The sequence below is a fragment of the Cyprinodon tularosa genome, unplaced genomic scaffold (assembly GCF_016077235.1).
Source record: "Cyprinodon tularosa strain WSP-4 unplaced genomic scaffold, ASM1607723v1 ctg106, whole genome shotgun sequence".
In the NCBI taxonomy this organism is placed as follows: domain Eukaryota; kingdom Metazoa; phylum Chordata; class Actinopteri; order Cyprinodontiformes; family Cyprinodontidae; genus Cyprinodon; species Cyprinodon tularosa.
This window is the reverse complement of record NW_024037849.1, coordinates 1,295,563-1,534,934: the sequence shown is the minus strand read 5'-3', so window position 1 is coordinate 1,534,934 and position 239,372 is coordinate 1,295,563. Positions and strand designations below refer to the sequence as shown.

The 239,372-nt window shown below is 38.1% G+C and overlaps 4 protein-coding genes across 7 annotated transcripts; 1 reads left to right on the top strand and 3 right to left on the bottom strand.

Annotated features, from left to right (window-relative positions):
• Positions 1 to 9,968: 9,968 nt before the first annotated feature.
• Positions 9,969 to 55,383, bottom strand: si:ch73-60h1.1 (calcium/calmodulin-dependent protein kinase type IV). Of its 2 annotated transcripts, XM_038286889.1 has the most exons (12): positions 55,083 to 55,383; positions 54,608 to 54,984; positions 48,950 to 49,028; positions 47,493 to 47,555; positions 44,089 to 44,171; positions 40,987 to 41,059; positions 29,301 to 29,391; positions 19,194 to 19,268; positions 15,220 to 15,295; positions 14,116 to 14,242; positions 13,041 to 13,193; positions 9,969 to 11,906 (listed from the first exon to the last, which is right to left on the bottom strand). In XM_038286889.1, the coding sequence occupies exons 2-12, from the start codon at positions 54,712 to 54,714 to the stop codon at positions 11,394 to 11,396; spliced, it is 1,440 nt and encodes a 479-aa protein (XP_038142817.1). In that variant the 5' UTR covers positions 54,715 to 54,984; positions 55,083 to 55,383; the 3' UTR covers positions 9,969 to 11,393. The 2 variants fall into 2 exon arrangements, with proteins under 2 accessions (XP_038142817.1, XP_038142809.1); XM_038286881.1 differs by having other exon boundaries at positions 54,608 to 55,383.
• Positions 55,384 to 58,209: 2,826 nt separating this feature from the next.
• fam174c (family with sequence similarity 174 member C) lies at positions 58,210 to 67,869 on the top strand. Its single transcript, XM_038286869.1, has 4 exons — positions 58,210 to 58,267; positions 59,779 to 60,173; positions 66,114 to 66,236; positions 67,224 to 67,869. The coding sequence occupies exons 2-4, from the start codon at positions 59,893 to 59,895 to the stop codon at positions 67,225 to 67,227; spliced, it is 408 nt and encodes a 135-aa protein (XP_038142797.1). The 5' UTR covers positions 58,210 to 58,267; positions 59,779 to 59,892; the 3' UTR covers positions 67,228 to 67,869.
• Positions 67,870 to 74,382: 6,513 nt separating this feature from the next.
• Positions 74,383 to 75,269, bottom strand: LOC119784229 (T-cell acute lymphocytic leukemia protein 1 homolog; the record flags this gene model as incomplete). The annotated part of the gene is made up of 1 exon (XM_038286183.1): positions 74,383 to 75,269. A coding segment is annotated over one exon (393 nt), but the record flags the coding sequence as incomplete, so codon positions are not given.
• A 15,225-nt stretch (positions 75,270 to 90,494) lies between these two features.
• On the bottom strand, positions 90,495 to 212,776 carry LOC119784664 (ephrin-A2-like). Of its 3 annotated transcripts, none has more exons than XM_038286844.1 (4): positions 211,987 to 212,776; positions 103,548 to 103,840; positions 99,217 to 99,282; positions 90,495 to 91,344 (listed from the first exon to the last, which is right to left on the bottom strand). In XM_038286844.1, the coding sequence occupies exons 1-4, from the start codon at positions 212,166 to 212,168 to the stop codon at positions 91,220 to 91,222; spliced, it is 666 nt and encodes a 221-aa protein (XP_038142772.1). In that variant the 5' UTR covers positions 212,169 to 212,776; the 3' UTR covers positions 90,495 to 91,219. The 3 variants fall into 3 exon arrangements, with proteins under 3 accessions (XP_038142772.1, XP_038142784.1, XP_038142777.1); XM_038286856.1 differs by lacking the exon at positions 211,987 to 212,776 and adding an exon at positions 144,599 to 144,896; XM_038286849.1 differs by lacking the exon at positions 211,987 to 212,776 and adding an exon at positions 110,959 to 111,155.
• Positions 212,777 to 239,372: the final 26,596 nt, after the last annotated feature.

The window sequence follows — 239,372 nt, the reverse complement described above, 5'->3', positions numbered from 1 at the left end:
AATAGTCAAGAAGAGAGGGACAATACATAGAATAAATAATGTAAGTCTATTCTATTAAAATTTCTCTATCTGTATAATATATAGGCCCCAAATTTCCTAAAACCGCCTCTGCATAGCATCTAACCAGCACTGGGGAAAGTCACTAATGATATACTCATGTCTTCACATAGTGAACTTGTGTCTGTACTTTTCCTGTTTTATCTCAGTGCTGCATGTGATACAGTCAATCATTATACACTCATAGAAAACCTTAAACATGCTATAGGACTAAAGGGAACATCACTATTGTTCATGCTACTGTCCGTTCATGTTAATTATTAAACTTCAATGTTACTTATGTAGTACTGTAGGGTTAAGTGCAAATGGCTACAACTCTTATATACAGAATATGCCCTTCCAATAAGTTAAACTAACAGTTCGGGATTAATTTCCCCTTTTATGCTGATGATACTCAGAGCTATAGGCTACTTGTCAATAAATCCTGATGAATATAACCCAATAGATAGACTCCTGGTATCTTACAGACATAAAGTCCAAGATTAACTGACATTTTGTGCTTTTAAATACAGATATGACAGAAGTTGTTGTCTTTGAAACAAAGACTAAAAAAGAAACTGCTTGATCAGTCTTCTCATCTTAGCCTCTGATAATAAAGTAAAAGATTTTTGCTATTGATCAAACCTTGCATTTTAAATCCTACATTAAACAGCTTGTTTGGATTTCCTTCACCTCTGAAATCTTGCCAAAATTGAAATATCCTGTGCAGGAGGGTCACTGACACGCTGGTCCACATAATTATTCCTAAATGCTGGACCATAATGTATGGACTAAAACTGGGAGAGACCCCGTCTTCTTTTAGGACTAGGCTCAAAGTCTTCTTTTTTTTATAAACTTTATGTTTAGAGTAGCTATCCATATATTATCCTGAGCTCTGTTTGTAGTTATGCTTCTTTAGGCTCTCTACATATACTGTAACTGGCATGTGAATACCTGCTAATATCTCCAGTGATGGATCCTACCTCATCCTCGGTGTTAGAAACTGAATAAAATCTATTTCAAACCTTAAATGACCAGATAATATTCGTGTCAGATTAATTTGTTCCAAATCTGTGATCCCAGCCACAGTAAAACAGAATGGCTGGCATGAAAATGTTGCAACGGCCCAACTAAAGTTCACACTTCCCCATGGCTGCAATTTATCTTTGGTTCATTCAAAGAAAAGAGGAAAATATCAAACAGTTTCAACTGGTTGGTTAATTTAGTTTTTTTTTTTTATTCTTTATCTGCTGTGCTTGTGCTTGTCAGTCTCTGTCACAATTAGAAAAAAAATCAGATTAAACACAAAAGGCTAAAACAGAAGGACTACGGCAGCTAGAAAAGTATTTTATTCACATAAGGAATATTTCAAGAAACTTAATTCTATTCATTTTATTTTTTCAAAACCAGTGGAATCAACATCAGTGAGAAAATTTCCTGTTTTTCTGCTTTTCACCAACTGACAGAACCAACAGTCGATTTGATCCCAGGACAGTTTACCTCCTCTGGAGACTGATGGCGTTCTGCTCCAGCGGTTTCTGACAGTTCTTTTTCCCAGAACTACTAAAGGTTTCCTGATTTCACTGATAAGGAGCAACAACACACAGCGGATCTGCTGCAAACTACCCTCAACCAACATCTGAGGTAAAACAATCATATTTGTGATTATAATAATAATAATTTGTAGCATGTATTGGACGTCACTAGGTATATATTAACTAGGATTATACATTTCTTTTTTGGGAGAAACTGTGAATTTAAATGTTCTTTATAAAAAAACACTTTTTTCAATTCTATAAACATATTAAAAGAACAAATATTAATTTCATGTGTTTGGTTTAGCAATGGACTATTTTTGTCTATTATTTCTGTTAACTTTACTTAAAATGTTTTGTTGGTAGACCTAAATCAAAATGATTTCCTGCTAAATAATTCTAAATTTAGGGTTACGTTTTAAAGTTGAAATTACATTTTTAATGAAGTAAAATTGATTTCAAAGAAAAAGGATGAATCTTTTGAAGGGAAAAAAATAATCTGCATTATTTTTACAAATATGCATATTTTTCTTTGATAAGTTGTTAAACATAAACATGACTGATAACATATATTTTAAACATAAATTAGTTGTTTTTTTTTAAATTAATGTTTTAAAACAAACCCTTAAATGTTTTTATATCTTTTTTTAAAGATGGATCGTTATTTATATTTTATTTGATTGATTCCAGGTGTAATAACCTAAATGGAGGTTTATAGACCCCAATTTAAAATGTAACTCCAGAGCAAGTTATTAATTATCATGCTTCCACTGCATCTACAGTAAAACAAACTTCTTCTTCAGTGGTTCTATCTTTTAGACCCAGCTATAACTACCTGATAAAAAAACCTTTCAGCACTCATAGAGAGTTGTCCAGTTTTAATGTAATTTTCACCACATCCAGACATGAGATTTAGAGAAAAAGATATTAGTTGCGAGGATCACTTGTCTGGAGTGGAGCAGGTAGTTATCTGGCAGTTGCAGGAGCGACTGTCAGTCAGATAAAACAGTGAGTGAAGGTTAAACACAGCTTTGGTAGCGTTTGATAAATATTACAGTTGAATCACAGTATTATGTTGTTGCAAACAGATGCCATGTGTCTCGTTGCATCGTTTTGTTGAAGGGTCCACTTCACAAGGATAACTGCATAATGCAACCACCCACTCTCGTGCAGGAACATACTGTGTGCATTTTTAGTGCTGTTTATTGCATGTAGGAGGGAGTCATTGACTCTGCTGTGCTCCAGTCTTCTTGTTAATTTACTGTTAAAAAACATCTGAAGAACATAATGCTGTCTCTCTTCTCATGAGCTCATTACTGATACCCTCTGGTGTTCTTTACAGAAGCACCAGCTGATTAATGTGCCCAAAACAGGCCTGAATATGGACCATTAGATCATAATGGTCCATTTCTAGATCATTAACCCTCGCTTTGTGTGTTTGTAACGTTCTAAAATAATATTTGAAGGACTCTATCTAATGTTCTGAATTATCTTTACTTGTCTGATAGAAGGAAACAAGGAGGATTGTTCTTCAGGATGGACTCTCTCAAGATCTTCATTATGCTTCTTGGGTGAGACTCTGCAGAGTGAAGTGCTGCTGTCAAACGCCTCATTTATACATCCTGGTTAAATGCATCCCTCTGTATTCTGGTACTGAAGGTGTTGGACTGTTGAATCTTTACCAACAAGACAGTCAGTCCAATTCTCCATGGTGTTCAGTGATGGAACGTATCTCCTAGTGAACGTCAGGAGAGAAACAAAAGGTTTCCTTCCTCTGAGAAACACAACAGCAGGTATACAACAGAGATTTTTCTTCTCTGAGACAATAATCAGCTTTCGATTTCATTCTTTAGGAGTTAGACCAAGTAACTCTATTTAAGTAGTTTTTTTCAGTATCTGCTTCAGTTTTTATTTTATTCATTGCATTTGAACACAAATAACGGTACTTTCTACTCTTTACTTCCACAAAACTGGCTCGTTATGTGTTTAGATATTCATAATGACATGATGTAATAGCTGCTTCTTCCTTTGTTAGATTTTAGATTTACACGTTAATTATGATTCCAGTGCTAGTTGCACCTTTAATGCAGTGAATGCCAGTGCCATAAAAATATTCTGCAATTTATGCAGGAGTTCTGTTTACTTTAATCTATATTATCATGTCTGTAGAACAAAACTAGTCAGGGTCAGTGCTTTTATTTTCTTTCTATCAACACAGTGAGAGAAAGGTGAAAATAAACTAATTGCTTAACTGCTTTTAAAAAGGATTTTGTATCATTTCACTTTCATACACAAGCACAATGTAAAACCTGTAGTCTTTTCAGTTAAACATAGATAAAGAAGCCCAGTAAGTACTTAAACTTTAACCATAGTCTTCTTTTGCACATCTAATTTTACTCAAATATAGAATGTGAGTTTTCCTACTTCGAACAGCAGCAGCTTATAAACATAATAACTACAATTTAAGAGAAGACAAATTAATTCAATTTCATATATATATTTCAAATACGATAGACAATAAGTAACAGCAAGGAAGAACAGATGCTATTAAAGTTGATTGAAAGGGCGCTGCTGTTACTTCTGAAACCTAAGGAACTCCTGAAGACTATTTGTGTAGACTTGGTTGAATTTCTTCATTAGAGTATTTTCTTGAAAATAAGAAAGGCATTGAAAAAACTCTTGGCAGAAATTCCTTAACTAATTTTCTACCTTTTAGGTTCCTCTGGTGCTCCGTCAATACAGATATTAAGATCAAAACATTTCTCAGAAGATCCAGAATCTCCTCGCCTCCTGGTATGCCTCCTTAAAGGACTGGCCTCACCTTGGCAACATGTTCTGTGGTGGATTGATGACATGCCAGTAATATCATCAGGTGCTAAGGGCCCTTGGATGAAGTCAGACCAGGGCTACAGCGCCACCTCAGTGTGGGAGCTATCAGCTTCGGCCTGGAACTCCACATCTTCACTCTGGTGTGGAACGATCCAAGAAGGAAGAGTTTATAGAAAGAGAGTCTGCATAGAGGACTGACTCTTGCTGGATATTACGGCTGAACAAAGTTGTGGAAAAAGAAAATTGTCCATAAATGTTGTCCTTGATTTTCTGCAAACATGATGGTGTGAGTAATGGCCAAACATCTGTACTTTGGTCTCGTCTTCTCTTCTTTTAGATGCAGTTTTGCAAACATAACTTTTCTGAGTCGGAGCTCTGAATTTTTTCACCTGTGGATGTTCTGTCTCAGTAAAATGAAGAACCTTAGCAATCTCCATTAACCTTTCTTGGACTAATTAACAGAAATTTCTCTAAGGAATGTTTATATTCTAACATTGTTTTAATACATGACTGTATCTTCCATAGCAGTGGATAAGAACATCATTTTTTGGCAGAGGTGCTCAATCTGTAGGTAATTAGTTAACCAAGACATATGCAGCACTAGCTGCCTCTGTCCCCTGTGAAGTCACTGAAAGTAACAAGGTTTTAATTATGTATTTTCAAGAATTTGTTTTCTAATTTTGTCTACGTTCTTGTATTTTAACATAATTGTAGGAGCTGGTTCTGATATGTTAAACTTAAGAGTGCAAAGATTGTGTAATCAGTTTTAACATGATGGTTATGAAATAAATGAAAATAACAGCAATAATAATCCTTTTTTTGTTTTAAATAATAAAAAGGACAGTGTTTGACTGCGAATAAAGAACACAAGAAGCGAATATTGTTTTCTATCAGCTAATCTTTACTTTTACATCTGATGCAAAATCCTTCCTGAAACATTCTGCAGTGAATATATCCGCCCAGGTTGAGCCCAAATCTGAGGATCCCCGTGGGATTCAAACGCCCTGCACCTTTTACTTTATCTGATATGACCAACAGAAGTTAAATAAGACATGCAAAGATCCACATGTAACAGCTGAGACTGTTACAGGACCACTTTATATGTTTGTTATTCTTCAGATTTAAAAGAAATGTACATTTTACTTGTCAAACACAAAACAAACAGTGTTTACAGTCTAGGCCCGCCCCCACAGTAACACCTCCAAGTCCCCCCGTTTGACCGAGATAAATAGAAGCAAAATATTCATGTTTTTTACAGAAGAGTATAGATGTTCGTCTAATGTACAGTAGCATGCTTTCACTGGCACAAAAAGTTATCCAGAGGGTTCAGTTTACACACACAAACATACCTTTTCAGGTGTTCAGGTTCATGCAGCTGTGACACATCAGCCCAAAAGAACAGTTCTGTTCTAGTCGGGGAACCGAACAAAAATCATTGGTCTGTTTATTGCAGAAAGACTGTCCCATCTAGGACTTGTTCAGGAGGTTAAACTGGGACAAAGAACAGTAATTTAAATAAATTTACAGAATAAAAATCATCATATGAGTGAGAAGTAACCAGTGAACAGAACCCAAGCTGAACAAACTATACTGATGACTTAAAGCTGTTTTAGTTTGGTGCGTTTTCAATTTTTGCTCAATTTTTGTGTATTTTAGGTCCATCAAACTAAAGAAACTGACAGGGTGCCTGCTTCTCCATTAATTGCAGCACTTGTTCTTACATATAAATAACTTTTTATTTCTAATCTGTTAAAAAAAATACAAGGTTAAATTTTTAGGATCCTTTTCTTTTGTTACTTTTTTCAGACAAAAGGTCAGAAAATATTATGGAAATATGAGTGCAAGGGTTTAGTCAATCTTTAAATGATAATAAAAACAAAATCTCCTAAACTGTCAGGTCTTATCTAGTGGCCAATACACAATCAAAATGCTGTAAGCTAAGAAAACTACTTTATACAAGAATAACTGTGTTTGACTAATCTTAAAGTTTATCTGATTAAAACAATCTGGTCAATAAACCTGGGATTTTTTCAGAATTCAGTAGGATGGATGGATAGATGGATAGATGGATGGATGGATGGATGGATGGACCAATCAGAGTTAGGCAGCCTTACTGGTTGAAGGAGCATGAGAGTTTACTTAGAGTGAAAACATCCCACAAAGTCACGCTAGCAGAAATAATTAAAGCAGAAATATCACAGGGAATCAAATGCTGTCAGTAATATCAAAAGGCCATTCAAAAACACACAGCTAAAAACAGTCCTTATTGGGTGTTTTTAGCTGTTTTGTTCTGCAAAGAGACTAGGCTTACTGGAATAGTAGGGGGGCTGAACAGTTATTTCAAATGAGCTCCACTGGCTAAGAATGGTCAATATAAAAATGAATTAATTTAGTAATTTCTTGCCCTATTTCCTCCTTATTTTTGTTTTTACAAGTCATGAGCTGAAGAGAACACAGTTAGGAAGTTGTTCAGACAAATGAAAGACAATTGGTTAGATAAAGTTAAATATGCTCTTGCAAAACTGCCCAAGTGGTCTGCTTCTGTTGCAAAACAGCTGAAGAAAGCACTTTTCTGTCACTCTGTGGTTTATAAGGTTTTTAAAAAAGGTTATTTATTAGTACTAGTGGCCTTATATGAAAACATACGAGGTGAAGAGAGAGGTTAGGTTAGGATTCAGTTGGATTAAGAATTGTAATTAAGGTTTCCTTGTGCTCCCTCTGCTGTTGTTCCTGTGAAATGCTCCACATTGTCATTTTTTTTTTTAGGTGAACCTGCTTTGGTTACATAACAGAAAACTACTGAAGAAGGAAGGGAGGCAAAAATCATACCTCAAGATTATTCTTACTAATTACTTCCTTGTAAGTATGAATAATCTGAGGCATGAGGCCTGTTGCTGCTGTCATGGTTCCTCCATGTTTGCTGAGGGTTAAAATGACTGCAGAACATTCAGAACTGCTTTAGCTACTTTAGTAATGAAAATGAAAAACACCACCACCAAAGTAAAGACCAAAAGAACAGAGAAATTATTCCTTTCTTTCTGTTTAGTGAGACAGAAATGTTTTGGCAGCCTGTTATGGGAGTTATCACACCTCTCCCTAAGCCCATCATCTATGCCGACTTTTTTTTCTTCCCACATATTATTCAGCAACTGTTGTGTGAATGAACGGAAATAAAATGAGGGTGTGGTTATTTGGATAGGTTGAAATGTTTACTGGACGTCTGCACTTGAGTTTCTCACAGGGTATTAAATTGTTCTGGTTCTGGTCTCTGCTTCTGTCTCCTTGAACCCCAGTCGGCCTCAACAGATGGCCGCTCACACTGAGCCTGGTTCTGCTGCAGGTTTCTTCCTGTTAAAAGGGAGTTTTTCCTCTCCACTGTTGCTACACGCATGCTTAGTATGAGGGATTGCATCCGAGTCAATAAATCAATGTAATCAACTGGTTTTCCTTAGATAGAAAAGTTTGAATTAATTTGACTGTATGATCTGGTTGAACTGTAAAGTGCCTTGAGATGACATGTGTTGTGAATTGGCGCTATATAAATAAACTGAATTGAATTAAATAAACTGTCACCTTTCCACCTGAGTAAACACTGATCACATCAATTGAAGCAGTCGTGACATTCCTATAATCCTAGAGTCCAAACAGACTTTGGAAATTAGCTATTGATGGAAATAAGCCTACTTGGAAACCTTTACATTACTCATCAAATGATCAAATTTGCAGTAAACCCACTAAGAGATGCTCACTTTAATAAATATGTTGATGTTTGGACTGATTTGGCCACTGTTGCCAAATAAAGGTGCATTTTCAGGTTCGACAGCTTGCCTCTTCTAATCATTGGCTTTCTGTTCTGCATCATGTTTTTTTTTTTTTACTTTGGAAGCCCCTGTACAAAAAAGAGGTAGAGAGTGTGGTTTCAGATCAGATGAAAGGGTTTGATTTTCAGCAAACATTAAGATTAAGCTTCTGGGAAAGGTTTTGAACATTTAAGATATCTGTGGTCATTTTGAGCATAAATATGTTAGTAAGAACTTGTCTAAAACCAAACTTCAGTATGTACAGTGCAAACAGGAGCGCTGATATCGCTGATAAAGTGTAAACAACACGTTTTTTTTTTACAAAGCTCACAAACACGACTGAACTACCTGAACGCTACAAACTGGAGCTACACGATCAAGTCATGCAGCTGCAAAGACAAATCTGCAGGCATCTTCAGTAAAGAGTAGAAACGATTAGAAAAAAAAAAGGTCCAGCTTGTCCTTTCTGCGGTTACAGCAACATTTAGGTCTGAACATGCATGCTCTGGAACAGAAAAGGATGCGGCAGAAGAAGCTGAGAAGCTTTAGAGAGCCAGCAGCTCTCTTTGTCCCTCCTTGTTGGAGTTTAATGAGATACAATCAGTCTGCTCTGTCCTGAGGGTGCGAGGAAGAGTCCATATTCTTGCAGCAGAGGAAGAGGAGGACAGAGCCTCTATTTGTCCCAGTTGAGAAAATAAAGGGAAAGTTCAGCGTTTTTGAGACAAACTGTTTACATGTGATGTTTGTGTTCAGTTGAGAGCTCAGAGACCGATGCTCAGAGATGTTGATGGCAGCTCGGCTTTTTTCATTTTTAAAATTGTATAATTTGTAACACCCAAATGGATTTGGATCTTTCCAGAAAAGATTTAACCAACAAGCCATGGCCACAGCAATAGCTCCAGCTTATAAAGCTCTTCACTTTTCAGAGAAGAGATTTTAGTTTCTTTGCAAGCATTAATTCTTCTGGGTTTTTTATTTTTTTTATTTTTTACATAAATCTTCTCTGAATTGTTTTTATCCATGGTAGAAAAATCTAGCAAAACAAAATGCCCAGAATGGTCAAACTATTTGTGTTTGCATGTCTTAATTCAGGATATATATATATATATATATATATATATATATATATATATATATATATATATATATATATATATATATATATATATATATATATATATAAATACAGTCAGAACATCCATAATGGAGAAGGAATGCTTGTCCAGTTTGGGTGATATAAAAATTTAAAGTAGAGCTCAATTAAATATTTTAATAATCGGACGCACACATTTGAGTGTATTATTGATTTTTATCAACAAAGGCTCTTTTTTTTAAATATCTGCATACACCATACTTTTATGGGAAATATAAACTGCCATACATTGTTTTCTGCGCCTTTAGAGAAATATGCATCTGTGTCTCAGTTTAAGCCATATACTTGTTGAATCGAGGTCTAGTTTTGTAATTAAGCGGCACTTCTCCTCCTTTATTAATCCGTCAATTTTATGCGACAGCAGTGTAAATTGGAGCTAGATGATCATGCAGCGCCACCATGTCTGAGAGCTGAGTTCTCATGACTTAAAGCATCATTGCAAAACAGCTCCAAATAAAACATCTTAGTGTGGCTTAAATGTATGGTGGAATTTTTTTCAAAAATGTATGTAAGAAACACCGAGTCACAAATGTTTTTGAATAACAGAGCATCGGCATGACCATTCTACCTGCTCTTCTGCCATCATGTAAGGAATCCAACAAATACACTCTGCTCTTATTTATTTCTTATTATTTATTTATTCCTCTTCCTCTCATGAATTTGCAAGACTTCTTTCTGCTTGCTTGAAACTATAAAGTGATAGCAGTTGAGCTAACTGGATACATAAAGACTAGATTTGCACAGCAAGAGCACGCAGATTAATATTAGGTTAGTATTTCCCAAAGTATAGAATATGGGACATCCAATAGATAAAATCCCCCCAGGACTTGAGTCTTAGGCAGGTAACGTTGTGTACCTTATGCTTTCTTCACACTGAAGGAAGAGCTCGGTTGGTACTTCTATACCTTGTAGAACGTAGTTGGATAATGGCAATTTTTGGACAAATTCATGCCACATGTACAGATGTCTGCAGCAAAACCCTATGATTCTAGCACTAAAGAATTGCTGATACTAGAAGATCACTCCATGCTAATACCATAATATAATAGCCTCCTTGCTAGTGTTGCACAATATTGTGCTGACCAAACCACATGCCTTACTACAGAAGTGTTTTGCTTGCACAACAAAAGCATGAGGAACCCAAGTTTTTCTAGGTCCTGTTGGGTTAAACCAGAATTAAATATATTAGAATTCAAATAAAAGGGATTTAGAGAACCTGCTTTGTATTTTTGTCTCCAGCTCTCTACTGAAAACAATCATGACAGTAAGTGTCTCGCCAACATATGTCTGATTTAGTTTGTTTTGTTAGAAATATTGAACCACTCCTGTAAGTGGAAATAATCCAGAGACTAGCCTAACGTGGCTTTTCTTCACAGCGGAAATTGGCCACAGCTCTTAATCAAAGTGAAGCATCACTGGTCACTAACATCTCCATGCGCATTGTCCTGCAGCCAGAGAACAATACAATCAGAACACATTTGGAAGATTAAGCATAGTGTAAATAATTCCTTATCGAAATGAAAATTACCCGGGCCTTATCAGGAAGAGCCAGAACAAATTGATCATTTGAACAACCAGATCTGGAGGCCTTTTGTCTGTGGTTACATTAGTTTGGACCTTAATCACTTTTTACAGAAAAATATACTATTAAACCAGATTTTTAGTCTGAGGCAAAAAGTTTAACTTTTTTTGGTGAAAAATACCTTAACTTTTTTCTGCTCATCTCAGGTTTTACATTCACCAGGAATCCAACAGACAGGATTCACAAAAACCCATATTTCTCTTTAAACGGGGCTGAGAGTGAGTTCAACCATTAGCGGCAGATATTAGCTCTTTTGGTTTCTTCCGCTTCCCCAAAGCAACCATTAGCATGAGATCAGCTATTGAGTGATTAACCCAACAAATACACCTCAGACAGAGGCATTGCTTAAATTTACATAAATGTTTTTGTTCCTGGTTGTCCGGAATGCTTGTAAAGAACGACTGGAAGGCGCAACTGTTGGGTTTTTGTTGTGAAACTGAGGCAGCTCTCTCCAATGTTCACTGGCACTGAGTGGTTTTAGTGCTAGGCTCTGCCCCCGGCGTGAAGCCGTTGCTTAGGTTATTGGGACTTGGCGGTGAAGCCAGTGGGGTTGTTGCGTCCCCTCTGTGGACTGACTCAATTACAGAGCAGCTCTTCTGCGGCAGGCGTGGTTGGACCAGCATGGATTTTGGGATGACTGATGCCTGTCGAAGCCCGCCAGAACGCAGCGGCGGTCTGACGAGGGCGGGACCTGTAGGTGACGCATCAGAGCTGTGGGGGTTGGGGCTACATGGAGGGGAGGGACTGAGGGCCCCCTGATCGGGAAGCTTGGTTTCATCCTTGTGGGGAACCTGCTGATCGGGGGGTATGGCCTCCTTTTCCTCTGGGGCGGGTCCTGCTGACTCAGGAGGCGGGTCTTGGTGCATGCTGCTCTGCCTGGACGTCCCTGAACCTGGAATCTCGCAGCTGTCGGTGCGACGTCGGGATCCTTCATGCATTCTGCTGGTGGCTACGACAGCCTTCATGGCAGCCTGTTGACAAAGGCAGACATTGACTGCTTATTTTATGCAACGTTTAGAAGCAACGCCCTGTGATGCTCTTTTTGTGGAGCTGTCAACAGCATTTGACAGCATAAATCAAGACAGATATACCAGGGGCTATATAGAAGTTGTGTTAAATGAACTGTGATACAATTAGTTGAATTCACAAAACGTTGTTTCAAACCATCCTTTATGGGAGCAAGAGATTTCTCAAATTATAAATAAAACATATGCGGTCAGAATAGGGAAGCAGCTCTTTACCTAACAGGTAGACAAACTGGCCTGCAAGGTAATCTGTTACCGGAAAATAATACCTCTTGATTGAAACAACCATTAATTTAAGAAGAAAAAATGACAACTTAGGCTCATAACACTGCAATACATTCCCTGCAATCCTCCTACATTATAGGCTTCTCCCATCCAGTCAGAGATGTGTGCTGCTGCTAAAAAAATGCAAACTGCTATAAAGACATTTCCCTATGTCCCTATTCCCTTTGTCTATAAATAAGAAAAGGTCTTAATATGATCAGAGTATTTTAACCAATAAAGCCTTTTGGAATGTTTTGAATAAAACAAAAAAATAAGAAATAAACTTAAAAGTTAATAGAATAAGAAAAATACGATTGATGTTGACAATTTCTCACCAGACATGAAAAAGGGTGAAATGTTTTACACTCCCAGGTTAATATGATAAATCTTTATTCATAAAGCACATATATTTACCATTCCTTAAGTACATAAAGATATTGGGAAAGGGGCATTTTCCTCGCAGCAAATTCGAATTCCAGCCAATGGACAATTGAGAAAGCATCATTATTAGTTTTTTTATGTTTCTAGTTCATATCTACTGTTAAACCATTGCATTCGTTGCATTTTCTATTTTTCACAACATATTTTGTGTGTTTGTTTAAATAAGTCTCTGTCTAACGTAAAATCAGAAATGGATACCCGAAGATTTTATCTAAGAGTAGCACTACTTATTTTATTTCATTGTTTTTTTTTATTTATTAATTACAAATAAATAATGTGATCAAATAAATAATATTATAATTTCAGCCCTTTCATTATCTTCTTTGTTTTATAGGTTTATTATTCCAGTTTAACCACAGGAATGGGTTTAGATACCTTAAGTTTGCGTCTAGCATTGAACTCTTGCAGTTTCCTTTGAGTGGTGTCCATGTGGGAGAAACGAGCGGCTTTGCCCAGGACCCAGGGGTGCTGAAGGGCCTCTCGGACACTGAGGCGCTTATGAGGGTCAAGAACGATCAGCTTACTGACCTGTAGGGAGAAAAATAATCTGATTCTCATAGAGATCACGGTGAGTTTATGATTTTATCCTAAGTTTAAGCTTTTATTTTTTGTCAAACCATCCATTGTCTTGTGTTAAGCAAAGAAAAGGTGAAAGTCTGATATTCGTTGCTGCATAAACACTGTTAGCACCTAATAAAGCTATCCAAGGTTCTCCTACACCAGTAAGAATGTCTACTGTATGTAACCTGCTTCTTCCAGTGGAATGAGCAATAGATCAATGAAAGGGAGGAGAAATCATTTGATGGCTGAAGAATTCCCTCCTTTTGAGGCAAAGGAGCAGAAGCCATTCACATAATTTCCTCTGGCTGATGGAGTCCTTCACCCGATCTAATACCACCTGCCACCCCACAGAGGAAACTTGTTTTTAGCCTTTTGGCTGAGATTAGTTAATGTCAAAGGTGAGGATTAGAATGTAGCTGGACTATTAAACCCAGAACATGAAGTTACCTAAGCTACACGGCTCTGTTATTTACAGCAGGAAAGCCGGAAATGTTTTCCTCATAGATATAATCTTTATCTTTATCTTATCAATGTTTGGAAACCCTTCACTCTTGGTTGCTGTTACTTGGGAAGATGTTATCTTATTAGTGCCATCAGATCCAATACCTTGATTCAAAAGAAGAACATGCATGCAAGAATATGCATGAATGTCGAGTTTCTGCTGTCGGCATTAAAATAAAAATCACAGTAAACATGCTTCCATTTTACTTTTAAATAGTATAGGATTTCTATCCGGAATGTTTGTTACTTTAAACCAGAGAGGGAAAAATCTGCCTGAACAAATTCAAAAGTATAATTTATAATATAGTTTTTGAAAAAAACATATTTTTCATAAATTCATTTCAAATTTAGTTTTGTTGGAAAATGTCTGCAGAGAAGAGAAACTTACCAAATCCTTAGCATTAAGGGAGACCTCATCCCACCATGGAGACACAAACTCATAATCGCAGTTCAGGATGCGGCTGTACATGTACTGATCACCTCTAGGGTCAAAGAAGGGCTCAAACCCACAGAGTCTGGAGAACATGAAGCAGGATGTTAATGCCTATTAGACTGTCAATAATATCAGAATGTCTATCATCAGGGTTTATACAGGAATGTGTAACTCTAATTTAATGCTTTTTAATGATCTTTTAATGCTCTTAGAAATAATTTTAATGCCCTTTAACATGTATCCATGACTCCACTTAGTCATCTTTACTGTCGACAGGCTGCAGCCATGCCCCGAATTCCGGGTTATCCAGTCACTTTTGTTGAAATTTGCATTTTTCCATTCTCTAGCTTCTTCTCCGCCTCGAGCTTCTTTTACAAATATACGTCTTTACGATCAACCAGAAGCAGTTCCGCGCAAACACGCAGAACCAGTTATATCTAGTATATCTGAAGAAATTGTTTTGATAAATTTACTTTTTTTTAAATAAAACATTTGAAATGCCACAATAATCTCATTTAATGAAAAAAAATATAATTTAATGACTTATAATGATTTTTAAAAACCGGCGGAAACCCTGATCATATAGTTAGAATTCTCGCTGAAATGATCCAATTATGAAAGCTTCTGCTAACTTGACTGCTTGATATCAATTTCTTCCCTTATTCTTTAAAGTGAATGCTGTCTCCTGCAGATAAAATACTGACTGCCAGTGACTACTCCATCCATTACAACCATGAGGCAAACTTGAGACAAGGTTAAAAGCGTGGTGCCAATTATCTCTCTTTCCCTCTGAAATAAAAGCTTCTGCAGCGAACATTGACCTTATGGTCTCTGAATCAGTCTAAGGGCTCCATTAGAACCGCCTTAATGTCTGAGAACAGGCTGGGAGATGATGTTCTGGTTCACACTGTGTCAGTGCCTCTAATGGATGTACCACGAGAAAAAAACATAGATGTGAAAAGTGCACGGACGGGGCTGAGTCGATGATGAATCTCCTTTTTGTGTGTGTTTGTGTGTGTGAGGACGTTCGGGCTGACAGCAGACAGAAAGTGGACTCACAGGATGTACAGGATGACGCCCACTGACCACATGTCCACCTCGGGGCCGTAGGCATTTCCCCGCAGGATCTCTGGAGCTGCAGGGAGAGGAGTCGGTTAGCTGCCAGATGGATGGCAGAAGCTCCAACCAAAAAAATCCTATTGAGCACCAGCTGAGGGGAACACATTGCCGCCCACCTCCGGATGTTAACAAAGCACAGGTGAACACTACAACATTGGATGCTACTGGATTTTTTTTAAGTAAAGCTGTTCAAAAGGGATATATATATATATATATATATATATATATATATATACACTATATTGCCAAAAGTATTTGCTCACCCATCCAAATTATTGGAATCAGGTGTTCCAATCACTTCCATGGCCACAGGTGTATAAATTCAAGCACCTAGGCATGCAGACTGTTTTTACAAACATTTGTGAAAGAATGGGTCGCTCTCAGGAGCTCAGTGAATTCCAGCGTGGAACTGTGATAGGATGCCACCTGTGCAACAAATCCAGTCGTGAAATTTCCTCGCTCCTAAATATTCCACAGTCAACTGTCAGCTGTATTATAAGAAAATGGAAGTGTTTGGGAACGACAGCAACTCAGCCACGAAGTGGTAGGCCACGTAAACTGACGGAGCGGGGTCAGCGGATGCTGACGCGCATAGTGCGAAGAGGTCGCCAACTTTCTGCAGAGTCAATCACTACAGACCTCCAAACTTCATGTGGCCTTCAGATTAGCTCAAGAACAGTGCGCAGAGAGCTTCATGGAATGGGTTTCCATGGTCGAGCAGCTGCATCCAAGCCATACATCACCAAGTGCAATGCAAAGCGTCGGATGCGGTGGTGTAAAGCACGCCGCCACTGGACTCTAGAGCAGTGGAGACGCGTTCTCTGGAGTGACGAATCGCGCTTCTCCATCTGGCAATCTGATGGACGGGTCTGGGTTTGGCGGTTGCCAGGAGAACGGTACTTGTCTGACTGCATTGTGCCAAGTGTAAAGTTTGTTGGAGGGGGGATTATGGTGTGGGGTTGTTTTTCAGGAGCTGGGCTTGGCCCCTTAGTTCCAGTGAAAGGAACTCTGAATGCTTCAGCATCCCAAGACATTTTGGACAATTCCATGCTCCCAACTTTGTGGGAACAGTTTGGAGCTGGCCCCTTCCTCTTCCAACATGACTGTGCACCAGTGCACAAAGCAAGGTCCATAAAGACATGGATGACAGAGTCTGGTGTGGATGAACTTGACTGGCCTGCACAGAGTCCTGACCTCAACCCGATAGAACACCTTTGGGATGAATTAGAGCGGAGACTGAGAGCCAGGCCTTCTCGTCCAACATCAGTGTGCAACCTCACAAATGCGCTTCTGGAAGAATGGTCAAAAATTCCCATAAACACACTCCTAAACCTTGTGGACAGCCTTCCCAGAAGAGTTGAAGCTGTTCTAGCTGCAAAGGGTGGACCGACGTCATATTGAACCCTATGGATTAGGAACGGGATGTCACTTAAGCTCATATGTGAGTCAAGGCAGGTGAGCAAATACTTTTGGCAATATAGTGTATATATATATATATATATATATATATATATATATATATATATATATATATATATATATATATATATATATATATATATATATATATATATATATATATATATATATATATATGGGGTGGGGGTAGTGGTCTACGAATGCATTGCAAGGGATTCATGAAAATATTTTTTATTTCTTATGCCAGTAAAATAGAACTGGGATCTGCTGAGGACCCAATTGAGATACTTAACAAGCTTCTATCATTTTTTTTCCGTTTTTTTTCCAGCTTTTTATTGTCATTACACTGTCACGAGTACAGAGCAATGAAATTCACTCTGCATTTAACCAATCCCCATGGGTCACTTCCCTGACATTTATTTTTTAAAGATGCTCACAACTCAATTTCCCCAATTACTAGTGAAAACCCATCTTTCCCCTAAAGTTTGGAATTTTTAATAATGAAATAAATACATTCTCATAAGTTGCATGGACTTTTGGGACTTCTTTCCCCTGGCTATAACGTTCTGTATTGTAGGTGAGAGATACAAGTAGTGGATATTTTTGTCACAGTTCTGGTTCTGTTATGTTTTCTTTTGAGTATTCAGTTTTACTTACTCTGGTTATTTTCAGTTTTCAGGTTTTTATTTGTTGCCCTCTGCTGCCCTCGTGTGTTCTCCTTTTTCCCTAGCTCCTTTCATGTTCTGTTCCGTTCACACCTGCTCCCAATCTGCTCGTTAGCCCTCTCTTTGTTTCAGTCTCCCATAAATACACCCTCTGTGCAGTTCTTCAGCGCTGGCTCCTCGTCTAACTTCCTCCAACTCCGTCTCTCTGAGTCTTCCTCCTCGTGATTGTTTTCTCCCACATGTCTCCATGGTTTCTGGTTTGTTTGACTTAGTTTTCATGTTTGATTTTTGGATTCCTGCCTCAGTTGTTTGTTTTCACTTCATTAAATCATCAAGAAACTCACCTCTGCCTCCCTGCCTCTGCATTTGGGTCCTCAAACCTCAACCATATCCTGGCATTTTTGTCCTTAGGTTTTAACTTAAACCATAGACATTTTACAATTTCTCATTTAAAATTTAATCTAAAATAAAACAAAAAAAAAACTGCAATTTATTAGACATACATATACAACATACAATCATCAGGCTTAGCTCAGATGTTGAATTGTGTCTGTTAAGAGATGGAATGCATCTATAATATGCAGGACGGTACTCCTGATAGTCAGAATTTGGACATCCCTTCTAATCAAACATATTCCTTTTAGTATTGGTCACTGATCCATTTCCTTACCTGTTCCTACATTGTGAAAAGCAGCAACTATGACAAACATTATCTGCATTGTGCTACACAAGACATGATGCTTGCTTCCAGACCTCAATAGTTTTATCAGAATCATCCACAAACCAGGCTAAAATACATAATTGATTGAGGGCTGATATCTGCTGATCTTTTTTGACATATCTAAGGCTGAAACTAACAATTATTGTGATAAATAATTAATCTTTTGATTATTTTTTTGATTAATCGGACAGGAAAAGGTTCCTTGAAGAAGTTTTTTTATAGGATTAAAACAGGTAAAACAAACATTTTTCCACTTGAGGAGTTCTGATTGGAGCATATTGACAGACAGATGTTTTTTTTTTATCTTACATGCAAATGTAATGTGTAATTTTGTATAATTACTGCTCTAATTGGGCTGCTCTGTCAACTAAAGGCATGTTTTAGAGTCTCTTTTCTATATTTAATCATTAATCGATTAATAAATTAGTTGATGATTATTTCGATAATTGATTAACCAATAAACACTTTCAGTCTCCAAATCAACTCACCTGAATCACATAATTAGTTCATTAATGGGACTTAACAGACCTTAAGATCAGGATGATGTAGTTCAGCCTTTTGTATTGGGAATTTGGGATGTATCCAAAAGCTGCAGGACATCAGCCTTTAAGGACTGACTTTGGACACCAATGTCCTTTGATATACCTGTATTTGTGCATATATGTTTGTCTGAAGTGTCCCGCTGCCTCTCGTCCATTGATTGCTGGAGTTGGTGAGTCATTAACCCCCAGAGCATGGTGAGCAATCAGCAGGTATAGAAGATGGATGAATGGATAGATGAATTTTAAAGGGCTCTTACACTTCTGTACCGTATTACTTCTGCTTCTACATATTGATTGTTAACCTTAAATGATTCAGCCTACATTGGTAAAAGTATAACCAACCATAAAATAGAGTTATTTCATAATATATATATACATATATATATATATATATATATATATATATATATATATATATATATATATATATATATATATATATATATATATATATATATATATATATATATATATATCCTTTCTCTAAACAGTTCTTTACATTTAACCCTAATGATGCCTCACACGTAGTTCTGCGTGTACATCTGCTGCCCAGTGTATTTTACTTACCGCAGTACCCCGGAGTACCACAGACTGTCTTCATAGTGACCTGATCATCGATGATTTTGGAAAGACCAAAGTCGGCTGTAAAACATGAAAACATTTAGACCAAACTGAGTCACAACATGTTTTTTAAAGTTGAAATGATTTTCTGCTGTTTCTATTTTAAGACAAACGCAGCGGCTGAGGCTGTGGAGGTGGAGGAGAATGTGTTTCTCTGCAGGATGCTCTGTGAACTAAATGAAAGGTGTTTGGTAGAGAGCATTCTCACTTGTCCATCTGTAGTGGTTAGCCAGGGGCTCGCTGGCCATCTGGAGGCAGAGAGGCTTCTCTGAAAATAATGAGCCACCAAAGAGCCGGTGGGGCGGCACTAAAACAAGCTTTCTGTAAGAGCTTCTGCTCCTCAGACAGATTAAAGCAAGCAGGATGTTAATTATTTAACGGTTTTGGTAAGAGCTGTGAGAGTTCTGTTATTTTTAGACATGTTTGAGCACTATCACTACATAATCTCATGGATTGCTACCTAAAACAATGGAGAGTTTTCCTCCTGTCTATTGTATCTTATTCTACTTTTACTTGATTTTCATATAAGCAGGTTTCTACTACACCTTGCTGCTTCCATATTCCTTTATCTAAAAACATGACACATTTATTATCCATATGAAAATGCACCAAAATGCTTTTTGTTCTTTTTTTCAGTTTTTGTGACACTAGTGGCTCGTTTTTTCGACAGTAGGCTGAGAGAGGGGCAGACCACAGGCCGGAGCTGAACCCGGGTCGAGGACTAAGGCCTCCGCACCACTGCGCCACCTGCACACCACCAAATTGCTTTTCAAAGGATATTTAACCATCCAGCTTACTGGCGTTAAATGTGAAATATTACAAACCATTAATTCATGCATTACAACATTTTGTACGCACTAACAGAATGTTTTGAGGGCTTATTGACATTTAGGTCAAATTTCAAAAAGTAAACAAGCATCAAAATGATAGGAAACATACAAGAGCTGTTTTGTTTCATCTGATGACATCTAAGAGTGCATTTAACATGGGAAAAAGGTTAATTAGCCAACTAACAGCTTAGAATTGCAGTGTTTCCAAGCCCCAATACACACTTCAGGACTTAAAAAATGCATAAAACCTAAGATTTTGTTCAAATTTGTAATAACTTCAATGTCTAATCAGACACTTTTAGCCAAACAGACTACAAATTATGATATAGCACTGCAATTACTGTAATATCAAAGCTAACCATAAGCTACTTGAGGGGAGACCACTAAGGTTCTGTCAAAGGTGACATAAATATAAAGGGTAGGTATAGAGCAGTGGTTCCCAAACTTTTTTGGCTCAAGGTACCCCTACGCATTTTTCCACCCAGCCGTGGTACCCCTAAACTGAAAATGATTATTTGACATTATTTGATAATAATAATTTTTCTGTCATTTTTTCAAAGTAGTAAAGAAAACATAAAATGAAGCCCCTCGTCTTAGAATATATTTGCTTACATCAAAATAAATTTACAAAATTGTTAAAATGTAAAATGTACATTCAATAAAAAACTATTAATATAATCTATGAAAAAATCCTGCGGCACCCCTGTAGTGACCTCGCGGTACCCCTAGGTGCCACGGCACCCACTTTGAAAACCCCTGGTATAGAGGGTAGTTCTGAGGTGCGGAGTGGGGGGGGGGGGGAACTAGCGAAGTACAGGATAGGTGCCAGGTGCCCTTTGAAGAGCTGAGGCATCAAGAAGTCATTAGAGATATACAGATATGCTTCATGTTCTGGTAGCACTCAGTAGCTCATTCCACCATTGCTCAAAAACACTTGATTTTTTTAGCATGAGTAGGCAATGCAAGCCGTCCAATGACCGAGTTGTTACTCTTTTATGAGAGCATGAAAGTAGATGGGGAATCTCCCACAGAGAGCTTTGTAGGCTAACATCAATGTCCTGATTTATAGCACAGGCGCTAAGTGTAGCCAATTGAAGTCAATAAACAGAGGGGGGGCATTTTCTTTAAGGGTGTTTGTAGACCAAATGCTCTGCTATGCTCCACAGGTTTCACAGCACTGGTTAGGTGACCAGTTATAAGGATGTTGTAGTAATCAAGGGGGAAGATACTGATAAGATAATAAGAATCTGGGTGGGACATTGGTTCATGCTTATCTTTGTTGAGTTAGGCAGTGCAAATTGGCATCATTGAGCAACTGAGTAATCTTTTAGGGTCAGCTGGCCACCAATTATGGTCTAGATACTTTTGATGGAGCCAGAGGTAGGGATTCAATCTGGGAAACCCACAAGAGTATGCTCTCAAAAACATGAGATTTTGGTTTTGCTAACCTATTGACATCAGTAATGTCAGGGTGATAACATAAGCAAGGACCGTCTCTGAAGGAGTGATGTGAGTTGCTGCCATTACCGACGAAAACTAAGGATGTCTAAATATTGCCCTTATATCAAATGCTCCGTTGTTTATTGCAAGTATATACAAGAAAATGTTTTCATTTTGCCTGTTGACCTAACTACCAGGGATCAATGGATAAAATTAATCTTTGACAACAATGTTCCACTGACTCTCTATGAGGCTATTCATGTTTGTGCTGCACAGTTTGCATCTAATGTTTTACTAACTTAGATGAATAACTAGGCAAAAATGGTATCAAGGCCATTCCAACAATCAGGTACTCACCTGCAGTGCAATCGGTAAGTGTAACTACTTTACTTTTTATAATTTATTGTGTAAGCCGGGAAACAATGGTAAACAAACTATGTAAAACTGCTAATGTTGCTAAGACTACATCTCCATGTAATATACAGAAAACAATAGAATAGAATTTAACTTTATTGTCATTACAATGTCATGAGTACAAAGCAACGATATGAAGTTTGCATCTATCCAGAATTGCTATACAGGATATAAATATTTATTTACATGTGTACAGAGACTATATATGCATGGACTATAAATGGTATGTATAAACAGAGAGTAATTGTAAGAGGCTATATGGAAGCTATATACAGATTATACAGCAAAGTTAGGATATATATTGATTATATTTATATATAAATATATATTTATATATATATATATATATATATATATATATATATATATATATATATATATATATATATATATATATATATATATATATATATATATATATACACTCACCGGCCACTTTATTAGGTACCCCATGCTAGTAACGGGTTGGACCCCCTTTTGCCTTTAGAACTGCCTCATTTCTTCATGGCATAGATTCAACAAGGTGCTGGAAGCATTCCTCAGGGAGTTTGGTCCATATTGACATGATGGCATCACACAGTTGCCGCAGATTTGTTGCCTGCACATCCATGATGCGAATCTCCCGTTCCACCACATCCCAAAGATGCTCTATTGGATTGAGATCTGGTGACTGTGGAGGCCATTTGAGTACAGTGAACTCATTGTCATGTTCAAGAAACCAGTCTGAGATGATTCCAGCTTTATGACATGGCGCATTATCCTGCTGAAAGTAGCCATCAGAAGTTGGGTACATTGTGGTCATAAAGGGATGGACATGGTCAGCAACAATACTCAGGTAGGCTGTGGCGTTGCAACAATGCTCAATTGGTACCAAGGGGCCCAAAGAGTGCCAAGAAAATATTCCCCACACCATGACACCACCACCACCAGCCTGAACCGTTGATACAAGGCAGGATGGATCCATGCTTTCATGTTGTAGACGCCAAATTCTGACCCTACCATTCGAATGTCGCAGCAGAAATCGAGACTCATCAGACCAGGCAACGTTTTTCCAATCTTCTATTGTCCAATTTCGATGAGCTTGTGCAAATTGTAGCCTCAGTTTCCTGTTCTTAGCTGAAAGGAGTGGCACCCGGTGTGGTCTTCTGCTGCTGTAGCCCATCTGCCTCAAAGTTCGACGTACTGTGCGTTCAGAGATGCTCTTCTGCCCACCTTGGTTGTAACGGGTGGTTATTTGAGTCACTGTTGCCCTTCTATCAGCTCGAACCAGTCTGGCCATTCTCCTCTGACCTCTAGCATCAACAAGGCATTTCCGCCCACAGAACTGCCGCTCACTGGATGTTTTTTCTTTTTCGGACCATTTTCTGTAAACCCTAGAGATGGTTGTGCGTGAAAATCCCAGTAGATCAGCAGTTTCTGAAATACTCAGACCAGCCCTTCTGGCACCAACAATCATGCCACGTTCAAAGTCACTCAAATCACCTTTCTTCCCCATACTGATGCTCGGTTTGAACTGCAGGAGATTGTCTTGACCATGTCTACATGCCTAAATGCACTGAGTTTCTGCCATGTGATTGGCTGCTTAGAAATTAAGTGTTAACGAGCAGTTGGACAGGTGTACCTAATAAAGTGGCCGGTGCGTGTATATAGTAGTGGGGTTATAATACAGGATGAATAATGACAGGCAATAGCAGATAAAAGAATACGGATTATATACAGCAATAGTTGAGAAGATAGTTGAGAAGTTGTTAGGATCCTCAGGCTTGCCCTCCAGAGGGCGCCGAGGATCCTCTTCTGCTCTGTGTTTTTCCCTTAGGGTTGAGTACTGTGGGGATCTGGAGACTACCCTCTGTCTCCAGCAGAGTGCGCCGTGGGTCTTCTGGAGCTGGAACCTTCCTGCACACCTGTTGCTAATCCTCTCATCAGAAGACCTCTCCTATATAAGCTGACTTCGGACCTTGATTCCACGCCGCAGTGTTGATCTTAGTTGGTTAGCTTCCTGAGCCTTCTGTTATAGATTGAGTCTTGGTTGTCTCTAGGTTGAGATCAGATTCTAATCTCTCCTTTATCTGTGCCTCACAGGAATCCTGTCTCTTTGTGAAGCTCTGGATAAGCTTAACCTCCTGTCTCCTCGTGAAGCTCTGGGTGAGCTTAACCTCCTGTCTCCTCGTGAAGCTCTGGATGAGCTTAACCTCCTGTTTCCTCGTGAAGCTCTGGATGAGCTTAACCACCTGTCTCCTCGTGAAGCTCAGGAAGAGCAACCTCTCTGGAACCCTGTCTCTGGTCTGCAGCTCTGGGAGAGCTGCATCACAGGAAACCAGTCTCAAGCCTGAAGCTCTTGGAAAGTATAACCTGCTAATCTGCCCTGGTGAGCCAACCCGAAGATTCCTACGTGGATGAAACCTGACGACTTCTTTGTGGAGTTTCCCTAGAGGTTCCCATGTGGATTTTCCCCTGTTGTTCCCTGCAGTGAGCTGGAAGCTCAACCAGAAGAATCCTTTGTGTTAATTCCCTGTTGTTCTCTGCAGTGAGCTGGAAGCTCAGATCTAGGCAGCCATGCTAAGCATTAAGCTAGATGCTTAGCTTTCATGAACTCTGCTAACATTCAGTCTCCAGTCACAGTACTGTCTCCAGTGAACCTGCTCCCCTGCCTGAACCAGTTCCGGTTTCATATCCATGTTTGTTCCGCAATAAACTCTTTTGGACTTTTAACCCAGTTTCCCGTGTATGTGTTCTGCATCTTGGGCTTAACTATAGTAACCCATCATGACAGAACACTGCGGCCAGACCCAAAGCCCAGCAGATCACCTCCGTCGTTGGACTAAGAAAAGGGACGCTCAGATTCATGAACATGCACAAACCCTCCGTGAGTTACAGTTAAAATTCGCTAACCACTTCTACAATGCTAACACCACGTCAGCGGCTCGTCCTGCCCCGAATCCACTTCCATTTCCTAGGTCACCGGCAGTGACGTCACTTACAAGTCAAGATAATAACCCTCCTTTCCGGTCAGAACACAGCCCGTCGTTCTCGTCACCCGGTCCTTCTCTGCCTGAGAGGTTTTCCGGTAATCCAAGTAAGCTCAAGTCTTTTCTATTTCAGTGTCGGTTATTTTTTCAATTTTATGAGTCAGATTTCCTGTATGATAGGGATAGGATAGCTTTTGTTGTGTCTTTTCTGTCCGGTGAAGCCCTTGAATGGGCAGAGACCAGATTCCCGTCAAAGTCTAGATTTAACTGTTACTATGAAACGTTCATCCGGGAGTTTGAAAGAACTTTTAGTCAGTTCTCTAAGTGCTCCGTTTCCGGCAACCTTCTGAAAATTAAACAGGGTAATAGGTCTGTTGCAGAGTTTTCTTCCGAGTTCCAGAGTAAAGCAGCCGTTTCTGGGTGGAACGAGTCTGCACTTATGACCGCGTTTCTCCAAGCTCTAAATGAACCGGTCAGAAACAAGCTAAGTTTTTATGTTGAGCCAGATACCCGTGAGGATCTCATAGAGCTAGCAGTCGGTTTAGATATTGAACTGCAAACTAGACCCAGAGCCGTACAGCCTGACCAGACACCTGAACCCGTCACCGTGGTTTCTAGACCTTTTCCCTCGCCTGATTATCTAGCTCCCCACATCCATGAGTCTGATCTCTGGGATTATTTTTATGGGGATAGGGAGGATATCTTCCCCTTCGAGCCACCACATCCAGCTCCAAGACCAGAAAATAACCCAGTTTGTTTTGAACCTGACCCCATGCCTGATTTGTTAGCCCCAGACCCTGTAATCCATTCTGGAATTCTTATTTCTCAACCGGTTAATTTATCGTCGGATTCTATCAATACACCTGCTAGCTTAGCTCCCAAGACCCCTCGGCGTAAGAAACGGCGTCGCCTTAAGTCAGCTCTGTGCCGTCTAGAGACCCCTGGGTCAGCTTTGTGCCGTCCAGAGACCCCTGAGCCTGCTCTGTGCCGTCCAGAGACCCCTGAGCCTGCTCTGTGCCGTCCAGAGACCCCTGAGCCTGTTCTGTGCCGTCCAGAGACCCCTGAGCCTGCTCTGTGCCGTCCAGAGACCCCTGAGCCTGCCCTGTGCCATCCAGAGACCCCTGAGCTGAAACTAAAGAGGGCTTCAGAATGTGGAGTTGGTGAAAAAATGCCTCCAAGAGTCCCTCAGCAAAGGCCACAAACCACCAAGAGTCCTCTACAGACGCCTCAAGCAACCTCAGAGACTGAACTTGAGCCTCCATGGGTGGTCCCCCCAGCTCCTGAGGTGGAACCACAGTCGGTGGTCCTTCCAGTTCCAGAGGTGGAACCACAGTCGGTGGTCCCACCTGCTCCTGAGGCTGAACCACAGTCGGTGGTGTCACCTGCTCCTGAGACGGAACCACAATCGGTGGTGTCTCCTGTCCCTGAGGTGGAGCCACAGTCGGTGGCCTCCCCAGTTCCTGAGGCTGAACCACAGTCGGTGGTGTCACCTGCTCCTGAGGCGGAACCACAGTCGGTGGTTCCGCATGTTCCTGAGGTGGAGCCACTGTCGGTGGTCTCCCCTGCTCCAGAGCCGCAATCGGCGGGCTCCCCTGCTCCAGAGCCGCAATCGGCGGACGCCCCTGCTTCAGAGCCGCAATCGGCTGGCGCCCCTGCTCCAGAGCAGCAATCGGCGGGCTCCCCTGTTCCAGACCCGGAGCAGCAATCGGCGGGCTCCCCAGTTCCAGACCCGGAGCAGCAATCGGCGGGCTCCCCAGTTCCAGACCCGGAGCAGCAATCGGCGGGCTCCCCAGTTCCAGACCCTGTTCCAGACCCTGTTCCAGAGCCGCAGTTGGCGGTTTCTTCAGAGCCTCCTCCAGAGCCGCAGTCGGCGGTCTCCTCAGAGCCTCCTCCAGAGCCGCAGTCGGCGGTCTCCTCAGAGCCTCCTCCAGAGCCGCAGTCGGCGGTCACTACTGAGCCTGTTTCTGAGCTGCCGAGGAGAGGACGGGGTACCCCGTGGGGGTACCTGCTAAAGCTTGGGCGTCATCCTCCTGAGAAGCTGCTTCGCCTCCGGCCCCGCGGCAGACCCCCGGAACATCAGCTTCGCCTCCGGTCCCGCGGCAGACCCCCAGAGCGTCAGCTTCGCCTCCGGCCCCGCAGCAGATCCCTGGAGTGTCGGCTTCGCTTTCGGCCCCGCGGCAGACCCCCGGAGCGTCATCTTCACCGCCGACCCCGTGGCAGACCCTCAGAGCGTCAGCTTCGCCTCCGGCCCCGCGGCAGACCCCCAGAGTGTCGACTTCGCTTCCGATCCCGCAGTCGACCACCTAAGACTCTATTCCGTTGCCAGATCCTAGGCCGGCCTCCAGAACCTCAGCCATGCCTCCGGCCCGGCAGTGGTCCTCCCAAGACGCTGCTTCGTCTCCTGCCCTGTGGTCGGCCTCCTGAGCATCTGCCTCGCCTCCGCTGCCGGCCCCACGGTAGGCCACCTGAGACTGTGCCCTGTTGCCGGTACCTCAACCGGCCACCTGAGACTCTGTCCCGCTGCCGGTCCCATGACCGGCCACCAGAGACGTTGCCCAAAAAAATTTTTGGATTTTCTTTTGTTTTCGTCCACCGTAAGTGGATCGTTTTTTGTTCTGGACTTTGTTTTTGTTTTTGCCCTCCTGGCCTGTTTCCTCCGTCGCCCACTCTGGGTGGGTTGTTTTTTGTTTTCTGGACTCTGGTTTTTGTTCCTGGCCCTCCTTGCCTTAGTGCCCCCTCCGCCCACCCTGGGTGGGTTGTTTTTTGTTTTCTGGACTTTGTTTTTTGTTCCTGGCCCTCCTTGCCTTAGTGCCCCCCCCGCCCACCCTGGGTGGGTTGTTTTTTGTTTGTTTTTGTTGGACTTTTTCTGGGGGCGTCTGGAATCCGCCCTTGAGGGGGGGGTACTGTTAGGATCCTCAGGCTTGCCCTCCAGAGGGCGCAGAGGACCCTCTTCTGCTCTGTGTTTTTCCCTTAGGGTTGAGTACTGTGGGGATCTGGAGACTACCCTCTGTCTCCAGCAGAGTGCGCCGTGGGTCTTCTGGAGCTGGAACCTTCCTGCACACCTGTTGCTAATCCTCTCATCAGAAGACCTCTCCTATATAAGCTGACTTCAGACCTTGATTCCACACCGCAGTGTTGATCTTAGTTGGTTGGCTTCCTGAGCCTTCTGTTATAGATTGAGTCTTGGTTGTCTCTAGGTTGAGATCAGATTCTAATCTCTTTTATCTGTGCCTCACAGGAATCCTGTCTCCTCGTGAAGCTCTGGGTGAGCTTAACCTCCTGTTTCCTCGTGAAGCTCTGGATGAGCTTAACCTCCTGTCTCCTCGTGAAGCTCTGGATGAGCTTAACCACCTGTCTCCTCGTGAAGCTCAGGAAGAGCAACCTCTCTGGAACCCTGTCTCTGGTCTGCAGCTGTGGGAGAGCTGCATCACAGGAAACCAGTCTCAAGCCTGAAGCTCTTGGAAAGTCTAACCTGCTAATCTGCCCTGGTGAGCCAACCCGAAGATTCCTACGTGGATGAAACCTGACGACTTCTTTGTGGAGTTTCCCTAGAGGTTCCCATGTGGATTTTCCCCTGTTGTTCCCTGCAGTGAGCTGGAAGCTCAACCAGAAGAATCCTTTGTGTTAATTCCCTGTTGTTCTCTGCATTGAGCTGGAAGCTCAGATCTAGGCAGCCATGCTAAGCATTAAGCTAGATGCTTAGCTTTCATGAACTCTGCTAACATTCAGTCTCCAGTCACAGTACTGTCTCCAGTGAACCTGCTCCCCTGCCTGAACCAGTTCCCGTTTCATATCCATGTTTGTTCCGCAATAAACTCTTTTGGACTTTTAACCTAGTTTCCCGTGTATGTGTTCTGCATCTTGGGCTTAACTATAGTAACCCATCATGACAGAAGTATGTGTAAGTGGTGTTGGATCCGTAGGCTGTTGTGTCTGTGTGTGTGAGGAACAAAGTTCAAGGGTTAAAAAGAAAAAAAGGGTTAAAAAGGGGTTCTAAATGAGCTTCAAGTAAAAAATATTTAAATATATGGTCCTAATAATGATTAAACATTAATTTGAAGACAATAGGACAGTACATGTTTCACCGAAACAGCAGAAAGCCTCTATTCTGAAGATAGCCCACAATATGCTCAATGTCATCTGAGGAAGGCCATTTGTGGGCCAAACTGGTGCTCCTGGTTTGTTTGTACACTTTCTGTGTACCTTCTGTGTACCTTCTACTTTCTGTGTTTTATTTTCAAAGGTTTATAAGTACTTATGTTGCTTACTGAGTTAGTTTTTAATTAATGGTCGGACAAATGTCAATGAACTTTAACAGGACATTTTTTAAAGAGTTAGAAGTTTAGGTTTGCTTTTAGCCGAGTATCGTTCATGTGCAGAATGAGTGTGTGGTCTGTTACCTATTTTCAGTGGTGCATCCAGTGACAGGTCGGCATACAGCAGGTTCTCTGGTTTTAGGTCACGGTGAACAACGCCGTTACCGTGCAAATACTGAAACACACAGAAAAACATGGGAGGAGCCCACTGTGAAAGCTAATCCATTTAAATTCTACCTGGAACTGTGACAGGTACATAATGAGAGAGCAGAGCAGAGAGGAGGATGATGCCTTCAGGTGAGGGGCGATGTTTGGGTTGATGGAGGTCTGCGGGAAGATTTGGCAGGACGGATGTAGACACAGAGTGTAGCTCTGGACTGACAGATGGCCTCCTTATCAGCAGGAGCAGAGAGGAAATAACCAAGGTTGAGACAGGAGGAGAAGCTTTTAATCAGTTATAAACACTTTGTAAAGGTCTCAACGTGTGAAAGTTAACTATGGTCATAAATCTACATCATTTCTAACACTTAGTGTCTAAAAAAACACTTAAACAAGCTGCTTTGGTCTAAAAACCTGAATGCTTTTATTGAATCATAACTGATATGAATTTCTTAATTATTTTAAAGCAACCAAATTGTTCTCAGCAGCAGAAATAATCATTTTACTCCTGTTTTCTGAACTGGTCCACTCCTATGGTGCTTCAGTAGTTTCTGGTTGTCATGACTTTTGTTTTTCAATGCTTTGTTCATTGAAATGCTTTCTGTTGGCTGGACACTCATAGTATTATTATTATTAGGAAACATAATTCATTAAGTAAAAATAATTTTGCTGGTTCAACTTCTGCAGCCAGAGCTCTGATAAGAATTAAAATGGCTCATAATTTTTCTACAAGTTTATTTTCGGGTCTTTGGCTCACTCTTAAGAGAGCCAAAGAAACCCTGTTGACTAGACCTAAAACATTCCTTTTTAATTAAACTTATAGAGTGGCTTAGGCTATTCTTAGGTGTCACTCAGAACTTTAGCTCTTTCTGCGTTTTTCTTTTACTTTTCTTTGTTACCGGATTGCTGCTATTAGCTTTGTATTTACTGTCAGTAAAGAATACACTTAGACCAGTGCTTCTGTGTTTAGCTGCTTTCAGTATTTCTTGAAAAAAAAAGCCATTGGAGTTAGAATGTTATTGTACCCAACTTATTTTTTTCCATATAAGTACATATACAGTAAGTACCTTTTGGCTTCCTGTTAAGAGAGTTTTTTTTTTTTTTGTCTCCCCATGCTCGCTCTGGATAACAGATACTTGAAAAGTCAGTAAATGGATGAAATTGAAGCAATACCAACTCTAAGGTCTCTTCGCCTGTGCAGAAATGCAAGCCAGTTTAAGCAGAACTCAGACAAATGGAAAGTAGTTTTAATGGCGATATAATAGAGCACAGCGTTACCTGAGGCATTTAATGAGGCCTTCTGCCTGATGAGCAAATCTTAAGGCTTTGACAACAGGCAGCTTTATTTTCTACATCATCAGAAAAGTTATTTCAAGGCAGTAACTGAAAAATCAACAGTAAAGCCCACACTTTTCACGAACAGTGGAAGAATAATAAGGGACACAGCCAGGCTGGCAGTGAGTGGAGTTGTGTCTGACACCTTTTGCGGCTACAAATAGTTGGTGAGAGAATATAGCACATAAATGAGAGGATGAAAAATGTTTTTATTACACGTACGATCAGGCTGTGATCAAGCTGTGTATAATTATTTAGAGCCATTGCCAGCAAATTTCCTTCAGTGCAGTTTATTTCAACATGCATTTGTAAATAATTAAGCAATACAAGCCTTTTCCAGACTTAACAAAAGTAAACAATGTTTTTATAAGGAAAAAATTATAATTTTTAACCTTACAAATGAACAACCAGCAGCTCCTGCTGATTACTGTTGTGTTTAGCAGCAGACCTGTACATCTTATCCTAACATTCAATGTTAGGAATATATATATTATGTTTCATGCTCTAAATATCTCAGAGTAAGTATATGTTGTGAGAAAAAAAATATTCAACTATGCAATCCAGTTAAATGAAGGAGACAGATGGTAATTCACTCAGTCAGCACTTTACTATCCTTCTTTGCAAATAGAGAACAAGACAATCATAGAAATCCTTCCAGGTCCATGATCTGCCTTGTTCTGGTTAGACCAAAGTTCCTCTCACTGACTTAAACCCTGAAGAAAAGCTGTGAAGGTTGTTAATAATAATAAAATAAAATAAAAACTATGGACAGTTGGATATAACAGTAAATGTTATGAATAAATCCTGAGAAAAAGTCTAGTTTGTTAGGGAATTAATCAGGGATTAAGGGTTTTGCTCAGGAACCCAGACTGGAAGCTGTAGTGTAGGGAATCGGGTTCTTGCAACCTTCGCAGAGCACAAGCGCACTCCTCTAACCACTAGACCAGCACTCCCCTAAACTACTCCTCTACCTTAGACACCCTGTAGCCTTGCAGCTCTGAGACCCAAATGAATGCTTTTATGTGTAAGTAAATGTAAAATCAGCACTAATAAATCAATATATGTGAAAAGGCAATTATTGGAGATAGATTTTTCCCACCACAGTATGCCTATACTGCATGGCTCTCATTAATAACATTTATCTTTTTACTATATATTTTTTCAAACAAAATTCCCATGTCTGTAACTTGTTCCTAGTCCAAAAACCGTGATAACGTTTACAGAAAGAGAGAGCCGCTGTTTCTCCAGGTGAAGATTATTTAACTTCGGGATAAACTGGTATTCCTAATTGTTCAGTTGCTGAAGAGTCTCCATGATTGATTGCTAGGTGGCGTCACGTCAACTGCCTTGAATGAATTGGAAAATTTTTGTTCCAGTTCAGACCAAATGTCAGTTTTCTTGTAACTAATAATTATTCTAAAACACATTTTTCTGGAATTTGCAATTCTATTTAACCAATTTTTTTTTGCTTGAGCCATTTTATCTTTAGATATTTCTTTGGTTTTTACAATGATTTTGTACACTGCTAAATGTTAAACTTTTATCTAACTGCAGTTAAAGATACACCCACAGTTTTCAAACCTCCCATTCCTGTATTCCTAAAAGCTTATTAGGCTTAGCATATTTGAGACTTATTCTCCTTTAGTGGCTTATTATGTTTCTGGCCTGTTGACAGTTCACCTGGTTGAATGAGAGGTTCCTTTAGTAATTGCTTGCCCCTGTTCCTATTTCTTTTAAATATCCTGCAAACATCAAATTCCAGGTTGCATCAAAAGAATATTTTCATCAGTTTAATTAATGATCTCATCCTAGAGGGGAAAAAAAACATAACTTCCATTAGTGCCTTGAAGGAGGCTCCATGTTGAGGAACTGCTATAAAAAGATGTTGTGCTCTGGGACCACAGCGTGTTTCTTCTGCTGCAGATTAACGCCACATTCACATCTGACACAACAAATACAACTTCAGAGTAATCCCAACGCAGACACACACACACACACACACACACACATCAACAAGACAGGCATGCACATACGTAAACATGCATGCATAAACAGGCGTATGTTCAGTAAATGTGGGGCAGGCCTGGTCATTGTGTGTGTTAATCCTCTCTTGTTTTAATCTGTTCGGCAGCAGGATGGAAGCTGCTGTTACATAAGAGACCTGCAGCCGATTGCACGCAGCCACATCTACAAGAACTTTGGTGTTTACAACCAAAGCCAGACGCGGCGACGCCCACATTTACAAATACTTCACCAGGCACACAGAAATCACTAGTTTACCAAAGCAGACATAGTCATATATGGAGTACAATAAGATAATTTGATTTGGGATTGGATTTTAAAAAATGGATAACGGGATTTAATTGAGCTTTTTTGTGTTGCTATAAGAACTGAATCTTCCCTTTGAATGACAAAAATGACCCTGACCTTTTTAAGCGTGAACTCTTCCAAACCTCAGACTATTTGCTGTGATATTTGGCACCCAGGTGTCTGAAGCAGAAGCTTTTAAGCAGCCAGAAAAACTTACAAAGACTTAAGTTGTCTTCTCAGAACATCCAACAGATGTTGAACTGAGAGACTGGGAATTTCTTAGACCAGGTCAACACTTTAAACTAATTATCTGTTTTCATAATAGCTTTGTTGATTTTTCTAGTTCGGTGTGAGGAAATTTCCCTCCAAGTAAGAAAGATACAGACTTAGTGGGATCCTTCACAATTCATATTGAATAAATCTCCTTTTAATTTAGACCCCAAAGTTAAGCAGGGTGTCTATGGATTTATAAGCCAGCAACTCCTAATCGTGTCAATATCTGGTCTGTTTGCTCCTCCTTAATTGGTTATTTCCTTCACCTGCCGTTTTCCCTCCCTGCCTCAATTATAATTTATTCCTCTCACCTGTTTCTTCGGGGTTATATTCTGTTCAGGATGAGCATTCAGAGCCAGATCATTACTTGTCTTTCTGTTAGTCTGTTTATTTGTTTTCTGTCTGCCTGTCTGTTCAGTTTTATTTCATGGTTCATGTCCTGGATCCTGGCAGCCAGTGGAAAGAGGTTTTTGTGTTTGTCTCGTCTTCTGATCATCCACCGTTTCTCCCCCGCTGAGTCCTCTGGGTTTTTGGCTCTATATGTGGGGAGGTTCAGTTTTTATCCCAGTAAGCCTGGCTCCAAGGAGGAGACCAGTTTAAAGGTCCTGCATCAAGTTCTGGTTCCATGTCCTGTCTCGGCTACCCTCTGCCACTGAGCCTGCCTGTCTGCACCTGATCCTGTCTGCTCCTGTGCGTGACCGTCTGGCCACGCTTCTGAACTCTGTCAGATTCCGAACCTGTCTGGGAGCTTGGGATGGGCATAGGTTTGCATAGGGACCATAGGGACAAGTCCTTACTAAAACTTTGGACGGACCTACCTGTCCCTACCAACAATTAAATGTGAATGCCATGTTTATAATTTACAATACAGCTTTGTTGCAGCAGTAGAGGAGTTCTGGAATGGGGAATATTGACAGACGAAAACATGTTTTATCTAAAATGGAAAATGTTTATTTCTTTTTACAATTTTGGTATAATTCTTGCTCTAAGTTGGTCGCTCTGTGAGCTAAAGACATCTTTTAGAGTCTCGATACTCCATAATGATCAATCGATTACTAAATTTGTTGACATTATTTCAATAATTGATTAATCCAATAAATTGTTTAAGCCATAAATAAAATACATGAAATGGGCTAAACAGAGTAACTACAGCCTAGATGTAGAGCTTGTAGAGTGAAGTTAATATATTGAATGCTCAGTGTCAGTTCCTCTTCTATTTCCAGTGCTCATATAAATACAATACATTTATTTGGCGTCCCTTGACTCTATTATTTTGCTTTGTTTTAATGATACAAGGAGAACATTTAAAAGATAAGAGTGGGTTTTACCTCTGTACAATTTTATATCTTCAAAAAACAAAAAAGTATAAATCCACATATAGCAGACATATTTAGACTATATTCTGTTAAATAGGCACAGATTTACCTACTGTCTTAGGTAATGTCAAATGCAAACCTTTTCAAAGTGTAAATAAAGTCCTATTTTCTCATTCATCAGAGCCAGTAAAGCGTCAGTCATTACTAAACAGCATCTAGTGTGTGTAGTGCTTATAAATTTTGTATAAATGTAGCAAGAAATACTGCTGTTCTCTTTAAATGAAATACACCCTGATTTTCACGTCAAGCATAAAAAAACGAGCATGCATATTTTTGCATAGGACCACTGACATCAGACCAACAGTGTCCCTACCAAAGTTGAAATCAAACCTATGCCCTTGGAGCTTGGTATTGCCTGGAAGCCTGGATCCTGTCACCTGTCTGTTCCTGCCTGATCTGGATCCCGTCTGATCTGTCTGTTCCTGTTCTGCCCTGTATCACTGGCCTGGATCAGCTTGGCAGCAACGGGGACACTCTGGATGATGCGAGCCGCGTCAGCCGTCAGCCCATCGGCTGGACTGCACCCCCCTCAAGGGGTATGGAATAAACTGCTAAACCAGAGTGTCAGAGATTGGGCGGTGCCCCGTCCCCCTCCTGCTGTATCCATGAGCCACAGCTCCACTTTAGTTTTTGTTTGTTATTTAATAAACGTTTTGAACTTTCCTACTGACTGTCTCTCCTTGAATACTGGGTCCATCTTTCCTCGGTTCATGACAAATCGGAATGGTCCATATGTACAGCCAGATTAATGATTGGAAAGTTTAAAACAAACTTAGCTAAAGAAAGACTAAATAAGTATAAGTCCCCTGAAACAGGGGAAGTCAATGGTGTTAAATAAATTAACATTTAAAATATATTTAAACATATAACCAGAGCTGCCTGAGGATTAAACAACAGATCCTCACCTCCATAAAGATATCTTCCTCCGTGGTTCAAGCCCTCCTGCTGATTTGGACAAAGTCTATAGCCCTATAATGCCAAATGTATCGTATTTGATACATACGGTTTCTGAAATGTTTTGCATCTGACACCTTTTGCACAATTTAATGGTAAAAACTTTGCTCAAAATCCTATTGTACACAATCAGATACACCTCATAACAGCCAGTAGAAGACTACACAAAAAATAATCTTGACTTATCGCATAGTAATAAATTATTAATATCAAAAATGTATTTCTGTTTTTTCTTTTTACATATTTTGTTAAAAGGGCAAATAAGAAATTCAAACCAAAAAAAAGTAATTTTCTGTTTGTTTTATTCTTGGATCAGGCTTTAAAGGGATAGATGCTATTTGATTATGAAATACCCAGATAATATTCTGTATTTCTAATTTTTATTTTTAGTTTCAGCACCATTTTTTGAATCAATCTATTAAAAAGAAAAAAAAATCAAGAAAGCTAACTACATGAACCTCTGTCTCCTAATAAGTAACTCTGCCTGTCACTTTCAGAACATATCAAACTAACCTAATTGTATCTGAAGCCCAGAGGGCTCTGATTAAAGAAAACACCAACTTTGACAGGAGATCTTTATTATTTGTTTAGTTATAGTTAAACATAATGAAACCTGACAGATGTGGCCCGTTGAGTATGGATGGATGGATGGATGGATGGATGGATAGATGGATGGATGGATGGATGGATGGATGGATGGATGGATGGATGGATGGATGGATGGATGGATGGATGGATGGATGGATGGATGTTTTATTTTTAACAGTTAAACAAAATCCCTTCAATTTATCTTAAAGATCCTTATCCGCTATCATAGAAAACCTGGGATATTCAGCTTTTATTTTAGGCTCTAAAGCTCAAGAATCTGCAAAAAAAGAGTAACTTTTAAAAAATATTTTATGTCTATGTTTAACACATTTCAACCCCAGTGTCCAAAGCAGAACCACAGAAGAGACCCTAGTGTTAAATAAAGCAATGATTTGGACTAACTTTGCTTTAATTATGGATTTATTATCTGATACATGTCACATCTTTTAATAATGTATAGCTGCCAAACACTTAAAGGAATAATATACAGCTGTACTGTTAAATACTAATATTAATACAAATTTGAATCCCAAATAAAATTATGATGCAGTCTTCCCTTGCAGTTATGTTTACCCTACAGTATATCATTTCTTACTGCATATTTGAACAATAACATGAAAAAAATAATAATTTAATAGATCTGGCTGATAAATAGATGCTGCATACTTTTGGATTTTCATTTCCTAAACTCCACCTCATCTTGTTCTGGTTGTGTTGTGCGAGTGTTGTGTGTGTTCTCCACTCCTATACAGGAACTATTTCTGGTGCAAAACCTTTGTAAATTGTAGATAAATTTCTATCTTTCACATATAGAAAAGAACTTGTATGAATGACACTCATAATGAGCATACTCTCCCAATAATATAGTTATAAAAAGGAAACCTACATTCTGTAAACTAAATGAGCAGATTAAAAAAATGGAACAACACCTTAATGAAAGTTAAAGGAACAGCGCAGTAAATCTAATTTTTTCCATCCTTTCTTTCCATCTAGGAAGAAAACTGCAGAAATGTTAAACTCTAACTATTGCAACTGCAGCAGTACAGGATAGTGTCCTCACCTTATCAGCAAGAATATACTTTCAAAAGCATTTGTCAATATTGTATTGAGTTTGCAGGAACCTCTGCTGTATCTGTCACCAGTTACCACCAATTCACACATAGTTTTGCTAAACATATCAAGATGACATATCAGACAAAATTAGGAGCACTAAAAATAAAGTGTGATTTGTAAAGCAGAGTCTTGACTCACATTAGCAGATTTGTGAAGTTGTAAAAGCGGAAGAGGTGTGACTGTTGTTTTGTTTGTGAACAACCGAAATGATTCTGCTATTACAAGTTAAAACTAACAACGAATAAATAAAAAACAGAATCACCTCCATAGGTTTCTTTAGGGCACAGAAGACCCAGACAACCATAGCAATAGAAAACAGAAGCAATTAGAAAAGCTCAGCAGCAGCATGTCAGCATCAACTGGCAAAGAACAGAGTAACACCAGTAGATGGAAAAGGGAAGCATTTATAGCATACATTTGAGATTTGAGCATCTATTCCTTCATCTATTCCGTTTCACTGTTGGAAATGAGTCAATCATTTAAAACTAGATGGCATAATCCCTGTGAGTCAGATAAAGTGAGAGTGAAGGGTGACAGGAAAAGCTGAAGGGAAGATGGAAGAGGACAGAAGAATCTACTCAAAGGGAAAGTAAGAAAAAAAATGATTCAGCAGCAGCGAAAAAAACTCTTCAGTGATCACAAAACACTCAAATCCATCAGTCCAAGTCCCAAATATGGTGACAGAAGGATGTTCTTAATTTCTTTATAACTAAAATAACATAAAAAAACACAAAATGCAGCGTAAAATGCAGCACCATGTGGGCGGGAGCCATCAAACATCTGAGCTTTGTAAAGCTGAGCTTTTTTTCTTTTTCACTGTATGTAGCTAAAGTCGTCTTTATCAACAGCTCATCGGGCTTTGAAACACTTTCTCCTTTTTTCCCCACCCATCCATCAACATTGGTTTAAAAGATGACAGAGAATCTGTGAGCTTGGAAGCACAGCAAATTAAGGCTGGTTTGAAACATATCCACAGCTCAGTCCAATAATATTTAAAAGCTCATTCCAGTTTCTAACGTTTGCTGTTGTTCTGGTGCATGTATTTCCTTTTTTCTATTTCTTACTGAAATTTGACCCAGAGTTACAGAATCATCCAGAATCTCACCCAAGGGCCAATTTTCCCTGAAGCCGCTGCTTTCCGCAGAGCGCTCTCTCTCCTCTTTCAGCCGCTGTCATTATCAGCTAAACATCAGGTGCAACAGAACACATCAGCAGAAGATTACCACTAACCTCACTAATCAGCTTTTCCTCCCTGTGTTTACTGACTGCATCCCTAAAGGCCTGGTTTTATTTAACTGCTGCATACTAACCTTTAAGTACAATTTTCTGTCTCTTTGACGCTTCATTAATTCAGCTTGGAAACGAGAACCTGTGACTAATCAGAGTAAGGAAGGCTGCCGCCTACAGAAGAACAAGTGCTCTGTATCCATCATCCTTCACTTTCAGCATTTCTGTTGCAGCCTCAGGATGTTTCAGGTGGATCTTTTCTTAAAAAATAACCATGTAACCATATCTTCTCTCTGCATTCTGTGGAAAACAGCAGTCTGGCTGCATCACACTGGAAAAAAAAAATCCTGCCTCTTACACCTCGGAGAGTGTTGACAAAGTGTTTTATTCACACTCGCGCTACGGTGTCAATAACCTGTTGGAACGTTGTCACCATTTCATCTAAAAACAGCCCGTCTGAAGACGGAGTTTGGTGAGAAGCTGCAGAGGTGTAACCGTGCTGGTGGCTGTGAGCAGTGAGCCGATAATTAGAACAATTGCAAGTAAGGAATCCTCAATCAGTTACAGAGACCAAGTGGATCTATACAGATAAAGAAAAAAAACAACAAACAGGAACAACTGGATTTTGGAAGCTGTAATATAAGACCCCCAAAGCAACAGATAATGGTTCAACATGATCAGAAAAAGTCTAAATCTGTCATACCCACAATGATTATTCAGTGAACAGACTCTCCCCTGGCTGGATCTCTGCAGCTCCTCCAAAGAAACCACACTATTTGCATTCTTCATGTTTGGATTAAAGCTTTCTATCCCTCAGTGTGTCTCATCTGTTTTCAGTGCCAGAGTGGGTCAGTATTTGGTCTCTTCTTTCTCCATGATGTTCAAATCTGTAGATGTTCTTTCTCACAACTTATTCCCTGACTTGTTGGCCGACTTTTTTATGGAATTTATTATGTTTTCTGAATAAACTCTTAAACCTTTACAGAAGAGCTGCATTTAGGCTATGCTCACACTGCAGCCTGAAGTGACCCAAATCCAATTCTTTTGGCAATATGTGACCTGTTTCAGATCTCTTCATGACAGTCTAAACAACACTGATCAGATTTTATCATAAGCAACCAAGGCCACTCATCTATGTTTTTAAATGCAGAATGTGTCTGAACAGCCAGGTCGCATTCATTCGACCTGTACATCAGTATTACTCTACAAAGGTCACCATTCGGTGTCTTGCTACCCAGAAATGGGTAGAAAAACAACAACTATTGCAGACGAAAATGCGGAAGGCATTGGACAAGAAATGAAGGATTGCAAGATGCGCTCCAGCACTAATGTCCATGTTTACTTCCTTAAACACAGAACACGCTCGCCAGCTGTGACGTCATTACATACTCTATTGCAAATGCCGGACATTAAAATCACATATAAGTCGCATATAATTAGAAATGTGAACAACCACAGAAAAATTCAGGTAAGATTGTTTCATGTCTGTGTGAACAGTAATGAAAGAAGCCAAAGTCATAGAATATTATTTTAAATCCAATGTGGGGCACAATTGTATGTGTTTAAAATCTGATACAGTTCAGCTCTTTTGGGGATCTTTCTGTGGATTTGAGCAGCCAGGTGACCCGAATTACTGTGACGATGATGTCACTCTGTACTGAGAGCGTGGAGCAAAAAGAATTCAAACAAACATGGAGGACAGCATGGAAGGAGGTGTACATTGGAAAGGACAAAGAAATGTTGGAATGAATAAGTATTTGGGCAGATACAATGATTCAAAAGAAACTTGAGAGGTCATACAGAAACAGGTCATTTGGCTATGATGCTGCACCTCGAATTTCTGCTCTGAGACGTTGCTACCACTGCTCCTCCAAAAGCCTTACTTAATAGTTTAGCTCTCTTTCTCATCTATCTCCTTTTCCACATTGTCTGCTGTATTATGCGACTGCTTCCAGGGATTAACAACTTTAAATGCATTCATAGGCACAGACTTCTTACATGTCTTGTTATTGTTCTTCCGCACATGCGGGTCACTTCAGGGATACAGTTTGACGGTCATGTGAACAGCCATGTAAAGAAAAATCTGACAAAATCGGACAAAACATCTGAATTGAGCATTAAGACCTGCAGTGTGAATGAAGCCTTAGATCAGCTATGTTTACTGATGGCAGACTATTTCAAAATCTATTGCCTTGTGTTCTATTAAGTGGTATCACGGCCTAATACAAATGTGAGCCATTATTTGGATTCGACGTGGGGAAAAATCCCAATAGTACAATAAACTATGTGATTTTACGTCACCATATTTATATGAAAAAGTTCAAGGGTTGTAAACATCTTTACAAGGCTCTGTTTAATTTAGAGATGAAAACATTAGACAGTATCACAGAGAACAAAGATTAGGTTGGCGGAGTATTTCAGACCAAAAATCTTACCGCCACAGCTTCAAGGATCTGTTTGATGACATGGGCTGCGTCTCTTTCGCTGTAGTACCCCCGCTCCACAATCCTGCAAACCAAAATAAAAACAACAGGGAAAGAATCAGCAACATCTCAAAATGGCAAAAAAAATCTCTAAAATAAAAACTGTGGATGATCTCGTTTTTTGCAGATTTAGTAACTGAACTTGCAATTAAACCAACTATTGCAAAAGTTAAACAGAAACTGGTAGCTAAAGTGGCCCCCACTACTGCAAAAAAATAGCAAATTACACCATATCAGCTTTATTTATAGGGCACTTTAAAGCACCAGAGTGCTGTAAACAGAATCAATATACAGCTGTCATGTGATGCCATAATAAACCAATGTCGTAAAGAGACCTGAAATAAATAAAACAGCCATATACTGTAATGAGGGATCAAGCATGAACTCGATAAAGCAAACTAAAACTATGTATTTCTCAACTACTAAGTTAAACAAAAATCATTTTTAAGTTAAAATCCTTTAGCACCTGTAAGTCAAGACAACCTCTGAAATAAACTAACCATGGCAACAGAAGCAGCTCCTACAGCTAAGGATGAGAATAAAAGCAAAACACTAGCAGAAAAAAAATCCACCAATGCCAGAAAATACATCTTGTGCTCTTCGTGCCATATTCAGTTCAGTTACAGCTCAATTGTATTAACCAACATGCTTTAATCGCTCAAAGTTGTATTTCCATTTTAGAGTGACAAAGATCCAAAAGGTCATGATTTTTCAAGAATGGAAAAAAAGACAAATTAGGATGATGTCAAATAAGCCCTCTAGCCTCTGACGCGCATCACCAAAGATAAATGATCAAGATACTTAAAAACTGAAACGCTTAAAAGGGTTTGTTGGAGTGCTGTAACTGGATTATTTCTCCATTGAGTAGGTAATAAACAATGGGCCGGATCTATCAAAGGTTTGCGTGTATAAAAACGTGAGCTATTTCACTGCGCACGCTAAAAAATGTACAAACTGATCGATCAACAGCGTGCTAAAAGGATTTGGTCTTTAAAACATGCTAAATAGCGCCTCTTATCCATTTAGTACTTTTTCTGCAATGCATATGCAATATGGGGCGTTTACACGCAAAAGTGCGTCTTGTGGGAGGAGAACATGTAAATATATTAATTTAGCACTAGCAAAGTGATTTATCAAACCTGAAAGCAATTTTTCTAACGGTATCTGACTCTATATTAACACGTTTCAAAAGAAGGTGCAAATGGTCTGTATGTGTAATTGCACACACATGGCAGCGGTTATTGTCGCAAGAAGGAGACATCGAAATGAAGCAAGGAGACGCAGAGAACGCATTTTTTCACTCCATGTGAATATTTTTGGAATGAACGAGGAAATGATCATCAAAACATATCGTTTATCCAGCATTGCCATTTTGGAGCTGTTGAGGGAACTCCGAATGGATTTGGAGCCAGCCACAAGGAGGACCCACGCAATACCAGATATCACAAAACTCCTTGCAACGTTGCACTTTTTTGCATCTGGGTCATTCCAGCGTATGGTTGCAGCAAGAGCTGGGATCTCCCAATCTCGTTTTTCAGAAGTGCTGTCCGACGTTCTAATTGCCATGTCGCCCTGACGCCCTTTACAGAGAACCCCAACCTCCCCCCTGCGCCTGTGGAGCAACATGCCAATGCAGCGGGGATGCGTACGCGCAGTAATCTCATCCACAGTCACTTCTTGTGAGCCATTTGGTATGTGCATTTTTCTACAGGCCAATACAAAACACCTGTTTTTTGTTTTTTTTTACTGCAGTGAAGTAGAAATTCAGCCACATACCACCTTAGGGAATAAAGGTTGCCAAAGTTTATATATATATATATATCTTGTACAAACTACTTTGCCACAAACCACAAAATGAGCAAAACCATCGTTTAAATAGGGCGTCTCCAACAGTTTTGCACCTGCCACCAGTTACGCAATCACTCTTGTTAAATCACCCGCAAACCATGGTTCAGCCTCTCGCGCAAAATTCCAGTTTGCGAGCGCAAATTACTGCACGCAAAATTGGATCTTGATAAATCCGGCCCAATAACTTACGGTATGTCCAAATATGGATTAGAACATGCGTAAACACATAAAAAGTTTATCTTAATCTTATCTTTTTTATTTGTTGAATGATCTTTTAATTGTTGTCAGTCTAATGTCCTATCAGAACCAAACATATTGGGAGAAAAATATTAAGTCTGAATCTGGCAGCTCTATAAATAATGTGGGACCTGACTGTATAGTTCTGGGTTGTCTGCAAGTTTTAACTAATCCTCACAAAGAAATTCACAAAACTAAATGCATAAACCGCTCCAAATAAATCCAACATCTTAGGTAGCAACTGCAACTTCTGCAATTGTAGCAACCATGGCAACAGACCAAATACTGAGAGTGAACTTTGTTTAAACATTCAGGAAACACAGCTGAACACAGTAACCTCCACAAATAAATCAGTCACCAAAACAGCAGCAACACTTACAGAATGTTTGACTCTTTTAACGAAACCAATGTGCGACAAAACTAAAACTGGCATCATTTTCTGTAGCTGAAACCCCCCAAAATGCCTGCATCAAAAGATTACTTCTAGACCAAAACCAGTGAGTACAAAACAACAAAGACATATAGTATAACCAAAGACTGCCAAGATGAAATTGAAAGGTGAATACAACTGAAACATTTCTCAATTAAAAAACAAAACAAACAAAAAAAACAGTGCAGCAACAACCGAAAACAGCAACTCCTGCAACTAAATCTAAAGCAGGATCTTGCTTCACACTTCAGATACTGGAGCTTGGCTGATAAAAGTTGCTGCAGCAGCAATGGAAGAACAGGTTCTGTAATTCAAGAGAAGCTGCAGAAAAGGACCTGCAACAAAGAAGTCTTGTGAAAATGGACCAACTGCGGCGATTAAACATCTGCAACACTGGGGCATCGTCAGAGGACTAAAACCAGCACATATAACTGAGACTGAATCTGTACCTGCAGGGATTTATCAGGAACACAGAACAACATGCAACAGTAAAGCACATTTAAGCTGCTGTTGACCAATCGAAACATGTCTGTCCTTACCGGTCAAAAAGCTCGCCTCCTGTCACCAGCTCCAGTACCAGAGCGATGTCTGTGTCCGTCTCAAAGATCTCCTTCAGCTGGATCTGAGTCAGAAACAGACAAAGAAAAAGATCAAGCAGTCACCTGATATTTTTCAGATACAAAAGACTAAAGTTACCAGTAGTTTCTTAATCCAGGATTGAAACAAAATTAGAGTTCAATTATTCTCTGTTGAGGGACCCTTTAAAACCATGACCAAAGAGAAAATCGTTTAACTAGAACTCAGTTTATGAGTTCACCGTTTCAGAGCACTTAAGATGATCTATTCCCAGATTATTTTTTATAAAGATAGATGAGCCCCCAGATGTCCTCAGATGGACACTTCAGATAAGACCAATCCTACCGTTGGATACATTTAAACACAGTCGTTGATTTACATCCCACTATGACTCACTAATGTTGGCTCTGACAGTAACAAATCCGCTGTTGCTGTAGAAACCAGAAATGACTCCTAACACTTCATATCTCTGCAGCAACCACAAAACAACACCTCAGTGATGATCCACTGCAACTGTGTAGATGTAACAGTTACCATCCACCTCTGCTTGATCACAGAGATTCTTAAGCAGCTAGTTTTATAGTCAACAACATAATGCAAGGGAATGTCTACTGTAGCCACATGGTCATTCAGAAGGGAATCCTGAAAATAAAAATATGCAATAAGCTGGTTTTACTTAAATAGAAAAACATGTGACCAATCCACCTGAGTGGTTTGATGAATGTATAAACTCTTTGGAACACAATTAAACCTGGATGTTAAGTTGATCTGGAGCAGGCTAGATGCACAGAGTAAATATTCAGGGTAACTTATGTGTCACTTTTTATATTAAACCAAGTTCAGGTTTAAGTAAACTGAAATATATGAAAAATCCTGTCTTAATCCCTTTAGTTTAGTGAAATAGCCCTGAGGCTGTAAGGTTTGTTGTAAAAAAAAAAAAAAAAGAAAAAAATTCAAGATAATGGAAGTTTGCTGCCCAATAATACAAACAGAAGCTAGGGAAGGCCTTAAACAAATATTCATTTGTTTATTTAATTATCCACTGTTGTATCCCCAATGTGGATGTTATTTTTTATTGCATTGAAGTAATTCCTTGTTCTTGTTTTAAGAACAAGATTGAGCGCTGCCTTCTGTGTCTCAGTCTAATCAGCAATGATCTGCTGACTGTAAGCTGCACTTTTGCCATACATCCCTGTTGGTTGTGTAAGCTTGAAAGCTTTATTGTGAATTTGTTCTTATGTGAACATGTTCAGATGGATTTGGTAGGGGAGAGCTGCCTTCTTGTCTAACCCTAGTGGGAACTGGAGCACCCTGGGAAAACCCACACATGTACAATGATAAAGCAAGGCCCACTGTCACAGCTTGGAACACACAACAGTTTGGTGGAACTGCTTATCACTGGTTAAATCCTATCTTTTTGCAAAAGTTTACTTTTCTTATGATCTATTTGTCACCCAATACAGTGATATCAAATCCTGTTTATAATAATTGACTTTGAAGCAATCTCTCTTCCTAAGCAAAGGTGCAGCAACAGTAGACAGAAACCTCCTTTAAGCCCCCTGTTGGCCTCTGCAGATGGCCGCTCACACTGTGCCTGGTTCTGCCGGAGGCTTCTTCCTGTTAAAAGGGAGTTTTCCTCACTACAAGCATTCTTGGTCTGAGGGATTGCCTCCGAGTCAATGAGTCGATGCAATCAACTGTTTTTTCTTAGATATAAATCTTTGAACAAATCTGACTGTATGATCTAGTTAAATGTGCTCTGTAAAGTTCCTTGAGGTGAAGTTTTGTGAATATAAATAAACTCAATTGAACTGAAAATTGAAACCTGAAACATGAATTTTCATCGGTGGAACTAATAATTTTTTGTTTGTTTTGTTTTTTCTTTTTGGTTGTTGGTTTGTTTTCCAGTTGAAACTAAAGCATTCTGGGGAATCCTTCCATTGCACAATGATAAATAGGAACAATGTCACATTTCTAAAGAAACAATGATTTAGTGGTACTGAAGTAACCTCACAAGATGGAAGCAATGCAGGTGTTTCTGATGCGGTCCTAGAACTTTCACTTAGGTCGGTTCTGTTGTTAGAACTTGCTGTATTCCTGGATCTCCAATATGGGTTACACAGATGGGTTACAGTACACCTAAAGGAATTCCAGTCCCCGCTGTCTCACTTAAAGCAAGATGATATCTTCTCATTAGAATAGAGATCACTCTCATAACCGCTTGCCAACTTTACATCAAAATCATACAGATTTGCTTCGCCCACCAATTTAACAATTGCTGATCAGAACAATCACAGGGGAACAGCTCTTCTCTGAGCTAAAAACAGATTTAAGTGCATTCTAGACTCCACATATCTGCACTTTGACCAGGTTTATTGAGTATATGCATCTCTGGAGGGAGGTAAACAACATGGTTAATAGCCATATCTATAAAATTGTCTTCCCTGTTAAAAAAAACACATCTAAATTAATTTCCGTTTTAACAAAGAGCGGTCAAACAGCATTATTTTTATGACAGGGTACTCCATAGGGTAAACAACACTGCAGTCTGATCATCCAAAGGGTCTCAGTGATTTTTCATACTTGTTAATCGGGCAATGTACCCCAGATAGATTTGTACCTCAAACAAGACCTTAAGTAAAGCTATGGCCATATTGCAAATTATCTGATTTATCACAGATACTGTAGGTGGAGGCTTTGGTTCCCACTTCCTGTATGTCTTTAACATGAGCAATGGACTATTTTTATTGTGGAATAACTCTTAAAGACTTGACAAATATTTCCTTTATGATCCAAGGCATAACTTTAATTTGTCTTTTTAAAACTTGAGGTCTAACTAGGATTTATCCAGACTGTTGTAGTCTTGTCTAGACTTGTGAAATGATCTGCCATGATTCTCTGAGGCTTGTATCTCCATGATTACTACTGGACCTGTCTAAACTGTAACCTGATTATGGATGGAGGTGATGTTTTTTCAGGTATGTCCGGATACATTCCTATGTCAAAGGCATCTAAGCACATCCAAATTCCCTGGAATACAGAGGAATACAGACTTTACTTCACATTTGGTCAGGATGACATAACACCTCATCTTGTATGGTTTAAGCTGATTTTGGATGTATCGATCCAGGATCTAACTCGTTTGGTTCTATTCTGTATGTGATACCTATAGTTGTGGGTTGGATGTAGGTGGGCCAGTAAGTTCAGAGCTTTTCCTTTAAACCATCTTAACCTGTTTGCCAAAGCCAGTATCACCTTTTTAGACACCTGATGGTAATGCAATAAACAAAGTAATAAAAATAGACTGATTTAATCCTTACAATAGCTTGAAAATTTAGCTTTGCACAAAACAAAGGTAGGTGCTTACAATGTTTGGATGGGAAAGACGAAGCAGGACTCCGATTTCTGTGCGCACAATTTTCTTGTCAATCTGCAACAACAACGGGGGAAAAAAACACATCAGTATGTAGTACTTTAGTAGCAGAAAGAACATTTCAGATTAATCCAGTTTTACCCTTTGACCTTATCTGTTAGTTGCACACAAATATTTTAATCATTCGCATTGAAGGTTAAGAGGGTTCCAGAATTTGGAGGGAGGGCAAAGTGGTAAAGAAAGAAGGGCTCATATGAATTAATGTAGTTCAGTATGTTTTAATCCGGTGGTTTTCTTGTGCCATAAGCGTTATTTCTGCATCATATTCTTAATGTAGACTTCACTACATGCACGCAGATAATGTTTGTGGCAAGTTCCTAAATGTTTAAAGAGATACACAGAAATCATCTCCTTGCAGAGAAGGTTATTTTAGGCAGGGTTATAATTCCTCTGGATTTTCAACCACTCTCCCTCTCTTTCCTTTCCTGCCAAGTATGCTGGCCTTTAAAAAAAAACACTTTACCTAACACATGTTTATCAGATTATGTCATGTTACTATTGATTCATTTTTGCAGAATTTGGGCTGGAGCTGCACTCTATCTGACTCACTTCAAGATAAAAAAAAAAAAAAGCTACAGTTACTACTACAGCTAATGTTCACAAACATGACTTATAATATTTCTTTAGAGTACTTTCAGAATACAACAGAAAATAAACACCTGTGAATAAACAGCATGGCAAATAATGTTTTCCTGGTAAAGCTATTTTAGGAGTAGAACTTTCTTTGTAAATGGCTTTTCAATTAGATGCTAACGTTTGGTTTCACACAATAAACTCACTCAAGCATTCTTAAGCATTGACCAAAGATCCAAGAAGATTCCCACAAATCATCTTGGTAAAACCTTTTTTTATTGCCCACATTATAAATTATAATGCTTGGCATCATTCTTGGTAATGCCTGGATGAATTATTAAGATCTTATCAAATGATAATGTGTGACACAACAACAGACATGCTGGGACATGGCTTTTCTCCTCGATTAAAGAAGCAACTGAACACAGATGTTTCTTGGAGGAGTTATCTGTTTTTGTCAAGACATATTTCAACCAGAAATTAATGTGACCTTCAGAAATGGACTTATCAAAGAAGGCACATGATTTAAGGATCTCAGAAGCGTCAAACTCCCACACTAGAGAAGTGGGTTTTTTATTTGTTGGAAGTTCAATTAATTTCACCTTCAGTCTCCTGAAGGTAAGATATTTAGCTTTTTCAGTTTAAATAACTGTTTACATCTACAAAAAGCAAAACTATTCACATAGAAGACATTTCTTACTGTCTATACATTATATATATCTGTCAGCCTACAACATGCTCAGTATAATTCCCATTCTATGAATACAGCATAATGATTTGGGTCATTTCTGCAGCATGCTACAGAATTTAAAACTAACCGTCTTCTTGAGGACTTTGACTGCAAAGGGTTTCTGGGTCTGTTTCTCCTCACAGCGGTACACAATGGATGTTGCTCCTCTGAAAACACAAGAATACTGGAGTTAACCTAAATGCTGCATAGACAGTTGAGACCATGTAAAAAGAAAACAACTTTTCTAATACAGTCGTTAGTCAAAAGTAAGCAAAACTCTTGAAAAATTTGTCATTCATTCCACTTCATTAAGTATCTCCAAGAACATACCCCTAACATCCGGCCTGGAGATGGTTCTGGGTAGAAGTGTACCCAAACCTGCTTACGGTTTTATGTGATCAAAACATTAAACAAAGAGCTATTGGCCATGAAATGACTGCCTTGTTTGTGTGACAGTGCACCTTGTATAAACCACATTCAGGCTTTTTGGCTGCAGAAATCTGGAGGTGATGTAAAGAAACCAAAGCGAATTTGCTGCTGGAGAGCTTAGTGTTTCACTGAAGGCTTTTTGTCTAATAAAGGTTCATCAAATACCATTTCTAGACTATTTGAGTATGGAAATGTTATACCTTTTTACTTACTTTTCATTTTAAAAGACCATCTGTTGCGTACCTCTTATTCATTATGACTAAAATCCAGTCCAAGGAACGGTGATGAAGTATATTTTCCCCTGAATTCCTCCACACACCCAGAACTTAACTCTAAAACTGTGAAAAAAGGTCTGGAGTATTTCTGCCATCCTGCTCATTTAAGATAAAGAGGATCATTTTGGGTGTTTTGACCCAAAACACCTCCTCTCAGTGAGATTTCTCCTTTTCTTTTCTGGTACTTTTCTTACAAATCTGCAGGGCCATAACTTTGTTTCAATCAAGTCATGGCATTTTGAGAGACATGTTGACATTCATGCATCCTTAAAATAATAAATGCAGTTCATATAACAGCAAGCTGACAAGCTATATGAACTGATTTTAACTTGTCAGTTTTTTTCAGAGTGGCAGAACCTGACAAGACTGAAAGGGGAGATTTATACTTTGCAAATGCACTCATAGAAAAACACATTAACTGTAGAAATCTTGTTGTCTGATTACGTAAACTACAACTGAAATTTAATTGAATCAACATCTGAAGACATCAACCAGGAAGTTGAAACTTGAACACAAATGGGTCTGGCACATTAAAAAAGCCCCGATCTTTAAAGCTGTTGAAATTTGTGTGCAGAGGTGCAAAGATGTTTGTCAGAAAAGCATAATAAGTGCAGACAGGGCGCAGTATGTTTACAAGGTATATTCCAGGGTAATGCCCTGTGATAGAGCGCTATCAGAACCAGTCAGCGCTCACTAGGTCATTTCACCCTTGCTGAGCTGCAGATGAAAAGAGTCTGAGTTTTCTTGAGTGTGGTGTAGGCACTGCTAGCCAACCAGAGTGACAGGGACGTGTCATAAGCTTTTGCGAGAGCTGTTAAGTAGATGGGAGCTGTTCCATGAAATGCTTATGGCTGACAACAGTGACTAAATAAGTACAGACCATTTACCATTCATTTCAATGGATGCAGCTAAGAATAGCTCATGGAAGGCTAGTCTTTTAGCTGATTGAAGATATGGTGGGATCATATCATAGGTTTCACAGTAATGCAGTTGTGAAGGGAGGAGATAAACATATACTGCACCAGGACACAATTCAAATTCAGAAACTTCCTAAATTACAGTTCCTATAATTATTATGGTAAATATAGTCCCTGTAGGTATTAAGCTGGGGGAAAGAAATCACCACAAACTTTCAACTTGAGTTTTAAACAGTTTTTAGTTTAGTTTTTATCCAGTAATCCATAAGACCCTGGTTTCTCTGAGCTTAAAGGTATAGAGGACGATCTTTAATTTCCGGGTGGATCATCTAAATAAGTGGTCCTCCTAATATATGTACGGTTACAGACGGTCATTGAAGGTCACCCCTATCTTTTCATGGAGACAAAAGTTGAACTGAAGTACAATTTGTTGTTTTGTTTGCATAATTTTAGCAAATAAAGCTGACTCTGACGCTGATATCCGTGTACACTTGTGATTAAAGCTGTGATAATCAACAAATTGTTGTAATTAACTGGAAAATTGATTTACAAATCAACATTTATTTCAAGTATCTTGATTATTAGTATTATCTCTGTGTGATAAATGTAATAAATTGATCTCATGTAATCAAAATGTTTGAAAATATGATTGTTTTTTCTATACGTAGCAAATGTATCACACATTTCTTGTTTTTTTTATCACTTTATGGTAAATTCAGGTGAAATTCAGAATTATTGGTTGTGTGGGGGTTTGATTGTGGAGACATATTATAGGGGAGGTGTTTGCATGCATGTGTGTGTTTATTTTTTTTTTTAATGGGGGGGGGGGGGGTTGTTCTGGTTTTCTGCAGTGACAGATGGAGAAAACAGATCCATCAAAGCAATCACACTCTTCCATGCAGGGACCTGCACCTGGCTGTTCTCCATGGCAACGGGACACCATGAAGCTAAGCTGTGTGTTTTAGAATCCACTGCTGACACTGGTTTAACGTTTCATGCTCACAGAGAGACGCAAATAAACAGCAAACACAGACATGATCTGTACACACAGAAGACTACTCCCAACCATGGTGTGAAAAAAACACAGAGAAGTATTAAACCAGCGGAGCGAGTAGGTCTCTGTCACATACGGCCGCGTGTTTTCTCTCAGCTTTGCACTGATGACACAACAAATAAACAAACCTTGGACAGCAAACATCAGGCCACAGAGAGGAGGCAGTACACAAAACATACACACAACTTCTGCATTTGCATGGCACGTCTATTGCATTCAACAAATGTACAGTACGGTACTAATGTTTCATTTGAACAGTTTGTTGTTCTTCTTTTTTATTTCCTGTAGTGTATAATTAGCTGCATGATCTTTAAAAACCAAGAAATAAAATCCACAATTTACTGTGAATACACATTTAAAATTAAACACAGCCCTACATATAATTGGTACATTAATGCTAACTAAATTAAATAAAAAATATTTCTAGCAGTATATAATGAGACAGACCTAATATCTCACTTGTTACACTCTTTAGAGTATTTTGGACTGCTCAGCTACATTTGCCCAACCTGCTTGGACTACTGCCCAAAGCCTTCTATATCCTCCTGGGGCCTTGGCTAAGCTACCCACTATCACCATGTCTGGGAGATTCTACCAATTCGCCCAGAAGCTGCTACCTCCAGGAGTGCCTCCACCAGTCCAATTAGACAACTATAAACCCTTTTAAAATAAAGAGAGACAAAAGTCAACTAAGTTTTAGCAAATCATCCTATGACCTAAACCCAGAAAGGTTTAGCAGAAGGTAAAGAGAATGCAGTTATGAACAGAGGTGTCAAGTAACGAAATACAAATACTTCGTTACTGCACTTAAGTACACTTTTTTAGGTATCTATACTTTACTCCATTACTTATTTTTCTTCTTACTTTTTACTTCTACTCATTACATTTTCACACAAGTATCTGTATTTTCTATTCCTTACATTTTTAAAACAAATGTTACTCGTTACTCTTCTCTTCAGCTTAATGTTGATAAATATTTATTTCACGCCATGTGCGCCATCCAATGCAGATCATTGGCACCATCCACATCTAGTGAAAACTTGTGTAATTGGATGAGTCATATAATACAAACACTCATTGGTTAGCTAAAGGAAATCATCAGAAGCAAGCAGGTGTTCTTCAAACTGTAAACGTGAATTGTCTATGCCATGCTACAATCGGGAGATGGAGACGGGGACCAACAAGATCTGCCTCATCCTTGGCTCTATCTCAAAGAATCTTTCGAAACAGTCGAAAAATTTAGTTTTAAAATTCATATAGTGGCATCTGGCTGTTTTTTTAAAGGTCACTTTATACTTTTATACTTTCAGTAGTTTTTGAAGTACATACATTTTCCCTTTCACTTGAGTAAAGAGGTCAAGTTGATACTTCAACTTTTACCAGAGTGTTTTTAAACTACAGTATCTATACCTTTACTTAAGTGTGTAATTTTGACACCACTGATCATGAATATTTACCACATATTTGTATACAATGCCAATACAAAGGTGTTTTGGAGAAGTTTTTTTAAGTTTAATATTCTGCTTAGGCTGAATATTAATTTGCTTTTGCTAGCAAAATTTAAAGACCTAACTGATTTTTTTTTTTTGGAGGGATAGGCATGTCTTTTAGGCATATTCTAATATTGCTTTTTTACGTAACCATGTCTGATGCTCCAGCTGTCTTCTTGATGCAACCTACTGAGTCCAGGTTCCAACGAACACGCTCTGACACTGAGGTAGAGTTTGGGAAATTTTAGGTATTAATCCAAGTATATTATTTCATTACCTTTGAGCACTGGCATTTAAACAGCCCCACATAATGATACTGCCTTTACCATGCTTTGCAGTTGTTACAAGTGTATAGGTTTCATATTGACTCTATTTGTTGTGTAAAAAGTTACAATTCTTTTTCTAATGCCTTCACTGAGTTCCTTGGAGTTTATTTTTAGTAAATCCAACGAGTGGTGCTCAAGATCGGCTTTATACAGCAAATGCAAAATAATTTTAGCTGCAGCTGCAATCACTCTCAAAAACAATGGGTCAGATAAATTATTTAAGACTGAATATTTAATATTTGATTCATGCAGATGACGATCGGTTAATAACTACAGACTTTATCAGAACATTTTTGTAAGGAAACAAAAAAGTCCAGGCATATTATCAGGATTCAACTAAAACTAAATTGAATTTATGATTTTATTGAGCTTTCCATTCATGATTTATTAGAAATAAAGTTTTTGGTGCCATTTTTTTTTAACCCAAGAGACCAAATATTTTTTTCTTTTAGTGTGTTTTTCTATTATATGTGTTTTTGATATTTATCATTCTCAGTTATTGTCATCTTCCAATAAAGAAATTACCATAGACCAAACAAAAGAAGGGCTGAAATTTTACTAAGGTTTGGAAACTAATCTGTGTTTTGCAAAAACTAGTCCTAAACATTTGGAATCTGTTTAACAGAATTTTTCCTTAACATTCCAACAAAATTGAGATACTTTCAAAGTTTAAGATAAAAAATTAAAAGATAAAACGAGATCTTTTACATCTATTGAATAAATGATTCAGATTTCGAAGGTTTGATGAATATAAACCAATTAGCAAAAAAAATATCTAAATAAGACTACATTTTTTGTTATATGTGCAAAATCTTAAAGTTTAAATATTTATAAGAAAAGGATAGACTCAGCCATCTGAAAATATAGATTTTTATGTAAATATTACTAAAACAGCCATTGCATTGAAACATTATAAACATTAAATGCAATATGAATACTTTAATAATCAATTTGTTCAACCTAACCTCCTATGCAATCCTATTAGAGCCTTTTTCCTGAATATTTACTCTGATAAACCCTCATTAGGGCATTATGAGCCTGCTTTCCTTCTCTGCTGCAAACTGGAAGCAGCTCAGATTTTATTGGTTCCTGGTTGAGCTGAATTGCCCAGTAAAATCCCAGGCTGGATTGTGAAGAGCAGCTGAGTTAATCCTGAATGAGGAGCATCACATGGACCCACATGTGGCCAACTTTGGCCCACACAGAGCTGCGCAACAACCCATCAGTTTCACCCCTTAAAAACTGCAGCCCAGACCTGCCCAGCTCGGAGCCCAGGGCGTAGAAGTCCTCCACCGTCCCGTCCCGCCTCGACCCGTCCACCCAGAACTCCACCGGCTCCGAACCAGGCCGGGAGGTCGGCATGATGCCAGCAGGGCTCCCTGGATCCAGGGCCAACAGAACAAAGTCCAATAACAGACTCGAATCAGTTCCTCCTCAGACCGGATCGGAACCACGAGCAGCGTAATCCAGAGCAGATCCCAGATTTAAATCCAGCTCTGTAAACCCCAGATTAGAGCATCAGAGGAGGGGGGGGGATTCATGATCCTGATGGGTTTTAATCCAGACCAGCAGGGGGGGAGGAGGGGGATCCGCCTGCTCCTTCAAACTCGGAACCAGGACCGTTTAGTCCATCTGCGAAAATACATGAAATAAAACAAACAGAACCGAATCAGTTAGGAGAGAAACCGCCTCTTCAATCAGTAACCAGGACCAGGATGGTCCAGACGCACCAAATCCAGATGTGTCGCAGCTTCCATCGGGCCTCTAAACCTATCAGTTGATCAGCTCAGTCCATCATCCTCCCCCAGGGAATATTTACGTATTTTCGCCGGCAGACGCGGCTGGTCAGCCTGTCCGCAGCGCGGTGTCTTCCTGGCAAAGATCCAGCCCTCAGAGGGAGGACACCACCGGGGAAACACATGCAGCGAAGCCCGGGCTGGATCGGTGCAGGACTGCTGGAGGGTCTGCTTCTCAGGCAGGAAGGACTGCTCCAGATGTCCGCTGCATCCGAGGGGAGAGAGGATGCTGTTACCGTCTGCATCCCTGCTGACCAATCACAGCTCAGCACGCGAGCTGGGGGGCGCGCCCATTGGACCGCTGCCGTGTCAGACAGGACCGCCTCTGTCAGCAGCCTAAATAAGGAAATAACCCAAATACATAAATGTACATTGGCGTGACATCTGGAGGCTTTGATCCTTTGGGAATCACACCAGCAACCCTCACATTGTCACGTGTTCACAGGATCCCATCATCTCTCAGCTGAAACTCATCTTTCTCAAATCACATCATTTATAGATAGATATTTTTCTTAGAATGTAAATATTGCAAAAGCTAAATATTTTCACAAAATAGGTCCGGATTACTATCTAAACAAATTAAAATTATTTTAAAAAAGCATCTTATAATTTAAAGTTTTCACATGTATCATTAATAACACAATAAAATGTTAACCTTTACTTTTTAATTAGAACTTAACAGATTTATTCATTTATTTTTATTTTTTTGGTGGTGGTGGTGGTGGTGTGTGTGTGTGTGTGGGGGGGGGTGGGGGGTGGGGGGGGGGGTGGGTTGAAACAAAACATTGTAAAACATATTTAATACAGAACAGGACTAATGCATTAGTGTTTGGTCAGGCTTATTTTAAGGTTGTGTGAGGTAATTATGTGTAGTTAGTATCCTATCAACAGTGAGCAGGACTCTGAGATGTTGATTAACTTATACATTTGATATTAATGCAGAGAACCCATTTAAGAGATCATTTAAATCTTTAGAAATACAGTCCAAATAATGCCAGTTTGAACTAACAGTGAATAAAAAACAATGAATATTTCTTATTTTACACAAGCTCCTTGCTTCCTCACTTTTTTCTTTACAAGATAACAATCCTGTTTATACCCAGGATTGCATTTACTGCTTCAGCTGACTGTATTCCTATGCTTTCCTGCTTATTGGTTTGTTTCTAATTACACTCTGATTTAATTTGTTTTTCATTTTTGTGGAGGGCACCCTATTGCACTGTGTTTAATTGTGTTTTTATTTGTTTTGTTTTTTTGTTACCTCAGTCCTTATAAAGGTAATAAGAGCTTCTGGTTTCTTCCTCCATCCATCCATTTTCTGTCACGCTTATCTCAAGTGGGGTCGCCAGAGGTGCTGGTGCCTATATCTCCAGCTGTCAGCGGGCGAGAGGCGGGGTACAGCCTGGAAAGGTCGCCAGTCCATCGCAGGGCAACATAGAGACAAACAGGACAAACAACCATTCACGCACACCTAAGGAGAATTTAGAGAAGCCAATTAACCTAACAGTCATGTTTTTGGACAGTGGGAGGAAGCCAGAGTACCCAGAGAGAACCCAACATTTGTTGCTGTAAATAGGGAGTGATTCCACCAAATATCCTTGATCAAGAGGAGGGATTTCTGTACAGTTATTGAACTAATATGTCTGGATCAAAAGAATACTTTAGAATACATAAATTTATGTGTATATTGTGTTACAATCTGGATTCGACTGTTTTGTTAAATCTGAACCTTACTAAAAAATGGGTTGTTTTAGAATGAATTTGACTTACTAGATTCTGTACTATAGAATAGGAATGAGAAATTTTGGTCTTTTGAAACAAGCCAGCAAACCTGCCAAATCAGGTTGTAAATTGAAGCTATATGGATAAACTGAATTGAGTGATGAAACTGTATGAAATAAGATCTATACCAAATAATCCTCCAGAATCCCAAACAATCTTTGACTGCATTCGTAAATCAGAGGCTGAGTGCATAAAAGGTCCGGAATGAGAGCCAGACGTCTCGACAGCCGGTTAGATTATCATCAGTGGGTCCTGTCTGTGCTCACTGCCTGTCAGGTAGACAGCTGCTAAAACACAAGCAGGATTAAAGCAGACTCTTAAATCATTCCGACTTTGAAGTTTATTCTCGTCCGCGCTTCGATCACAGCACCATTACAATCAAGCGTCGCCATGACAACCGATAGAGAGCTGCTGATCGTTGTGATTTAGATGATTTTGAGGACACATTTGTTTCTACGCTAATGTTGCCCCAATCGCTTCTTTTTTATTATTTTATGAGACCCTCAGATCAATGTAATAATCACAATGAATGTGTTATTGTTTTATGTTAATTAGGTCTTCCCATATTAATTTTGTGGCTTTGTGTTTAATCCTATGTTTGTCTCTTTATCTTTAAGATTTTAAATTGATTTCTCTTAGATAAGTGTAATATTTTCCTTTGGGCTATAGTTCACCTTGTGAGTTAGTTCAATTCTGCATGTTGCTTTTACTAAGTTCCCTGCTAGATTATCTCCCTGATGATTTGTAAGCCTCAATAACCTTCTGAAATAGTTATATTAGTCCCCAAGAGCCCCAGATCTCGCTGAGCTGAGCTTTAAGATGTTCTTAAACAATAAAATAGACCTCAGAGCCTCATCTTTGTAGTCAGTGCATCAAAATTAGCCTACTTTTAAATCTATGTCAGAATTTACTGAGCTCTAAAACTCTAAAGCCACAAGGGAGGACTTGCATGTTTACAGACAGACAGACAGACAGACAGACAGACAGACAGACAGACAGGCAGGCAGGCAGGCAGGCAGACAGACAGACAGACAGACAGACAGACAGACAGACAGACAGACAGACAGATAGATAGATAGATAGATAGATAGATAGATAGATAGATAGATAGATAGATAGATAGATAGATAGATAGATAGATAGATAGATACGTGGTGTTCAGTATTTAGAATACCAGTATTCATTAATCGAAGTCCTCCAATTGTTCGGCAACGTTTCATTCCAAATTCCGAGCTACCGTGAATGCTGCACCTTTCATGTTTTTGTGACGTCGGCGTAAGGGGGCGTAAACTTCCTGGTTGGGATTTTACTTTCTGTCAACAGAAGCCGTGACGAAGGTTGGGTCGGATGTGGATGGTCGTTTGGTGCATGGCGCGTGTTTTGAAGCTGCTTATGGAGAAATGTCTTGGGCCGTGAGTAGTGAGGAAACAGGAAGCGATTCTTGTGGGATGGAAGAGGGAAATAGTGACAATGAAGGGTGGAAGATAGCAACATCAAAAAATGAGAAAAAGCGGAAAAAACAGAGATCAGTTCAAGGGGAATCTAGTTCAGAACAATCCAGTGATGATCATTCCATACATTCCACAGCACAACAAAATGAATTCAAAGTCATATTCAAAGTCGTTAATCAGGCAGACTCTTTTACAAATTGGAATCCGGTTCACTTAACAAAAACCATCAATAAACTTGTCGGAGAAGTCAGAGGTGCCAGAATTCTGTACAGTGGAGACCTGCTAATTAACTGCAGAGACAGCGCCCAGCAAGGCAAAGCAATACGGATCAACAAAATTGACGGGATAAGAGTTCAGTGCAGCCTAATGGAGAACAAAAAGATCAGCAGGGGAGTCATTGGAGGAGTTCCTCTAAAAATTTCTGAAAAAGAGATTCTGGAAAACATAAGCGGTGCAAAAGTAAAAGAAGTAAAACGGTTAAAAACAACAAGAAACGGAGAAAGATCTGACAGTTTATCAGTGCTAATTAAATTTGAGGAAGAGCAATTACCAAGCAAAGTATTCATCGGTTACATAAGCTATAATGTCAAAATCTACAATCCTCCACCATTGAGATGTTTCAAATGCCAAAAATTCGGTCACATTGCAGCAGTTTGTAAAGGGAAACAGAGGTGTGGAAGGTGTGCAGGAGAACACGAATATGGTAAATGTGGAAAAGAAGCTATAATAAAATGCTGTAATTGTGGTGGAGAACATACTGCTGCTTATCGCGGCTGTGAAGCAAGCAAAAGGTCTGAGGAAATTAAAAAAATGAAATTTGAGCTCGGAATAACCTACGCTGAAGCTGCAAAAAGGATCCCATCTCAGTCAGAAAAACCCAAACCTACAGTTCAACACACGGCAAATTCCAAACCTCTAGAGAATCAAAAAATTGATGAAGACTCACTTATTGTTAAAAAGACAAATTTTGTTCTTTTCATGGTAGAAGTAATTAATTGTACTGCACAAACAACAAAAAAAACGGAAAAAATCAAAATAATAGTGAAGGCTGCAGAAAAATATCTGGACATTAAAGATTTGAACTGGGAGATGGTTGGAAGTATGATGGGAGGACCGATGGGACCATCAGAAACTGGCAGAGTTAAGATGACCTAGAGTAAATTAAAAATTATATGGGCAAATGTGATTTAGTATTATGTTGGTTTAAGTTACACAGGTTTTTTTTTTTTTTTTTTTTTTTTTTTTTTTTTTTTTTTTTTTTTGGGGGGGGGGGGGGGTGAATCGTTTTCTGTTTTCTTGCTTTACTCCATATCAGTTGGTGGCGGTAATGCACAATTCACAAGTCTGCCAACCGCCATAAAACCCCATAAGAAGAAGAAGAAGAAGCCGTGACGAAGTTCAGCTAAGGCGACGTGTTTGAGGAAAACTTCGGCTCTGTTTTAGTACCGATTCTTTGCTCCGAACCGTTTTGAATTCACTTTTCAGGCGTCGCGCTTCTCTCAGATGTGAAAATGACTTTTTGGAGAGTCCTCCTGGTAGCGACTGTGTCTACATGTTGGCTGATAGTGTCTATCGCCGCAGATGCGGCCCCAACTAACAGCAGCAGCAGTAGCAACATCACCAAGAATGCCAAACCCGTCGCGGTGAACTCCAGCCAGGGAAACTCCTCGCTGGGTAAAAACGAATTGCCCAAAAGCTTCGGGGTGGACGGCTCCATGATCCAGAGGGCCCTGTACGTCCTCATCGGTATCACCATAATCGGAGTCCTTTACTTCCTGATCCGAGCTGTGAGGTGAGAATCACAGACACGAGCTCTCACCTGAACCGCTGTACTGCCAAAACAAGCTCAACTCTACCGAGAGGGCAGTTTTAGAATAAAAAATGCATTTGTAGTCAAACTTAATCAAAGTTCAACTCGTTTGATTTTAATTCGAGGAAGTTTATAAGTTAAACAAAGTTATATATCCGTGAATAAATTCCCAGACACCCGGATCATGGCAACCGCAAACGGACTTTAACTGGAAGGAAACCGAGCTTATATATTTTAAAAGTTGGTGAACATAAAAGCAGCGCCTAAATGTTTGCGTTAAAATGAATGTATTTGAACCCTACCCTTAAATGTTACTATCCAGATAGCATTTTAGAAGAAACGTAGCTTTACTGGCTGATCATCTTCCATGGGGGAAAATGTTGTTATGGCTGCAAAGGTTTTAGCCGTTTGCTGCTGTGGGGCACGCGGCTTTGTGTTTCTGCAAGATTTGGAAGATAGTGGAGGCTGTCAAAAACTGTTGGATTACTTCCTAAATGTTTTAATTAAAAGTGGAAGCCTTTGAGATGACAGCCAATCAGCCCGAGAGTAGAAACTATACCTGAAATCCCAATGAAGGAGTGATTAGAAAAGAGGAAAAACTCATTCAAGACTATAACTGAAGTTGCATCAGGCCTCCTCCTCAGGGATGTCGGGGACCAGGGGCGGATCTATGATTATAGGAGATCAGGGGCTTAGCCCTAAGGGTGAAGATGAGATTTAGACTTTCTTGTAAATCCAGTTCTAATGTAAAATATGACAGATAACTTGATTAAAGAAATTTCTAGTACCGTATACTACATGCTATCACACATAATATGGGAAGAAATTAATTTACCTGCAGGTCTTTAACTGTGTTTATTCCTCTCTTCATCAACAATAAACTCTGTGGATTTGGTGACATTTGATCATTATTTACCAGAGATATGAGAGGGAAATCAGATATTTTAGCCACCTGATATAATCCATTCCCCCCATAACATGGGGAAAAAATTAAAAAATCCTTTGAAGTTTGAAACTGTCATTATTTTTCTATATCATGTTTGAAAAATTATTATTTTATATTTTTTTTAACCCAAAATGGTTAAAATAAATAAGACTATTGATTTAAAGATTTTTATGAATATATTTAATTCTCAATTCAAAATGTCCGGAGTAGCGTTGCTCCAGACATTTTGAGTTGTGAAATCTTTATGGGTGGAAAACGTGTCCAGTGGTTCTGGTTTGAGCTTTTTTGGGGGGGAATATTTGTAAATTTTTAAATTGTTAGATACATTTAAACAGGAAATGCATTTCATTAAGATCATCCAAGGGAGAACGGATTATATCAGGTGTCTAAAATATGTGATTTCCCTCACATATCTCTGGCAATTAATGATTAAATGTCACCATATCAACAGGGTTTTTTGTTGATGAAGAGAAGAATAATCACAGTTAAAGACTTGCAGGTAAATAAATTTTTCCCATGTCATGGAGGGGGGATGGATTATTTCAGGCAGCTGAAATATCCATTCTCTCCTCTCCTCTTCCCATATCTTTGGGAAATAAAGAGCATCTGTTTTCCAACTTTTTACAAATTTGTTATGTGTGATAGCATGTCGTACACTAGAAATGTCCTTAATCCAGTAATCTGTCATATTTTACATTAAGATGGGATTTACCAGCAAGTCTACACTTTCATCTTTTCAGGAAGTCTTCATTTTTGTGTCCTGCTATCAGCCAGTTCACATCATCTTATATCAGTAATAGCGCAATCTTTCCAATAAAGATGCGTTTAGCTCTTGGTTCAGAAGCTTCCAAGTTAGACTCACTTGAGATCTGTCAGATGTTGTTTAATGTGACCATGTAATCAGCAAACTTTCTTTCCTCTTGATCAAGACGCTTTATTTTCCAAAATCAAAACAAACTTAAATTTTCTTACCACAACATGACGTGACAGGCAGATCATATCGGCTCATTTCGTTGCTTTTTGCCACTCAAAGAAAAACAACAATAATAATCAGAAGCGGTCAAAAACTGTATGGCTGCGCTGACTGAATCAAAAAGCTCACCCCGCCCCAATAGCCAACTCCAATATAATCCAGGTGCTGCAGTCACCTGTCCATAATGAAGGGGCGGAGGCGAGAAACAACGTAAATTATGAATGGCAGCAAAACACAACTAAACAAATTCATAATTTCATAATTAAGTCAGTCAACTTATACTTCAAACCAAAATATTTCATGTTCATATATATCATACCAAAACCAGATAAAAATAGTAAACTAGAAATAAATATTCAATCATAAATCAAGCATTTGGCTCCAACAATCAGCAATGAAAAATGATAGATATACTTTACATTTAGGAAAACTTACTTTTATGACTTTTATTTCTGTCAGGCTTAAGTGACAAGTTGGAAAAAGACAGATTCTCTTGCATTTAAAAAAAAAACAACACAAAACCGCTTAAAAAGGACCTCATCTATTTATTTATTTTACAATTTTGTAAACAACAGCTGCTGATTAAACTGGATTTTACAACAGTGAAATTATTATATGAGTTGTCTGGAATTTAGTCAGAGCTTCACATCACTGGGACGTCAGTCTGTTTAGCAACAGCTAGTGGTGAGGACTTCTTCTGTACAAGAATGCTACAGGCTGCTTTCCTGCGTATGCTGACACCATCTGGTGAACTCCAGTACTGCACATTTTACTCAGCTCAGCGAGATCTGGAGCTCTTGGGGAAACAGCTGTAGCCCAAGTAGCCACCCCCTAGATCCGCCACTGTCAGGGACTAATAAAGGGATTTTAGAAGGTTATTGAGGCTAAAAGTAATCTTACAAGTAATTGAATTTAAAAATTGTCTTTATTATGCCCCAAACTGTTAAACATGAATAATCTGATCTAAAATCTATCAATAAAAAAGAAAGATTGTGTAGAATATTAAGAACATAAATATAGTGAGAACATTCATTGGTTGCAAATCTTACATTTATTGTTTTTAAAAGCGTTATCCATTTAAAATCATTGTAACAAGAGCTGACCTAATGAAGATGCAGGGATTTAAAGAAACCTGTGGTGTTGCGATGCTTTAATCCATTACTCATTCCTCATCACTGCGTCCTTACAGCAGCCAGCTGACATTTATCATGCTCTCTGAGTCACGGGTTCTTCCACTTATGTTTTGGTGTTGATTCTTCCCCTTTCAGATCATTGAGCTGGCTGTAAATACCTGTTTTTCATGTTGAGCTTTTCTCTCTCTCTTTGTCTGGATTCTCTGTCCAGAATAACCTTTTCTTTTTAAAGAGGCAACCTTTTATTTCAAAGTTGTGTCCTGCTGTATTTTTCTTAATAGAATAGTATATTTCTTTTGAAAAGATGGGGAAGTGAGAACGTGAACCAAAAGGTATTCAATCAATACAAACCCAGAGGTTTGACTCTGACTCAGAAGACAGACCCTGAGCTTCCATCTACCAAGACCTAAGTCACATTTCTAAAGACAGGAACTTCCACATCTTTGAAAAAAACTACAGCCGGTTTAAGAAAGGCGTTATAAGCTGAAAAACAACTTTCACCACGGGAGGTGACGTCAGGGCCTTGACTTCTTTCCAGGCACCAAGCTGGTTTACCTAAAACACTGAAACAGCCCACCAGCAAGAAAGTCCGCTGGGTCATTGTCCCAGTGAGCTATACGGAGTCCCAGCAGTGATTTATAAACAAAAAGCTCCCCAACTATGATCTCAACTGAATAAATAATCAGTCTGAGGCGTCAATGCTTTCAGAAAATGATCCATTTGTCTTTAGGTTGAACAGTGAAAGTTTTCATTCATGAAGATAATAGAAATTATCAGAAAAATGTCAGACGTTTGGGCCATAAAAACCACTAAGGCCTGTTAACACTCTTTCAGCATCAATGTACACCATTTAAATTTATGAAGAACATTAATCAAAATGTTTTTAAACGTTGCAGCAAATAGCTTATCTAGGTATTTTTTTTTTTTAGCAGTATTTAAATGTCTGCTATTTCATGTTTTATTGATGGATTTTATATGAAACATTCCAACATATTTTATTTTTCTGTTTATTTCTAAAGTCAAACTAACGAACTATCTGTTCAGTAATATTTAACCCACATATTTGATTAATTTGACCTAATCAGTGAAACACTTCTAACTCTTTCTTATGTTTTTAACATTTCTTGACATCACTTCCTTTATTTTATATGTTTGTCTATAAGAAAAGAAATGCAATCATTTTAAAATAGCTTTAGTTTTTACCATAAACTGTTTAAATAACATTAATAATTTAATTAATAGTAAAAATGTGTAAAGATAGATTACTCTGTTTGGTCACTTCTGCTATTTATTTGAATATCACTATTTCACTCACTATTTTGGAGCCACCTTGTCCTAATGTGGAACTGTCTGTTCATCAGAAAATGTATCATTTTAGTTTATTTTTGTTTTAATAACTGTGATTTTATATTAATCAGAATTTCTTTACAATGTACTTTTTACCCGGTCAGATGCAACACAAAGGCTAAAACAGAACAGGTTTACAATTAAATATGAGAAGCATTTAAATTGACAAAATAAATATTTAAAATAAGTAACTATTGGTTATATGAGGTGGTAAAAATCAGATAAATTAATAATTTTTTCCAGGATCAGTATCTGTTGAAAGAAGCAACATAAATAATAAAGATATATTCATAAAAAGACTAAAGTAATGTTATATGGCCTAATAAAGAAACTAAATGTATAAACTTAAGACTTTAAAATGTTCTGTTCTGTAAAGATGTTCTGATAATAAATTATTTGACAGGTCATTTGATTATATAAAAATAATAATAATTATAATGTAATTTGAAAGCAGGGCTGAATCTTTTTTTCATTTGGTTTTACTTCCATCGTTTCAACCCAAAGTTTTTCATCTCTTTATCTCTCTCCGGGTCTCTGTTCTGTCCCGCTACATCTATTAGATTCAGCGGTTTGATTCATCCTTCTGACTGTGAGTCAGATGTTTTCCTCAAGCGTTTTGGAACCACAACCCATCTCACCGTTGAGTGGCTTCTGCCTCTCTTTAAAAGCTCGGCTGTACCTCATCATCAGAGCCGTCTGTCTCTGCATGTCCTCACACCGTCATTTAACCCTTGGCTGTCTCTCAGACGGTTTTCACACTACATGTTATTTCCTGGATTTAGAGGCCATTCTGACCTCAGATCATCAGAGGCTGGATCCATCTGCCTAAAGTAGCAATATAAGATCATTAAAATAGCGTCTCTAAGCTTATATTAAAAGTTGTTAATTAGCCCGTTAGGAGTTAGCATGGTCAGCAGCCTGTAGCTTACTGTGCTATGTTTATCTTACAGATTCTAGATTATGAACCTAAACTGTTAGAAAAAAAGAGGATAAAACAAACTGAAGTGTTTTCTCAAAAAAATAATGCAACCCTTTTGGAATTTATTTAATCATATTTTGTTGCTTTAACACATTTCTTTCATGTTTACAGTGTAGGACATTAAACAATTGTGTTAAAATAACTGAATATGATTAAGTTGATGCCAAAAAATTTTTTTTTTTGTCAGTGTAGCCTTCCTGTTCTCTGCTGCACATCTCGCTTTTTCTTGCAACTGAAACACGTTCCTGCCACTGAAGAAAAACAGCATCTATGCTGATAAGATCTAGCATGGTGCAAACAACCAAAAGGAAAAAGGATGTTTGAGTTTCTAAACAGACTGAGAAGGATGTGTGATTCTGGTCATCGGTTGACTTCTTGGTTCGTCACTTTACCAAAAAAAAAAAAAAAGGCTTTTGAAATACATTTAAGAAAAAGACTTAGACAACTTCATATTCTGGTAGATGACTCATGCAACAAATGATCCATCTAGTTACAGACTGGTGGCCTGAGTTGTTCGATAATCAAAGAATTTGTTTTCTGTCAGGTTGAAGAAGCCCGCCCAGAGGAAGAAGTACGGTCTACTGTCAAACTACGACGACTCGGTGGAAATGGAGGCAGTGGAGAGCGAGGAAGACGACACCCTGTACGAAGCTCGCAGCCTGCGCAGGTCAGAGGTCAACTTCACACTTGGCAAAACGTTTCTGTTGAAGCCTCGTTTTTCTGCATTGCTGTCATTCCTCTTCTAAAACAGAGACCAGCAGCAGTGGCTTTGAGGCTTAAACTTGCTTTTATTTTTCAGACAGTTAAAAAATCAGCATCAATGCTGTTTTTAAACTGTTCAGGTCTATAATATTTTAATAACACCAGGATTGGGGGGGACCCTTACTCAGCATGCAGTGGAGAAGGATCCGTAATATTTTGTGAATTATAAAAATTTCTAATACTTGATATATAATATTATTTAACCTTGTCTATAGACTTATTTAATATATAGTAAATAATGTATTAAACTGTATGAATACATTAAAACAATCTAAAATATGTTAAGTGGCCTCTTTGAAATATTGCATTACTCCAATTAATACTATTATTCACTGATGATCTGTTATCTCGACTGAAGGTGCGTATAAAGTAAATTAATAGTTATTCCCTAAAACAAAATCCGAATAAGAACCTAAACCAACTTTTCTTTTTGTCCATTTGTTCTTTAGCTCTCAGGATTACAGCTTTTAGTTAGCTGTGACATATCAGAGTATCTTTCAATAGGTTATCTATGTATTCTATATGCTTACATTCTTCTTCCATGGTCCTAAAATAACACCCTGTGAGTTAAGTGGACTTCCTTAAAGGTGACCTATGAGTTCCTGGAAAGTCACCTATAGTAATATAACTACTAAAAGTATTTTTATATTTGATTTGTTCAGTATAAATTATTATGTTTTCCCTAATTTCCAAAAACTCCTATAAAAGAAAATCTAAAAATAGATTTTTTTTTTTAAATATCTCCAGATCTAAGCTCAGACTAGGAGATCTTTGAATTTGTTTGCAAGATGTTGGATGATTGATCAGAGCAGAAAACATGAGAGAATTTGATCAATAGAGCTTCTGAACTTTGTTCTGCAGGATGATCTGATCAGTGTAATCTTTTGTACAGATGAGTCCTGCTGCGCCACGTCCAAAGGATCAGAGCCGCTGCCCTATCAACAGGCCGTATTGATTCCGGACCAGCTGGAAGAGGACGAGAACAGACCAAACAGTCGCTGAAGATAAAAAGCCAAAAAACTTGAAGCTGCTTGAAGAAACTGAGCAGGATAATCATTCTTTTTTTAAATGTGGGGTTGGATGTTAGAAATGCTGCTTTCAAGAAGCAGATGGAACAAGTTGGTGGATCCTCCTGAGACCAAACCTTTCTCTTATCTTTCTTTAAGATCGTTTGTTTTTTTCTTTAGAATAATTTCTTTAGGAATTCTTTTGTTGTATTACTTCATCTTGAGTATTTTTGAGTATTTTTGGGTCTGACTTTGCGCTTTGAACTACTGACATGCTGCCGTGCAGAGAGACCCCTCCCTCCCAGCAGGGGGCAGCAGGGATTGGTCGGGATCTGTCCTTCATCCTGCTCAGATAACGAGTGTTTGGAAGCCTGTTTGGTATTGATGTTGATTTTCTGGCATATTCAAGTCGAAAGGATGACAGTAAAACTTTGTACATATATCCGATTTCTAATGACTTTTTCAGGCTCTTTGATGTCACCTTTAACGATGTGATTAAAATCTTATTTTGAATAAAGAAATAAATTATCACTTCTCTAGTTTACATATTTTAGTATGACTCTTGTTACCATTATATGTTGCTTTGCCTTTTCCTGTAACTATATCTGAATAGGTGCTAAATGTGTTAAAGCATAAATTGACAAATGAATAAGAATATGAAATTCAAGATAAACTGTTAAAGTCAAACTAGAAGATATACAGCCAAAAAAAAAAATGCTAAAACATCTAATAAAGTGAAATATTGACAGATGAATCTAAGAATGAGTTTTAAAATATAACCGGATATTATAAGAAAGGTTGAGGACTATTTAATATTCATCCATTTACTGTCATTTTTTATAATTTATTTTAAACAAATCTACACCTAAAAATCCTAATAGAATCTTAAAAAAATATTAGTAATTTTAATAGCTTTCTTGGTTTTTATTCATAAACCCTATAAATAAAAATATTGTACAAGATAATAAAAAAAAAATCTATCACTTTTATGTTTGACCAAACCTTTATGATTAGTACTGTAGTGGCAGGGTTCTTCCAGCAGGGGTCACTAGTCGCCCAACTTTAACTCCATCTTTGTTCATTCAAAAATGAAAACAACGGCTTGATTTTCAGCTAACTAAAACTTATCTTTAACATTTACAAGAAGGAAATAATTTATTTCTTATAAGATTTTCAAAATGAATTATTATACCCTATATAATGTAAAAGAAAAAATATCTAAATATTGCCTCTTCAGTGAATATCAAAACACTAGAATTTCATCTGAAGTCTTCTAATTTTTAATTAGATATTTTTCTGTTTCTGTTGGCAAATTTTAAATATATATATATATATATATATATATATATATATATATATTAATTTTTTTTCAAGCAACAATTAAAAGATTCATAAATAAAAATCAGTAGGATCACACAAGCTTGACCAAATATATGTTACTCCTATGATGAATTACAAAATGTGCCAATAATGTTCTAGAATAAAAAAAAAAAGATGAATGGATTATGCCAGTTTTTTAGAAATGATTTCTAAAAAAACTTCTTACGGAATGACTATGACCTGGATGACTGAGAACCTTCATCAGCATAGAAATGATTAAGAAATATGTTTAGTGAAGGCTGTCGCTTTACATTTATGCATAGTCAAATACTCTTTTTTTATTTCCACATAAAACATTTTTTTTATAAATAACAGCAAAGTATCAAAGTTGATGTGTGTTGCACATAAATATAAAATTACACAATAGGAACTTTAGTGGGCAATGTAAAGGTATTTAGTAATTATAATGTTCATGATGTTATATAATTTTTTATTTTTTTTTTTTACAGTGTCCTGTCTGGCATTGTGGCAATAAGAATAATTGTCTTGATCCAAAAGGAGCCCAACAGATTTTACTTTCACAAGTGTTGCGGTATGGCAATTGCCATACTGCTCCACTTGTTTCATGCATATAAATTGCTTTATTATAATTATGCAGGGAGTTTTACAGTTTATATGGACACTGCAATGTAAGTAGAGCAGAAAAACAGAAGAAGAAAAAGGAAGAAAAAAAGGAGAAAAGATGAAAGAAAGAGGAGATAGAAAGGAGACAATGACAAAACATTTTCAGTCTGCTTCATCACCTGTAACGAGATGAAAAAAGAACAGCACAACCAAAAGACATGGTACGAGATATACAATTAAGCAACACCTTGAAACTATCGCTAAAGTTATATTATTAAGTCTGACATGTACTCTGTGTTACCTGAAGATATGAATGTGGGGTTTCTGTTTGGAAGTGAATCTCTAAGTACCTGAAGCCTAGCCTGTTATATAATTTGATGTTTTTTGTGAGTCATCAAAATCCTTTAAATCCCTGGATTTTTTTAGTTCTGAAAAAATAAAGAATAAAATTAATCACAAAATGAGTAGAAATATGCATTCATAGACCAGATGTAAGTGATACAAACATATTTTACAGCTTTGGTTTTGTCGTAATTAACATTGATGGTATGTGATGTTTAAATGTTCACCTCATGGAGATGTTGCACAGATCAGAAAAGTGTTTTAGCAGATTTATAAACCTCAGAGTAAAGGATAATTTCCAAATTACATTTATTTGTCACTTTATGACTGTATGCTCCTGTGTGAGAGGTAGCAAAGCATTTTCCCACAGTACGGTCTGTCAGGAACACACATCACCGGTGGCTGTGAAGAGCTGGACCGTCACTGTAAGTAGCCAATGATGAGTGGGTGTGGAGCTAATGACTGATAAGTATCTGAGCCAAAGCAGAGAGAGAGGAAACGATAACAGGAACGACGGCTCCCAGAGGAGCAGAGGGGCGTGTTTCAATTACGGAGTCTGTGTGTGATGCTGGTTCTCCCTCAGTTCCCAGCTCGGCCTCATCTCATCAGAGGTTAAAACAGCTCCTGAAGACACAGATGCAGATATGTAGTGTAGAAATTTGCAGTTTAGGTAAACAATGTAGAAGATCCCCTACCAAAGGTGTTTATTTAGGGCCTTTCATTGATGTGAGAGAAAAACGTAAGTACATGTGACGATGCAGCAGCTTTCAAATTCCCATTAGCAGGGATAACTGTCAGCAGCTTTTTTTCTCACCTTGTTGTGGAGCAGTTTTAACTTCCCTGATTCTGCAGTTCAGTTTGGTCTGCTGTCATTTAGACATGTTTGCTTTGAACTTAAACTAGGCCCCTGCAGCACCTTGATTGACTAACTCATCTTTGAGTGAGTCAATCAACTCTGCAAATCCTTGGTATGCATAAAGGATTTTGGTCCAATCAATGGCTGCAACATGTTCAGGTCTTTTAGCTATAAAACAAGCTCAAGTCCTCAGTCCGCCACCATCGACTCAGCACCTAACAGTTGTTACATGATTTCTGTCCAGCTGTATTAGCAGTTCCTCATCATCCCCTGCTACAGGTTTTTGCTTTGTTCAGATGCATCTTTGAAAATCTAAGTCATGCCGCCTTATTCCTAGAGAAGGTCAATTCATTCAGACACATCTGTAAAATAGAGGGTTTTTTATGAATACATTTTAAATGAAATACATTTTAAAATTAAAGAAATCACCAACCATTACAATGGAAAAATACTGCTGTACAATAAGGCAAGCCTTTCCATAAAAATTAAAAAAGGAAGTAGCCCACTTTAAAATCTAAGGCTCATAAATTAAAGCTAAAGAAATCTAAATTGCTTTAAAAAGCAGTGCCATCACTGCCCTTCTGTTGTAATTATTCTATGTAGATAGTTCATAAAAACATGCTTTTATAACCTCAAATAATCTTAGTTTTATGAAAGTCACAGTGGAGGGGCCAATGAAGCATGTTTGGCTCCTGAGCTGTGGAGTCCAGACACCTGTTCTAAGGGGGACTCTGACCCCTCTGCTGGGTTTTTCTTTTTTTTTTTCCTATCTGACTTCCTAACTATCAAGACCTGACCTCTACTAGCTGCTGCCAGTAGATGCTGAAATTGGCCCCTTGGGGTGTTTAACATTTCTCTGAGTTCCATTCTCTATCCTTGGAGTAAATCTGCAGTGATTTCAACTCCTGCCAAACTCCCTTAAACAACAGGAAAAACCTTTCTCCCAGTCAATAATCTAACGTGATTAGTTGGTTTTACTACACAAATAAACTAATGCAAGCTCCATGGCAGAGAGGTGAAAAAGATCCTGCTGTGATTGTAACAATAAGTTTGGGTTGAGTTGGTTTGGGTTTTGTTTATTCCTTTTCAAAACTCTGCAAAAGGCTAAGTTTGTGATTAGTTTGTTTTTTGCAATTAATGTATGTTTGTTTGTGTTGTTGAGTTTTACATATTCCTATTTTATAGAATTCAGTGTAATCTTGGGTGTCAAGTAAACATCAGAGCAGGTCATTATGATACATCTTGCATAAAAAACCTGAAAGTCAATGAGCAGGAACTCTATGGAACGGGCATATAGATTATGGATCAAACACTGATAGTAACAGGAATTTAACAAGAAGGGTAAAAAAAGACATATGTACTTAGTTGCACATTGCATTACTCATTGTTTTCCGTACCTAGTAAATGCACATAAACCATAAATTGTTCCCATATTGGTGCTGAAAGACCTCTACTACCGATATTCTATTCTATTTTTCCCCAGCTCTGTCACAAGTACAGAGCAATGAAATGAACTCTCTGTATTTTACCCATCCTCATGGGGAGCAGTGGGCTACCACTATGTGGCGCTCGGGGAGCAGCGTGGGGTTCAAGGGTCTTGCTCAGGGAGCCAGAGTGGCAGATCCAGGCTCAAACTCAGAACTCCAACCGCGATATCCTAACCACTAGGCTGCCACTCCTCAAAGCAGGCATTAGGGTGAAGGGTCTTGCCTAAGGACCCACACTGGCAGCTTATTCCACCCCATGATACGTACTTACCACTTGAGCTAGCCGGCTGCTATTCTATTCTATTCTATTCTATTCTATTCTATTCTATTCTATTCTATTCTAATAGCACAAAAAGAATACATCTGATTGTTTGGGATAACACTGTGATTTATTGTTTTAAATATAATTACAACTTATTAGTTTAGAGTACCTGAAGTTCAAGCATACATTTTCCTGGGACTGAAGCACAATCCATGAGACTGAGGTGGGAACTGAAGCCTAGCCAACATCACACCATCACTCTTTCAGACCGCTCTAATTGAAACACGCCCCCTGGCTCCTCTGGGGCCTGTTGAGCTGTTATCGCCTCTGCATGTTAAGCTCTCTGATTGGCTGAGATGTTTATCAGTCCTTAACACACCAGTATTCATTGCCTTGTTAGGTATGCTTCCCTCTCCCAATTTGTTTTGATGGGGCTCATTTTAAAGAGAATTATCATAGATACAACAAGTGACAATTTAATTTAAAATGAATATATAGAAAAATAATTATTGTCTTTTCTAATTTGAGGAAATCATCCTCAACAACAATGACGCTGCGCTGAGAGTAATAAACTGGCGCTTGATGATGTGCTTGATGGTGCTAAAGATGTCTGCTTTGACTCATTTTAAATAGGCAGCTCAGTTGTGAGGATTACCGTAAATTTGTTACGTAGTCTCTTACCTTCTGGAATTAAAGCAGGTTTTTCAGAGAACGAGAAAGAAGAATTTCATTGAAATTCAGACTTTAGAAATTCATTTCTCCAGCTAAATACTTAACCCTCATGGATAAAAGGGAGAACAGTTTTCATGGAAAGAGTTTGGTAGCAAAAAAATATCTCTAACAGTGCAGTGCACAAAAACATTAAGATATAAAAAAAAATGCACATGCATATGTCTGTGCACCTTGGCTATATACATCCTAATTCACGTAAAACATTGGACAGCAAATATTTTGTGTCTATGCAGGTTTTACACATGTTGGATGTTCTTGAATCTCAGAAGTCTGGCTTCCCAACCTCTACCCTTAATTCAGAAATGGCTGACTTACGCATTAATAGTGAATTTCACTCTACTACTAAACAATCTTTATCTTTGGACCTCACCCAGAACATCTCATCAAAGAGTCACACCTGTATTACTGTACAAGCTGTTTTACTGCTTTAAATAAACATGGTTAGTTTATTTTGTCTGTTTTGCAAATAAAAGGGATGCATGTTGGCAAAGTTTATATCATTAAAGCTCCAGGGTTTGATCCTTGTTCTGAAGTGTTTCTGAACAGAGTTGACATGTTTTAACCATACATGTGTACATTTTCTCTGGAAGTTCCTGCCCACAGTCCAAAAACAAAACTATTAGAATAATCGGTGTGTCCATATTGCTCAATTAAAGGCTGGGTGTGTGTGCATGGTTGTATGTCTCTATGTTTTTTCTATGACTTGCAACCTATCCAGAGTGTCGAGATGTCCCCCTTAACCCAAACAAGCAGAAAAAGATTCATTTATATTTTGCCATTAATAGGAAGCCGGAGTGGCCGGAGAGAACACACGTATACACAGGGAGAACATGCAAACTCAATGCAGAAAGACCTCGGGCCGGGAATTGAACCCGGAACCTTCTTGCTGCAAGACAGTGCTTTTGAGGAGTTCCAACCTGCTGTTCTTTAAATGTTTGCTTTTATTCTTGCAAAATGTAGGAAATATCTATCTTTAAACCTTGGCAAAACTGATAAAGAACTAAGAGATATGAAACTATAAAGCCAGTTTTGGCATATTTTTCATGCTATTTTCCATGCTAGATTTGCATAGAAGATAAAACAATAATTTTTTTCTGTTTCAATCTTATGCTTTTGAGCACACTATGATCAAAATAAAATATCGAAATATATGAAACATGTAAAAGAAAATCTCACAAATCAGTTGAGGAGATGAAATATCAAAGGAGTTTGCAAAGAAAAGTTCAACTGCAAGGTTCAGTCTGACTGTTAAACTGAACCAAGTAGCTTTTCTTAACACAGTTCCTTTTGACTAAATAAAAATAAAGTCTAGTTTTCTATTCTAGTCACTGTGAAGTTTTTCATCTTTATAATTTATTATATAGTAATAATAAATTCAGGAAACAACTCATTTATGTTCATGGCTTTATTTGTGTACATATAGCTGATTAAAAACATTTAATTGTATCATAGATAGAAAAAATCACAGAACAACAAGAGATTTTTCTAAACATCACAAAGAAAAAAAAGGTGTGAAGGAACAAAATAAAACTTCAAAAAGCACAAAATCTTCCTTTAAAACTAAGGAAACTGAACCAGCTTCCTGGTTCTTCTGCTAAACGCCAGAACTTTAAAGCCTTGACGTTAAATCAGAAACTTTCTACTGAGCAAAAGACAGATGTGAATATCACATGGAGTCACTTCTTAAAGGGCTGTTTCTTTGAAACAAAACATTAATGACAATCCTAATTATCATTATTCTAACAATAACCTCACTGTAATGTATAGGACTCAATCTACAACACAGAGGATCATCCTCCACCAAGCTAAATTTCTTTAATACAGAATACAGGCTTTAAACACATAATGGATGCTTCCATTTGAGTTTCCACACAAAACCGGTCCACTGGTTTCTTTTACTGCCAGCGGGTTCGGATCAGTCCAACATGGAGTGCAGGTAGAGGTGCAGCTGATTCTGCTCTTCTGAAAGACCATCAGAGTCTCCATCTTCTGAACTCTGGTTCCAGCTGGAGTTTGGTGAGAACACGCCCTCCAGTCCCTCATCATCCCCTAGGCTCCCAGCCCGGCCCCTGGGGGCCACCCTGTGGTCCTGATCAGTCAGGAGCCGGTCCAGGAAGTTGATGTACTTCAGAGCGTGTCGCAGGATCTCGTTTTTGCTCAGCTTTCTGTCAGGTGGGTGTGTGGGGATGAGGCTCCGCAGCTCAGCGAACGCCCCGTTGACATTCTGCTGCCGCCAGCGCTCCCGACTGTTGGTGAAGACCTTACGGACAACCTGGGGATGTGACCCTGAGGGACAGAATAGGACGGGTCAGGAGGAGTCCAGAAAAGATCCAAATGACATTTCAATACCACATGAAGAAGAATAGTGATGCAAATATAACAGACTAAGGATTCAAAGACAGAGACGTTGGATGTTTCACTTTAGATGTTAACTGGAGAAATATACATTTTTTTCATATTCCAATAAACACTATATAATAGTAATGCACTTGATAATTTAAACATTTTTTTATCATTTTTGGTATATCCATCCATCCATCAGTTTTCTGACAAGCTTTAGGGGTAAGTGGGGTTGCGAGGTGTGCTGGTGCCTATCTCCAGCTGTCTATGGGCAAGAGGTGGGGTACACCTGAACAAGTCACCAGTCCATCGCAGGGCAACACGGAGAGAAACAGGACAAACAACCATTCACACACACACTCACACCTAAGGAGAATTTAGAGAAGCCAATTAACCTAACAGTCATGTTTTGGGACTTTGGGAGGAAGCCGTAATACCCAGAGAGAACCCACGCATGCTATGGGAGAACATGGAAACTCCATGCAGATAGAACCTGGGCTGGGAATCGAACCTGCAACCTTCTTGCTGCAAGGCAGCAGTGCTACACTGAGCAGCAGCCCCTCTTTTTTTTTTTTTTTTGAAAAAAAAATTATTTTGGTATAAAGTAATGGAAAATACAAATAAAAAATAATAATGAAATATAGAAAAAAAAATTCATATTCGCACGTTTTATTTGCATCCATAAGATGCATCTAAGTAAAAGTGTTTTTTTAAGGTGAATATAAACTAAACAGACATAATGAATTAAAGCATGTCATCATTTGAACCTAGAGACTTAATGAGCTCACCTTCACTCAGGGTCTTCCTCTCATTCGGACCTCCTCTCTGCTTCATTAGGATGCAGGTCTCTGAATCACTGAATAATAGAAAAAAATATCACCGTTAATTATCATCATGACGTCAACAATAAACTTCGTTAGACTGAGAAGCTCCTGACCAACATCTGAAATGAAGAAAAACAAACTGCATATTTTCTGCTTCTTGGATGATCTGCTGTCATTTTTCTCACCTGTGGAATCCACGCGGCTGATGGATGATGTCTCCCTGTGGTTCCTCGGTCTGCCGGAGGACTGTCAGCAGATAATCCAGACTCATGTGAGGCTGAGGGTCCATCTGAGATCTCTCTGTCCCACCGCTTGTTTTTATAGCGACCAACAGACCCCCCCCCCCCCCTCCCTGTTTGTCCCTTGGGGTGTCGTGTCGCGTCCTTTCCGGGCTGGTTATGACAGCCCCATTAGAGGACTCGTTAAACTCTGGCTCCCAGGAAGCGGCCCCCCTGGGACCTGCAGGAGCCAAGGATCCGCCCCCTCCTGCAGGAATCGTGTTTTCCTGCTACTATCGCCTTCTTCCTTCGTCACGACCTCCTGCACATCGTGCCCCCCTCCCCGGCCTCTTTAGGATAAGCATGTGTGATTTGTACTTTACCTTTATGGACATTTATTTGATCATTTGTTGAATAGCGCAAATTCAATTCAATTCAGTTTATTTCTATAGCACCAATTCACAACACATGTCATCAAGGCACTTTACAGTTCAACCAGATCATCCAGTCAGTTTGATTCAAAGTTTTCTATCTAAAGAAAACCAGTTGATTGCATTGACTCATTGACTGGAATACAATCTCTGACACTAAGCATGCTTGTAGCGACAGTGGAGAGGAAAAACTCCCTTTTAACAGGAAGAAACCTCCAGCAGAACCAGGCTCTGTGTGAGCGGCCATCTGCAGAGGCTGACTGGGGTTCAAGGAGACAGGAGCAGAGATACAAAAAGCAGCTGTAAAAGGCGACCCCATCCAGGAAACACACAACCAGGCAGACGAGCTCTGAGCCAGCTCCCATGCCAGAGGATGAAGAGAGCGCATCCAGTTAGTCACAGTCAGAGAAACAGGACACTGGAAAAATTCAGTAATAGTAATTACTGTACAGAATTAATGATCAAAAAACAAATACATATTTATGATTTTGTTTTTCATTTTACAGCAATCACTCATTTTCAATTGTTCTGGAAAGTCCACATCTATCTCCAGGGAGATTATAGGATATTGTCTTTCACTGCTACATCTATTTAGGAAGAATCTTCCTGTTTTAGGATAGCGTACTGCTAGTCCCAGTTATAAAATAAACCTTTACATTTCAGGAGGGACGGAGCAAGATGGGGAGCTAGGGGTGGCCATTACTGACAGCTTTTTGCACAAAGTGTACAGATTAAATAATATTTCATTAATTACAGTACATGTCTATATTTTGTAAAATTAGTCTTGATCAATAGCGCTCCTGAAATCCTGAAAGTCCTTCATGGAGTTCTTTGAAATTTAGCTGTTTTTTAAAGTGATTTCATTTCTGCTCCTTATGGTTGATTGTGGCAACTAACTGTTTATTATTTGCCTTTTATGTTAGGTAAAAGCTCTCCTTCTCAACCTGACTCAGATCTGAGAGATGAATCCTTCAATAAAACAGAAACCTTTCAGGAAGACATGATCTATATTACTATTCGGGTTGGAAGAGAAAATCTTTCACAATCTTTTTACAGGAACAGTTGTGGGTCAGTTTTTGACTTCTCTGTTTCCCCTTCATTGTTTCTTCCAGCCCTCTGAAGATGGCCAGGAGACCACCTGAGTTTTTTCAGAACCCAAGTTGTTTGACAGTCAAAGTGACAGATTTTCTCAGTTAGATATAAAGTTAATCTGAGGCATTTGCAACATCTTCTCAAATTCAGTTTGAAGCTCTTCAATCCCAGTCCTCAAAGTTCAGTGTTTTTCACCTTTAAGTTGAGACTTTGCTTCACGCTTCCATCCCCATCTTGTTTAAATCCTTTAAAATGGTTTCATGCACACATGCTGCTAACATGGAGGTTTTTGTTTCCCTGTTATTTTATCACAAATGAGCACAAGGGTCCATGTATTAAAGCCGCCTGATTAAAAAATGCTTTCTGCAGCAAATGAAAGTGTATGAAAAAGAGCTGATCCAACAAATTAAAAATAAATAGGCCCTTCTTGTGAATTTGATGGTTATTATTCACAGAGAATAAAAATCTAGAATATTACACAATATAAGTAAAACTAACATTTCAAACTTCTGAAAAGGGTCAACTTTGATTAACTCAATACTTTTTGTGAGTGACGGTAGAGTCAGATGCAGGAGTTTCCCCTGCAATCAAAGGGTTGTTGGTCCAAGTCAGCTTTAAATGCCTAGTCCTTTCGCAAGACAACTCACCTGCATTGTAAACTGATGGTGGTCACCACTGAAAAAATCAAAAACGCTATGCAAGTACAGGCATGTTAACATTTACTATGTTTGAGGTCCTTTTTGCACAAACTACTGCATCACTGCACCATGCATGGAGGAGATCAGCCTTTGGTTCTACTGGAAGCCCAGGTTGCTTTGATGAACTTATTATTGTGATGAGCCTATAAATGATAATATTACCTAGATCAGGGGTCACCAACGTGGTGCCAGCTGGCAGAAATGGGCCCTAAGGGGCCTCATGGGGTGCCCAAAGCATTTTCTGAAAACAGAACAACTCACTACTGGCCTAAGATTGAAATTTTTATTTGATTCTGTTTCCCTTCTTTTTAAATAATTTATTGTGCATTTCATCATTTGAATCATACAGCGTATTCATCATTTTTTATAGATTTCAAAATGACAATGTGATAAAGAAAATGAGGAGTTAACAAAAACAATAAAAATATGTTTATTTTTTATGAAATTAAGGTGAAGCTCCTTCCTTCCTTCCTTCCTTCCTTCCTTCCTTCCTTCCTTCCTTCCTTCCTTCCTTCCTTCCTTCCTTCCTTCCTTCATACAAATAAAAATATATTTATTAGTATGAAGTGAAGGAGGCTGAAGGTGAATGCCGATCCCTCCGGTAGCCCCACATGACTCACTGCTCATTAAGCAGCGCCAGGCCTTAAAAAGTTTGGTGACCCCTGCCCTAGATATTCTGTGATGTTCATGTAACTCCAGTCTACTGACCAATAAAGCCTTCTACCATCATGGTTACAGAACCAGCTTTTGGTACCTTTTGGCAGCATGGAGCAATAATAAGTGTTTATAAAGCTTGACAACAGAAGGAAGCAGGAAGTGTTCTAAAATGTCCTGTAGATGTTTGACTGTTGGCTTCAGAAAACCCAGGTAACCAGAACCAGCAGGGTACATTGTACCCCAAACCATCAGCAATTTGAGAAAAGTCCACTCTATTCTGTGCTTCTCCTCTCTTTCTTCAGACTGTTAAAATGTAATTTCCAAATGAAATGCAAACTCTACTTCCATTTAAAAAGAGGACTTGGACCTCTGAGGAAAAGTTATATTAATTTTAGCTCAATAATCCTCAAAGTTGCACTTATCCCTATTACTGATACACATTTTCATGCATGTTTTCCTTCCACTCAATTTTCTTCCACATGATGATGTCTCCCTGTGACTTAGACAAATTTTATTATAATTTTGTATGCACGGACTTGCATACAGCTTGTAACAGTTAATTGAGCAGCTTACAGTAGTGAAACAGTGAAATAAACATTACAGTTTGCAGCCAGCATTTTGTGACGAATGTAACAATAACAAGTTTCGTGTTTTGAAATGAGTGTCAGAAAACATTAAACCTGCTCAAAATACATCAATAGTTGAAGCTTTGCTTCTACATCGTCCAAAATGTTACAATGAGAGTTAAAATCTTTTTTGTCTCTTATTGAGGTTGTAGTAATCTAGACCAGACAGCAGGTGGCAGCAGAACTCTAGAAATCCGTCGAAAAATGTCTGCTGATCTGAGTCCGTTTGCCGCTCAGCCTATTGAAGGTGTTCAGAGAACAAAAACACACCAGTTAGGAAAATAATGTACCAACAGGACTGAGCTGGTGGTTTGAGGGTTGAAGCTCAACAAGTTAGAAACTAGCTCTTATAAAGAAAAGCATCAAAACAGTTAGGTTTGTTTCCTCTGCTGAGGAGTATCTTCATCTTTGAGGTCCATCTCATGGATTCAGAAGTTAAAGAAGTTCTTAAGGTTCCATACCGCCCCTGCATAAAGAAGTTGATGTTGTGCAATGCTTTTACTTTCAAGATTGCTAAATGGACAGTGTGAGAGATTTGATCTAAACCAAAATGTCAGACAGCAAAAAGACTAAAGGTTCTTTAAATCAAAGAATGTCTTAAATCAAATATGGTTTATGAGAAAAATATGATCTGTAGAGGGTGAGGCTCAAGATGATCCAACCATGTACAAACTCAATTATTGAGCACAGGTTGATGCTGAGCTTTGTGATTGAGACTGACCTCTGAAATATATAAAAACCCACAGAGAAGAGGGATTCTATAGCTTTAGAGCTGAAATACAAGGAGCTGCGGTGAGGTTATGTCCAGCAAGAGTAGCCCCACAGTAAAATTACTCTGACAGAGCATGCAGGGGGCAGCCAATGACAGAACAGCTCTGATCAGTCATGTGAGGCCTGCAGGAGGAATAGGAGGCAGATCTCATCATGCTGTTAGTTTAGGATGGCTGATATAAATGTCTCTGTTTCTTTGGCTCACTGCGCTCAATGGATCACATTTTGGACAAATAGTCAGGTTTCGCTAATGAGGCAAACACTTAACATGGTTTTAAATGTTAAAATGCTTCAAACTGAATTCGGTTTGATGTAGCGTTCATTAAACACAAAATTGTAAAAGTGCACTTCAACATGAGGAATTTCACTATTTGTTGAAAATAATTCTGACCACTTGTCCTGTGTGCCCTTTCAGTGTCTTATTGAAATGTTTTCCACCTGAAAACAGGGTTGCCTGACGCCAAAAAACTTCATCTCATCTTAACCTGCATGTCTCCCCACCTTCACCATGATCCTCTCTGAACAGAAGACCTTATCTGAGTTTAGGAGATTTTAATAACATCATGATATATGGTACAAGGTTGGGATTAGTCAAAAGCATCTAACAACCTGGCAAGGACCTTCAGGAAGTCTGGAGAATTATTTACGTTTTTTCTGAATAGGGAAAATAAAAAGAAGCTATTGCACAGATAAACATCTAATCTGAAATACGATTCAGTATTTTATTTCTGGTTGAGGAAACACTCAGAATAGTCTTTTTGATTTGTTTTTTTTTTTCTTTTAGAGGAGACATTAACTAAAACAATTACGTAAAAATGGTCTACACATTTTCCCAGTTAGCCATCCTTCTCAGGCCAAGCTCAGCCACCTGAAAGCCATCTGTGGACATCTAATTAATTTAACAAACTGCAGATTCCTTCCTTTGAGTCATCACTTTATTTATGGGTTGCTGTAAAAGATAGGTGACTCGTATTAGCTTAAAAAGTTACATCTGTAATGACAGAATGACCTGTATTTGTCTGAAATGATCCTGTCTTCCTGTGAGCAGCACAGGGTAGTCCGTCCGAGTCACCTCCTGCAGGCCTGACAAACTGGAACACAGTCTTCAGGTCTTTGCAGTGGTAACCACAGACAGAAAGGGTGTGGACATAACCACAAGCTAATGGGGGGCCACCTATTTAATTAACTTGCGTCTCTACTTCCTGCACAAAGATCTAGACCTTATTAAAGCCATTGCCACAAGTAAAAGTCATTAACTGTTCAAGATCTTATCGTGGTGTAATGTTTTTTGGACATTATTTAATTCAAAAGACCTCTTCACAAAGTTCAATAAATTTACCTTCAAATATGCATCTTTTTTGTTTTTTTGTTTCAGTTATGTTTTACATCCCTTTAAAGAAGCAGGGGCTGAAGATTTTCTTTCTTGCCTGAAATCTTTTTTATTTCTTACTCTTTTTACTGTGTTTGTGATCAATCAGATTCTATAGAATAAAATAACTACAGGCATAGAAACATGTCTCTGAATGTAACTATATGTAATAGTAGTCGATTACTTCCCTGTCTGGCTGTTCTCCTCTCTGATTGGCTGATGGAGGCGTGTTTCCTGGGCGTTCTGCCAAACTCAGCTGGCCTCTAACCAAACACTCAGCGAGGCAGTGCTCCGGCCGACCTCATAATGAGATAATGATGACAATATGGTTGAACTGCGGCGAGTGCTGGACTGCTGCCCCCTTCTTGCTCTGTGTTTGTGCAGTTGGAGTCTCACTGTGCCTGAGTCTCAGCATCGATGGAAGCTCAGGAAGAGGTTCTGGAGCATTCACTGATCATTGGATCATTGCATTGGGTTCAGCCTCCTGAACCTTGTAGCTGATGATTTATTCATTCTGTGGTCTAGTTACTGTCTGATGTTTCTGGTTATGATATAGAACATCTGTTTGTGCTTTAAATTTAATGTTTAAATTGAACTTCCTTTTAATGTGTCAAATTTGATAATTTTTTTCTGAGGGGTTTAAACAATGCTTAGAGCATGAACAACTTCTTCTTTTGAAAACACCTTCATGCTCTTAATGTTGAAGGAAACAAAAGCCTAGTTTAATTTAGGCTTTTATGGAGAAAAGGACCCAAATGCGGGGGAAAAAAGAGTGTTCTTGGAAATTTTTAAATGCCACCAAAACCCTGTTGCTCAAAACAGTTCCAGTAAGAAGCCGTTTACCCCTAACTCTAATAAAATCTGTAGAGCTAGACTGCATGCTAGTCAGGCAGTTTAGCTGTTTGGTTTTGGTGTGTGTGTAGCAAAGGGACACATCTAAGAGTTGCAGGACACTGAATCTTATGTACCTTAAAAGAAATTGGCTAAATATTCAGGAAACACAAAGGCTGAGGGTTGCCTTAAAGTTCTGCAAGAAACCAGATTATTTCTAATGAAAAGTTTGATAGTCAGAATAAAACAAACCAAGACAAGCAGCAGTAGAGTCATACATGGTAGTATCTTTATTTTTCCCTTCAAATGAGCAGCTGGTTGCTCGAGTCCTGGGCATAACTGGAGCTTTCCATCAGCACAGGAAGGCCTCTGCGACTGGCCTTCAAAAGGCCCTGATGTGCTAGAAAACTTTCTTCTGCTGAGACGGCAAGAATAACGCCAGAAGCTTCTTGATGGATAGACAAACGTTGAGGTCAATGTGTCATATGCTGAGAGACCTTTAATCAAATATAACTATTTAGCATTAAAGCTAAGAGATTAAATAAATTTTTTGATCAAGATTACATTTTTAGGAAACTGAGATTTTTTTTAAACCAATCTACTCCTTAGGCTTCCAAAGCTCAGAATGACATAATTTCATAATTTATTGTTCTTCGATGTTTACTTACAACTGATATACTAGCTCACTATGTGATATCATTTACTGCAGACATTTAAGACCTGATTTTTCTGAAAGTTGGTGTCTTAAAACAGATGCAATCATGTTTGTACATGCAAGGCAGACCTTCAAAAAAGTGATTCAGGTTCGTAATTCAGCAGACAACGCCTGCAAAAAAGTTTGTGTTTGTGCCTTCATAATACTATCAGATATTCTAATGACCAAACTGTGCTAAATCATGGGTGGAAGATATGCAAATGTAAACATGGACCATGTGCAAAGCAAATGTTTTATTTTCTAACGCAGTTTTTCTGTCTTTTATAGTATTTCTGAAAGAAATGCCAAAACATTTGCAGTTGTTATTGCCCCAAAGGCATTTGTATTATGACAATAGAATGGAGAGAGATTCTGTGCAAATAGACCATCAGAAAGCAAAACATCTAGAGGCCGGCAGAGATTAATGCAGCAGGATGGCAGACAATCTTTGTGCAGTTAAATCAAAATAAAAAATGACTGAATTTTAATATTGTGATATGCTTAAAATAAATAGAATATAAAAGAAAGACCTACTAAAGACATGGGGGGTGAGTGCACATCTCTGCAACTGTTTTTTTTCCTCAATTTAATAAAACATAACCCTGCATGAAGCATGATTATGTTTCATTTTTTCTTAACTTTCTTCCAACACCTTTAAATAGGCCACTAGCCGTACTGTAAATATTGTTTAGTATTGATGTTTTTTGTTAAAATATCAACATCCTCTCCATCTCTATGGCTTTGAACATTAGCATAGCAATATTTTTACATGAAAATTAGCAGCTCATTTTTATAGTCCTTGAAGATCAGGAGAAGTGGCAATCTAGTGTTTAGGGTGTAGAGCTTGGAATCCTGAGGTTCTCAGTTCAAGACTGCCAATCCGGGTCTCTGAGCAAGACCCTTAACCCCCACACTGCTCCCCAGGCGCCGCACAATGGCATCCCACTTCTCCCCAAGGGGATGGGTTAAATGCAGAAGTAAATTAATCTAATGTGAAGTCAGTAATTATGTCATTAGTGTAATATATTTTAATAGTTTTTTGAGGAACATGATTGTTTTTTTACAAGCATGTTCCACAGCTTGAATTTTATTGCCCTTTAAATGAAAGTCCCCTCTCAGTCATTGAAAAGCATGTTTTTAAAATGAACATGCCAATTTTCATTGTAATTATGAAACTTAAAGGTATAGTGGAGGATTTTCAGGAATTGTTTAAAAGACCCGCCCTCTCCACTTAAAATAAATAATGCATTTGCTTAACCCTGCACCGGCTCCAGAGAGGGAACACCTATTAAAAGCGTGAGCGAGCATGCATGCATATCTCCTTGTTTTACTAGCAGTGATGTGAAATTGATTTCTCCAAATAGCACACTAAACTTTACCCGTCAGGTAGAAACTCCGCAACTGAGGCATCAGTGGGAAGCCCGACCTGTGCTTTCAGTGTACGCCATCATGTGAAATAATCTAAATATAGTCTGGTCTTGTTTCTCTCTTCTGAGGCCTTTCTCTTCTTCTCATACACACTTTTTCTCTTACGACCCTCTGCCATTTTCACAGAACCACGGTGAGAAAGGCATGCTTCAATAATTGGCTAAAACCATAGCTCACCACACATATACGCCTGAAAGATAGCTAACTGGGGACGAGCTTGTAGGACGGCGTTACGTAAACATATCACCAGAATGATTGACAATTAGGAGGACCTCTTATTTAGATGATCCACCCGGAAATAAAAGAAAGTCCTCTATGCCTTTAAATGAGAATAAACCCCAGATTAATTGGACTGGACAGGAAAAAGTTTTAAGCCTTATAACCCATCCTTGAGGGGTATGTATATATTTGAACATTAAGTATAATTGAAATAAGGACCTAGAATTCTAAACTGTGCTTCTGATTGCTATTGTTTTAAAATCATTTAAATCTTTTTTTTTTTTTTGTAAATGTCATTACCGGGATGTTCATGAGTCTGGTTTTCTGGCTGTACCCACTAAAAAGTACCTGAGAACAAAAGTTCCAAACTGTCCTTTTTAATTCCTGATTTTTTTTCCTGCTGACTTTATTAATTCCATATAAATTTAAAATAATTCAGACAAAACTTGCTGAGTGGAAGTTTAAATGTGTTTTTATTGGTGGTGACTTATCAAACACAGGTTCATATCTTAACAGTTTCTCTCTTCAAAGTAAATTCACTAAATATAGTTTATTTCTCCTGCTCATGCAGCGCAGGCAAACAAATGGAGGCCTGTGACCTTTGACCCCTTGGCAGCTTTTTAGCCAATCAGATAAATGCTTATTTTTACTTTACAACAGACTTTATAAGCATCCAATAAGAAAATATAAAAAACAAATTTTGCCTTTGAAAGAATAGAATATGGAGACATTTTGACGTAGAAAAACATTTCCTTCTGGAGTACATTTAGCTTTTTTTTCTGTATCTATTCCTCTTCTTTTACTTCTTTTACTTCTGAGTGCCACAAAGAACTAAAATCATTCACACGGAAATCAATTTTAACATGGTGACGAGCCAAAAAAACCCCACTGTACCAGTACCATCCAACAGAACCAGAATTCACAGGACTACAGGGACCAGAATGCTTTGTGGTTCAAGCAGAAACAAAACCATAAAACAACAACAAACATCAGACTTTACATCATATATGAATAATCTCCTGGGTTTTTAAAAACAAAGAAAATGGCACAAGCTGAACAAAACACTTCATTCCTTTAGTTTCAACTTAAACATTTTTGCCACTTTATCTCCGTTCTCCACAGGAGTTGGGTTTCGTTGCCCGCCTGTCCTCCGTTACAGTGCCATTGTTTAAGATACTGCATTTCCCAGCATGCCCCTGCTCCTCCGCTCACAAGGACACACTTCCCTCCATCGTCTGGGATGGAAGGATGTTATGAGGTGATGAAGACAACACAAAGTTTGGGGGCTTTGATGAAAAGCGTCACCACAAAGTGTCGTTTGTAAGTCAATAAAAATTCAGCACCAGTGGGGGGGAAGGCCATTTATATATTTGTACACTTGTATTTTTCGCAGAACATTCGGTTTTACTTTTTATTTACAATACAATGACAAAATTTAGAAAATAAGTAGTAAGCTCCTCCCCTTTTAAATAACCCTCAGCTGCTGAATGGCGCAACCCAACCCCGACTGCAAAGAAGCACTGCAATAGAAAAGTTAACAAGAGTCTTTGGCAGATTTTCAGGAAGAAAAGGCCGTCAACTGGAAAGGACGTTTGCTGCTGTGGGGCTGGACGGTTTAGACACTGGTTATTTATGATGTACACAGATGAATATAACAGATCTGAGCCACAATCTCCACAAAACAATTTTCTTTTGAGCTCAAGTGCATGATGTAGGCTTTGAAGTTTTGAAGGCATTTCTTTAGATGCGTTTTGACAAAAACACACAGAACTCCGTTGATATAAAGACTTTAAGATTAGATAAATGTCCAGAAATGTGTGTCTTGTAAAATATATTGTGTAAAAGAAAGGTCCTAACTTCCAAAAGACCCAAAGGCCTGAGAATTGTTTCTGAAAAGCAGATTTAGTAGGATATCCATCTTGTATCTTCTTTAACTGCTTCATTTAACCCTGCAACTGAAGAGAATGCCCCTCTGATGAATACTGACTATTTAACTCATAACAAATATTTAAAAGTTTTTTTCTTATTGAAATTTGCATCATCCATGAAAAAAAAACCCTGAATGCTTGTTTCCATATCACCATTCTATATTCAACCGTTTAGAGACCATCTTTAAAACCTCACTGGGTTCAAGAATGTTAGGAATTATCGACGGAGGCAAATGTGATAGAGGTTAATATTTAAACAGTTTAATGCGGTTTTTATGGATTTGTTTTGCTTCCAGGTGGAAACTGCGGCTCATTTTGCCTGCTATCATCTGTGATTCAAACATGGGACTTTCTGGGGTTGAGTAGCTGCTGGGATCCTCAGCGAGTCTGTCCTCAAGGATGTTAATGAGCGGATGATTTTCCTGGTGACTCGATGAAAGCTGAAGATTATTTCCATCTCTGATGGGTTTCTGTTTCTCTGTTGAGTCTTACATGCTGACGCTGGACTCCACTGACTGCCATGTTTCACAGGTAAATCCAATTTCTACAGCAAACATTTCTGACTTTATTTTTAATTTGTTAGCCGTCCCATGAGGGATTCCAGTGATTGGTCAGATGAGGAAGAGAATCATCTGATTTGATTATAACTCATTATTCAGAAATACAGCTTTAATAGTATTACATCTAAATACAGTACATTATTTTTTCGTTTTTTAAGGAGGGATCCAAAATAACTTTACATAAGTAGTTAATCTTTATATAAATTGTTTTTCTTTCACTATTTAAGTTTACCTCCGTATTTATCAGCAGATAAAAGAAGTAAGTTGCAACATCTAGTTTGATCACTGGATGGCAGCGCTGGTCACTTACCAAACCTTTAATGTGTTCTGTTTTTTTTTTTAAGGTGAATATCTTAAGATTAAAAGTAAAATATTTGTTATCTTACCCATAAATGTTTCTACAATGTCTCAAGGTGCAAAATGTGTTTCCTCTATTTACTGCAGTTACCTGCAGGAGCAATGTCCAAACTAAGTCCTACAACTTTTAGATATCCCCCTGGTCTAACACACCTGAATCAAATGGCTTAACAAACGAATCATTTGAGGTTAAGTTCTCCAGAGTCGTGCCAAGGACCTTATTATTTGATTCAGTTGGGTTAAAGCAGAGACGTTTAAAAGTTGCAGGACAATGGCCCTCTAGGACTGGGTTCTGACATCCCTGCTCCACAGGCTCCATTAGTCTGTTCACTAGAGAGTAATTTGGGCCACGTTCATGTCGGTGTGACGTGCCGCACGATTTTGTTCTCATGCCTGCTTTAAGTCACCACCGCTGCAAGAAAACAGGGGCGAAGGTTTGTGAAGCTGCATCACAAAAGAACAGCCACAGTGCACCTAAAACCCATCACAGACTCCACAGGAGAGTAGCAAAATAAAACGTTTGCCTAGTATGAAAAAAAAAAAAGCCAAACTGAAGGAATAACAGAACAAGAGTAAATATTGGGGAAGCTTTTAGCAAGGAGGAAGCTCAGATCTGTCCTGGGAATAGCTCTCTTTTTACTAAAAAGAGTTAAAGTTAGCTAAAATAAGTTCTTTTGTATAAAATGACCTTAATATTTATAAATTTCCATTTAAGATAGAAGGCCAAATTGATAATGTGTGGAACTCAGTTTTATTTCTACAGATTATTCATCAGGGACTATTCCCATTGAGTCTGTTCAGGGAAAAGAGGGCTATTCAGCAGAACCTTTCGAGCTGATTGGGTGAAGTGAACCCCAGTGCCCACCCAACAAAGTTTGGTTCTAGCCAGTCTGGGTAAATAATCAACAGTGGAGAAAATACTAAACCAAACTTTTACAGTCTTGTTGTCGAGTTCCGCATTAAAACATAACACTGTAATGTGATTGACTGACCTGTTGTGGCAAGGTTAATTTCAAAAGGCCTATGCAAAGTAGCAACCCTAGCAGGTCAGTCCCCCCGAGCAGGGGTCGTCAACGTTTTCAGGCCAGGGACCCCCAAACTAATGGCGAGATGGAGAGGGGACCCCCTAATTATATAAATTGTATGAAATTGTGTTACATCAAACTGGTCCTATAGTCACTCTATTACAGATGGAGTAATGTAACGAAAGTAATTTCGTCCTGGGATTAATAAAGTATTTCTGATTCTGATTCCTCATTGATGGGACAGGTGTTGTGAATGAAACGATGCCCAGCTTGAAAGAGCTCCTGTGTGTCGCTGAATGTGAGCATTGATGACTGAAAGTCATCTTCTGCCTCCATTTATCTGTTTACTACAGTGTGTTGAATTCATGTTAATATGTATTTAAAGACATTTCAATTAGTGAAAAAAATTGCAGGGGGGAATATTAAAAATAATCTAATCAACCAAAACTTTTGTGACCCCCATGCAGCATCTCTGTGGACCCCCATTTTAAGGACCTTAGCTGTAGAGTAAATCCTTGTAGGTTTATTTTCTTTCATATTCTTAAATTGAATACATTAAAATCAAAGATTTTCTTTAAAGCTTAATTATAAATTAACCTTCTTGAGAAATGTTACATTGTGTTAGATTTTGGGGAAAAAAATAAATGAACAATTTAGAATGTAATTTCTTAAGATCCTTCCTCTCAATTTATTACATATTTTTAACTAAATCATTCAAAGATTCATAGTCCTCACTTCTAACTATTCAAGTTTATTTCAGAATAATTTATGCAAATAAATCTGCCACCTCCAACTCAATGATAGGAGGGGGTTCCCAGCACTTTAAACATGTGAAAATGGCTGCAAATAGAAGCATAATAGTGCAACCGTACATCTTGGATCGTGAGTCAGACCCAGAAGCATAAGAAATTAGGCCTTATGCACAAGCAGCAAGGGAGGCAACAAGCGGTTTCTAAATGGTAAGAAGGTAACCTATACCTACATGGAAGGAGTTTTTTTTTATTTTATAGAGGGTTGCTTTGTTTAAAAATACTTCTAGGAGGCAGAAGAATAAGACTCCAATAAAGTTAGTATGGTAATGGGATGGTTGATATAAATTATCATCATTATTTTTGTATTATGATGTATAAGTAATGTTATATATTTGGTATAGTTTACTTTTCTGGGTTTCCATGGGAGAAACAGTGCCTGCTGATTTCGTTGTAATGGTCTAAAACTTTACTTATAAAAATGGCTGGATGTTTTTTTTCACTGTTTTCCTCCAGCACCCGGTCTCTATGGAAGCAGTGGAGATCCAGATGGAATGCACAAAGGGAATAGAAGTTTCTTTTCAAGAAACAAGGACTAATAAAGTTAGTTTTTATTTTCAATCCAGTTTTTGTGTAATTTTCTTTTATAATCTTTTATAAAGATCTAGTCACTTTTAATCCAGCAGAGCTCAGCCCTTCAACATCATTTCCAAATGTATTTTATTTGTAAATTTTAGTTACAACAAGATGTGTTCAGACCTTAAACTTTTTTTTTTTTTTTTTTTTTTGAGATACTTCATCCTAGTTGAAGGTTAAAGCTAGCAGCATTTAGAAGTTGTCAGGGAATACAAGGAGTTCCTGATCGATCATCTGTCTGCTAGCCATTATTTTTGACTAGGATCTAGATTTCTTTTTTATTTTTTCTGTAAATCTTCCAAAAGTTGAAGAAAAACTATCTGCATTTTGACTTCTGCATATTAGCTGATATCTGTGCAACAATGCAAAATCTCAAAAATAAAAGAACCACTTTTATGGCAGTCTTAGCGTTTGGCTACAGCTAATAGGAGCTCATACAGCGGATATACAAAACTTTGGCATTAAATCTAAAATGAACCACATGGAAATTTTAAAATTTAGACAAGGCAGATTTAAGCTTAAAGGTTTAAGATACATCAAATCCAGCAGGCGGTGGACATTTGAACATGGGAGTCAGTGGAGTCTCAGCTTGTAGATCTGAAAGTGTATTTGATTTTTAACAGCAACATCACAAAGCAGAAGAGTTTGCAGAGACTCCATGTGGAATCGAGATGCGGCTCCAAAAGTCTCCCGCTGCTGACCTCAGACTCCTCAATGATGTCCAGAAAAGGATCAGAGTTTAGGAAGCAGGACTTCATCTTCATCTGTTCTGTTCTTGCAGCAGCGGGAGAAAGAGGAGGTGGTGCTACGATGAGGCGAGGAGGAGGATGAGGAGGAGCGAGAGCAATATGGCAGACGGCAGAGCAAGGTTGCTGCCGCCGGTGGTGTCGTCGGTCAGGAAGGGCTCCGGTGATTCATAAATGGAGTCATCTGAAGGAGAGGCAAGAAGAGAAAGGTTAGTCCTGAAACATTTTATTAAAAGAAGGTCCCCTTTTCAAACTAATTCACCTTTTAAGCTCACGTGTTATTTTTTTTTTGGATTAAAATGTGATTTATGTAATTTTACTGCTTGGATTACTTTAAATTCATGCTAAAAAAGCATAGCCTTTTTTATATCAGGAGAGTAAAACATGTAACATTTAAATTTAATGTCCACGTGTATAAAATAACAAATGACAAAAACTTGACCGAAAAAAAACGGTCACATTAAAAACAGGAAGTGAGCATCAGCAAACATTAGAACATGATGAACAGAAGCAAAGAGTTACGTTCAATTATTCAGTCAATAAAATTTTCATTAATCCCAAAGTGAAATTAAATGTTGCTGTAACTCATGGGCAGTTTCTCAACAAGTTATGGGTGTTGAAAGCCGTAGGCAGGAAGGATCTTCCCTTGCAGACTTCGCAGCTCTATGTGTGGAATCAGATATTACCATAAAACCAGCAGCTGTGCTCGTAATAACCCAAGTGTAGAATGGCTGATAAAAGCATGAAATATGAACTGAGGATGCTTTTCAAACGAACGTCTGAATTACAAACTTGTCTAGATTTGGTTAAGTAAACTTTGGTTCCAGTAAAATAAACGTCTCTCTCCCATATCCAGTGAGCACCATCTAATTGGTTATTGTATATTTTTTCATCTGTCTACAGCTTTTAAATATTGCATTGAACCAAATACCATTAGGATTTAAGGTTGATCTTGCAACATGTAGTCTGCCTTCTCTCCAAGGCGCTCAAGGTTCACAAAACAAACCATGCAGCTCAGTTGTGGAACCAAAACACCAAAAACTACTGGAAAAAGCTACGTAGATGCTAAACTCGTCACCTGATTTGAACCAAAGTAAACAATCTCTAGGTGTTAACACGCCTCAAGTCCAGTAGAACCACGCTATGGTTCTATTAAGAAGCCGTTATACCTTTGAACTAAGTGAGCTTCTCTAATTTCATTAGTAGATTTCTCTTTCACTGCGACTGTGCAGCTCTAAATTTCGTTTAGCAGCAGAGATGCTGGGTATGGTAAATAGCAAAGAATGACAGACAGGACCAGCCGGTGCTCTAGTGCAAGTCACAGTAATGCGTCTAAAAGCAGTCATCTGTTCCAAACCCCACACTGCCGTGACAAAGTGTAGATGTGAAAAATGGACATGAATAAGATTAATGTCCTCATCTAAAGAACAGAGAGAACATTTTTCATTTTGGAAAATAAGCAACATATTTCTGATGGAGCTTCTGAAACTAAATTCACACCATATGCTTGTAAAGAGCCAAGTAATTATTTTCATGCGTAAAAAAGTGAAAACGGTATGTGATAAGTACAGAGTATGCTTAGTGATTTTTATTGAAGTCACAAGTGGCCTTTGCTATAGACCCTGATCTTTTTAGGTCCAATGTGCTTTTCAGGATTATTGGAGTGTCCTAATGTGATCTTTAGATTCTTTTCTCATAAATTGTTCAGTTTTTTACACCATGTCTGTCATTACCATAAAAGGTCCAATACTGAAGCGTGGTCTGCACTCTGTTATACCACACCACAACACAAGAGGGACAATCACAAACTAGCTGTGGGTCTAGGTACGGCCGAGGCGGTGAGGAAGTGGAAAAATGTAAGGGGCAAGTTTATGGGACAACGGAGGGACATGAGGGCCAAAAAGAGCTGGGATCCAGGTGGAAAAAGCGTTCTCGCGCACCTCCCTCTTCTAGCTGGTCCAGCTTCACGGGGCATTTTCCACAATGGAGGTCATACAAACAAAACAAGCTGGTAAGGTACCAAACAAGGAACATGCATAGTGTAGAGCGGATGTAGATTTGATCAATCAGATGCCTCCTGTCTGCGGTCACCTAGAATTTTGGAGAGGGGCACCAGAGTGTCTGCAGAAGGGGCGGGGGCACATTTGCATTCACTACGACACACATGGAGACAACCTGGTTTCTCAGTATAAATCAGCCTTGATGCTCTTGCTGCCGTACCTCACTGTTACTGTAGTCATTTCAAGATGATTTTTGATACCAGTCATTTATTGACATTCTGCTTGTGATCCAAAGTGTTTAGTGGTGATCCTGTTTTACCAAATTAAAGTTCCCCTTAAATGACTTTTATATGACTAAATACTATGAAATAAAAAATCATGATATAATTAAATTTTAGAAGCATTTAAGTGTCAAACATCCGATGGCTGTGATCAAGTTTTCCTAATTTTGACTTCACACAGAGAATTGATCTCACTTGTTTCACACCATATGTTGGGTACAAAAACAGTGAGGAAAAAGCTAATAACACAAGGGGAAAAAATTTTTTTAAATGACTGGATCACAGTTTTAAAAATAGGTTAGCGGTCTAAAATTTTTTATCTAAAATGTTCTTCTTTATTATGAAAGAGCATGACCCCCCACACCCCTATTGCACAAAGTAGTTTGGTCCACATGCAGTTTCCAGTGGGCGGGGCTAACAGCGCTCCTCTGAGGAGCTCTGTGGTTCAGTGAGCGGCAGGCTCACCCTATGAGAAAACCAGTGTGTGATAAACTAGAGGACACTGTGCCAATGTGTCAATGAGCTTAAGATTATAACATAAATAGATACACTTCTCCCGCTTTGTCCAAAATCAGCCTCTGTTTACTTTAATCAGCTCACAGGTTAAGCAAAGAGTGACGCTTATGATGGAAAAGACAGAGGTAGCTTTGGACTGACGGGAAAACAGGGAAGAAAATAAAATAGAGGATAGAAGGAGAGCATTTATGTTTACTGTTTCTTCTGTGTGTTGGAAATGTTTTGGAGTGACTGACAGACATCTATACTTTTTACAGATAGATAACTCGATGAATGGATGTTTAAAACATTTGATCTTTTAGGCCTGCAGTTATCAGGTGCCTTATCTTGTTATATATATATATATATATATATATATATATATATATATATATATATATATATATATATATATATATATTCTATTTTAGTAAATGTGTACTTCTAAAAAGTTACTCCATGTGGAATTATTCTTAAAGGTATTTTCTTTAAAATTTTCGAATTTAGTTTAAGCTTATATTTCCATGAAGCGTGAGATTTATAGACAGATCGGTGCATCTGATGTTATAGTGCAGACGCTGCACCGGTGAAGAGAGAGCTGAGCAAAGAGGCAAAGCTCTAGATTTACTTGTCTACATTCCTACCCTCACCTACATCCATGAAACCTGGGTTTTGACCGAAAGAATGAGATCCAGGATTCACGAGCTGAAATGATCCTTCTCTGTAGGTTGGCTGGGCTCTTGAGAGGGTGAGGAGCTTGGTCATCTGCGAGGCTCGGACATCTTTTTTAGATGACCCCTGGACGCCTCCCATCAGAGGTGTTCCAGGCATGTCCCACTGGGAGGATGCCGAAGGGACGACCCAGAATATACGGTGGAGGGACAAAGTCTCTCTGCAGGCCTGAGAGCACCACAGGCTTTACTGAGCGGAGCTGGAGGAGATGTGTGGAGAGAGGGAAGTCTGGGAATCTCAGTTGAGACTGCTGCCCCCAAGAAGCGGTTCTAAATGAAGTGGAAGAAGACGAGTATTTTGATGGACTACAGTGAAAATTAGGGCAAAGTGTGGATAAACTGTCAGATGTCATCATAAAGGTGTGCCACTGTCATCTCCTACTTTATAATGTTGTTGAAAGTGGTGGTTGAACATAGAAAAACTGAAAATATAAAAACTGCATGTTAAACTCCTGTTGGACTCCTGTGATTCAATGCTTGAACCCCTATTATTACTTTAAATCACAAAAACTTTACAGCATGCTCTGTATTTACTTTTTTGTTCCATTATATATTGTGAACCTGGCAGGACCAAATTACTGATGCAGCTTAAAACCTGCAGTGAGAAATAATTTGTGCACAGTTTGTTTGCTCAATGCTTTAAATATTCTGAGTGTTTTCTTTCACAGCTCAACTGTTTCAGAGCAATCAGTGCATGTGAAGACGATCCACCTCCTCGCCTAATGGACACTTCTTCATCCCGCTCAGCAGCACACGGCGTTTACTCTGCAAAGCCCCCATCAAATATCTGACAAATCAGCTTCCAGCAGCGGTGGAGGTGATGAACGCTGATTTGTTGGGGTAGACGCAGGATTTCCAGCCAGTGATATGGTGTAAATGTGTTAATGCTGTTCTCTGCAGTGACAGTTAGAATCACCTAAACTGCTTTGAAACAGTTAGGAAGTCTTTAAATCCTTCACTATGACAGCTGCGAGTCTTCACACTTCCTCGGCTTCGAAATGACATTTACAGCTTCGCATGAAGCAGGAGGGATTAATTCAAATATGATGATGGGTCCTCAGATTGGAGGATTGTGAATAAAAACATTAGAAGAATTGCAAAGTTTTTGATGTGAGAGTTCTTTCAGTTTACAAACATGATGTCACCTATCTGAGGAAAGTAAGGATACTCTACCCCTATTAGCCAGTACTAACCCCAGTTTGGTTGGAATGGCTTTGATATAATGCTTCTTGTAGACACTTGTAGACCAGTTTTTATGATATGGGTCTGAGGGAAATTTATGATATTCCTACTTTTATCTGAGAGATATTTGGGAAACCACACATCATTTCTAATAGATCAGATCTGTTCTTTGTGGACTCACTGCATACATATCAAGTTTTGGATTTGAAAATATGGGAATCTTTACGAAATTAGCAGCGAGCTGTCCGACTATCAAGCTACAGTATCGCATAGCATTTGCACACGAAATCTGAAATAAACATTTCGATCAATTGCATCTACAATAAGGTGATCGGATTTTGACTTACAATGCCAACGAAAATCCTGTTTGGAGAGGCAGATATGTTTTAGTTTTTTTTTTATATATATAATTATATAATACAATAATAAGTGAAATTTGCAAGAGGCTGGTAATATGCAGGAATGTGGGAAAAAGGGGTAAAATCTGTAGCTGACAAACGGGAGACTTGACAGCTTTGATTCACTGGAATGATTTCTGTAATTCCATGTAGCAGGATACAGTTCTGCCTCTGGTTAACAGTAGCGTTCTGGATAGATTGGGGGAAGTGGTGGCCTAGTGTTTAGGGTATTACGCTTGGCATCCAGAGGTCCAGAGTTCAAGTCCCACTCCCACAGACTGCCACAAGCCATTCAGAAGCCATTAACAAAGAAACCGAGGGTAGGGGAGAAGATAGACAAAAGTATTTGGTTCTGGAAGTAAGCACTTGTGCAGGGGTTCTTCTCAGCCTTTTTAAACTTAGCCATGTGGCTCCTAAACAAGAAAAGATAATCTACATTCTAGATTAGGCTCCAAAATAATCTACAAATATATTTTCTACAACTTTTCTTTATTTTTTATCATAGCATATATAGATATATCTATATCTATATATATCGATATACATATATCTATATAGACATATGTTTTCATACCAGATGACTGCAGAAGGTTCAGCAGAGTTTAATTGAATCGAAACTTTACATTTCCTACATTTTTTCCCCTTTTCTTTCAGTTCTTAATCCCGCCCCCCTCCGTTCAGCAGCTAATATTTCAATTAACTTGAATGGAGGTCATAAAGCCGGTTACACAACCCTTTTACCATCTAGTAAATGGACCAGATTTATTTTTCCAGTTACACGGAAACCTCAAAGCTCTTTACCCTAGAGCAGAGGATGAGTTTGAAGGTTTTTTTTTTTTTTTTTTAACAGTAATTTTGACTGGCAAAGCCACATTTCAATCATGATCCATTTTCACACATCGCCTTACTGTTTTTAATGGTAATAATTAAACCATTTCAGGCATTTATTTTCCTTCATTTTAGTATCCTTTCCAAACAGGACTAACAGAGAATTCAAATCAGCCACATGAATAAGCACAGCTTTTTCTCCACAGTGACAAAAAACACTCGCTCAGAACAGGTGATATCTATCAGGTAACTAAACTCGACATCTAATCAACTCTTCATTTAGCACGAGCATAAAAGGAGGCCTCATTAATGGGACGCAGAGGATGGGATTCACTTTCACATTTAGGAAAAAAGCAACAAATCTGCAGCTGCATGAGAGTGAGGATCATCTTTGCAGAGAATTACAGACCAAAACATGAGTGGTGTTGACAGAAATGTAAAGTTTTACAAAATTAAACCAGGTGAAACAAACTTTTTCACTAGAGCAGTATGCAAAATGTTTATACTGTATATATATTTTTAATTTTTTTGAAATAAAGGCATGCTTTACAGTCTCAATACAATAATTATAATTTCACTTCATGCCATTTAACCATGACCCTCAAATGGCTCAATTTGTGGCTGTACCCCCACAACACAGGAAGGCCAATCAGGAGAGTTGGTCTATTCTTTCAGAGGATGCCTTCTATTCCTATTGGTGTTCCCATGCCTTTTGGGTGTGCCCACAAATGGATCTGTTAACTTCAATTCAATTCAGTTTATTTATATAGCTATATATATTATATAGCTTATATATATTTCTCTCCAGGATAGTATCACAGCCAAACAGAAACAGATGAGGCAAAGCTACAATGAGAAAAAGCAGAGAGAGCATAACATTAGAGATTGAACTAACAGATTCTGCAGAGTGGGAGAATAGAGATAGAATGAAGCAGAATGATGAAATAGGGGTCCCTATGTCCTCCAGCAGCCTAAGCCTATAGCAGCTTTCACAAAATAATAAAACTACTCTTTCCATAGAGCAACTGTCATTCATTTGTCAGAAATTTGAAAACAAACACTAGGAGCTATTTGTGAGAATATTGGAGCAATGCCAGCAACAAGCAGTACCTGGAATGAAAATGCATTGAAGTTTTCCTTTTTAATCCCCCACCTTTAAAATAAACTAAAAAAAATATTAGCATAGATATTTTATATATATAAAAAAAGAATCTTGAACAACCACAAAGCTCTTGAACATCATGTGAAAGTGTATAATCTAAGGTTTCATTTCAGAAGTTTATTTGAGAAAAAAATAAAGCTATGTTTCCTATATTAATGCAGGATAGCTGCTACTATTTAATGTATTCAATTTTGGATTTAAAAAATCATTTAATCCCAATAAACATTAGTTGTTTCTATTTTGGTAAAATATACATAATTTTTTTTTCCAGAATTTGGTAAGTCTAAATGTTACGTACTGGGTTTATTCTATAAAACATTAAGATTTTAATAAAAGTTTGTCATTTTATTAATTGAAAAAAAAAAGTTTTAGGTTCATTTTTTTCTTTCACTAGATATAGATTTCCATCCATATTGGAGCTCCAGTCAGCTGTATTAATGTAAAAACATGTGCTACAATTAAGCTCAGTTCATGTATTTTGTTTTATTTCTTGTCCTTAGCGAATTTCAGCCACCCTGCAGAAATAGACCATTGCAGCACTTGAATCTAGGATCTCATTCTTTTGTTCATTATCCTTCATTAATTGTTTTTTAAAATCAAAAAGTCAAGTTTCAGGTAAAATCTCTGATGATACTGTCCACGTTGTACTGTGCTGTCAAAGCAGGTCAGGAGCATATAGACTTTATACTGGCATCTGTTTGAGTTTAAAATTTAGAAAGATTGCCTAAAAAGCACCAAAGAACTGTAGAAAATTTGACAGAAACCTATTGAGCAATTGGAATACCTCAATTTGTCAAAACATTGTTTAGGAATTAATGGTTTTATTAATACTTAATGACTGTTAAGATTTATGTGAATGGAGGAAAAAAGTTACCAAGTTCAAATGAACGACTTTACCTCTGGAGCCATTTAACTTGTTAAAAAATGTAGAGGTGCGTTCACAGAAAATGACAAAATGTATAAAAAGGTTCTGACTCACTGCTTGGTTTGACGTAGATTTTGAGCTTCAAGCATGGTTTCCCAGCCAGGTTTGGATGTGGGGACGCTGCAGATAAAACACAAAGAAAGCTTATTTCCCTGCAAACATGTCACTGTTTAAAGCTAGTCGATGGATACATGAAAAGCAATGCAATCCAGGAAAACAACAAAAACATTACATGAAAACATGGTCACACAGTAAATGTAACCTCCTAGATTTACTGTTTCTTTAGGATATTTGGAAGGTCCTAAAGTTTAGCTAGTGATTCAAAAGCAACCTTCACTCCAGAAAACTTTAATCTTTAGTCATTTATGGGGTTGTGAAGTAATCTTTCACTGACTTAGCCAGTCGGTTTGATCTCTGGACTTTGACTAGGCCGTCAGAGCAAGGAAGGAAGGAAGGAAGGAAGGAAGGAAGGAAGGAAGGAAGGAAGGAAGGAAGGAAGGAAGGAAGGAAGGAAAAACACAATTAGAAGGAAGGATTATGAAGGAACCAATGGGAGGACAGAAGAGGTGATGGGGAGAAAAGGAAAGCAAGAAGGATGTATAGCAAAATGAATGACACAAGGAGTAGAGACAGAAGGTGCATTTCCCTCAGCTTTCACTAAAGTGCATTTTAAAGTTTAAAATCCCAAAACTTTAATGGAAACGGATACACATTCAAGAAAACGGCCTTAAATTCGCAAAAAAGTTTTCACTTTTTTTGTATCAGCTCGCATGTTGCAAACCTTTACTCACTGATCAGCTGTTTCTGCTGTCGGGGTCTTCCCAGATGTTACTATTATTCACGTAAACATGGCTGGAGGCAAAATTGCCATTGCTAAGGGACATGGTAATGTAGGAACAACTTGCCCAAAAACCACACATTTATTAAAACTTATATTACTAATCTGTGGTCAGTGATGGATTTCAGTCCCTACTGAACATTTACAGGATTAAAGGACTAGTGTCCAAGCAGAATCTAGAAAAAAAGTCATCTATACATTTATATTTAGTAGAATTGATTATTGCAAAACATGTCTTCATAGGTTTGCATAAAAAGTCCATCAGACAGCTGCAGCTGATCCAAAACACTGCTGGCCGTGTTCTCACTAGAACTAAGAGAATAGAGCACATCAGCCCAGTTCTGCAGTCCTTCCACTGGCTCCCTGTAGCTCAGAGAATAGAGCCACAAATCCTTCTGTTAGTCTATAAATCACTGAATGGATCGGAACCTCAATACATAACAGATTTGTCACCAGTGCATAAACCTCCCAGAACACTCAGGTCTTCTAGCATACTACTATGTCCACCCAGAACTAGAATCAAACATATAGAAGCAGCGTTTAGTTCCTATGCTCTACTTTTCTGGAACAAACTGCCAGAAGACAGTAAAAGTGCTGAAAGCCTGAGTTCTTTTAAGTTAAAAACTTAAAATGTTAAGTAATGTATCATTAGTTTAAGTGTGTGCTCCAACTGTTTTATTTGCTTTACTATCTGTTTTTATCATGTTTTTCACTTTCTTTAATTTTGCTTCTACAGTATTTTACCGTTTAATTCATGTGAAGCACTCTGAATTGTCCGTATACTGAACTGTGCTATACAAATAAACGTGCCTGGCCTTACTGCTTGTTTATTACAGCCCTGTGTCACAACGTAATGTGTACAGAGACATATGACATTACACTTTGCGCATTTCCTTTTTTCAAACTTTTATAAGTTTGTTTAAGATTGGCATTTCGGTTGGATAGAACCACGGCTACAGATTAGAAAAGACAAGATTTAGACCATGGTATAGAGCAGGCCTGCCCAAAGCTGGCCCTCGAGGGCCGCTGTTCTGTAGGTTGTAGAGGTTACCCTGCTGCAGCACAGCTGATTATGATGATTGCAGTTCAGAAAAAGCCTGTTAATCAGCTATTGATGGAAATCAGCTGTGCTTGAGGAGGAAACCTATGTGTATATGTAGATATTTTCATTGAAACTCACGCTCAATCCAATGAAAGGAAGGAGCAAACAAACCCCAGCTCATCATCCCACCACCACCATGCTTGACAATCAGGCCATTCTTGGCCAATGACTCCATTTAAACAGACATGTCCAAATATCATATTCATACCAGATATTCCTGTGTCTAAGCTTACTTACAAGTCGGTATAATTAGGTTTTCCAACAGCAGAGTCAAACATAATCCAGCTGAATAAAAGGAATTTTATAAAAAGCTTTTGAATTAAATCTCCAGTTTCAGATTCTTTGTTCTGCTGTTTGACTCTGACCCGCAGAGAATGTATTATTCATTTTTCTGCTCTGAACCTGCTGCATTCATTACGCACACACACACAGTCATTAAGTGTCATTTAAAACAAACTGCGTCTCTGTCTCTGCTGGAGGCCTTTCAGTCCAAACGAGCCACAATTTAGGAAATGTTTTCCAGCTTGGAGGACAAATTATGTCCAGACAGAACAAAATGCCTGCAGCTTGCGTTTCTGTGAGTTTTGAACCTGCTTTTGCTTCGTGTTGTCTGACCTTTGTTGGTAAACCCTGACGGGCTCTTGATGTTGGGTTCAGACCACATCATCAGATGGTCATGGTGCCAGAAAACAGGTCATTTTAGAGGAGAGAAATAACACGCTCATTTCGAATAATTAGTCAATAGTTGGTCAATTGAAAGAGAAACTTGTCGTTCTTACCATTAATGTACCATTCCTCTCCTACTTTAGAAAATGCTCAATTTAGTTTGAAGCCATTCATCAATAAATGACAAATCTTCTTGGGGACTTGATGGGTTTATCTACAAGTGTCAAGCATTTCAGAGCAATCTGCTTCTTCCTCTAGCTAAAAACAAAGCACGCCATTTTTGAATTCTAGAGGTTTTATCAGGACAGACATCTAGCCTGAACTGGACTACGAGATTATTTGAATCATGACTCAAATGTATTCACACTGTAATTTATCAAAGACGAGGCAGAGATTACAACTGCATGGAAAAACTACAAGGACTCCATTGCTGCTTCTACAGGATTAAAAAGGGAAATTAGCAGCCAGGTGCTGATAAACAAACGCATTGGTCGATTGGTCATCATCACTGTGAGCTCCTATAAAAACATGCAGGTCATCAGCTATTCTGGAGCATCCAGGTGTGTGTTAATGAAATTTAAAAAATAAAAGACATCAACCACAACCTCAGAGAGGAAACGGTTATTAGCTGTTTTTTCATCCCAAATGTCCAAACTTTTAAAATGCAGAAAAAAAGAAAATGCAAATTAGCCATGAGAGTGAGGTAACCCAGCTGCAAAGCATAATGTCGTCATACGTTACTCTTCGCTGCAAAAGAAAAACAGGAAATAAAGCTAGTAACAGACGCAGGTTCTAATCTATGTGTAGCAATCAAGAAAATTGTAGTTACTTTATTATGTCTTGTAGTATTAGAGATGTTGCACAGCATCCAGAGATCTCGAGAGGAAATGTGATTCTACTAACACGCCGGCAGTGGAAACAGCTGATCAGTCATGCGAGGTAAATATTCGATATGTCAGAACTTATTCAACAAATACGTTTCCAGCTCCTCTTATACACATTTACTTTTTGGAAAGAATCATAAACTAATTCAAGCAAGCGTAAACAAATTAGGGGGGAAATTTAGCAAGTTCAGTACTAACCATGAATCTATGAAGGAAGCAGAGGGAATAATTATTAATACTGTAAGTGTAAAAGTTTTAAAATGGCACTCGAATCCCAGATAGTCCAGTAAAACCTCCCCAAGCTGAGGCCTTACAGGACTCTGAACTCTGGAGTTTTTGTTTTTTCACTATTGCAGATTGCAAAGGTCTCAGTTAGCATCCTGAACGTAACATCAGTGTTATGTTAAAAAAAAAAATAAAATTTTTTATTGTATGTTCTTCAGAAAAAAAAACAAAAAAACTTACTGTTAAACTGCATTTATGCCGAGTCAGGCCCAACTCCTTTAAATCTTTTCTTATTTTTAAAACTCCAAGATAAAACGTTCGTGTTAGGAATAATAAAAGATAAGTTTGATGTAAAGAACAACAAATTTGTTATAAACATTCCCTCTAAATAAACAAAATAGACAATTATTAGAAGAACAAAGCTTTTCAGCACAGTATAGGAAGAATGGTGATATGGACTCATTTTAAAGGAACAGGTAATGATGCACGAAAATAAAATGACAGACTATTGTGGAATCACCGAGGTGACTGAGTTCTTCCTGCTGGTAGTGGTTCTACAAGCTGCTGAATTCAGAGCCATTTGTAGTTTATCCAGTCACTAAATTTTAGAATTTAGTATTTAGAATATTACAATGGATTCTAATAGAAGTACAGAGCGTTTAGTACTCACAGATGTAGTAGTACTCATGTCCCGGCCTGAACTCGAAGCCCAGGCTGAAGGGCGTGAACAGCTGGAACTTCTCGGAGAACTTGAGCGGCCCGTTGGGGCTCTGTGGCCGGTTGCACTCCCAGCGTTTAAAGCCGTTCCTGTAGTGGTTGCAGCTCATGTAGCCGTCGTAGTTCACCATGTAAAGAACGTAGTGCTCCATGCGCTCGGCCGACTCTGGCACCTCGTAGTGAGGACAGTAGATGTCCAGGTAGTCATTGATTGCCACCTCCACTGTGTAGTCACCCCGGAAGAACCTGATGAGGTAAACAAGGGGCCCACATTTAATTTGATGAATCAGTAAAATTTTTATGAGAAAAATAAAGGAGACATCATCTGAAGAACTGTATATTTCAATCAGCAATGGTTTATTAAGTTATCTAACACAAAAGCTTGAGGTTTGTTTCATTTAAAAATGCAACATCAGTAATGCTATATTCAGACCGCATGCAGCAGAAACAGCAAAAACGTGGGTGCTGCTTCATTTTTTATACTTGTACAAGTTTAGTTCTGACACGCAGCTGAAGCATCTTTGCTGCTCTAGCTGGCCGGTCGAAAAGCTTTTGCTGCTTCATTTTTTTATATTTGTACACATTAGGGTCAGACGTCCAGTAAGGTGTGTCTAGATGCTTCTGCTCCTGTGTTCAGTGGCAGAGAGCGGCTTTGCTATATCTGCTGTGATAAGTTGGTCAAAAGTAGTTCTAATATGTTTTTAAGTAAGAAAGTCCACCTGAAAACTTCATCTGTGCAGTCAGTTCATCAAGATTACGATCCTGCCTTCAAATATTATATCGCTGTAGGAGCCGCTCACACCCCTTAAACGGCAGCCTCTGGCCCGGTCCCGGTTTTCCGCTACTGTTCGTGGCGACTGGAAGGTGTTTTTCACATACGTTATCCAAACTGCAGGCACCGGAATAATAACATCGAAAATATTTTGCCTACAGGTTTCGACATTTTAAGTTATTTTAGGCGTTAATAAACTGTTTCAGAGGAGTAATCGTAGTGATCTGCATCAGCAGTGCTGTGTCTGTTTCACTGCCAGCTCCCAGATCAGCTTCTGATTGGCTGATGTGGGGCATCCAGCAGCAAAAGTAAAATTTTTTCCAACTGCTGCTGCTTCTGAAGTGCATCACATGCGTCGGATGCTCAGAAGCTCTTGAGGCGCTGCCTCAGCTGCTCAGACGTGCTGCTCCTGCTGCTCAAAATGCGCTGCAGGACCTTTTGCTGCACCTTGATGCTTGTCAACCATAGACTTTGCATATAAACTAGCTGCTTCTGCTGCCTCTGCAGCGTGCGGTCAGAACGTAGCATAAGAGACTCTGGTTGTGCAACTAGTTTGAGGGCATCAGAGTTAGAACAAGTTATGAACAATGCATGTCCTCTTTGTAGTTATGTTTATAAATGTTGATCTTAGATCAGATCAGGATTGTATAGATTCTTAACAAACACAGCTTGAGAAAGAGCATTTATTAATCAATCTGGTGTTATTACAACAAATGTTGCCTGGTGATCCTCTGCAGGAACTGAGAATACAGCAGAAGGTGGATCAAATATTCATTTTACAAGTGATAAAAGATTAAGGATCAGGGGTTGGCAGGGGCCAGGGGAGCCATAACCGCTCTAACCCAATCACTGGCCCAATGCTGTGGCCATCCCTGTCAGGTGATTTTTTGTTCCTCCTGGGATTTAATGTATGTAAATTATGTAGAACCATAAATTCCTTTAAACAGCACTAATGTATAACTATGCGGATAACTTTATCAGCAAGGACTATAATGAAAATCTGGTCTGTCTTCAGTAATTTGTTTAAAGAAATAACCTTGGTTCATATTATAAATGTAAACTGAACTAAATTAACATTTGTTCAAGTGCAACTTTTCATTAAATGTATTCAACAGAGATATATGGGCAAAAATAGCTGGTTTCTGGTACTTGGACATAGGTCAGGGTACACTGATTACACTTTTTCCTGCCTGATACTGATTCAGATTTTGATTTTATTCTGGGGAACAAAAAACAGAAAAGACAAAAAAGTGCAGGAGATGTTAAATTGGAGGAAGAGATTTGAAATCCAACTGAAGATTAGCAAATTACAAAAATGTTCCTATTTATGCATCAAAATATGTGACTCTAATCATCTGATTTTTAATATCTGGTGTTTGATAATGTTCATATTGATTATTCGATTCTCTGATTTTTATCATTAGACATGCAGATCAACAATCAGAGCCAATTAAGAAAATTTCTGCAAATCTGTTCTCCAGCTGAATTATTCATGCATCTGTAGTGTTTTTAGTGTAGCTGTTAATGGGAGGAGACAGACATCGTTAAATACAAAACTTTCATCATTAAAGAAGAACATTAACTTTACAAATTAAAATTGGAGTTCTTTCCTTTTTCTCCTCCCAACAACAGGGTGAAAAAGGGCAGAATATGTTTCTTCAAATAAATGTGACTTCCAACAGACATAAAAGGGAAAAATAGAAGAAAACCCCCCAAAAATTTGAAAATAAAAAAAGACATAAGACAGGAAAGGTAATGGGAAAAAAAGAAAACAGGAAAGGAATATATATTTACAAAAAAAAAAGGAAACAAATCCAATAAAGCTTACTTTTTTTTTTTTTATAATCTATTCGTTGTTACAGAGCACAAGGGGGGAAAAAAAGAAAAATAACAGCACAATATGTTAATAAAAAAACCATTCCATTAGAGCTGATGAGACAAAAAGTTTCCCTCATAGAAAAATTAAAGAAAGTGAAACAGGAAAATAATAGTTAATTTGTTTTGCTTTAACATTTATGCAAACGGCTACTTTAAAAAAAGCCTGAATGATTTTAGTTTTTCTCAAATTCATCACCTGAAAAAGCAGTTTTAGGGTTGAGATGATGATTTCAGAGCTGAAATTAATATTTTATCCATCACATTTTAAAGTTCTAAAAAACAAACAAAAAAGCTGTTGATGAAATATATAAAAGGATCCAAAAATCGAATGTTTTGAATAAAAATTTTAAGTTTAGCCATTTCCTAAAGCTGTGTTTGCTCCAAGCAAACCTGCTTTCATGTTTTACAATTTCCTGACAATTAAAAAAAAAAAAAACATGCTCAAACATTTCTGGACCAGATTTAGGGAACAAAAAGAGCAGCAGCAGCTACTCAAGTTCATGTTTCTAACATGAGCCTGCAGACGACATGAAAGAGCACAAAGAAGCAGAGCAATAAAAAGTGTTTCCGAGTTCAGGTTAATCCATCCCATGCATGCAGCCGCCCAGAGTTCACCGTCTCCAGGTCCAAACGCCACACATGGAAACAATTGATCATCGGCTGCTCGTGTGCGTGTGTTTTCCCCCAAACCCCGAGGGGCACCAATTAATCAGGGTGGACCGTTTATCAGAGCGTTTTGGTGTTTACAGAAGGGAGACGTTGCTACCAGCTGGACCCGCTTCCTGTCGGCAGCGGCCTCTTAGAACTGCTCTTGCTCACTTGGAAGAACTCTTTTTCTGCCGTTCAAGTGACGGGAACACCAGAAAATAAAACAAATAACTGAGCCACACTGATGCAAACTGATATCGAGACAGCTACAAACAACGGCAGCCGTCTTAAATCCCATCATCAATCAGGATTCGGTTATTTCTAACGTTTATTTTTCACTCTTAAGACCATTTTTTACACAAACATTGGTTTATATCAATGCTTAACACTGATGAATGTAGGATCTAGGTTTTCCTTAATAGGATTTTACCCTTTTTAGAGCACGTTTGACATTTTTTTAAGGACAACATGCACACATTATGGACAGAACTTAGTCCAAAGTCCCAAAAAAAAAAAACTCCAGATCTTCCAAATCCAAAGGAACTTTGGTTGATTAATGAGGTTTAAAACAAATTACAGAAAATTGTGAAGATGTAGGTTTCTCTGATGACTTCAGCACAGATACATCAACAAATATTCTTCAGACAGCTGGTTGCTGATGACTGTTTCAGATCGCAGTCGTCATGCTTTAACCGTTTGCTTGAACACGATGAACTCTTACACTCTCCAGAGGAACCAAAGACAGAAACTAATGAGGCCAAGACTTGAAAACTTGAACCCACAAGCACAAAGCAGGAAACAACACTCCACCCTTGTGGGATTCAAGGTAAGGAAAACGAGCACTCCCCAGACAGCGGGTGGGTCCCTGCAGACGGCGGGAGGGGGTGTTTTGTTACTGTAACTTTAAACTTTAGTTTAGTCTTCAACAAGAAATGTTACAGTTCTGTGGTGAAGTTCAGACTTTTGTTGCGCAAACTGCCTGAAAACACGATTTCAGGTCCAAAACTGAAACCTAAATATGTTCAAGTCTGTTCTAGATGTCGTGGTTTATTGTTTGGGCTTGAAAGTTTGGATAGTTCTCAGGAGGCAGTTTTACACCACCTGGTCTGCATTTACTAAATCAGTCCCTTGTTGCTGATAATTTATTACAACGCCACACAGATTCTTTCAGACTTTGACAAAATAATCCTTCACCACACCTTTTTCCTCACTGGTACATTTATCTTATCATTTATTAGTGTGGAGATATTTATGATGCAATCAAAGAAGAAGAAAAGACTATACAGTGAGGCAAAACGGATCTTGTTACAGAAAAGGGAGTTTTTTATTTTGTTTTTGCAAATAAACCCCAAGTAAAGAGGGGGATACAGCAAGTCCCCATAATTCAGAACATTTTCCTTCTGAATAAATCCAGTAGCAGTTTTTTTTTTTACTATTATCAGAAAATAATTCAAGGCCTTTTAAGCATCTTTGCTAAAGGGTCCTAATATGAAATAAGGTTTCTTGTCACTTTTTTCTGAGCAATAGATAGCAAATTCCTAAACTGCAGATTCCTAGGTTAAATATACATTTTGTTTTTAAAATGAGAAAAAGATCTGAGGCCTGTTTCATGAAGTAGGTTTAAGAAACATGAACTCAAATCGTCAACTCTGCATCAATCTAGCTTCAGAATCAGAAATACTTTAATAAACCCAGAGACAAATTACTTAATTTTTAATTAACTAGAGTAGAGGAGATTGACTCTGAATTAAGCAAGTGCAAAACAAGTATGAAAAGCCATTATCAGTGGAATGAGTCACCATGTTTGTTTTTTTAACACCTAATGATTCTAATGACCTATGACTGATTTTCTTTTTAGTGTTCGCACAAATCTACAACAAATCTCTGCAGATTAAATAATGACAGAAGAACATGGTTGGCTTTAAGAAAAGCAGAGATAAAGGACACCAAGTTTATTCAGGGAAAAACTGAACCTGAACAGGTCATCTCTGGAGAGAATGTAACTATGATACCAGAAACGGAGGTTGAGTAATCTCTCTTCATGAAACAAAAAACTCTGAGGATCCCTGATTTCAGGTTTAAAAAACGTAAGAGTTTTCAGTAAACCTGCTTTGTGAAATGGGCCTCTGCTCAAATGAGGATCTTATGGGTAACACCTCTAAAGCCGGGCTTACGCTGTGATTTTTTGCCCTTTTTGGGGCGACTTTCCAGTCATGCGAGAACTTTCTGACCGGGCTCACTTTCAGCTTGATCTCGCCTTGTGTGTCCTGTAGTGTACAGGAGGTAAAGAGGGGAGGTCAGCCTCTCACGACCACCTCCTGATCAGGAATCGTAAGGTTGGGGTAAAATCAAACATGTTTGAAAATCAGTCGTTCAGTCTTTGCCAAATTGCTCAGTAGGCAAACAAGTATTCTTCTTCTTCTTCCTCTCAGATAAAAACACAGAAGCATGGCGGGGGTGCAATGAGTGAAATAGAGATCTGACTGTAAAATGTACAGATCATAATAGCCATGTTTGCTCAGCCATGTCTTTTTCCAAATACATTGTCGTCTTTTCTTTTTAGGGCTTTCAGCACAAATTGTTGCCTTGCGCAAATTGCCAAGGCAGCGCATTTCACTCTAGTGAGCTTCATATTCCTCTTCTACTCGTTTGGCTTCCAGATAGACGAATCCGAGTGGCGCCATCTCACTGCGGAGCTGAGTCCGACGAAGTTTTTAGACGTACAGCGTGAGCAGGTATATCGCATCAGAGCGTCGGGTCGCACAGTGTGGGAAAATACATTGTCAGCTGTGAACTCACACTGTACGACGAAACCCTGCGGTTTCGTCGTACAGTGTGAGCTGTAGCTGCGTGCAACGATTGAAAAAAATCGCACAGTGTATGCCCGGCTTAAGAGAGTTTGTGGTTCTGGCCCAGCAGGAGTTGTTCAAGTCTGATTTGGATGCAAACTAATTTCAACATGGTCAAAATAATTAAGCTTGGACTGCAGGAAATGGCTAGGTTAAAGGTAATTATTTGCAATTTCAAGCAGAAAGATTGTTTTCATTGAAAAAAGTTTAAAATCACCATTTAAAAAAAATGTAGAATCTAGAGGATCAACCACAGAGAAAGTTTGAACTCTGAAGTGCTTTTTTTTCTTGATGATTTCTCCTCACAGCTGCTCCGCTGCATCATTTATATATCATTTGCATAATTTAACAGAAAAACACAGATTTTCTTACACAGAGATGCAACAACTGATCACAACAAAGCAAACTAATCAAACTTCATGTCTCTTTAAATATTCACGGCATTCAGAAATACAACAACGCAGCTAAAGTGTTCAAAGAAGCAGCACTGGGGGTGGGGGCGTCAGAATGGAGGGCTGTCCAATTAACCGGGCCAATTTAAATTTTCGTAATGAGGTTTGCTCAGGCTGATTTGGTTTGTTTTTGGCGTTCCTGATTAGCGGATCCGAGTTGGTTAATCACAGCTTGTTTCAGATTCAGCTCAAGCATCAACGAAAAGAAAAATGAAGAGTTGGACTTACACATTTTGACATGGGGGCAGGAGACCAGTAATGAAACCAATTAGTGTAAATCGGCATTAAATTAAACTCCAAATAAATTACTTTGATTGTGCTGATAAATACAGAAACTTTAAGTTTTACGGCTCTTCTAACAACCATCCAGACTCCTCGAATCTGTGTTCACATAATTTAAAACTTCATGTTAGTTGAAAAGCAGCAGAAAATGTAACTGAATATAAAGTTATGAAAGACTATAATTTCTAAAGAGACATCCTCCAACTGAATATGACACAAAGCCAAAGTTTAAAAGAAAAAAAGGAAGACTGATTGTCTTCACATGAAAATATTAGGAAATCTGCACAACAGTTCTAGGTTTTCGGTTGAACGTTTTAAATTAAAAACATAATCTATTTCCTAGAAGTTCCCTACCGTCAAAAATTCTCAAAGTAGTTATTTCACAACACAAATGGTGCCCTTAAAACCACATCATCATCGAAAACACTTTGACTTCAGTGGTTCCTCGCTACTGAAGCGCAGCTTTGATTATTCCCATCTGACCTGAACGCAGCATCAGTGCTCTCCTGATTGAGTTTGGGGTTGGTGGATGAGAGCAGCTGCAGCATCAAAGAAGAAACATCCTGCAGAATGAAAACGATCCCGATGATGAGAGAGGACAGAGAGATGCTTCTCTCCTCCGCCTCGCCCTCTTTGTCTTTTCTAACACCATTAGCAAAGTGCATGCTAACTCGGTTAGCTGAAGGATCGGGTGACGCTAACAGCTCGGAGGGGAGGCGATGCGTTCACTGAACTCTGTCCCCTCGTTTCTCGCATCATTACTCATCACTCTAATGGACCGAGGCTCTCTGTCCGTCTCAGCTGGGTGACCAGGGTCACCACCTCCATCAGCATTAGCATCGTCTTCAGAGGACCAAAGATTGGGTGATTAATTGATTGAAAGACTGACGGAGGAGTCAGGAAATTAAGTTTCAAACCGGAGATGGGGATAGCAAAAGGGGAACAAGAACCAGTAAAAAACACTAGAAAACAAAGGGTCAAATCAGGACAAACAGCAGAGAAAATTGTGGCCCACAGAAAACTTAAAATACCAGGATGTACAGAGTAAACTGGAGCTCAAACAGAAGAAAATATTATATATATATTATATATATATATTATATATATATATATATATATATATATATATATATATATATATATATATATATATATATATATATATATATATATATATATATATATATATATATATATATATATATACACATATATATGTACATATATATATATTTACTGGAGCAAAAATCTAACATCAGGGAGGTTTGAAGTGGAAGTTCTAGACCAAATGCATGTTGATGAGCCAAATAATGAAGCAAAAAAAGAAAAAAAAAAAGGCATTGTTGCTCTGAAGCTGCATGTTGAGTACCCGTGACCTAACAGATAAAAGCTCTGATCTTATCTCAATCAGGCTGAATAAAAGTAAAAAAAAATACAAATAAAAAAATCAAATAGATTCAGGGAGATATGGTTTCCATGCCAGTGCTGGCACAATATAGGTACTTCAGGAAATGGGCCATGACAGGGGCCAGGACCAGCTATACAGGGGCACAGGCCCCTTTTCACACCCTTTTAGAGCTGCCCATGGAAGTTGGAAACCAGAAAAAATGAAACAAGATGCAACTGCATAAAATAAAATGGAAATGTCAAAGAAGACCAGAAGTTTAGAAGGAGATCATTTGAACACTGATTTAAATAAAAACATCAGAGGGAAAGCAAACTGCAGACCTCAAGGAACTCTGGGCCAGACTCAGGGTACGATTACCAAAATTCTTATAGCACATTCTGAATAGATATGAGAAAAATTACCAGACAAACCTGAGCTATAAATCCAAATAATATCCTATCACAGAAACACGGAGGAAATCTGGACCAGACCAGTACTGAAAAATCTCAGCACTACGAAGCAGTCTGGACTTTAAGTTAAATATTTCTCAGCTCTGAAGTAAATCTCGATAAGAGGAAGAATGGAAACCTTTTTATATTCAAGATTCAGACAGTATCCCATCTTTAAAAATCATATGTTAATCCATCTGTCCTTTTCATGCTGCTCTCTGGTTTTTCTATATTCCATGTTTGAATCCTGACGACTTAGAAATACCATCAATTTACGACCAGAAGATGCTGGTATGCATTACATATTACATGAGAAATATGAAAGTTGGAGTCTGGAAAAGCCTGAAATTCAATGTGAGAGGTGTGCAGAGGCCTTTAAATAAAGAATACAGAACCCAACCAAATCCAAGCAAATGAACAGCCCCTGCACAGGGGAGGAGGACTCCCTCCTTCCTCCTGTTTATCTTCCAGGTATTTTCCAACAATTCTCCTAATTTATTTTTGAAGCATTTCCCTGCAGTAGCAGCATGCATCCTCTGCTCTTACATCATTCAAGATCGATTTAATTTCTTTTTACTCCTATGATGTCAGACCTGTGAGCCCCCCTCAGTGTGATTTATGATTTAATCTGGGCCGGTCTCTGAAGGTCAGGTGGATTAGATCCAGGTCCTGAGTGGATGGGGCCGGGTCAAGGTCATTTATCAGCATTCCTGACAGAGCGGAGATAACAAAAGCTCTCCAAACTGTGCAGAAGAGACCCTCTGCTGACAGATTAATGACCCAACCCGTTCTGCCAGAATCAACAGTGTTAATGGGGACCAAAGGGTAAACAACAGGGTTTATTCTGCTCAGGTGGTCTGAACTTAAGGGGCTGGATTTAAGCAGAGTGACCATTCGCTGCGCATTTTGACCAAAACGATGGATCTAATAAAGGCGATGCCCAACCAAAGCACAACAAGGCTTTGACCATTTTTAGGATGAACCAGGAGTGTACAAAAACCAAGCGAATCTGCATGATGCCAAAGTACAAAACCAGAACAGCTCAGTAAGGATTACTTACAACTTTAGAAAACAATAACTTAAGTAATAACTAACTCCTTTTAAAGGACAACTTTCAACATGTTTTCAACTTATATCTTTAAAGTTGTGCTGATTTCTTTGGTTAATTTCCAGCTTTGAACCCTTTACAACATGGTTTCGTGCAGGAGGTAACTAGGTCGGGGTTAAATGTGACTACATTTCTTTTAAATTGCTCTTGACCCTGGAGGGCAATCATATCTTTCAGTGGTTCAAGGCAAAAGATTGGAAATCCAAACTAAATGACTTTGGGACCTAAAGTGGCACCAAAATCAACCAGGACACCAATGATAATGTAACAAAGAGAGAAAAGTCGCTCCTGTCGAAATTGATGGGAGTGCACTAATTTGTTGTTAGGTCACTACATCTGGGAATATAAACGGGGGCACAATTCACTTCTTCACAGGATCTGGATTACTTATGGGAACAGTAGTGGGTTGTGGGATTAAATGAGCATTTGTGGCCAAAAATGGATCATTGGTTTGGTACAATGAGATCTCCCATTATTAAAATGCAATAAGTCTTTGCTAGAAATTATCTCTCTCAGAAAACATCTTTTCTGTTCCAATCAGAAAGATTTTGCTTGGTTAAATGAAATCTCAAGAAGTTTTTGCCACTTATATTCCAGAATTTTGGCCATCAGTTAAAAAAAACTAAAGATAACAACCAGAAAAAAAGTTTTTTTTTTTTTTTTTTTAAAACACTGTTTTGGTTTACTTTCTTTTCTGTTTGCCGATTTTTAATTCACTTGTTTAAATAAAAAGAGAAACATTTTAAACAAAAGAAGAAAATACTTTACGGTTATCAGAAAGGACTAAGAGCAAACGACATCTCCGTCTAAAAATAAATAAAACAAATTTGATAAAAAAGTGCATAAATCAGCAATATATTTACAATAAAAACAGAAAAGTAGTAGAGATGTAACTAACTTATTAAGAGCAGTTATGGTTATACAATCTAAAAGCTGCTGGAAGGAAGGAACTATGGCAATGATACTTTGTACACCTAAGGTTCAGCAGTTTTCCGGTGAAGCACCTCTTCAGCTCTGCAACAACTCTATGCATGTGGGAGGAAGGAGCAAATATCCAACAGTGATGTTACTTTTACTCTATTCCATTTAATTCCCTCCTGCAATAATTCTCCTTATGATAAGCTTATTTAGCAGCTTTCTTACAGTGATGAAGAAACAGTCTCCTCCTCAATTGAGTTCACTTCAGTTTATCTATATAGCAACAATTTTGTAGCACATGCCATCTCAAGCCCCTTTAGAGAGAATGTAATCATATTACCCAGTGAGATTGTTTAAAGGTGTTCCATCTAAGGAAAACCAGCTGATTGAATCCATTAATTCACTTTGCAAGCTACTCTCCTTCTGGATGAATATGAAAGGATAGTAGATTTTTGCTCAAACTGTGTCAATGATTAAACAGCAATCACTCACACAAAGTATGCATGCTGCAACAATGGAGAGGAAAACCTTCCTTTAACAGGAAGAAACCTCCAGAAGACCCTCCTCCTTATTATGAATGGCTGACGACTATGGTTAAACTGGCTTCTTATGAGAAAGTGACATACAGTCTTCTAGGTAAAATGCATCAGTATGATAGTACATGGTCTGTCTTTCTCAACTGGCTAACGGTAAAGTAAATTTGTAAAGGTCGGTGTGGCATAAAATATCTGTTGTATGTTTTACAAAACAAAAAACTCAATAAAATTTACATGAGAAAAAAAAAAAAAAGAACCCTCCAGAAGAAACAGGCCCAGTATGACGGGCCTTCTGCTGAGGCCGACTGGAGTACAGTTTTCTCTTACTCTCCCTGTATAGAGCACCGGTGCTGATACTGCAGTCCAGTTTTTTTTTTTGTTCAGCTGAAAACCCAGATAAAAGTCCACCATTTGAGTGTTTTTCAACTCTGTTCCTTACAGTACTTTTGGTTGCATGTTTCTATGCTTCAACAACAAAAACACCTGATTTAAATTAGTGCAGGTCAGCAAAGTCTGTTAATCACTATCCACTGATACCAGGTGTGTGAAATTCAGGAAGTATATAAACTGCAGGGTTGTGTGTCTTGAGGACCAGGGATGTGTTCTGTTCCAGTGGCTGCTGCCCAGCAGGATCTAGAATACCTGGACAGGGTCTTTAAACGGCCCTGGAAATGAGGAGGCAGGAAGAGTTGGTCTAAAGACTCCAACAGGTCCAGCCTTCTCCACCTGTCATTGACCCCTCGCAGTGTAAGCTTTGTCGCCTAGCCTCACAGATGACGAAGAAAGCAGGCAAAGATTGGATGCCGAACTTCTCACTACTGTTTTGTGTGCTAAATACATTTTTGAGGAGCTTCAGCAGCAGTAGAGTCGTCACTGATTTCAGATTCTTAGTCCCCACACTGCACAGGTATTGAAATCTGTGTTTAAATGTCAGCCATTTGCATTGGGACAGATAAAACGTTTCGCTAAACCAAACATTACTCACCACATATCTGACTCACTAACCATTTAAATGAACTATTTTTATTAATTCAAGACAAAACTATTCACATACTTGCATTACATTAAACTGCACTTACAATATTCACAACTGTTCATCCCATTACACTTTTTCCTCTGAGCACGGACAGCCGGCTTGCTTGGACTCGCAATGAATCACGTGATACCCAAGACTATGAAGGATACACCGAACCCATCCTTCAAAACAGGCAAAAAGAAGGCTGCATTTGTCGGACGCATACAAAGGACTAGGCGCCGCGTTAAGATCTAATCAGTTTACGAATCTGGCCTTCTGAGGACGCAGCCACTGAATTCAAGCACAACCCAGGGTTAAAATTAAATTCAAATTAAATTCAAAAATAATGTATATATCCCAAAGAAAAATTAAATATTGCAGTAACTCATAGGGTATTTTTTGTTTGTTTTATTGTTGAGTTGTTGTAGAAGTTGAAGCCAAGAAGGATCTTCTGTATCGGTCTGTCTTGCACCGGATCTGGGGAAGCCTCTGACTGAAAAATCTTCTAAAGAGAATACTCACTGCAGTCCATAATCATCTTCACTTTATGAAGGACTCTTCTTTGTGATGAAAAAAGACTGCACTATTTCAACATCAGTTCCCTGGTTGTCCAGTGGTGTCAGTGTGGTGGGTCTGTTCTTGCAGCCGTCCACCACCAGCTCCTCAGAATCAAGCTGCAGTGAGCAGACTTGATCCTAGTGGACCATTTACATTTTTTTATTCATTCAGAATACACTTGATCTGCATTAAATAAAATATAAAGAAAAAAACAACTTGTAGATCAGATCGGGACCCAGGTTAAATTTCTGTAGAGCAAAATGCAAAAAAAGAAAAAAATGTTCTTAGTGCAACTTCTCGAAAGTGTCCTCATAACATCTGAGCACTGACGTATGACATCATGCCACCACATTTCTGCAGTTATTGAATTAGAGTTAATGATGGAGAAGGATTTTCCCACAGCGGCCGGAGAGAGCAGCTTTATTATTTCTGCCCTGCAGTCACATGATCGATGCCCTCTTGAGATACTCTGTTTTCCATTGTGTGTTAATGTAATGTGACTCTGTACCGACAGGCTCGCCTACAATAGCAACACTGTTTCCTTCTGGTTCAGACAAGAAGTTACAAGCTGCGAGACAAAACTATCTGATTTGCTGTGCGAACACCTGATCCTACCAGCTGAACACACACGGGGCTTATGTAAGGAGAAACCTTCACCCTTGCCTCACACGATGTTGCCAAATCAAAACCCAAGCAAACCGAGGGGAGATGAAATAACAGTTCAAACTTGACATCTTTGTTTAAACAGCTGATGCTGCTCGTTTCCACCAAAGCAGAAGAGATGCTAGGGTCAGGACATGAGCTAAACCAACAAAAACACCTTTTGGGAGCAGATTAGGATTGATTACAGTTCATATAGGGTTGCAGTATATAAGGAAATATGCAATGCTGCAGTAATTATATAAATTCAACAAACATAATGAATAAATCTTAATTTGTTTCTTATTTAGGGTTGAAAGCAAACATATACTCCAGAAAATAGAGACCAGCTTCAGGTAAAAGATTACATTAAAAAGTCGATTTTGGGCGATGTCTGGGGCTTTGGCAAAGAAGCAACTAATAGTTTCTCAGTGATTTAACAAGCTTACAACCATTTTATCTCCAACATTTATTAATCTGAATTAAAACAGTGTTACAAAATATATTACAGGGCCTGAATATGTTGCACTTAAATAATTAGCTAACACTAATTATAACTTATTAAGCTGCACTGCACTTTGGGTCCTGTGTTGGTTGTATAAAGGGCTCCTTGCTATGTAGGATGAATTTGAACTGTTCTGGTCTGAATTTCAATACGGAGCATTAAACTTTAACGTTTCCAAACATTACCTAGACACTATCAGGAGTGTCAACCCATTTACATTCACTTCCTTTAGAAATTCAGGGCTTTTTTTGATTGGAAAACTTGTATCATCTATTGATAGATGGGAGATCAGAGGGTGTTTTTCCACCCACAGTGGGAGACATTTTTCAGCCTCTCAAAGGCATACCATCCTAATGAGATCTAAGCTTCCTCAGATTTAAGAAGAACAATGTATATTCTGTCAGAGTGGATAACCAGTTAGCTTATTTCCTGTGGGGACTATTTGGGTATCATGTTTTATTTGGCCACCGATAAAGGATCCATCTGCAACTGACATGACTAGTGTTGGCATTAATGAATTAAATTGGTTTCTTGGAGCATACAACTTCACCAACCTTGTCTATTTAATTAAGGAAAGTAATTTTCAAGCACAGCAAGGTCTGAGATTTTCAGATAACCTCAAGGTTCTCGCAGATCACAAAAGAGGAGGGGCTACAGCTACATGTAGGTCGGCACAGAGAGCCTGATCCAGAGCAGGGACTCCATGATAGAAGGCGAAGTCCTCATGAGGAAGAGAGAGATTTCATGAGTCATTTTAACAAGCTGAAGATGAAAATAATGCATTGATTGATTTTTATGTATGGAGTAAACTTCAGAATATTTCTAACATGCAAAAAGCATCAGTGTTACACAGTTTTTTGTTAACCGGGGAACCTGAAGTTACCTGGGTTATGCATCATATTTATAATGGATGAATATTGAGTATGAAACTCCAGACAGAGTCTAACCTGCACTAGGAGCAATACTTGTACCAAGGGATGCAGACAAAGCTCTTTGTTTTGGTTTAGCATCTTTTGAAAATTCACACAAAGCCTTTCCATCACCCGACATGCTCACAACGACCTCAAACGGAAATACCTTGGCAGACATGAACCAAAGCAGTCCGTAAATCTACAAAACACATGTGCACTGGGTAGTAACTGGATTGTAAGATCTAGTGTGTTTTGCTTAAGGATCGGGATAAAAACCACCTTGATTCTCCTGAATCTAGTTGATGCCTCCTTTAACACATTCAACCAAACCTTCACATTTATGTGGGTTCTCTGCATTTCTGAATCACAAGAGTACAGAGTGGTACAGAGTGGATGCAATTTAAAAAGGGTTAAATTTCCCTTTGTGAGACTTTCATGGACTCTTGGTGCAGCAGCAGGAGGTACGCCTACAGCAGTATCACTGACCGGGCGCTTGCAGTTGAAGGATTACTTACTGCTGTAATATTCCAAAAACGTCGGCTCATGTTAACTGAACATGTAACACAGCAGCAGCCACATGTTGACTGTAACGTGACACCAGGCTCTTGGCTGTTGTTACCACGGCGACCCATGGTGAACTCCAAACCAGGCATCTGAGTGTGTGTATGAATAAAACACAGAGCCTACAGTGTGGCCAGCTTTTACACTGATCTAGTTGTGCTCAAAGAATACTTTGTGATTTAAATGTCATGTTTAAATCAGAGAAGAAGCTGATTTCCAGCTCAACTCTGGAGTTTCCTCTCAAGTCCTGGCGTTTGAGGTGAAAGCTCAGCAAGCTGCCATACGGACAGTGGCACGGACCTCTGAGGCATCTCCAAAGAAGTAAGGGGGGGGGGGGGGGGGGGGGTTCCTCTCTTGTTGACCCTGCTCCTCCCCCATCTGTCTCCTCCCCTCAGTCTGGGACAATAAAAACAATGAGAGGCTACTGCTGCTGCTTTGTGTTTCTTGATCTGAGAGGTGAAGCCTGTCAGATACTAACACACACCCATGAGAATCCCCCCATCCCGTCTGTCATGTGGGTCAGGTGGCCCCTGTTGGCCCTGGACCCCGCCTGGCTCTCTATTATCTTTACTCCTGTCAATCAGGTCTTTTTTTAGTGGAAAGCACACAGTGAAGGAGAGGAGGGTCGAGAGCCGGTAAAATTCAAACAAACAAGAAAAGTTCTCACACAGAACATGTGGGCCGGTGACAGGAAACATGTTTCTTTGTTGAAAATGCTGGAAACAAATATTTCAATTGACAAAGGCGTGATAGAGACGGAGAGTAATTGATTCATCAACTATCACAACAGAAGAAGACAGAAAAGTATCCAAGAAAACAGTCTTCTTGATATATAAATGGATAATTTCATTAAAAAGTCATTTTGCTTGACTGACGGGTCAGTTAAACCAAAAATCTAAAAGCCCACTTCCCTCTTTTAGAGAAAAAAATTAGGCTGGACAGGGACACCTTAACTAAATACATGTATTCACAGGGTTCGCAAATGTAAAACTATTTCTATGTACTTTTCAAAGTACTTGTATGACAAATCTATAAACCTGTAGTTTCAGTTTTATACTTCTGTCAGAAGTCCTGCATATTTTAAGCTAGTAGACTTGCTAAACATTTTGAACCATTTCAGCTTTTGGTCACTTTGCCCAGCCCTAGATTTTATTTGTCTTACATTTGTAAATGTAGTCCTCTTTTAAGAAATGTACTTGAGGCATTATTAGTTCAGTCTAGGAATTTTGAAGTTTTATCGTTTCAGCCTGTCAGAACTAATTTATTGGCAGACACTCAGCTTTTTTCAGGTATAAATGTTGACTCTGAAACTGGCTCAGTTTGAAACGAGGATTCAAATCAAAAGATTCTTGTTACCACATTCAACATTTGTGGATCATTATGGGAGATATTATATTTAGGTAGGTCTGTCTCAAAAGATCCAGCTTTAAAGTTACCTTAAACCTCAGGAGGCTTTACCTTCCTAGAACCCAGAGATCCCTTTCTAAAACTTTCTGGATTACTTTTCACATTTGATTGTACTCTTAGTAACTTCTATGGTACTGTTGCTAACAAATGCTCAGGACGCATCTGCTACTTTCAAGAACTTTATAGCCACTTTTCTGATAATCTTGTGGAAGTTATAGGTTAATTTATTAGAAAGTAACGAATAAGTCATCTGGAAAGCTCAGGGAAAGTATGTGCTAAGTATGTCCCATGTAGTCGCAATCAGTAAGTTCTGTGATATGATCCCCAAACAAAAAAAAATCTGTATATACTGCTAACAAACCCTGCAGTTAGTCTTGATACTGATGACATTATGTGTGAAAGAAATTAATAAAATAGATACTCCCCATCATTGTGTGTTAAGATCTACACAGAGGCGAGTTCGCTTGAAGGGCATACCTGTTGAGCTCAGACTTAAATATTAGAGACAGAATAATTTTGTAGAAAATTGGATGTAGAGTTCATGATGGATAGCTTTTAGGATGTGTCCGAATGTATGCCCTAACCACTATATAGGAAACTATATAGTGGTTACGCCATTTTAAATTAGTGTCCAAACACCTGGTGGATGAAAAAGTATTGGACTCCAAATTTCCCACAATGCAACTTGAAAAGTAGCGATTATCCATGGTCACTAGCCAAGCGGATATATCCCATAATGCTTTGTGAGGAGAGCTTTCCTCACAAAGCATTATGAGATTTGCTGTTACAACGGCCCGCTGTCACCTTATGTTGCGTTCACACCGGCCGCAGCAGGCGCGACAGAAGCAGCGAGTTTACATGCAAAGTCAATGGTTGACGCTCGTCAAGGCGCCGCAAAAGGTCCTGCTGCTGCTGCTCGAGATGGAACAATTTAATTTTTGCTGCTCGACGCGCGTCAGGGGGAGAGACACAGCGCTGATGACACAGATCGCTATGATCAGTCCTCTGAAACAGTTTATTGACGCCTAAATTAACTTAAAATGCAGAAATCTGCCAAGTAATAAAAAAGATGGCTCAGGCACCACACGGTGGAGGCGGAGTTACCTGACCAACGGAGAGCGAAAAGTAGAGATCATCTGTCCGAACGGTAAGGTATCTGAGTTTGCAATAAAGAGGTTCAGAAACAGCCTTAGTGGTTCCTCCGATGGCATGGTTGGGAAAACAGTCTTTGTGTGTATTTATTTGGTTTAGCCTGATTGGATACATCAAACCTTTCTTCTATATATAAATGAAGTCGTGTTTTAGAGAGTTATTTAACCCGAACCTATTCAACAGTAGAATGCTTACATGAATGTCAACAAAAGTTGATATTCTGATTGGTTCTTATTGAGGTTTTACTTTTTTGGGGGGCTTAAAACTGTCAGTCAATCTGGCAACCCTGGCCGAGGAGGCAGAGAGCAGGGAGTGGGTTGGAGGCTGGCAGTAAGGGAGGGGGCATGGTGCTTCCAGTTGAATAATTCTTAGCGGTGCACACTCATCTGAAAGAAAAACCTTCAAACAAAGAAAATTAGTTGGAAACTAATTGACCCTTTGTCCTCTTCTGCACTGAGTGAAGCAGACTCCCTCCTGCTGTGTGAGTCATTTTTAAACCAACAGTTCCTCAGATTTACTTCTGTGGAAAACAATACTAATTTGCTAATGGGAATTCGGTTTGTACTCTACTACTTTCTAGTGGAATCATTTAGCGGCTGTTCCTCCTCTGAACATGAATATCCTGGAAATGTTTTGAATGTGAACATGACTCTCCTCTCTGCTGGTCTCCAGAGGATTTCAGAGCTATCAGAGCTCAGCAAGGAGAACGAAGAGGTTTTTCCTGCCAGCTGGCAGCCTCTTTATCACCTCTATTAACTCCGGCCTGACGTCGGCTCAGTGCCGCCGAGGCCGGCTGCCATTACACGTCACACTTCACACTTGTGCTGTACAAAATCCTAGAATTACAAACCCCTCCCCTGAAATCAGCTTACAGAAACCAGCAGTTTAGACTCATTTCAACCTGTTTATACTGAGATTTATCAGACAAAGGAAATGTAACCATCTACCCCTCACTGCCTGACCCCTCCACCTCTTCATCGTCACCCCCACAGACTCTCCACCCAGTTTAAGCACATCACTACTCCACAGTAGATTGGATTACTTCCAGTTTTTCCTGTTTATTTCAGTTTAATAGAGAGAAGATTGAAAGAAATGGGTTAGAACGGAAAACTGTCTCTGCTCTGGAGTAGCTGAATATCAGCAAGACATTAAATACGCCACAGTATCACTAAACATTACAAAGTTGATGTTGCTTACTCAAACATACAATGAAAGATGTTTTGGTTCGGGATCTGTAAAGCAAAGTCTAAGGATATGGAGCAGTGTATCCAGACAATGAAAAACATATTTTATTACAGTTCCTTTCAGACAACATGGTTTAAATACTTTCAAACTACAGCGGCTTTTTTGGCTATGAAAGAAGTTTTAAAAGGCAATAGAAATATTTTAAAGTGCCGATTGTATACGTGTTTTTTCTCTGAAAAAACATTACTTATAAGACATGAAATTATGGAAGAAAAAAAAGGCAAATAATAAAGTTCCAGGGTAGTTACACTAGCTACACCCAGCTCTGATCACTGTCTGATCTGTTGAGTCTTTAATAGACCATGCAAATCAAACCACTTTATAGAACTTGTCTGACAACATTAAGCAGACCAAAATATCTTAAAAAGCAAAACATCTTTTCCAGCTTCAGAGAAGTTTAAGTAAAAAGTTAAATTACTCCAAAAGAGCAAAGTGGATTCATACAGTAAATCATAAAATTTTGCTGCCACTTTGTTTCCAGAAGCTGCAACTGGCTGAGCCTGAATGGAATCAGATCACTGCTTCATGGTGACGATTCAGTAAGGGTGTAAGAATTTCAAGCACAACATAGAAGCGTTCTTGTGAAGCATGATGTCTCGGGTTATAATAGCTGAAGACTGGAGTCAGAAGCTTCAAATAACAAGCTGACTGGTGTGTTGAGCAGTGGTTGTGATTCAGGGAGCTTCCACTTTGCTGTTCTGGTCCAAGGATGGGTGCACCTGCACCTATATATCACACAAATTTCTGTTTCATTCCTTTAGTTACTCCATTAGTTATAGCATGATTGTAAGCTTGTGCCAAAGAGAAGCAAATTATCTAGTTTGTTCAATGAAATAATTCCATTTAGAAGTCTAGCTTTAATGTTAGCCAAGGTTTGTTCATTTATAGGGTCGACCATGAAGGACGCACCAGACCCATCCTTCAAATTGTGGATAAAGCATACATTTGAAGGAGCCTTTGAAGAGGTTGTGAATTCTGATAGGCCTCGTCACCCTGCTGTGACATAATCGGACCACAAATGCAGCCATCGAAGAATGCAGCCCCTTAATTTGGACACAGCGAACATTTTACTGTTTTTTCCTCTTTTTCTTCTTCTTCCACTCAAATGCCCTGTTCTTATATCACATTCTCTCTCTGTGCTTTTAGAACACCGGGACCCTGAAGACATTCGCACTGCAAGAAAAAAAAAACTATTCAGGGTTCGGATAAACCTAGCTAAGGCATGGAGTTGTAACTGTGCCATGGTCCAGTTCAGGGTGGAATAATCCAGTGTTATCCGTTCTATAAACTGGACTCTAGCAAGGTTAAAAAAAAAAAAGAAAACCAAAACCAAAAAAGCAACATGAAAAAACTTTATGCAACAAAAGTCAGTCAAAAAAAATCAGTTTTCTGAAAAAAAAATCATAAACTGCTACACACCTCAGCACTTGCTCAAACTAATAATATTTTACATAATTTTACAAACTTACTTGTGTAGAGTCCAATTAAAACATTTTGTCAACATAAAAACAGTTTCCTCTAGAAATAGAAAACAGAATTCCTCACTCAATGAAAATTTGTAAATAATTACAGCTCGCACAGATCCTTGTAAAGTTGACTAGATGTTCGTAGTAGAGCTTAATGTCACAATAACCTGCTCTGCCGACCTGTTCTTGAGTTTCCCTGACCTTCCTTCTTTTTGACCTCCTGCTGCTGCTGTTTGTCTTCGCAGCTAAAGCCGAGCGGCTGCTGTAAGCTCAGTAACACCATGTCAACCGGGGATTTGCATAGATGACAGGAATAAAAATGCGAAGATGAAGAGCAGCATGGTGGGAGCTTCAGATTACACAGAGAAAGCCACAAAAAACACCTACAGAAATAAAGCGTAGATTTCAAATAGTCGCAGCTCTAATCATTGTTACATCTCACTGAGTTAATGTAAAACACAGCTGCGATTACTTGGGTCCTTTTCATAAAAAAGGCCAAGACAATTTGGTTTGTACTGTTCAGAAATGTTTGTCATTTCAATTTTGAGGCAGCGCTGCGCCAAAAAAAGGACAAAATTGATTTTAAGCCACATTAATTCAATATAGCAGCCACTCACACAGAGTTAAATATTCTAGATGTGTTTTCCTGTCCTGTAATGGAGGTTAAATACCACTGTGAGTTTTTAAACGCGTTTAAAGGGACATTTGCGGGCATTCCCTGTCCTTTCCTGGGCAGCAGCAGGATTATTAGTGATTCTAGACCATCCGCTGCAGGAAAAGACCCCCCCCACACACACACAGTTGTTGATCTGGTTCACAAATTCAACCCAAATTATGCAGTTTTTAATTCAGCCTTGCTGAGGCTGAGAGAATCAGCACGTCTGATGTTTTAGCAATAGTTATCTGCTCACATATAACCTGTTAAACCAGTGAAGGACAATTGGAGCTTAACCCTAAATTCATAAACCTTGAGGTAATTTCTCCCTCATCAATTCTTCCTCAAGAGCAGTTTTAAATGCAGCCCTGCGGCAGCTGTAACAGATGCAACGCGGGGATCTCGCGTTTTTTTGAGTAAAACACAGCCACTCGTTAGCACTTCAAAGGTCGCCAGGTTGGGGGGGTGGATGGGTAGGTTAAACTGGTGAGAGGGGAGGAGGAGCACTGGAGGACGAGGGGTAAGAACAAACACTGATGTCGATGACCTTCAGCAAATTTGTTTGTCATCGACTCATCAGAAGAAACTGAGACCTGCTGCAGGGTTTGTTTTTTTTATAATTTTTTTTAACTGATGACTTGTAGTCCCTTTAGAGATTACTAATGGTGTCCTTGTTTTGTTTCTTTACCTCTCTTTGCTTTTGTTTATTTCTTTTTCATGTATTTTATAGGAATTTAAATATATATGTAAATAGCTAAAAGTTAACTAAAATAGTTTGAAGAGTTAAATAATTACTAGACCACAGCAATTTTTTGTTTATGATATTTTGTCTTGCTTAATGTTTTATTAGTAACCTTCGTTTTGGATGGATATTATTTAAAGCCGATGATCTCATTCCTGTTTTGCTAAATTTCACATTCCTTCTTTGTCTATCTCTCTAGTCATCAACAACAATAATTATATTAGATTATTTGTTCCTCTTTCTCAATGTTTCTCTCCCTTGTTTTCTGCCCATCTGTTAGTTTTCAGTCAGCCATATCAACACAGATAGCTTCCTGGTCATAGACGCTGTAGGAACAACAGTGATGTGCAGTGAGCTGATGAAGAGGAGCAGAACAGGAGGAAGATGACAGCAGGAAGTTAAGGAAAGGAAGGAATAAAAAAGGAGGATGATAGTGGAAGGAGGAGCAGCCTTGTGTTTGGCTGCAGGTGCGTTTGATTGGCAGGCAGGTCCGGCCAATTGAGACGAACTAACGGAGCGGGACGTGGTCACCGGGGCGACCAAGAGTGGAGCCATCAGAGCTGTCAATCAAGACAAGTGTGTATGTCAATCTGTGTGTGTGTGTGTGGACACATTTTATTACTGCTGTGAGGACCATTCTGTCTGGTCCCACAAAACCCCCAAAGAGCGTTGGAGGGCCCATGATCAGAATCAGTTAAAGGTCGTCATGTAGGCAGGAAAGGGAGCATGTGTGTGTGTGTGGGTGCGTGGGGGGGTGGTGATTCTGTCAAGATTGACTCTTCGAGCATGGCTTCCTCTCCCACAATGCATCACTCACCTCAGTATCAGTTCTCACCTGTCAATCACTTGTCAGTCTTAACTGATGTACACTGTTATTCTATCTTTCTGAGGACTTTTATTAACATAATAAAAAATAAAAAAAATTGACATCCCGACTCTGCAAACCCAAACCTGGCTAACTGGAACCTAAAAACAACAGTGGAAAACTTAAGGGAGGATTTGCTGAAAATATCCTAATTTACCAGTGTCCCTTTTGTTTATATCGTCCTCTTTTACCCATGAAGACAAGAACAAATACAAATATTATATATATATATATATATATATATATATATATATATATATATATATATATATATATATATATATATATATATATATATATATATATATATATATATATATATATATATATTTATTTATTTTTTTTTAAGGTTGGGGAAGCTAAATCCAGACATTGTACAGTGATCCTGATGGTGATCAGTTTTCACCAATCCACAGTCCAAACTCTGTTGTTTTTCCCCTCCGTCAAAATATTCTCCCCTTATCCTGGAGATCCACATCTGTCCAGGTTAACACTGGTATGGTAGTACATCTATTACTCCCATTTCCTTTAAGTCTTGGCAGATGCGTTTTTGGCTATCCAATGTTCTTCTGGGATGGAGGATGACATCATCACCCTCCATCCCTAAATTAAACCCACTTTGTTAAAGATTTACACAAAACCCTGAACTGTAGTTATTCAATGTCCAAAAAATGTCTGAAGGACGTCTAACACTGAAAGAAATTCCCATATCAATATTTAGAAAGTTGATTTCATTCGATTGTATTTTAATTTTCAAAATGTATCCAGATGTTAAAACTTGCTACTTGGCTTTTAGTTGGGGTGATGTTGCTCCCATAAGGCACCAACTTCCAAAGTCAATAACACAATAACATGAAAAATAGAAAATAGGTTTATCCTTGAGTTTTAGCCAATACTAGTGTTGATACATCTATCAAATATCTGTATTAACATCAGCATTGGCTGATGATGGTTATTTTTAAGGATGTTGCCATCAGTTCAAAAAACAAAGTTTGGATATTACAGCTAAAGTTAGTTTCACTCTTGTAGCGGTTTGTAATGTGATGCGTGTAATGTGATTTGTTTGGTCATGAGAAAGTGATAGCGATGTAGCAAAGGATTGTGGGTGCTGTACCGATATAGAAAAGCAACATCAGTGGGCCCCATTTCTAATTTCTTTGTTCACTTAGCAGATGATGTCAGTTTAACTGGAAGGTCAAAATGTTCTGGGGACTAGACAACTACATCAGGATCCAGGATCATCTTAAAACACTGGAAACCTTTAGATTTGTTTTTCATTAAGGATCAGTTCAAACTAATAAGACATGAAATGACATGACATCTATATTTACATAAATGTTGATTTATCCAATTCTTTATTCTGCAAGCATTTTAATAAGTTGCTTTAAATAATTCATTTAGATGATCTTCTACAAAGGATGATGTAAATCAAAAATGTATCAATTTGTGAATGGATGCACCTTTTTAGATGGATACAAATAAACTGTTCAGAGACATAAAACCACCACTAGAGATGCAAACAGTGATCTTCTAATAAGAACCACAAATGTTGCAGTTTTTTTTTTTTTTGTCATCCCATGACACATACACAAACAAACACGATGGTAATTAGTATCTTGTTTTTCACCCATTAAACAAATCAACCAATCAACTCAATCTGCATCGCTCATGACCTCATTAAGAGGAAACAGATTAAATCATCAGAGACAAACATACACACAAACTAAGTGAGTGACAGACTAACAGCAGGTCCAAGTTCATCTTTTTTGCGCTCAGTAAAATGAATCAAGAAAACAAGTTAAATTACAATCTACAACATTTAAGAATCTTAATTTAGTCTTAAAAAAATCTGTTAAAGAAAAATTTAAGTTTTGCAGAGGTCATTTCAATGACAAATATTACTCTGATCCTTAATATTTTTTCTATTAGAAGTATAATGTATTTTAGGATAATGATTAATGTTTGTAAAAAGGTGCAGCATTGAGACTAAGCTGGGTAAAGCCCAATGTCATCAGCCAGCTACGAACTGTGAAAACACAGCCATCAGTTCTTTTTTGTTGTTGTGTTTTGATAATCACACAGGTGCAGCTGGATTGTTGTACAAACACAGGAATGATTCTTCATTTTAATTACATCCTAATTTCTCATTGTCACGGTTCAGGACCATGGACAGAACACATGCATTAGTTAATTACCAAGTCATTAAAGGCTAATGAGCTTTAACATTAAGACCACCAGAAATGTTTTGCCACAAATAAATAGCTCTAAGTTTTCTTCACTCTAAACTGTTGTAGATACTGTTGCTTTAGCTGAACAAATAAAGGCATGAGTATCTAATCTCTGTAGAAGGTGAAAAACACCTTGTAGATCCTTCAGCTAATTATGCAGAAAATAAATTAACTAGTTGGTTGAAAGAAAATGAACGAGTCATTTTCTGCAGGACCAACTCTTCTTCAACCCTGCTTCAGTTCACCGTGACTTGCCAATGGATGATTAAAACGATTTGTTTTTAATCGTTAAAGGAATTTTGATTTATTTGTAACGATAGTAAACTCTTTGATGATGTTCTTTGAACCCTAAAAACTAAAGTTGTTGTCGGGACTCTTCTTAGTACTCTTGTACCCTATTAGAGTGGCAAAAAATTGGAAAGGAAAAACATCTGCATCTTTAGAAAATATGAATAATTGCAGATATTTTGTGTTGTTGAGCAATAACAAACCAAAGTTCTTAATATAACTAGCGCAGTAATTTTATTTGTAGGGCTGTTTACTCCAGTAAAATACTTTTCATCATTGCTTTTACAATTATTGCAACAAATACATTAATGTGTGGTAAAGTTTTATTCTGTAGAGTGTGATAAATATGTTAAAAAAGCGGTGTGTGGAGAATTTCTATTATTTACAGTGTTGATTAAAATGACTAAAATATGACTAAGACTAAAATTGATTTTTGTCATTGTGACTAAGACTAAGACTAAATTTTAAAAAGCTGATGGAATTAACGCTACATATCACCCATTCTTTCTTGCAAACATTTGTTTCTGCTCACTTCTTTAGCAAAACATTTTCAGTCAGGTTGAGCTTTGCTCCTTAACATGAACCCCGTTACTGCTTTCACTTATTTTAGCATTTTTTTATTTTTATCAGGGCTAAACTTGATTCAATAGAAAGATTTCCTTCTGATCGACTCAAGAACATTTTGGAATACAGCGGAGATCTTCCTCCACAATAAAACCCAGACCATCGGCCTTCCACCACCATTCTCCTATGAAGCATCTAGAAGGTGCAAAGGCAAACATTTTTACCTGATCTCACTGGTCAAAGGGACATGTCCTAGATTTTTTTTTTCTTTTAAATAAAACTTTGGAAAATTTAGGCTATGTGACCATATCTTTTTTTTCCCCCTCTCTTTGTGATGCAACTTCCCATACATATGACTAAAGATTCTTCCAGATTCTGCCATTTGAAAGAACCCAAGTTGGAAGTCCAGTCTGGTTCCTGCAAGATGTACATGAGCAAAAGATAAACTCCTACCTCTCTTCTGTTTCTAGATTGCACATAAGATGACATGAAATGCAGCCACCTACTTTTCTTAAGAAACCACAGAGGCGAGGCCTGTGGAATCAAAAATAAAATGTGTAATTTTTCCTTCTCTTGTCATTTCTTTGAGTTCTGGTGCATGCTAACCTCTGAGTGGTGCTGGGACAGCTAAGCTTGCTCCTTCACCACCTCATTCAGTAATTAATCACAACAAAAATAAAGTTTTAGTCCCAGAAAAAATTCACTCAGATTTGGGTTGCTGTCCAGGATGTTACCATCAGTGTGTGTGGTACAAAGACTGTGTGCGCCTCGTCCAGTCTCTGCATGTCATGGGCAGGAAACATCTGTCAGAGCTGCTTCTGTCTGTAACATGAGCTACCAAATTTTAGCGAACGCGATCAGCAACTGTTGAATCCTCAACACACACGCAGAAACCCACATGCAGCGGCAGATGGGAGTGAGCACAAGCTCGTCCCTCAGCTCTTGTCATCAGAGTCTCACCTCACCTGCTGCCATCTGTGCGCTACATGCTAAGTATACGCTCTCTTTCTTGTAAGCGATTCTGCTGAACATGTTTCTGCCTCTGAAGAAAGCAGGTGTGTTTCCATCAACCTGCCTGTATTTCCCCCAAATCAGAAACTGAAACTGCTGTAACTTTTCTCAAATATTATTACAAGAAGGTTTTCCGAGGAGGATTGTAACTGAAGATGCATAAAAAAATGATCAAAGCTGAACAAGTCGCTCCTGCTCGCTGCCTCTTCAGAGGGTTGTGTTTTTAAGTTTCTTTTTTTTTTGCACCTCTCCTAGACTCCCCATCTCTGCCTCATTTTTTAGGATATCAAGGTGTGGAAGCAGAAAAGGATGTAATTTACACTTTTTTGACAGAACGTATGATTTAAATCAAGAGTAAACAATATCAACAAGAAACAAGAAGCTCCATGAGTGGATTTCAGAGCGTCTTTGTTCAGCAGATCTTTGTACAAAAACCTTGTCAACATGGAACATGGAAAAACCAAGAGAAATGCATAATGAACTTTTTTCACTTTCTGCTTGGGAATAACAGCAGATGTATTTGTACTGATCCATTAAATTACAGATCATACCTAAGATAATAAAAGTCCTCAAAGTTTCCCCAATGATCGATTACTTCTAACTCTGCTGTCTCACAACTTGTTTTAGCAGGTATGTTTAACAAATGAATAGGAAATAAAAATAAAATGATTGATCCATAAATGGGTGTATTACTTTTTGTAAAGATTCCAGGATGCTTTTGATAAGATACAGAATCCTGTATCAAAGATGACAACCAGGCATCAACATGGGATTCGGTGAGCATCTCTATTGCTCCAATATTAAAGAAATTATTCCTCCTGATCTTAAAAACCTCTTTTAAAATGGTCTCAAAAGCATCTACAAAAACTCTGAGCTAAAATCCTGATAAAATCTAATTAAAGGCTCAACTAGTTTGTTTGATTAAGGCTAAGGAGATAAACATTATAGTGTAAATAAAGAAACCAACAAGTTTCTTCTAGACAAAACCTGATGTAGCCATCTTTGTGAATGGACATCCTCCTCATTCCATCATTTACACAGTAATGTCACCTTTCTTGTATTCTAAAAGAAGTGGGCTAAACACAGACCACCCCAAAACATGAAGACAAAAAGAGCGAGGCCTGCACCTATTACTAATGATTCCACTTCAGGGTCTGCGGTTTGTCAACAATTTAAGCTTAACTTATACCCCATTTAGTAATACAGCCGTTGCTACTGCAATTGTTAATTAGAGTCATTATTTAGTACTTTAAACTCCAAGCACTTTATCAAGTACTTAGACCAATGACAGAATCCTACGAGCTGCAGTCTGTTCATGACAGAAAAAAGAAACTTGAAGTTGAAAGACTGAACAAGGCATGAAGGAGCCTGTTTTTCTGTCTAAAACACTCCACTCTATGAGGCCTGGTGTCCTGCAACTTTTAGGGGCATCAGTCAACACAACTGAATCACATTATTAGGTCGTTAGCCCTTTTGAACTTGGGCGGATGACGAGGTGAGTCAGTGCTTTAATTCAAGAATGTCAGACTTGGATATCAGAAAGCTGCACAACGCTGGTCAGTAAGGAGTTTGACACCTTGGCTATAAAAAGCATGCATCAGCATGACTGGGGTTTGCAGAGTGTGCAGAAAGGCAACAGCACAGATGTGTGGTCATAATCCAAAGCAGAAATCTAACTGAGTACAAACACCTCACAGCATCTGTCAAACACGATGATGGAGGAGTGAGAATACCGGCAGCTTTGCAGCCCCAGGATGTGGACATCATGCAGGCAATGCAGAGTCGAAAGAATACTTCTGCATTTTTATTATTTCCTTTATTCATAGGTAAAGTAAGTACTAGAGTTATCTTCGTTGCCATTATGCATAAATAAAATCAAATTTAAATGGAGGCATCACAGATTTGACAAATCAATGGAATAAAAAAATCATGACTTATCTTTTACAGTGGGTTCAGATTTAGAACAATTTTTAAGAGTTAATAGCAGATATTCAAACATAAATGTATAAAGAGTTGTACCACAATTGAAAGTGTCTATCCTAAAGAAGTCTATATGTGCATGCCTGCATGTATTCTATTTGCCCTATTCTTCTGCATAACAGATTATCTTCTGACGAAATAACTTCTTTATTTTATTGTCTAACTAAAGCAGTCTTAATTGGTGAAAGTTATTTTCTGAATCTGGATTTCGGCTCTGTATCCCCATTAGGAATCTGTCAACAGCATGGACTAGTCTGATCACAGCTTTTAGAAAATGTTCTCAACAGGATGATTAAAAAAAAATGAATCCTTTGCTATGCAGAAATATGTCCCCCCGACTACAAAGGAGGGTTTGATCTGGGGACAGTCTGGCTGGATTTAAGCAGATCTGCTCTGATCCAGGATCAGCTCAAAATGTCTGTTATTTGTTCGTGAAGAGACAAAGACTTCAGTGAGTGTCAGAAGAAAAATGTTGAGACAGTCTGACATTGGCAGGGAGGTGGGGGGTGTTGATGGTTCACTGATTAATGGAGGAGGGTGGTCCTAAAAGGTTTTAGCTGCTTTTCTTGAGCCCGAGTGTTAATCATCCTCCTGTTCATAAGACACGTCTCACCTGCTGAGAGGGCGGAGTCTAACAGGGTTCACAGGTGTTCACTTGAGAAGTGTGAGGTGGCAACCAATGATTTTGTGGATCTGCAGCCTAAATACGTATGATAACAAAGAGCAGATTATTTGATTCACCTCACGCTGGGATTAAGAGAAAAATAAACTTTAAAAAAAGTTTAAATATCTGTTAAAGTTTTCTCTTGTGAGGTAAAGTAATCGTCTATCAATAAAACCAGATTGCAGCCAAAATCTGCTCTTTGATGTGCTGGGGCTTTATTTTAATCCCTTAAATCAGTGGTTACAGAAAACAGGATGAACCGCCCATTACCTGGATTCTGGCTGCTTTCCTTTTGATGCTCATTAACAAGATTTTCCTCCAAACTTTGGGATAAAAGAGAAAAAAAAAAAAACCATGCAAACAAGGCAAAAAGGTGCTTATTTTTTTATTTTATTTTCCAAGTTAAACAGACAAACCGATAGATCAAATCACCATATCACTAACTAGGATTTTGTTTAGCAAAAAACGCCCAAAAAAATTTAATTTAATGCATATATTTACTTACTTACTTTTTTTTCTCAATGTTCTATATTATTTCTTAGCTCTAGTGTCTTCCAGCGTCTATTTTCAATTGTAAGACAATTCCCAAAAGGTTTTTTATTTGCTTAATAATTTTGTCAACTATATTACTAATAAACAGAAATTACTCCTTACTTATAAGATTTGTAAAACTGGCTGAATGCTATTACTTGAAATAATTTATGATTATGTGTACACTCTTAAAACCAAAAAACTAAATATTTTATTATATATAAAATATTATTTTCTCTAAAATATTTTTTATTTATTTTATCTGAAATGTATATAATATGCATATTTCCCAGATCAGGATTTCCTTTTATATAAATAGAATTTTTTTATACTTCAAAAATTTTAAAATGTGCTAAGCATTTTTTTTTTTAGGTAAAATAAACATTTTGAGAATATATATATATATATTATATATATGTGCACTATTTGCTGTATTTGAGTAAATTTTGTCCAGTAATATGTTCGTTTTTATTAATTCAGCTTATTTAGCTACAGCTGATTTTGTTTTTTTATTTACTTAAAAATTTGTGTAAAATTTAACCTGAGTGGATAAAAGCTGAATTAAAGTCCAACTGTGGGTAAAATTTGAGTTTTCTGCCTTTGGAGCAAAACTCTCTGTCCACTCAGGGAATTCTGGGAATGATGGAAGCTATTGTTGACGGCAGCGTGTGATTGGTGGAGCATGTCTGCCGCTGACAGCCGGGACAAAGACTGGGGGTAGGGGGGGTTCATGGCCGTCCAAGTAGAACTAATCCACCCTCTTCCTCACCCCCAGGACTCACCCGTCTTCTTAAACCCCTCAGACTCCCTCCTCTGACCCCCCTGAAGATGATGTGGGGCAGTGGGGTCACAAAGAAGACCTGAACCCAGATTCCAAAAAAAACTCTGAAAAGTTGCTCTGGAGAATAGGTTTTTATCCTTAGTAGTTGCTAAACTCTCACTCCAACACCTGATTCTGTTTTATTGTGTGTGTGCATGTGTGTGTGTGTGTGTGTGTGTGATGCTTAAGGATTGTCTTTTTTAATCTTTTAAAATAATGAATGCTAATTGTTTTCCTTGGAAAAAAAAAAGTGAACAATCTTTCCTTTAATTTAAGCAGTTCAGCGACACTTGAAAAACTAGTAAAATTCAAAACATCCAGTCAACAAAATTTAGTGCGCCAAAAAGTTATATATTGCTTTAATTTTAAGAGACAACATGTTTAAATTAAAGTCAGCTATTCAAGAATTTTAATTCAGTAATATAGCAGCTAAATAATGCAACTTGAATTAATTTTAATAATGCAATTCTTTTTGGAGGTCAAACAATTGTAAAACCTTTTCATTATCAATTTTATCTACATTATTGTTATCTTTATCTTTTATTCTATTGTTAAAATCTCTTTAATTCATTCATTTGTTTGTACATTACCTCTTTTAACATATTTTTACTTTAAAAAAACATCTTAAGTTCTATTATCTGCTGGGAGATTATAGCAGTGACAGTAACATCATCAATACTAAGAGCAAAATATTGAAAATATCTGCCCCCTTTCTATCTAATTTAACATGAATACACCAAGGTAATGTTAAAGTAAGAAAAGGTAAAAAAAAAAAAAAAAAGAAAAGAAAAAAAAAATCCAGGAATATTTAATCAGTTCAGTTTTTTGTTAGTTTATTTTTTAGCTTTTGTGAACATCATCATTAGCCACTAATGGTTAGAAATTAAAATTATTGTAATGAATGTGAATTTTCTCACGTTTCAAACGTTCAAATTTAAGTTTCTGATTACATAAAGCAGATTTAAAATAATTTACTACTAAATTTAAACAATTTAATTCCAAGTAAATCAACTGATAAACATCAAAGTTTTACCAATAAAAAAATGTTGTTGTGGTAAGGTTTTTAAAGGTTTAAAGGTTACCATTTTTTAAAGGTCTTCAGTAAATGGTGCTCAAATAGAAATGTTTAGCTCTTTTAGACCACCTTAAAATTAAGAAAATTTTAGAAAAACTTTAACATTTTGCATTAAAGTTAAAAATTTCTGTTTCTTCTTTCAATAAATAAAAAATGTAAAATGAATAGAATAGAATAGAATTCAACTTTATTGTCATTGCACTGTCACAAGTACAAGCAACGAAATGCAGTTAGCATCTATCCAGAAGTGCTATACAGGATATATCCAGAAGTGCTATACAGGATATATCCAGAAGTGCTATACAGGATATATCCAGAAGTGCTATAAAGGATATAAATATGCATTACAAGTGTACAGAGGGTATGTATAAATAGACTATAAAATGCAAATGCAAAATGCAAAATGTAATTGCTTTAATTCAATTTTTTTTTTTCTTAAAAATGTATCTGTTATTTGTTAAGTTTCAAATTACTAAGAAAAAGTTAGCAAAATTAGCTTAAAGAAGTGTTCTTCTAACTTTGGACTTCTTTGGTCTAGAGATGTTGGGGCATGTTACACAGCAACCAATCCAGTTTAGCTGGATTTCATTATTTTCAGACATGACTAATACCTTCTGCATGTGTGCAGATCCATTGAAGTCAGTCCATCAGATCATTATTCATTGGTGTCCCACTCCCCACGCGTAAAAACCTGTTCCTCTGGAATCAAAATAGCAGCGAGTCTTTTGTGTTTAAACAGTTGATTTAGGTTAATGTTGATGATAAAAAGTGCAAACAGAGAAAGCCCATTCTCCTGCAGATGCTGAATCGGATTTTCCACAAAAAAAGGTGTCACTCTGCACACGCTTGGTGGGTCTCTGCAGAGCTGTGAGGTTTCAGGTTTCACGCTCCAGAGTGCAGCAAATCAAACGCAGCCTGACCTCCGACCTTTACCGCCTCCCTGCGCTATCATTCCCCATCAGACAGAGGAGCCTTCACACTCCTCTACAGGAATAACGCCAATAATCTGACAGAAAATGTGACGTTTATTTGTTCATGAATAATCCTTGACCCGATTCCTTAACAAGCGTGTCTCAAACATCACCTACTTTCCTTCGCTTGGTCATTTTCACATAATTTCTTGACTTTATGGGTTTAAAAAAGCATTTGAGAATAAAAGGGGGTTGTAAAAGTCCCTAAAAATGTTGGACTGCACCTTTAAAAAAAATATTTAAATTAATGCATGACCATGAAACTCTAAATGTACTAGAAATGGAAAATTGAACAAAACCAACCAAGAAAGTAAGATTTAATACCAGCTTATGGTATATTACATATGTTTTAGAAACATCTCTTCATAGATCATTTAGGTTGAAATTTCTTTTTTTTTTTTTTTTAAAGCAATTTTTATTATCTTTTTTTTTCAGTGCCGCTGGAAGTAAAGAAAAAGAAACGTAAACATGCAATATAGAACAGAGAATTAAACAAAACACTGAAAATCCCAAACAATAACAAGTAATTTGGGAAAGCATTCAGTGTCATGCTACTTTCTAAATCTATTTTTTAATTCACTAAATTTACTTTGGAAGGAAAGTAAAAGAAAACGATGTGGTGAACACATCTGACAAGACACGTTAAGAAGCTCCAATTCTCTCTTAATTAAAACAAAGCCACTTGTAATGTCCAGAAGGTTTGCTGCTAAAAGCTCAGATTAAAAGATCAACTTTGCATTTGACCTGAACAAAGAGAAGAGAAAGAAACCAACAGCTGAATGAAGTGTGCTCTGAAAGTGAGCAACAGCTGTTAAAAAAAAGCTTACAGACACCCATTCAGTCCTGTAAGTCAAGGTTACACTGGATGGAAACCAGTTAACAGTACTGTAAGTTTCCAGTTGTAGGATACTCAAACTCAAACAATGTTGCTTCAATTATAAAAAAAAAAATAACATTTCTCTTCTACAAGCGACTCATCTCAATCTGGATGCTTGGAAGTTTGGCTTGAAAAATAAAAAGGTCAAATCATAGATAAATTAAACTAAAGTTTACTGCTGATCATTGCTGGTGATTTTCCTTTATTGGCACTTCTGCCATAAAACCATAAATGCTGAAAAATCTCCCAGAAGTCATTTCTCAACCTGTCCAGCATACAGAGTGATAAGGACAGGACACTTTCCTATTTCCTTTCCTTTTTCGACTGTTCTTATCTACTGTAGGGCTGCAACAACGAATCGATAAAATCGATAAAAATCGACTTTTAAAAGCGTTGGCAACGAATTTCATCATCGATTAGTTGTGTCGCGCGATTATTGCGTCATCCGCTGCGCCGTCATCACTGCCTCTTGACTGAAAGAGGAAGAAAAAAAAAAAAGGCAGAGCGAGTCAGCGCCGCAGTTGCAGTGTTGCCAACTCAGCGACTTTTCAGACCCCTCCAGCGACTATTTTTTTAAAAAGCGTTCTAGCGACAAATCTGTCGACTTTTTTCGGTGTCACTGGCGGCTTTTGGAGACTCTTACGTGAAAGCATGTATCGTTCCTACTCTGCCGTGGGGCGCCTCCCCCCACTCCCGCAGGAGTCCCTCTCAGCGCTGCAGTCAGCCTCAGCTTCCAGACTGCAAATGAAGCGCGCATGCACCGGGATTGACGGCGCAAATTGATCACAATAATTAAAATAGCCTGCGCTTTGTAAAGCGAAAAAAGTGATAACATGCAACTTTTTTCAAAAGAAATTAACATGGCACGGAAGCACCATGTTTGTTTGGTTTTAAAGTGGGGAAACGTAACGTTAGTTTCTCAGGTAGCTCATCTGATGCTTTCCTTACCGTGTTAGTAGGTTACAGAAAGGGATAAGGTTGGCTACTTATTTTACCTTTAATTTCATTTGAATTAGCTTAAGCAGCGTTTATATTTTCTTTATAAATAAATTAACTTGAAAATTATGAGGGCAAGGCTTTTAAAGTTTAAATCTTCTGGCAAAGATAAAGTAAAGAAGATCCTGCAATTTATGGAAGTAAAGCAGAATAAAATCCAGCAAGATCAGTAATATGTCAATTAATTATCTGCCACATTCCCATGTAAATATCTGTCTTTGGAGGATGTGTTTTTTAGCACCCCTAGTTCTCTCATTTTTATTCCAAATACAATTTATAATTTGAATCACAGGGCTATTTTTATCTCTATGATTCAGTATTTTCTCAAGCAGCAACTTTAACTGCTATACTTTCCTGTCTTAAAAGGCAGAACTCTTCTAGTCTAAAAAAACTAATTTGTTGAAAAGGGGGGGCATATTGTTTGAACCCCTTAGGGGCTTTTAAAAACAAAAATGTCTTTTTTTGTGCTTTATGAAACAAAGTACCCTATATTTTGTGGAAGTACAGCTACATTTCTCATGTAAGTTTACGTAGTTTTAACACAAACATTTATTTTTCATAATGCACCAGTACAGTTAACGAGCAACCTGTACTTGTGTGCTTGTTTGTTCTGTCTAAAATGTTTATTTTGGAATAAAGAGGTTAATATAAAAAATATTTTTTGTCCGATTCATCGATTAATCGAAAAAATAATCGTCCGATTCATCGATTTTTAAAATAATCGTTAGTTGCAGCCCTAATCTACTGCATACCTGTTGGTGACATGGCATTTCAGATTGATTAGAGATCAGAATAAAAACAAAAAATATTACATAATATCTTGTCCAATTTTCATTTAAACACACTGGACAGTGTTCCCCACAAAGTTTTCTCCCAGTTTTCTCCCAGTTTTGTCCCAGCAACTGGTGGATATTATAACCTTCACTGCTCTTATCAAGCCCAATATTTTCTTTAACTTTTTTCTTCCTTTCTTGTAAATAGTTTGTAGGTATATTAAGAATAAAGATAAAAGTTTTGCTTTTTTTTAAATCCTCCTACTCACTGTTACATTTCTTTAATCATTCAACTACAAGCATTACAGTAGTATAGTTGTTCCTTTTCTTACTTTGTGAATATGCATGTTTCCAAATTTTTTTGTTGCTTTTAACCTGAATTTCCCGAATTACCCAAAACATCTGAATTAAAGGCCATTCCTATTCTATCTAGATGTTTTTCCTTTTTTAGTTGACTATAGTCGAGACTTCTATTAGGACCTGTCAACTGAGTTTTATTTTAATTTTTTCTGTTACTGGTAATCTTACATAACTGTTTTTAAACAAGTCGACCAGTCAAAGTCTAAACAGAAATTTGGCTGGAGATCACTTTCCTCTTGGTCTTCCAGCATAGTAAAGGCTGCTACATATTTCACAAAGACCAAGACATTTTTTCTTGTTCTTAAAGGTCACAAGAAAGTGAAAGCATTTTTTTTTTGCCTCATATTATTCACAATCAATGAGAAGCTCAGCTGCCGAAGTCCACCCCTCTATAACTCACTGAATTGTCACTATAATTTAAAGAGGAAATGTTACAAGTGAGCAGAAGGAGAATGTTTGACAGCTTATGCCAACAGAGTTAAACTACGCGACTACAGGGTTAAGTCTGACTGATAAGTGGGGCATCTCCGATTTTTCCAACATAAACATTCCCAACTACATCCTGTCCAATCAGAGTACAGTAGTCCGACACCCAAAAAGAAAAAGTTCTGCCCAGATGTGTTGAGAAAAAGCAGCCAGACGCCATAAGACAACATCAAGAGAAAATTATAACATTATTTAATGTGGGAGCGAGAAAAAAAATGTTTTTCTTATGGAATGTGCAGTTTAAAAAAAAATGAATGTCTGTTTTTGAGGAGGTTGTCTTTGCCTTTGGCATTCAGATGCATCAATTCAGGGTTTTATTGTTTTCCTGACCTTAAAAGCCTCTTTGTCCCGACTCCATTATTGCAGGACTTGGATATTACAGTTGTGTGGAAAAGTGCTTAGCTCTGCTGGCATGCATGGATCTGTGTGCTGACTGCAAAACTTTCTTCCCCTCTATGTGGTGAAAAATCCGCTTTAAGAAAATAACCGCCACCTAAAGGTTTGTGGTGAGAAAGTTAGTATATTATTCTTTTAAATTTAATGTAATAATTGAGGTCCTCTGCAAGCTGAAAACTGTGTTTATTTAAATTGCGATAATTTTGCAAATCTGATTAACTGCTAAGCCCTATAGGAATATTAAATATATTTCTTTAATCTTATCCTTTTATTCTTGCTTCAATTTATCACATTTTATTCCCATGATATGACATTTTGGTTCTACATATTTTCTTATTATAATTGATTGCCCTATTATATTTTTAGCAGATTTGCAGCTACATTAAATGATTAATTCATATAAAGGGTCAATTCCCTTCTTTAACTGCATATTGCATTTTGTGGTACAGCTGTAACTGATAATATGGTTAAAGCGTAAAGTTGGTGCAAAGCTATAAGAGCAAAATATAGATAATAAGACCTGGGCTTTGTTTGAATCATGCTGTTTGGAACATGCCTAGATATCTTTAACCTCCCATAACCTTTAAAAAAAATACCTTTAACCCTTCAATGTGGGTCCAGGTGAAACGGGATCCAAACCCAATGTTGAACTTGGCGGCTTATAAGCTACTGGCTAAAGTAAACTGTGACAAAATCCACGTCTCTTGTTCTGTTTTCCGAGCGTTAACTGTGGTGGCATCCCATCAGAAATCACTCACCAACACAAGTTCACACGTGGGAATCTTAAACTCCCAGTAAGACAAGGTTCAGAGGACAGATCCAGCTGCTGCACCCACAGTTTGTTAGCCAAATCTCGACTGTTTTCTCAAGTTTCCTTTGCATGATTCAGATCTGTAGTCACTTTCAGTGGGAACAATGTGTCCTCTCGCTAACCCTCCTACGTCTGTGGGGGTGGGCAGGGCCAGTGATTGGTCATGGCCTTGGTGTCATCGCCCCGGCCCCTTCTACATGGCGGAGGGCTGAGAACCCAACAGAAACAAACATGTTCGGTTCAGCAGGTCTGGGCCTCCTGCTGATCACCCAAATGGATGAGGGTGTAATTTCCATTAATTTGTTCAGCAGCTCCCCTAACTGTCCCCCACCCGTCTGCCCACATCCACGCTGTGTTGAATGAAACCTGAGGCCCCTCGCTTTCAGCTGCTACCATGAACACAATCTGATCCTCCTCATCTTCATGTTTCTTGGGGGAGATCAGGAATTCTCGGTCTGATCCAGCGACCAGACCCGTTAAACAACTCTTCTTATGTCTTAAAGGAGTCTGCCAGCTCCAGGGACCTCGTGGCCAAGGTTAAAACCTGCTCCTGTTTTCTGTCTTCACCTAAAGCCTCACTTAGAAACCAGTGGACAAACTCCAGCTGGAACAGAAGATAACTGCTCTATTTCTTGTTTAAATCCAGAACGTTTGAACCAGTTCTGAAGACAAACGTGTGTTGGGTATATTTTCAAGAAGAAAAGAAACCTTAAGTCTGAAGTGAATTCAAATAAAACTGTCTGATCTCGACTGATGTGAGAAAACAAAAAATGAAACATGTTGAAACTTCAAATAACAGGTCAAGATAACCTGTCAGGGAAAAAACATGCTTTCAGCTCACAAGACGGGACAGGATGTAAGAATACACAGCTTTTGTGTCCCATAAAGAGCTGTCCACAGATAAATGCCAGGTAATTATATAAGAATCCAACATTTTCTCTATATGCCTGTTATACGCTGTTTAAAGCAATAATAAAAATGTTTTATAAGAGAAAGAAGAATTAAGGGGGTCAAGTTACTTGAGAAAAAACAAGCAAATGTTTTCTTTAAGCAACTTTTTTTTACCAAATCTTCATTAGAATGGAAGCAGTGAATATTATTTTCTATAGTAGATGGAAAGACTACCTGATATCTGGGGTTTGCTTTCACTATGCACCCAAAGCAGAATGGATGGAACTTTTTAATTATCTATCTATGAATTTTTACCATAACCCTGGCATTTAACAACTATATTGCATATAAAAAGCTTGTCATCCCAATACTGAGCAGGCCTAGTTTGGACTTATTTGACCGAGTTGGATTCATAAAACTGGTTATCAGCCAGATAATTGTCTTGTACAAGGAATTTGGGATGTTGTGGTGGAAACTGTTCAACAGATTTAAACTGGACTAGACTGAACTAAGTGTCCCATTCAGGTTTCAGCTGTCCTAATATACTTAGAGATGATAAAATGTAGTCCGAGTCTTGAGACACTATTATTCATGTGACAAAAATAAAAATCTAAATAATAAACATAAAAAAGAAATCTTTACAATGCAATCATGCAGACAAACTCAGTGTAAATTTAATATTTTTCTATTAAATTTTAGTTTTTAACCATCAAAAATCAAATTCACAAGACTGTGGAACATGATGAAATGTCTCTTAATGAGGAAGCCCAGAAATTGCTGAATCGTTGGCTTTGCAGAAATCCTTCCCCTTGAGCAGGTAGCTAAAGCTGACTTTATTAAAATTGTCCTCAGGCACTTTGCAAAACAAACATATTTATTTCACTCTGACTTTGTAGCAATCCCTATACAGGACAGAAAAACTCCCTCCAAAGAAGAACGAGGGTCTATATGAGTCGCCAACGTTTGTGACGGACTCGGAAGGAAGGATCTTTAAAGTTAAAAAACTATAGTCAGTGGCAACAGGTTTATATAGGGAATGAGAAAAGCTAAAAGAGAATAAATAGACTGTTGCTGCATTTCCTTCAGTGTCTCTTTTCTAAAAGTTAAATAGAGGTTACAGTAAGGGTTACAAATGGATTACAGGTTTAGGGGCTTGGCTAAAAAGAATCTGGCAAACCATTAATTAGAATATACCTGATACCAACAGGACCAGGAACAACACCTGAAGCTTGATGTTTCTAAATTTTTCTTCCATTGCTAACAAAGTATTTATGCATTTTTTATCACTTGGTCGACATGGGTCATTTTAAGTAGATATCCAAGATCCTACCTAAAAAAAAACAGATCAAATAAGTGAAGGGACTTCAGTTAAGATTGAGAGTCTTTATAAGAATAATTGAAATGAGAAATATGGTTAGTTTTTTTTCTCTGTTTTGTGGGATTAATGATTAATGATCTGACAGATACTCGAGAGAAACTGGAACAGAGAAAGAATTGGACATCACATCTGGGATGAGAGTCCATCCCATCAGATCAACATGAAAGACCGACTGACACAAAATATGGTGCCCAAATCCACCCACTGACTTACGCAGCATCTCATTGTGTGATGGTACCAGGATATATAATTTCAGGTCTGTGTTTGGTGTGGATAATAATATCTGCATGCAGAGGTTGGATTATGGTAACATTTAGCAGCTAAATAAAACCAATTCTTTTTTTAATTAAATAATCTCTTAAAGGTCGTACATCCAAGGTGGGTCTGTTTGATATTAGGACAACAGGTGTTGCACTTTGATGATATCTGCAGTAATTATATCGTTTTTTTGTTAAAGATAACCCTTCTCTCCCCATAACTTTTCTCTGATATTACAATTAACAAAACCTATGCCCATTTTATTTTACTTTTCAATGAAAAAACCCATTTCAAAATCTAGAATTTTTTTCAGAGCTGGGTTTAATTCAAGTTATTAAAACCCATTTTGTTTTTTCAATGTTTTTTTTTTTATTTTCTCTTTAAAAACACAAAAAGTGAAAGTTAACCTATAGTTATTTTTTTCTTTTTTTGCCCAGAATATTTTTTTTCTCTTCCATCAGTAAAATTATGAAGTAAAAATTTTAATTGTATTTTCTAAATATAAAATCAAAGCTAGAAATGTAATTAAACCTTAACAACAGAGCAGCTAATCTTATCAAAAATCAACATGCTTTGTAATTTCTAAATCACACGTAATTAGGATCATCACCACAAAACAAATCAACAAGCATCGTATTTTTATGACCTGCTAAAAGCTCCCGCCTCCTCTGCTTCTGAATATAGGGACCTCCAGGACACCCCCCCGGTCTTATCAGCACCCTGACACTGCCTGGATTGCATGGCCCCAGTGTCTGCTGGGAGTTCTGCTAATCTGACTGCTCATTAATATTAAAAAGAAATCCTGCCAGGAGACACAGACACAGAAGGAAAGGCTCCTGTGGTGGCTTCTGGTTGGCAGAGAGCCACCGTTGTTGTCTTCTGGCCCCTTAAAACGACCAATCAGCTGCTTCCTTTCACCAAGTGGCTAAAGAATCTGTCAGCCAGAGCAGAGGGATAAAAACGGCAACAATAAAAAGTGTAGCTGACCACTGACTGACCCGACTGTATGCAGGCGTAATTACTTCCATCTCCAATAGAAAGCTTTTAATATGAATCGTTGGTAACATTAGTATTAGAAATTAGCTCATTATTAGCTGTGCTTTGTTGTTTCTATACAAATAAAGAGTTAAATGGAAAAATTTTAAAATTAAGTGAAAACTACCATAAGATTATACTGTATGACCAACGGGGCAACAAGAAAAATTATCTCACAGAAATAAGAAAAACCAACAGCCTTAACGAAAGAAAGGAGATATAATTTATAATCATTTCTTTCATATTGTCTTCAATCACTAATGACGATTATCTTTAACCGTTGAAAACTATTATTTATAAAGCTGAGTTAGAATAGAACTTTGTTTTATAAAGTTTTAAAACCTTTGAAAATAGAGAAAGGAAAGTATTACACTGTTTTGGGAACAAATGTGTAAGTCATTAGATCAATTTTATTAAATATTAAATTAAGGATGCTTATTTTTTTAAAAGAATGGTAATTAAAATCAGCACACGTCTTGAGATTATTGTAAATTGCAAGGTGTGCATGTAAACTGAATGTAACAGTAGAGATGTAAACAAGTTATTAAATCAGGAGCAGGGGTGATTATATATATTCTATGTAATATATTGCATCTATTTTATGTTTTTAGTGCATTTATGGTGCAGCGTCTTTGACTGAAGGAACTTTTTAAACTCTGCAACAGGTTTGTGGACGGGGTGTGAGACACTGCCTGGCATCTGTCCCGGGTCATCTGACTGCATCTGGATATTTATGAAGCTTTAATGCGAACCATCCAGAAACAAACAAAGACTTATCATATACTGACTTCTTTTTTTAATGAGTAATATTGCTTATATTTAGCTTTCGGTGTGGCTAAGGTAAGCTTTGACACACCCAGGTTTCTTACCTAAATATTTGCACTCTAATATATAAAATATATGAATAAATATTAACAACAAAAAAATTCTAAGTGTTTAGGAGGTTAAATAAGACACGGAACCAAGAAAAAGTAAAAATGCTTAACTTGAAACACTCTCAGTTAGACCATGATGGAGCCGACTAACGACTGAACCTAAACACGTTCTGCATAATGTGCATGTGCAGGACGCACACAGCTTAATGACGTCCAGTAGACTGCACACAGAAAAAGCTCAAGAAAATCCAAACTACATAATATAAATTAGTAGAATTATGTGTTGACATAAAATATCAATGATTGTGGATGATTGTAATGTCCACCATGTTGACTATTCATAGCTCCCCTCTCTGATTGCTACACATTCAACCAGCAGAGAAGCTGCCCAACTATAACTCTGTTAGCCTGGACTAATGCTGGTCTAAACAAGAGCAATATGCAGCCGAATTTACATTACAGACCAAAAGTTTGGACACACCTTCTCATTCAAAGAGTTTTCTTTAGTTTTATGACTATGAAAATTGTAGATTTACACTGAAGGCATCAAAACTATGAATTAACACATGTGGAATTATATACTTAACAAAAACGTGTGAAAAAAATAAAATATGTCTTATATTCTCGGTTCTTCAAAGTAGCCACCTTGTGCTTTCATTATTGTTTGTGCACTCTTGGCATTCTCTTGATGAAAATCAAGTGGTAGTCAGATGAAATGGTCTTCCAACAGTCTTGAAGGACTTCCCAGAGCTTAGCACTTGTTGGCCCTTTTGCCTTCACTCACCCAGCTCACCCCAAACCATCTCGATTGGGTTCAGGTACGGTGATTGTGGAGGCCAAGTCTTCTGGCGCAGCACCCTATCACTCTCCTTATTGGTCAAATAGCCCTTACACAGCTTGGAGGTGTGTTTGGGGTAATTTTCCTGTTGAAAAATAAATGATGGTCCAACTAAACGCAAACCGGATGGATTAGCATGCTGCTGCAAGACGCTGTGGTAGCCATGTTGGTTCAGCATTCCTTTAATTTTGAATAAATCCCCCACAGTGTCACCAGCAAAGCACCCCCAGACCATTACACCTCCTCCTCCATGCTTCACGGTGGGAATCAGGCATGTAGAGTCCATCCGTTCACCTTTTCTTTGACACAACGGTCGAACTAAAGATCTCAAATGTGGACTCATCAGACCAAAGCACAGATTTCCACTGGTCTAATGTCCATTCCTTGTGTTCTTTAGCCCAAGCAAGTCTCTTCTGCTTGTTGCCTGTCTTTACCAGTGGTTTCCTAGCAGCTATTTTACCACGAAGGCCTGATTCACACAATCTCCTCTTAACAGTTGTTCTAGAGATATGTCTGCTGCTAGAACTCTGTGTGGTATTGATCTGGCATCTAATCTGAGCTACTGTTAACCTGCGATTTCTGAGACTGGTGACTCGGATGAACTTATCCTCTGCAGCAGAGGTGACTCTTGGTCTTCCTCTCCTGGGCCGGTCCTCATTTGCCAGTTTCCTTCAAGCGCTTGGTGGTTTTTGCGACTGCACTTGGGGACACTTTCAAAGTTTTGCCAATTTTTCAGACTGCCTAACCTACACTTTTTAAAGTAATGATGGCCACTCGTTTTTATTTACTTAGCTGCTTTTTTGTTGCCATAATACAAATTTTAACAGTCTATTCCATAGGACTATCAGCTGTGTATCCACCTGACTTCTGCACAACACAACTGACGGACCCAACCCCATTTATAAGGCAAGACATCTTACTTATTAAACCTGACAGGGGACACCTGTCAAGTAAAAACTATTTCAGGTGACTACCAGTTGGAGCTCACAAAGAGAATTCCAAGAGTGTGCGAAGCAGTAATCAAAGCAAAATGTGGCTACTTTGAAGAACCTAGAATATAAGACATTTTTTAAGTTATTTCACACTTTTTGTTAAGTATATAATTCCACATGTGTTAATCCATAGTTTGATGCCTTCAGTGTGAATCTACAATTTTCATAGTCATGAAAATAAAGAAAACTCTTTGAATAAGAAGATGTGTCCAAACTTTTGGTCTGGACTGTACATTAACTGGCAGCTATCAGTTAAACCTCAGTATCTCAGGACTTAAGCCTGACTCAAGATTTTGTGTGCAGGACACAGGTTAGAAGGTGAAACGTTTTAGCAAAAATGTCTCATATCTAAAAAAGTCAAACAGATCAAGTGTTAAAATGAGAACATTTCAATTTAGTCTGTTTTATGCTGTCCCATCTCCTTGATTGCTGCACCTGTTGCCTCACCTTTCCTTTATTTCTCAGCAGCTGCTCGGATTTATTCATCTGCTAACCTCTGCTTTCTGAACTTGCATCATCATAAGGCAGATACAAGTTCAGTATCTTGGTTGGATGTTTTTGATCAGGTCACACAGACTTGTGTTTAATAAACCGAGTCTCAGTCAGGATTTAACGCTCCGGTATGACCCATGCTCCGCCGCCTCCTTAATCCGACAGGAAGTGGATTTCCATCCCTGTTGGGATGATTTATACAGGAGTGAAAATGGCTGAGAAGAAGAGAAGGGGGGCAATGTAGAGCATCTCTGATCGATCTGATCATTAATCTGTCGGCTGATCATTACTGTACCACCAACTAACTTCCCAAACTGTAGAAAAACCATCAGAAATGACATGCAGATGTATTCATGTTGGTTCCCAAAATACCGTATGTGTGGAGTGTGAATTATAAATGAATCTGGAGGAAAATTTTCCATTTTTCCGTTTCACTTCATGATAATATATCCAGCTGCAGACTCACAGGGAAGGCATCATCATTCATATGCATCTTGAGCTCTGCTCTCCATCTAAAGATTCAAGCTGCAGATGAAAATAACAATATACTCATCTCCATTCTGACCTTTCTCAGTTTCAGCTATTAACTTCCAGTCATCCCTGAAGCTGCATAGCTCTGGATTAAATCTCATAAATTTACTAATGCTGGGCATATGATTTAGGACGGCACAGTGGAGCCGTTGTCCGCACTGTTGCAGCGTAACGGTCCTGGGTTAAAATCCCAGCCAGGGTCTCTGTGCCTGGAATTCTCCTGGAGTATAATGGATTCTCCTGCTTCCTCCCACTGTCCAAAAACATCACCATTAAAGGGTAATTTGGTCTCTAAATTTCCCTTAAGTGTGAGCATGTACATGTTTGACTGTATGACATGTACCTTTGGCCTTACACTTTCCATCTGTTTGAATGGATGAATGATAAAACAGATTGCCTAAAAGTGTGTTGTATGGAAAAATAAACTCTAGGAAACAAAGCAAAGCAGGAAAATGCCAATCTGTCATGTAGCATGAAGAGAACAGGATAAAAAAACACATTCTGATCACATGTAAAGGTCATGACAGAGGAATAGGAGGGTACGGCTACCAGAATTTATTGTTATAACATCTTGATTTTAGCCAGATGTTATGATTCAACAATTACTCTGTACTTAAGTAAGCTTTTTACCCAATTTTGTATTTTACAAACAGCCCAAACTTCTCTGACATTATTTTCAGGGAGAAGAGACCTTTTTTCTTAACCTTTTCCAAACATGCTATACTTGTTTAGTTTTTTGTTAACCCTCCTTTATTGAACTTTAACATTTAACATTCTACCTGAACCCTGCAGAGTCTGAGAAGGAACTTATGGTGTTTGTAATTTCTCTGAGCGTTGCTCGCTGTGACCTTTGGATGAATTTGCTGGGGGATCCACTCCTGGAAGATTAGCAGCTGTCTGAAGTGTTTTTCTTTCTGCAGAATGATGGATTTCAAATAGTTTGGACCCTATAACACTTCCCAGACCTGAAGGCAAGACAGGATGTTTCTTTAAAAGTCGCTGATTAGTTGATCAGCATCATCTGGCTGCTACTTTCATTGCTTAATATCACAGAAGCAGAGGGAGTACTCCATTTTTTCACTTTGTGCAGTTTGTATCTTTATACACTTGGTATCACTTTTGAATCATAAAACCCCTTACATATGATTTTGTTTTTGTATGTTTTCATACAAGTACTTATTCCGTTTGAAATCCACGTGTTGTCTTGAGAGTTAATAAAACAAGAGAAATACTTCTCCAAACAAGTAACAGAAAAAAGAAAAAGAGACATTGAAGGAAAGAGATTATGAAGTTTCAGAGCCCGGGCCAAAAATTGCTTCAGTTTGAGGCTGAAATCGAACCTTTGGACTAAAAACAGTTTGTGGGTTCAGATTCTCAGATGATGACAGGCTAAATGAAAGCTTCTGTCATATCACACAGTAAAATCCTCAGCAGTTAAACCTGATATCACAAGTTCACACTCAGGGGTTCCTTTCTTTCCCTTCTATGATTTGCACTATAAGTTCAGATGACAGAAAACGCAGCTGAAGGAGCCTCATCTCTGCTGACTGAAAAAGAAACACACTGTGTATGTGTGTGTGTGTGTTCCTGTTGTGGCACCAGAGTGAGGACTATTTTTCCTATTTCACCTTTTGCACCAAAGTGAGGTCATTTTGACAGTCCTCCTATATTTTGCTAACATTTAGGTTTAGGACTAAGGTGTGGATAGGGTTTAGGTTAAGGTTAGGGCAGAAGGCAGAGTGGGCTGAATGAGACTAAAAATCAACATAAGACAATGGGAATAATGTGTGTGTGTGGTGGAAAAGGGATTACGTACCTTCAGACGAGCAGCAGGCACACAGGAAGCAGCAAACGCACCGGAAAAACAAGAGAAGAAGAAGTCGCAGCATTAATTCAATTGTCTCAGCTTATAAGATAATCACAAACTGAAGAAAGACTCTCGACTAGCAACATTTTATAACCCCTGCAGGCTGCAGGGGGCGCTGCAGAGAGCATTGTTTACATTATCAAGCTGCAGGAGGCAATCAGTGGCATCTGTGAAAAGCTGTAATAAACAACAGTGATGAAGACGATTTGATCTGAACCAGATGTAAACAGCTGGCTTCCTCACCCCTCCTCCTGCCTTCTGATTGGACGTTTTAACTCTTTCTCTGCTCTGATTGGATGCTCTAAACCCATCAAGCCAGGCCTCTGTCTGATCCTCCACATCTTTATCAAGTGAAATCAGAAACGGATGTCAACACATCGACAGGCAGAGACGCGGCTTTAATGATGATTTATTGACTCAGTGTTGCAGTTTGACGTCTGTTATTCTGCAATCAGACGACAAGGCTGAGGGAAAACTTCTGTCACAAAACTTTGCAGGTTTGACTTTGCAGCAGCAGATCAGAAACACTGTGACATGTGGAATATATGCATGAAAAATAAAACAAAGGGCAGATCTGAAAAAGTTTTTTTTAGAAAATTGTCAGGTTTCATGCTCCAGTAGAAATTGTGTTGATGATGTGCAAGGAGGATATAAAACATACACAAAGCCAAACCTAACACATGTCTAGAACATTAACTGTATGACTACAGATATAAATTAAGCTTCTGGATCAAAAAAATAAATAAATAAATCTGACAAAATAAAAAAAATTTTTAGAGACCACCTCAGGGATATTATTTCATCTTCTGATCAGTAAAAGCTAAAGAAGTAAAAATAGCATCATTATTTTATTTTGACTTTTTCCTATCTTTTTTAAATTTGTTCATTTCAAAACCAGTATTTTCTCTCTAAAGGTAAAACATCACTTTGGAATGTTTCTCTTAGTTTTTCCATCAAATTGGTCTCCACTTTAGATCAGAGTGGACTTCTCTTCCAGAGACGTATCCGCGGGTCAGGTGGCTTTAATTCATCACTTCTGTCCTGACTGAGACCTCTAAAGAGGCTGATCTTTGTATAGTAGTGCACATTATCACTGCAACTTGGAACCACAAGTAACTATTTGCTCATTATAAAGCCACATTAACCAGCCTGACTGCTGTTAGCAACAGGAGCAAATGAAGCATGTCCTTCGATTTGATTCAAATAATAAAAGGAACATTTTCACTTGGGGAGATTGTACTTTGGTGACTCTGCTGCTGCAAAGAAAAAGCTTCCTAACTGGCAAGAAACAGCCATTTTCATCTGTTTTTCTTGCATCCAACAATTAAACTTGCTTGCTTTTCATCTAAGCTTTTTCCTTTTTGCAATTATTATTCCCATTTTTGAGAACTGCATAGAACTGCATAATTAAATATTCACTGGTTCTGCAGGTTTTCCTTATAAACAAATGTATTTCCCATTTGAACAAAGATTTCATTCATGTAACCTGAATATCAATATTTTTTTTTCTCTCTTCTTCAATTTCTTCCTTGGGTTTAGTCCTATTTGGAACCTGTGCTTTGCTGGTTTTCCAGTTTTCCCTTCTCTTCCTCCCTGTCAGCCTCGTTTCTCTCGTTGGTTCACCTTGAAGCAGCTGATCCTCTGAGCCTCCCAGTCCAACCATAACTCATCAGATGAAGACTGATGAGACGGATCATTTCCTGTTTGAGGGGGGTCAAAGGTTTCCTCCCGAGGTAAAAACTCATCCTTCAGCCATAAATTCAGACCCCGTTTAACCCATGATGCACTGCTTCCTGTGGCCGTCTCAACGCCAGCGACCTCACGGTGGTCCAGAACCAGATCGACACGAGACTCGATGTTCTCATGCAGTCATTACCAGTCATGTGGCGTTAAATAAATCAAAGTGTTTGATGTTTTGCAGCAGAATTATTATCAACACTTTCTGTTACAGGGATCTGCAGCTGCAGGGACTCCTGAGTCTGTCTCATTGTCCAATCTTCTGGTTTTGAAAATCCATGAGGTCTGCTGTTGCTGTAAGATTCAAAGCAGAGATGAACTCTGACCTGTGGAGCTCAGACTCCAACACAAACAACACATTCAGGAACTGCAGAAGAAGAGATCTTTGGCATGAAACCGGAGGAACAGAAACCAGACCACCACAGGGATTATAAGAGTGTGTCTCTTAGGAACAGGAGCCGGTACGGTTTTCTCCAAATCGCTCCCGGTTCTGACCCAGATGAGGTGAGATCAGAAAAATGTGCAGTTAAAACAGGACGCATCAAGCAGTTCTTTATCAAGTTTCTAAAACAATTTAAGAACTTGTCCTTAAACTAAAGCATAAAAATAAAAACATGTTTCTCTTTGTGTTGTCAACCAAACTAATATCAAAATAAAATAAAGTTTTTATCTATTCAGAGGAATTATTTATAATTCCAGTTTAATATTTCATATTTCCAGTGTAGTTTTAAATGAGACAAGGTTTGCCTCTTTAATAAAAAACAAAAATGTCTAAGGAAGAAACTGATTAACATTCAGTCTGAAACAAAAAAACTAAAAAAAAGAAATAAACTTAAGAGAAACATCTTTATATTTTTTAGTACATGGATATGAACATGATTAAATATTTGAAAAGTTATCCCACTTTTTTAATCTCCATCTTTTGTACCGTATGAAAGCTCAGACACAACTCATACTTGGTTTAAATAAACTTTTAAAAACATAATATAGAGGACATTCTGTTTATCTATGACATGTGTGATTAAGGAAAAAAATATAATAGAAATGTTCTTCTTTTTTTTATGCAATCAGTACAAAATATTGACCATTATCATTTAGTTGTTTCCCCGGTCAAGAAAAATAATAAACACACAAAAAAATTACAATATATAAAGAAGTTAGTATAGTCTATCTATCTATACTAGTATAATATATATATATATATATATATATATATATATATATATATATATATATATATATATATATATATATATATATATATATATATTTATTTATTTTTATTTTTTTTTTTGAATAATTTTTATTTTGTGAAGGCCTCCAGCAGAGCCACCTGGTCGTTCTGTTTCTCAATTTTTGTCATTTTTTCCTAAAACACAGCAGCTGGAAAAAAAGTAATAGTTCAGCAAACTCAAGATGTTGATGTTTGTGATGAAAGAAGTGACAAGTCTTTTTCCTATCATGTAAAAACCATCTGATCTGTTATACAGACTTGGTTCTTAGGATTGTTCCTCTGTGTGTTTGGTGGATGGATGGACTTCAACCAACATCACTTTCCACAGTTCAAGTTTGATATTGTTATATTTTTCAGTTATTCTTTAGGCTGTAGATATGGAATAGTTTACATCAATCTTTATATTTTGTATATTTTTCTGGATCAAATATATATTTGCTGCGGAAAGTTCAGTGACCAAAACGTTGACCAAGATCACAGCTAATTTAAAGCTTCAAGCATTAAAGTTGTTCAATACATAATTCTGAAACATTGAGTTGATGTTTGTGGAGGATTCCTGCAAAAGTTCCAGTTATCTCTCACATGCACATCCTGTAAATATTAACCAAAAATATCAAAATTGTTAGAAATTTCCAACATCGGCTCACAGCAGCATTCTGGAAAAGTGCGTTTGAGTTCGGACTCTGCGTTCCCTTCAAGCTCTCTAATATCTGCAAGTTCATCAGCGACCCGCTGTGGCCTGTTTGTCGGAAACCGGCCCGTATAAATGTGCCGTCTTACCGCAGCGGGCCCTCCCAGCAGCCAATCAGAGAGCAGGGAGGGGGTGGCATGGGAGCGAATTAATCAAGAGGACTGGCGCATTGGGAGGTGGACGAGGACACGTAGAGGACTGACAAAAAAATTTGATTTTTTAGATTTAAAAGCAGCTTCTGTTTGTGATGCATCCTAATCAGACTGTTGGTGATGATCCAGCTCTACGTTTGATTCTCCAACAGCGGTGAGGCTGATCTGCAGTGAGACAGTGAAGAGGTCAGAGCTTTGACAGGCGCAGCAGGAATCCAGCTGGTTGAACCGCCACAAAGGTTTGTAACATCCCTGGTTGCTGTAATTAATTAACTGTGTGTGTTTTCTAAGCAAACGGTGATCGCTCTGCCCCGCTGGTCACCTCATGCTGGGATCACACAGTCAAACAGCAGTGGAGGTGATTAATATGGGACTGATTAAGATGACCTGATGGGACGAAAAGGGCTCCCAGAGGGCAAAGGACAGAAAATGTTGGCCTGATTTAAGGGCCTTCTTTAACAAACGTGACATTGTTTGCAATGATCGGTGCTTAAGTTTGGGTGAAATTAACCATGAACTCTTAATCAACACATTTATTAATGTTTTCATCTAAACAAACAAAGAGAAAAAATATTTTGGAAGCAGGTTTTCATTTTCAAATATATAAAGTTTTAGTTTCTACTCTGTTTCTGCATCAAAACTGCTGAATTTTTAAACCCACACTGCCTCATGTTTTCAGCCTAAAACCACTTTAAGACCCCTAAACTATCATGGTTCTTGCAAATACATATGAGAAAGCCAGTAAGGTTTCATCAAACCTTTTTATTTAAATAGACACTTCCCCTGTGGTACTACAAACATAAAACCTTATGTTATAAAAACGTATTAAATAAAATGTCACTTAACTAAAATGTATTTATATATATATATTTTTTTTTATTTTAGAGAAAATATATTTTTAGCCCTTTAATAAAAGCACTGTTGCACAATAAGGCCTGCTATGTGAGCTTTTTTTCATAAATATAAAACAAGTGGAGAAAGATAGGAAGCCAACTTAGAATTTTTTTAAGTCTTCTATCATTGAAGCCATTCTATGCAGAAAAGGCATAAAAACAAAAAATGAATCCTTCTTACATTACTAATATTTAAAAACATTACGGAGGGGCCAACGCATGTGGCTGAAACCTATTCAACACTTGATTCTGATTTTTGCATTATTTCCTCCCAAATTTATATAAGATGAAAGCAGTTTTAGTTCATTACAAATATTGAACTAAAGCAGGGAAAATATATCTGTTGAAATGTTTCCGCCAATGTTGTAGGTTTTTTTTTTTTTTTTGGGCGGTTGTGTTTGTTAAATAGATCTCCATCAGACAGTATCATAAAAAAACATTTACTTGATTGGTTATTTCAAAAAGTTAATATGATTCCAAAATTTGAAGTGAAACAAGCTCTACATTGACAGTCTAGAAATATCTATATTAGACTTAGTTAATTTGGGCCCTTTTAATGGGAAAACGTGGATTCTTGTGCAAGAAATTCAGTCAGACCTTCTTTTAACAGTTTTTGAGAAATGTAAAAAATTACTTCTTTATCAAAACACTGAAAACATACGTAACTACAAGAAAAATTTTGTGACGAATCTAAAAACTTATTTTAGGTATTTTAATTCTCTTTTCCATTTTGCTTCAGCTACACCTTTACCTCCCAAACATTTTCTGGCATAATGTACTGTTTGTAACCTCTCATATAAAAAATGGCTTGTACATCGATATATATATATATATATATATATATATATATATATATATATATATATATATATATATATATATATATATATATATATTTCTTTTTTTTTTTTTTTTAGCTCTTTAGCACAGCCAATAGAGCTGTGCAAAAATTAAATGTTTACTGGAGTAATTATTGAAATATTTCATATATTTTACACTGTATGTGTTTGAATAAAATTATATTTCTTGTTGTAGTTTATGTCTATGTCAAAACCCAAGCAGCAAATAACTTGTACTTTCCCAATTCTGCAATTTTTGCACACATTAAACCTGTGCACTTTAATCCTTATGTGCATTCGGACAAAGTGAGTCCTACATAGAGAGACATAGGGTGCAGCATTGTGTTTGAATCCAGAGGTTCTGAGTTCAAGCCCCACTCTCACAGACTCTCACTCTGGGTCCCTGAGCAAGACCCTTAACCCCACACTGCTCCCCGGGCACCTCACAATGGCAGCCCACTGCTCCCCAAGAGGATGGGTTAAATGCAGAGTGTTAATTTTTTTGCCTTGTGCTTGTGACAGTGTAATGACAATTAAAGTTTGAAAAAATTTATTTATGTTAGCTATTGCTAATAAAAGAAAGCAAAAAAGAAGCAAAAGAAGGTTGTGTGGGAGTGGGTCTCATTACACCCAGGCTAGCCCCTGTGCAGGCTAAAGGATGTTAATTTAGGCACTAAAAAAGGCTTAGGCATGCTGGATGTACTGTTGTATGAGTGAAGCTAATCTTCATAAAAGACAGATTTTTAGCACACTTAAGGTCCAAGTGTCACGTATCCCATGTGCTGTTCCTATAGACGGAGTCTGGGTAGGCAGATACATGCTGTGCACCCAGTCCAAAAACAAGCCATCCGTTAAAACTAAAACACTTTCTAAGCCCTTATTATGTAATACAGTAACTCCCAAACTCCCAGTAAAGTTTGCAGCCTATTTTACATCATCTCTACCTCCAAATTGGACCCACACCAGTTACCTAATGGCCAAGTAGACCAACACTTGACGCAGCAGATTTTGCATTTGGAAGATGTCTAACCACTTTAACTCTGATTATGAAACTGAAATTCCTTCCACACTCATCACAAAGCTCCTAAATATGCACATAATCAAATTGTTATGCAAACACACCCTAGAGCTCTATAAAGTCAGAATTAGCTGCTGCAAATCAGAAAACACCATATGAAAATATGCATCTCAACAGAGGTGTCCCTCAAGGATGTATGCTTAGTCCCCTGCTATACACAGAGGATTCTACAGCCAAAAGAAAATCTAAATGGATGTCTTAATGTATGGACGATATCTTCTGCTTTTAGCTAGTAATGTGAGAGCACAGCACTTTCTGGATTAACATTAGCCCCATTTACACTACCCTCTGAAACAACAGTTATCTCGGTTACCGTGCTCAGACCGATCTCAGCACAGTTTCAAAAGGGTAGTGTAAATGGGGCTATAATAATAACCAAGAATCTTATTGTAGACAAGAGGGGCTGCCTTAAATAGGGCTTAGACAACTAATGTCCTACAACTCAGTGATCTAACTCAAATTGTTATGCAAACACACCCTAGAGCTCTATAAAGTCAGAATTAGCTGCTGCAAATCAGAAAACACCATATGAAAATATGCATCTCAACAGAGGTGTCCCTCAAGGATGTATGCTTAGTCCCCTGCTATACACAGAGGATTCTACAGCCAAAAGAAAATCTAAATGGATGTCTTAATGTATGGACGATATCTTCTGCTTTTAGCTAGTAATGTGAGAGCACAGCACTTTCTGGATTAACATTAGCCCCATTTACACTACCCTCTGAAACAACAGTTATCTCGGTTACCGTGCTCAGACCGATCTCAGCACAGTTTCAAAAGGGTAGTGTAAATGGGGCTATAATAATAACCAAGAATCTTATTGTAGACAAGAGGGGCTGCCTTAAATAGGGCTTAGACAACTAATGTCCTACAACTCAGTGATCTAACTCAAATTGTTATGCAAACACACCCTAGAGCTCTATAAAGTCAGAATTAGCTGCTGCAAATCAGAAAACACCATATGAAAATATGCATCTCAACAGAGGTGTCCCTCAAGGATGTATGCTTAGTCCCCTGCTATACACAGAGGATTCTACAGCCAAAAGAAAATCTAAATGGATGTCTTAATGTATGGACGATATCTTCTGCTTTTAGCTAGTAATGTGAGAGCACAGCACTTTCTGGATTAACATTAGCCCCATTTACACTACCCTCTGAAACAACAGTTATCTCGGTTACCGTGCTCAGACCGATCTCAGCACAGTTTCAAAAGGGTAGTGTAAATGGGGCTATAATAATAACCAAGAATCTTATTGTGGACCACAGAGAAGAGGATAGTAGACAAGAGGGGCTGCCTTAAATAGGGCTTAGACAACTAATGTCCTGCAACTCAGTGATCTAACTCAGCTCTTAAGAGTGATCCATGCATTCCTGTGAAACAGGAAAGGAATATGAAATAATCTGAGCACATGTCTGTGCAAGAACAACTAAAAAAACATTACTTAGATTGTCAAACGTCTGTTTAAGAAAAAAAAACAAAACATTTTGGACATTGTGTTTTATTATGCGTTAAAATGTAGCAAACTCATAATTGTGTTTTGCATTACTGAGAAATCATGACTGCCAGAACTTTATCACAGAAATTATGTTGATTGAAATGATTGATATGGATTTTTTATAAAATCATCCACACAATTGTCCATAAATCCTTTATGATGGGTTCTGTAATTAGGCCATTTTGACCCCCAAGTCACCACAGCAACAATCACAGAGGTTATTCAGGCTTGGATATGAACCATTTATATTATGTTATATTTATGTCAGTCAAACCCAAATTAACTGAAGCAGATAATAAAGATTATTTTTCTATGAAGACATTCAAATTTTTTTATTATTAATTCTGCTTTGGGTTTTTTTTTGTCAGATGACAGTTCTTTCTGTTCAGCTACATATTTTAAACCTACAAAACTTCTCCGACCTCCATCTGAACCACAAGTCTCTTCACATTTAAACTACAGTAACAGGCCAAGGACTACACAAGGCTGACAGGATGAAGCCGTGTTCCAGTCGTGCAGTGGGGAGGCTCCCGCAATATTTGAGGACAGCTTTCTTAAAGGGAAAAATAAAGATGGGCTCTGCAGGTGCTGATTCCTTCAGAAACGCACGTCGCCACTACAGGACGGAGAGGCGGGGGGCCTGTTTATGTATTCATTGAAGACTGAAGTGATTTTCTCTGACATGACAGCATGACTCCGCCCACGTCTTCCTGAGGTGAGGCATGATGGGAGCTGCGCGTCTGAGCCAATGTGAGGATGAAAATGGCTGCTACTGAATGCTCTGATCAGGAGATGCACTCAGCATCATTACAGCTGTTGCCCTGTCTAAAGGGCAAGGCTAAAGTAAAACCGCATTATAGCCACATAAAAAGTAATACAATCCTGGACAAACCCTTTTTAGCATCTACACACTTATAAAAACTTATAAAATCTTAATGTGCCTTTCTGTTAAACATGTACCTTTTTTGGTATATATTTTGATAGTGTTGGAAAAAACAAAACAAAAAAAAACTAAATCATGTCACAAACTCTACAGCATACTGATAAAACCAAACCAAAAATACTGCATATTTGCAACATATATGCTCTGAACCTCCATATCAATGCATTTTTTGCACCATTTTTTTCCTTCTCCCACACCGTTTACATTTGATCAAAGAGTATCAAGTCTTAAATGCGACCAAGTGTATCTCCTCTAAATGCAATCATTGACTTAGTTCTCACATGGTGTGTCATCCTTAGTACCAGTTGTCCTCATGTTCACTGATATCATTAATGAATAATCCACTTATTCTGCTGTTATCTGTAAGGCTTGTAAATGTATGTTCTATTTTTATTGTGGCACTGTGAGTTATGATCCTTCTGGGTCTGGGGATTTTTGAATATGCCCAAAACTGTACACTGTATTTATAAACCCTTCAGTAGGTTTATGCTTCTCTGAGTTAAACAAATCAGTATTAAAGTCCGGAGCCAAGAAATACCTTCTGATTAACATTTGTGTACGTTTCTTGAAATCTGCCCTAAAAATATCCAAATTAGAACCCGGTGTTCTGTAGATACAGCTAACCAAACTCTAGCACTAGGTCAACACACCCCTCAGTTTCTATTATGATCACTATGACCTCAATAAACCTTTTTTTACAACTTTATATATCAAGATTTCTGGCCATATACACAGACGCTTCTTTTACAAGAGCAGTTTTTTTACGTTGTTTTCCAGAACATTAAAAATACTCTAAGGAAAGCCATGTGTCTCTTTGTGTAAAAATTAGATGCGCTATGTTTAAATCTTAAGCCTGTGCCACCTCTGAGCAAAGCTGAAAATTGAAAACAAAGTCTTCAGATCAGAGCAGGTCAGAAATCCTAAGAAATCCATATTTCTAAAGGGGATAGTGCATCGTGCATCTATGATGTTTTTAACAAAGGTGATGTTTTGAATTATTGCGCTCATGTACTTCAGCCAAAATCCAACAAAAGTACTCTAGCATATATGCACGAGTTTGAGACATCCCCAGCCAATCAAACACAGTCCTCAGTTTTAATTTAAAATCCAGTCAGATCCCTACAATGTTCTGCGTTTTTACCATAAGCACCTCACTGAAAGATTCTCACAGAATGCGGCCTCCTGCTGCAGCAAACGGCTCTCACAAAAAAAGAGGAGGAGGAGGAAGAGAGTGCTGTTTGATATTAATGTGGATCACAGGAGCTCCATTCCTATTCATGGAAAAGGATAAAACATGCATTGATGGAGTCATAAAGAAACAAACATACAGTAACCCTAGATCATCAGAACCCCGCAGTTACACACAAATCCCTCTCAGAGCGATACGCTGCGATTCACAAGAGGAAAAGCAGCAAAAGGTCAGAATTTTAAAATGGATCTTCATCGTGCAGCAACGGGATATTTATGAATTACACATAAACAAAACCATGAATCAGCAAACAAGATCGGAACCCTGAAACTCTTTTACTGCATACCGAGTCTGGTCTTCTTGGCTGCGAACAGGTCAAACTGAACTGATTTGGCGTAAAAAAAAAAAATTATAATAATTGGTGAGGAAGCCCATTCACACACCTTGTTCTAGAGTGATGTTTTTAAAGAGCTTTTAGATCATGATGGGTTAAACTTTCCAATAAATTCATGTCGTTAAGGCAGGATACATGGTGACAGCTCGTCTCCGAAGAGGAAGGCAGCTTTCATTAATACACCTGTGCATTTCCCGAGACTATATGTCAAAGTGTCAGCTGCATTCCCACAGAGACGGCTCCTTACTTTGTTTTTCCAACAATTCCAGCTGTGAAACCCTATAAAATATACCCCTCATCTCGCACACAGGCCAATGATATGATATTTAACATACAATCCAAAACCTCTGAGCTTTACTTTAACTTTGCTGGATATTATTCCTCAGGAAAAAATGGCTAAATGGAAGAAGCTATTTAAAAAAAAAATGAGCAGCCTTTTTCCAAGGAAAGAAGGCTAGCTGTCACATTGTCCCTGACAGTTCCACAAAAATGGGAGGAAATGAATATCCACGCCTTGTCATTACTCCACAGACAAGGAACTACAGCTCCCAGCATGCCCCGGGGATCTTCACCATATTTCCTGGTCCTCATCATCCAAGGTGCAGCAGATGATGTCACCTGACAGTATCCTGCAGGAAGCCTTCAGCTGGTAGATCCGAGATAGGAGATGGAAACGATCGTTTATCGAATCGGCTGTTCTTCCTACCAGTGCCAGTTGATGCAGGAAGTGGACATGTCCCGGAAGGGTTTGTACTTCATTGTTCCATAAAAAAAAAAAAAAATTATATAGATGATAGAATTTAACGGATAATATTCATTTAGAAAAATACTTAAATAACCAATAAGAAGACAGCACCAACCTAATTAATCCTATCATTATTCTTTTCTTTCCTTTTTTTTGGGGGGGGGGGGGGGGGGGGGGGGGGGGGTTATGAGTCAATGTAAGCAATAAATACTGTTCTTTTAAACTAATAAGATCTTTTAAACTATTTGCTTGATTATGTCAAATGTTAAAGCCCTTAAAGACAGTAATTTGATAAAACTCCTTCAACCACATATATTATTTTATTCATTGATGTTGAAGATAATTTACCAAATATTCTTAAACATTCTCTGCATAAATGAATGCAGGTGAATCTAAAGTTGTTTCTCCATTCATTATTGGTGAATGTAGCCTTTGCCAGGAAAGGTTGATGTCATCAGGCAGTATCCAGTGATCTGAAGTGCAACACCCTTAATATTGGTGGGTCAGCAGTGGTGGCCAAATCACTGCCCATCCACTCCTCCTGGCTTCCAGCTAAGCTCTTTTTTACTATTCCAAAGCCAGCAAGAGGCTCTCTCTACTGCCTACCTCATCCCGCTGCCATCTTCCTCCCCCCACAGTTACCCCTATTACAGTGAGCATCCTCCACATTGACTGGGCAGGGAAACCTCTACAGCCAAACTCGATTGGAAAGAGCCATTGCTGTTCAATCAATTTATACATTTAATAAAACTCAATAAAAAAAATATATTGATTTAATTTTTTTAATTTGAAACATAAGGTTTTGTTTCTCTTTGTTCTAACTTTTCTAGTTTTATCGATATAATGCTTTATGTTTTCCTTCCTGACTCTTATCTGCATGAATGCCCTCCTTTAAAAATATCCATGGTAATATCAGATCTGGGAGGGAAAATCCGACATTCCTCCCATTCCTCTATATTTGCAATGGAAGATGTTTGGATCTTTTAGCTAAATCTGGTTTTGCACCAAAGTCTCCACCCAGTGGGATTTACCAAAACAACCATCTGACAGAGGCGACCGGGAAGCTTCATGATCAGATGTCTGAAGCATCTTATCACTCCTTTCAATGTGGAGGAACAGCAGCAGAGGAAACCCCATCCTTTCCTCTTGGAGGGAGTCCAGCCGCCCACAGAAGAACCACTTGAATCCAAAACCCTGCACTTTTGGTCATGATCATGATCATAGGCAAGACTCAAGATGGAATCGGAGCAGTAAATTTAGAGCTATGCTTTTTCGTTAAGCTACAACTTCCCAATCTAAAACCTAAAGCAGAGGTCTGTCTTTCTATCCACCTCCCAAATGCATCACATCACATTGTACTTGACTATAAAGCAACTACTATAACTAGTTTAGGTCTGCAAGAATTTATGTGCAGAGTTTGACTTGTGCATGTATTTTCTTTAGAAATAGAAATTGCAGCACAAATATATCTTATTCTTTTGCTTATTTGAGAAAAGATCCATAATCATTTACAATAAACGTCTTTTAGAGAAAACCACAATGTTCAGTGGTTGAATAACGTTCTTTTCCAAGATTCCAGTTTTTATTCAGGGGTTTGTAACTTGACTCTGATTTGGGCTTTTAGAGGGAACATTTACTTGTTTCTGCAGGAAGATTTCTCAAGCTGGGAGCAGCCAAGAAGGTAGCAAATCAATCCTTAAACTGTAGGAAGATTTGGAGAAATGATCAGCAAAAAACAAGGTGATGAAAACTGGAAATAAATCAATCTAAAAAACAACTTCCTAGGCTTTAAAGGCATTCAGAAAGCCTCAATGGGCACTGCATCAATCAGACGGTATGTCCAACATAGAGCCTACAGGGTAATTCCACGTTTTTTTCTCCTATCCAAAATCATACATTCATGGTTGTTATTATGGGAGTAAAGAATGCACAGCTTTGACATGCTGTTACTCCGTCAGCTCAGACTCAGTCAATGTAAACCTCGTTAAGACGCTGCAGCAATCAGAGCATGAAAACACACCGAAGGCGCTCCCGTTGTTTATCCCGCCTGTTCAACCAGGAGGAAATATTACATTTTATTATTAACAAACCACATTTTTCTCTGAATGAGAATGCTCCGAGATCAGGAGGGAACACACAAGGAACACATCGCTCAGAGTTTAGAGACTTATTGGTGGGAAGAAAATTCAGCCAATAACATGAGTTCACCACATGTGAGTTCCTTGGCTGGTTCTGTCCCAAACAAGACAGAAACTCTTGTCAGAGTTAATGATAAAGGAAATAAGGAATGAGACTAATCGAAGGTGGAAACTGAGAACTCCTGTCAGCGTTCAGGAAATGAAAAAGTCTAGTTTTACATTTCTTCTAGATTCAAATACAGCTGAAAACTGTTTAAAAGACATTTGTTCTTCTAAATGTCATTAAATCAGACTGACCTGAGATAACTCTGAAAGCATTAATTTTTATCAGTGTCCTTCAAGTCAGAAATGTACATGCAGTGCACTAAGAATCCGTAACTTTAAGCAATATATGAAAGCCAAAAAGATGTCATGCCTTTTAAGCTCCTGATTGGTTATTTCACAACTTTTAGCTAAATATAGGCATCCGTTTTTGGGCAACACATCATACAATGCTTTCTTGTGAGAGGTATGCATGCAACTTCATGAGCTGAAAATAGACATTTGACTTGATTTGGACTTAAATGTATTTAGTTAAAATAAATTTCCTGTTCTCAAACTCAAAAATGCATCATAAAAATAAAATATTGATCCCCATTTGTTTTTTTCCTCCTCACCTCATAACAGAGTAAGGGAAAGGGCATTATGACTTGTAAATAATTTAAATTTTAAACCAGAGTAAATGAGACTTGTTGTGCTATACGGTAGTCCACTGCTATTCCCACAATTTTCAGTCTGTTAAACTCCAGCTGTTTCCGAGCGCAAAAGTGAATCTCCTGTTTACTTTTTTTGGATACTTATTTTCTCATAACATAAAAAACCAACATAAAAATCATGGCTGATGTCAGGTATAATTACAGCTATTGGTTTGCTTTTAGAATTCAGTGCAAAACATCTGGTGGAGCACATCTGCGCCCTGGGCTGCTGCCCATGTAAGCCCTTTCTAAAGTTTGTCCTACCTTATATAAAAAAGCCTCCTTTTTTTTAAAAATGGAGCAAGTTTTCATGAATAAATTAGGTTTTAAACATTTAAGTGCTGTAGATCAGTTTGACTTAACTTTGAATATCTCAATTTTGAAGAATCGTGGAGCATTATGCCATTTTGTATTTAATCTATTGAAGTCTAGCATTTAGGAACAATCAGTTGTCGCCCATACTGTACAACACAAAGAACTTCTTAACCTGCCTGTGAACTTCATTTGTAAGAAAAATGTTTTATCACAACATCCCAAAGTGCCTATGAATGCATCGAAGATGGGAACTTCATGGTGGGGGGCCGATTTTCCTGAAACAAAGGAGGGATGGATGCAAAATTACTGGGACATACTTGATAGGAAATGAAAATGGAATAAGGTTGAAATTTTAAGCATATCATCCTGTCGCAGCCAAGGAATTCATCAATTTGTGTCAAGAAAAGAAAATAAAGTTGTTAGAATGCACATATTAAAAATCTGTGGAAAGAACTGAAGACCAGTCAGCTTCTCCCACAGAAGACCTGTTGAATATATATTTAATGAAAACAGAAATATGTTTAAAAATCAATTTCAGAAAGTGTATTGAATAAATATTCACTACACTATATAACTTTATCACATAAACTTAAAATTCAGTGTGTTGTTTTTTGTATGAGTTTATCTGTTTTGGTGTTATTCAAACATAGAGTGAATTTAATGTTAAATGACCCCTCTGTATTTTGAGCATAAAGAAGGGTTTATCTGTTACATAGTCTGGATCACCCATCCATCATGATCTTAAAGAAAACAAAAAACCTTATGTACTGTAAGTTCCACCAGCTATAATAAGGGATTCATAAAATAATCATTTGTTCTATCCATGTTTGCATTAGGTTGACCTATAAAATGTTTATCTGTTTTAGGGACTCCATAAAATTTATGTTTCATATTTTGTGTTAAAGCAGCCATCTTTTTAAGTTATGTTAATCTAGAGCTTCCCAAGATTTTCTGCAACTTTGGCTGGTTGTTCTCCAAGTTCCTGTTCCAGACTTATACTTTAATCAAAATAACTTTACCAGACAAGAAGAGAGTCTAGATGCTGGGAAGAAACGTGCACTGTTTCATAGTTTTGTACACTAGTTTGTGTCTCTTAGTGTTTTGTTTTAATTGTGCTGTAACAAACACCCTGCTGAGGTACTGTAAAACCAGGCACTGAGCCGTCAATCAGCAGGCCGACCCTTCACCCCGACTTCCCCCGACGACCCTCTGAGCAGCTGCAGCTCCGTTCCTTTCTTGTCATTGTGTCGTCTTTTCTTTGACTAGGAGAAAGTCTGAGCCGCTCAACCATTTCCATAATCTCCATTAAACACTTCAAATGGGCGCTTTAAGAGCGCTGCCATCTGCATAATCCCATTAACTCTGAAGCTGCAGTGCTGCAGCCGCCCCAACGCCACTGCCAGGAGCTCCAGCTCAGGTGGAAGGAAAACTGGAGAAAAGGCAGATTTAGTTTGTGTCAGTTTTCTGAATGAGCAGAAGGCGAAGACAAGGAGACGGCTGACAGTTCGGGGCGGGGACGGGGACCCAGCCAAGGCTGCTGCGAGGAGACAAAATAAAAAATCTTTTTTTTTTCAGCCTCAAAGCTTCATCCTGGTGTAAATCTGTTGGTGCGTCCCCTCCGTCTAGGGAAAAGTCTGTTTAGGGAGTTTCCTTTCGCCTCCCTCCTCCTCCTCCTTTTATTCTTCTACCTCCAGACTGAAAAGAAGGAAAACCGTTTCACGCCTTCTGATGACGAAGAAAGTAGGTCAGATTTAAATTCAGACCAAATCTGGGTGTTTTCACCACCAACCTCGTAAAATAAACCAGCCGGCTGCTTGCTCCACCTCTCTAAGAACCAGCACTCATCAGGGAAAAGAAGGGAACCCAAACCCTGAACAGGCCGCAGCGAGACCCTCCAAAACGAACTCCTTTTATTCCTCAAAAAGGAAAGAACCAGCGTGCTCAGAGCTTAGAGACGACAACGGAAATGAAACATCCATCACACATCAAAAGGTCGATAAAAAAGCAGGAAAGTGGTTTGGTGATTAATTAACCACATACGCCTCCTGGGGGAAACACTAATGAACCACAGAGAGGGAAATAAGTGGATCCGTTTCAGCGCCTGTTTCTGCAGACGAATGACGAGGTGAAACTTAATCCAAATATGTTTAACTGTAACATGTTTTCTGAAAAACATGACTCATTTATTCCAAACATGTAAAGCAGGAAACATGACTTCTGCCTCCAGTAATGACTGCTGGTTTCTGTAAAATCCTGAAAAAATCTTCTCAGCATTTAACCCCCATGTTTCCTGAACATGAACCAAGTATTTCAATGTCTAAACAGAACCAGATGAAAAGTAGATGCCCACACACAGGACCCAGTGCTCCCAGCAACCACCACAACAACCATAAAAACTCTGCGGTTTGATTTTACGGTGGAAGGTAATTACTGTAAAATGTGTTGACGGTTTTGCACAAATAGCCAATATGTGCACATATGTGATAACAGATTCCTGGATGTTCCCTGTAGAGGTTGTGTACAATATCCTGATGCAGATCTATCTAGCCAGAGCTGAAACACCACTCACATGCTGAGCTAAGCCTTTTTCCGACAGGAGAGGATAAAAACCATAATAGGAACCAGTTCTTACAGGCCGATGTAAAAAAGGTCCTCTTCGTAGTAAACCAACAATTTTGCAAAAACGAGATTTTGTTTGTTTTCATAGTAAGCCTTTATGAAAAACCTGTTGTTCTGTTTATATGGACTAAAAGAAAGTGAAACCATGTCCATGAACACACCAGCTCCAGTTGCTTTAGGAGAATATTGAGCTTTCACCAGGCCCAGGGTGGTCTTCTTTTCAGTTTTACTCTAGTTAAGGCCTATCACATTGCTGCTCTCTGGAAGGCATCGCAAGTCCTTGATAACTCATAGCTCAAGTTTTTGAACACATCTTTAAGAAAATAATACCAGAGAATATCGTAAATAACCCAAGTAAACCTTCAGGAGACATTTTACAGACAGGGAGCAGCAAGGCTGGATATAACAAGGAACATCCTACCAAAAGGTACTATATCATTCTGAAAAATGGCGCAAAAATATATTGAGTCCTGTACATTCTCCACGAGAATAAATATGTTTTTTTTAACCAGACAGCATAAACAAGAGCAAAGGTCTGCCTAGCCCAGAGCCCAACATTTCATACCCCACAAAGATTCAAAGCATAGAAATAGGTACTGTAGTCCTTACAGGTTCAACTCGCTGCAGCAACCAGGGTTGCTTGGTAACCAATATCCGCTCTTAATTTCCAACTAATTAAACAAGCATAAAGGTTCAACCCAGAATGAGTCAACATCAAGATGCAAGAGTTGCCTTTCCAGGGATTAAAGACCAGAAAGGTGACTTGTTCTTGTCCCAAAGAACAACAACAACTCTGATAAATGTAAATTAACCAAGGAAGCTCCTGCTTAGTCTGGCGTAATGTGTGGGTACCTTTGGCGTTTTGACTCAACACACAGCATCTGCAAGCGTTTGAAATTTCATAGTGTTTATATTTCATACATTCCCACTTCTCGTCATCATAGATAGAAAGGGTTTGATCGGAGAACATCTTCTTCTATCTGAATAGTTTTAACGTTTTGTGTACCCGGTGATAAGAATAGACCTTAGTGGGGACGTGTCTGATGGAGGTCAGTGGGTCAGGCACTCCGATACCAAGTTTGCTCAGAATTTCAACATTAGCTTTTAAGAAACATATATAAAGCCAATTCCCCCAGACCAGTCCAGTAATGAATGGGATACAGTGATATGAAAATGGTTTAATTTCGGACTTTTTCCCCACAGAAGACAGTTTTACATCGAAACAGTTAAAGCTTCAAGAAGAAACAAATCAGTTTTATAGTTTGAAGGGGGAAAAAATTGGTTTGTTATCTACCTCCACAATCAGCATCTCTACATGTTGTGAGATGTGAAGTTGAAGAGATGCTTTTGGAAGTTATTGAGACTGGATGTGACGAATTGTTTAAGCCTTTCAGCATAAAATAAATATTTTGATAGAAATGACAAATCTTCTTCCTGGTATGCTAAAGTACCAATAGTTTGCCTTTAATTATTCTTTGGGAATATATAAAAGTATGCTCTTATTTTTAGTTACCTATCTGTTGCTACCATATTTTACTTTGACAAACCAGAACTTCTCAATGTTCTTTTTCCTGTTTGGTGCGATTGCATATGCAAATCTTGACCTGGCCATCTTGCAATGGACCGGAGTGGAGAAAAAATGGCATGACTCCATATTTTGATGGAGAAGGACGAAAAAGACATACATGGAGACATGCGGAAGATTAGCGATGGATGTGGAACAGTTCTCACTGGTTAACATGACTGCGCAAATTCTCTGCAGGACGTACGTGAGCAGGGCGGAGCTGAGGCGGGAAATGTTGAATCTTGGGGTTTGGCTTCACTCTGAAAGATTGCGATAAAAACTAACAACTTCAATTAGTGCTGGCCAGTACTGTGATGCCTCTTCCAATACATTTAAAAAAAACAAAATTTTTGCTGGTATTGTTGTTTTTTATTGTCTCACTTTTATTAGGTGACACTATAGTGAGCTTCTCCATATTTGCATGTTTAAGTGTTGAACCATTTAAGTTTGATACCTTCATGGTAGAAAACAGTACTCCCTCTGTCAGCTGAAAGACTATAGCATTTTAATAATCTGGTCAGGTTTTCAGAGTATTTTTTTAAAAGACCAAAGATAACACAATTAATTTTTATTATTTTTTTTCTTTCTGGGAGGTTGAAAGAAAATAAATTTTAGAAAATCAAACATCCCAAGAAATTAAAGTTGTTCTTTCCTTACTTTAAGTCATTGCTTATCATTTATTATTTCTTAATTTTAATATTTAGCTCCATCTGCACTCAAACATTCAATAACTTGGGGAAAAAAGCCAAACAGTCCACCTCTATTTGTCTTCCTCTTACAGTACTTTGATTCAGGTCAGAGCAAATCTATAACACTACAGTAAACTCTAGGAGGATATGGAGTATTACATTCAAGACTTGGAATAAACTACAGGATGAGTGCTTGACATCAATATAAAGGAAGAAGTGATCCGGACTACAGTAGGATACTATATGACACTGCTGAAGGTTAACCATTTTGGTACCAACTCTCCTTTTAGGCCCAACTGTACCTCAGCAAAATAAGAAGAGACTAGAATATATTTTCTGTGGTGTCCAGCAGGCAGCACAGCTTCTCGGACAGTGAGCTAGATCGGCCTGAATTTCAGATCTGAGTCAAACATCATGAAGAAGAAACTCCAACAACACAGCCACCGACTTTCCAGCAGATCTAATCTCTGATTCGGCAAAAACACCTCAGTTTGTTTCAGAAAAGCTGAGGACCATTAATCTGGAAACAAGAAAACAGACTAAATCAGTATTGAAGGTGTTAACCTAAATATAACAAGACTTTGCAGCATTTACCACCATTACCTAAATATAATTGGTCATTCTTATGTTGCTTATTCTTAATATAAAAAAGGCAACAATAGACATAGTTCCCTTTTCTGAATTTCTTTGGTTTAATGATGGTTTTAAAGGAGTTTAATTTCCTGCCTGTACAGCAACGTAAAGCCAGGCCTCAGACGGTATGCAGAACAAAAACTTGAGCATGGCTCCTGCTCTGATTGGTCTGCTTTCAATGATTCATGAGATGTCTCCAAGCAGAATTCCAGGTCATCCATAATGAATAACAGCAAACATTAAAGAGTTTCTGCTCTGACGTGAGCTCTCTGGGCTCTGCTGAAGAAAGTAACACAAAAACTCTGATTTAATTTGGAAAAACGTGAACTAAGTCGTAGTGTTAATGGTTAAAGGCAATCAAATAACTAGAAAGTGCAGGTTGGTACCAGGCCGACCCAACAGAACACATTCTAGCAGCCAGTTAAATCAACTTAAAAACAGACTGATATTCGGGACCAGCTACATGGGTGCCCAAGTCCAGCCCTCAAGAGATACCGTACGGTTTTCAAATTTTAAACAAATCTCTACAATGTGCTTCTTTACCAGGCCTCTGCTGAATGAGATGCTGAAGGAAATAAGCCGCTAGTTTCAAGTGTGATGGAGAAGAGATGTATCTAAATTTACTGGACTGGAACTGAGGACTGGACATAGGTTCCTCTGATGTGAAACAATCAGCCCGAGCAGACCTGAATGACCCGACAAAATAAAAGTCACAACTTCCTGAAAAGAGAGATATGCTGAAAAAAAGAACAGAATAAAAAAAAGAAAACAATCATAACCAGGTGAACTTAGGAATACACTCAACCAATCCAATACGAACGTGTTTTAACCCCTTAAAGCCTGAATTGATATACATGTACATATAAAAAGACATTTTGTGTTTTTTTTCCTCCTTCAATGAGATGACAAATTTAAATAGTTAATGTTACTAAATAAATAGAAATGAAGGTAAAATATATTTCATAACAGCAGTTATAACTACATAATAACATACGCTGTGACTAGCACTGGGGAGATGCAAAAATTCTATGGTGGCTGTTTGCCTACACTGCAAAAATGTTCTGGAAATGAGTAAAAATGTCTTACAATAAGTCTATTTACCCTTAATATGATTAGGAAAATAAAATGATCTGCCAATAGAATGAGCATTTCTACCCTTAAAATAAGATTTTATGCAGTGGAAATAAAAGACTGCAGTTGTTTTTTTTTCTTATTTTAAATGTACATTCTCTTGTCTCACTTACCTGCTCAATTCAAGAAACAATGCCCTTACTTTAAGAAAAATGTACTTAGATTTAAATTTTTTGCAGTGTAATACAAGTGGTTTGTTGCTTATTAGCAACAACAGGCATCAAAGGGTTAAATAATCATATGATCAGAACCTGCTACAATCGAGAATATGACTACATTTAATCATCAGAACCAATTAAATTAATAGATACAACAAAAATGACCCAGATCCAACTGAAATTAATGATGACTGACCAAACACTTTAGAACCAACTAAAAATAAGGACCTCGCCAACTAAACCCATCAGACCTACTAGAAGTAATTGATTGCTACAAGAGGACCAAACTGAAGCATTTAGATTTATAAATGAGACCACCAAAACCAATCAGAACCTTAATTGAAGAAAAGAACCCAGTAAACCCATGAGACCGAGTTGAAAATAAATAGAAAAAAAACAAGAAATTATCGAGAAGCAGCCAGACTTGAAATGTAGGGATACCACCCATAAACAGTTGGAAGTTCAGCTAGATTTGACAATAAGAACCATTTCATTCAATCAGAACCACGTAGAGTGAAAGAAAAGGATCAAGTGAATCCAATCCAAAACAAATGAAACTTAACGGTTCAATGCAAAGGCAGCTTTATTTTCTGACTCTGATCATTGGTTCTGTTTTTTGTCTTTAAGTTCCTGCCTGTTACTTAGAGCGGAACGAATGACATGAATAAGAAATGCTGATGAGAATACCTGGAACAGCTGTTGAAATCTAATCAAATTATTCTGAAAGGATCCTCTGAGGTTAGCCGGCTAAGAGAACGTGATCTTCCTGTTTACTCCGATCACTCCAGCTGGTTTCTCCTCTGGGCTCTTCTCATTCACCAAGAAGATGAAACTGCAACTCGGAGCAGCTTGTCAGAAGGGCATATAAAATATTAATTACATTATCATGACCTCATCTGACAAAACGAGCATAATCTGTTTGATGACAAGAGTCTGCTGCGAGTGTCAATTATGCCGTTTCATGAGGAAAATCACCCTTAATACAGGAGAACGATCAAAAACCCACAGAGATTTTTTGAAAAACCCAGCCAACAATGAGGGGAAGACTTTATGTTTTCTAATATATTTCCCTTTTGACCTCAATAGAGTGTAAAAGCAGAGTTTTAAGCTAGAGTTAGAATGTGTGCGTCTGGCAGATCGCTTAGTTGCTTTTGAATGTGCACTGTAAAATTATTGCACATTTCTTTTTACGGCTTGGTCAGAGCAGCTCATCATGTGTGCAGCTGAGTCAGCAGCTGTTTTCTGTTTTTTCCAGCAGTTTGCTTCCTGCTCTGTTTGGCAAAGCATAAATAGATTTAAGTTACAATATAAACATAATAAAATGCAGTGACATAACAGTAATAATCTTTATTAATACTCCACCTTAATTTGAAGTTTAAAATTTTGTTATAATCAAGAGACAAAATTGAAAAAAATATACTAGCAGCATCAAAGCTGGAAACCACCATCAGCGCTGGTATTAGTATTGCCCATAATGTCTTTAATGAGTTCTGATTGTTGTTAAGTTAAATTTACCAGCTTATTCTAAAGTCTTCATTTTCTAATTATTTTTCAGCTGTTGATTTTTGGTGGGATTTTGATGCATATTTCATTAAATTTTCCTTAAACGTAACTCCTGCCTGTGAATCCTCGGTAAGAATCGGTTTTGAGACAACAAGGAATATTAAAAACACACATTAAAAAAAAACTAATTTAAAGCGTAACCGATTCTTCTGAAGCTGTTTAAGAGTTAAAAAATGGTGCGATTAAAATTAGAAAGTGGAAATAAGAAATCCACATTGAAGTTCTTCTGGAGACGATTTATGTTAAAAGGAGCTGATTTTTAAAAAAAGCTGCTCTAACAATAAGTAGTAGTTGTTCAAAACCTAAGCAAAAAACTTTCTATCTTATTTCATAATGGCCTCCATATGACAACCTAATAAAAGCAGTAACTGTGAGTCCTTGGTTTGCCACCAATGATGGGGCATTCATGGCGTAAGCTAAAAATACGCCATGCTCTGTTCAACTCCAGCAGAGATGTTTTAACTGAAAAATTGATTCATCCCCGGTAAAAACATTAGAACTAAACCTGGTGTCTTTATGAAGGAAGAGAAAAAGGGAATTTGGGGAAAATTCCTAGAACCTGTGATTTAATGTTGAACCTCTGGGGAAGCTCAGTTTCAAGTCTTTCCAGGCACTATAGTTAAACATATTTCACATTTAACCTCAGTGCAATGGTTGCTTCATATAGTTGGGTGCACCTCTATGCAGAGGAGGGAGCTGACCTCACTTACACTGTTGTTACACAAAGATTTCAGGGCAAAGCAGTCTCGACGCACCATTTACTGAGCACGCTTTATTAAAAGGCATGTGCACTGTAAAGCGTCTTTCTAAAGACGACTCTCTGCCGTACATCTCCACCTCCTCTGTGGGAAGCCCCAAACATTTCCAGACGGGTGGAGAGACCCGTCAGGTTATTCGCAAGAAGTGACAAACTAGCAGATTTTTGCCATGAGGAAAAATTGATTTAAAACGTTGGTTAACAAGATTTGATTTTTTTTTTTTCACCACAAATCACTGCTTTTAATAACTATCAACATCTCAGAATTATTAATAAGAAAAGCATCAGTGGTGGTTAAGCTTTCTTTAGTGATTCTTACAGCTGCAGATGTGCTTCACAATCAGGCAGCAGCCTAGAGTAACGTTCCTGGGGAATCTCACCTCACTCCTCATCACCAAAAGCCTCTAGTTTTCTGATTTCTAGGATTTGCGAGCTGCAGGCGCCTCTTTATAATCCCACCAGACAGAGTACAGGTCCGGTGACAATGCTGGCCGCACTTATATCTTCCAGGTTTCCAGGTCTGGGGGGTCGTTGTCTTATTTTGATGCCTCAGTTTCCTCACTGCCTCACATCTCATTTTTTGCCCTGGATTTGATTATGCCTGATTGACTCCATCTTGATATTGTGATTCCATCTTGCCATTCATAGCCTCCTCCGCTAGCCTCTAAATGGCATGAACACTTTTTCTTTAACCTTAAACCTGCAAACTCTGTATTTATAGAAACGTTCAGAATTTAACTGTTTTGTATCATTCTATTTAGGGATGCACGATATTGGGATTTTGGCCGATATCCGATATGCCGATATTTTAAAACTCATGTAGCCGATAACCGATATCGATACTGATGTTAAAGCTGGACAAAAATAAGTTGTCATTGAAAATAGCAGTTTTGTTATCCATTTCTGACACTTTGAAAAATAATATACTCAAATATATTTTCATATGCTAATATCAAATTGATTTTTAAAAACGTGGTATAGATCTATTTTACTTTCAAAATCTCGTCCAATTTCATCGTTCTGTTACAAACTCTCGTGATATTTTGCAAATTCTTGTGAGATTTTGTCAGTAAAATAGATTGATACCGCGTCAATTTATCAACATATAAAAATATGACAAAATTTCGTGAATTTTCGGGGGATTTCGTAGCATAACGATGACATATAGCAATATTTCATTAGTAAAAGAGATTGATATGGTGTTTTTAAATGGCAATATATCAGCATATGAAGATATTGTGATATTTTAATGTATCAATATTTTTTCCCTCGTCTTTAGAAGTTTTTAAGTCTGTAAAAAAGAAGTTTTTGAGGAAGAAGAAGAAGAAGTAGTATTTATTTTTTTTTTTTAGACTTTAGAAACTCAGAAGCTGATCAAATATCGGGTTAAATATCGGTGGGGTGGCCGATGTCCGATATTCAGTTTTAAGGCCAATACAGGCCGATACCGATAGGGGGCCGATTATATCGTGCATCCCTAATTCTATTCACATAAAGGCAGCCATCTGTTCCCTGAACTTTCTGTAAAAATCTCTATCTGAAGTACTTAAAGGTTCCAGTCAGCCCAGGTTTTTAAGATCTATTATGTTAAATTAACCACAGCTAACACTTTTCAGACTGTGGTTATTCTAAAAGTAAAATTCAGTGTTGAACCCTTTAAAAAATCCTTGCAGAATTAGTTGGTATTTGAATATTTACATATTTATTGAATTTTTTCAATGCAAAAATCTGGACATTTGAGAATTTTGCCAACAAACTTGCCCATGAAAACGTTCCTGTGAGACTCGAATAATTTTGGTAGTCATTCCAATCCACGTGCTTTAGATAGATCTACAAAAAGTGCAGCAACACATATTTTATTCTCGGAAGAAGAAATGTGATCATTATGTGGCAGCATCACCGAAAGCTGGGGTCAAGCCACTGTTACAGGGCCACATGCAGCACTTTTCCCTCTTAGAAAAACACCTTTGCTTGATTGCATTTTTTCTTATATAAAGGCATTAGAAGATTAGTTTAACATGAAAGATAAGTTAGTTTACATTGATGAAATTCATCTTTTTGAGTCTATATAATAATCTTACATCATAGCGTCAGGGATCTAAGTGTCTCTGTTTTATTAAGGTTGCTGACCTCTGGAGTTCAACCTTACAGCTTAAACATCGTTTGGGAAAAAATATGGCCACATTCATCCATATACATTTTATTAAACGTAAAAAAAAAAAAAAAAAAAGCAATTCTAGGAAAGTAAAACCTTGATTACAAGAAGTTTTGATCATGAAAACTACTGTTGCGCCAATGCCATTTTTGGCCCAGATACAGATACTTGGCTGTGTAGTAGCGACCAATACCGATACCATACCAATATCATCTGTTTGAAATTAATGTGTGTGTGTGTATATATGAAGACCTGGACACTACTTGGATCCATCATGGCTTTGTAAAGCTGCTGCCTACCTTTGTGAAGCAGGAAAAAACTAATGCAAAGTGAATCCAGTAGAACTTTTTATTGCCTACCTAGAATGGGTTAAAATAGTTTAATACATTTTTGGCTCTCAAAATGGTATCGGTGCCTTATTTGTCTGTACTCACCGATACCACAATTTTAGTGAAGTATCGGGGCCCTGTCCGATACTGGTATCGGTGCAACACTATTAAAAAAAACAAAAATTGGGTCCAAATAATGAGGATTTATCACAAACCATTTTCAACCTGCTCCAAATGTATAAAATGTACACTGAAAGCAGCAAGGCATCTTAGGCCAGCAGAGGTGGAGAAAAGGAAGGTTAGGGATCAAATCAGAGAAGTTCTGATAAAATGATCTCCATTCAAATTAAACCCAGAACATCTCAAAAAGAAACATGGAGAAGAGGAAAAAGACAAGGCCGATGAAGGAAGGCTGGCCTGAGATCCACTCAAGGACATTAATTAACCTTCAGGGGCAGCAGGAGCACGGATGGAGACTTCAAAGAAAAATGAAGGGGAACTCAAAGTCCAAAAAAGAAAAAAAAAAAACGAGTTCAGAAGTCACATCCACCCCCACGCTGAACACACATCCCCACCCCCATCCTCCTTCTCTCGACCCACCCTGCTGGGCTGTCACCAGGCAGGAGTCAAACGCTCCTTGTTAAAATCCACCTTCATATCAATGTCAAACACACATCAGCAGAGAGCAAAATAAAACCTGATCCATCTCTTTTACCACGGCGACATTCAATCGATTTTTAAAAGTCAAATTGAAATTCAGATTCAGGCTTTTCATGGGAGAAAATTAGGCCCAATTAATTCAAACCAAAAAGTTATTACTGATTCAGCAGCATTTATAGGAATAGTCCGTCAGTCTTTTTCTTCTCATTATTTTGGATTTTTGCACATTGGAAGCAGCATCAGCAAATTTATTTTGGAAAATTCATAGAAGCGAAACAATCTGAAATTCAACAATCCTCCTCTTACAAGGTAATATAATTTAAAGGTTGTAAATTAAGTTAGAAACAAAATTCTAAATACTGTATGAATGCTTTAGATCTAATAGGGAAAAAATGTGAAAAAATTAAAATTTGCTCTTTTTTTTAAAGCAGAGCAAAAACAGCATCCGATTGGATGAAAAAGCGAATGAAAGAAAAAAAGCCAACAAGGAATTAATTCAGAACGCAGGTTTGAATCCTGCAGGCAGGAAGCGGCCTTCCTAGGATGTGAGGGAGGTTAAATGTAGCAATGAAGGGGTCATGACGCAGCTGAATGCTCGCCTCTTGATTTTTCCACAGGCGGGCTTTAGAGACCTGAAACTTTCAGCCTTACGGATCGACGAGCAGCTTATCCGGACTCCAGGAGGACAGAAAAAGAACCTGCAACACCTGAGGGTCACTTACAGGCGGGACAGGGGGGCAAGGAGGCGGGGGTCAACACAACCTGCCCTGAAACACTCCCCCTATGTGTTCTCGGCAGCATCTACAAACACACCTTCTGTTTTCAGAGCTCGATAATTCGGATTAACAGCACCGTGAGCGCTCAGGAGGACTCGTTAATCCTGTTAGAGGAACACCTGAGCTGCGGGCTAATCCTTTTTAAACCTCAACACACACAATAAACAAGCTGCTGAGCTCCTACAGCCGACCGACACTCTGATAACACCTGGATGCAGACTTTTATCTTTAATTGGGCAGATATAAACTGATCAAGGTGGATTAGAAAGAGTTTTGACTACTTTTTATACCATTAGGACCAATCCCTGGTGTTGGAAGTTTCTCTGAATCCCATGGAGGGATAAAGCAGGTAAAAAGATCCCACCTGTGCAGTGGGTAAAGAGGACCAGAGCATGCATCTGCTTTACAGAAAATATTAAGCCTGATATCCTCCATCCCAGTCTAAATTTTTGGCCTAATAATAAATATTTGATTTATGAAGGCTAAACCTTACTCATTAAAACCAGCCCAAGAGTTTTAACTTTAAATCACATTGATAAACAAAATTGCTGTATTAGTGACGGGTGTGGCGCAGTCTCCCTGAGGTGTCCCTGCAGCCTGCTGTAGCTGCAGGGTAAAGGTAAATTTTACGAACTTAATGACCCTCAAAGCTTGTTGAAAAGTAAAAAAATATATACTGACAAATTTGTTGTTTTTTTTATGAGAAATATAAAAAACAACCTGATTAAACCCGCAAATCACACCATACAAGTTTTTTTCTGCTGACGAATGCAGCTGCTACTGTAACAAAAGAAAGTATTCAAAAGACCAGGCTACAATTTCAGAGGTATGTGGCTATAATATATCACCAGAAGGGAAACTTGCCCCCAATGAAACATGGTGGTGGTAACATTACGCTCCACGGCCACTTTTCTTCAGAAAAGACTGGGAGTTATAGTAGAGGTATAATAACAATCCCCAAAACTACTCAGTTTTCAGAAAAGGAAAGTTTTAGGTATGATCAAACTAGAGTCTGATTAGAGAACCATTATTTTTTTGTTGTTGAGAGTATGAAAATGTATTTATATTTTAATTTTAGACATCAGTGCATTACCGTTACATTGTTCAATTGGCATATAGACTTAAATATAATCTTCAAATCAATCAAAAGTTATGATATGCTTCCTAAATTCAAACCCTCATGCCAAAATGTTAAAAAAAATAATAATAATAATCAACATGGTCCCAAAATAGGAGAGGGGCTGCTTTAACTTAAGTATATGAGGGTACAGGATCAAATTATTTTTACTTTCTTCTTACTAGGGTTGTCAAAAGTATCGAAACTCAAAAAAGTATCGATACTGAAACGTTATATCCGGATACAATACTCGTTTTTAAAAGTATCGAAACAGTGCCGTCACCAGTGGCACCTAAGCAGTCATTCATCTAAAGTGCAGAATAGAGGAAAATGCACTTTCAGAACACTGTGTGATTGAACAATTCTACGCACTTTTCAGTTTCAGACTTTTTTTTTGTAACAGGTGTAGCTGCTGAGAATTATTTTTGTTTCTTAGCCGGTTTGGCTAGTGTCATTGTTATGTGTGCAAAGCATAGCCAAGGAAGGAACACTTAATTTTAATTTGATAAGTTTTTTATCAAGCTTGCTTAATATTATGCACAGCATACAACCTTTATTGTGTTTATTTATTGTATTTTATTTATTAATGAAAATATTTCTGTAGACTTTTGGAGTCTTTGTTTCTATTCTTGTGGTATCGAAAATGGTATTGAGTATCGAATATTTTCCTTAGTATCAATATCGAGTTGAAAAGTTTAGTATCGTGACAACCCTACTTCTTACTAAAAGCTGAATAACGGATGGTAAATGGTACATGGCCCGCACTGATAAAACCCTTAATAAAGTCAAAGGACACCAAAGCTGTTTACTCTACATTTAGTCATTCACACACGTATTAACACATTGAAGGTGGTGAGCTAGAATTTACCCACAGCCTCCCTGGGGCACACTGATAGAGAGGCTGCAGTACACAAACGCTACCGCGCACTCTGACCGTTCTTTGATTTTAGAATTAGGGCTGCAACTAACGATTATTTTGCGAATCAATTAACTTATTGATACATTTTTTCGATTAATCGATTAATAATCAGATAGCCAAAGGCTTAAAACTTTTCCACTTAAGGAGTTCTGGATAGAGCATATCGGCAGACAAATTCGTTTTTTTTATAACTTAAATGCAAAATGTTTACTTTTTTTTTTTTTTTACAATGTTGGTATAATTGCTGCTCTAAGTTGGTTGATCTGTCAGTCAAAGGCACGTTTTAGAGTCTCTACTCCAGTTAACAATTAATCGATTACTAAATTAGTTGACGATTATTTCAATAATCAATTAATCATGATTAATACGAATAATCGTTTCAGCCCTACTGAGAATCCCCCCAATGTGCTGTAAAAAAAAAAAAAAAAAAAAAAAGAAAAAGACTGGGTGGACCACTGAGACTAATGAGGTATCACATATCCAGGAACAATCTTTTTTTCTTTGTTTTATTGTCCTACTTTGTGCTTTTTTTACATTATGTTTTATTTCTGCTGTAATCGCAAGTGCTGGTTTAATGACTTTCATTACAAAAGTTACCTACTAGTTAAATTTGGTCTATTTACATTAATGCTGATTTAAGGATCATTTTTCTGCCAAATAACCCACAGGTATATCAATAATGTTCTAACTTTACAAGCTGCCGTTTCAGCCTTTCTGTTTTTGGGTACTTTATAAATAACATGGGCTTGGACGTGGTCAGTTTCAGTGGAAACGCATCATTTTACAGGGATTTGAAAGGTTTCCGGTTGTGTTGATCTGAGAACTGAAGCTGCTCCTGCCAAGAGCAGCAGATGAAATAAGACAGCTGATGGCACATTTAGGAGCATCAAATCGACACCGGATTGCAGCCGCGCATATAAAACAGCTGATGTGGGTGTTTGTGAGTCATATCATGCGCTACACACGTGTGTCACTCTCAGGAGGTGGTTTGTGGACTCAGACAAACTTTGAACACAGTGACAGGCTGTCAGGCTGAATTGTTAGGAAGCTGAGACACACTCGGCTCTACTGTTGGACACAGATGCTGTCAGTCTGCTGTCTCTCCATCACTAGTTCAGATCACGATTATGAATCATAAAAATTTTCCATGTTTCTTTTTTGGCAAAGAGTTTGAACACATTATTTCTTTCAAAATGTTAAAGCCCAACATAGTGACTGGTATTACAGAGTTACCAGGATTAGTGTCTCTAAAGTATGTACATGCTTTATTTCAAACTGAGGCCAATTGGAAGCAACAAGGTTTCAGAAATCTTCCAAACCAATTCAACAGCCAACATTTTAGATGTGTAAAAGTTTTTAGAAATATTATAATACATATAATGAAACTATATGATTACATTTTGCCTTTGGCATAACGAAGCATTCATTTGTGTTGAAATATTAGTTTTCTTTGCAACACAACCTCATGATGCTTTTTAACATGCTTATGGCGATTAGGTTCATATACAGCCTTTTCAGTACGTACAGAGCTGAGGTTCAAACTGGCAGCCCTCCCATTGTAAGGTGCACTCCAGCATCCAACACCTCTTTTCTAAGGAATCTGCAGGTCAAAGGAGGCCTCCAACAAAGAAGGTCTCTGAAACCTCTTGTAGCCGAAAAAATGATTTTTTACGACTGAAGCTGGTTTGTGCTTGATGCATTTACCTCCTGTGCAGAATGTTGCCATCACTGCATTTGCAGCATGTGATAATCTGCACGGTTTTTCCCTGCTGCACCACAGAGCAGAAAATCCAACATTTTTAATGCCTCCATGTGTCATCAAAGAGTTCCAGTAATTTCTTTGCAAGAGTCATTCCCAGTCTGTTGATAATGGTCATGATGTGGGCCACATCATAAGAGGCCCATTGATGTTTATGGTTAGTAACCTTCGCAATGTTGGAGCTTTTGCTAATTTGCCAAGAATTTCTGCATGGAAATGCATGTGTAGCTCCTAATTTTCCTGGGGGTGCAGGTGGTTAGGGGGAAAAAATCTCCCTGTTGGATAACTGCGGTAAAAAGATCTGTCTTTGCATATAAACAATTAATTTGGGATTTTGAATTTTAATATTGGATTGACTATACTAATGGAAGGATTTCTGTTCTTATATTTTTTTTTTTTTTTTTTTTTTTGCCTTTAGTAATATACACTGATCTAAGGCTTTTCATTCCCCTACCCAGGCCAACAACAGCTATAGAGGCTGCTGCAATTTAGAAATAACCGTTTCCTTAGTTCAGGGTAAAATTCGACATAATGTCAGACAGTAACGGATCTTTGTTGCCAAATCTAAAAGGAATATTCTGTATATGAGGTCCAAACCAGATGGAGATATCAAATCCACTTCTGTTATTTAAGTTGACCATCTGCTTTAATTGTATTTAAGAGCTGGCAGCATTGGGAATTCATTAGAAACAGATTTCAAAAGAAATAAAGGGTTTTCCACACAAGGCTGACTGTTTTTAGTTCAGAAGTAAGCTTAGACAGCTTCAGAAATACCTTAAACTCCCCCAAAAAGAAAAATAAACCTTAAAGACAACCTTTCAGAGAGCATGTGAGTGACAGCGTTGGCTCTCTGCCGCTCACTCCTCAGAGACCTCCGATGTAACGTTACTCTGCTTTTCTTTCTCTTCTTCAACTCTCAAAGCTGCCCAGAGGGTCAGAAGTCACCATCTGCTCTGAGCTTCAGGAACCTCCATGTCCCTTAGCCAAGACCCGAAGGACCAATCGGGCCACAAGGTGGAATGGAAACGTAAAGACGCTGGCAGCGGCCATATGCAGTACCGTATCAGTTTACCTGTCATGCTATGCTGACACATCACACGTCAAATCATCCGGATAGAGGAATTTCCTTTATTTCATCAAATGCTATTCATGTTCAGGGTTGTCCAACTATTTGGTAGGCCTCTGCGGATGAAAAACTGGATCCATCAGAGCAGAAGCAGAACCAAGGCAAAGATTTCTCCAGGTTTGACAAAATATGAAAACACTTAAACCTGGAAGATATTGAAAACTAAGTACACCAATGATCCAGCAGCTAGAAGAACAGACTTTAGGAGCAATGACTGGACCATAGCAGCATACTGATTCCTTTATATTGAAGTCATCCTGTTGTAAATACACTGCAGTGTCATGGATCAGTGTTCTTCTATTGACCCAGTTTAGACCAGGCATCAGTTTCAAAGAGGCAGCCCATTATTTAACTCCAGCTAAGTGTGGAATACAGTGGACTTCATAGCTCAATCAGTGACCGCAAGTACCCAGGCCTGTTGCGGCAAATGAGCCCTGCTCATCCGACTCCCAGCACCGTGCCCCACAGCCAGTCTCAGGTATTCCGGTTAAAATGCTTTGCTTCGTATTCTATAACCTGGGGTTCTTCATTAAAGTCACGCATCTTTATTTTGGCCTTCTAAATTGTGATGCCATAATCCTCTTCAGATGAAAAAATATATAGCTTAATCTTTTAAACCCGCTGTATCCTAGTTATTTCCCACTAGCGCCCACCTGAGGTCTGTAGAGTCTGTAGACTGTATGGACATTCAGGGGGATGATGATATACAAAGGCTGTATGAAGCCTTTGAGGGATGCAGTTATTCTCGACGTCACCACCAGGTCCTCAGTGTCTTTACAGACACAAACATACCATCATCTTCATAAGGACTGAGGAGACAGCTAATTAGAAATTTCATTGGAGGGCTTCCTTAAAAACCAGATGATCCAAAATGATCCAGTAAGACAGCTTAGATTCCCAGAACACATGACAACATGGTGATAACATCAGTGCATAAAAAGCAAAAAGCACTGCTGGAACTTAGGGCTGAAAGTGTCAGCTAAAAAAAATATAAAAAACTGCATCAAAAACATCCTGGAGGCTGCAGAAAAAACCTCAAGCTGGCCATGGATCTGCAGGGGGGATCCATGGAGTAGTGGGCAAATCAGACACAAGTCAAGGGCTGATCATCCCCAGCTGGGCCGCTGAGACGAGATGTCTGATCTTCAAAGACACCAAACACCCTATGAACCTGAAATCGTCACTGAAGACGTGTCTAAGTAGCACCAAAAGGTGCATCCAAATCAGTTGGTTATGTAGGATATCCAAGCATTTCTAGGCAACATTGCACACATAGACCTCATGATAATGAAAGAAATCCATCTAAAAAACATAAATAAATGACTGTCGAGTGACATCGTTATCAAATAGGCTTTTGTTGACTCAGCTGGAAATACAATTATTTAATTCATCTGCGTTAAATGCACGAAAGATATAATCTGAGAAGGCTGTAAGACACTAGTGTCCTTCTAAACATCTTTGCAGTAGTGCAGAAAATGAACAATGGATGCAAAAATAATCAAACATTCATTATCATTAGGAGTTTGATCATTTGCAACGTCTCTAAATGCTTTAGTGACACATCTCCACATTCAGGATCGACATACAGTGTCATGCAGCTCAGAGCTAACAACCCGAAGCAGCAGTGAACAGAGTCCGAACTTCGTTTTTATTTTGGTTTTATTTTTTAACTGTCATTCATAATCTAGGAACTGCCCATGATGTCATCTTTAGGTCTCTATGGTCAGAGTTTGCTCCGCCTTTTTATGTGATGTCCAACTGACGCTGCTTTCTTGAAGCAACATTAAAAAATACTTCAGATCGGCTGCAACACTTTCAACTCCTGCAGCACTAAACCATCACTGAGTGTATCAGTCCATTCATTTTGATTAATCACAGGAGAAAAAATAAATAAATTGGTTTTCATGTTAATTTAAAACAAAACTCTACAGATTGATTAACTTTTCTGAGTGGGTTTTAGAAGATCATTTTCACCTAAATTTAATGCGAGTCATAATTAGATGCATTCCTTCCTTCAATTAATATTTAAACAGTTTATTCCATCTGAAATAAATATTAATGCGGCTGAATAAACACTGTAATAAATGTGTAAGTTAAAAATAATTCTGACTGAAAATACAAAATTTAGATAAGAGAAAATAATTCAAGATAAACTATGAGATTTAAAAACCTCATCAGGAAATCTGTTTTCTTTTGGCTTTTCTTTATTAACCACGTTATAATCCACAATTTTATTCGGAGAAAAGGCCAAATTGATTTCAAGTCTGTTTTTTTATCCGTTTTTCTGAAATTCTATTCATCCGTAAAAATAATATAATAAAGTGATCAATAAAAAATTTTCCTCACCACTGAAATACAGCTCAAAGCCACCAGGACACGCACACACTAAAACAACAGAAGTGTGATTCAGTGGTAAAAAGAAGGCTTGAGATAAAGCTGTTAAAAATAAATCTGCCCAAAAATCACTGAACAGCAACACAAAATATTTTTTCTTTTTTTTTTTTTTTATCAGAGCAGTTTATTCAGCTTTTTTAATTTTTACTTTCTGATATTAATTTGCTCTTAACATTCATCTATTCTCTTAGAATAAAATAAAAAAGGTATTTTTGATCGCTGCGTGTTTTACTGTAAGATTTCCAATCTTTATGAGTCGCCAAGTTGCCTGTTGACCCTCATTTTAATTTATTCCGAATTTAAAGTCTCAAATCGAAAAGGGATTGAAATGAAATAAGCCGTCACTGTACCCTTTTTCAGACTTTAAATTCATCATCCGCTTTGTCATTTTCCTTTTATAAGTATTTGTTTTTTGTGTTCATAAAATAGATATTGACATACTCTGACGGATGCAAAACACACACACACACACACCGAGCCACTGATGCCACGCAGAGATAGGTTAGAGTTTATGGTTAAGGTAAAAACAAACCTACAGGATTTAAAAAATAAAACTGCTAAATCAATGCAACAGAGAGCAATAATTCCTGAATTTACACACAAAAATTCATCAAAGTTCTTAAACCAGAACCTTTGGCTGATGAAGATTTTTCCTTCAGTGGGACGTACAGTAAATGAAACCCAGCAGCACAGAAGCTGCTGCCTTTACAGATTCACTGACAATCCTCTTTTACGCTGACCTGAACGGTTTCATTGTTTTAGGTTTGCATATACATTTTTGCCACTTATTATCATTGTGTTTCCGAGAACGTAGGCATCTGCTTGAAGAATACTGCAGTTTGGGCCAATCAGCAGGAAAAACAAAACATAAATAAGTAAAAGCGTGCTTTTACTGTTGGCAAATATCAGTTATTTACTCAAACCCACCATGAGATTTAATACTAAATGCACCCGATTCCCTCTATTTGTCATTAAAAATCAATAAAACATCCTTTAGAATATCTCTTTTCCCAATGATTCTTCTAGACATCAAGCAAAAACCAAAAAAAGGAAATTAAATACAAAAGTGAGAGAAATTTAGAGGATTTTAACAATTTCTTTAAGTCTTAATTAGTTACCATGAAACTACCCCACAAAATCGTCCTTAGACATCTCAAGTACAAGATTGCATTTGATAAAAGATTCATTGTAGGTCAGGCTGCCTGGTTTTAATCCTTTGCATTCTTTGCTCTAAGAAAGAGAAAAGCAGATCAGTTTCAGCTTCAGTCCCCCAAACCATAACAGAATCAGAAAATTAGAAAAATGTTCATTAAGGAATAATTTCATTTTTCCAGCTTGTTTTTCACTGATTTGGGAATCTCTGCCAGGTTGGAGACACGATTGTGGTTGTTAGAGGGATTTCGGTTCCACAGGCAAAAAACCTGAGACCCATCTAAGTCCTGGTCACCAGGAACACATGAAACTGATAAAATCTCAGGAGAATGCAAATGTTTTTTTTGTTTTTGTTTTTTTTTTTTGGGGGGGGGGGGGGGGGCTGCATGCACACTTGCAGGACAGAAAAACGAGAAAACTAAAGATCTTGTAAAACCTATCCCCATCTGACCCACTTGGCTCTTTCTAATGCTTCTCAGGGCAAATTTTCATCAGAAAACAGTGAAAGGTTGCAGCTTTTAACCCTGCTCCTCCACCCCTGTGTGCTTGAGCCAGGACTTCAAAGTTTCCCTGGTTTGTGTGTGTGTGTGTATCTAGTGAAATGTGGGTCAGACATTAAAATGTATGAGTAGGGAGCAGAAAGCATGATGAAGTGCTGAGACACGAGGAGGAGAGAATGTAAAAATAACTGGAGGAGCGGCTTTGACAAAAACCTCTCCCCCCTGACGCCCTGCTGCCACGCCATTGGTCCATTCAACCAACAGGGAAAAAAAAGGTGGGGAACCAGGAGAGGGGGTGAGAGTCGAAGAAAGAGGAGCGTTTCCTACTGCCTGGATGATCTGCAGAGCTCTCATCACTGCTGACAGAATGCCATACTTATCTGAGACAAGGTGGAGGATTTCCAGGAACACAAACCAACAATAATTATTTGTTTTTCTTTCTTTCTGCGGAACAGAGTCAGGCAGAGAAGTGAGCTTTGCCGACACTTCACAAAAGCATCTGGGATATCAGATAACTGCAAAACCAACAACAAGGAAAGAGAAGATGATGTGCACAATTGAATTTTATCGAGCAACAATCAGTAACAAGTTCAAGTGGAATACATTAAACTGCCTCAAGTAAAACTGAATAAAACAGAAATGACCTTTATTTGTCCAAGAGTGAGAAAATTCAGGTGTACCACAGTCACAAAAATGTCAAATATTAGAACAAAAACTAAAAAATAAAGTCAAATTTACAGCAAAAGAAAAAAAGTTCTTAACCAAGTTGTTAACTATGAAAATTGAAGAAAAATAACAATTCAGCGGAATCATTTTCGCGTTTTCTTCTTGGACAATCGTTTATAAGAATCTATGCAGGATTACTTTAAACATTCTCTCAACCTTCCTCAGGTATTATGGTCATGCAAGGCTCATCTCTACTGCTCGAAGGGTGCATTGGTACAACCTGGACAGCTACCGTGCAGGTACCATGCCATCTTTTTTTGAAGAAAAGTTATCTGCATGTTTGTTTAAAGTTGGTTTAAATTAAACTTCTCTATAGTAAAAATTAAGGGGTTCACAGAAGCATCTGGATTCACAACCAACAATCTTTGGCCAAAGGATCCAAGACCACGTGAGAAAATACAAAGCTCTCCCACCAAGCAAAAATTAGTTGAAAAGACATTGAAAAAATTAAATGATTTACACCCAAATAACGTCTACATTTGGTTGAAAAGTTAAAGCTGAAAAGCCATAATTTTCAGATAATTGAAAAGATGTTGAAAATTGGGTTTTAAGCGTCTTTTCAATGTCTAGTATCAACTAAAGTAGCAGGCTCCTTTGAGGTTTTTAAATCCTCTTTAAAATCACATTTCTTCTCCCTGGCTTTTAATCATGTCTAAGTGGACATTTGGCAAAATTTTATTTTATTCTAAAATGTATTTTAATTGAAACATTTATCTTATTCTATTTTTATGTGTTTATGTATTTTAGCCTTAGCTTTTATCTTATGTTCCTCAACTGTGATTCCTGTACAGCACTTTGGTCAACCTCGGTTGTTTTAAATGTGCTTTACAAATAAAGTTTGAGTTGAGTTGAGTTGAGTTGAGTTGAGTTGAGTTAAAGTGGGACAGAATGAGATCGACAAAACATGGCCCAGTTTTCAACAACTATTTCTGGACTAAATCAAGACTATAATGGACCGACCAGATTTAGCCTAAAAATCAAAATATTTAGCCTAAATGACGTCTGGTGTTTAGGGAGCTGGGACAGGGGTGTCAAACTGGTCCCAGAAAGGAACATGTGGCAGCTGGTTTTCTTTCCAACCAAGCATTATCATACCAGACTCCATTCATCTGATAAAGCGAGTTCAGTCTTAACCTGACGACTTGATGAGATCACCGGAGTTTGTGGTGCTCTGGCGTGGTTTTAAAGAAAAACAGGCCCTTACTGGAACCAGTTTGACACCCATGCTCTAGGATGTCAATCAAATCAGCAGGGGCAGAGTCATCACCGTTTCCATGCAAATGTCATGCAAATTTTCTGCTAACTTTTAAAATATCAAAAAGAGAAAAGAAAATGTGAATAAGACTCATGTCCATCCATTGGAAGCGTAAAGTCATCATACTTTGATGTTACGTTTGGATGTGATAAACTGGCGAAAATGACGGATCAATTATAGCCCGAGGTTTAAAAAAGGTTTTTGCAATCAGGAGAGTTATACTTACTTTTTTCTTCAGCTAGCGATAGGGATGTTACTTGGAATCCAGAGACATCGAGAGAGGATTGCAAATCTAATGCCTGCATTTAGAACGCTGGCAGCGAAAAACAGCTGATAAGTCATGTAGATATGCGACATACCAGCGACAAGCTCACTGCGACACACAGCTGCGGGAGTATACACAGCAATTCAGAGTCAGAATTCATACCAAATAGCTGTGCCAATCAGCTCTGAATTCAACTGTAGGCAGATACATGACCGCTGTTAAGATGAGTTTATGAGCAATAGTTTCCGAATGTCGAACTTGTTTCCATTCCTTTCCCTACTTGTTGATTACGTGGGATCTGTTCAAGAGCACCTGGGATCCAGCCTTAAACATGCAAACAAAACCACATCATCTGCAAAAGGCACATGTAAAATTCAAACCTTCTAAAACAAAATAGGCTAATATCAACAAAAACAAATGAAGATACCTACCAAGAACATCACAAATGGCAATAAGCTCTGGCACTGGTGCTAAATAGCCCAAAAAGCTCTACATAAATCCTGAGCAATCATCACAGAGTCCTTTGAGGAACATTAACAAAACTAGGACAAAAAGAAAAAAAAACTTGGGCTTAAAGTCACAAAAGTACCATGACTCTTATAAAACTAATTTCAACCGAAAAGTTTGAGTGTAAAACATCTAGACATCCTAGTTAGTAGACGAAAAGATCAGGTTTGGGGGCCTCTTCCCAGCTCTAGGGGTGGAATTAGTAGGCAGCATAGTCTGCTTGTTATAAGCAAATTGTTGGTTTGATTCCAGTTCTACGATGTGATTGAGGTGTTAAATACAATACATCAACTTTCACAGTCTGCGTACAACTGGGTTTCTGGAAGGGGTCTGAGCGTCAATGGGAAAGTTTGTATCAGTACACCTTCATAAGCGCCATCGGATGAGACAATGATTTTCTCACTTATCCACTGTATTTTGTAAAGAACAAGGAGAGTTGGCTTTCATAGCTCAGAAAGGAGTCCTATTGTAACGTGGGAAGTTGTTTTACTAAATGAGCGGATGACGGAGCCACACGCTTGTTCTACTGTTGCCACATTGCTGCTCCTAAATGGGTACCACACCCCACTGTCGTTCCTTGAAAAATTCGAAATTCAGTACGAAGGCGGACAAGCGTTGCTCCACCTCTGTCAACACTGTTTGTGTGGAGCTGGCTACCCATTGTACCCAACTTCTCACACTCCTCCCTGCCTCAATTCCCTAAGCAAACTCTCTCACCAGCCGGCACTTTGATGTTTTAGAGGTTTGTGTGCAAAACTACAGTACATCATCCTTCATTTGTGACCCCAGAAAGCCCAGTTTGTTCATAGAGTAATGGTGTATTCAAGGTATTAAGGTAATCAAACCCTGAAGTCACAGTCTGTAGCAGTTGTCCACTCAAATAAAATCTGACAAATGAAAAATATAAGTCATGTCTAACTGATGATTATGTAATTTCATTATATTACTTCATACTCTTTCTAAATTTGGATAAAGTTTTCATTTTTACTTCCTCTTTGTTTAAAAAAACTAGTGTGGGGTTTTTTATCTATACTTTGAATTAAATGTACATGAAATCTGAGCCTGGTAAAGATGAGATAATTTCTTGTATGCAACTAGAAAATATTGTTAGCTAACAAACATTACAAAAGTATGTTGTGGCACAATGTATGCGCTCGCTGACTAATCAGGCGTTTCTGCTTAAACAATATGAACATGGACACCATGTGGACAGGAAAAATAATCAACAACAGGTCCTTCTTTCTCATCCAGGACTTGAACAGGGGACCGGGTTTGTTTTCTGCAATTTTTACTCTACCTACTGCAACCATGTAGACACACACTAACTACACAGGCTGTAGACGCTCCAAACCAGGTGATGAAAATGAGTCTAAGTGGCGCTGTCTGTATGCTCAAAACTCTTCATTTCACTGGATGCAAACTTTGCCGCAGTTACACATAATTTCATCAGATCACTCTCAGTGTTTCCCCCAACCAGCCAAACACGTCTTAACCATAAGTTTTTTTAATGTACTTCAGTACAATCTGCTCAGACAAACATCATTTGGTCACTAGGTTTGAAGCAAAGTATGACTCACCAAGTTTCTGGCTAAACAAAGCTTTTACAAAAAGAGTAAAGCATGGAAAACATGACTATTTTTTTCAAGAAATGAGGTAATAGCTAATTTCTGTTGAACCACAATCAGTTGGTAAATCCACAGATCAGAGTAAAAAATTTCAGTAAAGTAAAATACACAGCAATCTCTACAAAAAACAGACCTAAAAGTTGTAATGCCAGCTTGTCCAGGACTGGATTAACTCAGTGGCTGGATTCCATAAAGCAGCACAGAACTGGAGATTCAGAAAACTATGAGCTTCAGTTTGATGGTTTAAGCAGCAGCTTGTAGATTCCTATTACTGATGGGACAGATGCTGCCTGCAAAACTACTATCCAGGAAAACACAATCATATGATAAATTCAGTGCATACTTACAAGCTCTGGGCTGTATAAACGTAGCTGCTGATAACATTTATCCATCTGGTGTTGAGTACTTGGGTAATAGGAGGTGCCTTAATGAGATTAACACATTAATGTACATAAGGTCTTGCAGAAATCTAGGGCAGTCAACATTTCTCAAGCAGAATGGCCTCTAAAGTCTACATACCCAGAAGTAAAAGTTTCACAGCTCAGCCTCTTATCAAAGGTAAGCAGGGATGCAACCACCAGAGAAGACATGGATCGAGACATTTAGACTTGGCAAAGGAAGAGAGCTTTGCAAGGTCAGATGGATCAATGAGAACTCTTAAACTGGATGACTGGGTTCAGATTGGATCAGTTGTTTGGACAGAGAATGACGTCGACTAAAGGTTCCAACATGGTGGAGGTGGGTTATTGGTATGGGATACTTTGTGAACAGCTACATGGCTATTTCAACACGCTAACTGATTTCATTCGGAAATATTCAGATCAAGTGGGAAATATCAAAAAATGGAATGTGATTTCAGAGTAAATAAACATGGCCAGCAAGGAAGAAGCAATGGTGACTAATTTTAATGGAGAACAAACATTACATTAAGAATTAGCCTCTGCATTCAGGTCAAGTACTGTAATAAAAGAAAACAAAAAGTTAAAAATATACAGTACATGAGACCATCTTAGGAAATGGAGGCCAAACTTTAAACGTGAGACGACTGCATCAGAACATCTTTAACTTGTATTTCCTGTGTGATGGGTTCCCCACCTGCCATGGTGATTTCCATCTAAACTGGTCAATAGAAGGGACAGCAGAGGCAAAAGGGTCATGTGATACAGAAGAGCCTCTTTAACCCTTAAAAGTTAATGCTCCCTCTGACCGAGAGGTGATGCAGACCAGCCAAACTGGTCATACAAACATCTCATCATCATTTAGGCATGACTGCTTCTTGATATCAGGATTATGTTATTTTAGATTAGATTTAGATTAGATTAGATTCAACTTAATTGTCATTACACAGGTACAGGTACAAGGCAATGAAAGGCAGTTTAGGTCTAACCAGAAGTGCAATAGCAGCAAGTGAAGAATAAATAATGGTTCCATAAATACAGGACATGGGTTTCTACTGAATACGTATAGAGATGAATACCATTATAAACAGAGTCTTACTAATAGATGAATATAATATATAGATCACTATTGTTATGAACTAAATTTACAGTTGGATATGTACCAAATATACAGGTGGATATTACTATAAAAAGGGTTTTTACAGTTATGTACACTAGCATATATACAGATGAGTTTTACTATAAAACTTTAGGTGAATAAGTGTATATTTTCTGTAAGCTGTGAAAAAGCTTTTCCCTTTCTTATACTATGACCTCCCTAATTTTATTCATAACTCTAAGATACTAATAGCTCGTACGCCGAAATAATACGATTCTTTTACTTCAGAGTGATCTTTAACTTCAAGGCATTCTGCTCCTGGTCTTGATCTGCAGCTGCCTGAAAGCAGGAGGGTGTTGGGGTTTTGTCATGCAGCAAATTTCCAGAGATTCCCGCTGATTTGTGACCTAAAATAGGCTGAAACCACAGGAACAGCAGGATGGAAAATGATTTAGTGGTTTGAAGCGATTCCATCATTAAAACCACAAGCAGACACCTTCCTGCTTTTGGATCAAACTGTCCAGGCTGGGATCTAACTTAAGCAAAAAAATAACCATCAATCACAACTAATAACTGCAGCTAACCAGTTAAAAAAATGTCTTTTAGTTGTTGTTTTCATTTTTAAAATTCCATTTCTGGTTCTTGGTTTGGGGTCGAAACCATCTAAAGCATTACCAAAAAGGAATCTTTTATGAGAAAAATTAAGTACAGAAACAAATTAGATCCAAATTTAAAATAAGAAATAAATAAACATTATAGACAGGAGGTTTCTGCCATAGTCAAACTTATTGAGGTGGAGGGATGAGCCCAGCGCCCGGCCCGCTTTTCAGCTGTCGTAGTGCCGCTATGATGAAGTGAACATCTTATTAGAGAGGAGCAGCAGTGAGATAATTAACAGCCCAAATGTATTTCACTCTGTGGAGTCTCTCTGGGACCGACGCGTCTCGGTTTCCTTTCTGGATCCGGATGACAGAGGTGATAAACCTCGCAGAGACTCATGAGGTTGTAATGAGGAGTTAAATGTGCTTCAATAACCCAAACCGCTCATTGAAAGCTGTTTAAGATTAAACAGTCTGAGTTCTCCTGGATTTATGAGGTTTCTGTCAAATTCAGATTCACATAATCAACAAGTTAAGCTCTTCTCCAAGCCAAAAAAGCAAGGAAAGTTTTATTTAATTCAAAAAAATTTGGACACATTTTTATAATAACCTGTGAAAAAAATAGCTATAAATGCTACGGATATAATTTATCATAATATGGAGAGATGGATAAAGTTTTGGGGCAAAGTTCTATTGTTTTTAAGTCTCTTTGAAGTTGGCCAAATATTGGAGAAGACGGGGGCAAGCTTAACAAAATGCCGGCTGCAGTGAGGCGTCACCTCTTTTTTTCCTTTTTTTCCATGAACTAAACTAGCCGCCATTTTCTCCTCCAGCAGCGCAGAGCTGCAGACGGACCAATGAGCGGTACACTGAAGGGAAAACCCGAAAAACAGTCAAAACACATAGTATCTCTACAGCTGCTTTGAGGCAAAAAAAAAAATACATTTACAATTGTTAAGGAGCAGAAAAAAGCCGGTTAACGACAATTAGTCAACCATTTCTATTCCATTATACAAAATAGTATTAAGAGAAGCACCAAGTTCCTCTGCAAAAGTCTGAATCTCCTCCAACATGAACACATTTCCTTACACCCACAAACTTCAGTCCTATATAATTTCATTTGTGTTTTATGCAACAGACAAACACAATGTAAAACATCACTGAAGTGGAAGAACATAAAGGGATTTTTCATCTAATGTTTGATAAAAGTTTCTTCTGCTCTTTTTGTCCAATCATCCCCTTTTAGAGTCAGATTTGAAATATCTGTCAGCATCCTGGACCAAGTCTCACCAACGATTCCATAATTAGACGTCTGTCTGAAATTTGACTATGATTTCCTACCATACAGATGAGCTTTGATCTAAAACAATTCCAGCTCTCGAGAACAACTATCCTGCAGGTTTTAGTGTCTTCCTTGCATCAAGAATCATATGATTGAATAAATGCATCTGCATTCTGTCATGTAGCCCCTCAGAGGCCTATTGAGCCATGCATTAGATTCAAGACTGTTGGAGTTGGGATGGATCTAAAAGTTGCAGGACAGAAACTCTCTAGTACTGAAGCCAGGCTCCCCTGAGCTAAACTTTTTGTTGGAAGATGAATCATCACATTATTCAGCCTATAATCAGGTACTTTCTCTTTTGTTTTAATTTAAACTATCTTTCCATCTACTGACCATTTTTTTGCTCTGAGCTATGGAGAAAGAAACTCCACAGCATGACGCTGCCGCTACGATATCCACCATGAGAACAGACTGTTCTTCCATTCACAGCGCTTTTCTCTGTTCTGCTCTATGATAGATTGGTAATCCAACCAGAGACTACACTGCCCCAATGCAACCCTGCAAGGAAGAGCAAGAACAGATGACGGTTGGATATTTGATGAGAGCACCTGCTTCCATGTTTTTTTCTACATCCTTTATTGCCTCACTTAAACTGGACATCTTATTTCTTTGTTTTCTTTTCGCCACTATTCCATAGCTAATAGTTTTTTTTAGATTTTCTTACCAGGGTTGTGAATCTCTGCCGATCCACAGTTGCCATGGGCCTCTTGGTTGCTTCCAAACAACTCTTACCCTTACCACCCTGATGTTTGGTCTCCATGATGCCTTCATATCAGCGATGTTCTCAAACTAACTCCTCAAGCTAAACTGCATCATAATATAATAGGTTTAGAGGGAATGATTCCACTGCGTTAATTTTACAGACTTTAGAAAAAAGGGGACTGAATTTTTGTCACAGTTTCAGATTTTTATTTGTAAAAGTTTTGAAAGCAATTTCTCTTTCTCATGTTGGTCTATTACACAAAATCCTAATCAACTATGGTGGAGTTTTTTCATGATCTGAAAAATGTAAAAACAAACTTCCAAATCTGTATGGCTCTGAAGCTCCGAGTTCCTCTCCCACCTTCACAGCTTAACCTGGTTGAGTGATGGTAACTAAATTACTATTCAAAGCAACCAATCAGAGAGGAGACAATTTCCTTGGTCATTTCCTCAAACCCCTTAAGGGCTTTTCCACATCAGGCTCTAATTTAAACCAAACCCTCTCACCTAAGTAGATGGCTTTAGAGATTCAATATGATGATACAGCAAAGCAGCTTCTTTCTTTGCTAGTGTCAGACCGGCAATGAACTTTGGAAAAGGTTTTATTTTTAAATTTAAAGCAGTCAGTAGGCTCAAACATCTGGTTATGAGAGACTTTTCATTATGACGCAATATACGACTGAACCAGGGAGACGATGCTTCATCTTAGCCATGAAATGCGGCTCAAAAAGGTGTAAAACTACAATAAAAACCAGGTTCAGTACAATGATTTTTTTTTTTTTTTTTTTGCAGAAGTGGGCTTTTTTTCCCCTGCCTACGTAAATATTCTTACATGTGAAAATATAAAAATATTTTTACTAAATTCTATTTAAGGGTGGTTAAAAGAAGCTACTGGAAAACTAGCTGGATTTTTTCCAATCAGCAAAAAAATTATAATACAAAAATAGCACCATGTTCAAGTTTGACATTCAGGACATTTGAGTAAGATTGCTCCAATATTTGGGAATAAAATGTGCTTGCATAACTTTTAGAGCTGTTATATTGACCATCCATTCTCTGAGTTGTATTTGAAGGAACCTAATTATTTCATGTTTTCTCCAAGGGAATCCAGTAGATTTGTCTGCTGCTGCATCCCAGGCTGGCTGAATGCTACTAAAAGCAACAGGATTTGGACCTTGGCAATGTTCCCTCCAATACCAGGGCTGAATAATTAAGTAGAGTATTTGGGTTTTGGTCTGGTTTGGCATTTAAAAGTTGCCCAAAAGAACTTTGCACGAAAAGTTTAGTTCCAGACAGACACATCCTGCATGTATTCAGCTTTAAAACAAAGCGGAACTGGTCTGATTAAACCTGCAAGCTGAGCTAACCGGGCTGCATGAAAGATTTTCAGTACAGTTTCGTTTTCCCTTTCACCTCCCCAATGCTTATCTAGATTTAGAATTCATTTAGGTGCAGAACAAAACTGGAGGAGTCCAGAATGTCTATAGGTCTGGTTTGTTGCCAACAATGGCAGCAACTTCTCATACAGCTACTAGACACTGACTGATAAATGCTGCTAATAAGAACAGGCAGGTATCTGGCCATTAAAGTGCCCTCTGGCTTTACTTCTAATTTACCAAGAGAGGAAATTAGGTAGTAAGAACATCAATGAAGCCGATTTCTCTGCAGATTTTAAGGTTGGTTCTCCAAGTGTTCTGCAGGTCTGCAAGAACTGTGCTGAGAATAAAAAAAGTTTTATTTACTGTGAGATTATCTTGTTGTTGTCCAGAGAACACGTCTAAGAGCAGGAGCCATGTTGTGGTTTGTTTTGCTACCATGGGGAGCAAGATTCAGCTGCAAATAAGCTCCATTTATCAGCAGATCCTCAAACATAAGCCAAAGCAGGGTGTCGAAATAGAGCAGGGTCTCCTTATACAGACGTTACATGTCTCGATAGGGTCGCTCCAGGCTTGATTCCCGACATCGAAACATTTCCTAAACCATTTTACCACTGCCTGTTCCCTGTCTAACTGTCAATGAAGGCCACATAAAGAGTTTCAGCTTTTGGGTTAAGCTTTTTTCCAAAAGATGCACAAACATCACTTCTTCTAGAATTCTGATTTTGGTTTGTTTGTTTTTTATTTTTGTAAACATATGACTCCATTTCATTTTGCTTATGTTTAATTTAGAAACTCATCTTGACTGAAAATGGATTAAAAAAGCTTTTGGGTCACTAAAAAGAAGTATCGAACCATTCTGAAATAAATAATTTAAACCATCTCTTCCTTCTACAAAAGTCAATGCAAAGAATAATTTGTCAATCATAAATACAAACATCAGCAGAAACAAAAATGTAAATGCAAAATATTACTTTTAAAATGTATTGATATGAACTTAAGACTAACTTAAAAACTAATAAAAAATAGATATAAGAACTTAATGCAACTTGCTGATCAGAGAAGTCAAACTGACTGAATTTTTTCCAAACTATTTTTAAAAAAAACTATTTAAAACCCCTTTTTTGGTTTAAACATTTTCTATTCTTCAAAGTACTTTGTTTTCCTCTTAATTTGTTGGAGAATAAAATACAGCAATCTGGAGAAGCTGATAGTTCTGTCCATTTAAAAGCTTTAGGGCATTAAAGAGTTCCAAATGTTTTAGCAATAATACAGTGTGATGATTAATACATAAACAAACAAACATTTTAAGGCAGTTATGTTGTCAATGGTTTCCAATTTTTCCTTGATTTGAGAATCCCCGAAGTGTAAAATAAATAACACAAGCTATATTCCTAAAGACTGCAGACTCTGCACATGGGGCCCAAGGTTGTATTTGGCCTTGAGGAAAAGCTTAATTCATAGCATTAGACTGAAACTAATTTAACCGAACAATCAAACTGAAGATTTTCCTTAGAACCCCAACGAAGCTGCAAAATTCCTTTTAACCTTAAATATAAAATATAATAAAAAATATTAAATTTAAGCTAAAATGAAAAATTTCTTTAATTGTAATTTTTCAATAAACCAATATAAACATATTTGTTATTCTGGGTGAAATTGGATAACTTTTTAAAGGCCCTTTAGGGTTTCGGGGCCCAAACAGTGGTTTACTTCACTTATTTCTAGTGCCAGCTGAACATACATGCCTTCCTACTTAAACAAGTCGTTTCCTTTTTATTTTTTTTATTTTGTGTAAATTTGCATATCTGCTAAAGCTGCAACTAACAATCATTCTGCAAATCAATTATTCTTTTGACTATTTTTTCGAGCAATCGATTAAAAATCGGATAGCCAAAGGTTTGTTTTTCCTTACAAAAGCAAACCACTTAAAAACCAAATTTTTTCCACTTGGTAGAACATACTGACAGACGAAAACATTTTTAGATTAAATGCAATATTTTTATATATTGTTTTACAATTTTGATATAATTACTGCTCTAAATGGGTTGCTCTGTCTGCTAAAGGCATGTTTTACACACTCTAGTTAGTCTTTACACTACAGTCAACAGTTAATAATCGATAAATCACGATTAATTGTTTCAGCCCTAATATCTGCAAAATTTTCAAAAACACGAATAGTAAGTCAAATCAAATGTAAACAATCAGTTGTAATCATAGTTTCTTCTTGATTTTAAATGATTCCTTTTCCATTTTGGTCCTTCTTGAAAGTGTTGAATTTAAAATATTGTTAGAATCTAAATCTGAAAATTATTCTTTTCAAGAAACCTTGTACAACAAATTTCTTGTATCCCTAACTTTCTTCCATTCCTCCTGCAGATTTATTTAAGAACGGTGTCTGTTGTTTTGTTGGTGAAACCTTTTGGGTTGTTAAAGTCTGAGCCCATTCAGTGCAAAGTCAGTGACTCGTCTGGGGCTGAACTTGTGTTTACTGGCCTCACACGCTGGTTTTTATTGAATCCATGAGGAGCCTCTCGCTCAGATCCCTTTGGCGGCCTCAGGACTTATCTGGAGGTCTCTCTGCTTTAACCTTAATGAAGTTAACATTTTTGGGAGGTTTCACTTGAGGGAGGCGCCACAGCTGTAACAGAGGACTGTTTTATTTCCCTATAATTCTATTTACTGAGACAGTGTCGAGCCATAACTAAAAAATGTTTTATTTGACCCGAGTCTAAGTTGGGCGCCTAATGGAGGAAACCAACACAAACATCTTCTGTCTGCAGAACAAGAGAAGAAAAAATCTACTAATGATGATTAGCAAATCCAACAGATGACAAGCACAATTTTTTTGACTTTTGTTTTTCACCATTTAACATTTAACAGGGTCTGAGGAAACAAGTTCAAACCAAAATATCTGAGACAGGAGTCCCTCCGTATGAAGGCTATGGGACACTAAAAAAAATACTTATGACCAATTGGATCCGATGGTGGAACTAAAACTGCTGATTTTACCTGTGGAGCTAAATTGGTAGATCATCAATCTTGCTAGAGATAGAAATTGCAAAACTGAAATGAGAAAGCAAAGCGCCCTCTATTTAACTCAGAACTGGGAATGAAAAAAATCCAAAAGCCTTCAAGTTTCTAGCTTGTGAACTCTGGACGATGTGGCCACTTTTACAACCATAAAAATTACAACATAGTCTTCTACACCAGGCATCCCCAAAGTCGGTAGAGGTTTCCTCCTCCAGCTGATTTACATTGATAGTTGATTAACAGGCTTTTGCTGAACTGCAATCATCAGAATCAGCTGTGCTAAAGCTGAGAAACCTCTAAAACTTGCAGCACAGCGGCCCTCGAGGACCGAATTTGGGGATGCCTGTCCTACACCATATCTAGCCCATATGAAAAACAGTAAAATAGATAATCTCAGGAAAAAACTAAAAAGTACATTTACAGCCAACTAAATGTTACATATGGGACTGCTGCCAACAGGGAAAGCAGGAAAGTTGAACTACTGCTGGTGTAAATTTGTTGAATAGCATCATCATGAATGTAAAAGTAAGGCATCACAGCCGTACCAGATTCCAGTTGAGATTTCTTACTCATCTTTATCTAACTTGTCTTTAAGATTAGGTATTTTTTTGCTACTGAGGTAGTGTGATTTAGATTTAATATCCAAGCTGAACAGTTTTCCCTGAAGCTGCAGGCACCATATAAGGTGACGTATCACGAACAGATGATGCAGAGAAAACATGTGATGCACAGCTTTGACACTTCTCTTGTCTTCAACCTTTTTGTCGTTTTCCTTTTTTCTTTTCACATTTTCCTCTTACCTTTTTTTCCTTTATTGTCTTTTTATGTCCTTTATTTCCCTGTGAAACAAAGTGTTTTTGAATAATTCTCTAATGCATGGCAGCTAGCATGTTGCATGATCCAAATGGAGTCTATGGGTAGTGGGCATTGGGTAATAAAATAATTTTATTAGAGAAAATAGAAAGATTACAACAACACAAGCTGACTTCAGAATTAGTGAGACAATATATGTGATCGAAAACGAGGTACTTTGGGACACCACTGGTAAAACATTTCTACAAGATGGAGCAGAAATAAAAAGCATTTTTATTTCATCTCCATTTTAATTAGGTTTCTGGTGGTAAATAAAGATATTTGAACTTGCAAACAATGCTGCTAATGGTGTTTGTATAATTAATATATAACAAGTTCAGAAACCGTTCCTATTCCATATAGCACTGCAACTTTAATCAAAAAACTGTTAACTTGACAAATAATTCTCAGCAGGTATTTATAATTTATTAGTTAATTGAAACTGTTCTTTAATGTTGCATTTAATCAGATACTTTTAGGAGCTAAACTTATTTTGAAAGTATATTGTGAGAATTATTAATACTGTTCCTGCTGATAATATTTCACTCAACTTGGACCATCTGTACCTGCAAATACACAAGTGGTTTAGAAAGCTGCAGATAAACTGAGGCTTTCTAATAAGGATTTAGGTTTAGTTACAGATGATAAAATATTTTTGACTCCATATGAATAAGCTCAGCTTTTTTTTTGGGGGGGGGGGGGGATCACATGGTACAGCGGTCCAAACCCTCTCTCCAGGGTTGGTGGTATAGAAACATTTTTTAGACGTTCTGGTTCGGGTTAATATGTTTGTTTTGTTTTTTTGAATACATTAGTGATACCGTTTCTGTACAAGTGGGCGGCATGCAGATAACCTTTTACTGTATGTGCAACATGCCAATGCCACAAGATGCTATTTTGTTGGAAGACGGTAATGTTGGTACTGTTAGATGCTCCTGAAACCGCCTGATAAAACTAGTTGTACTCTCACTACTTCGGGCATTATCAATGTCAATATTCTAGCTTTGATTCCTCTGGAGTAAGAAACTTCTACTTCAAAACTTTTGGAAGATGGTTAAAGTTCTTCCTTACTGAGTTCAGTACTTCCAGCCCTGTAACTTTATATTATTTTGAACGTTGATTCCTCACTTGACCATTTTGGTTGTGGTTCTTTTTCCTTAAATGAAAACTTTGTCTCGATCTCCGTGAATTATGTAAAAAAAAAACTCAGACTTTATAAACATACTATTGCTCGACTTTTAATCCATATTTTCCACGTCCCATGAAAGCCTTTCTAAAAACACTCGGAGATGTACAGTCACCATCACTACACCTTAAACCATCACAGCCTGTCTTCATGGGTTTCACATCTGTGTCCTGGCATCATATTCCTGGATGTTTAGCCATGCATGCAGGTTCCACATCATAGATGTGCTGCCAAAGCCGTCAGCACACTCTCCTACACCTCACCAAGGAGCCTGGTACAGTGCCAGCAAATAATAAAACACCTACAGACTCACCATGGGGGCTTTTAGCTTGACCTAAGGGATCTCTAACAATCCTTCATATGATCTTATCAAGACCCTGTGAGGACCATTTACATCCTGGCTGTTCAATTATCCCGTTTGAAAGATGTCTATGATTTAAGTCAATAGAGTTAACGACAGCACTGCAAAAAAAAAAAATTTACAAATGAGTTTAACCTCAATTTTTTCTTCTCAAAAGCTGTCCTTTTCCTGAGCTGATGGGGGTTACCAGCCCTAAATTGTGTCCTAGGACCAGCTATGGTTCAAACTGTCTATTTGGAGACAGGTTTTTGTGGAGTTTTTCTTCATAAGTTTGGCTAAAAAAATAAAAAATAAATAAAAAACGTACACAATTTAAGTGAATATTTCAAATTTAACGGTATAGTGGAGGATGTTCTTTTTCGGGGTGGATCATCAAAATAAGTGGTCCTCCTAATTGTCAATCATTCTGTTGATATGTTTACGTAAGGTCGTCCTGCATGCTCGTCCCCTTTTTCACTTACCAAATTGTCTTTTGGAAAGTAAGCTTGTATGAGCAATGCAAACAGCAACTTTTAAACAGAGCGTGCACGAGAAGAAAAGGGCTCGTGCATACTCTTGCACTGTTGTTTAATAGGCGTTCCCTCTCGGGGGCGGGTACAGGGTTGTGCATGTGCATTTTTTTAAAGTGGAGAGGGTGGATCCTTTAAAAAATTTGCAAAAATAATCCACTATACCTTTAATTTTGTGACTAGGCTGAAGTTCACTTGAAATGTTTTCAGATCATTTCATTAAACAGATGAATAAGTTTTTTTGTTTGTTTTTTTTGCTATTTTTATTTTTGACACACTTAATGGTTTTTTTATTATTCAAATAACATTTTGCATTTCTTATTAGAATTAATGAATAAAATCAACTGGGGACTCCAGTTGGAAGTTGAACATTATGTTTTCTGTCTTTTTAAAGAAAAATGATCCTAAGACAGAAGATTAGCATCAATGGAACCAGTGTATGAGACTAAAGCTCCTGTGTCTGTGCCAATTTGCTTTTTATTTTAATCACTGATATGTTTCCAATTAGCTTTCTTTTCCCAGAAAGACGATGACATTAGCAAAATGACTCAGTGACAGAATAAAGGAGATCAGACTGGATTAAAGTAAAAAAAAAAGGAACATTGAAAGCAAACTTCAGTAAAAACAAACCACAGACAGACAGCTAATACTTCCAGGAATATTTAAATCAAAATCAGGTGGGGAAGCAGCCGGGCCTCATGCAGAGAGCCGCACCAGAATCAGAACCGCATGGAACTACGAGACGACTGTGTCATCCAACTTATTAAAGTGTGAATTTGTTTTTGTAAAGTGTCACTAAAATCGGAAACACTATGTGAGAACAGCATGAAGTCTAACATTTTCTGGATCCAATCTATGTAAACACATTTACAAGGCTACCAGAGACCCTTTACAAGGAATAGTCCCTTAGAAAAAACAGTTTTACTCATGAATTCATTTCTTTTTTTCCAGGGAATTCCAAGTGAAAACTACTTGTCACAATGAGCACTTTTTTAATATAAAATTTAATTGTGTAGTTTTGAAGGACTAGAAGAAGCCTCTTTAAGTAAAAATGCATTCTTATAAGCAGACTGATTCACAAGCTGTTATTTATAGGAGTGCAAAAAAAAAATCCCAATTTTGGCAAAGAAAAAAGCTGAGTTGCCATGGAAAGTTAGTAAAAAATAAATATAATAAAAACAACTCTGAAAGTCAAGGCTTATGTTTTTATTCAACGCTTCTCGTCACTGGAGATCAAGCAATTATTTGTGTATACCACCATCTATATTACATTCACACAGAGCCGCGGAGGGTAGCTGCACAGAAAAGATTAAGTGTAATGATGAAATCAGACAGTCAAAAAGCACCATAGTAGTTATTGTAATCCTTATGCCACAGTAGTAAGAGCCTCCATAAAGCTGTCACATGTGTAAAAAGTTGCATAAGGAAGAAGATTAGGCAAAGTAAGACCAAGTGCCCCACTACCAAAGTTTGGTTTTAGGCAGTAACAAATAAAATAGCAGCAGAAGCAATGAGAAACCAATGCAGCTAATGGTTCGCTCACACCGAAATCATTTTGAGGACCAAGGGCGTTTCTGCATCAGGAGAGGTGAATCTTGAGCTGTTTTAGAGTCAAACAACAAGATAAGTTGACATAGCTATGCAGACGATACACAGCTTTCTCATCACAAGGTCACCAGGTGACTATGAACCAATCAGAGCATTGGCTAGATGCTTAAAACAGATCAATATGTTGATGCACCATCATTTTCTACAGCTGAATAAAAACTATTTTGAGGTAATAAGACCATAGGAGGAGAGATTGAGAGTTTCTCAAAGCTTCAGCTACTACAGCCACTGATTATGGCCGAAATCTTGGTGTCATGATGGACTCGGAGCTAAACCTTCAGAGGAACATTGTGGAAGTTACCAGGTCAGCCTTTTATCACCTGAAGAACATCTCCAGGATTAAAGGACTAATGTCCAGGATGTAGGCAAGGCAAGGCAAGGCAAATTTATTTGTATAGCACAATTCAGTACAAAGACAATGCAAAGTGCTTTACATGATTAAAATATAGGAAAATAAAACAGAATCAGAGCAAGTAGAATAACAAATAAATAACAGAAAAAAAATGCAGAAACAAGAAAGAACATTAAAAGCAGTTGGACTAAAGAAAAAAAATGAACTAATGATGTTTCGGTTGAACTTTTTAACTAAAACAGTCGAAGGCAATCCTAAACAAATCTACAAAAACTCATTCATGCATTTATCTTCAGTAGAATTTATTTCTGCAACAGTGTCCTCACAGTTTTGCCTAAAGAGTCCATCAGCTATGTACAGCTGACCCAAAATGTTGCTGCCCGTGTTCTCACTACAACTACAGTAGAGCACATCTCCCTGGTTCTGAAGTCCTTCCACTGGCTCCCTGTAGCTCAGTTAATAGATTTTAAAATCCTTCAGTTGGTCTATAAACAACACGTATGTCCTCCTGTGCTGCCATGTTTGCTTTGGTTTGGCTGTGGGTTGGGTAGCTATTGTTTTCATCACAGCTATATGTCCCGGCTAAAACCATAATACCACCATTTGATTGGCACCCGTGTTTTAGTAGGTACAGTACAATGGTTGAAGCAGGAGTGTTACAAGATGGATTCTTGTGTTTTTGTGAATGCACCAATACCACAAGTGTTCAGCTTGCAAACAATGTTAGAAGTGCACTACTGTTGTTGATGGTGTAAGCATATGCAAGCTAAAGGGAGAGATAAGTCTTCGTTGGGCCGCATGTAGAAACATACCCGTTTGTAGCCGGTTATGGAGAGAGCCGCTTCAGAGATTGGCTACAAACTTTCCCAGTCTGCTGGCAGGCTTTATATGTTGTTGGTGTTATCGACCATTTCTTAGATGGGACCCCTGATCCGACCAAGGAGTCTGTCAGATGCACCCAAAGCCCACTTTGTCTGTTTAAAGCAATAGTTTATAGTAGCTCTGAATCTTGACTTTTTTTTTTTTAACATGCCACCAATAAAGAAGGAAAAGCAAAAAACAAAACCAGAACAAAATTACAGGAGTTTAATTAATGCATGTTCCTTTGGCAGAACTGAGAAATGGAGCTTTGTTCCAAAACATTTTTTTTAAACCAGCAGAATAGCCAATAAATTCTGGCCTTCAAGTTGCTACATGAATACAAAAAAGTAAGAGGGAAAAAAAACAGTGGAGTCAATTAGCTTAAATAGGCTTGGCTCTCCCAATATAAAATATGTATATGATTCTCCCTTTTTTTATATAAATGTTATAATATTTATAAAAAAAATAATTATAAATATTCAAGTGTGAAGCCTAGATTATGTGAAAAACATTCAAAAAACAGCACTACGAAGAATAAAATTAAGAAAAGCTATTGAAAGAATATAAAACTCATGCCCCAACCACAGCTTCTTTGAAGCCCAACATGTGGAATCCAATTTTGTCTAACTGTTTTACAATTTCTTTTAAGTTTTAAACATTAAAGAAATACTGGATATTCTTACATTTTTATTTAAAAAAGAAAAATCTAAAAAGCAAAAAAATTATTTTGGTGAGTGTTTGAGTCACCAGAGCAGGAAAACTGATAGATCTGTTGTGGTGTATCAGTATTAAAATTACATCTGTCCCTGGAATTGTGTGAGTTATCGGCAAAGAATAACGCAGTAATGTGATCATCTGTAGGCGTTTGACAGAACAAGCATAAGTAAGATGTAGATTTAAGAACACATCGATCCAACATGAGAATATCAGAGTTGGACCAGGATTCCCTCACCGGTCAGTTAGGACGTCCCAGGTCTCAACTTTAAGCAAATAAATGCAAAGATATGGTTGGAACAACGATCATCTACAAACATAAATTGTTTTGTTTTCAATCGAATAAAAATCTAAGTCGAATCCCTTAAGCTTCACAGTTTGACTCCATTTTACTGCCATAAAGTGCACTTCTTTATTGCTGGGGCGGGTCGAGATTGTAAAACCCTTCAACCAAAAAACCGGGGGCCATTTTGATTCCTGGATGAACACTGAATCTCTGAAAGAAAAGGGAGCAAGAGCCCAATGTGCGATGATGGAAAATGGAGGCATATGGATGAGTAGAGAAATTAGAAGTGAAGCGGATGCTTTAAATGTTTACTGGAATATAGAAATATGATGGGAAAAATGTAATATTTGTCCATCTAATGATTCTTTTTACGATGGATGTTCAAACGTAAAAGCACAGATGACCTAAAACTGGATATTTATTCAGTATTAAACCTTTAATTACCTGATAATCTACTGGGATCGGAGAGTGTCAGGAGGCAGTTCAGAACAAGATAAATAAATTTACACTTTAGATGAGACCAACAAGGTCAAAATGATTCAATTAGAACAAAATAAAGAGGTATTGGATAACAGTCAGAAATGTGGCAGCAGTCATAGAAAGAATGATGGAATCATTTAGATGGAGCTACTTCCTTTTATTAATGTTCAAAGTTACCCAAAATACTTCAGTGAAATTAGATTCACGACATTGAAGTGTTTTTCAGAACACATTGGAAAAAAATTTAGCTAAAAAGCCCTAAATGTTTGGAGAAGAAGCTGAAATTTCTGTTCCTTGGTGTGTTGAGTTTCTGTGAATAAAGAAAGAAAAGTGGAAGTTTAAGTCATAATATGCCACAGTTGGAGTCCACAGAAAGACCATCCAACCTGAGGAGAGGACCGCTGCGACGCACAAACATGGAGGAAGAAAAAAAGAAAACATTCACACTGCTTAAAGACAGGGACAGAAAATCGGCCACGAAAAGACGAAAGGACAATAAAGCTGAACTTCACAGACAAATGCAGAACATACTTTGATTTTGGCCATAATGTTTTTTCAAAATACTTCTAGAGCAATATATTAGTAAAATGAATACATGTTTGAATAAGAATTACAGATTGACGAGATGAGTGTAGAAGTACAACAGCAGCTACTGCATCAGTTGGTGTGTTTAAAGCTGCAGATAGCAATACTTTCATAGACAAATTTCTTCATTTTTTCCTTTACTCTGCAAGAGGGTCATTTTAATAATGCAAATTTAGTTCTAAATTGTTAGCGTTTGAAAATAAAACTGATTAGCGCTAACTAGAAACCCCTGCACACAATAATAACAAGCGTTCAAAGTTAGTAGTGGCAGCTGATTTAAGTTACTTTTCAGGATGCACATTAAAACTGGAGCTTATTTTCTTTTTAACGGCTTGGATTATTTGTGAAAAGTCAGAAAACTGCAAATCTGATTATTTTCGTTTGTCCAAATATACCACATAAATGGTTTTAGCATGAAAGTAAAGAAATGAAAGCTCATTAGCCCCTCATCCTGTCATGATTTGTGGTTTTCTTTGTCAGATTTGAACACGGTTGAGTTTGCATCATAAAGTTGGTATCTAACAACTGGTCCCATTTCAGTTTATCTAAACGATGTGTTTTAAAAGAGATTTGTCTCCAAACAACTTTAAAAGTGTCAAAACAAAAGTCCAAGAAAATTACCAAAATTATTTTGATTAATATTTAAGGGCTTGAACGCATCGTTATTCATATATGGCTGAAGAGGAAACAAGAACATTTGGACCTGGAAGAGAAACTACATTGGATGTTTTTTAAAAATCCACTGATTAATTCTGGGCTTAAACATAATATTTTGTCACACTTTTTTTCCTTATTTTCTTAAATGTCTACTACTGTAAAGTCATCTTTCTAATTTTTTTTACTTTTTGTAAACCTGCATTCATTAATTTACAGGTCACATTTCCATTATGAGTTCCATGATTTAAGTATAATTATCCATCATTAAATTATCTATTATCAATTGTCTATCTTTGGAAGAATTTCGTTTTTTTACGTTCCGTTTTTGTTCTTCAACTGTAAACCAAAAAGTGTTAAAGACGATTCTTTCATAGCTCATAACAGCTATTCAGAGACATCTCTGTGTGTCGTGTTTTATTTTGATAAAGATTGGTCTTATTTTAAAATATTCAGAGGGAATAACTCAATCTTCCAGCAAATTGTTAATTCAAAATATATTTTTTTGGGTTATTTCTCTGTTATTTTATTTTTTATTTAAAAACCCGGACATTAAAAAAAGGCAAAGTTTTTTTAGAAGAAATTTAGATTAAAACAAATGATAAGCCAAGAGACTTTATTCTAAAATAGAGAATAAGCAGCATAAAGGAAAATCCACTAGAGATGAAAGACTTGAAATCTTTAGTTTTGACAAAAAAATATTTCCTACTACCAAATTAACCTATTAAGCCTGTTTGAAAATAATAGAAATCTTAAAATATATATATTTTTCCTCTTACTTGGGCAAAAAAAAATGCTAACAATAAATGGCTAGAGAATCCAAAATCTTCAAAATGACACCAAAATAAGAGACCAAAAACCAAACATTCATAAAACAGTTTCATATTTTTGTTTGAAGCGAGTTAGTCTTTAAAGAGTAAGAATTAGTGATGAGTTTAAATTTATTAATTTTGCAATTCAGTTACAGTTCCTTCAGAGCTGTTTTTTCCTAAAATATTTTCAGAATTTTAAGAACAGATAATTATTTTTCGATGAAAGGCCCTTGCAATAGAATTACAGGAGTTTAAGATTTTCTTCATGTACGAAAAAGCGAAAAATTAAACATTTAAAATATCTCAGCGTACAACCTAAAAGATCTCTGGTCATCAGTTTCTGTTGCCGCCATGATCGAACAGAGCAGACGACATGGCGACTTTAAGGTTCCTGCAAACCAGAACTGATCTGTCTGTCGTGCTTGAACAGATCCAGTTCCAGAATGGTGATTAGAAAGAAAATAAAAATCTCTAAGCCGGACCTAATCGGCCTGAACCACAGAACAGTCACGGCGGGACGAGAATCAGCAGGTAGATTGGTAGTGGAGGAAAGTCATTTCAGGGTGATTCATGAACATCCATTAGTAATAAATTAGCTGATGTTCCCCTTGATACAAATATATTCATTTTCCTGTGAAAACAGCAGTATTTTTTGTGGAATTGGAGACCTGGCGCATTCCTCCTGCCGAGCTATTACAGGAACACTGCAGGGACACAAATGATCAGGCAGCTGGAAACTCAGGATGCTGCTTCTCACATCTGGAAGACCACACACACTTAAACTCTTTATGAGAGCAGCGAATAACAGCTTTTCCTGCTGCAGGACCTCCGAAGATCAAGCCTTCCCCTGTAGCTTTCTGCTGGACTCATTACCGTGCTTTTATTTTGAAAGAACTGAATAAAAAAGTTTTTTAAAAATCCCAAAAGAGAAAAAAATCTTCCTTAGTAACACCTTCACATCATAGCCCTGCACCACCACAACAATCCGCAAACATCGTCGCCTCCTATTGGATAGATAGGGAACCAATCAGAGCGGATAACGCTCTGCTGCTAGGTGCAGAAAACTGAGAAATCTGAGTATACATCCAAGGTCAGAGGTCGCCTAAAGATTCAAAATCTTTACAACAATTTAACAAGAAAAAGCAGAAAATAAAATATTTGTTTTTGTTGAAGCAGTAAGAAACAGCTAAAATCTGAACAGTTGTAAAATTAAGAAAAGTAGCCAATATGGACGACGGTCATGATGATCCAAGCGGATCAGAGTCGACCTTCTGAAAAATAAGGCAGAAAAATGAACCCATTTCCCAAAAACCATGGAAACATCCTCAGATATTCTGCTGAACCAACAAATGAAAACCAAACAGATTTATCTTAACAAAATACAACAAAAAAGCAGCAAATCTTTAAAGGCAATTTCTGGAAAATAGTTGATATTTTGGGCTTTAAAAAAAATTTAAATTACTTGAACAAAAACTTCTTTGGATAAACTAGCTCGTTGTTCATTTAAGAAAACGGTTAGAAACACATTTATAAAAGGCCGGATTTTTTTAAATACATTTTCTTCCATAATTTCTCAGAATTCAAATATTTTAGATCTTTTGAACGTCCAGTTGGGCCAAACAAGACATCAATTTGATCTCAATGAAGTGGCAAGAACATGTTTTTCTCTTTTTTCTTCACCACTGACAAAAATATGCATATATACCTATCAGTTAACATTTAAAAAAAATCCCAGATAATTATTATCGGTTACTACGTGGATTCTAGTGAGAATGACCAAAATTACAATAAGAAAAGTCGTAGGATATCTTGTAAAGTCTGACCAGAAGCTTTGAAATATAATTAATATCATTGTTGACTTTCAACAAACAGAACATTACTTTAAAATTTACCACAAAAAAAAAGGTCATCAGATATTTCATGATTAACATCTTCATTCCTTTTCAGATTTTTTTTTTTCATATAACTTTCCCTAAACTCTGATTTCAGCCTCAAAAATTTCTTTTTTAAGAGGCTATTTGTGGCGTTTAGAAGAAAATCTCCATTAGGGGTAAATTTGCCTTCTTAAGTTGCATGGACTTTAAAGGCTGGCAGATTTATTCCAACACTGGGCTGAAAGGAAAAAAAAATCTGCAGCAGAATCATTTTGTTATTTTACCTGTTTGTTTACTTTATAAGAACTGTTCAAATTGATTAAGTCAGAATGGTTCAACACAAAATGCAACCTAAGCCCTTTTTGCAGAGAAGGTGTGCATCTTCAATGCCTTTTCTGCTGTTTGGAGCCCAAATAGGGTCAGAGGTTCAAGGATCCAAACCGAGACGCTTTCTAAAGTGCAACCTCTGACATCTTTAAGTTATTTTCAGTTTGATTTGCAGGAGCCCTGTAGCTCACTGACCTCCATGCAACAGAAAGTGGACCATTTTATTTCTCTTATCCATGCAGAATCCAGTGTTTCAAGTTTGGAGCGTCAGGATAATTTCTGCGTTGAAGGAAACTTTTTCTCTCCAGTTAGACTCAGAGTTGTTTTTTTATGCGTCCTGCAGATGGGAGGTCTTCAGGTTCACATTCATAATTTAAATATGTTCCTCTTGGGAGCGCAGATATAACCGGGAACAGCTTAGAATGAACGGTTCTTACCTGGGGTTGGAGCTGTTCCAGTAGACAGCGTACCGGTCCGAGATGAGGCGGTCGTCGGTGACGGCGCAGCAGAGTCGCAGCAGCAGCCCGAGCAGCAGCAGCGGTGGAGGCAGCAGCAGCGACGGCCGCCCGGAGCGCTCCATGAGCGGCAGCGGCGCGGCGCGCTGCGTCCCGGCGGACATCCGCGTCTCTTCGGGTTCAGCTGTGAGCGCGTTGTAAGCCGCGGGGGGAACCAGAACAGAAGCACATGAAAAACTTCTCCGGTCCGACTTTGAAAGGTTCCTCAGTTACTCTCAATCCACAGATATTAAAACTATCTTATTTACAGCAGGTTGGCTTCATTCTGCCGCTCAGAGCTGAACTGGATCCAAACAGGCGCTCAGATGATCATCCATCTCATTCAGCTGCAGGACTCACGACTTCATGCGTGGAGAACTAACAGCTCCACGGAGACACTTCACCGCCTAAAGTCAAGAAAATATTCCAAACATTCATCCAGGAGGACAACCTGCTCCACAGTTTCATTTTCAAACACTCAGAACCGGGTCAGAACCGCAGTCCACGCGTCCTGCTCATAGCTGGAAACTCAACTCAGTCGCGCATTTACGCGCAGAGTCTGTGGCTGAAGCCAGAGCCCAGCGCTCATTCAGGATTTATGTTTTCTCTTATGTAACTCTGAAGTCTCCCTCTCCGGAGCTCTGCTGCGACCTTTCTCCAAACTCTCCGCGCTGCTCCGTTAGTCTGCAGGCGCCCTGCAAAGTTCAACTCTGTGCAGTGTGTCTCAACTTTCGGAAGAAGAACCGAACCGAGAAGAACCTGTGCGCACGGGAACAAAGAGTTGAAAAGTTGACTCGAAGCTACAAGGGGAGCGTTTGGCTTGATTACCGGCTCAGCTCCAAACTGCTGCTCCCGGTGCGCCCCCGGTGGGCGGGGTTTGTGTTTCTGCTTTGCTTTAACCCCGCCCCCATCCAGCGGAGATACCCCGGTGTAAAAATGTGTGGAAACTTGGAACACTATCCGGAATCACAGCGGTGGCCAAACCGAGCAGTGTTTCTTTCATGCAGCAGTGTTGATGCTTTAGTTTTCCAGCCTCCAAAAACATCCAAACAGTAGCTTGTGGTCTACACTATCCACTGTCCCAGTGCAGTTTGGTTAAATACAATCAAGTTGTCAGTTTATGCAGGGGCGTCAGCTGACCCAACACTATAGGGGGCAAAATAGGGCACCCTATAGTGGGGGGTGCCCTATTATTAAATTATTTATTTTTTAAAAAGCATGGGCACAGATAATTAATGCAAGCATGCAAGAAAATATTTTATAGCACTTATTTATTATAATAAATCATCATAAATAAATTGTACAATCAGATTGTTATTTTCTGCATAATTAAATATTTACCTGAACCAAACTGAATTGAATTGACTCACTTGTGAACTTAATTGTATATCTCTAATCTACTACTGATGAAGGCACAATTTATCTTCATTAAATATATTTCAGCAAACATGAACTTGAAAACTTGAAATGTGCAACTGTAAAAGGAAAAACAAAAAAAAAACACCTCTACATACATACACATGTCTGTGTTTATTATTTCTATTTCAGCCCATTCTATGATGGTTTGATGGTTATGATCCTATAAGTGTGTATATCATGGGCAGTAAAGATGGGAGAGCTGATTGTTAATTTTTTTTTACAGTAAACGGTGGCGTCCCGGGCTGGCTTCATTTTTGTGAACTGTCGATCTATTGTGACTGGCTTATTTTGGAGAGTTCTCCTCTCTCAGCTCCACTGTTGGAGCAGAGCTGTGTAAGTGGAAAATTAATTAATAAAAAAATCAGTGCCCCAGGAATACCCAGACACCGCAGATCCACAACGGGGCACGTAACCCTATGAAAAGGGTCTGCCGACTCCGATGAGTTTAGGGGGTTACCTCACTGAAAAACAGTCCAACTAACTCCCACTGTGATTTCACCCAGTGACATCCACAGATGACAATGGTTTTCTTCATGTTATGTTAGTTTGTTGTATTGAAAAGCAAAACCTGTCCAGATTTTTATTTTTATCTTTAGATTAATTAACATATTTCATCTCAGAACATCTTCTATATTGTGCTTCAATTTTATTTTCTAAATCTATATTTTTCCAGAGATTGTAGCGATTATTACATGGATTTATGTGAAAACACGAGATCCCAGAAAAAATATTTATGTATTTACTTATATAATATAATATCTAGAGTAGTGTAGTAGTATCTTTAGAAATTAAAGCAAAATTAAGACACTCTAACCAGAGAATGCAGCTCCAACTTTAATTGGTAACAAACAACTGAATTCAGTTTTCCCACCTTAAGGAATTTAACTTGGTAACTTACGATCTAGATATATTAAGTTTGATAAATTTGAATAAATTGTTACCAGTTAAAGCAATTGATTGAAGTTGGAGTCGCTCCGTAAAAATTCAAAAAATATCCACTGGACTTGGTTTTCAAGATTTGAAGACGTTTCGCCACCTCTCCAGGAAGCTTTCTCAATTCAAATGTCTGGATCCGCAGTGAGTTTGAGTCTTATATAGACAACGCCTTGTATCGCTTGGAAACATGCAATAGAAACCGATGAATGGGTCGTTAGTTCCATCGTTAGCCTGTAATAGATAGAGATATTACAGGCTAACGATGGAACTAACGACCCATTCATCGGTTTCTATTGCATGTTTCCAAGCGATACAAGGCGTTGTCTATATAAGACTCAAACTCACTGCGGATCCAGACATTTGAATTGAGAAAGCTTCCTGGAGAGGTGGCGAAACGTCTTCAAATCTTGAAAACCAAGTCCAGTGGATATTTTTTGAATTTTTACGGAAGGACTATGACCTGGATGACTGAGAACCTTCATCAGCAAGTTGGAGTCGCATTCTCTTTTTAGAGTTTAATACGAGCAATTAATTAGGACATCCCCATATTTATTCCCATGGAAAAGGGTTTCAGTTTTATTTCAGTGATGAAGGATTGTCCCTGTGCTACTCCTGAGTGTAAACCATGGTGAGATCCAAAAGAGCTGACTGAGGTCTTAAATTGGAGCAAGCCAGGAATCTGAGGATTAATTTAAAATGGTCTCTGAAAAAATTGGAAATGAAACAGTGTTCTATAAGGATAATGGTCGGTCGATATTCTGAAGACCTCTTAACACGTACAGATCTGGCTATCCAAGGAGTCTGAAAGCAGAGTAAGAGATACTTAATGAAGTCCCTATCTACATGACCGACATTTAGATGATTCTTGATGTGAAGATGCATGCTTGAAAAACAACCAGACAAAGGTAATTTTCACAAGAGATGTGGAAAGAGAGAACTTTTGCTCTTCAGCAACAATTAAAGGCTGGGACAATATTGACAAAGGAAAACAGAGAAAAAAAACCTTAAGTTGTGCTCCTAATAGGCAAAATATTAATTTCTGGGGAAGCTTATGGAGGGTGTGGGGACTCCTTTGTCCTCAAAACAAACTCAGCCTTCCATGTGATTCCAATCTGAATCCATAAAGCAAAGAGTTACAGTTATTACGCCTGTTTATAGTGCAACCATAGCTTACTAAAGCATTGAAAGGCCTATGGGTTCATGTTGAGGGCAAGGGCAGAAATTTAATTTACTGGTACAATAAAACAAAACACTGAACAATGCTGAGTGATTGGTGCCCTATGTATATATATATATATATATATATATATATATATATATATATATATATATATATATATATATATATATATATATATATTTATATAAATATAAAAAAGGGAGTAACATTTATAAAAAGCTTAACATTAGGGCTTCTAGCGTGTGGATGGAATGAAATGTCAACCATCGATCAATAAATGTCTGATCCAGATGGAGGCATATTAAAAGTCTTTTTGGTAGCAAAATCCAATTATTTCAAATTTGTAGGAAGTCCTTTAGTCAAAAACAAAACATTTGTTTTCATTAAATTGCTTTCACTGTATTTTAAACACACAGGACCAAAATCTTTCAAAGACTTTTACAAAAAAGCAGACTTGGCTGCATCCATTTTTTTTAGATTTTGCAAAATATAGCAGGTGATTCAAAGAAGCAGCCGTCCTCTGTTCTATATGAGGGAATTCTAAAAACCTATCAAATTGCATCACTTTCTCTTATCTAGACCAACATGTGATACACTGTTAGTGTTTTGGACAAATAATTATCTATAGATTCATACAAATGACAAACTTTTTTAGTTTCAGTAAAATCCTGCATGTTTAGTTTATTCTTGAGCAGTTAGAGAAATAAATTCAACATGACTTGTTTTATAACTCAGTGATTTCGGCATGCATGTCCGAAGGTTAAGAAAATCATATCTCAAAACCAAATGGGTCCATTAAAAAAAAGGTTCTGGTAGATTTGATCAGCATGTTTTTGCTTCTTCTCAGCTTTTATAATTGGGCTGCAATCTGGTTCCTGCTGGTCGATGTTTCTCCAGATTGGGTTTTATAAGACTCTCTGTTTTTCTTCAGTGTCTAATAAAACTTTTAGCACCTGCTCTGGTCAGATTCCATGTTTAAGTGGGTCTAAGTGGCCCCTGTAGGGGTACAAATGTCTCCAACCATGAGGAGTATGCATCTAGGCTTAGAGTTTAAGGTCCTACCATTCCTCTCCATCGTGATAAAAACTCCCACTGTTCTAAAATAAAGCATTCAGTCACTCTGGAAGGATTTTAAAACAAATATGGAAAGAGAGTCCATAAATTTTAATATAAATAATAAATCATTCAATTTGTTTGTGTTTATGTCTTTACTGGTTCAACAACTTTATACTAATGTATATTGTATAATTTGTTAAACCTCACTGTTAACAAGTGAGCTATAATTAAATTAACCTGAAAGAAGATGAACTAGTTTTATTTAGCTGATATTATGAGATGATTGTTTCTGGATGAGCTAAATATCAATGAACTGAATTAAACTGAATATTTACTCTAAATGTATTCAATTTATACTCACCTGATTTGTTACATAATTTTTTTTTTTTTTTTTTTTTGAGTATTTGGATTCTGTTTTGTAATAACAAAAACAAACAAAACAAGAAGGATACATGGTTGATCTATTTTTTGCATTTCTTTTATAAAGATTTGTTGAATATTTTGAGGATAATTGAATAAAAACATAGGAGAGGGGCTTTAGGAAATCCCTTTATTGTCCCAATATGGGGAAATTGTGGGAAATGTATTACTTGATGCAAATTTAACAAGAAATAATAATGTATTTCACCTAATAATACTTCATATTACAAAATGATAATAGTCTATCATTTTAAAATGAAAAAAAAAAAGAATAAGATACCAAACAAATATTTGTAAAGATCCTAAATGATCCTTTTCTGGTTTACCCAATCCAACTACCATAAAAAGAAAGGAAATTAGTGTTTGATCAAATTTTCTTAACTTTTCATTTTGGCAATATTAAAATTAATTAAATATGGATGCATTTTAATCAATCAACTTTAACATGAACCCACTGGATAAGGTTTGAAACAATTAGATAGTTTAAAAATAATTATGAAAGGTAAAAATAATTATAAAAGGATTAAATACATTTCCATAAGAAAATTATTCAATTTATATATAAGATATGGAAAAAATACAGGGCATCCATATGAGAATAAATAAGACAGTTGATACAGTTTGCCAAGAATACAGAATAATATGCAAAAACACACAGTGACAAAAACCAATACAAGGTTAAAAAAAAAATTAAAACAAATATAAGATTTTATGATAATCTTCATCATATGATACAACCCTTGTCTCACTCTCCATTCAGGGACTTTTGCTTTAGACTTTGCTTCTTCACAATCTTTAATTTTACAAACGATTCATGATACATACTATCGTCTAAGAGAGTGATCAAAACAAAAACAAAAAGCTTTTACTTACAAAATCTGCAAAAGTAAAAGAGCTGTGATGTTTTTTCTGAACATCATACCTGTTTGAGGGTAGATTGATCATAAATGTCTTTCAAGGGAAGATATTCAGTGCTCCTCACCTTTATGGATAGCAGAAAGTATCCATCGGTACCTCATTTATCCATACCAGGTTAACAGTCCAGGGCAACACAGTAACACTGAAAAAATGCACCATGCCTGAATCTTGGGAGGAAGCTAGAGTACCCAGAAAGAACTCATATAGACGCAGGGAGATAACATACAAATCCAATGCAAAAAAACTCCCTGATAAGACTTGAATCCAAGACCTTCTTACTGCAAGCCAACAGTGTGACCAACTATATCACCATGCAGCCTGCGTTAAAAACATGGCCAGAGAAATCTGAATGAACACCTTTTGTATCTTTGCCCATTCCTGTTGCCTCCTCTTCACCTCTCAGCCATCGGCCGTCACTTGAGGCTGCAGGGCCTTGTTGTTGTTTCTGGGCCACGGACAGCAGCTGAAGCTGCTACTTTGCCCTCTGAAGCAGTGAGGAGTTTTCCTCCTCTCATCCAGTGATTCAGCACTCATAAATATTTCAGAGTATCAGCTTTGGAGGGAAAAGCAAAGGATAGAGGGAGAAAGAGGCATACAGATGAATCTTTAATTCTTGCTTTTAAAATTGAACCAACGGATTAATGGGAGCTGCTCTATTAAACTTTCAGAGGCTTCCTTTAATAAAAGCAGAAATTCTGGGATGGCCTCTGACCATCGACACCAAGAATGAGACAGAGGGGAGAATAGCCAATAGAAACAGCGCGTCATCATCTTATAAGGGCAAAGAGGAAGCTGGTGGATCAGGGGACTCCTCCGTGGGGTTTTTTAAACCCCATCACATCATAATGAGGGTTTCTGATCAGTGGAAATCTCTAACATTGTTTTACATTTAATACTTAAGCTGAGATGCATTAAATCCAAATTAATCTTAAATTTCTTTTTCGCTCAAATCAGACTGATATTGATCTGAGAAAAAGTTTTTGATCCAAAAAGCATTGATTTAGAAAAAAAACACTAAACCAATGGAGTGGAGACCAATCACAGACATTTGTTTTCAACTGTCAAATACTCCACAGCTAAGCAGACATTTTGGAAGGTGACCTGCCCCCTAGTGGTAAATGGCACAACATTTAACAAGCTTCTTTCCAACTATGTTCAACTGTCAAAACAAAACTCAGAGAAAGAACCAGCGGATAAACCTAAATTGCTAAATATAACAGCAACGAATTTACAAAATATGAGAACAAATCTTTTAGAAGAAAGGTTGAATTCTTTAATACAATATCTTCACTTGGCATCAACAAAACATCAGATACTAGATATTATCATTATAACCTCCTCACAGGATGATATAACATTAAAAAAGCACAAAGGACAGAATAAAAGTCTATAAAAAATGTAAATTATATCACTTTATTTAAAAACAAAAACAAAATATGACATCAGGGGATACAATACAAAACCATAAGTAATATAAATTTAGCTCTGACACAGAAACAAAACTACACAATTACATTTAATATATATATATATATATATATATATATATATATATATATATATATATATATATATATATATAAATTTAAAGTATCATTATACCAAACAATACAAGAAAAGACAAAGATAAACACATAACACCTTATTAAAACTTGATACAATGCAAGATCTGATGCATTACAACATTTTATCAGCCGGTAGGAAATGATCAGAACTAAACATTGTATTAAAAGGCTATTAAAAAGACAACACTGATGTTAAAGAATACAAAATGAGGAGACATGTTAATAACCTTTTATGAGGTATGAAATAATAATATATATTCCTAACAATGTAAAATCAACAAAAAACACATTTTTGAAACAGTATTATACTGTACCAACCTAATAAAACAAAATAGCATGATGTAATAATGTGAAATAATACAGTAAACCAAATAATTTCATTCAACAAATAAAAATAAAATATAGGATTTGAAATGACGCCATAAAGATTACACTACATTTGGGTTTAATTACCAATAAAATTAAACAAAGTGATATAAGGTGATTATGCAACATATGATACAGCTCGATAACTTAAAGTTTTCAGCTTCTACAAAAAAAACAAAAAAAAACTATTTTTTTTGTATATAATTATAGGCTACTGGTTTAAGGAATACATTTTCAACCATGTAATCTTAGTTAAAACCATCTCCATATTTTTTATCTTCTTACAATATTTTTGTTGTAGTTTGAGTTTTAAATTTGATTACTCCTAACTCCATTTATTCAGTAATAGATTTCTTTTCTCATATCTGCAGAAGAAGCTCTGCTCCCTTTGCTTTTGTGATCAGATGAACTGCAATGAAATATTGTCCCCTAAATCACTCCACAGGCAGCACTGACAGCGCCTCCCTGTGGTGGAAGCCTGTCTGTCAGGACGGTAATCTGATTACAGGAAACAATTAGTCAGTGAGTTTAAGTGATTGTTTCATTAGATCGATTACGTTCATGCTTGTGTTAATGAGGCTAATTATTGCGGCTAATTAGAGTTCACAGTGGGAGGAAAAACAGACACACCTTTGTATTTCTGCCTGTAATTGGACTTTCCAATAACTGTTATTCATTCTGGTTACTGCATTTATATCTAACCCTGACATTAACCCTAAGCTTACCATAAATGTAAATCATACCGAACCCTTAAAATTAAAAATTGGGGTCGGCAACATTAGGACCAGTAGGGACTCACTAAGGCCTGTTGGTCCTCAGACCAGAAAAGGGCCAAAATAGGTAAACAAGAACAAATGCCTACAGCACAACCTCCCACCTGTATGCACAGGTGTGTGTTTGTTTCTCCTACCTAATAGGTCCTGATTCTCTAAGTTTTTTTTCCCCCCTCAATTTTGGTCTTTTTATGCATTTTTTTTTTTTTTTTTTTGTTATTTTTCTCTTGTTTCATTTTGTACGGTAGATGTATTAGGAGGTTTTTTTTTAGACCCCACTAAAGTTCTTCTCTGACTCCTTCTACCAATTCCTGTTGGTTTTGAATCTATTTTGGCATTTTCCTGGATATTTTAACCTTCTTCTTGTCTTCTTGGTACTTTGTTTCATTTAGCAGGCTCATTGAGTCGGTTCCAACCAGAACCTGAGAGCCCAGCAGAACCCTGCAGTCTATGAACTCCGGCTGTGGGTTTGTCCTTGCTGAAGGAGACGGAGGCGCCTCTGTGGGGGTCCGACCTCTAAATCGCACACACAGAAGATTTAATGGACTGTCTGCTGATTTGCCCATCAACCTTTAATTGACCCACAGCCTCTGTGTGTGTAAAGGAGCTCATCTTAACGGGCCTGTAATGCTGTGGGGACATAAATCCGAATTATGAGGACTGGGCTGTAGAAAAGGGCCAATTTTAAAAGTCCTCTGCTGGTTTTGATCGAGTTTCAAAGTTTAGAGACAACATGAGGTCCTTATAGCTGTTCAGAGACAAACATGCGTTAAAGTCATCCTAGGGCACTTGGAGGTGTTCCCTTCAACCCAACAGAATTAAGAGGTTAATTATTACCTTGGGGACGACATGGACTCAGCAGCAGAAAATGGACGATTATTTGCGTTTCATCACGCATGGACAGAATTACCTGTCGGCCCCCTGCTGGGCAGGCTGCAATCACCAAAACACCAGGACAGTTTCTCCTGATGGAGGAGACTTGGAGAGCTGATGCCGAAATGGTGGTGATGCTGGTGATGGTGGGCAGTGAACCGAGCTTTTGCATAATCTGCCTTTTTTTTGGCAGAAGCTGTCAGAAAGATGCAAAGCAGTTGAGGCGGGCCTTTAAATCTGTGATGGACCTGTCAGCCGGACGGCCATTAGCTCCATGCTGAGCCACTAGGCTTTTTTTCTTCCTTTCTGCCAAAACACTGTTTTCTTCTCCTTCTACACCCCCCAAAAACATGTCAAAACACGCGTGACTGCTCATCATGAGACAAACGGTGCATTCTGGTGGGTTGCGGTAGGATTAGCGGTTTGACAGCCAGCGCATGTTTGTTTGCGGCGGTCACTCGGCGGGAATCAGCCGGACCGGACAATATGTGGAGGAAGAGATTGCCTGAGGGTAGTTAGTGGGACGGAGGGTGTTTTTTTGAGTGCAGGACGGATAGGCGGGAAGAATTAGCATTTAAAGTACTTGCCCACCAGGCATTAGCACACCTTGGTGAGCCCAGCCAATATGTTCCCTGCTGGCCTCTGAAAAACTCCACAAGGAGGAAAAAATATCTACAATCATTTCACTTCAGAGGAGGAGGAGAAGAATGCAAATTGTTCACAGATAGAGGAGCAGGGACATCCTAAGAGAGATGTCAAAGTCCTTCATTAGACTGCTGATAAAAAAAAATCTATCTTTTTAATTGATTTAAATCTGACTATACGAGCATTTTCTGTCTTTGGTTTGACCTGAGTTACACGATAAAACAAAGTTTGAAACCTGAACAGTATAAAGTTAATGCCAACTATTCCAATTCAATTCATAATATATCATACAACATGGCTGAAATGTTTCAACAGTTAACATTTTACTGTCAGAAAGAAGTTTTCTATCAAAGCATGTCAGCCATGAGGGGGTGGAGCAGAGAAAACAGCCTGATCCTGAATGTGGAAAAGATGGAGATCATCGTTCACTTCATCCAGAAGTTCTCAGGTGATTCTGCCATCACCTGAGATCTGTCATCATGAACTTTGTGGACTGGTGTGAGAAGAACCACCTGTGTCTTAACACCAGTAAGACCAAAGAGATGGACCCCCACCTCACTCTCCTGTGAACATCCAGGGGTATGACATACAAACTGTGGAGAGTTTCAAATACCTGGGTGTTCATGTCAATAACAAACTGGACTGGACTCATAACACGGACGCCCTGTATAAGAAGGGCCAGAACCGCCTTCACCTCCTGAGGAGACAGAGATCCTTTGGAGTGATCAGACCCCTGCCTAAAACCTTCTATGACTCTCTGGTGGCATCAGCCCTCCTCTATGCTGTTGTCTGCTGGGCCCCTGGCAGCGTAGAGCCAGACAGAAAGAGATGGAACAAACTGGCGACCAGAAACTGGTGCTGTTTCTGTCCTCGGCTGCACACTGGAATCAGTGGAAGAAGTGGTTGAGAAGAGGGTGCTGTCCAAGCTTACATCCAACATGGTCAACACCTTCTGCAACAGTCTGTAGAGGAGCTGAGCAGCTCCTTTAGTGAAAGACTGTTACACCCTGTCGCGAGGGGTGCTGGTGCCTATCTCCAGCTGTCTCCGGGAGAAAGACGGGGTACACCCTGGACAGGTCGCCAGTACATCGCAGGGCCACTGTGAGATCAATAAAGTCAATCAATCAATCATTCAATTCAGGAAGAATCGGCCTAACCACATCCCACTGCTCATCAACAGCTCAGCTGTGGAGGCTTTCCAGCATTCACTGTAGGTTCTGCAACAGCTTTTTCTCCCATCAGACTGTTAAACTGTTGAACTCTGGCCAGCCTAATTGCTTATTTCATTCACCTGCCTTAAACTGCATGGTTTCAAATTTCCACTCATCTAATCCACCTGCTCCTGCTTCTATACGGCTCAGTCTCAGCTATCGGGGCCAGATTATTGATGCTGTTGTTGATGCTCCTGTTCTAGTGCTCTAGAGCCAGTGGAGAAAGCGATTTTTTAGCATTCCATAGAGTTTCTGATTTCCTGATCATTATCTGTCTTTTATCCACTGAGCATGCCCTGTTCATGTCTTAGCTCAATGGAGAGAGCAGTTTTAGCGTTTCAAAGTGTTCCTGAAATTCTGACCTGTTCTGCCTCTCAACCACTGAGCCTGAAGGTTTGCCTGAACTATCTATGGACTCCTGGACCTGCCTGTTTCTATTCTGATCGGTGTACCTGACCGGGCTTCAGATTCCTAATTCTCTGAGCCTTCCTGTTCTGATCTGTTTCCCTGACCTTCCCTGGCTTCTGTCCTGCTGCATGACAGACTCTGCATGTTCCAATCCAATTATTTCTTGAAAACGTATATGCCTTGCTGTGAGGGTCTATTGACAGACCAGCAGACCCATAACATCAATATTTCAACCAAGACTATGACTGGAAATCCCAAGATCACAGCAAGATCTTTTGAACCAAGAATTAGGTTAATTTGAGATATATTATTTTTCAGGCAAGTATACACCATTTGCCGCATATCTATGCTTCATACTGGCTTCTCTCTCAATACTTACCTTTAAACTTGAAAGGGTTTGTTCCATGGCTGAATGAGTCATGTGAACCAGGGCACTGCTTTATAGTAAACTGAGCTCCCATTAAACAGGAGAGCTAACTAAGGAAGTGGTTGTTCTAAGTCGATGAAACAGATATGACAGATATGACCTAATCCGAAATCGCCAGCGATTTGCCCTTATTTTTGGCTGATCATGTCCCAAATCAAATCCAGTGTGATTTACTTAAACATATCTTGAAATGGGCTGAACAAAAAAAACAAACAGCACTAGGGGAAGCCTAACATACTTAGAAGTTAATAGATTAGAATAATCAGCATTTCAGCTCACATGCACGTCCTCCTTATTCACAAAATGTCACAGAAATCAGGAAAAAAGTTTCCTCATACTTAAAGATCTCCTCATTCCACTGCAAAAATGTTAATCTAAGAAGGTAATTTTTTTTTCTTAAAATAAATTAACTTTTTTAAATTAATTTTTTTTAATTGAGCTGGTGAGAAACTTTGCCAATGGAATAAGACAATTTACATTTAAAATAAGAAAATAAACTATTGCAGTCTCTTATTTCAAGTGCATATAATTTAATTATCAAAGGTTTTTTGCCGCTCAACAGAGCGGTGTGTATTAAAATGAAATCTAGAATTTAGTGATATTTGGATTACTATTTCATTAGAAACTCAAGCTTTGTAGCCACCAGCAAGCTTCAGGTTAGATCTTTAGCCACTTGATACAGCTCATTTAAACCAAAAACATAGCTTTTAGATATAGTGCACAGTTTCTTTAACAAGGCTTTGGTCATAACTTTAGGTAAGCCATATAAGAAGTTCAGAAGTCCAATTAGGATTGATTATTGAAAATTTAAATAATGGTTTTCATATGGCCTATAGGTGGGACTCAAATAACAAACATCAAGGAATAGGCAACTAGAAACCAGCATCATAAGCACAGAGTGGAAACTGCAGTAGGTGATGGAAAACTAAGAAAACTAGTAACACAAAGAACCAATACCTATGCCATCCAAACTTTAAAATGTTAAGTTTTGTTGCTTTGTCTTGTTTCTAAATGTTTGGTTCTCCATGTTGGTGGTCCACCTTAAACCCCAGGAGGGTGATTGTGATGGTGTGGGAAATCTCCATCCTAATTACAACCTGAGGCTAAGATCATTTGTTTATGAGGGGAAAATGTCTGAGCTAATCTCCAACAGCTGGCTTTATTAAAACTATGAAAATGCAGAGTCACTAGGGAGAGCTGGTTACATAGGAATTAAAAGAATAGCAGGTGGGAGCTGCTGATCAGACTGAACAGCTCTGGAAAAGTTGGGGTTTTGTCCAGGATTGTTGTTGTTCTGAACCATTGAGGTTCACTGATCGAAGAAAATCTTCAGGGGACGAAGAAAATCTAATGTAATTTCAATATTTAATAGAAAACACGTGAAAGCATCTGTTAATTCAGCTCCTCAGTGCACCTGGTTTGACTCCTTTTTTGAAAATGGACAAAAAAAAGTGGTTCAGTTTATAAAAGGACTCATTTAGCACAGTAATGAGGAACTGTATCCTTCGTTTGGAGTTGGTTGATCTCAGTAGGAATTTACAGAATCATTTCTCACTCTGCAGCCTTCCTCCTGCTCTGTAGTCTGAGAGTCCAGGAGCGTTTTGGGGGAAGTTTGGGGGGATTATGCTAACTCTTCTCGGACTGGAAGGATTTCTGTTTGACAGCGATGTGAGAGCAAGCTGGCGTGCCGGCATTTGGTTTCCCCTACTACCTCTTAAATCTGTCTTTGTTCGACTGCGAGTCACTGGTCCAACGTGTTGCTGGTGAGAATAAGAAGACACGGATATGAACTTCCTCCAGTCTGTAAAGCCTCAGATCTCCTCTTGTTTCCACAGGACTGACTGTGAAAGTGAACGCTTCACTTCTCTTCTCCTTTGGTTTTATTATCTTTGCTGCTCCCTCCTTCTCTTTGCCTCCTTTTCTTCTTTCTGCTCCTTGTGTTTTATTATCTCTATAGCTCACTCCTGTGCTTTTCTTAGAAAAGAAAAGAAGCTTTGATCGTTCTGTCGGATAAATCTCATGTTTAGGTGACAATGCATCTGCAGATAGCTGCTCCAAAAACTGTGCAGTAGACAAAACAGTTTTGTGCATATGCTTGTACGAGGCAAGCTTCAGTCAGTCATTTAGAAACACAACAGGACAGTTAGAAAAAGATGGAATGGGTAAAGCTAGGGTGTTTGTCGGTTGAGGACCCAAATGCAAAGATGAGGGAGGCAGAAATGAGTTCTTGCAGGTTGAATTAAATCAAAAAGGCAACAGAAAGAAAAGCCAAGAACGAAAATACAGGAAACCAAAAAAAAAACAAGACACCAGGGAAAAAACCCAAGAGGAGCCAAGAGGCGACGAGAACCCAGCAAAGAGTAACTGAACGGGTGGTGTATATATTGGAGACAGAAACAATAGGAGGAATAATCATGTGATAGGGAGCAGGTTTAGACAGAAGTTACTAGAAGGAGTAAGGGAAAGGAGATCGGCACAAGGGGGCAACAGAGAGCAACTCAAAATACACAACACTGCTTCGATATAACACAGAATAGAAAAGAAACCTTTGAACTAGAAAACACCGAATAACATAAATCAAAGTGGAACTGAAAACTTAAAAAGAAACTCAAACATAAGTCGACAAGGGGTAATCATAACAGAATGAGTATGGCTTGTTTTTTTAGACCTACAAAGTTGTATTTGTGTGTTAAAGGTCATCTCTGGAACAATGTTCTTTGAAAGTAGAAGACCACTGTAAAAAAAAAAAATGTATGTATCCCAATTCAGTTCAAGAACGATAAAGTGCTTTGTTTAAATAAAAAAAATAAAGAGAAGGCAAATAAAAGCAAATAAAACAGCTGGACCACAGTCAAAGGAAGCTCTAAAGATTCGTGTTTTTAACTTTGACTCAGAACTCAGGTTTTTAACACTTTTAGAGTCTTCTGGTAGTTTGTTCCAGAAAAGTGGAGCATATAGGAACTAAATCCTGCCATGTTTAGTTCTAGTTCTGGGTTTACAGAGTAGGCCTGAACTAGAAGACCTGATTGGTCTGGTAGGTTTATACACTGATAACAAATCTGTTATGTGTTGAGGTGCAGGTCCATTCAGTGATTTATAGACTAATAGAAGAATTTTAAAGTCTATTCTCTAAGATACAGGGAGCCAGTGGAAGGACTGCAGAACTGGGCTGATATGCTCTACTTTCTTAGTTCTAGTGAGAACATGGGCAGCAGTGTTTTGGATCAGCTGCTGTTTTTAGCAGAACTAATAAAGACACTGTTGCAGTCGATAAATTCAAAACAATCCAATGGACTTTGTTTCCTGGACTTTGCAGTGATTAGTTCTACTAAAGATAAATGCATGAAAGAGTTTTTAAACACTGAGGCTAATGTTCAAAAGTCTGTCAGATTTCTTCTAATCTATCACTTTCAGGAGTGTATTGGAAATTACAGCAAAAACAGGGGCGAATGTGGAGCGTTTTGAAGGAGATTTTTTTTTTTTTTATTATGTTAAGCCAAGAAATTTGTGATGATTATAAGCACAATTATAGCTTATGTTGGTTATTAAAATGATTGTTTTGTGGACTCAGCCAATAACAGGACTGATGCTATAAAACTTTTAAACCCATAATGGTTACTCTATGTTTTCAAAAGCAGTAAATACAAACATCATCAAACTTTGATCAAAATTATATAAAATTGAGTTAAAAAAAGTTAATTAATGAACAAAACCTTTGCATACATGGTGTAACTTATATTCCCAGTGATTACGCTAAAGAATAAAAAGAGCAAATATTAAAATGTTGTACAGAACACTACTTTACTCTAGAACCAAAATTAATCAAAATACTGATAAAGATTAATGTTAGTACAGTTTTAGGACAAAAAAGTTGGGGTGGGTAAAGAGTAACTTGAGTCACAAACTTTCTGAGATTGGGTGACGTGTTCGTTTTGTTTAAACAATTTCTGTCATTTCTTTATTTTATTTTTCGTTTGTTTTATTCATTGTAATTTTCTGTCAAGCTCTGCAAAGAGTTTCCTATGGGTAATTCAGTCATTTCATGCTCTAATAGAGCTTTTTTATGATTCTTGGGTTCTTCCTTCTTCATTTTTTTCACTGAATCAATAAGGTAATAAAGTAAATAAAATCAGACATAAACTTCCGTTAAAATAGATACTTTTCTAGTTATTTCATAACTTTATAAATAACTTAGAAATAACTTTAGAAATAACTGTTAATATACAAAATGATGAACTTCAAGGTTAACCCTATTTTAAAAAGTAAAAAATATGCAAGGAGTTAGTTTATAGTTTATTTGGTTTGGGCGCCCTCTGCTGATAAACAAGCACATCTCCACTTGTTAGTTTGCATCTTTGCTCTCACTTCAGAAATGAAGAGTAAAAAGTAAAAAGCAAAAAGTGAGACAATAAACTCTGTCGCACTTTTTGCTGCTACATATTTTTGGACATTCTTTCTATTTCCGTTTCGTTTCTGACTTCTTTGATTGGTGTACCAAAAATTAACAAGATGCAAAAAAAATATATTATTTTTGCTTTAAACCAAAGTTTAATGATTATGTTTTAGCTGATTTATATGTCATTATGAGAATAAAAGGAGTAAGGTTAGCTGAAAGTCACCAGGCAACAACAGTATTTGCTGAGCAGTGACTTTTCACCCTTAAACAGGTTGTCATGAGCCCAGAACACATGCTATTTAAACTGATAGGGGGGGGGGGGGGGGGGGGGGGGAATCAATAACCACTGTTCAACCCTGAGAGGGAAAGACAAAATAAAACAACTTTACATGAAAATGATAAATGCACATTACAACAACTTTAAAATAGCCCCCAAACTTTAATGGCCGTAAATAAAGAAATCCTGCAGTAGAACATGAACTGCTAAAAAAGAAGCAAATATCTATGTCTAGTTTAAATCTAAACAGAATAAAATAAGAATAATTTCAACCTACATATGTGGAGAGCCAAAAGGGACAGAATTTCATTAAAAAGAGGGAATACTGCTTTAAAAAATAAAACAATGAAGCAGTTTTTTTAATTATTTGTAGTTATTAAATATTTTTACCTCATGGTGATGTGTTGAAGACACGCTGGGAAATATGAATCTGACCTATTTTACAAAAGCTGAATTCAGAAATCTACGGCAATAGATAAAGTCAGGTTCAGCCTAGTGTGAGAAGTGCATCCTGGGTTCATCTGTTTCATAAAGGCAAAGCCCGGTTCCGCAGCTGCTGATATGTCAAATCAGATATACATATATTTATTTATATAAGAAAGGTAAATCCAGGTCTATAGTTTTCTTTAATGTGCAGAACTTTTGAGCTCCACATAAGAGAATCCAGAGACACGGCTTGAAGTGCGGCCCGTCGACCTCTGCTGCATCTCTTTGTCCCTCTCCTCCTCTCTTTAGGCCTCCAGTGTGTAACAGTTATGGGCTAGGCAGCTAACTGCGATATCAGAAAAACAGTTCGTTAAGGAGCCTGAGGTGTGAATGAAAACACAAGGAAACTGTTTTAGTTTTTGTGCAAGTGTATTATTGTTTTTCCTTTTAAACAGGGAAACAAATAAGGGGCAGGAAAAAAAAAAAACAATTACAAATACACAAAAAAAAAAATCAATTCTAGAGTCCTAGGGGTCTTGTCCTTTTTTAGCTCGCCATCAGTTGTTCAGGATCTGAGGATCTGATCCATCATATATAAAAAAAAAACCGACCTAAATGGCCAGAAAACCCATGAAGTGTTTTAACAACACAAATGCAACAAATAAAGTCAATACAACTATCAAATATCTAATAATTAAACATCTCAATCAGGTTAAATTAACCATAATTTAAATTTAAAACCAAAATTGTTTTAACAAATATTTGTCCATTTCAGTTGCTGGAATCCCACCACGCTTCACCACTGTACTGAGAGCTAATTGGAGTCTCTGCAGATAAGAAGAAGGTCGTTCCCCATGGTCCTGAAGCGTGTTTAAAAATTTTGCAAACAGCTCTTCTCCGTCTTCAACAGTAGCATATGCAGAATCAAGTACTTGCAAAAATTCTGCAGGCAGGGCATTGGGCCCCAAACCTCTCACTAGGTCAGCAGCTGGAGGTAGTAAACCTTCCAAAATGCGCCTTGCAACATGTAAAGGTGCAAGACTTGGATCGGCATTTAAAAGTTCTATTTGAGACCTCCAAGATTCATAATCTGCCTCATGCTGAGGTTTCGGAAGCTTTCCTGAGAAGGTACGTAGTCTAAAGGAAGACAGAGGTTGAAGATTTACATCATCTCTGTGCACAATGTGTTCAACTACAACCCTTTGGACCCCAGGAGGGTTTAGATCGTTCCCTGAGAGAGAAATTCTCGGCCCCACGTTTGTAGTTGGATTTGGTTGAGTTTGTGGTCTTTGCTGGTTGGTGGTGGACTGATCTGATTGGTCTGAGGAAAGATTCAATGGCCGAGTCTGACTGGATTCTCTGTCAGTAGCAAATATTTCCACTGTGGTCTCTTCATCATCAGCCTCATCAGGCTCCCCTCCGGTAGCCGCTATTCCTAAATGAGCACTTATTTGTTCAAAAACTCCTCTCAGAACATCAAACGATTGTCCACTCTGCTGGGAAATGCGTTTCAGTTCATAAAGGTAATCAGGGGCTTGGGTTGTATCCACTGTGGTTGTGGCACAGCACTCTCTTGAGAGTAATTTAATAACAAATATAACATCGTCTGCAGCCTCAGATTGGTAAATATATGGTAAAAGCGATTTTAGCTTTTCCAAATCTGCAGGATTAACAAATTCAACGGCCAGGTTTTTATAAAATGGACTCTCACGTGCAGTAACAGTAAAAACCTTAACGTCACCATAGCTGCGTAAATAATTAATGATCTCATCATCTGCTTGAGTGTTTGTTACACCACTAACGATAACAGAAGGAGCAACATTAATACCAATTCCTTCAAAGAAATCCATGTTTCAAAACAAAACAAAATACATTCACCAAAACATTCACAGCATCAGGCTCCTGGCTAGCTCGCCAAAGAATGTAACAGTTATGGGCTAGGCAGCTAACTGCGATATCAGAAAAACAGTTCGTTAAGGAGCCTGAGGTGTGAATGAAAACACAAGGAAACTGTTTTAGTTTTTGTGCAAGTGTATTATTGTTTTTCCTTGTAAACAGGGAAACAAATAAGGGGCAGGAAAAAAACAACAACAAACAAAACAATTACAAATAAACAAAAAAAAAAATCAATTCTAGAGTCCTAGGGGTCTTGTCCTTTTTTAGCTCGCCATCAGTTGTTCAGGATCTGAGGATCTGATCCATCATATATAAAAAAACCCGACCTAAAAGGCCAGAAAACCCATTAAGTGTTTTAACAACACAAATGCAACAAATAAAGTCAATACAACTATCAAATATCTAATAATTAAACATCTCAATCAGGTTAAATTAACCATAATTTAAATAAACAAAAAGAATAATCATTTCAACCTAATCAATTAAGGTTAAACTTGAAAAGTTGAAATCAAAGTTAACTTTCAAAATATCAAATAAAATAAATTAACTCAAATACTCAAGCAGTGTGAGAGGAAGAAATTAAATAAATATACTGCGCAATATCAATTTAAATGTAGCTACATTATCCTATTTTAACACATTTCATTTTACAAAGTGCCCAAACACACACCATACCAGCAGTTTAGTTACCTTAAAGCAGGGAGTGGGGCACACCCAACAGCGATCAGCTGTGACAGCCCAGGCACAACAGCAACTGTTCTAATAAAACAATGCTCCAATGAGCAATCAAGCAGCAATTGCATACCAATCTGATACTGCTATGCTAGGAACAAACTCACCAAGAGAGCAAATCAGTGGTTTCAGAGACTTGGATTATTTCCAGGGTGAAATGTTCAGCAGGATGCCAACAGCCAGCCACAATCACAGTGGAACAGGTGATGTAGTTTAACCTGGCTGGAGGCGGGGCTTTAAATAAGTTGAGGAGTTTGGGCAAAACAGGAAGTGGGCCCGCAAAAATAAAAGTCTTGATTGACTAATTGCGGGTTACAGGTTCCCCCCCTAAACTCATGTGCGTCCTCGCACATGCAAGCGGCTGGTGACACATCACACTGTCATATGATGCCGAGGTCATGGAAGTCTCATCCAGTTCCAAAGCAGATGTAAAAGCTGTACTGAGTCCTTGGAACAGCGACTGGATGCTTTGTAGAAGTGGATGCCCAAGTTTCGAATACTGCAGACGAGATGGTGGCTGACGTGTTCGAGTCTAGCATCGGACAGGTGGTTCAGGATCTGGACTAGAGAGTTCTGAAGCAGTAGAATCACTTAACATGCTAGTTTGTTCTGGAGGGGATGTAGCTTCTGGCTGAGGAGAGACGGGTCCTGATTGAGGGAAGGAGTTTTCCTCGAGAGGCTCCGAGTCGGCAGAATCTGCTGCATCTTCAGCTATTTGCTCCAAGCCCAGTTCAGCAGTAGGTTCAGGTCCAGACTCTACTTCCTGTTCCTCAGCAACCATTCCTTCCATGGAGCCTTGTGAGTGCTGGCCAGGCGGATCCACAGGCATAGGAGCGACAGTAGATGGAGGAACAGGCAAGTCAACCTCAGTTGTAATTCTGGTGAGATAAGAGCTGGAATAATCAGATAAATCAGGTAAGAACACTTCTTCATTTTCAGGATCTGGAAGATCTACATTTTCTGAAGTCACGGGTGCAATCACTGTTGGCTTTATTTGTTCTGGTTTGGAGGCTGGAGACAGGTAGCCACATGGCAACAGCAGGTCACGGTGGAGGGTTCTGATGGGACGATCTTTGCCTTCTGGTTTAACTGTGTATACTGGAAGAGTGCCGGCTTTCTTCTGAATAATATACACATCCGACTCCCACCGGTCTGCGAGCTTGTGCTTGCCTCGTAGTTTGACATTCCTAACCAGGACTGTATCTCCAACTGAGAGTTCTGCGGCTGTGACTTGCTTGTCGAATCTGAGTTTGTTCTTCCACATGACTTTCTCAGAGTTGTCAGTTGCAATCTTGTAACTTTCTTTGAGGTGTGACTTGAGCTTTTCAACATACTGTGAATGAGATGTAGATGTTTTTTCAGACACAGGCAGTCCAAAGGCTAAGTCAACAGGAAGTCGGGGTTGTCGACCAAACATCAGTTCATATGGGGAAAATCCAGTGACATCATTTCGGGTACAGTTGTAAGCATGTACTAATGGCTTTACAAAGTCTTTCCAGTGAGTTTTATCATCTTCTTGCAGCGTACCCAACATGTTTAAGAGTGTTCGATTGAATCGTTCTACAGGATTGCCACGGGGATGGTAAGGTGTGGTCCGAATTTTTTGGATTCCTGTGATTTGACAGAGCTCTTTGATAGTGTGGGATTCAAAATCAGTGCCTTGGTCGCTATGGAGACGCTCTGGCATTCCATAATGAACAAGGAAGTTCTCCCATAGCACTTTTGCTACAGTTTTAGCTCTTTGATTTGGTGTTGGCACTGCAACAGCATATTTTGTAAAATGATCGGTTATCACTAGAACATTTTTGGTGTTACTTCGGTCTGGTTCTATGGAAAGAAAGTCCATGCAGACAAGTTCGAGTGGTCTTGTGGTTTTAATGTTAACAAGAGGTGCAGCTTTCTCAGGTTGTGCTTTTCTTTGAATGCACCTCTCACAGTTCTTAAGTTTGTTGCAAACATCAACTGCCATACGTGGCCAGTAGAACCATGATCTCACTAGCTCCAGAGTCCTCTCTGTTCCTAAATGGCCCATCTGGTCATGAAGCTGGTTGAGGACCTCAGCCCGCCATTCCTCTGGAAGTACAAGTTGGTAAGTAAGCTCACCTTCAATGTTCCTTTTCCTGACGAGAACATTATTATGGAGCTCCAGACGTGTAAGCTCTCGCAGGAGTAATGGCAGATCGGGGAGCTGTTCCCTCAGAGATGGCGGTGGGTTTTCCCCTCGTTCCAACTGAGCGATGATTTGCTGAATGACTGAATCGGTTCTTTGTTTGTCAGCAATTTCACCTTCAGAAAAAGATGGCACAACAGGGGAAGAGAACTGCAGATCATTAACAAAACTGTCTGGTAAATTGTCAGTGTTAATGGAGAGAGTTTGCACAAGAGCAGCAACCTGGTCCAGGTTGGGTGAGCTGTACACCAGTTGTCTATCACATATTGCTTGAACTGAGTGCTGGTCAATGGAAATACAGGATGGATGTTCCAGATGTTGTTCAGTGAACTTCAAAATTCTCTCTTTCTCCTTCAAAGATAAAGGATCAGCCACCTGTTCAGCATGAGGTCGCCGAGAGAGACCATCAGCATCCGCATTTAATCTGCCAGCCCGATAAATGATTTTAAAAGTAAAAGTTGAAAGAGCAGAAAGCCACCTGTAGCTTGTTGCATCCAGTTTAGCGGAAGTTAGCAGATATGTCAGTGGGTTGCTATCTGTAACCACAGTGAAATCAGAGCCATATAGGTAGTCATGGAATTTTTCTGTAACTGCCCATTTGAGAGCCAGAAACTCAAGTTTGTGGGCAGGATAGCGACTTTCACTGCGGGACAGACCTCTGCTGGCATATGCAATCACCTTGTTTCGCCCATCATGTTCTTGGTATAACACTGCACCAAGGCCAGTAGAGCTAGCATCAGTGTGTAAGATGTAAGGTTTACCTGGGTCTGCAAATGCGAGAACTTGTGCCGTACTCAGCTTCTGGATAACCTCTTCAAAGGCCTGCTGGCAAGCAGTTGTCAAGCGTGCAGCAAAAGGTTCTTTGGGGTCAAGGTAATGTTGCAGCTTATTTTGTTTTGACTTTTTCTGACAGGGTGGGTATCCAGCTGTTAGCTCATTAAGAGGTTTGACCACTGATGAGAAGCCTTCCACAAACCGGCGGTAATATCCTGCAAATCCAAGGAATGATCTGAGCTCTTTAAGATTTTGAGGAACCGGCCAAGATGTTAATGTGGAAATCTTGTCTGGATCTGTCTCCACTCCATCACTTGAAACTACATGTCCAAGGTAGTTAACAGATGTCTGAAAGAAAACACACTTTTCAATTGACAACTTCAACCCAAATTCTTTCAGGCGTTGAAGAACTTTCTTCAGTCGGAGTTCATGCTCTTCTAAAGTTGGTGCAAACACTATTAAGTCATCAATGAAAACAAGTACTTCTTTTAAATTCATGTCTCCCATGCACCGCTCCATGAGACGTTGGAAGGTGCTAGGAGCATTAGTTACTCCTTGAGGCATGCGGTTATATTCATAAAATCCAAGTGGACAGACAAATGCAGTTTTATTTTTGTCTGATTCATTCATCTCAATCTGGTAGTAACCTGATTTTAGATCCAATGTGGAGAACCATTTGGAGCCAGACAGTGCTGAAAATGTATCCTCCAGTTTTGGCAAAGCGTATGCATCTCTGATGGTCTGGGCATTCAACTTTCTGTAATCAATACAGAGCCGTACTGCACCATTTTTCTTCCGCACTACAACTATAGGAGAAGCAAAGGGTGAGTTAGATTCACGTATAACACCAGACTGCAGCAGTTCTTGAATGTGTTTACGCACAGCATCCACATCTTGGGGGTGGATGGGTCTTGGTCGCTGTTTAAAAGTTTAAAACCTTATCTGTGCAACCAAAATCAAGATCATGTTTTGAAAAAACATCTGACATATTGTTGAGCATGGTTGTTATGCGTTGTTTCCACTCAGCTGAGAGCAGAGAGTTTCCAAAGTTGTAACTCAGCTTGGTTGGATTTAACTCTGCACTCTGGGAAGGTTGATGTACTGTCTGCTCTTTGTGAAGAATGGTCTGGATGGTACTGACTTCAGCTATGGCTGCTCTAGCTGGAATCACAATGTCATGGTCAGATTCATTAGTGATAACCACAGGCAGAGAAGCAGGCTGTACAGGAGGTAGATCCATAAGGCTAGATTTCACTATCAAACCACCAGGTAGAGAGAAAGAAGTTGGATGCTGAATAATTACTTCTTTTTCTCCTTGCAGTAATGGGCATATCAGAAGAGCATCCAACACAGCAGTTCTTTGAGCAGGAACTACCTGTGGGCTGGGTGACTGCATTTCTAAAATGCCATGATAGTCATCAGTTGTTAGCTTATGCCTTATCTCCAAAATTTTATGCACTGCTCTATATCCAAAAGGCACAGGATGAAACTCAGCCTGTGATTGACAGCACTGGTCATAAACAATATCCAAAGTGTTGGTGCCAATCAGAACAGGAGGTTGTGATGACCGCAGGTCTGGAACGACCAAGGCCAAGGTATTGATGTCCATCTCTTCTCCTGCAAACTCAGAAGGAAATGTCAGACAGAGTTCCACATATCCAATATAAGGCACCCTCTGACCATTTGCACCTTCTATCTCCAAAATTTCATTTAATGATTTTATCTTATAATCTGAGAGATGGGTGTTATAGAAGGAATGCGAGATTGTGGTGACTTGGGAACCTGTGTCAAAGAGGCATTGAAAATTGATCCCTTTAATCTTCACCTCACCAGTACTTCTTGTGCCCACTAATCCTTTAGGTGATGGGAAATATGAAGATGAGTCTTTGTTAATGGGACATTCACTGGTTGCAGCTCCCACTTGTCCCTCAGTAAGAACTGCTTCTAGTTTAATGGTTTGCTTTTCTCCCAGGACTGCTGTTTTTGTTTCAGCTGGCGGCGCTTTTCTTCAACCAGGCTGGAATTTGGTTGACTGGAACAGTTTGGGGCAATGTGACCGTCCTGTCCACACTTAAAGCAGAACCAGGGCCTTGGCCTACTACTGGTTTGGCCAGATTTTGGTTTCTGTTTTTTCAGCTGATTCTGGTTTAGCAGAATTTGAGTCCTTGGACAACAGGGCTGACATTTGACTCTGCAGCTTTAGCATTTGCTTCCTCAAGTCTTCAATAGCACCCGAGTCTGACAGATGGCCACATGAGCATGCACTGGTGGTATGAGCTTGTACATTAACACGGTGCTTGACTGCTGGAATATGTTTTTTCATCAACATCTCTTTTGCCAACTGTCTGTCTTCCTCTGTTCTAAGTGTTAATAAAAACTCTGAAAAGGGAGGTGGTTGGTTTTTTTTCTTTTCTAGTTGAAGTTTGTTTATCAAGCCGTTATCCCAGCAACCCCTACAAAATTGTTTTAACAAATATTTGTCCATTTCAGTTGCTGGAATCCCACCACGCTTCACCACTGTACTGAGAGCTAATTGGAGTCTCTGCAGATAAGAAGAAGGTCGTTCCCCATGGTCCTGAAGCGTGTTTAAAAATTTTGCAAACAGCTCTTCTCCGTCTTCAACAGTAGCATATGCAGAATCAAGTACTTGCAAAAATTCTGCAGGCAGGGCATTGGGCCCCAAACCTCTCACTAGGTCAGCAGCTGGAGGTAGTAAACCTTCCAAAATGCGCCTTGCAACATGTAAAGGTGCAAGACTTGGATCGGCATTTAAAAGTTCTATTTGAGACCTCCAAGATTCATAATCTGCCTCATGCTGAGGTTTCGGAAGCTTTCCTGAGAAGGTACGTAGTCTAAAGGAAGACAGAGGTTGAAGATTTACATCATCTCTGTGCACAATGTGTTCAACTACAACCCTTTGGACCCCAGGAGGGTTTAGATCGTTCCCTGAGAGAGAAATTCTCGGCCCCACGTTTGTAGTTGGATTTGGTTGAGTTTGTGGTCTTTGCTGGTTGGTGGTGGACTGATCTGATTGGTCTGAGGAAAGATTCAACGGCCGAGTCTGACTGGATTCTCTGTCAGTAGCAAATATTTCCACTGTGGTCTCTTCATCATCAGCCTCATCAGGCTCCCCTCCGGTAGCCGCTATTCCTAAATGAGCACTTATTTGTTCAAAAACTCCTCTCAGAACATCCTCAAATGATTGTCCACTCTGCTGGGAAATGCGTTTCAGTTCATAAAGGTAATCAGGGGCTTGGGTTGTATCCACTGTGGTTGTGGCACAGCACTCTCTTGAGAGTAATTTAATAACAAATATAACATCGTCTGCAGCCTCAGATTGGTAAATATATGGTAAAAGCGATTTTAGCTTTTCCAAATCTGCAGGATTAACAAATTCAACGGCCAGGTTTTTATAAAATGGACTCTCACGTGCAGTAACAGTAAAAACCTTAACGTCACCATAGCTGCGTAAATAATTAATGATCTCATCATCTGCTTGAGTGTTTGTTACACCACTAACAATAACAGAATGAGCAACATTAATACCAATTCCTTCAAAGAAATCCATGTTTCAAAACAAAACAAAATACATTCACCAAAACATCCACAGCATCAGGCTCCTGGCTAGCTCGCCAAAGAATGTAACAGTTATGGGCTAGGCAGCTAACTGCGATATCAGAAAAACAGTTCGTTAAGGAGCCTGAGGTGTGAATGAAAACACAAGGAAACTGTTTTAGTTTTTGTGCAAGTGTATTATTGTTTTTCCTTGTAAACAGGGAAACAAATAAGGGGCAGGAAAAAAAAACAACAACAAACAAAACAATTACAAATACACAAAAAAAATCAATTCTAGAGTCCTAGGGGTCTTGTCCTTTTTTAGCTCGCCATCAGTTGTTCAGGATCTGAGGATCTGATCCATCATATATAAAAAAAACCGACCTAAAAGGCCAGAAAACCCATTAAGTGTTTTAACAACACAAATGCAACAAATAAAGTCAATACAACTATCAAATATCTAATAATTAAACATCTCAATCAGGTTAAATTAACCATAATTTAAATAAACAAAAAGAATAATCATTTCAACCTAATCAATTAAGGTTAAACTTGAAAAGTTGAAATCAAAGTTAACTTTCAAAATATCAAATAAAATAAATTAACTCAAATACTCAAGCAGTGTGAGAGGAAGAAATTAAATAAATATACTGCGCAATATCAATTTAAATGTAGCTACATTATCCTATTTTAACACATTTCATTTTACAAAGTGCCCAAACACACACCATACCAGCAGTTTAGTTACCTTAAAGCAGGGAGTGGGGCACACCCAACAGCGATCAGCTGTGACAGCCCAGGCACAACAGCAACTGTTCTAATAAAACAATGCTCCAATGAGCAATCAAGCAGCAATTGCATACCAATCTGATACTGCTATGCTAGGAACAAACTCACCAAGAGAGC

Excerpts from the sequence above, each read along its gene's own strand:
- si:ch73-60h1.1 (XM_038286881.1), bottom strand. The coding sequence starts at position 54,714 with ATGCCGACCTCCCGGCCTGGTTCGGAGCCGGTGGAGTTCTGGGTGGAC. Across the intron at positions 29,392-40,986 it reads AGATCCTTGAAGCTGTGGCG|TATTTGCACGGTAACGGCGT; the intron begins GTAAGATTTTTG and ends TGTGTGTTTCAG. Across the intron at positions 13,194-14,115 it reads CCCTTAATGCTAAGGATTTG|GTCAGTAAGCTGATCGTTCT; the intron begins GTAAGTTTCTCT and ends TTCTCCCTACAG.
- fam174c (XM_038286869.1), top strand. The coding sequence starts at position 59,893 with ATGACTTTTTGGAGAGTCCTCCTGGTAGCGACTGTGTCTACATGTTGG. Across the intron at positions 60,174-66,113 it reads TTCCTGATCCGAGCTGTGAG|GTTGAAGAAGCCCGCCCAGA; the intron begins GTGAGAATCACA and ends GTTTTCTGTCAG.
- LOC119784664 (XM_038286844.1), bottom strand. The coding sequence starts at position 212,168 with ATGTCCGCCGGGACGCAGCGCGCCGCGCCGCTGCCGCTCATGGAGCGC. Across the intron at positions 103,841-211,986 it reads TGGAACAGCTCCAACCCCAG|GTTCTTCCGGGGTGACTACA; the intron begins GTAAGAACCGTT and ends TTACCTCATCAG. Across the intron at positions 99,283-103,547 it reads ACATGAGTACTACTACATCT|CGTCCCCACATCCAAACCTG; the intron begins GTGAGTACTAAA and ends TTTTATCTGCAG.